Source organism: Trichomycterus rosablanca, chromosome 7, assembly GCF_030014385.1.
Source record: "Trichomycterus rosablanca isolate fTriRos1 chromosome 7, fTriRos1.hap1, whole genome shotgun sequence".
Taxonomy (NCBI): Eukaryota; Metazoa; Chordata; class Actinopteri; order Siluriformes; family Trichomycteridae; genus Trichomycterus; species Trichomycterus rosablanca.
Genome location: NC_085994.1, coordinates 20,206,684 through 20,482,404, shown reverse-complemented (window position 1 = coordinate 20,482,404; position 275,721 = coordinate 20,206,684). Strand labels below are relative to the sequence as shown.

General features: G+C 39.2%; 6 protein-coding genes across 13 annotated transcripts; 2 read left to right on the top strand and 4 right to left on the bottom strand.

Moving 5' to 3' along the window:
• Positions 1-25,790: 25,790 nt before the first annotated feature.
• fnbp1a (formin binding protein 1a) lies at positions 25,791-73,725 on the bottom strand. 3 transcript variants are annotated; one of them, XM_062999108.1, is made up of 17 exons: positions 73,600-73,725; positions 66,040-66,155; positions 57,722-57,778; positions 55,221-55,368; positions 47,674-47,736; positions 44,765-44,869; positions 39,290-39,418; positions 38,561-38,707; positions 35,253-35,432; positions 33,830-34,012; positions 33,320-33,340; positions 32,932-33,041; positions 32,664-32,796; positions 31,982-32,106; positions 31,716-31,855; positions 30,537-30,695; positions 25,791-28,182 (listed from the first exon to the last, which is right to left on the bottom strand). In XM_062999108.1, exons 1-17 carry the CDS (start codon positions 73,672-73,674, stop codon positions 28,175-28,177), a joined length of 1,899 nt encoding a protein of 632 aa, XP_062855178.1. In that variant the 5' UTR covers positions 73,675-73,725; the 3' UTR covers positions 25,791-28,174. The 3 variants fall into 3 exon arrangements, with proteins under 3 accessions (XP_062855178.1, XP_062855177.1, XP_062855179.1); XM_062999107.1 differs by lacking the exon at positions 25,791-28,182 and having other exon boundaries at positions 29,944-30,695; XM_062999109.1 differs by lacking the exons at positions 25,791-28,182; positions 33,320-33,340 and having other exon boundaries at positions 29,944-30,695.
• A 2,796-nt stretch (positions 73,726-76,521) lies between these two features.
• Positions 76,522-105,693, top strand: ift81 (intraflagellar transport 81 homolog). 2 transcript variants are annotated; one of them, XM_062998489.1, is made up of 19 exons: positions 76,658-76,738; positions 76,860-77,123; positions 78,694-78,797; positions 79,412-79,592; positions 83,631-83,720; positions 83,841-83,906; positions 84,860-84,970; positions 85,670-85,754; positions 87,490-87,653; positions 89,548-89,640; positions 90,524-90,667; positions 95,064-95,213; positions 98,595-98,723; positions 99,488-99,577; positions 100,672-100,758; positions 100,884-100,955; positions 101,061-101,146; positions 103,192-103,237; positions 105,324-105,693. In XM_062998489.1, exons 2-19 carry the CDS (start codon positions 76,980-76,982, stop codon positions 105,504-105,506), a joined length of 2,025 nt encoding a protein of 674 aa, XP_062854559.1. In that variant the 5' UTR covers positions 76,658-76,738; positions 76,860-76,979; the 3' UTR covers positions 105,507-105,693. The 2 variants fall into 2 exon arrangements, with proteins under 2 accessions (XP_062854560.1, XP_062854559.1); XM_062998490.1 differs by lacking the exons at positions 76,658-76,738; positions 76,860-77,123 and adding an exon at positions 76,522-76,577.
• Positions 105,694-118,659: 12,966 nt separating this feature from the next.
• On the top strand, positions 118,660-164,477 carry atp2a2a (ATPase sarcoplasmic/endoplasmic reticulum Ca2+ transporting 2a). 3 transcript variants are annotated; one of them, XM_062999105.1, is made up of 21 exons: positions 118,660-118,978; positions 122,672-122,689; positions 122,777-122,859; positions 132,245-132,349; positions 132,492-132,630; positions 142,821-142,901; positions 144,497-144,582; positions 144,803-145,267; positions 147,397-147,485; positions 147,642-147,744; positions 147,822-147,953; positions 148,050-148,169; positions 149,579-149,797; positions 149,971-150,306; positions 153,147-153,367; positions 153,543-153,745; positions 154,423-154,508; positions 154,730-154,863; positions 155,491-155,608; positions 156,576-156,696; positions 163,873-164,477. In XM_062999105.1, exons 1-21 carry the CDS (start codon positions 118,855-118,857, stop codon positions 163,884-163,886), a joined length of 2,997 nt encoding a protein of 998 aa, XP_062855175.1. In that variant the 5' UTR covers positions 118,660-118,854; the 3' UTR covers positions 163,887-164,477. The 3 variants fall into 3 exon arrangements, with proteins under 3 accessions (XP_062855175.1, XP_062855174.1, XP_062855176.1); XM_062999104.1 differs by lacking the exon at positions 163,873-164,477 and having other exon boundaries at positions 156,576-157,234; XM_062999106.1 differs by lacking the exons at positions 118,660-118,978; positions 122,672-122,689; positions 122,777-122,859; positions 132,245-132,349; positions 163,873-164,477 and having other exon boundaries at positions 132,550-132,623; positions 156,576-157,234.
• Positions 164,478-167,394: 2,917 nt separating this feature from the next.
• anapc7 (anaphase promoting complex subunit 7) lies at positions 167,395-177,623 on the bottom strand. Its single transcript, XM_062999103.1, has 11 exons — positions 177,477-177,623; positions 175,816-176,002; positions 175,152-175,271; positions 174,934-175,045; positions 174,043-174,196; positions 173,687-173,829; positions 173,367-173,484; positions 172,934-173,130; positions 172,596-172,820; positions 170,661-170,811; positions 167,395-168,099 (listed from the first exon to the last, which is right to left on the bottom strand). Exons 1-11 carry the CDS (start codon positions 177,575-177,577, stop codon positions 167,910-167,912), a joined length of 1,698 nt encoding a protein of 565 aa, XP_062855173.1. The 5' UTR covers positions 177,578-177,623; the 3' UTR covers positions 167,395-167,909.
• A 3,690-nt stretch (positions 177,624-181,313) lies between these two features.
• On the bottom strand, positions 181,314-227,062 carry rapgef1a (Rap guanine nucleotide exchange factor (GEF) 1a). 3 transcript variants are annotated; one of them, XM_062999100.1, is made up of 25 exons: positions 226,931-227,062; positions 211,805-211,950; positions 211,529-211,707; positions 210,406-210,562; positions 210,129-210,220; positions 208,839-208,994; positions 205,719-205,839; positions 205,345-205,525; positions 204,775-205,239; positions 200,234-200,436; positions 196,955-197,119; positions 195,082-195,174; positions 193,461-193,537; positions 191,308-191,413; positions 189,112-189,187; positions 187,625-187,706; positions 187,007-187,099; positions 185,787-185,972; positions 185,510-185,594; positions 184,927-185,021; positions 183,871-183,949; positions 183,680-183,781; positions 183,496-183,593; positions 183,274-183,402; positions 181,314-182,337 (listed from the first exon to the last, which is right to left on the bottom strand). In XM_062999100.1, the coding sequence occupies exons 1-25, from the start codon at positions 226,956-226,958 to the stop codon at positions 182,187-182,189; spliced, it is 3,345 nt and encodes a 1,114-aa protein (XP_062855170.1). In that variant the 5' UTR covers positions 226,959-227,062; the 3' UTR covers positions 181,314-182,186. The 3 variants fall into 3 exon arrangements, with proteins under 3 accessions (XP_062855170.1, XP_062855171.1, XP_062855172.1); XM_062999101.1 differs by lacking the exon at positions 196,955-197,119; XM_062999102.1 differs by lacking the exons at positions 195,082-195,174; positions 196,955-197,119.
• A 17,312-nt stretch (positions 227,063-244,374) lies between these two features.
• LOC134317764 (uncharacterized) lies at positions 244,375-246,054 on the bottom strand. Its single transcript, XM_062998488.1, has 2 exons — positions 245,979-246,054; positions 244,375-244,658 (listed from the first exon to the last, which is right to left on the bottom strand). Exon 2 carries the CDS (start codon positions 244,656-244,658, stop codon positions 244,425-244,427), a length of 234 nt encoding a protein of 77 aa, XP_062854558.1. The 5' UTR covers positions 245,979-246,054; the 3' UTR covers positions 244,375-244,424.
• Positions 246,055-275,721: the final 29,667 nt, after the last annotated feature.

The following is a 275,721-nucleotide window of genomic DNA, read 5'->3' as shown; positions in this document are numbered from 1 at the left end:
TAAGGTATTCTTTTATTTGTTGGAAACTATTTACTCCATGTCACACCACATCCTAAAAAACACTGGACAGGAGCCTGCACACCCCAGAAAGGAAGGCACTCATTTACACTTACCTAGACCTAGTGGCAATTTAGAGTAGGTAGTTACTGAGATGTTTTTTGGAAATAAATCAGAATACATGGTTGCACAGCAGGATGGGTTAAACATTTCTGGTTCAATCCCTGTGCATTTAACATGTTCTCCATTTATCTATTCATATCTGCTCTGGTTTATTTTACCCCCATATCCCAAATACATGGCAATAGGTGTGTGAGTTGAAAGTGTGCTGCCCTTCCATTGACTGGTGCTGTGCCCAAGCTTTATTTCTGTCTAGCTTGTGGTTTTACGCCGGGATGGGCTCCAGATTCACTGTGCCACCGACCATAATAAATAGATAACTGAGAATGAATAAATAAATAAAATTATATACCAAACTAAATACAATTTTAATACCATATGTATATGTAGTGCCGTATGTATTATACTGTATGTATTATAATGTGCAGGTGGGTGTATAGCTAGTCTTGCATTTAGTGTAGTTTAAATAGTCATTAATTTTGCAAATATGTTTGTAACATACCTAAAGTAAAATTAGGTCTAAAATTGTAAATATCATTAAACCCTCATCTGTTAGTGAAAACAAGCGGTACAGTTATAATATGTCCACATGGTAGCGACATTTACAACATGTAGCTCTGTTTTATTTAATGTCAAGTCACAGGCGACTACATTCTCACACTGTAAAACTGAATGCTGTCAGTCAGATTTACTCTAATATTATCATATATTCTATTTGACATCTACCCATAACTAAAAACATCGCATTAGTTTAAAACAATAGCAAAAAGACTGACCGTGGCTTGTATTTAAAGTTGGCTACTTTAGTATATAAATAAGTAGGTCGTTAAACGTACAGAGGAGCCGTCAAATTGTTTTAAAAAATAACTTCTACATGTTATAATGTATTTAGTTCAGTTTACCATAATTAAATAACTTTCAGTAAGTTTACTCTACCTGTTGGTACAGCATTTGAAGCTCAGCTTACAGTAATAATGAAGTAGAAACAGTCCGCAATAGTCTCGTGTAGTAGTAGAGATGTTGATTCCTGTCAGAGCCAGCACTTGGACTGAAGACGTCTGGGTGGATTCAGTCTCTGGTCCTGTATTCAGACTGAAGAAATTCACATGCAGGTCTGTAGACGGACTGTGGTGAACTGAACGAGTTACTGGACGATGAGTGGCGTTTTATTGTGCTTTCCTGTGGAAGCTGGAAATCGGACGGTCATTCCCAAACCGGAATTCCTGTGTGTGTTGGGAACTGATAAACTGCTGTAGAGAACAAACTCCATCCTGCCTCAAATCACCTCATGCTGCATTTATCCCCCACTGCACTGCCTATACACCACATTCCCTTCTCATTCAGCACTAGAACTATTTCATAAAATAACACACAGTTCATAAAATACACCTCTAGTTAAGTTTAAAATGGGTTTTATATCTTTTGCAACAGTTTAGTTTCTGTGACTGAGTGATAAACACATTCGCACTTTTAATTTTACGTTTGTTGTAAGTTTAAAATGAATCACATAGTATTTTAGAGTAGCAGGATATTTAGTTAATATGGCCATGTCACAGTTATTTAACCCCTACATAATACTCCCAATCTTAAAACCTAATGCTATTCTGTAAGATCTAAAGTTAGGTTACAACATGATTAAACCATAGGGAACTCAATAATGCCCCTTAATTTGCTTCAGCTCTAATGTGTTCAAGGTATGTAGCAACCACAGTGAAAACTAAGGAGCTGTCACCAAAGCTACAATATATTTTATTGCACCAAAAGGCAAGAAGTATAAGATTTTAAGACCTCGAATATCTTTACAGAAACCATTGGGAGTATGGTCCAGAAGTTCCAAACTTGTGGTAGAGCAGCAAATCTGCCTGGCAGTTGATAAAAGCCCAAAATTTTGTCCAGAGGCCTTAACATTTTCATCAGGACAACTCCAGTGGCCAGACCCCACTCCTGACCAAGAAGCATAGGAAGGGTCGACTGAAATATACCAGAAGGAATTTGAATAGGTCTGGTTCCAGTCAAGCATAAAGGTGGGCCAGTGATGATGTGTTGTTTCCTCAATCAAATTTGTAAACAAGGGTGTAGTTTAATTTTGAAAAGGGGACAAAGAGAATACAATCAGCATCCACTTTAAAGGGGGTCCAGAGCCACCTATCCATGCTGGAAGATATACCTAGCTAACTAAATTAAACTACAGTGGGGCCAAAAAGTATTTAGTCAGCCACTGATTGTGCAAGTTCTCCTACTTAGAAAGATGAGAGAGGTCTGTAATTTTCATCATAGGTACACTTCAACTATGAGAGACAAAATGAGAAGAAAAAAATCCAGGAAATCACATTGTAGGATTTTTTAAGAATTTATTTGTAAATTATGGTGGAAAATAAGTATTTGGTCAATAACAAACAAGCAAGATTTCTGGCTCTCACAGACCTGTAACTTCTTCTTTAAGAAGCTCTTCTGTCCTCCACTCGTTACCTGTCTTAATGGCACCTGTTTGACCTCGTTATCTGTATAAAAGACACCTGTCCACAGCCTCAAACAGTCAGACTCCAAACTCAACCATGGCCAAGACCAAAGAGCTGTCGAAGGACACCAGGAAGAAAATTGTAGACCTGCACCAGGCTGGGAAGAGTGAATCTACAATAGGCAAGCAGGTTGGTGTGAATAAATCAACTGTGGGAGCAATTGTAAGAAAATGGAAGACATACAAGACCATTGATAATCTCCCTTGGGGTCAAGATCTCATCCCGTGGGGTCAAAATGATCATGAGAACAGTGAGCAAAAATCCCAGAACTACACGGAGGGACCTGATGAATGACCTGCAGAGAGCTGGGACCAAAGTAACAAAGGCTACCATCAGTAACACACTACGCCGAGAGGGACTCAAATCCTGCAGTGCCAGGCGTGTCCCCCTGCTTAAGCCAGTACATGTCCAGGCCCGTCTGAAGTTTACCAGAGAGCATATGGATGATCCAGAAGAGGATTGGGAGAATATCATGTGGTCAGATGAAACCAAAATTGAACTTTTTGGTAAAAACTCAACTCGTCGTGTTTGGAGGAAGAAGAAGAACCCAAGAACACCATACCTACTGTGAAGCATGGGGGTGGAAACATCATGCTTTGGGGCTGTTTTTCTGCAAAGGGGACAGGACGACTGATCCGTGTTAAGGGAAGAATGAACGGGGCCATGCATCATGAGATTTTAAGCCAAAACCTCCTTCCATCAGTGAGAGCATTGAAGATGGAACGTGGCTGGGTCTTCCAGCATGACAATGATCCCAAACACACCGCTCGGGCAACGAAGGAGTGGCTCCGTAAAAAGCATTTCAAGGTCCTGGAGTGGCCTAGCCAGTCTCCAGACCTCAACCCCATAGAAAATTTGTGGAGTCCGTGTTGCCCAGCGACAGCCCCAAAACATCACTGCTCTAGAGGAGATCTGCATGGAGGAATGGGCCAAAATACCAGCTACAGTGTGTGCAAACCTGGTGAAGACTTACAGGAAACATTTGACCTCTGTCATTGCCAACAAAGGTTATGTTACAAAGTATTGAGTTGAACTTTTGTTATTGACCAAATACTTATTTTCCACCATAATTTACTAATAAATTCTTTAAAAATCCTACAATGTGATTTCCTGGATTTTTTTTTTCTCATTTCATCTCTCATAGTTGAAGTGTACCTATGATGAAAATTACAGACCTCTCTCATCTTTCTAAGTAGGAGAACCTGCACAATCAGTGGCTGACTAAATACTTTTTGACCCCACTGTAACTGTGTGAGCCTGTAAAGTTATTTTCTATCTACCCAACAAGGCAGCTCCAGTTACTAGCAACAAATCAGCAATAGCTAGCCTGGAGCTGGATAATTCAGCAGCCACCAAGAAAGCTGGTAAGAAACATGCAGCTTGCAAAATGTGCAATCTCAACTGTGAAACTTTACAAAGTATACCAGGCCAGTGGTAGCTCAGCGGTTAAGGTACTGGACTTGTAATCATGGGGTTGCCAGTTCAAGCCCCATCAAGTTGCCCCTGAGTAAGGCCCTTAAAGAATGAACAAGAATTAAAGTTATTAACAGGCCCAAAATCTAAGGTGTCACGGATGTTTGAAGAATACAGGCTATAAACAGCAAAAGAACTTCCAGTGCACTATTACATTTCTGTTAATCTTACTTTGTTTTCATTTTATATTCCAATTTATACTTTTTGTAAAACATTTACAATACCATTGTAAATGTTTACAATTGCATTACTATAATTATTAATATTTTATCGTTATTTTTTATTATTATTTCAGATCCCAGTCAAGAACATTTAATAGTAACACAACACTAAAAACTGATTTTGACTTGTACTTACTCTTTTCTGTTCTTTCCTCTCATGTACCCCCAACAGTTTTGTCTTTTCATGCCCTTATGACTTCTGATTAGAATTTTAGGTTACATGACAAGCTACTTTGAACTTTTGGGCAGTCCTTCCCATCTGTTTACTTTTTCACTAAAGTTCAAGCATGCATACAATTCTGACAGTTTGCTATTTTCTTTACTTTAATGCCTTGCTGTGCAGCTTCTTTTTGATTTGAGCTTACAGTCCTGGAGCTTTTTCCTTTTGTGCTCTTTTTCCCATCTTCCTCAGCATGTGTGGCGTAGAAATTAATGAATTTGTAATGTTTGTACTGAAAGCTTTCTATCAGCTGTGGTACATTTTGAAAGTTGCTCAGAGAATCACACCCTGCAACCTTTGAATTTTCACCAAAGGCTGCATTTTTCAAGTAAGCCCAATTTGGCAGGAACACGACAAACAAGGCATTGCTGTTCGTGATAATGTAAAGGAGGAGCACTAAGCACACCCTAACATTCAAAATGGCCAATATGAACACAGTGCATTCTTGATGACCAGAAAATTTGATGACACAAAATTACAGAAAACTATAAATTTCCTAAAAAATGTCTATAACTGAGATAACTTTTTTCCTAGAGTTTTATGGGATGGGCAGATGATTCCTCTGGGTGGGCAATTCTTAACTCTGGTTGAGCTGTGCCTACCTCAGCCCACCCATGGGCACGCCCCTGTTTGCTTTCTTACATTTTGTTATTAAACTTTTTACACCCAGATTTTTGCACACACAGCATTGTTGAGGGCTTGAAGATCTATTTCTCACAAATGTGAACAGTTTTACACTAAAAATGGAATATGTTACAAGTTACATCTCAGGTTAAGGTTTACATATTTTTCAGGGCACTTAATAAGCTACTTTTAGTAAATGTATATCAACATATTTTTACTAAACTGTAGTGTAGGTAGTATCGGTGTTCTTATTTCAATAGTAAGTAATTATGGGTGTTTTTACAATAGACTTACAAGTGAAATCTAATTACATCAAATCTGTTGAATAAACGAATGATCATGCAGGAAACATTGGTGAAAATATAAAAACAATTGATTTTTATTCTGTTTCTTAAAAAGGAAAAGGTTTTTTCTAAATAAAAAGTCTTTAACATATGAAAAGGCATACAGACCTCTATTTTACATTACTCTATTCATTGTGGCACAGAAATAAAAAAAAAACTTCAGACTTCATGAAGATGTCAGTCAGGATGACCCATCAATTTATCTTATGTGCTTTTCCATTACAAAATATACTAACCAGCCTGCAACGAAGACGTGGCTTTCGGGAATAACAGCAGGAAAGTTAAATTTATGTGTAGCAGGCTGCATGAGGAGTAGAGGAAAGCAGCACAGCATTTCCTGTGCAAGAGGAAACAGGAAGAGACTGGTGGATAGAGATACAAGAGCATGCATGGTCAGAACAATAAAAATCTCACCGAGTCAGGAAGCGGATCTGCGTCAGTACTGACAGATTTTAGAAAGGGCACACGGTGCCAAATCCACAAAGACATGAAAAATCACTGTTTCTCTAAAAGCATTAAGTCCTAATTTAGCATTAAGAACAACTTTTTGTATTGCTTATAGGAAAACAATGTGGAAGTATAAAAGAAACCATTGAACTTTACAACAGGAATTTGAAGAGAAGTTGGGAGGGTGTGCATTTTAAGTGTGAGATTTCCACAATGTCATGACTCAAGGAAATCGACTCCCCTGTTTAGAACATGAACTGGGACAAATTCTTCTGTTTACTGTAGATTACCTTCATAAATGCATTAATTGCATTAATTAGCAATAGACATTTGGGCACCCAAAACTGTTTTTGAAGAAGTCATTACAAAGTTTCCTCAGGGCAGGGAATGTCTGATCTGAGCACTGGAAGTCTATTTTAGAGTTTTATATAGTGAGCAAGCATAAAAAGTTATATAAAAGGGGTTATTATAGGTCACAACCTCTCTCTCTATATGTTTCTATTTTACTTTTAACTATTTGGGGTGTTGTTTTAACATAAATTAAACAGTAGATAAAGATCTTGATATACAGACAAATGGGACTTCCTGGCATCTTCTGGGCGAGCTGTAATGAGATGAAGTTTGTCTGGATAGCACACTATTTCAGCCATCTATTTGGTTTTGCTTGAACTGTTTAAGGCATTTTAGCTGATAACTGATTTTTGGAAAGTACCTTGGTACAGTTAAGTGCAGTCCAGTCCAACATATGGGTGGGGAATATAATATACTCCATAATTTCCTTCAGTTTCTTCATAAATCCTGCCCATTCTTTTTACTAACATGATGTTATCATTTTTGAATTGTAACACTCAAAGTAAAAAGCAGAACTATAGAGAACCTGAAAAGACTATTTTAGATAAGTAGACACAGTCCCTTAATGTGCCACTACTTTAGACAGCTAGGGATCCTTCTTACTTTTGTCTTAATAAAGCTCATTTTTTCATATGCAGTTAAATACACCGATCAGCCATAACATTAAAACCACCTCCTGGTTTCTACACTCACTGTCCATTGTATTAGCTCCACTTACCATATAGAAGCACTCTGTAGTTCTACAATTACTGACTGTAGTCCATCTATTTCTCTACATACCTTTTAAGCCTACTTTCACCCTGTTCTTCAATGGTCAGGACCCCCACAGGACCACCACAGAGCAGGTATTATTAAGGTGGTGGATGACTCTCAGCACTGCAGTGACACTGACATGGTGGTGGTGTGTTAGTGTGTGTTGTGCTGGTATGAGTGGATCAGACACAGCAGCGCTGCTGGAGTTTTTAACTACCGTGGACAGTGAGTGGACAGAGACGATCGCTCATCTATTGCTGCTGTTTGAGTTGGTCATCTTCTAGACCTTCATCAGTGGTCACAGGACGCTGCCCACGGGGCGCTGTTGGTGGGAAGTAACAAGAGTCAAGTCTGTTTTTTTTAACTGAAAACTGTTATAAATTAGTATAAACAGCTAACTGTTATAGTGTATTATATAGTGTATCTGTTAATACAGCAAATACAACACAGCTTGATACTTCTTTAAAATACTTGATTTGTGCCTGCAACACACTCAAAAACATTAAAACAGAGGGAAATTAGAATGATAAGATTTACAAATACTCGAGTTACAATGTGTTTGACACATTCTGGATTTTGTAAAGTTGCTTTGAGACAATGTCTATTGTAAAAAGCGCTATATAAATAAAGTTGACTTGACATTCCACATTGATTAGGTGAATTGGTAACAGGTGAAGGTATCATGATTGAATATAAAAGGAGGATCAAGCAAAGATGGGTCATGTGTCACCAATTTGTGCCAATCCATTGTTATTTCTGCATAGGGCAAAGCAAGAAACAGCTGTTGTAAATGCAGGGCCCTGAACAAGTACAGCTGTACACATGCTCACCCCAACACATGTGTAGTAACCAACCACCTCTTTTCACCTGCATGATGCGGGTTCACACAGGGATCAGTATGGCATATGGAGAGTCACGCACTGATCTCTCATTGTGCACTGTTGCAGGCACCATCGACCAGCCAGCAAAGGCCACAGTTGCAACAATGAGTAATCCCTTCAGCCAGCTCTCCCTCAGATATAAAGTATGTTTTATTATTTTGTCAAAATAACATGACAGTTGATGGTCCAGTCCATTCCAAAGCTATTAAGCTTTCTTTATAGACCTTGCTTTTTGCAAGTCATGCAAGGTTCATTTCACCTTGGTATTTCTGTGAATCCATGATGCCAGTCACATGGTCAAAATTACCAGTTCCTGCAGCAGTAAAACATACCACATCGTATCCAGTAGATGCTTGACTGTGGGGTTAGTTTTTTTCTGGCCATCCTTGCACCAAACCGTTGATCCATATAGTTCCAGGCCAATCTGATCCAGTTTTCGTCACTCCGTATAACTGTGTCCCAAAACTCTGCAGACTTATCCAAATTTATTCTGGCATATTCCAGGCATGCGGCTTGAGGTCCAGCCATCAAATTTTTTGGTGGTTATGTGATCTTTATACAGTTGCCACTGGCACATTTGTCCCAGCCTTCATCAGGTCATCCTGTAAATCTTTTGCAGTAAGTGTTCTTCTTTGTTTTCCAGATAAAAATGCTAGGGCCTCTAGACAAAATGTCGGTCTTTCACCCATTGCCAGGCGCTGCTATGCCATAAGTTTGGAATTTCAGGACAGTACTCCCAGCACTGTCTCCAGAAATGTTCAAGGTCTTGGAAATCTTATGCCCATTAGTGCATGAAAAAGATCTCCCTTCTCAGCTTTTGTGACAGCTCTTTTCACTATGGTTTTAGCACACCTTTAAAACATCACAGCTAAAGCAAATTAGGAATTTTTTTTAATTATTATTATTAATTATGAACATTATTTAATTAAGGAGTTCCCAGCGGTTTGATCATGCTGTAACCCAAGCTTAGGTCATAGAAACTAGCAGTATGTTTTAAAATCGGTAATATTATGTAAGGGTTGAGTAACTGTGACATGGCAATATTAACAAAATATCCTGCTAATCTAAAATACATCATTCATTCTATTTGTTTATTTGCTCTGTCTACTGATGTTTAGATTTAAATCCTTATTTTCTTGAGCGGGGATCTTTTTTAGGCACATAATTTTCTTTTATCTCATCGTCTAAACAGCGTTGTGTCAGTATGTTTTCTAGATATTTCTACCTCAATTGGTGTAGTAGTAATTTGTTGAGTTATAAAATATTTACCAGTGCACCTTCAAAATAAACTGCTTTAGAAGTCATTTGATGGATAAAGTGGCCCTTTTACACCATTAACAGCACACACTTAACACCTTTCATTTCGAATAGTGTTAAGTAAATCTAGCAAAAGGTAACAAACACCACATTACAGATTTTGTAGGATTCTTATCCAAAAAGTCAGTCAGCATACAGAGGCAAATATGCTTGAAATGTAAGTAAATCCTCCCCTTTTATATGAATTAACAAAGTAATTTGCAACCAGGGTCTGATTACAAAAATGTACCTGATCATTATTTAGTGTGAGAAACTGCATTAGCTGCAATGTTTGAGAAGTGATTGAGTGTAAATAGTTTTTAAAAAAGCCATTTACTAACTACTTAAAATCCATAATTCAACTGTGGATATGATACTTTAATCTATCAGATAATTTTTGTTGTGCCTTCTGTATTTAAAATAAATACACACATTTCTGTAAGGTAGACAGGGGTGATGCAGGTAGCATGGGTGCCTTACATGTAATTAGTTTTAATCTATGTATATGGCTCGCTCCCAAATCTCAAAAATATGCCATTGTGTGCATTGCTCACTCTTATAACCAGTTAACATATGAGTGTTTGTTACCCTGTGATAGTTAGTATGGTCCCCACCCAAGTGTATTCCCATTTTGCACTTAGTGTTTTCAAGTGATCCGGACCCACTGTTAACCAGACAAGGATGAAGCTGTTAGTGATAATAATTATTAATAAACATATGCAAGTGGAATACAGAACCAGTGGTGGTAAATCTGTTTGGGGGAGAGAGAAAAAACAAGAAATGTCCCACAATTAGGTGGGAAATGAATTCTGAGAAAGTGTAGGGGGACTCAGGGAGGGACACAGCAGTCTTGTGATATTAGGGTGGGGTAGTAAAACATATCTTGAAAAAAGAAACAAAGCTATTCATAGTTAATGGGGTTGTTTTGAATTCCTGTGCTTTCAAGAGGCATTACATTCCACAGTTAGAAAATAAAGTCCAAGACAAATAGAGGAAGTGATGTAAGAAATTCTCCTCTTTATCTACCCTTCCCAGTCTTCACCTGCTGAACTAATTACATCCCTCTCCCCCAAAAGCCTGCTCCATTGTGGCACCCTGCAGGAGGAAAGCTTTTGTCCAAGCCACCATGCAATTGTTACACACATTAAATGTTTTTTTTCTGGTTAAAATTCATTACAGTGGTCACTTTTAAATATAAACAGCAAATATACAACATGAACCAACCAATACTTTCTGTGTGTTAGATAAACTTACCGTTCACTAGTCATTTTATAGGTCTGCTACAGGTATGTATTCATCCTGTTTGTTTTATATACATTATTTTATGTTAGAAATGGTACTGGTCAGCAGATGTTACGGGGCTACTCACTATCTGTATACATACAAATTACAGCTTTATTATAAGGCAACTTGAGGAAATTTGCATTTACATTTTTGGCATTTAGCAGACGTCTTTATCCAAAGCGACTTACAGAACTGTGACGGTATATTGTCTTAGCAATTGAGGGTTAAGGGCCTTGCTCAAGGGCCCAACAGTGACAGCCTGGCAGTGGTGGGGCTTGAACCAGCGACCTTTCAGTTACTAGTCCAGTACCTTAACCACTAGGCTACAACTGCCCAAATAAGAGTACAACCTGGGTATATGTCAAGACTTTGTCTAGGTCACTAATTAAAATCCTATTTTTTTTATTGAGCCTCTATAGATGGAATTGATTGCTGTAGTATTGCTGGATAAATCAAATGCACTTCATTGCACCCAAATGCAAAATAAGCTTTACATCACAGACTAATGACCAAACATTACCTTAAGTATTTTCTGTAGAGAGAAGAATTTAAGGCCCTAATGTGGAAAAGTTGTTGTCACAGCCAATTATACACATTATCAAAAAGTTACTTGGTTGGCCTTTCTAGTTGCTGGCCTGTTAGTTCTATGCTATCCAAACCTATGACAGGATATTTTTTATGGAACATTTAGACATTTGGTTTAATGAAAAAGTCAAATATATAATGTTACAAAACATAAAAATACTGACAATTGCAAACCAGTATATTTTTAGTTAGTAAGCAAATTTGCCAAAAGCCTATCCACAAAGTTGAATCCGTTCATCTGGACCCAAATTTTGGGTTTATTACTCATCCAAGTGACTTCTTTAGTCTAAGCTGGTAGTGAATACCCCAACCTTATATTGTGTACCTGGATTATTGAGCATGCATCAAGAGATGCTAAAATCCTATTTAATACTAATGTGATATGTGCTATCTTTACATGCATCATGTTACAGTAATTGTATTTAGACAGGCTTTACCTCTAATAAATACTTAGCTAACATTATAATAATATAAAATCAAGGCTCTTCCATTAACCTTTCATTAATTTCTAAATTAGCGAAATTAGTTTGGTAACTTTGTACATGGGGCTGCATTCCAAACAATGTACTGAATGCTATATACATAGTGTCAGAATAGTATTGACACTGTTAGTGGTGTATTGATTTACCTGCGTGTGGTTTAGGACCTACCCAACAATGTTCTGGATGAGATTAGATGAGATGCACATATAAACTGAAAATATAGCTAAGAACATCAAGGCTCTGATTCTAAAATTTTACTATATTTGAGGTGTCCAGGTATTTATAAATAGGAGATGGAAATGTGGTGTTTTCAAATTGCATACTAGTAAACGTTTGTGGTATTTCTAATACATTTCTAAAATGTATTGAGACGTATCTATAAAAATAAGTAGTTACTTGGGGATTCTATTTACAATTGTGACTGATACAATGCAAGCAGTTTTTGGTTAGGGGCCTTGCTCAGGGGCCCAACATTGTCAGCTTGGCAGTGGAGGGGCTTAAACCAACAAATTTCTGATCACTAGACCAGAGCACTAAGCTATCAATCCTCTAAAACATTCATTATGCTATATTGCCTAAAACGACCTGTTCAGCAGAGTTATCAAAGAAAAAAATACTTTTAATATTGAATTAATTCCTTCATTTGTTTTCAGTAACTTAATGATTTTGATTAAAGGTGCAGTCTTATCTTTAAAAAAAAACAGATTTAGGAATGGTAATATAACCTGGACTTGGCAGCAGTCTATTGCTATAGGACTGTTCAGAGAAATCAAGCCATCTACTGCCATTTTGTAAAGTATGAGAGGAAACCGAAGTATCAAATAGAATCACATGTGGGCACATGAAGAGCCTGCCAAACTCTATACAGAAACCAAAGGCAAGAACTGACTGGGGCGACACAGGAAGTAGGGCAGCCAGGGGCAGCCAGCATCTTTCAAAATGCCCTTTGTTTCATTTGCACACAAAAAAGTGCATTTTACATGGTTCTTGATTTACAAATTGAAGTTGAACTATATGCTATTATTAATATTATTACTATTATAAATATTATTTATTATATATTTATTTAAGGCCCGGGTCCTTTCTGTGCAGTTTGCATGTTCTCCCTGTGTCTGCGTGGCTTTTCTCTGGGTGCAGTCTGGTCAGTTGGAGCTACTAAAAATTACTAAAGGGTGTGTGTATGTGTGTGTGTCTGCCTGTTATGGACTGGTGACCTGTCCAGGGTGTTTCCTGGCATCCACCCAATGAATCAGATGTACAACGATCCTCAACAGGATAAAGCGGTGGTACAACAGTAAAAGAATGAATTTAAAAAAATGACTGGAGCTATGTGACATGATAAAGCAACATCATTAGGATTGTAGAATGTGATTTTAAATAAATGTTTAAGCTGTGCACAGGGCTGGTGCCACACAAAACTCTGTTTTTTTTTCATCTTCCCAAAACTAGCTATTTGTGTGCCAGGTACGATAAATAAAAACTCACTGAGGTAAGAGTGAGTGAGTGAACTGTTTAGTGTTTGTTGCTCTGAGATGGACTAGTGCATTTTACAGAGTGTATTGACATTGTGCCCAGTGCTCACAGGAAAGGCTCCAGATACAGTTAATAAAGAATAATAAATAAAATTATGCATAGAAACACATTTTGCACAATTGTTGTAGAAATAGATACACTGTATTAAAAAGGTGTGAGGACAACCCTTCCTTATTCTTTCGGTTGTCATTTCCATATTTGTCATGCATATTATGCAGATTGTTTTGAAATAGGATGTCTATCTATAATCAGGTGGTCAGATTCATTTTGCTTCAGTGTGCTGCCCTCTACTGGTTGTTTGAATAAGGCGTCTCAATAAGTGGTGTGCGATACTGCAAAATTTGGTATTGATTTGATACCAAGCAACTACAGGGCCCGTATTTTTGTTCAGAACCAATTATACAATAACAAAACATAATGTATTTCTTTCATTGTACTTTTCTGAAAATATCCCCACACAGCTCCTCTCTCTCAGCCTATTCTCTCTCTCTCTCACACTGCTACATGTGTCTGGTCTCTCAGTGCCGCTCAGTCACGTGACGGTACCACAACAAAACACAGCCGAGCAGGAGGGGAGGAGCGAGGTGAGCATGTACCATTGGTGTTCCTTCACCTGATCGGTGTTCGGTTTTACTGTAGGGTTTTAGATGGTGGAGTTCTCTTTAGTTGTTTGCCAACAGGAATTACATTAAGTGCAGACGGTAAGATATAATTATCAGATTTAATCGAACTTCTCAGTGAACTCGGTAAAATAATTAAAAACGTTAAGCGCCGTAGTTTTGAAATGCGCATGCGCAGATATCTTAATTGCTGCCAGCCACTAATGTAGTGTTGACTAGAATGTAGTGATGGCATAAGTGGGGCTTTTGAAAGATCGAAGCAAATGAAACAAATGATTCGGAAAATGATTCTAGTAGAATGTGGAAAACCCGCACAATAAAATAGTATTTCATTAAAATAATTAAAAATGAAATATTTTATTTATTTATTTACAGATAATGAAATAAATTTGTCACACAAATGTGACAGATTTGTTTATATAAGTAAAATGCTGTATATACGACTGTTGTCTACAAGATGGCGATATTAAGCAGCAGTGGTATCTAAGCGGAAAAAGAATATACAGTACAGTGAACTGTTTACTGTTCACTGTTCAACTGACACTTTTCAACTGTCGATCACTTTCGGACAAAGCTGCCTTAATCTGCGATCGCATTTCTCATTACCATGTTGATCTCCTGTTCCTCACCGAGACTTGGCAATTGCCAGACGAATACTTTCATCTGAACATTGCTACACCATCTGGTTTTAGACATTTCTCGTCACCAAGGTTAACTGGTGGGGGGGAGGTCTAGCTGTGCTTTTTCCTAACAGTGTCAATGTAAGGCTATGCGAGTCCCAGTTGGTCTCGTCTTTCGAGTACATGATCGTTAAGATCCTCGGTCGTATCACAACATATATAGTACTGGTATACCGTCCTCCCAAGAACTCTATCTCTGTATTTATGTCTGAGCTGGCTGAAGTTCTAAATTTCATCAGTGCAACCTCTACTTCCATAGTCTTGTTGGGTGACTTCAACATACATCTCGACGTTAACTCTTCCCCCGCTGCAGACTTTCTGTCAATGTTGAATTGTTTTGATCTCCAGCAGTATGTAACTTTTCCAACACATAAACAAGGCCACATTTTAGATCTCATATGTGCAACTGGCAATGTTGTCAGTAATGTGTCTGGTCATATTACTGGTGTCTCTGACCATCTTTTCATTACTTTCTGTCTCTCTCTTCCTATTATCAAATCCTCTCCGAAGACATTAATTTCCTATCGAAATTATTCTGCTATCAGTCCTCAATCTCTCATGGCTACTCTGGAACACTCAAACTTTACCAGTATTACTTCTGTATGCTTACCTGTGGAGGCTGTCTCACTTTACCATCAATCGATCGCATCTGCCATTGAGGTCCTAGCTCCGGTGAAAACCAGGTATGTTCCACGGACCCACTCCTCTCCCTGGTTCTCCCCGGAACTACGTGTATTAAAAACTACTGGCAGACGGTTGGAGCGTCTATACAGAAAAACCAGGTCATCTGTGCATTCCATTGCTTTTTCTGCTCACCTAGACAAATATAAAGCGGCACTTAATGCTGCTCGAACTACTTATCTTACTGATAAATTTAAGATAGCAGGACAAGACCCCTCTCACTTATTTTCTACTGTCAAGAGGCTACTGCATCCCCCATCTGACTCTTCTCCCACTTCACGGGAGCTTTGTAATTCTTTTTTGACATTTTTTGAGGATAGGGTCTCTACTATTTATAAGACTTTATCAAATTCTACAAATCAAACTCCGTTTACTGTTCCTTCACTCTCTTCTCCTAGTTCTCTGTCATCTTTCACTGCTGTCGACTCTTCTGCTATTTTAAAGATCTTGGCCGCTTCAAAGCCCTCTACCTCATTTCTTGACCCCGCTCCCACTTATCTTCTGAAATCCTGTGGTTCGCTCTTAGTTGCTCCTATCTGTCATCTTGTCAATCTCTCACTCTTTTCTGGTTCTGTCCCATCTGATCTTAAAACTGCCGCTGTCACTCCCATCCTAAAGAAACCGGGTCTGGACAGATCTGTGTTAAACAACTTCAGACCAATCTCGAATCCTCCATTCCTTTCTAAGGTTCTCGAAAAAGTCGTAGCTTCTCAGCTTCTTGACTTTATGAGCACAAATAATCTATTTGAAACTTTCCAGTCGGGTTTTCGTTCCCAACACAGCACTGAGACTGCTCTACTCTATGTGCTGAACGATCTAATACGTTCCTCGGACTCTGGTTTTGTCTCGTCTCTTCTTCTTCTAGATCTCTCTGCTGCTTTTGATACGGTTAACCACAACATCCTTTTGACTCGTCTGTCTGATATTGGGATTTCTGACATTGTACTCTCCTGGTTAAAATCCTATCTATCTGACAGGCATTTCTTCATTCGCTTGGGTAATCATGTTTCCGACACTGCTTTGGTGAAACAAGGGGTACCGCAAGGCTCTGTACTGGGGCCTCTTCTTTTCATTATTTACATCTTTCCACTTGGTTCCATCATACGCAGACACGGTCTTAACTTTCACTGCTACGCAGATGATACCCAACTCTACCTTGCCTTCAAACCATCCATCTCTTTTCCTCCCGCCTCGCTCACCTCGTGTATCCAGGAACTTCAATCCTGGCTGCATTCAAACTTCTTGCTGCTTAATCCCCTTAAGACTGAGCTTCTTTACGTGGGCCCTAAAGCTTCACTTTCCTCTTTCACAAACTCTCCCCTCCTCATTGGGAATGTTTCCATCACACCTTCCAGCTGTGTACGCAATCTTGGTGTTCTGTTTGACCCTCTGCTTTCATTCGGTCCTCATGTGAAATCACTATCCAAATCAGCCTTTCTTCAGCTTCGCAATATTACTCGTCTCCGTCCCCATCTTTCATTTGAGGTGGCGGAAACACTGATACACGCTTTTGTCACCAGCCGTTTGGACTACTGCAATTCTTTATTGCACGGACTTCCCGCCAAAACCCTTCGTCCCCTGCAAACTATACAAAATGCAGCTGCTCGGGTCCTGACATTTACCCGAAAGTTTGACCACATCACCCCTGTTTTGGAAGAACTACATTGGCTGCCAATTTCCATGCGCATTAAATATAAAATTCTGGTCTTGACTTTTAAAGCACTTCATGGTCTCGCTCCCGCCTATCTTACTAAACTCCTCACACGTCACACACCATCACGCAAACTAAGGTCGTCAGACACAAATCAACTCTCTGTTCCTAGATGTAGGATGTCCACTATGGGCGGCAGATCCTTCAGCGTTGCCGCCCCAACACTCTGGAACTCTCTGCCTTCGACTCTTCGCTCTATTTCTTCTCTTTCTGCTTTCAAGGTGTCTTTAAAAACCCATCTCTTCACACAACATTTTCATTCTACTTCTTGAATTTATATCTCTAACCTATCCTTACTCACTGTCGGTTTGTTTTTGTTTTGTTTTAGTTTGTTTTGTCTTGTTTTGCGTGTTGTTGTTTGTTTTCACTTTTTATTACTGTACAGCGACCTTGAGCTTGGTGAAAGGCGCTATATAAGTTGAACTTATTGTTTATATACATTTATTTACTAACAGATTGACGAACCTGACCTACGTTATTAGCGTAGTTCGAATTTGCGTAGGGTGCGCAACAGGGCCGGCGCTAGGGGGGGGGGGGGCTGAGGGGGGCATTGCCCCCCCAAATTGTGTCTTTGCCCCCCCAAATTGTGTCTTTGCCCCCCCAAGCACAATGCAAGCAACGGCTATTTTTAAAATTATCTCTGAACCAATCACAAAAATGCATTTTGTTTTACAGTGTGAAGATATTTCCTTGCTTATTCCTGATTGGCTCTTTGAGTCATATAAAAATCGGCAGACTGCCCCAAACAGTTCAGTTCGGCAGTATATGTTCTGTTAGTGTGAGCGAGAGGCAGGTATACTGGTAAACACTCTTCTGAGTTTAAACTGACTTCCACATGGTAATATTTGCTTAACTGTGGTTTTTCGTTGCTTTAATGTTACTTACCTCTTACATAGGTGTTGCTTAAATTATTTTATTAGCCGTTAGCGGTTAGGCTAATGAACGAATGGCAATTTAATTAAGGGGGCGTATTAAAATGAAATACAATTAGATAATCTTTTTTCTCCATTTACATAATCAACATGTATTTTTTAATCATTGGGTTTTAAGTTTAAGTTCGAAAACATGCATTTTTATTTCTTTACCTCATACATCACTTTAAGCCAGTATCAATAGCTTGGCTGTCATCATTCATGCACAAATCAAGCCTTGAATATATTTCTGGCTTCAAAAACATGACTATGAACATGCCCCCTCATTAGGTTTTACTGCCCCCCCCAAGCAAAGCAGTCCAGAACCGGGGCTGGTGCGCAAAGTGCGTAAGGTGCATTCATACTTTACGTACATTTAATTTACACTATAATTTTCATTAAAATTGCCCTTATTTCTGTATGTGCAATGCAAAGTATTTAGTAGGGATGCATCAATACCATTTTTTCCCAACCGAGTACAAGTACAAGTACATGTATTTTTGTACTTGCCGACACCGATACCAATACCTATTTAGAATGATGGAGCTAATGGAGTTAATGAGTTGGAGGTTAATAAATATTTTTGCAATGTTGGTGTTTTGTTGTTCTGTTTTGTAGAGAACGATCAGGTCAGAAATACTGTAAAACGTGTGTGTGTGTGCTGGTGTATTCTGATATAAACTATATTATCCCCCTGTCCCACCTGTTTACACTACTCTCCTGTGTTTCCCCTCACACCGTATCCTGCGTTCTCATTGGCTGTTCGACATGTCACTCATTCCCAGTTGCACATCTCGGATCAGATATCTGACATGCTAGAAAACTCGAGCCGGTCACACTTAGCGATCGAGAGCCGAGTTTTGATCGCCGAGCGAACGCCGAGTTGCTCCCGAGCCGGCAAATCTAGTGCCGACCAGTCGCCGAGCGAAAATCAGGGCAAAAATCTTGTAGTGTGAACTAGGCATAATGCAGCAACGTGCACTAGGCACACGGTATCGGATGTTTAGTGTCGGAGCCTTGTTTGCGAGTACGAGTACAAGTTAATGAGCGCGGTATCGGGTATCGGTACTCATGCATCTCTTGTCAGAAATTAAAGAAGAATGAAAAAATATTAATTAGATCTAAGATAAAGTTTAATCGAGGAGATAAATACACTTCTGCTAGCTTTAAAAGTGGCACCAAGGACAAAACCATGGACAAACATTAAATGTGGTTTGCATTTGTTCTTTTTTTGGCAATAATTAGGACTACATTTATACTGTCTGTATTTCTAGGTTTATATGCCAGCGTAAATAGCTGTGAACGTCGGTGTGATTTCTGCCTGATTGATATGATGCACATTTACCCTTTACTTAATCAAATAATAAAACGGACGAATACACTTCATGGCAACATTTCCCCTGCAACTACAAATGAACCATCGTCTCGACTAAAGAACCATTGTTTTTAAGTGTGTGAACAAATCAGGACAGTAATCAAGTACAAATATGTAAAATTTATACACTACCGCTCAAAAGTTTGGGATCACTTGCAAATTTCCCTCTTTTCCAAAGAAAAACACATTTTCATGCAATTCACAAACAATTTAGTCCATTACACAATTATTTTAAATGTATCAGATGATTTTTGAAGAATGAAAATGTTTGCATTAAAGCCTATTTTTGTATAGAGGCCTATTTTGCATACAGTCCTATTATCAGCCATTCTTAGTCCTCTGCCTCAATCTCCTGGTTTGGCTGCCAATCCAAGTTAAGAATGTTATTAGGCTAATTGATTGTTAGGAAACCCTTTTTTAATTTTGTTGCACAGCTGAAAAACGTTATACTAATAAGGGAGCATAAAAGGGAGCACAACATTCTAGGTTAGTTTAGTATCTGAAGCATCAGCAGTTGTTGGCTTGCTTACTGGCTCAAAATGGCCAGAAAGAAACAATTTTCTTTAGAGACTCGTCAGTCTATTGTTGTGTTAAGAATGGAAGGCTACTCAATGCGAGATATTGCAAAGAAACTTAAAATATCTTACCATGCTGTTAACTACTCCCTTCAGAGAGTAGCACAAACTGGCTCTAATAAGGACAGAAAAAAGAGTGGGAGGACCCGATCCACAACTGTGCAAGAAAATAAACGTCTTAGACTGTGCAGTTTGAGACAAAGACGCCTCACAGGTTGTCAACTGACAGCTGCACTAAATGGAGCCCGTCAAACACCAGTGTCAGCATCAACGGTGAAGAAGCGACTTCAGGATGCTGGACTTCATGGCAGAATTGGCAAGAAAAAGCCATACCTCACACTGGCCAATAAAAAGAAAAGACTGCGATGGGCCAAAGAGAAAAGACATTGGACACTGGAAGATTGGAAGAAGGTGTTGTGGACAGATGAGTCCAAGTTTGAGGTCTTTGGATCAAACAGAATAACATTTGTGAGGCGCAGGAACAATGAAAAGATGCAAGACCAATGCTTAATGCCAGCTGTCAAGCATGGTGGAGGCAGCGTGATGGTCTGGGGATGCTTTGAAGGTGGTAAAATAGGAGATTTATATAGAGTGAATGGGATTTTGAAGAAGGAAGGCTACCACAAGACATTGCAACGCCATGCCATACCCTGTGGACAGCACTTGATTGGAGCCAATTTCATCCTACATCAGGATAATGACCCCAAACACACCTCCAAAATGTGCCAGCAATATTTAAGAAATAAAAAGTCAGCCAGAATTCTGACTGTAATGGAGTGGCCAGCGCAGTCTCCGGATCTGAACCCTATTGAGCTGTTGTGGGAGCAGCTGGACTGTATGGTACGGAGGAAGACTGCATCAAGCCAATCCATGTCATGGGAGATGCACCAGGAAGTATGGGGTGAAATCACATCAGATTACCTCGAAAATTGACAGCTAGAATGCCTAAGGTCTGCCAGGCTGTAATTGCTGCAAAAGGTGGCTTTTGTTGATAAAGGCTAAATTTGAAGTACACAGTCATCATTTCCATCAAAATAATTTTATTTTTACTCAGACAATGTCTGCATGTCCTGTTTATTAGCTATATTTCCTAATCTCATGTGTGTTTTCATTGAAAACAAGAAAATTTCACAGTGATCCCAAACTTTTGAGCGGTAGTGTATGTACTTTATTTGTACTTGTAAATAGACACCGTCAAAAACTAAGAACTATTTGTGCAAAATAAGCAGCATGAACAATACAAACATTTACCGCTACAAACGCAACATGGTCGCTGTTTCACCTGCTCACAGCCAACCTAGCTTATCAATGCTGTTAACAGATGATCATTTATCCAAATAACGGTTCCTGGCATCCTGAGTTCATCTCGGTATGGTTTCCTCTCATTTCGCTTCTGCTTCTCCAGCTTTCACTGCTACAAAAGAGTGAAAAAGTAATGCAAGTGTCTTTACTGATACATCCACAAGGGCGCATCGTTGACGTCACGGGCAGTAACAACACGTAACTGACAAAGCCCTATCCGCTTGTTAAGTGGTGACGTTACTGATTAAAAGTAAAACCAAAGAGTTAGAAATGTCAGTTTTCATGTAATGAATTAAAAATGTGACCGCTTACCTCTTGATGAGGTGACATGAAATGAACTTTTCATGATATTCTGATTACCTGAAATGCACTAGTGTACTGCACATCTTGTCTTATTTGTATCTTAATAGTCTTGATAGTCAGTATATAGAGTCAGTACAATTCTGCCCCCCGCAGGCTCCACCGAAGAGGACTAATGAATAACAGCATACATTGATTACCAGGAAAAATAATCAATAGTTGAAATACTATTGATTCCACCTCAAATAAGTATTCTTTAACCAAACAGAAAATATTTATGACAATAAACATAGAACATTACAATTAGTGCAATATGGCTCTTACAATATATGTATATGAAAGTTCACAGGTTTAGCCATAGTTGTTTGCGTTTGCGATTAAAGGTTCGTTTGGCCCCGAAAATGGTCCTAACGTCGCGCGTGACGTCACACTTAACAAGCGAATATGAGCAAGTAATAAACTACCAAATCACTAAACCCACCCAGGATGCACATCATTCATTTCAATGCATATTATAATATTGCTTATTTATGTTTAAATGACATAATTAGTGCAGTTCTATATATGGGAATAAAAATTGTACTCATTATGTATGACAGATTTGATAATAAACAGAAATTTGACTAAATGAAGCGCTTTCTGTCAGAATGTTTGTGGTGTTTTAGCACCATCATGTGGATCTTTGCTGAGGTAACTTGTCCAGTTGCTATACTTCACAGATGTTACCCAGTTAATGCTAGATTAAGTCGATTTATTACTATCTCTGATCGGTGTATATATTTGATAACCCACTTTCAGCCAATTAAATCTTATATAATTACTGTACGTACTGTTTACTATTATATTCGTAAAACCAAAAATGCTAAAAAAAACAAAAAACAAACAGTAAATTCCTTGAGATCCTCTTTAAACAAGAAATCATGTCGATTGTTAACCGTCTTAAAGTCCTTTTTTTATATATATTTAAAATTACCGCATTTCTAAAGAATGTGTCTTTTTTAGTTTGTATGTTACGAAATTGGAACAAGATTACTAAAATGATTTGTAATTCCTCTTCCTTTGGTTTTTTTTTCTTTGATATTTGTATATTTTATTGCTGTTGAACATATACTGGTTATTGGTGTATTAATGTTAAAGCATATTTTTGGTAATATGTTCATACATACCAAGTGTACCAAGTTTTTTTTTTCTCTTTTGTTTGTTCTGTCTCCTCTTTTATCTCCACTCTCACCCCCCCCCCCCCCCCTTTTTTTTTGTTTTGCTTATATTATTATCTCCTTATTATATGTGATGTATATCCTCCCTCTTCACAACGACCACAGTTACTAGTTCTTCGTATTAACACTAATAAAGATTAATTGGTCCCCCGAAGACCAATTGTACTGTTCACTGTATATTGTTTTTATAAATAAATAAATAAAAGCTAGCTTGGGTTTATCTCGTCTTCCGGGGAGGTTTGCTATATAAAGAAAAAATAAATAAACAATAAACAATGTGGCTGCACCACAACAGCGTCTGTGCAGGAGCTCGAAGCGCTGAGGCATATCGAGTTTCACTGCTCCAGCTGCATTATGTGATAGATTATCGGACTGTAGTGTACTGTGTGTGTACTCAGAAAGGTCATCCGGGTACTTTTCGCTTACTGTTTAATAAATACTATTTATTCAGACACACTACTCGCTCTCGCGTACTGTTCAGTATGGAAGTATGCGATTTCAGACTCAGCTATGGTCTCTACTTTCTTATAAAACGAAACTAACGTACTGAATGTAGCGGAGAAAAAGTAAAACTGAAATATCGATATTTGGATCGATCCACCCATCCCTAGAAATAAGGTTAAAACAGCCCTGTGAAGGTGTCAATACCTAGCCTAGCTAACTAGTTCACAGTTGAGTCAATGACTAAAACCCAAATAACTCATAAACCATCACTAATATTAATATGAAAGATATACAGTAAAGCCTTGTGCACTGTGTGCAGTACACTAACTATACTAAAGATATTACAGCTGTGAGTTAATATCCAAGGTAAACAACACCGGTATTTGTTAGCTTAGTCGCTAGTATTAGCTGCTATGCTAATAGCCGTGATCTCTAAAAGCACTCTGTAAATATAACTCTATCATATTAATATTGTAGCTTCAGATGTTTAAAGCGGTCAGATTTCTTGTTTCTGGGTGTTTTACTTTCTCCTCACTTCTGAGGTAAAACGTTACTATCATTGCGTATCACCACCAAGCGGTGGTAGTTGTGCGAATATATGTGTCCTAGTTATACATACAGTATGTAGTCCGTATTTTAATTTAAAAATAGATACAAATCTGTTTACATTTATAAGCACAAAGTCAAAAGAAAAGAGCACTTATTCATTAAAACACAAAATCACGGAATGAGAGCCTCACTACGCATGCTCAGATTCACGAACCTGACCTACGTTTTAGGATCGTTCGTGAATTTGCATAAGGTGCGTTCATACTGTAATTTACACTATCATTTCCATAAAATTGCCCCTATTTCTGTATGTACAAAGCAAATTATTCAAAGTATTCCACTCATTCTCTCTCTCACTGCTGCATGTGTTTGGTCTCTCAGTGCCGCTCAGTCACGTGACGGTACCACAACAAATCACAGCCGAGCAGGAGGGGAGGAGCATGTAAGAGGAGAGAGGAGCTGCTACTGTCTGTTAGTGGTGTGCGATACTGCAAAATTTGGTATCGATCCGATACCAAGTAAATACAGGGCCAGTATCGCCGATATCAATCCGATACCGATACTTTTTACTTACAAAGCGGTTTATTTACTTTCATGTAGGGAAGAGCAGTGTGTCATGATTTATAAGGTGAATGTATCATTAATGTGCTTTGACTAATAAATGATTTTGTGTTTATTAATTAATCATGCGCATGTAAAAACCCACTACAGTTTGTAGGCAAAAAAAAAGTAATTTTATTAATATAATAAATTTTATTGAAGCCTTGGGTTTTTGTTGAGAAACAATAATATAATAAGAAAACATAATTTCCCCTCTTATTGCACTCTCTGGCTTTTTGTAAAATAAAGTACAGAAAAATATTGAAGAACGTCAATTAAGCCGCTCAGGTGGCGCAGCGGTAAAAAGAAACGCGCTGCAACCAGGGCTGGATTCTGAGAAGCGTCGTATCGAATCCAGCCTTGCTTTACCGGTTCGAAGCTGAGTGGCTATATGAGCAACGATTGGCCGGTTGCTCATGTGGGGGGTGGGACAAAGAACCGGATGTGGGTCTCTCTCTGTCAGAATGCGGTTGCGTTCTCTGCCGGCTGATTGGAGGCGCTTACACAAGATGGGAGGGGGTGCACTTAGGGTGTGTCTCTCCGCATGCAACGCTAGGTGGCGCCAAAACTCGTCAATGTGTGGGTGGCAAAGATGCATCTGGCTGCTGCTCGTGTTTCGGAGGGGATACGGGTTAGCTTCAATCACCTCCGTCAGGGCAGGGTTCGGCATAGACAGAGAGGAAGCACGATGCTAATTGAACAATTGGATGCGCTAAAAAGGGGAGAAAAAGGGGTAAAAATTAAAAAAAAAAAAAAAAAAAGAAAAAAAAAAAAAAAAGAACGTCAATTATTTTTTCATAGAAAGTTCTTTTGTTCATAAACAATAATATAAAAAAACTAAATTAATTTCTTTCACTGCACTTCTTCTCTGGCTTAAAACAAAGTACAGTACAACATTAAAACTGAAGAACAAATGTTTTTAAACTGAAGTATCGATTCCATCACGCTAGTATTGATCCGATTCCAATTCCAGGGTTGGTATCGATACTACTGATATTTGGATCGATTCGCCAACCTAGTCTGAATTAACAAATATGACGGCATCACTTCTCTGACAGAAAACCACCGTCCCTCTTTGTTATTGTTAGCACGCTAAATCTTGAAGTATTTAGTCCTTAAATTATATTATTTTTGGGTTTTTTCTTTATTATTTTGGGTTATTATTGTCATGCTTTATTTTGTGATTTTAATAAGTTTGAAAGCTGTGTGGGGAGAATTTTGAGACATAAGCATGGTTTGTCGTGTAAGTCTATTTTAGGACTGATACATACATATCATGTGGCACAAGATGAACTACTTCCCCTCTTAACAAACTGTTCTAACAGTGTAATTATTCATAAAAAATAATTGTCTTTACAGCAAGATTTTGGGTGTAACCTTGAACAATTCACATTAAGAGTGCAGTCTCGGTTAACACCACAAAACTTCAGTACAAAACTTGTTGGCCAATTTATTTCTAACTCACTTCTTAAATATTAAAAAAAATAAACCCATGGCACCCTGCTGCTAAGAATAAATACATGCATTTGAGAAATATATAGTCTAAAGGTGTATCCCAAACTCTGTAAACACATTTGTGACTTGTTAGTTGGATTTTTTGCCAACAATTTTAACAACAGTGACTAAAATTTACATAACAGCATAAAACATGAAAGAAGATTTTATAGTTGGGTTAAAATGTTGACAGACACCAGCATCTTTCACAATGGCCTTTAATTCATTTCATTTGCACATAAAAAGTGTATGCATTTTACAAGGTTCCTGATTTAAAAATTGAAGTCGAACTATTTTCTATATTTACTATTATTATTATAAATTAACAGGGAGCAGCTGACTGGGATTAACACTTGTGTTAAGAAGCTGCAACACCCGCTGGCAGTATGGTGTACATGATAAAGTCTGAAAGTGGACAGTAATTCCAAAGCACAATACAGAAAACACACAGCTCAGTACTGCAATCTTCGTTCCTTTGAAATGGAGATTAACTGCATTGATAGTAGTTATTCAGAGCTGGTTCAAATAGCAGCTCAAAGTCCATCATAAATGAGGTAAAGATGTGTATTTAACATCAGTCTGAAATAACCGCAAAACAATGTCAACCACAAAAAATGAAGCATCTTGATTTTTATTCAAACAATAATAAGATAATAAGAATAATAACTTAGGAATGTAAAGCAAGTGGCCATGCAAATGTGGCAAAACAAGCATTTTATTAATTCAATTGAAAGTAAAAAAAAAAAAAAAAGTAAACCACAGGCACAAACACAAGTAAAGAAGCAAGTTCATCCCCTAAGAAGGGAAGGCTGGAACTTGCTAGACCCCCAAGACTGGCACAGACAAAGAGACGGGGCAAGCATGCATGCGCAGAAACACAGCACCAGCTGGAGAACATCATTAACATCAACAAGAGAACGCACCACTAAAGCTACACGACACATGGCTATGGCCACGGCCACTCAGCCCAGAGAATAAGACACATGAAGAAAGGGAATGTCAAGTAAGAGATATAACAGAAAAAATGATTAAGTAAAAGAAAAAAGAGAGGTGGGGAGTGAGGAAAGGAGAAGGGTATCAAAGACAAATAAGAGAAAAGCCAAAGAACACGAAAGTAAGACAGTTAAACTCCTTTAGACATGCAAAGTTACTAGGAATTATTAGTTGATGCATCGAAAAGTAATTAGAAACGAGTGTTAAAGGGCAGGTAGACAAAATACTGGAATGAGATTACTGGGTGTTCTTAATGGCCCAGTTGAGAGAAAAATCCAATATAGCACAGTGAAACAATAACAAAGCAACATCTCAGGAAATGTAGGAGCTGTTTGCTATTTAATCCAAACATAAAATTTTATGTTAAATAAATGGCACAGCACAAGATGCAGTTTTTTTTTTTATTCCATGAATGCACTGTATAAAGGCATGCATCTATTTTCAATAATGTTTCTGATATTAGAGGTCTGAGTACATTTTAACAAAGGCCTAATTGACCCTGCATGTAAATTATGCATACTTAATTTAGATAGGAGTGGGATCTTTTGTTTTTTATGTTATAACATACTGTAGATAATCTGTGCTACCTCCAGCCGATACTGGTTCAACATTTTAGGCCAGTATCAGCCACCTAACTGAGACTTTAAATCGGATTGGGACATATTTGTTTAAAACGTACATTTATTATGTATCACAATACATAACATTACATACCATAATAGTTTAATGATTAATGTGTGAATGGATATAACCTTTTAAATAACTAAAAGCTAAAAGTGTTGATATGCAAAGCCGAGACATGACAAGAAAAGGTAATCGAGTAATTACCCAGGTTTTGCAGGTACAGAGAAGAAAGGTTTAAAGAAGGAAAATACAATAAAGGAAAGAGTAAAAAAGAGAGAAAGAAGGAATGACGATGTACACATTACAGGAAAGAATGTGACCATGAGTAAATGAGATGGCGTTGCTTTCATCACTGTACTGAAACTAAAAGATGAAGGGGTGCTTACCCGTTTACAACCGCCAAGCTGCCTGCCTCAACCACTAACACTCACAGATTAATTACAAAAACATCATATGATATGAGATTGCGAATAAGAATAGAAATAGAGAGGAAAATCCCATATCCCACCTCCCACCCCAAAACTTGAATGGTTTTTACTTTTCACATTATATCCAGGACTATAAATCGTTCAATAAAGTGTTCTTCCTAAAGTTCAGTGACGATTTTAGCGGGCCAGATCTTCACAGTGAAGAAAAAAATTAGGTGAACGTCACGGTCCTGTATCTGTATCTGAGAACTACAGGTTGGACCCAAGCAGCAAGCATCTATGACACAAGGCTAAAAAAATCTAGGCCCACAAGAGAAGCAAGCTCTGCAAGTCATTAGCACACTAATTATAGAAAAAATCTGAGAGTATTCGAAGTGTGTGAGTTTTTGCTTCTTGAAAAGGAGGAAATTCAGAGTTTGTGTAAAGAATAGCACAGCCTGTCAGACAGTCTCACACAGCACCACTCTGACTACACATTAAAGAGGAGGATGTTTCACGCAAGGAAGCTTGCCCTGCCACTCCTGTGCCAGCCAAACGCTTTTAGGGATCTGCAAAGAAAAGAACAAAAACAAAAAAGCAAAGAAAATCAAAACAAAAAAAAACAAAATTTACAGAAGATGTTAGATATGTGGCAAACAAGTACCAGATTTTATGGACTATAGGACACCTTTCTGGCCCACTATGCCATGTTTGTCACTGGCGTTTGATGTACCCTTAGTATGCTTGTTTACATTAAGTGTACTCTATACTACATGTATAATACTATATAGTAACTTATAGATAATATCTTTTTTTATTAGCCAATTAGAGTAAGGCAGGAATACCCCAGACAGTGTGCCAATCCATCGTAGAGCTCCAGCCATCCCCCCTCAGACATAGTCAATCATGTGTTTGTGGTTGCCTGGCCGGCCGATAGCACCTGCTGAGATTTAGCTCACAGGCATCATCTGTCCTCTACTCTATAGGTATTTTACTGTGATACAATTGATTTAGGGATTTGTACACATATATTTTATTCCTGAAACCTTTAATGTACTTTTAGTTCTTTGTTTTTTAATGACTTTGACTGTTCACTTGATCTTTATAGTGACAGTGTTTTAAACGGTCTGTCTATATCCTAATCCTGTTTTTTTATATTAATGCTGTTTGTTTTTGCAGTGTTTTTACAGACATTTTTTATACTCTTTTGAGGAGTAGTTTGTTTTTTTTATAATAAGGAGGTCTAATAATTGTGTGTGCAACCCCTCATTGGCATTAGTGACATAGCGAATTATTTTTCTATATGTGAGAACGGAGGCAGAAAATGTCCTTTTTATACCTACATTACATGCTGAAATGCAAAATCCAGCTCTGCAAGTCATCAGCTCGCCCATTATAGGACAAAATAAACTAACTTATGCTTTTTTCACATTTATTTTTAAGGGATAGTCTGTTTTTGTAAAAAGTGACTGCCAATGATTAATGATGAACAGTCTGTGTGAGACCCTTATCAGCAGTAGTGTGCGCTACCCTGTGAACACAAATTGGCAGTCGTAAGGCATTAAATTGTGAAGTGTGCACTGTACAGCTGTTCGGAGTATTTTAAAAGTGTGTAGTGTTCTTTAGGCTTGTAGGCTGTATCTTATAATCTGCTGTGATTAATAGTCCAGAAAATATGCTACTGTCCTATGGCAGTCCTTTATAATAACAATTTTCCCAGATTTATTGTCACGCACCATTACGAGATGAGCAAAAAATAATGTTCTTTTTTGAGAGTAAAGTGTACAGAGAATTTACAGCTAGTGTTAGCTTGCAGAAAATCTATGCACAAGCTATATTAATACAGCAGCAAAGCCTGTTTGTGTTAAAGCATGCAGAAGCAGCTGCAATCACACCACTAATACTAACATTATAAATCACAAAAAGGGCTTTTTAAAGCTCTAAATCACCATGAAGATCTGGATTGACGTGTTTCTAAGCTTGTTTGTTTGCCATGCCGGTGAATTTAAGAAGTGCATGCAGAATGGAATGGCCACCTGGAAGACTAGCTAGGCTTGCTGTTGATACATGCAAAAAATTTTTTTTTCATTTTACATTTTAGACTTGAATGTAAATTCTTGGGGAAAACCTTTATATTTATTAGTCAGATATAAGAATAGAAAAAAAAAAGTACCTGAGTAGTTTAAACTATTACTTTTTTCATGCTGTCATAGTATATTTACACTTATGTAATTTTAAAATTACATTTAGGTAGAGAAACTATACTAAAAATATAAACAAAAAACTAAATCTACATATATATTCAACCAAGACCTTATTATGACCTTATTATTGTTCATCATGATATTGCTTTTCTGCATTTTAGAGCATTATACTCTAAGCAAATATTACCTGTAGATCAGCCATGGACAAACAAACATGGATATTTTAGCAAAACAACCACAATACCCAAAGCTTTAATATGAAATGTCAATTAAGCAGCATATTTATCTAGCAAATTAAAGGATACCGCACTGGCGGCATTATTGCCTGTTTCATCCTTACGGACACAAGTCTTTTTCCTCTTATTGATATTAAGGGACAAAGATGAGAAATAGAGGCCTATACATACAGACACAAAAAGTCTGATATGATGTGACGTATCTTGCACACTGAGTTCAGTTTACTTCCTTTTCCCATGGGATAAAGGTGCTGTTTTAGATGTGTACATATACACACCAATCAGAGTCCTTCTCATCTCCCTTTCCTGAATTTTTTATACAAACAAAAAACTGTGTCTTGGAGTAAAACAAATCGGTCTATTCCATTCATGCTGTGCCCTGCTGGCCACTTAAAACTGGCCAGAGGACAGGGTTGTTTATATAAAGGCAATCCAGCTAGGCATGTCGTTTTTGCTCTGTGGGTTAAATATAAGTCATGGCACCTTTGGAATTAGCGTCGAAGCAGAGCTTGATGTAAGACGTGGGCACATATCCTTCCTCATCCTCGTTCCTGCGCACACGAGTCCATCCATCGCCTTTATCCTCCTCTATTACATAAAGCATCTCCCCCTCCACCATCGGGATGGTGCCTTCGTTCTGGCCTAAAGCACAGAGAGAAACACTAAGCTATAACTACTGAGTACTTACACATTTGTTTATTCTCTCGAATCTTTATTTAACTGTCAAAAGTAGAAAGAAAAGATTTCCAGTGTTTTCACTAATTAGCTTCATGGTATTTTGTAAATATAAACACATTTAAAATTTCGTGCCTGCAACACACATTTGCATCCATACTAAAGACACTCCAATAAAAGATATATTGTAGGACAATCCGAGACAAGTCTTAACTTAACACAAGCAAGTACATTTCAAAGTGTCAAATTACACAGTACATTATATAACATGCCCATTTTAACTGGAATAAACAGGAAGATCCAGTCACAGGGGGCTTGTGAGTCTTTTGAACCACTTCTTAAGCATTGGGATCTTTGGGATTGGGACTCTCAGCATTGGGATCTTTTTTTAATGCTAAAATATCAGTCCATCCTTCACATGCTTTTGGGAGGTAGGAGACAACTGGTGTGTCTGGAGCACACTGTGAGAACACGCAAAACTTCTCAAAAACAGCCATATGAATCAGCGGTCTGGTAAAAGAAAGTCAAGGTTTATGACCTGAAGAATACAATCCTTATGGTCAAGCATGACGGTGGGTCAGTGATGATGTGGGGATGTTGTTCTGCTGCAGGAACTGACCAACTTGACCATGTAAATGGCATCATGGATTTACAGAAAAGCCAAGGCATTTTGAAGTGGAATGTTATGACTTGTTAAGACAGACATTTACTAGAGGCAAGGATCAATCCCTGGCCTTCAGAATCTCTGTTGTTGTGTGGCAACCCCTCTACCAGCTGTGCCACCTGCTCTTACCATCATTAATATTGGATTTTTTAAAAATTGTATAGATAAGCTTCCTGTTTATTTTGACTTGAACAAAAAACATAAGCTGATTTAAGCTGTTAAGAATCAAGAAGTATCATGAAATACTGAAATACTTTTAACAGTTTGGTTATTTGAATAATTATTTAAAGTAATGTTGCTAAGGATGCAATTTTTACTGCTACCTTCGAACGGGTACAGTGCCTTGCACATTCCTATGGTGGGTAAAGGTTCTTCATCATCGAATTCATCATCAAACTCAGTGCTACGGGACTTGAACTGCACCGTCTCCGTGCTGGGGTCTTCCGTGTAGCTGCCATCCGGACTGTGCACAGAAGACATGTAATACATACAACAGTCCAAATGAATACAAAGTTGCTAAAAACAGGGTTACTTTTATCTACTGAGGGGTGGACAGGGTGGTGAGTGTGTGTGTGTGCTTCAGGAGTACCTTTCTCTGTTCTGGCCACAACTGTTGCCTACAAGTGCATTGCCCTGTGAGTCAAATGGTGCACTCTGTCTCCGCTGGGTGCTGCCCTTTTCCAGCAGCTTTCTCTCCAAGTCTGTTAGCCAGGTCTGCACAGAGGAGGAGAACGCAGATGTTGCTACTGTTTCTGAGACTTTTCATTTACAGCATAAAACTCAACTAGGTTCTGCAGCCTTTGATGTTTATTTGCTCTAAAATTGCCCCATTTGTGAGCAAGTAAGTATACCACTGATATTTATTAATTTATTAGGATTTTAACGTCATGTTTTACACACTTTGGTTACATTCATGACAGGGCAGGTAGTTACAGGTTACACAAGATTCATCAGTTCAAGTCTTTGATGTCAAACAGTCATGGACAATTTTGTATCTCCAGTTCACCTCACTTGCATGTCTTTGGACTGTGGGAGGAAACTGGAGCTCCCGGAGGAAACCCACACAGACACGGGAGACAATGCAAACTCCACACAGAAAGGACCCGGACTGCTCCACTTGGGAATCAAACCCAGGACCTTCTTGCTGTGAGGCGACAGTGCTGTGTCCGGTTTCCTCCCACAAATCCGAGGACATGCAGTTAGGTCAACTGCTGTGTTTGTGTGTGTGTGTGTGTGTGTGTGTGTAATCATGAGCTTAGTCAACACCTCACCTCATATTTGTGTGCCTCAAGTTGCAGCTTCTCTATGCACTGCCTGACCTCCTCTAAGCGTGGGTCCACACTGCTGGGGTCGCCCATGTGAGGGTTTTTAATGTACACTTCTTTCATTTTATTCAACGCGTCCCTGTGGTCAACAAAAAGAAACACAATGTGGAATTGGTCCTGAAATTTTATTTGTATTTTTAGTACATACTGTAGGTTAAAAACTCTGGGGTTGAAAGCAGCTTTGTAGAAATAACAAGACTGTGTGTGCATGTACCTCTGATCCATCTCTTTTTGGATGTCCTTGCTGATGTCATTAAGCTTGGCTTGCAGTTTCTTTCTCCTCTGTTCAGGGGGTAAATGACTGTAATCCTCCTGTCCTGCTCCCTATGATACACGCACAAGATTATGTTTTATTATTAAATTAGAATCAAAAGAAAGAAATTCTATTGTTCAACCCTTATAATCTTAATAAAAGATGTTAAGTTTAGCTAATCATTGTTTAAAAAGCAGTTTTCCTAATGTCCTTCTTCTGAGACATTGAGTTCACTTATGAAAGTATAAAAACAATGTATAAAATGTATAATTTTTACTTATATAATAAGTACACAATACACTATATGAGAACAAATGTATTAGAGAATAGTCAGACAGTAGACACTTACACTTATTAGCTTCAGGGAGAGCTGCACACAACAGAATGCAAGCAAAACACAACAGAGAAAAAAACTCAAATCAATTTAACCTATTCAGGGGTACAGGTACTAGAATGGAATTACATAGACAGGAGAGATCAGTCAAATTTGATGTCTTCTATATACCTAAAGAGACGGGGTATTTAATGATATAGTCTTTTATAGTGCAAGGCTAGTCACCTTTATCTTAACAAGATTTGGCATCTGGGGAAAGTCATTAAAAGTTCTGGCTTTTAAAACAGCAATTGTTTTTCTAAAAACCCTCCCTCATCACTGAGGTCAATCTCAATCCTAAATAAACAATGCAAGTCTTAAAAGTTAAGGTTTTAACTTTAAGGTGTTCTGATGCACCATTTATTTATTCTATTATATTTCATTTTTATCAACAGCTTTATCCTGGTCTTAAGACTTAAGCTTATCGAATTAAATGTCTGGCTCTACGAGACTACTGATGTTATGATACAGACATTTCATACTTACCCCACGCTTGAGGCTCCTCAGGCACTGCATCTTGTGTTTGGAGCTCATGAAGTCATTAAGGCGCTGACCAAGTGGCTCCTTATTGTGCGGCGGTGAGTGTGGCCCGTTAGCCAGGCCTTCTGGAGAGGGTGAAGTAGGGGGAGGGGGAGGGGGCTGACGGGGTGACGCTAACAGAGACATAAGCTACACATGAGGAAGTAATGGAGCACAGTGACAAATGAAGAAACAAAGAAAGAGAGCGATGTAAAGATAACCAGAAACACTTTTCAACTGATCTTTTATAGCAGAAGGTTTAATGTTCAAATCCCAGAACTCCTAGAGAGTTTGGTTTGGTCCTTGGGACCCCTTTTTCTCTCCTAAGTCCTGTCATTTTTTATACTTCAAGAACCTGCCACGAGTCTTTTTAATCCTATATTTATATAACAGCATTATACAAAGAATTATAGGTCACATATAAACAACTATAAAATAATTTTTTTAAATATAAATGTAACATTATCATGCATAAACATTTAGTATTGGCTATAAAAATAAAGAGGGTTGCGTAAGTAAGGGCATCTGGACTAAAAAAGTGTGCTGAATCAGGTATGCGGACCACTGTGTCTGCTGTGGTGACAAAAGTGGAATCTTACACTTAATTTCTACATTCTGAAATAAATGAATGCTTATGTCTCTTATTTTTTCACATTGTGGCTTCCCTTAAAGACCTTAAAGTAATTTTAGGGGTTCTTTTAACATGTGGGTGGCTCAGTGGCTAGCACTGTCACCTCACAACAAGAAGGTCCTGGGTTCGATCCCCAGGTGGGGCAGTCCGGGTCCTTTCTGTGTGGTTTGCATGTTCTCCCCAGTCTGCATGGGTTTCTTCCGGGAGCTCCGGTTTCCTCCCACAGTCCAAAAACATGCAAGTGAGGTGAATTAGAGATACAAAATTGTCCATGACTGTGTTTGTCATTAAACTGATGAATCTTGTGTAAGCAGTAACTACCTGTCCTGTCATGAATGTACCCAAAATGTGTAAAACATGATGTTAAAATTCTAATAATAAATAAGTAAACATTTTAACATGTAGCATTGATCTATATGTTTTTATTAAGAATCTATAAAAGAAGAAAAGTCAATACACTTGTATAGAACAAATTCTGGAAGAACAATGACAAAGTTTTCTTCCACCAGATGGAGACATTTTCTGAATCTTCCAGTCCTAACACAATTGCCTGACCAGTCTAACAAAACATCATCTCTGTTATAAGAAGTCCTATTACTCGTTCTGAGTGTTGCTACATGTAAATAAACATGAACAAGGAGGCAAACTTGATGGCTTCCACAAAGAGACTGATACAGCTACAGTCATTGTTTCCCTAAGGATAACGACATATTGAATACTAATTTTTTTAAATTTAGTATTTAGTGTTCTGCTGTGTACCTTATTCCTTTTAATTAAAGGCCACAGCTTGCTCCGACTTCTGCGTCTGCTCTCTCCACGTGCATTCAGAAAGCTGGACTCTGATACCGCTCTCTTCATTGACACACTGTAGTCCTCAAACTCCACATCACCTGGAGGTTCGAAGCCTGACTTGTATGTCTCCACCACTTGTCTTGTGTCCTACAGTTCAAACGTGGACAAACAGTAAGAATACATGATAAGTAGGATGTTTAACTACAACAAAGACAATGTATTGCCTTGTCCATAGGATGGATATTTTGTCTGTATTGCATTTCCGAATTCTACAAATCAAGACTGAGATTTTAAATATCACATTATATAAAAGTCTAAGTCAGTTTCATAAAGGATAATTAAATGAACTTCACTAGTTATACAACAGAAGAAACAAGAAAAATATGTACAAGGATGGTGAAATCTCTTCATTCAAATCTTCATTTAAAAGTACAGTCAGACAAGAGCTGGATAATTATAGCAAAAATGTAGCATTGTGCTTTGAGACATTTTAAAATACATATGTATTGTAGTATTTAACATTCACATAACGAAAACATTAACAGTGGGTCACGCCTTGCCACCGAAGCATGAGGGAGGTGGAGCCCCAAACCTGCAAGGATAGAAAATGAACCCCAGTCCAGCCACAATACTGTGGCTAAAAAGCCACTAACAAAGAAACGTAAAGATGCCACAAATAATTTAAAGTAACAAAGTAACATGAAAGACAAAAACATCTGCATAAAATGAGAAGCTGCTACGGCTGTCTGCGACATTTAAAAAAAAAAGGAAAGATAGGGAATCCTAAACACAAGCAGTAAGCCCACACTGTGCATAGTGTGGTTCCAGTACATGGACACCACTCCAAAAATAGGGTCATCACCGCCTCTGGGGCAGCTCACTCATTAATGACACCTCCAAATCGCCACAATGCCAGCTTTAGTTCCCTGAAAAACTGATGATGAATGCTGGCACCCTATGCCAGCAGAAAACCAGACTGAACCAAGCCCAGTATGTACCAGAGAGAAGCAGATTGCCAGATAGAGGAGCTGGCAAGTCTATGCCAGCTAAGTTCCCTAAAAAACTGATAAAGTATGCTGGCACCCCACACCAGCAGAAAATCAGACCAAACCAAGCCTGGTATGTTCTAGAGAAAAGCAGATTGCCAGAAAGAGGAGCTGGCAAGTCTAAAAGGGAGAAAATGCAAAGCACTCCCACCTAAAGCGAATTAACGCTCATCGAGGCACAGGAGACAATGAAATGGAACCAACACATCAATTATTTGCACCTCTGTGCCCCTTCTGCTGGTCAAAATGCAATGCAGAAGGACAACACTTTAAAGTGGCTCACTGGCGAACTCCTTCAGTAGCTAAGCCACATTATAAATCATTGGAAAACAACTACATTCTACATAATAATATTACAAATAAAATGGGTTAAATGTATATAGCACCTTTTACATATCCAAGCAAGCTTTACAATACATTGAAAAGCAAAACAACAAAGCTACAAGGAAAAACAAGACCTAGACTCTAGAGCTTGTTTTTTCCCTGTACCGGATAGTGAACAGTAAAATTAATCAAAGTGAAGTTGATCTGCAAAAAAAGAGATCAGTCGCAAAAAGATTGTGGAAGTTCCAAAGATTAGATGCAGTAGCACAGAGACCTGGTGCCATGGCTGCAGAAAGAAACATAAAGTTAGTGAGAATGTGTTTTATGTTAATTTGAATCTGACAGGCTGGTGTTTTGCTATGGATAAACCCTTATTCGTGCAGCACATAAAGCCCTGTGAAAGCTTATGTCCAGTCAAGGCCAGTAAGCCACTTCATACTCGCAGGGAAAGCAGGTCGTGTGAGTCGACTAGCAGTTTAGTGTTACCTCACTCCATCTGTGACATTTGGCCAGACCACCAGCTACAGGATTTTGTCAAGCAGATCAAAACAACAACACCACACACACATACACAAACCAGCTACTGTTGATCACAGAGAAACCTTTCTCATTAGCATGAAAGTAGGGCAGGAGTGATCAAAGCAATGAAGTCAGTATTTTGCAGTGGTAAATTTTTAATCTCTCTGCTAAATATGGATGAACTCATTAATACAGTTTTATCATGTGGAAATGAACATTCCTTTCACTTCACTTTAGCTTAGTTCACCTCAATGTGTCTCTTTTGATAGCCAGCAACACGTTTCACAACTAGGGTTGCACTATTAACATCTCTATTTGGAAGAACTGGTACAATTTAACCAAATTTATTGAATTTGTGGCACATACGTTCTTGCACAGTACACAAATTTTCGACAGGGTTGGGGTCAGGACTTTGGGAAAGCCATTCTAAAGGTTCTTTTTTGGTACAGTGTTGTGGAGTTTATATGCCTCTGTTTTTTACTCCAAACATACTTCTGGTCATTGTTGACAATAACTTAGACATGCTTAATAAATAAAACTCCAGATGTTTCAGCAGCCTCTGATTAACTGTAAAATGAATTTTACTGGCAGTTGGATTTAATGAAACCATCCAGACAAATGATAGATTGGGTTTTCTTTACAGTGTTGGCAAAGGGACCACTGTTCCATCTAGTTTATTCTTATAAACAATTGTTTATGCAGGTGTTTTTTGGGCCTGAAACTGCTTAGAAATAGCTTCAGGTGACATTAATTTAAAACACATATAGAACTACCACCTAAAGTAAAATCTAATTCGTTATATATACATTTGAACCCAGCAGATTTAAATAACAAAAATTCTTATATGTATGAGTTATTTTTATTTATTATAATAATTTTTTATGTGTGACAAGGGAGTATAGGGAGTGACTATGCACAAAGCTGATCCACATATGAACTCGCCTTGTGCAGGTGAAAACATGCAGTCGGGTGAAAACATCAGTAGAGGGGAAGCATAATACAATCGGGTAGAAAAAAATTGGAGGAAAAAAAAATCTCAAAAATAATCTCTCATGCAGGTGCTCTAACCAGCCATCATGGGCCACAACTGCAGCGGTAATGAGGAACAGGTTCAATCCTACCCTTCCTCAGGCACTGCCAATTGTGCCTATATAGACCCCTGGATGGTCAATAGCACTGAGTGCTGAGATTTAAAGTCAAGAGCTGGTGAACTAGCACATTAGACCTCTGGGCCACTAGGGTGCCTTTATAACAGTACTTTTTCAGCAAAGAACAGTTGCAGAAACAAAAGGAAAATGTTGACCTGCACTCTACATTACAAGCTTAAAAATATGTGAATACCTCAATAGTATAGCCATATAAAAAAAGGTCAGTTTGTTCACTTACCATTTTAGGCTCTATGGACTCAGCTGCCTTGGTGATGCCATCCAGACACTTGTTAACAATAGGAAGAACTTTGCGCTCTGCCTCTGCGTAGCATCTCATGCTCTCTCCTATTCTCTCAATCCGTCGCTCCTCCATCTCCTGGATTCTCTGTAACACACCAATGCAATTCCACATTATGGTTGCCAGTGAGGTGCAACTTATACACCTGTACACCAATACTGTACATGTAATATCCACTGGCACAGTTAGGTTAAATGTATTTGAACACCTTTTCTAATGAAATGAGCTTTAGTGTTTTAGTCACATACATTGCTAACTTGATAAAATCAAGTACATAAACTTTTTTTCTAAGAAAGGTCCTTTTCTCTTCCAGTATTAATGTGCCCCCTTTGCACAAAGCATGGTTCATAAAGACATGGTTTGATCAGTTTGTGTTGGAGGGATTCCAGTGGCCTGCACAGAACCCTGACCTTAACATCCTTTGTGATGAATTGGAATATCAGTTGTGAACCAGGACTTGTGACCAGCATCACTGCTTGAACCCACAATTTCTCTTTTAACTGAATGTGGAGGAGTTTCAGAAGGAAGCAAGATTGTCTCAGCTCTTCTCTACCAGTGTGGGGGTGGTACAAGCAACAAGAGAATTTAAAAGTGATGGTTGGAATAAAAATGGGAACATTTAATGAATTTAATGTTAGATAAGCGACGTTAATGTAAAGAAGGACTCACCTGAAAGATGTGAGGAATAAGTGTGTAGTAGTGCTCATGCTGATCTTTATTAAACTTCTGCAGGTAGGACAGATACTCATTCTTACTGTCATCGGCTATCTGATGCCTTATCTGAGCCTGCTGTTTAGCCTGAAAGAGACCATAGATACACAGACAGGGAAAACTGCTGTAAGAATGAATGCTACACCCCTTACTGATTAAATATTAATCGCTCCCCTGCAGGAAAACTGTGAAAAAAAATTTAAACAATCCAAAGTAACTAACCAAACATTCAACCCACTTTGCTTATTAGGTTTATTAGTAAAATTTACAATAAATCAAACAAGAACATTTTAAATAGCTCAACACAACTAATATAACCAGTGGTTTTCCAAATTCAACACAAAATGGCACTTTTAATGACTACTGCAGTCTCAGAATTGTTCCACCCCTGAGTAGAATCCCTCATAAGAGCACACATTTGCAAATCAGGTGTTCATCAAGTGTGTTTGAGATAGAACACATCAAATGCCTAGACTGTCTATGGGTTTGTTGACTGTGATGTTTGACTAGCAGGCACCAAGGTTTCAGTTTGCACAGTATGGTGTATACTAAACACTGAAGGTCTCCATGACCAAACCCAAAAGTACAAGAAAAGTCAGCTACAACCCTCCGTTTCTGTTCTGCGAAGTGAAGCAAAACTTTTCAGGCCTATGAATCAGCGGTATGTCTGGAAAAAAAGAATGAAGCATACTCTGTAAAGAACACCCTGCCTACAGTGAAGCATAACTGTGACTCAATGATGCTCTGGGACTGCTTTGCTAAATGTAAAATTTTGCTAATAAACCCAATTTGAAATGGGGATACAATAATTTGGATTGCAACGATACAATGGACATAAACTACTGCACCTAGAAAGTGCTATAAAATTATTCCAATCTGCTAGACAGAATGAGTCCAGCTGAATCTAAAGGAAAAAAACATGACTTACAGGGATCAAGTATGCAAATCTGTCCAAACGTTAGGAAACTGAGAACACTTCGGTATCACTGTATTTTCTCAAAAAAATAATCTCACAGTATCACATTAGTTCATGTGGTCAATTCTGGGTATTTCACAAAGCAACATATTTCACTGTGCACCATTACTAAAGGGAATAATTTGACCCCCATTTTTTTCCATTACTTTACATGTAAAAATCAGCCAGGTCATTTCTGTTGTTTGCAGTTTGTGGGGTTTTTTTTGTTTTGTTTTGCACTGGTATTAAAAACTTAGTTTCTGTCTATTAGTTTAGCATAGTGCAACTTGAATGTATAATTTATTACATGCACTATAGAATTTGTTTCCTTATTTTCTTTTTTATCATAAAGAAAATGCAAAGATTAAGATAAAAATAAGAAATATAATGGCATGTACTTAATAATAATAATAATGAGTACACAAAGATGTGGTTTTGCTATGACATACAATCAAATCAACAACTCTCATTCATGAGCGAGTAGATTTTACAGTATACTAGTAGTACACAAAAAACTTGATGGCAGATGGAATTTCTAAATAAACAGAATAACTTGTTGGTAGCTGTACAGTAATTTTAATCATACACAGCAGGAGAAACAGCTTTCCAATTACTTTTGTTTGTTTTTAAATATTCCTCTAATATGAAAGTCTTCTTTACATCTTAAGTTATCTAAACGTACACACATCATTTTTTGACTTTTAGAAGCAGGAAAGACTCTAGTATAAAATAATTTCTTAAAGCTTCTTAAAAACATCTACAGTGGGAATTAACTGGCTGGCTTTTAGATTTCCTGGTAATGAGGTAATGTTTTGTAAAAATATAAAAGTAGTTTATTGCATTATGAAATTAACACCCTAATCAAAGTGTGTTTGTCTTGGTTAAGACACAAAATAACAAGCCGCTCAGGTGGCACAGCGGTAAAAACATACGCTGCAACCAGAGCTGGGATCTCGAATACATCGTATCGAATCTTAGCTCTGCCTTGCCGGCTGAGGCTGAGCGGTCACATGAACAATGATTGGTCTGTTGTTCAGATGGGCGGGACTAAGCCGAATATGGGTCTCTCTCTGTCAGAACGGTGCAATTACGACCTCTGCTGGCTGATTAGAGGCGTCTAGAGATGAGGAAAAAGTGCTCTTAGGGTGTGTCTCTCCGTACACAACGCTAGGTGGCACAACACTCGTCAATGTGTGGGTGATAAGATGCATACGGCTTGCTGCCCACGTGTCGGAGGGGGCATGGGTTAGCTTCGATCTACTCGGTCAGAGCAGGGTTCGGCATAGGGGGAGAGGAAGTATGATGCAATTGGGAAATTGGACGCGCTAAAGGGGGAGAAAAGGGGAGAAAATGCATAAAAAAGACACAAAATAACAACTAGTTGATGGTTAAGGGCCTTGCTCAAGGAATCCTCATCAAACCAATTACTAGTCCAGAGCCACCACTGCCCAGGTAACCATGTGACGCGTTGCTGTAAATATGGTGCACATTTTGCAATGTCGCTTTAGTGCAAAACTAAACAAGTTACTCTCAGACCAAAAACACACTAACAGTCTAAGAAAAAAAAAATATGTACGTCATTTTTATTCTTTTATGTAATACATTAAATCATCGCCAAGACTGAGGTGCATTTGGTTTGATACATGGTCAAGTGGATTCAGCAGTACAGACCCATTTTTCCAAACCTCCAGAGAACCTTTTTAAATAGCAGTGCAGATTATAGCAACAGAAAAAAGATGAAAAGAAATTAGGACCAGTTATGCAGAAAAATAAACTGCAAAGAAAAAGAAAGATTGCCCCTGTGGTCACTATAACACCCACAACACAATACACAAACACAAATAAGACAAGGGCAAAACAACTGTCAAAAAAAGAACCACTTTCAACACATTTTAGCACACATTCATTCAGCATGCACACTGAGGGCCGTGTTCAGTTACAAGCACATGGTGAGAAGGTAATGCCTAAATCACATCAGTGTAAGTCAGCGCAGACTTCAGTGTTGCTTAGACAGTAACACATGCAAACACAGCTGTTAGATGTTCAGCTGTATCTTCTCACACTGTGTGATAGATTCAATCTAATTACACTTGGGCATATGAAAGATGTGTTTTGTGTTTTAATGCAAAGTGACTTCCAACTGGTACAGAATTCAATCCAAGTAACCGAGGGTTAAAGGTCTTGCTCAAGGGCCCAGCAGTGGCAGCTTAGTGGTGGTGGCTTGATCTCTCAACCGTCTGATCAATAGTACAGAACCTTACCCGCTAAGCCACTACTGCCCTTATAGAAATAGAAAATAGAATAACAGTTAAAAGCTTATAAGAACTTGAAGAACTTGTTTTTACATTTTGCATAAAATTGATGCATGAATTTTTATTTTTGTTGGGGTTAAGACTGTGTTAAGTGACAATGTTTTTCTGAAGTACTCCCAAACCCATGTGGCTAAATAATGCAATTCTGAAAAATGCTCCTTTTGAACTGATCCGACCATTCTCTCAGGTTTGCCCCAGAGTGATGAGCCATGACCCTTCTTTACCCGCAAATACTGCAAATACTCTTACTTTGATTGTGTTGCAAGCATCAAATTCTAAAATTGTTTATATGTACAAAATACAATTATGTTGGTAAGTGAAGACATCTTTTTGTTCTATTTTATTTATGCCTTTTCTCCCATTTTCTCCCAGTTGCAGTCAAAGTGGGTATATTGCTGCTCACGCCTCCTCCGACCCGCGTGCAGCCCTTAGCGGAACCCTTTTTCACCCATGCATTCTGCACAGGCGCCCACCACCCCACTTACATCCGGTCATCCCGCCCTAGCAGAAACATATCTGCTGCAGGCAACGCCAATTATGCCAGCTAGATGGCACCCAGTCGACCAGTGGCAACACGGAGTTTCGAACCGAGGAGTTCTGAATCTCGGCGCTGATGTGCTAGCAGAATATCCCACTGCGCCACCTGGGCGCAGTGAAGACATCTTTTATTTGTACTGTTGTCAGTTAAACGTTCAAACGAATAAACAAATCACAGATCTGTTCGTCACAACTTTTCTGAAAATAGGGTTTATAAATGAACATGTTTGCTTACATCAGTTATATACAGTAATGAATTAGGAATTAATATTCAAACTGACCATAGTAATAATTATGAACAAGTAATCTGTTTGATTCTGTATTTTCTACTCATAAAAGGAAATGTTCCACTTTTTAGAGCAGAATGCAACTTCTACAAAAACAGATACCCTGTGTGTACTCAGGACAAATCTAACAGTGTAGGATGTGAGCATTGCATTCTGGTTATTATAATAATATGAATGGGCTGCACAAAATGAACTATCAAACTACATTAGCTTGTACTCTGAATATGGCCCAGACAGAACACAAACACCAAAGCACACAGCACAGAAAATGGACAGGAATTGGCCGTCTGTTCTCAAAGCAAAGCTTACTGCATTACATAACATTTCCGAGGCTTTATTTAATGTGCTAAATTTTAACTGGCATGATTGTAATTTCTATCAAGAAGAATTTATATACATGATGTGGGAGGTAGTTGTGATAATTAAGTTTATAGTTGTTTTTGTGAGCTGCTTCTAGTTGCTAGAGGGACATGATACAGCAACAGGGCCAGAGAACTGGACAATGAAAACAGATATAATTCTGCAACAGACATATTAAGTAGACGTACTGTAGATGTCTATGGGTGTACACTAAACAGATTAACAATTCCCCACAGACAGAGACGACTCGTAGTTATAAACCTACCTTGAGTGAACACCGCTTTGAGCCATGTTAAAAAGACAAAAACAGAGTCGATTAGTGTCAGAGCACTATGTAGTAGCAGAATATAAAGAATATATGTAATGGTTAGCCAAATGGTACCAAGCTACCGCTGTAAGTTGGGCCAATATGTATTTCTAGAATACAAGTCACAGATAGGCTGTGGACACAGTAAAACTATTAAATATAATTTACTCCTCTTATCATCTCTTAAGTTTTAATTAGAGGCACCTACAATGGATCATTTAATAATGAAGCTTTGTGTGTGTAATGTCACTGCAAAATGTAATTGCAATTAGCATCGGTATCCTGGTTAACTTTTTAGCAAGCACTATAAAATGTAATGAAATAAAAGGGCACTTTATTTAATCACACACTGCTGAGTATTATGGTTTGTACTGCCAGCGTGAATCAGTTCAGTCATATAAATCAAAAGGACTTATGACACAGGCCGTAAAACTGTCCACAGCTCGTTAGGTTCCAACAACTGTCCAATTTCCCTGCAGTAAAGTATGGCAGACCTCCAGAGAAATCTCTGCAGCTAATGGGAAAAGGAACAAGACTGTCAGGGGAGCAGTGGAAGGATCTTAAATAATGCTGAGCACATCACTGACACGCATTCATCCCAAACGCACTGCAGGATCCAGGGCTGGGATGCAGAGAAGGGACGAGAGAAAGAGTGGAAGCTGGCACTGGGCATACCTTCTCTACGTCAGCCTTAGTCACGTTAATGTCAGCATCCATCTTGTCAAAGTAATGCTGGGCTCGGTCAGCCTCCTTGCAGTCTCGCTCAAACCGTCGTTTGCTCTAGAAGAGACCATACAACACAAACTGTTTAACCACCATAATTAGTGCAGGGTAAAAAAAAGCTCAAAGATATTTAATTTGATTTCTTCTGCAAAATTCAGATATTGTTAGCAGAGGAGTGTGGGGTGTAGGAATAGAGATGTGAAATGCTTCATTGCTTATTGTCAGCTACGTAACTGTTGTTCCAGCTGTACCAACTCTTTTTTTTCTGTGGCTGAATAATTTAAACATACTTCTTCAGAATTACTTACAACATCTTAACCTTAACCGCTTAAGAGACCTTTCGATTACTAGTCCAGTACCTTGAATGCTTAAAAGAACTTTCGAATACTAGTCCAGTACCTTGACCGCTTAAGAGACATTTCGAATAGTAGTCCAGTACCTTAACCGCTTAAGAGACCTTTTGATTACTAGTCCAGTACCTTAACGCTTCCAATTTAAAATACTACTCCTTACTTTTAAAGCCCTTCATGGACTTGCCCCGGTCTACCTCTCCCATCTGCTGACACCTTACATACCCAGTCGCTCACTCAGGTCCTCCGATGCTGGCCTGCTGGCCACACCTAGATTTAGGCTGTCAACCTTGGGTGGCAGATCATTTAGTGTGGCTGCCCCCACTCTGTGGAACGCTCTCCCTTCTTCTCTTCGCTCTGTCTCTTCACTTCCACAATTTAAATCTCTGTTAAAAACCCATCTCTTCAATTAACTATGCTTTCTTTTTGTACCTCACTGAACTGTTTATTGTTTGATGTAAAGCGACCTTGGGTATCTTGAAAGGCGCTATATAAATTGAAAGTATTATTATTATTATTAACTGTTTAAGAGACCTTTTGATTACTAATCCAGTACCTTAACCGCTTAAGAGACCTTTTGATTACTAGTGCAGTACCTTAACCATTTAAGAGACCTTTCAATTACTAATCCAGTACCTTAACCGCTTAAGAGACCTTCTGATTACTAGTGCAGTACCTTAACCATTTAAGAGACCTTTTGATTACTAGTGCAGTACCTTAACTGCTTAAGAGACCTTTCAATTACTAGTCCAGTACCTTAACCGCTTAAGAGACCCTTCGACTACTAGCCCAGTACCTTAACCGCTTAAGAGACCCTTCGATTAGTAGCCCAGTACCTTAACCGTTTAAGAGACCTTTCAGTTACTAGTCCAGTACCTTAACTGCTTAAGAGACCCTTCAATTACTAGCCCAGTACCTTAACCGCTTAAGAGACTTTTCAGTTACTAGTCCAGTACCTTAACCGCTTAAGAGACCTTTCAGTTACTAGTCCAGTACCTTAACCGCTTAAGAGACCTTTCAGTTACTAGTCCAGTACCTTAACCGCTTAAGAGACCCTTCGATTACTAGCCCAGTACCTTAACCGCTTAAGAGACCCTTCAATTACTAGCCCAGTACCTTAACCGCTTAAGAGACCGTTCAGTTACTAGTCCAGTACCTTAACTGCTTAAGAGACCCTTCGATTACTAGCCCAGTACCTTAACCGCTTAAGAGACCTTTCAGTTACTAGTCCAGTACCTTAACTGCTTAAGAGACCCTTCGATTACTAGCCCAGTACCTTAACCGCTTAAGAGACCCTTCAATTACTAGCCCAGTAGCCCAGTACTAGCCCAGTACCTTAACCATTTAAGAGACCTTTCAATTACTAGTCCAGTACCTTAACAGGGCCAGTGATAGCTCAGTGGTTAAGGTACTGGACTAGTAAACAGAAGGTTGCCGGTTCAAGCCCCGCCACCACCAAGTTGCCACTGTTGGGTCCCTGAGCAAGGCTCTTAACCCTCAATCGCTCATCGTGTTCTGCTCATTGTGTAAGTCGCTTTGGATAAAAGCGTCTGCTAAATGCTGAAAATGTAAATGAAAACGTTAACAGCTTAAGAGACCCTTCGATTACTAGCCCAGTACCTTAACCATATAAAAGACCTTTCGATTACTAGCCCAGTACCTTAACTGCTTAGGAGACCCTTCGATTACTAGCCCAGTACCTTAACCGCTTAAGAGACCTTTCGATTACTAGCCCAGTACCTTAACCGCTTAAGAGACCTTTCGATTACTAGCCCAGTACCTTAACCATATAAGAGACCTTTCGATTACTAGCCCAGTACCTTAACCGTTTAAGAGACCTTTCAATTACTAGCCCAGTACCATATCCATTTAAGAGACCTTTCTATTACTAGCCCAGTACCTTAACTGCTTAAGAGACCTTTCTATTACTAGCCCAGTACCTTAACTGCTTAAGAGACCTTTCGATTACTAGCCCAGTACCTTAACTGCTTAAGAGACCTTTCAATTACTAGTCCAGTACCTTAACTGCTTAAGAGACCTTTCAATTACTAGCCCAGTACCTTAACTGCTTAAGAGACCTTTCGATTACTAGTCCAGTACCTTAACTGCTTAAGAGACCTTTCAATTACTAGCCCAGTACCTTAACCATTTAAGAGACCTTTCAATTACTAGTCCAGTACCTTAACCACTTAAGAGACCTTTCGATTACTAGCCCAGTACTTTAACTGCTTAAGAGACCTTTCGATTACTAGCCCAGTACCTTAACCGCTTAAGAGACCTTTTGATTACTAGTCCAGCACCTTAACCGTCAAGCTACCATCAGCTACAGTGGAGCAATCTGATTTTAGCTTCTAATCATTAATGAGTATTAAGGCAGTATTAGTATTGCACCTAGTACTGGTATAAAACAAACCAATAATAATTATTTTAGTATACTAAATGTTATGCCACCTCTCTGTGTATGCTAACTTAAATAAATAGCTCACTGTGTATACACACTGCCTCACTTACCGACTCCAGCTGCTTCCAGGAGTTCTCAATATGCTGCTGGGCTCTGCGCCCGTCGTGGAAATGCTGCATGAGGAGATAAAGATAAATTAAAATTGTAAAGTAAAAGATAGCATTCATACATTTTATCAGGACAGGGAATATTTATATAATAAGTGCAGGTGTAAATGCACTCAATAGGCATTTCAAATAAAAGTGTAACAGCACACACAGCTCAAAATTTGATTGCATATTATATATATAATATTCTGCTCAAGATTCAATATTCTAGCAATCTAATTTAACACAATTTGAGGACAAAATACCCAAGAGATTTTTTTTTTCAGTTCTAAGCATAAACATGCAACAGTGTGTTTTTGTCTATAAAAAGCCTTACTCACAGCAGCATTTTGGTGTTCATAACTTTTTGCAAGTTATGCATGGTCTGAGTGAAAACAGTCAAATTAAGATGGAAATGATCTGCCTTTGTGGTTTACTTTGAATTTGATGCCTGCAACACACTCCAAAAAAGTTGGGACAGAAAAAGAAATAAGAGGCAAAATAAGAGTTCAAGAAAAATAGACTGTTTAAGTTACAGTGCTCCACAATAAGCAGGTGAACTGGTAACAGCTGAGAGAATCATTATTGGGTATACAAGGAGGATCCACCAAATAATTTTTGCAAGCAATGATGGGTCGTGGCTCACCACTTTGTGCCAAACATCAGGACAGAATTGCCAATCCACCATCTACTGTTCATAATATGGTGAAACGTTTCAGAGAATCTGGAGAGATCTCAGTCCATGTAGAGCAAAACCAGAAACCACTGTGAATGTGTGTGACCTCTGAGTTCTCGGACTGCATTGTATGAGAAACCTTCATGCTACTACAATAAATATAGCCACATGGCCTAATTCTGTAATTCTGTATGAGCTACGATTGTAAACACAGAATGTCTGCCTGCAGTCCAGATCTGTCTCCTATTGAAAATATATGGTGCATCATCAAGAAGAGAATCAGACAACGATGACCACAGACTATTGAGCGGCTGAAGTCTTGTATCAAGCAAAAATAGACATAAATTCCACTTGCAAAGCTGCAACAATTGGTGTCCTCAATTCCCAAACCATTAATAGGAAAGGTGATGAAAAACAGGGTAAACACGTCTCTGTCCCAACTTTTTTGGAGTGTGTTGCAGGCATCACATTCTAAATGTGTTTATATTTACAAACTACAATGAAGTTGAAATCTTTTCATTCTACTGTTGGCTGTTAAATAAAGATTCAAGAGAATGAACAAATCACAGATTTTTAATTGCATTTTACAAAGCATCCCAACATATCTGGAAAAAGGGTTTGTATTTTGAAACGACAGCTTGCATCTTGCATGTACACAAAGTTTTATACAGGTATCCTGTTCCTAGTTAATAAAAACACAATTATAAGCTGTGATAGAAACCAACTATGTCTGTATTTGAGGGAAAAGGTCAAAAATTGCTGCTGTGTGGTCGAGGTACCTGCACTGCACTGGGCCTTAAGTAAACCTAGCCACTGGAGTGGGGAAGGGGGTCAGTGAACCTTTAGTAGTGGTCCCATAAGGGCATCAGAGGAAAATCAGTGCCAAATCAAATATGCGGCTGAACACGGGCAGTGGAACCCCCCTAAAAGGGGCAGTCAAAAGAGATGATTTATTCAGTTAAACATTCCAATCAATCTAACTCAGCCTCCTGACTGCTTGTGATTTATGTTGCTATATGTTGTTTTAGTAATTTTGTTGGGCCGGGTAATATTGTATTTAAACACCATACTGCAACAGTAAGCACATTTTCCATTTTCAATCAACTGTATGACAATGTGAAGCAGTGCCATGAGCAGTAAGAAAATAAAAGAGGGCTCTCTAAGAATTTTTATCTTTTTACAAGTCACAAGACTTGTGCTAGCATCAAACTATTAAATGCATTAGGAGGTCAATGCCAAGCATGGCTAAATATTATTATTATATATTGCCAGTTAATATACTGCACGTTCACTACATAGATTTGGGTTGTGCCAGTTAATATACTGCAGTTCACTACATAGATTTGGGTTGTGCCAGATTATATACTGCATGTTCACTACATAGATTTGGGTTGTGCCAGTTAATATACTGCACGTTCACTACATAGATTTGGGTTGTGCCAGTTAATATACAGCATGTTCACTACATAGATTTGGGTTGTGCCAGATTATATACTGCATGTTCACTACATAGATTTGGGTTGTGCCAGTTAATATACTGCACGTTCACTACATAGATTTGGGTTGTGCCAGATTATATACTGCATGTTCACTACATAGATTTGGGTTGTGCCAGATTATATACTGCATGTTCACTACATAGATTTGGGTTGTGCCAGATTATATACTGCATGTTCACTACATAGATTTGGGTTGTGCCAGTTAATATACTGCACGTTCACTACATAGATTTGGGTTGTGCCAGTTAATATACAGCATGTTCACTACATAGATTTGGGTTGTGCCAGATTATATACTGCATGTTCACTACATAGATTTGGGTTGTGCCAGTTAATATACTGCACGTTCACTACATAGATTTGGGTTGTGCCAGATTATATACTGCATGTTCACTACATAGATTTGGGTTGTGCCAGTTAATATACTGCACGTTCACTACATAGATTTGGGTTGTGCCAGATTATATACTGCATGTTCACTACATAGATTTGGGTTGTGCCAGATTATATACTGCATGTTCACTACATAGATTTGGGTTGTGCCAGATTATATACTGCATGTTCACTACATAGATTTGGGTTGTGCCAGTTAATATACTGCACGTTCACTACATAGATTTGGGTTGTGCCAGTTAATATACTGCATGCTTACTACATAGATTTGGGTTGTGCCAGATTATATACTGCATGTTCACTACATAGATTTGGGTTGTGCCAGTTAATATACAGCATGTTCACTACATAGATTTGGGTTGTGCCAGATTATATACTGCATGTTCACTACATAGATTTGGGTTGTGCCAGTTAATATACTGCACGTTCACTACATAGATTTGGGTTGTGCCAGTTTATATACAGCATGTTCACTACATAGATTTGGGTTGTGCCAGTTAATATACTGCATGCTTACTACATAGATTTGGGTTGTGCCAGTTAATATACTGCATGTTCACTACATAGATTTGGGTTGTGCCAGATTATATACTGCATGTTCACTACATAGATTTGGGTTGTGCCAGTTAATATACTGCACGTTCACTACATAGATTTGGGTTGTGCCAGTTTATATACAGCATGTTCACTACATAGATTTGGGTTGTGCCAGTTAATATACTGCATGTTCACTACATAGATTTGGGTTGTGCCAGTTAATATACTGCACGTTCACTACATAGATTTGGGTTGTGCCAGTTAATATACTGCATGCTTACTACATAGATTTGGGTTGTGCCAGTTAATATACTGCATGTTCACTACATAGATTTGGGTTGTGCCAGATTATATACTGCATGTTCACTACATAGATTTGGGTTGTGCCAGATTATATACTGCATGTTCACTACATAGATTTGGGTTGTGCCAGATTATATACTGCATGTTCACTACATAGATTTGGGTTGTGCCAGTTAATATACTGCATGTTCACTACATAGATTTGGGTTGTGCCAGATTATATACTGCATGTTCACTACATAGATTTGGGTTGTGCCAGTTAATATACTGCACGTTCACTACATAGATTTGGGTTGTGCCAGTTTATATACAGCATGTTCACTACATAGATTTGGGTTGTGCCAGTTAATATACTGCATGCTTACTACATAGATTTGGGTTGTGCCAGTTAATATACTGCATGTTCACTACATAGATTTGGGTTGTGCCAGATTATATACTGCATGCTTACTACATAGATTTGGGTTGTGCCAGTTAATATACTGCACGTTCACTACATAGATTTGGGTTGTGCCAGTTTATATACAGCATGTTCACTACATAGATTTGGGTTGTGCCAGTTAATATACTGCATGTTCACTACATAGATTTGGGTTGTGCCAGTTAATATACTGCACGTTCACTACATAGATTTGGGTTGTGCCAGTTAATATACTGCACGTTCACTACATAGATTTGGGTTGTGCCAGTTAATATACTGCACGTTCACTACATAGATTTGGGTTGTGCCAGTTTATATACATCATGCTTACTACATAGATTTGGGTTGTGCCAGTTAATATACTGCATGTTCACTACATAGATTTGGGTTGTGCCAGTTAATATACTGCACGTTCACTACATAGATTTGGGTTGTGCCAGTTTATATACAGCATGCTTACTACATAGATTTGGGTTGTGCCAGTTAATATACTGCACGTTCACTACATAGATTTGGGTTGTGCCAGTTAATATACTGCACGTTCACTACATAGATTTGGGTTGTGCCAGTTAATATACAGCATGTTCACTACATAGATTTGGGTTGTGCCAGTTAATATACTGCACGTTCACTACATAGATTTGGGTTGTGCCAGTTAATATACTGCATGTTCACTACATAGATTTGGGTTGTGCCAGTTAATATACTGCACGTTCACTACATAGATTTGGGTTGTGCCAGTTTATATACAGCATGCTTACTACATAGATTTGGGTTGTGCCAGTTAATATACTGCACGTTCACTACATAGATTTGGGTTGTGCCAGTTAATATACTGCATGTTCACTACATAGATTTGGGTTGTGCCAGTTAATATACTGCACGTTCACTACATAGATTTGGGTTGTGCCAGTTTATATACAGCATGCTTACTACATAGATTTGGGTTGTGCCAGTTAATATACTGCACGTTCACTACATAGATTTGGGTTGTGCCAGTTAATATACTGCACGTTCACTACATAGATTTGGGTTGTGCCAGTTAATATACTGCACGTTCACTACATAGATTTGGGTTGTGCCAGATTATATACTGCATGTTCACTACATAGATTTGGGTTGTGCCAGTTAATATACTGCACGTTCACTACATAGATTTGGGTTGTGCCAGTTTATATACTGCATGTTCACTACATAGATTTGGGTTGTGCCAGTTAATATACTGCATGCTTACTACATAGATTTGGGTTGTGCCAGTTTATATACAGCATGTTCACTACATAGATTTGGGTTGTGCCAGTTAATATACTGCACGTTCACTACATAGATTTGGGTTGTGCCAGATTATATACTGCATGTTCACTACATAGATTTGGGTTGTGCCAGTTAATATACTGCACGTTCACTACATAGATTTGGGTTGTGCCAGTTTATATACAGCATGTTCACTACATAGATTTGGGTTGTGCCAGTTAATATACTGCACGTTCACTACATAGATTTGGGTTGTGCCAGTTTATATACAGCATGTTCACTACATAGATTTGGGTTGTGCCAGTTAATATACTGCATGCTTACTACATAGATTTGGGTTGTGCCAGTTAATATACTGCATGCTTACTACATAGATTTGGGTTGTGCCAGTTAATATACTGCATGCTTACTACATAGATTTGGGTTGTGCCAGTTAATATACTGCATGTTCACTGCGTAGAGCAGAGGATTTAATCAGAAAATATGTTAAGCCTTATCTGATACCAATCCTGTGTTTCAGGACAGTGTCAACCCTAAACCCAATAGTCAGCACAGAGTCAGTGAACCCAGATTTCCAAATCATTGCTCTTCTATAATTGCTTCAGTCTGGAATAAAAGGCACAGAATACGAAATGGACAGTAGGGCAGGTATTACACAATCACCATCTCGAGGGAAACCCACAATGACAAAGAGAGAAAACTATCTTACAGATAGTGACCAGAGGTAAGGTTCTAACCTGCCACCCATGATATTTAGAGCATTGTATAAACATACTCTACACAGTTGGTTGAGTCTGACAGAGGGGCGTTTCACAGAGTCTGACAGGGCGTTTGTAATTGCTACTGCAAATGCGACCTCTGCTGGCTGGTCAAGATGCCTGCACAAGCGATGGGGAACTCACAAAGCAGCATAGCATATGTCTTTTTGTGCGATACGGCTCTCTGTGAGACTCTGAAAACTTCATTATCCCATTTTAATTCTTGTGCTTTCTTATTAAGATTTTAACGTCATGTTTTAAACACTTTTGGTTAAATTCATGACAGGACAGGTAATTACTGGTTACATAAGATTCATCAATTCAAGTCTTTAATGTCAAACACAGTCATGAACAATTTTGTATCTTTAGTTCACCTCACTTGCATGTGTTTGGACTGTGGGAGGACACCGGAGCTCTCAAAGGAAACCCACACAGACACAGGGAGAACATGCAAACTCCACACAGAAAGGACCCAGACCACTTCACCGGGAATCAAATCCAGGACCTTCTTGCTGCCAGGTGACAGTGCTACCCACCAAGCCACAGTGCCGCCCCTCGCGCTCTTGTTATAAACTAAAACACTGTCAATCAATATTGTGTACTGTTTTTAAGCTCTCCGCTCAAAGGCAAAGCCAGCAGAAAGCAGTTTTGTCGCATGTCAGGTGAAAAGCATAAATGCTGCAGTAAGCAGCAGTGAGCGTCTAGCCTCGCGGTGAATGAAGAACAAAATGCTTATCATGTGAAAGCAGCCACAGTCAGGGGTGGTGCAAGCGCCAGAGGAATTCCAATCAGGGAATTGAAATTGCTAGATTGAGGGAAAAGGGCATGAAAAACATAAAAATGGAAATTTAAGAAACAATATTTCTTTTCATGACACAGCAAACACGGCAGCTTGCAGTTTTACCCAGAACAGTCCGGAGAAGATCTGTTTGAAACAAAGCTGACCAGATGAAATATGAATCTTATGAATCAGCCAAACCAACATGCTCACAATGACACACTGTATCCATTGCACAACACAATTCTCAGAACGTACAAACTTCTCTTTGTATCGAAAAACATTTGCTTAGATCACAGAGGTCACAGTGACGTGAAAGTGATGTCATGAGCGATCATGCCTGACCTCTGTGTGTTCCCTCCCACTCACAGGATGTCATTGCTTGCTTTATTAAAAACACATAAAGAATGCTTTCTTTTAGAGAGACGTTCTGATGTAAGGGGCGGACGAAAAACAGAATGCTCATCAGGGCAGAAAAACGAGCCGCTCTATATTTTCCTCAGCTTGTGCTTGGTCCCCTCCTCCCACTTTTGTGTTAGTTCCAGTCAGACAGAGGCCTTGTAAACACAGCAAGGAAAGGAGGAGTGTCCTGCTCCTGCTCCCACTCCACTGACCCCAATATGTGACCCACATTCAGCTTTGATATGCTGACCGTAAAATCATCAACAACATAATCATTTGGCATTCTTTATCCCGGGATTTATGGGGCAGCTATTGCAGAGAGGGAGTTAATCCACCGAGGAAATGTATTTGAGATTAGATTTCTGATTTAAATTAGAGATAAAAATATAAACGGATCAGGGATTTGACTTGCACTGATCATTCATTTTGTTTTTCTTTTTAAATCAGCTGAAGTGTACATAAGGCAGAAAGGCAAATTCCTGATTCATACCGCTTTGCGTTCAGCTTTCAGCTCCTGGATGTAGCGCACCAGCTCTGAGATGATCTGGGTGGAGAGGTTCTCCGCGATGATCTCATGCTGTCCGGCGTAGTCGTTTAGCTCGTTAAGCGTCATCAGGAACGCTCTGCAGGAGGTGTATCTGTCCATATGTTCAAACACAAGAGAACCAGTGTAAGACCGGCCTAACACTGATAAGGTCATGTTTTTCACTCTCCAACACAACAGTGAACTTGTCCACTACTGATTACACCCTTCATTAAATAAATTACAGGTATTATGTACAGAGATTTATTTTGAGAACTCGGATCTAATATAGTAGACATTACGGAATGGGTCTGCAACAAATCACATTTATACAGAAGACAAACTGTTCAGCCTTTTTAAGGCCTATATGGCTGATTTTACTTGGTTGTCTAGGTGGTGCAGGGGTAAAGCAACATCCTACTCCTGAAGTAAAGATCTTGAAAGTTGGTTTAAACCGGTGATTTTTTACAGTGGCCTTAGTAGCAGAAGCACTGTGCTGCTTTTTTGTTGTTAAATGCTGCATACCTTAAATCTGGGGTTACAACATATAAAGCATGAGCACTAGTCAATGATAACACAAGCTGATAAAATGTTAAAGATCAAACATACACTGATCAGCCATAACATTAAAACCACCTCCTTGTTTCTACAATCACTGTCCATTTTATCAGCTCCACTTACCATATAGAAGCACTTTGTAGTTCTACAATTACTGACTAGAGTCCATCAGTGACACTGACATGGTGGTGGTGTGTTAGTGTGTGTTGTGCTGGTATGACACAGCAGCACTGATGGAGTTTTTAAACACTGAGAATAGTCCACCAACCAAAAATATCCAGCCAACAGCGCCCCGTGAGCAGCATCCTGTAACCACTGATGAAGGTCTAGAAGATGACCAACTCAAGCAGCAGCAATAGATGAGCGATCGTCTCTGACTTTACATCTACAAGGTGGACCAACTAGGTAGGAGTGTCTAATAGAGTGGACAGTGAGTGGACACGGTATTTAAAAACTCCAGCAGCGCTGCTGTGTCTAATCCACTCATACCAGCACAACACACACTAACACACCACCACCATGTCATTGTCAGTGAAGTGCTGAGAATGATCAACCACCTAAATGAGACCTGCTCTGTGGTGGTCCTGACCATTGAAGAAAAGGAGGTTAAAAAGTATGTAGAGAAATAGATGGACTACAGTCAGTAATTGTAGAACTACAAAGTGCTTCTATATGGTAAGTGGAGGTGATAAAATGGGCAGGGAGTGTAGAAACAAGGAGGTGGTTTTAATGTTATGGCTGATCAGTGTATGTCAACAGTTTATGAAAATGAGTGAAAAAGATTTTAAAAAGAGTTATAAAAGTGCAGTGTATACTCCCAGTAGTCAGAAGTAATAATACGAGGGATCTTTAAAAAGTTTCTGAACGTTTATATTTTCGTTGGAAACAGTGAGGGCAGGAGGAGTAGTAATTGGTCGTGTCTGAGAGACTGAGAGAGAGCTTATAGTCCAGATTTAGCGCCATCTGATTTACACCCTTTTGGACCATTTAAGGAAGCTTTAAGGGAAAGAAAATTTTCATGTGATAATGATGTGAAAGCAGTGATGCATCAGTTGCTACATGCTCAACCAAAAACCTTCCATTCAATTTATGAACACATACATGCACAGGTAAAATTTAGAGTATATTTCAGGATTGTTTCTAGTCATTTCCAATTGCCGATTGTAAGTCTGTTGCCACTTGCACAACACCCTAATCTATTCAAAGACAGTCAGTGGCTGTTTTTTTATCACCTGATTAACAGAGTTTGGGTTCTGATACAGAGCTAAATCAGGAACAAAGAGTCCCACGTAGCTGCAGCAGGAAGAGACCCCATTCGACCTTCCTTCCCTCCCAACTGTGTTTGTGTGGACGCCTGGTCAGGTCAGTGGCTCTGCTGAGATTCAAACTCGCTCATTCAAACACTTTGCAGTGGTATGCTAGCAAGTCAGATTGCTATGCTACCTGAGTGCCTCAGGAATCTTTTTTTCATGTTATTATTTTGAAGCAGGGGCTTTTTTTCATGCATACCAGCCTCTAAGCAAATGCCAGTGTAAAGTTCATTTGACTGTGGACTGTCAACTGTTCCAGCAGGTTACACCTGACCATCCAAATAAATCTGTTCTTACATGAATGCAGAGACATCACAGAGAAATAAAAAAAAATAAAAAAATGAAATAATGCTTTTGTACACCACCAATGTAAAATGTTAAAATGTAAGTTGTTTAATATATATTTTAGCCCACTTATTTAAATTGAATGGGCATGAGGCAGGAATACTCCCTGGACAGGGCACCAATACATCACAAGTCTTCATGTACTTGCTTTTATTTTGTTTAAAAAAATTCTGGTTTGTATGTAATGGTGAGCTGAGAGCTACATACAATATCTGAGTGACTTGTAAGAAAAATAGGTCAATACTAAATACATACTTGTACTCGTCCTCTTCTCTGGAGTTCTTTTTAGGCTGGTACTTCTTGGAGAGATTTCTGGTAAAGTAGAAAAAAACACCAACCAGAAATTGCTTTGTTAATAATGTGTTTGTTAATTATTGATCCCACAATAGATTGTTTTCACTGAAAAGTAACCCATACTGTAGCTAAATACACAATGCGCTGTGCTAAATTTGGTAACCTCTCTTGACTAGGGACCAAGCATACCAAAGTGAGGCAACAATCAGTGCAGACCGTTAACTAGTCAGAATTATCACTGGAGTGAGACAATTCAAGCACCATATTTAAAACCCAAGTGCAACAGATTTTATTAAAGCGGTTTTATTATTTGCTCTTAGTGTCTGGTGGATTTCCACAAGCTCCACTTGTTGTTTGTTTTCAGTTTTTAGTTCCCTTGCCTGATCTACGCACCTTGACTGTGATTAGCTTATGTTGTCATTGTCTAAACCTGTTTCTTATTATGTTGCTGATTAGTTTGTGAATTTATACCCCCTGTGTTTCGTTTGTTCCTTGTGTTTTTGTATGCATACCAAGAACTCAAAAAACCTGTTTTCACATGTGCAGTATTATATTCCCTTATTCGTTGTTTTCTTTCTGTACTCAGTTCCCAGTCTTGACTCTTGCCTGTTTTGATAGACTATGATTATGGATTCTGCTTATAATAAAAGGTTTGCCAATTATATGTACATACTGTATGTCACCAAAGATAAAGTCTCACCTTCAGCAAAATTCTCTTGTAAGGGGAACCCTTGTGCAATTGGAAACAAACACTAACACAGAGGGTTCAGTGTGGATGGTTCTGGATTTAGTTGTTGTACTGTGAGGTACCATGCAATGGAAAAGGGACTAAACGGCACTTGAAATGGCTATAAGATGATACAATGTAATTTAGTAATTTACAGTTTATTCCACAAATTAGGCATCAAAATAATAATGCTAAACAGACTTGCCCATCTTATGATACACTATATGGACGAAGGTACAGTGGGGGAAATAAGTATTTGATCCCCTGCTGATTTTGCAAGTTTACCCCCTTACAAAGACTTGAACAGTCTATAATTTTTATGGAAGGTGTTTTTTAACAGAGAGAGACAGAATATCAACAAAAAATCCAGAAAAAAAACATTAAATAAAAGTTATAAATTAATTTGTATTTAATTAAGGGAAATAAGTATTTGATCCCCTACCAACCAGCAAGAATTCTGACCCCCACAGACCGGTTATGTGCCCATGAGGCACACAAATTAGTCCTGTCCCTGTATAAAAGACTCCTGTCACAGAATCAGTTTCTTCCGTTCAAATCTCTCGACCACCATGGGCAAGACCAAAGAGCTATCAAAGGACGTCAGGGACAAGATTGTAGACCTGCACAAGGCTGGAATGGGCTACAAGACCATCAGCAAGAAGCTTGGTGAGAAAGAGACCACTGTTGGTGCGATAATTCGAAAATGGAAGAAATACAAGATCACAGTCAATCACCCTCACTCTGGAGCTCCATGCAAGATCTCACCTGGTGGGGTAAGAATGATTCTGAGAAAGGTGAGGTCAGTCCAGAATTACACGGGAGGAGCTTGTCAATGATCTCAAGGGAGCTGGGAGCAGAGAAACGCTGGATATGACCCCAAGAACACCATCCCCACCGGGCATTTCTTTGCCTCCAAACACAGCGAGTGGAGTTGATGCCAAAGAGCTCAATTTTGGTCTCATCTGACCATATCACATTCTCCCAAGCTTTCTCTGAATCATTCAGGTGTTCATTGGCTACCTTCAGACGGGCCTGTACATGAGCCTTCTTGAGCAAAGGGACTTTGCGGGCACTGCAGGATCTCAATCCATTACGGCAAAGTGTGTTACTAATGGTTTTCTTGGTGACTGTGCTCCCAGCTCCCTTGAGATCATTGACAAGCTCCTCCCGTGTAATTCTGGGCTGACCTCACCTTTCTCAGAATCATTCTTACCCCACCAGGTGAGATCTTGCATGGAGCTCCAGAGCGAGGGCGATTGACTGTGATCTTGTATTTCTTCCATTTTCGAATTATCGCACCAACAGTGGTCTCTTTCTCACCAAGCTTCTTGCTGATGGTCTTGTAGCCCATTCCAGCCTTGTGCAGGTCTACAATCTTGTCCCTGACGTCCTTTGATAGCTCTTTGGTCTTGCCCATGGTGGTCGAGAGATTTGAACGAATGAAACTGATTCTGTGACAGGAGTCTTTTATACAGGGACAGGACTAATTTGTGTGCCTCATGGGCACATAACCAGTCTGTGGGGGTCAGAATTCTTGCTGGTTGGTAGGTGATCAAATACTTATTTCCCTTAATTAAATACAAATTAATTTATAACTTTTATTTAATGTTTTTTTTCTGGATTTTTTGTTGATATGTTGATATTCTGTCTCTCTCTGTTAAAATAAACCTTCCATAAAAATTATAGACTGTTCAAGTCTTTGTAAGGGGGTAAACTTACAAAATCAGCAGGGAATCAAATACTTATTTCCCCCACTGTATGTGAACACCCATCCTAGTAACTGAGTTTAGGTATTTGTGTCACACACTCATTACTGCTAACAGTGTTGTCATCATTTTATATTGAACACTACAGAAACTTCATTTTGAATTTATGACTAAAAATATTATTTGAAATAATAAAACAAACAAACATATCATAGACAAAACCCTTTAAAACCCTAATATTGGCACCCTTGGTCACTTAAATGTGATCAGAGATGTTACAGTCCTATGGGTATTAAAACTCTTAATAATACTGTGGTCACAGAAGATCAGGGTGGTCTTGTAAAATTTACGTTCCACTCACTGGTGTCAAACTTAGTATTTAGACCCCACAAATTAATAACAGGGTTATTAACAAGGGTTTTACTTCAAGAGATTGTCACAATGCTTGCACACTGACCTTCCTTTTGAACAAACAAGTCGTTGAGTTATTTTGGGCATATGGTTGGGGAAGTTGCCTTGTGAAAACATCTCTCTCCTCTCCTCAGATTTGCGGATGATTAGTTTTGAAGTCTTTTATAATTCCCTGTACACAGTTTATTTGTGTTTCCTTTAATGACGTAATAGCGCTCAACCCTGTTTTTCTCCAACATGACTAGCAGAATTATTGCCAAAGAATCCACTGTTTCAAAAGTGTATACATTTAGAAAGATAATAAACAGTATACATATTTTAAATACAAAATAAGGAGGTTAAATACATGTTTGACACTGTATGTACAGTAATAGGCAAACAGTGTAGAATAGTAGGTGCAGGGTGCGCTTTAACCTCATACCGTGAACAATGGTCCATGAGTTCAGAACACTTGCTTTAAAGTGACTCTTCAGTTAATCCACTGTTTAGTTAGTAGAGCTAAAATTAGGGCATTGAAAAGCATGAACACAGATGAATGTTTACAGGCTGATGCAAGAACTTTTTGAAGCCCCTTTGACATCAATTACAGCTTCAAGTCTTCTTGAATAGATGTCTACAAGTTTAGCACAACTGGACATTGGGACAGTTTTTTTTCCACTCTTCTTGGTAGATATTTTAAAGTGACTGGTGGGTTTTATCTTACCTCACTGCCCAGGAACTTCTCGACTGCATGCCCAATTTAATTCGATGACAAACTCTAAAAAGGTTCAATGTTTTGCCAAGCTTCTTTCAATTCCAAATTACTGAGGCCTGGAGTGATTAAAAATTTTTTTTTCCAAGCTTTTTTTCAGAGTAGATAGCTAACAAAGGCTATTATTGTCCCAACATAACCATGTTCTTATCATGGTTTTGGACAGCAGCTTCTATTCATACCCATTTGTTACATTTATTAGAATGTAGCAGTTGACACAAGTACTGATATACATTAACACATGAATTAATTTATAGGAATGTAAGAGGATGAACAAAACCCATGAATAAGACAATGTGGGTTGCTGGTGCCGCCCTGTCCCTCTGTCTCTATGCCTTCTTCTCTGTCTTTTTCTCCTCTCTCTTATAGTTTGCATCTCTTTGGCCCTGTCAGCTTGTCTGCAGTTATCTCGGTCTTCGATCTTCTCTCTCTCTACACCACTCTCCCTCTCTCTCTCTCGCTCTCGCTCGATGGTGCATCTGCGTGCACCTCGTTTGCCCTCTCTTCTCGCCTGTATCTCTGTTCGTACACACAGCCAGCTGTACCTCCCTGTAGGCTGACGTGTTGCTAGGCAGATCGCCATCTTGCAGCTCTCTGTCAAAGCCATGCGGATGCTGTCACACATTATCTCCTACTACCCGACCATAGAACTGAAACACTTATTCACTGTTCTGAAAGCGCTGAACAGGGCAATAGAAATTTCAGCATAAATATATAGTCTCTAATATAATAACTGGCATCCTGCAGCCTTTTAAACGACCATTATTCCTGAGCTGGAGGAAGATCGATGCAGTTGGTTTCCTAACAAGAGCATTGTGTCAGATAAATCTGTGCTCATTGTAGGGAACTGTAGAAAAGGCTCGAGGGAGGCGTCGTGAATTAAGCCTTTCTCTCAGCTGAACAGCGCACAAATACACTCTGGCAGACTTCATAGAAATAACAAAGCTCTGATTGACAGCAGGCTATAAAAAGCGGATTTTCTCCAGTGTATGTGTGTTGGGGAACAAAATCGCTGGCTCATGTGCACCAAACTGCAGACAGAACCAAACCTGGCCGAGGGCTATCAGGATATCGGTTAGCGCCATAGCAACTCCTGTAACCATAGTGATGCCCACTTGCTGTGTAACTTGTTTTAGATGTTCAAATTCTTTCATAGCACCTTTTTTTGCAAAAGTGTATTTAAATTTCATTGGCCATCACTGGCATCCTATGTGTATAAATTTTGCAGAGGCAATTTAACAAGATTACGTAGTGATGAAATAGGGTGTTGAGCAAAAGGCTATTAATAATGTAAACACTGGCTGCTTCAGAATTATTTAGCAAGTTTAATACCTGACCAAATTCAGTCCAAGACATAAATGTCACGCCAACCCAATTCTAAAAGTACAAATGCACTTATGCCCTTTTCACTTTTTAAAAGAGGGTATCAATATCAAATCCGAGTATCAAATAACACCTGATACCAGCCTGATGTTGACCTACTTACAATGACAGTGTTGACTATATAATAGTCCTATACTCAGGGGTGTAAGAGAAGAAAACTAGAGCGAGGGTACAGCAGTGTTATGTTAATAGTATGGACTAAAACTCACAGTAGAAAAATGTTCATCAACTTTAAGAAACACCAGGTCTTTAAAATTATAATGTGATAAAATTAAGTATATGTTAATGTGTGAGATATAAGTAAAAGGTGAAGTGTTAGTATATGTTATGCAGATGGGCAGGTAATCCATTTTAAAGGCTTGTTGACTTTAGGTGACATCTAAATGCACAAACAGAATAGTCAGATAGTACTTGGCAGAAAGACATTGAGGGGGGTTATAATGCTGCACCTCTTTAATGAACCTATGTGTCACTGCACAATACAGACACATTCATTTAAATGAATAACCACATATAACATGTGCCTTACTATTTACAATAAAAAAGTTAAATGTACATTTTCTACATTATCAGTGGACAAAGTGCATTTTTAAATCCTCTTAATTACTTTTAAATAGGAGCTACTTTTAATATATCAATTAATAAATTATGGAATCAACTGGATGCACGCATAGCATGGTGTGCTCAAGTGTGTGGGTGCATTCTGGACTTTTTATGAGTAATACCTTCAGGTTTTTGTACAAGCTAAAGAAAAAGCTAAACAGTTTAATCCTGCACCTCATTTTGCTTTTTTTTTTCCTGTTTAAGCAAGTGGTAGCACAGAAACTGAGAAGCTGACATTTCTAAGCTTAATCAGAGATGTTTTTGTGTTGCTCACTAACAGATAAACAGAGCTTTATTTCAAGCAGCTTCTGGTAATTATAGTCAAAACATGACTAAATGTGCCTCACATTAACCAGCGTCTGACATTCCTTAAAATTATTTCCTTACATTCTTTACTTACAGCTGATTTTGTCCTGTCGCCACCTATTATCATCTTACCCAACAGTGGTGTTATGCTAATATGTACATGCCTCCTGTCAGGTTCATCCTCTGATGAAGAATTGCTTATATACAGTGTATCACAGAAGTGAGTACACCCCTCACATTTCTGCAGATATTTAAGTATATCTTTTCATGGGACAACACTGACAAAATGACACTTTGACACAATGAAAGGTAGTCTGTGTGCAGCTTATATAAAAGTGTAAATTTATTCTTCCCTCAAAATAACTCAATATACAGCCATTAATGTCTAAACCACCGGCAACAAAAGTGAGTACACCCCTTAGTGAAAGTTCCTGAAGTGTCAATATTTTGTGTGGCCACCATTATTTCCCAGAACTGCCTTAACTCTCCTGGGCATGGAGTTTACCAGAGCTTCACAGGTTGCCACTGGAATGCTTTTCCACTCCTCCATGACGACATCACGGAGCTGGCGGATATTCGAGACTTTGCGCTCCTCCACCTTCCGCTTGAGGATGCACCAAAGATGTTCTATTGGGTTTAGGTCTGGAGACATGCTTGGCCAGTCCATCACCTTTACCCTCAGCCTCTTCAATAAAGCAGTGGTCGTCTTAGAGGTGTGTTTGGGGTCATTATCATGCTGGAACACTGCCCTGCGACCCAGTTTCCGGAGGGAGGGGATCATGCTCTGCTTCAGTATTTCACAGTACATATTGGAGTTCATGTGTCCCTCAATGAAATGTAACTCCCCAACACCTGCTGCACTCATGCAGCCCCAGACCATGGCATTCCCACCACCATGCTTGATTGTAGGCATGACACACTTATCTTTGTACTCCTCACCTGATTGCCGCCACACATGCTTGAGACCATCTGAACCAAACAAATTAATCTTGGTCTCATCAGACCATAGGACATGGTTCCAGTAATCCATGTCCTTTGTTGACATGTCTTCAGCAAACTGTTTGCGGGCTTTCTTGTGTAGAGACTTCAGAAGAGGCTTCCTTCTGGGGTGACAGCCATGCAGACCAATTTGATGTAGTGTGCGGCGTATGGTCTGAGCACTGACAGGCTGACCCCCCACCTTTTCAATCACTGCAGCAATGCTGACAGCACTCCTGCGCCTATCTTTCAAAGACAGCAGTTGGATGTGACGCTGAGCACGTGCACTCAGCTTCTTTGGACGACCAACGCGAGGTGTGTTCTGAGTGGACCCTGCTCTTTTAAAACGCTGTATGATCTTGGCCACTGTGCTGCAGCTCAGTTTTAGGGTGTTGGCAATCTTCTTGTAGCCTTGGCCATCTTCATGTAGTGCAACAATTCGTCTTTTAAGATCCTCAGAGAGTTCTTTGCCATGACGTGCCATGTTGGAACTTTCAGTGACCAGTATGAGAGAGTGTGAGAGCTGTACTACTAAATTGAACACACCTGCTCCCTATGCACACCTGAGACCTAGTAACACTAACGAGTCACATGACTTTTTGGAGGAAAAATGACAAGCAGTGCTCAATTTGGACATTTAGGGGTGTAGTCTCTTAGGGGTGTACTCACTTTTGTTGCCGGTGGTTTAGACATTAATGGCTGTATATTGAGTTATTTTGAGGGAAGAATAAATTTACACTGTTATATAAGCTGCACACAGACTACTTTTCATTGTGTCAAAGTGTCATTTTGTCAGTGTTGTCCCATGAAAAGATATACTTAAATATCTGCAGAAATGTGAGGGGTGTACTCACTTTTGTGATACACTGTATATACTGTATATATATTCATGAATATTCATGAATAAATATTCATGCCACCTAATGCTGTTTTTTTAATTCAATCAAGCCTAATATGAACTAATATGAAAGTCAGTAATGTGTATATTATTTTATTGCATTAATTTAACGCTGCCAATTATTGGTTAAAATAAATAAGTTAAAAGTTTGTATCCCCAATATTAAGTAATCTGGGTCACAGTAAAAAGTCAAGGCAGAAATAACACACTGAATAACAAATTAATTGCAGGACTGTACAATTACTTATTCATTAATTACATTTTAATTAATAGCATGTTTAGAAGAGGTAAATAACCAGTGTTCCCAAAGGTAACTCAGATGCACACAGGAAACATAAAGGTAGACAGTAGCTACAACTTCTGCAACTGTATTGCAATCATAAGTGTGTCCTTTATGCGTTGTCTACATAAAAATGACTTTCAGGCTTAATGGTTTTGCAGTTCCTCACACTGTAAGCAGCAAATCAAATCCTTTTTCAAGTGAGGTGTTATTTACAGCGACATATGAGCTCTTACCTTATTTGTTTGGCATAGCTCAGCTCAATTTCAGATCTTTCCTTCACAAACTTGGTGTAGCGCTCCACAAACTCGATGCCCCACTGAGTGTGCTTCTCCAAGTTATCAAACTGATCCTGGGAAGAGGGGAAATAAGAGTTTTTGAAACTGCTGCAGAGTACTTTAATGTACATAAAATATGTAGAGACAAAAATAACACTTTTCTAAATAAAAATATAACACAGTAGGAGTGGAAATGGAACACTTCAGTAATTATTTTAACCCAACAGGAGGTAGCTTAACACTGTGGTTTTTAATATGTATGATCTTTTAAATTGGGAATAATGATTACTTTATTTCTATAGTACCTTTCATAGATAAGGCTGTTATATTTGCAGTAAAAGTGATTTCTTTGCAGAATTACTTTAACACCATTTACCATTTTCATACCATATTAGTAGATTAGAATATTAACCAGTACTAAAAAAAACAAGCAAAAAACCTAATACTGATGTACACAAGTTACACAATCCTGCTCTCTGCATGTTTCAGTTACTAAGTTATGCAAAACATTACAGCTGTCATTTTAGGTGCTATACCAATGAGCAAAATCCCTCAGTTAAAAATCACATTTGTTAAATGTTAAAGTCATAATAAGTCAGTGGATCAGATCATCAATTTCACTCTCTAACAGTCAATTCAGACCAATACAGAGGACAACACAAATACAACAGATTTTAATATATACTGTAGTAATTATTCCCAAAAGTAAATCAACATATTCAGAAACCAGATAAGCAAAAACAAGTACATGCTTCCTTTTTCAGCATCATTAAGAGAGTAATTTGGCACCAGGTGTTATTAAGCAAATGGAAAATAATAGTATCAAGAACTTTGACTTCCTCTAGAAAACCCAAAGGCTTGGTAGTTTGGTGTTCGGAAGCATACAGTTATGTGTCCACATTATACCCTTCATCCTTAGCTCAGAAAAGCAAAACGACTTGGTTTGCAAAATCACATCTGAATAGGGATGTAACGATACACTCTACCCACAATGCGATGCGATTCACGATACTGGGTTCACGTTACGATTTTTCCCGATTTTTTAAACAAAATTAGACTGAAGACAAATTATGACAAAGTTTCCTTTTATTATTTCTCTTTTAAAAAAATACTGTATTTGTGCTCTTTTATTTATCTAAATAATGAATGTCCTTTTATTTTTAAGGTAGGTACAAACTAGGCAAAACAATGCTGCACATTTCCCTTTAGTGTAAAAAAAACTGAAATGAAATAAATCCCACATTAAATAAATAAATGAATAATACAAATAAAGAAAGTATCCTCACAGAAATAAATTTGGCTGGAAAATTCCGAACCTGGCAACCCTGTAATGACGTCAACCAGGCAAGGTGAATAGCGCCATTGCCCTCCGCTGTTTAAAGTAAATATCAATTAATTATACATGTAAACCGATTTGAATCGTTACACATGTGAATCGATTTTTAACTGTCTTGTGGTGCATCGTTATATCTCTACATCTGAACAAACCACACCAATTCTGGAACAATATTCTTTCCACTTGTGAGGCCAAACATATAAGCATGCATACAGTTGATATAAAGTCTACACATCCTTGTTACAATGTCAGGTTTTTGTGATGTGCCTTGGTGTACGTTATTAAGGTGGTTAGTTGAAAAATCAACCCAGGAAGACAGCTGTCACAAGCCATAAGTTGCATGAAATTTCGAGAGAAAAGTGCTTGATGCTTCAGTCACTCTTCAGTCACAATAATGCAGAAGATGAAACTGAACTGTGTTTTGAGGAGATTGAGGAGATTCAAAGAAATCCAATGGCTTATGCATTCGAGCCATTGGTTTCCCGAGGTGTGGAGAGGGTGGCCAGCACTGCCCTGAAATGATGAGCAAAGCAGGTCGATCTGCTGTCAGAAGGCATTTCAGTTGACACATAATATGATGTAAGGCGGATGTCTTGGAAGTTCCATGCTCTCCCTGAGCAAAGTCCAGTCCTTTAACAGCAGGCATTGTAAGCTTAGCTAATGACTGCTTATTAGCATGTAAATGGCACACTGTAATGTATAAAACATCTGTGTGAATTAAACTTTTATCTGCTTTTGCTAAGTCACCAAGTTAAGTTAACATTAATATCTACAGTCACTGTATGGTTGATAAAAGTAGTTCATAAGTTGGAAGCTAGTAAGCGTGCTAGTTAGCAGCCTATGATAATGCACATTTGCTAACTGTAGTGGGCAGTAGGGGTGGGTGATATGGCCTTTAAATAATATCACAATATTTGTATATTGTAGCGTCAGTGGGAGGAGCCGTGGTATCCAGGCTTACCGTCAGCGTGTATCCCAGTGTGGGAGACTGGGTGGCTGCGGTGAGAGCTGGATAGGTAGCTTATATGTTTGTCTGTTGTATGAATGTATGTGTGAATGAATGAGTGTACGTCCTAAACCACTGAGAGAACTGCCAAGGGCAGCTCACTCGAGGTCCCGACGCTCGCCTTCCTGCTCGCCGGCGCCACAATATTTTGTATTATTACAGGCTGTATTTGTATTCATATTGACAACATTTATATTAAACCAGCAGAATCTCACAATCACATTTGTGTTGTCCATTTTACTTCAAATAAATGAGCATTAAAAAAATCCTGAAAACATTTAATATTTAATAATGCTTTGCCATCATTGCAAAATGAAATTGCACGGTAAACAGCAGCACCGCGACCCAGATCAACCACACAGCAGTATAAAATCCTAACAGCAGCTTACCTTGGCCATCTCGTATATTTCCAGAATATTTCCAGAATATAAAAATCCATATTTAACTGTGTTTATCCACAAAACTAATAAAAACCGTCTTAGATCATTTAACTTAATTTATTCTCTCGTCTTTGCGGTTAAAAGCTGAAACTGGTAATTCGTTTACTTATCTGTCGATTATACAACAACCAATGAAGAGAGAGATTCCGCCCAAAATTTAAATTCGAAGCTCTGATTGGTTTATACATCTGAATCTCTTGAACCGGAGTTGTTTTTCCCACAGAGTGAGCAAAATGAATGAATCTTTAACATAGATAAGAGCTCAGTTTTCTGATTCGATTCCAATGAACAATTCGTCTGAAAAGAGCCGTTTCTGACTCATTGACTCAGTGATTCAGTTTCCATGCGCATACGCGAAGAAAAGCACACACACAGTTTTTGGCCTCTCATCATTCTCGGACTCACGCAGTGACTGACACTCCTCGTACTCACGCGGGTGCAGTATGTTTGCACATTTTGTAAATTACAGTCGTTTGTTTGGAGTCTGACCTTCTTTATCCGAGAAACTTCCACACTAGTATGATGTGTGATGTAGCTCCCATGTTAGGGACTAGTTCGTCCTCAGTGCTCACTCCGGTACTATTCTCTGCATTGGTCGCCATTATTTCACTGTTACACGCTTGAGAGCGAGTGACACCCGTTTGCTAACAATATTGCGATATGGCAAAAATCATATCAAATTTACAACTATACCGGTATTATCGTAAACGATATTATATTGCCCACCCCTAGTGGGTTCATGTACCAGAGTTAAAAACAATATAACATAAGTGAAATGTCTAGTTTGAGCCACAAATCTTTAAAGTATATAACTGGAGAGAGAGGCATAATATTACAGACTTTGCTTTACAACTAATGCAAGTTAAATACCTTGTTTATGGTGTGTACATTTTATGTTACGTATAAACAAAAAATAGAGACTGTGACTAATTTTTGCAGTCTGTTCAGGATAAGTGCACAAAGACAGTTTACATATACTTCACATAGTCCTCATGTACAAAGTGCTTGCTTCAAACCCTAGCATCATGGCTAACTGGATTCTATCATTTCAGTACAGCTAGCTAACAACAAATAACTGCTTGTCACTGACAAGCAGATTCTTTCTTAGATTTTTTACTCTGATTTAGCTAATGAAAGCTAATAATTAACACTAGCTAATGTAAAGCAATGTAAATTTTCCAAGACAATCAACCTCAAGACGTCACATAATATGCTAGAAGTCCACTGAAAAACAAATGATCTAAAAGCATTTGTTTATTGTAAATTGTGTTATTGTTATATGCTGAAATACAGAACATTGGAAAGCCACTAATATTTATTTAAAATAAGTGCTTTCTGGCTTACATTTTGCACTGAAGTCAAACTGCAGTAAAATATTATTGCAAGTAACAAATCCTAAGGTCTCCAAATCCTAATTCTCCAAGAGTACAGTACATTGTATTTAAAAAATTTACTGCGTAAACCTGCCACACCCACAATGGACAGCAGTTAGTGTGCGCAGGTAGACAGATGGTGTAGTTCACCTATAATTGCATTTCCCTATAAAAAGCATTTGCTGTGCATCATTAAACATTAAAAAAGCTCTAAAAGTGTACATGGGGCTAAATCCTCTGACTCCATGATGCACTCCTTGTCTCTCACGCTTACTTCCTTCATAGAATTCTTCAGGTTGTTTTTTTCCAATAATTTAGTTGGTGAATGTAAGCAGTTTTTTTTCTGGTGAGCTTTGGGTTGTAACTTACCAGTGATCTAGAGTAGGGCAGTTTAGCAGTTAAGGTACTAGACCAGTGATTAAAAGGTGGTTGGTTCAAGCCGCACCACCAAGTTACCACTGCTAGACCCCTGAGCAAGGTCCTTAACCCCAATTTAACCCCAGTTTGCATTGTGTTCAGTCACAACTGGAGGACCCTTTGGACAAAAGCATCTGCTAAATGTTGTAGAAGTAAGTGAGTAGCTGCCTCTCAAGTGCTCTTATTTTTTCTTGGGTCTGTCCCTTTCTTTCCTATTGATTATGTTTGGTGGAGTGCAGTGTTTCTGCTGCTGTCTTTTCTGTTCTGGAAACTTGCTTTGAGCTGCGACTTTGGTTTGGTTTTGTGTTATTAATTTCTTAAATGTTACTATTAGGTTTCTTTAGGTAATTGTATTTATTTCCTTTGTTTCCTCAAATCTCCTTGCATTAGGTCCATCTCAGGCGTAGGGTTTTATCTGCCACCTCTGTCAGAAGGCACCAACATGTGACAAATATCTTAAAGTAATGCCATTTTTGAGTAGATTGGCCTTACAGATATCCCTACTGTCCTCTGCACTTTTTGTAATTTGCTTAGGTATTGCATGGAAAGGTATTTCCATGTTTCTCCATCTACAGTACATAATATCGTTAAATAATTCAAAGAATCTGGAGGAATTTCAGGCAATAAAGGGCAAGAGTGCAAGCCTTAGCTGAACACCCTCATACAGCACTGCATCAGGAACCATTATTTATCAATAGCTTCTGTGATGGCAGCAATAACGCATAATGGGCATTAGGATACAAGACAAAAAATTTTCCCGGGATGTTCATGCATTTTTCAACAAGACAGTGCAAAACCACATGCTGCACACATTACAATGACATGGCGGCGGAAGTAGAGGGCACGGGTACTAGACTGGAGAATTTTGAAACAAAAAAATGTGACAACGACAACTCTGTACTGCTGCACACCTTAAGACGTGTTTGCAGGAAGAGTAGGACAAAATAACAACTGAGACACTTCATCGCTTGGTATTCTCAGTGACATAACATCTTTGTGAGAAGGAATGACAACACTTCAAAGTGGTAAATGCTTTTACCATGTTAACTTTTTTGAAATTTGTTGCAGGTCTGAAATGCAGTAATGGATCTACAGTATATTAACAAATGACATGAAGTTGGCCAAACAAATCATGAAATATCTTGGGCTCATACTGTCTGCAATGAAATAAAAGATAAAGTAAATGTAATAAGCACTGCATTTTTGTATTTGCATTTTTTTCATACTGTCCCAACTTTTATGATTTAGGGTAGTAGTTAGTATATAATATTTATAAAATGTAATCAACTTGGTCAGCCAAATTATTAAAAGTCATTTCTTTGGGTGCTCAGGCGGCGCAGCAGTTCAGCAGGTTCAAATCTCTTCACTTCAACCGGCAAGCAGGGCTCCTATACAGATACTGATTGGCTTATCCATCAGGTAGAGATTGCCAGGAGGGATTCCTCATAAAAAGTCTGCAGCTAACAGTCAATTACAAGCACTAACTATTAGTCAGATTATATAAATGCATAAAAAAAAACTTTCTATGTTCAGATTAGAATGCAGCTGTACACAGAGCTGGTGTAGGTACACTAAGGGTTGTTGAGAGCTGTGTTTTAAACCAGCATTTTTACACTGTACAGACTTCAGTTGTGCTCAGCTATTGGAAATAAATTGAAGTTACATTTTCTAACAGACAGAATTAATTGAACAATAATCTCTTTGTCGGTTATTGGTTAATCATTAACACCCCTAGTATAAATGATGTTTGGAGTGTCTACACAAGACAGTGAACGTAACTATGACTAAACACACATTTTGAACATATATCTGAGCATCTGTTAGCTTTGTCCCTTCACCAACAAAGTATATACTTCTCCCACATGATGACGTCTTTTTAAAGCTGTTTTGCAAATATTTCAAATATTTAATCATTTCATTTCATTTCAGTTTCACTAACTGCTTTATCGTGGTCAGGGTCATGGCAGGTCCGGTTCCAATGGGAAACACTAGGTGCAGGGTATAAAAAGACTGGACACACCACCAATCCATCACAGGGCTTTAGACAAAGCCAATCATGACTGTGTAGACACCTGACAGACTGATAGCTGGATTGGAATCCCGGTGTTGGTGGACTAGCTGACCTAAATATCAGCCTCTACTCAAGGGTTAAAATATTGCATTGTATTTTGTATTTAAAATGAAAAATGGAAGCAGAACATCCATGTGGCCAAAAGTAAATATTATGATACATATCAACTATTACAGGATGATATATTTTGTCATATTTCCTGTGGTAATGTATTGATTATGAAATTGGGATCTGAGCACATGGTCCAAAAGCTTTATTACACTGCTACTATGTACAATGCTATACAGAATCAGTGAATTTACTATAAATATCTTCATATAATCTTAAAACTCTATTAATACCCCCTTAAAAAATGAGCCAGAATGAGACTACCAGAATCATTTATTTTTAATTTATGGGTCATATTGCACGTGGGCAGCTAATATAAAAGCGTTGTAATGTATTGTCCACCTGTTACTATGCAAAATCCAGGGATATTTCTGCTGCTTTGCAGGCTGCATTAGCTAAGGATTACTGATCTTTAGCTTACCGTGTTAGCTAATAACTATACGCGGCATGAATAGTGCTTTATTAGAAAGCTTGTACACATAAGACAAAATAAATTGCATGCAAAATAATCTGAAATAAAAATTGCACCGATGATTTTATGCTAATAAGACTGCACCGCATGCCATGCTCCTGTAAAATGGGCGGAGCATGGACCTAGCCGTACCGTTAGCATATCTATACTAGATCTGACACACCTGCTGATTAGTAATGTCAGTGCATTAGAGATAAATGCAACCACGCAATCATATTCGAACCCGAATGATAGTGCACCTTTCATTCGCGTGACAGGTTCATGCATTGGAATAAGATGGATGGGTATCACGTACCCAAAGCTCGGTGCCCCAGCTGCAGCTCATGGTTTCAGGACAATTCCTTCGGGATAATCCTCTGGTCGAATGCATGGTGAATCCCAATAGATCACTAGATTTTATATATAAAAAACAAGCAACTGGAAACGGGTGAAAATCCCGTCAAGGATGTAAACCTCGATCAGCAGTCCGTTTCACCTCTGCATGGTGCCAAACGCAAGAGATCAGCTCCGACTGTCTGATATAAAGCTAAAGCGACTCTCTCTCTCTCTCTCTCTCTCTCTCTCTCTCTCTCAGCACCCTGCATTCGTTCCTTCAGCCACTTGGGACAGTGCACAGCAAGAATTATACAGTACTGCTAAACGTTTAAAATGACGTATTAGAGTAGTCTAATCACACTATACAATTTATATGCACGCCCCAAATTAATCACAATTTGAGCTCAAACAGTGCCATAAAGTTCATGATTTCTGTCCTTACAATGCTCTATGAATTGCAACAGGTGGACTTCTGGTCACATCACAAGGATCAAAGCACATAGGATCAGTGGCGGCTCCTGCCACATCTCTCAGGGGGGGGCAGTTGTTGCGATGATGGCCATGGTGACCCGTTCAATGGGTAAATTAAAGCTTAAATAATTAACATCTTAAGTCATCTGTCAGTTTGCCCTCACAAATAACTTTGAACATGGAGAGAGACCAGCTTTACCATTAATCATAAATTGAAGTAAAGCCTTCACACTAACAATTTAGTTCAGTCTTCATCAGATAGCATTTTATTTTAGGTGCAGCAGATCCAGAATAAAGATTGGCATCAGGGCTGATGTGCAATGAATAAAGAAGTACAATTAAACAATTGGGGAGATACAATAAGTGCAATCACAATTTAAAAATGACATTACTTACTTGTAATTTACTTGTTACTTATATGATTTTCCCCCCTTTGTAGATACTTGATGTTTAAATTTGGTCTGGGTGGCCCTAATTCTTAAGTTGCTAATTTATCCTGATTACACGACGGAGTTGCTCCGAACTGAGGTGATGGTAGTCATGGTGACGAGATCGTGACACCAGGTTACGTGTGACGCAAGCACGTAAGTGCGAGCCCTCCCGGAAGCCATTCAGATTGTATTGCAGCGCCTGCAGTTTGAAAAAAAGAGCCTTAACATGAGAGTCTATGAGAGCAATCCGGGGCGATTTTCAGTTAGACTGAAGTCGCCCCAAAAGGGGCGGTACTGTACGGAACACAACTCGACGCTGATTGGACTATGATATTCCGAGGCAAGACAGACTGTTCTGGAGAACAGTCACAGCTGTGATAGAAAAATTTCTTCCCTTTCGCCCTTTGGTGGTGCGTCGCCAGATCGCTCTAAGGAACGAGCTGCCCCTGCATAGGATGGACCTGACCACTATTTGGAGTGTCACAACTAAGGGTCTTAGTACTTTTGCAAATAGGACATTTTGATAAGTAGAAATGGCAGTTATATTCATTCAAAACCAAATTTTCAATAAATTATGGTCTGAATACTTTCTGTAGTTTACACACACACACACACAATGGACAAGATTAGAAATGAGTATATTAGAAGTTTAAATTCAATTCAATTCAACTTTGAATTGAAAGTTGAATTTAATTTAATTGAATTTAAACTTCTAATATACTCATTTCTAATCTCGTCCATCCTTGTCACTCCTGACCAGGATTGCAGCATCTTCTTTACCTCCAGTTTCCTCTCCTGTCTTTTTTTCAGTGCCACCCACTCCAAGACATACAACATAGCAGGCCTCACTACTGTCTCGTAAACTTTTCCTCTCACTCTGGTAGATACACTTCTATTACAAATTACTCCTGCCACTCTGTGTCACCCACTCCACCCTGCCTGCATTCATTTCTTCACCTCTCTACCACACTCCCCATTAATTTGTACATTTAACTCCAAGTGTCCTTTTTCTTGACCTGAACATTTCCACAAGTACTCTGTTTTACTCCTGCTTTGATTCCCCTTCTCCACATTGCATATTTCCATCTCTGCTATACCTGCTCCCTACCAACTCTACAAATCACAATGCCATCCATGAATATCATGGTCAATGGAGACTTCTGCCTAACCTTGTCTGGCAGCCTGTCCATGATCGTTAAATAAAAAAGGACTTAGAGCTGATCATCAATGCATTTTCACCTCCACTTTAAACCTGTCTGTCATTCCTACTACACATCTCACTACTGTCACACTGTCTTTAAATATATCTTGCACCACCCTCACAAGCTTCTCTGGCACTCACAATTTTCACATACAATACCACAGCTTCTCTCACCGCACCCCATCATGATCTTTCTCTAGATCCACAAAACACTAGGTAATTCCTCCTGGCATTCCCTATACTTCTCAATCAACACTCTAAAAGCAAACATAGCATCTTCTTTCAGCCTAGCGTCCATTCATTTTTCTCAGACCTTGATACTATGGCTGATTAACTTCATGCCTCTGTAGTTACAGCTAGTTACTGCAGATCTGCACATCGTGCTTGTTCTAAAAAATAGTACCACTGCACTTCTTTACTCCTCAGGCATCCTCTTACATTCCAAGACTTTGTTATACAATCTAGGTAAAGCTCCACTGCCATATCTCCTAAACATTCCCATGCCTCCACACTGGTATACCTGGCTCTACTGGTATTACATGTTAGTAATGGCATTAGCAGGGGTGTCTAGATATGTCTATTATATCTTTTTAGTCATATAGTAGTTAACTAGTTACACATTTATATAGAATCACACTATGATTTTAACTAATTTACAAACTCAAGAATTTAATACTAACCATTACAAAGTTCTACACATTCACCAGGTTTTATAATTATTAAATTAGGAGCGCTTAATATGATGGAAATTCCTTCTTAATCCTCTATGCCTTTATTTTGAAGAAGAGTAAGGTTGTATTTCAAACTGACTGCTTTTGGATGCACAGTGTACTACACAGCGTGCCTTGGAGACAGGTATTTCAGACACTATATAGGGCGCTAAACACTAAGTAGTGATGGATTTGAAATTCAGCCTAAACACAGTTTATTCGGGGAGTCGGGAAAACTTCCCGTTGACAACCAGGAGCAGCTTTGCAGTTACTAGGCAGCTATTTGAACGCTACGGCAAATACCATGTAAATGTTAAAGCATTTAAGTTAAATTAATTAACTGTAAAAGACAATACTAAAAAAGTAGTAGATATTATAACGCTAGATACTATATGAAGTGATATATTTTAATTGTTTGTTTGCTTAGCTCTCTATATCGTGTGACAAGACGGTTACCTCGCAACACTAGTGTTGTTTATAAGCTAACGGGTTAGCAGAAGGCTAGCTGGTGGAGATTGTTTCTTTGGAATATTGGAACAGTGTGAAAATGAGTGAACAGCTGAAATTCATAGTGGAACAGCTCAACCGAGAGCCTTTCAAGAAGAGCTTTAACTTAATTACGTTTGACTCGCTAGAACCTATGCAGCTTCTGCAAATTCTCAATGATGTTCTGGCTGAAATCGATTCCAAGGTAAGATAGCTGCTACACTATTCCACTAATGATGTACTTACTATCTTGACATACTGTATAAGAGCTAGTATGTCGCTTGAGACACAGATTTTTATATTATTGTATTAATTTAAACTGTTTAAAAATATGGATGCAATTTCAAACGATACATATCAGAATCATGAGAGAAGTTTGACATCTGCTTTTGTATTGTTGCAGTTAATAATGTGTTCTTTTACACACAATAAGACTTTAGTTAGAAATAAAAGCTATAGGTAGGGACCCCAGCAACTGTGATAAATGTATCCACTTAAAACTAGGTAACATACATATATTCAATCCAAAACAACATTTTGTTACTTTTTTTCTACAGTGAAACAGCTTTTTAACTTTATTACATTAAAAATATTGTTTGTGTTAAGTCTTCTAATTGTTCTATTAACAGACACCAAAAACAATCACTAAGAAAGGCCTACATTTCTACTTTTTTTACAGATGTGTTCTACTCATTTCTATTTAATGAAAGTTTACTGTGCTATCTTGCGATAAATAATACATTAAATACCTTTATCAGACACAGTTTACACTGTTTTGACTAATACTACTTTCATGTAAGGGCAGCACGGTGGCTAAGTGGGTAGCACTGTCGCCTCACAGCAAGAAGGTCCTGAGTTCGATCCCCAGGTGGGGTGGTGTGGAGTTTGCATGTTCTCCCAGTGTCTGCGTGAGTTTACTCCGGGTGCTCCGGTTTCCTCCCACAGTCCAAAGACATGCAAGTGAGGTGAATTGGAGATACAAAATTGTCAATGACTTTGTTTGATATAACCTTGTGTGAACTGATGAACCTTGTGTAACGAGTAACTACCGTTCCTGAATGTAACCAAAGTGTAAAACATGCCGTTAAATCCTAATAAACAAACTTTCACGTAAATTGTTCATTACAGAAGCATTTACAATGATTATTTTTATGTACAAAACATTCTCATATCTGTATAAATTGATTTACAAATTTTTTACTCAACCAATTTGTTTACACGTACTTTAGTAACCTGAAAATAGGAATACTGTGGTTCTACAAGAGGCAGGAATTACATTTTTTACTACTCTACAAACTACTCATATAAAAATGACTGATTTAATGACAGAATTTGTACTATAAACATATCAGATATATATACAGTACATGTCAGTGTCACTGCAATGCTGAGAATGATCCACCACCTAAATAATACCTGCTCTGTGTTGGTCCTGTGGGGGTCCTGACCATTGAAGAACAGGTTGAAAGCAGGCTATAAAGGTATGTAGAGAAATAGATGGACTACAGTCAGTAATTGTAGAACTACAAAGTGATTCTATATGGTAAGGGGAGCTGATAAAATGGACAATGAACAAGGTGCTTTTAATGTTATGGCTGATCAGTATGTATGTAATGTATGTAATGTATGTAATGTATGTATGTATGTATGTATGTATGTATAGTATATTTTTATGTCTTTTATGTCATGTATGTATATATTTAGAGAGAGCAATGACAAGGTAATTTTTGGTTAGATGTGGCCCATTTAATCCCTCTGTGTCTCTTCTATTTCAGCAAGCAATTGATATTCGAGAAGAAATGCCTGAGCAGACAGCCAAAAGGATGTTTACTTTGCTTGGGATGTTGAAATATAAACCACATGGTGGCCTATCTGATGCGTAAGTGCAATAAAGAGTCAAAGATATATTAGAAAAGGACTTGTGCAGTTCCAGAGTTATGAATTTGATATTTTCAGTGTAGATTTGTGAAATGTCTCACTGCCTGTAAACACATGAGCATCATGTGCCTGTGGAAGCCCCATTGCAAATTAAGTTTATTATCAAAATAATAATAACTTTCAGGTGTTTGCAGTAACCAATCAAAAAGAACAAATAAAATAACTAATTGAACAAGTGGCATTTCTTCAAATTCAACACAAAATGCCACTTTTATTGATTACTGTAGTAACAGAATTATTCAACCCCTTTATGACAAGCGTATTAAGTTCTTAGTAGATCTCCCTTTTGCTGTGATGACCTGCTGCAAACGTGATGCATAGCCAGAGACCAGCTTTTGGCAGCATTCCTGAGGAATATTAGCCCATTCCTCATGGCCAATGGCCTCCAGTTCACCAATATTCTTGGACTGTGACAGCTGCTGTCAAACACCTGCAAAATTAATAGAATGAATAGAAGTGCCAGAGAATTTACTAAGGCAGAATAATACTGTGGCACAAAAGACAGAAAAGGCCCACTCAAGTTTTGCTTGTTGTGGTTTTTTTTTTCTTTTTTAGGAGCACTTTTCGGCAGGGTCTGGTTATGGGCAGTAAGCCGGTGGTTCACCCCATTCTGTTCTGGCTGCTGCAGAGGGTTCCTGAGCTGAAGAAGAGGGCATATCTAGCTAGATTTCTTGTGAAGTTGGATGTGCCCAGTGAGTTCCTGTCTGATGAGGTCATTGCTGAAACGCACTGCCAGGTCAGAACTCATTTTCACTTTCATCAGTTAAAATGTCAGAAGATGTCTGTTCAGGTTTGAACAGTTTGTTTTAGTTTGAAGTAGAAATCACATTTGATGTATAGTCAGTGCAGTTTAACAGGCGGTTGTGTGCTATGCTAAATTTGAAGCTGTTATTACCAGTGGGATTGCAGTGAGTGTAGGTGATAAGATAATTTGTGAGGAGCAGTGGGTATGGATATGATTATTATTATTAAATCTGTAAAACATTACATATACAGAGGCCATAAATACACCTTCTCAATTCAGTTTAGTAAAAAAAAAAACCTTAATATGTCCAAAGATTTGCACACTCTTCTAGCCTCAGAACTTAAACTCTTAAATGGGTAAGGCCTTAATTAAGATGTTTGTCATTAGGAAATGTCAGCTAATGACAGTTTTAGAACGCATTTAAAACCCTGACTTTTCAGACCTTGTACTAAGAGTCAACAACTATGGACACCTAAACAGATGACTATCTGGAAATAAAGCTGACCAATGTCTACAAAGCAGGAAACAGCTATAAAAAAAGCTTTCAAAAGCTCACAAATTATGCTGTCAAAAATATCACAAAGACATAGTGACAATAAACATTGAAAACCCTTCATGAGCTACTATTAGAAATTCAATGCATTATTTTCCCATATGGATGTTACCATGTATTGGCTTAGTAGATAACTTATGCTTAACACAAATGCTGTTTTAATTTATTCTGTTTTCATTTGCTCATTAAAACTAAAATAATTGTGCATTGACATGTGGATGTCAGCAGAATAGCAGAAAGTGTGTCTACTATAGTTTTATTAAAAATCAACAAATTATGTCATTTGTCTGGTTTCCAGACTTTTGTGTAATTAAATGTTTTAACTAGGGCTGGACGATATGGCTAAAATTTATATCACGATATAACTCCTAATTTCGGTCGATACGATATAATTCCGATATCGATATGAATAACACAAATGTCAGAAAAACTGCCAAAAACACCAAAATTGGATGGCTGTACCTGCAAACCTCTTTTCTGGTAAGAAATACAGGCTGAATACACCACTGAATTAGTCCTTCATCTCTTATCAGCTATTTCATCTGCTTCTTTTTCAACTGTGGACAGTGGCAAAGCCAGACAATTTCCATAGGGGTGGCCAGACTGAGACCATTGCTCACACAGGGGTGGCACAGAAACTGTCTGATACCTTATTTTTGTATGTGGCTAGTAGTTGTTGATCTACAACCCCTGGCAAAAATTATGGAATCACCACTCTTGGAAGATGTTCTTTCAATTGTTTAATTTTGTAGAAAAAAAAGAAATCACAGACATGCCACAAAACTATCATTTCTCAAACTGTCAACCCTCTGGCATTAAGAAACAATAAAAAAAGAAACAAATATAATAGTTGTGGTCAGTCACAATTGCTTTTTTTTAGATCAAGTAGAGGAAAAAAATATGGAATCACTCAAATCTGAGGAAAAAATTATGGAATCATTAGAAAACACTGCACCATTATTACTTTGTTGCACCACCTCTGGCTTTTATAATGGTTTAAACTCTATGAGGCATGGAGTTAACTAATGACAAACAGTATTCTTCATCAATCTGCCTTCAACTGTCACTTGCTGTTGCCAGATCAGCTTTGCAGGTTGGAACCTTGTCATTGACCATTTTCTTCAATTTCCACCAGAGATTTTCAAATGGATTGAGATCCGGACTATTTGCAGGCCATGCCATTGACATTATATGTTTTCTTGAAGGAAAGTTTTCACGTCCTTTGCCCTATGGCAAGATGCATTATCATCTTGAAAAATGAAGTCATCATCACCAAACATCCTTTCAACTGATGGAATAAGAAAAGTGTCCAAAATTTCAATGTGGACTTTGGCATTTATTGAAGACCATCTCCCCTGTGCCTTTACCCGACATGCAGGCCCATATCATCAACAACTGTGGAAATTAACATGTTTTCTTTAGGCAGTTATCTTCATAAATTTCATTGGACAGACACCAAACAAAAGTTCCAGCATCATCACCTTGCCCAATGCAGATTCGCGATTCATCACTGAAGATCACTTTTATCCAGTCACCCACAGTCCACGATTGCTTTTCTTTAGCCTACTTTAACCTTGTTCTTTTCTTTTTAGGTGTTAATGATGGCTTTTGTTTGGCTTTTCTGTATGTAAATTCCATTTCTTTTAGGTGATTTCTTACAGTTCAGTCACAGACATTGACTCCACTTTCCGGCCACTTGTTTCTCATTTGTTTTGTTGTGCATTTTCTGTTTTTAAGACATATTGCTTTGTTTTCTATCTTGATGCTTTGATGTCTTACTTGGTCTACCAGTATGCTTCCCTTTTACAGCCTTCCCATTTTGTTTGTACTTGGTTCAGATTTTAAACACAGCTTACTGGGAACAACCAACATCTTTTGCGACATTCCACAATGATTTATCTTCTTGAAGGAGTTTTATAGTCCTCTCATTTGTTTCAACTGACATATCTTGTGTTGGAACCATGATTCATGACAATCTGCTTTGTGCATCAGCTCTCTGAGGTGTGAGCACTCTTTTTAAACTGAAGAATAATTAGCAAATCTAATCTGCTGCAGATGTTTTGTTTTTAAACTGCAAATTACAGAGTGATTCCATAATTTTTTCCTCAGATTTGAGTGATTCCATATTTTTTTCCTCTACTTGATCTAAAAAAAGCAATTGTGACTGACCACAACTATTATATTTGTTTCTTTTTTTATTGTTTCTTAATGCCAGAAGGTTGACATTTTGAAAAATGATAGTTTTGTGGCATGTCTGTGATTTATTTTTTTTCTACAAAATTAAACAATTGACAGAACATCTTCCAAGAGTGGTGATTCCATAATTTTTGCCAGGGGTTGTAGTAGTGTTTTGGTCACTCACTCATTTACCTATACAGGCAGTGAGTGCCATGTAGAATTACATCAAGCCTGTGAAAAACTAAAATATAGCCTATAACCTTAACAGAATTTCAAAGATATTCCTTTGCAATACTTGATCATTTGATTGCAAACTTGTGTGTACTGATGAGATTCATTTGAACCCCAGAACATGCCAGTGTGAATGCATGGAAAACAAATTTTAATTTTCTTTCAAGAATATGATACAGACTGACCAACACTATTAAGCCAAATCAGCATTAAAAATTGACTTTACTTTTAATAGCCTTCTACAATGCTGGGGCTTCTTAAAACTGAATATTATCTTTTCAATAGAAGAGTTATTTAAATGCTATTAAATTGTTTTTGAAAAAAAAAAAACGCCCAATTAGGAGGAAAACAGCCCAATCTGGCAACAGTGGAACGCGACTATCCCGTTGATGCCTTTATTCGTAGCGCGCCACAACTACTAAGAAGTAATATTAATAACTGGTATTAGTACTCAGTACTAGTACTTTTTCTGTAATTGTGTTGGTGGTTGACATTTATGTTGAGTGTGTAACTGCACTGTTTTGATGAAGAACTACTCGCTTGAGGTGCGCTGTTGAATTGCGTCCCTGTGGGAACCTGCGAGCAGAAATGCTTCCGCAAAAAAGTAACACCTGCAAAGCGCACTGACGTAATGCATATCGATCGAATTTGTTTGAAAATCATATCACCGTTATTGAAACATTTTCTATCGCGATATATATCGATATCGAATTATTGTCCAGCACTAGTTTTAACTGAATTTCACTGTAAAAAACAAAAAAATCATTGGTAAAACTGAAGACCATATTGTTACAGAATAATGAGATCAGAGGAAATACAGACTGATGACAAAATGCTCTCAAAATGTATTACAATCACAATATAACATTGCTCAGCCCTAATTGCTATAAATTAACTACATAAATACTTTGCTACATAAAGCTATAAGCACACAATGTTTTACACAATTAAATATAAAAACAAATTTAGATTCCAATCATTTTCTACAGTAGAGTTGTATTGATTCTGGATTTACAAAATCATTTTTCTATTCTATAATTTATTGTAATTTTGGGTTCTGTTAATAGTATGAGGAGTTGGTAGATGGATTCAAGAATTACCATAAAGAGTGTGAACAGCTAAGGAACTCCAGGTTTTCTACAGCTGAAATTCGACGGGTAAGCCATAAATCTACTGTTAAATGTTCTCCCTCCTGTCCACATTTTAAAGTTTAGGTAGTTTTCTTGTTCTATGGATTATACTTTGTCTGCTAAAGACATAATAACTTCATCCTGCAGGATATTTCAGCCATGGAAGAAGAGAAAGATCAGCTGATTAAACGTGTGGAGCGTCTAAAAAAGCGGGTAAGAGCCATATTCTATTAAAGATGCGTGGGGTAGAATTTTGAGAAACCCATTAGTCACTCTAGGTGAGCTGCAAAGGTCCTGAGAAAAGATGGAAGAACCAGTGAGACGTACAACCCTCACTGCAGTTCTCGGGTCTTTATGCCAAGGTGGCAAGACTAAAGCCACGGAGTAAAAGGCATAGGTTAGTCCAGCTAGAGTTTGCGAAACAGCAAGTAATGGAAAAAGATTTTCTGGTCTGATGAGACAAAAGGAAACTGTTTGGGCAAAAGAGCAAACCCTATGTCTGGTGAAAAACATGCACTGCACTTCATATACCATCTAATACCACGCCTCTGGTGAAATGTAGTGGTGGTGGCGTGGAAGTGCTTTCTAGCAGCAAGGACAGAAAGACCAAAGCACCAATCCTGGAACGTTCTTAAGGAAAACCTCATTCAGAGCATAGGGAATCCCAGGCTAGGCTTACAGTTCACCCTTCAACATAACAGTGACCTGAAGCATACAGCCAGGTCAAAACTCTCAATGTACCTGTGTGTACCAGCCAAAGGCCAGACTCAAACCACATCAAACGTCTTTGGAAATACCTGAAAATGACAATGCTACTTTGCATAATACTTACTTCAGTGTTGTTTTGTTTCTGTGTTGCTTACCATCTTACCATATTTTCTATGGATTCTTGTTGTGCTTTTACATGAAAATAAATATGTGCACATGGGACAAGATTTAAGACCAGTTTGGAAATATTGGAACTATTGTGACCATGTTGATGTTGCTGCATTAATGGTAGTATGTATTACTGCCATTACTGCTAATAAATGTTTCAAATTGATATTATTGATATTATTACAATAATTAACTAAAATAATTTTTCATTAAACAAATTTTAGTAGATGGCAGACCAGACAGTTGGCTTGGTATTTTTTACAATGTGCTTTACTAATTCCGTCCATAAGGTGGAGTCTGTATCAACACATCAACGAATGCTGGAACTGGCCAGACAACTTCGGGTCGAAAAGGAGAGACAAGAGTCGCTGGCACATCAGAAACAGGAGCAGAAGAGCCAGGTACCAGTCAGCTTCGTTTTGTCTGTTAAAAAATGGACTTGATTTTAGTTGACTTGGGATGGACTGGTGTCCTGTTTGGGGTGTGTTGCTGCATTGCACCCAGTGATTCCAGGGAAACTGGACCCATAAAGTGATAAAACATGAAAACAAATAAAAAATTCTAGGTTTATATCACTTGACATGATTAACTGTGCCAGCCACGTGAATAGGTTAGAAGTGTCCAGTTTTCTGTATTTGTGGAGGGTGGCTCGGTGGGTAGCACTGTCGCCTTCCAGCAAGAAGGTCCTGGGTTTGATACACAGGTGGAGCGGTCTGGGTCCTTTTCTGTGTGGAGTTTGCATGTTCTTCTAGTGTCTGCAGGGGTTTCCTCCAAAAGCTCCAGTTTCCTCCCACAGTCCAAAGACATGCAAGTGAGGTGAACTGGAGATACAAAATTGTCCCTGACAATGTGTTTGACATTAAAAACTTGAAACTGATGAATCTTGTGTAACCAGTAACTACCTGTCCTGTCATGAATTTAACCAAAGTGTGTAAAACATGGTGTTAAAATCCTAATTAATAATAAAAAAAAAAATGTATTTGGGGAATGGCTACAAGACCTGTTATCGCACTGCACTATAAGCCTAACTTGTTTTCTTCTTTATGATGCATGTTGGTGTTTTTATTCTGTGATGTAACTATTTTTTGTTGCACATACAGCTATTCCAGGCTGAGCAGAGACTGCAGAGATGTCAGATCCAGCTGAAAGACATGCGACAGGCAGCAGCAGATGCCAAACCGGAGAGTGAGTTGATTATGGAAAAAGCCATAGTGTACTGACAGACCTACTACAGAGGTCAAACAAATGCTATCTGTACAGACCTCCCACTAAACTGACACATACTTACACACTCTCTTTGGCAAATGTGTCAGATGCCCTTAACTTATAGGTGCACTTAGTAGGACTAGACTGTAGTAAAAAAATTTCCAGTGGATAATTTGTCCTCCTTTACCCTGTTAATTAATAAGATCCATAAGATCATTTTGACAATAACAATGACATGGTAGTGTGTGTGGTGTTATGTGGGTATCAGATACAGCAGGGTAAATGGGGTATTTAAACAGTAAGCTGTATTACTGCTGGTTTGAGAATACTTTCTAAATAATGATGATGTGAACAAAGTGTGCATGGTGAAAATGGTGTGCCATATTATGTGTGCCTACTAGAGATAATAACCAGTAACCAAGCTGTTTCTTATCCCAAGAAGAGCACCTTTCAAGACCAAACAGTAGTAGACACTGTTGCAGCAGAGGTGTTACCCCATTTGGTTTTACCTTTCTCAGACACATCCAGATGTGTCTATAGAGCACCCAGTTTGGCCAGTGGCACTGCTGAGACTTGCTGTGCCACCGGCATGTGTGTACAGTGTTTAAAAAGTCAGTCCCTGCTGTACTGAAAATAGTGCACCTGTACAGTCCTTGGGAAACTAACCAAAGAATCTACATCGAAGTTATGTGCAATTAATGAACCTTAAGTTTAAAGTTTATAGTAAAACTGTACAGTTCACATTAAGTTCAGAATCTTGAATTTCAGGGATTCCTTTTCTGTGACCACACATTTAGTCGATTCCTAACCATATTGTAAATTTTCTGGAAACATGCTGAACCAGAAATATTCATACAGAAACTTGGAGTATTGAACAGGTGGTGTAGTAAATTAAATAATGTTACTTAACTGTGTGGCATGGCCTTCTAATTCCTTGTAGTGATTAAATGGTATGAGTGTTGTGAAACCTGCCCTGTTTAAATAGGCACTGAGAAGTTTTCAACTGAAGATGATGGCACGATGGGATTAAGTTATATAACTTTATACACACCACCGGATGGCTGTATGTGTATTTAATCCAGTATGTGGATGGATGGATGGATGGATGGATGGATAGATGGATAGATGGATGGATAGATAGATAGATGGATAGATAGATAGATAGATAGATAGATAGATAGATAGATAGATAGATAGATAGATAGATAGATAGATAGATAGATAGATAGATAGATAGATAGATAGATAGATAGATAGATAGATACTTTATTAATCCCGAAGGAAATTAAGGAAACCAACAAAAAACCAACAATAAATGTTAAACAACAACTGACTTTTATGATGAAGAAATATATTTCATTCATTTAGTCACAGAAATGGAACGGTCACAGGAACCATTACAAAATGAAGCTCGCCATGAAAGTACATGTCTATTACAAGTGTGTGCAAACTTTTTGTTTTAAGTCTATATAAACATCCATCAACTGACTAAGTAGTAAGAAAGCTGGTTTTGCAGCTTGTTCTTTATAACAAGAATATCATCTCTCTGAATAGTGACAGACAGCCAAAAATATTTTTTCAGCACTTCTGATCATATTTTACTCTGATTAAAAGTGTTATCTTGCAATTGAAGTGTCTGCACTGCGTATGCATATTTATATATAGTGTGTCATTTGCTGGTGTGAGCACAGTGTATAAGGCAGCTCTGTTGCAGGCCTGGTGAAGAGACTGGAGGAGGAACTTAAGTTTAACTCCTACATCATGTCTGACAAGCTGCCCAAAGAGCTGGAGCGCATTCGCCGCAAAAGCCACAACCTGCAGAAGGTGTCATCAGAGCCAGCCATGGGTCAGGCTGAGCTGGATGAGCTGGAAGACAAGGTCAGCACCAAGATTGTGTATTACAGCATCTGCTTTTATTTGCCTGTAGTGTAAATGCCATTTCAATACTTGTAACATCTGGTTCTTAATAGTGCATAACTCCGTAGTCCATAATTTTATTACAAAATAGTTCCAAGTATTATTGTTATTAACAGTGAGGGAAAGTATTGAACAACATTTTAGCTATTTAATACACACTATATGGCCAAAATATATTTACACATCTTTTAATTATTGAGTTTAGGAGTTAATTTCTAAGGTATACAAAATTAATAATATAAAACAAATTGTGTACTCATAACCTTTTGGCAACAGTTTAGGAGAAGCTGTTTTCTGTTCCGTCATGACTGTTCCCTTGTGCAAAGGGAGGTCCATAAAGACCAATGGCTTGCACAGAGCGCTAACCGCAACCACCTGAAACACCTCTGGGATAAACTGGAACATTAATTGCACTGAAGTCAGTTATACGTGAAAAGTGGATGGCTATTTCATATTTATGCCTGTGATTTACTTTCAGGCATGGTGGTAGTGATACTATGCTCTGGGGCTGTTTTGTTGCCTCATGAACAGGTCAGTTGCAGAAAGTGGACAGAATAATGAAGAGGTAGTAATGCCCTTAAAATTCTTGAATCCTGGACATGAGGCTTTTGTAATAGCAATATCCACAACAAAATTGTGCCAGTTCTTCCTCTTCAGCATCAGGAAGATTCGGCCATTTCTCTCTATGGAAGCCACTTAGATTCTTGTCCACTCACTTGTAATCTCACGGCTGGACTACTGCAACTCCCTTCTGGCAGGTGCTCCCATGTCCACGATTAAACACTTGCAACTTATTTAAAATGCAGCTGCTCGCCTGGTTTTCAACCAACCCAAACGCTGCCACATCACCCCACTGCTGCGTTCTCTTCACTGGCTTTCTGTAGCTGCCTGCGTTCAGTTTAAAACACTAATGCTCGCCTACAAAGCCAAAAATGGACCAGTCCCCGAGCTACCTTAGAAAACTCGTCACACCCCCTCTGTACCATGCAACCTCTGAGCCACTAGTCTCGCTCGCCTTAGTCCTCCACCCAGAACTCCAAGAAGACACGCAGCAAGGCTCTTTTCTTTGCTAGCAGCCAATTGGTGGAATTAACTTCCCCTGTCTGTCTGAACATCTGAGTCTCTCGCTGTCTTCAAAATACGATTAAAAATCCACCACTTTACTAAACACTTATGCTACAAACATGTACTTATGGGTGCTCTTATTTATTTCTTATAAAATTTCAGCAGATTTGTATCCTTGGACTGTTGTCTACTTAAACTAGAGTAGTGAAATCTCTACTATGGAAGCACTTTTGTAAGTCGCTTTGGATAAGAGCGTCTGCTAAATGATAAAAATGTAAACGTAAGCAATATTAGTCAATATTCCTGACCTCAGCCCTATGGAGAATATGTGGACTGTAAAAAAAATCATGTCTGTGTCAGAAAAAACACAGTTGCTTAAACAACCACAGTAGTGCCAAAAGGTTACCATGGCTATCAAAAACAACTAATTGGAATAAAAAAGAACTAAGAGACAAATTATTAAATGTACGTATGTGTGTACTTTTTTTCTGTCATATTAAAAATAAATATAAACTTATGAAAGACCCAAAAATCTTACTTTGCTTTACATTAAATATTTTCCAGTCATCCAGTCAATTAAGGTACACATTTTGGAGTGCATTGATGAAGTAATACCTTTTCATTTGAAGCGCTCCCTTTATAAGACTGTGATCTTGGTGCCCTCAAAACTATGATCTGTTATTACAATTATTTTCCTTTTCTACCCTTACACATATGTCTTTCCTTTTTGTTGTATTTTTAAGAGATGCATTTTAACCAAAATTTCTTTGTTTCTTCTCCTGCTCACCAGATTAGAGAGCTCAGTCAGATGAACCAGGCAATAGAAAAGAAGATGGCCAGGTCTGACCCAATGGATGATAATTTTACTTTGTATAGACAGCAGGTAGGAGTTTTGACCATTCGTCCAACTTTAAATATATTGTAAACGCTCCTATAGTTACCATAATATGTTTAAACTATTTTTAATCATGATAGAAAAAAGTGCAAACCAATTACACAGGGCTGATTTGTTGCGGAAATAAGGGCACAGCACAAATCAAGATTGTAACCCCATTTTAAGGCTAAACTTATTGTTTTTCTCACTTCTTAGAAAACACATGCACAGACAGGGTCTGTGTCTGTTCAATAAGGTATGAAAATCGGGACTGTAAAATGTTAAATCCTCTTTACCTGTTTGCAGTCGTATGAAATTAAATTTGTGTCATTTTCTTTCTGAATTATTTGCTGTGCAATTATACCCATCACATTTAATACCCATGACTGCCTTTAAATTGTTGATATGACCTATGTTTTTTATGTTGATGGTTGTCAGACATTTATCATCATAAAACAGTTTTATAGTTTTGTTTTTTTGGTTTTAATCAAACAAGATGTTGATGTGAAATTTGTAATTTAGCCAAATAGTAAGCTGCATGGGTGCTCATGCAGCACAGCAGTAAATTACTTTAGCCCACTACCACTGGGATCCTGGGTTTATATCCCTAGTGACTTTGCATCCTGTCTGGGGTGTGTTATTGCATTGCACCCAGGAACTCATGGGAAACTGGATGCAGAGTGACCCTGACTGGGATAAATCGGTAGTAAAACATTAAAATTAAATGAAAAATGACACTAGGCTGCATTTAAGGAAATTAGATACATATGCACTGAATGATTGTTTAGTAAAACACAGTTATCTTGTTGTCACTGAATGGAATTGAAGCTTTAAAAAGCCCTTTGTGGTGTGTTTTGATGTAGAAAGCACTTAAAAAGATTTTATCTGTTAGGCCTCCATCATAGCGAGGAAAAAGGAGGTGAAGGCAGAGGAGTTGCAGGAGGCTCGAGAGGAGCTGTCTACCATTACAAAGGAGCTAAATGCTAAGGGTCAGGCTCTGGGACAGGGAGGACTTGAGATTGTACGCCCAGACGAGGTACATCACTAATCCAAATTCTCTTACAGTTGAACTATCTTTCAGCATACATGCACCAGGGCTGATGTTCACCTTATGAATCATTACACTAATTTACAGGTTGTATTGCAAGTACACACTGTCTGTTACTGTCTCTGCTCTGTCTCAAAAGTCTTTGTGTGAGAAAGAATGTGTGATAGAACAAACAATCCTCAGCGGGTATTTTATAGTATTTGTATTGCTGGTTTTTGCTGTTGAAATGTTTTCAGGTACACACTAAGTTATTTACTCTAGAGGAATCAGGTGAAGTTTAGCTTAAAAACACAAGAAAATGTCAGAAAAGATAACAAATTATACACTTTGGTGACCCCTAACGGGAGCAGCCAAAAGAAGTTAACACAACAGCAGTTACTGGAAGCTAATGGAGAAAGTAACAAGATACATTTATACCTACCTACCCTAACTTAACATTTGGTATTTTAATCAAGTCTGTAAATATTTACAATAGAGTTATGATATTTTAAAGAATCATATTAATCATATAAAAAGAGAGATTGATATTACTTTTGTACTACTTTTGTCTTTCTTATTTAATATACTTTTAGTGCTTTTGACTTTGTACTCATTATCTAAAAAGCCAAATTGATAGGGGAAAGTATTTAGACACCTCAAGTAAATAAAAGTGTAACAGGGTGGGTCACTTATAACAACTAAGTGGACAAACTAAAATTATAAAAGGAATAGAGCCAGGATAAGAATCAGTTGTTAGAAATGTGCCAGCTACTCAGTCCATCAGTGTGTGACAACCTACTTTTTGGAAAAAAAAAATAATAAAGAGAGCAAACTCAATAAAAAGGAAGCAGAGCAGCCACTCCACCATCTGATGCGGCCAATGTCTAGTATGGAAATATCTGTGGTGATTTTGCTGTGATGGCAGAAGGGTGATGCCAAAAGGTACCACAACACCGGCTGAGTCCTCCTTAAAGAAGCCCAGCATCGCAGCAAGGATCTGGCCGTGACACACCTCCATTTGCAGCAGGTGGGCCAGTTACACTTTGCCTCTTCAGAGGACTGTATAGAAGTTTGGCATGACCTTCCTTTGGGAATTAAAACATTTCTTCATGTCCTACGTTAACCCACATTCGTCCCCTGAACTAATACTGCACTGTGTGTTCCCAATGAGGAATTTGCAGATCATCCTAAATAGCACAGTGGTGTTAATATCTTGGTCTCTTGTGTCTTTATGCTGTTGTCTGTCTGCCTGTCTGATGGAGTGGTTTATGAAAAGATTCCACTTGCCCTTGTGTATAGAGATGGCAGGCAGAGGAGACAGAGAGGCACGCTGGCTAAAATAAACCTGCACCCCCTTCATTCTTTCAATCCTATCATCTCCGTTTGATAAGGCATGCTTCCGACCATAGCTTGTCCAATTTTAAATGCCTGTTACATTATGGCAGAGGTGGGTATTGGAACAAGATAGTGAGGGCAGTGGAGATATGCAACAGTTACAAAATTAAGTAAGATGCTGTTAGGTATCTCAGGAACAAAAAAAGGACTGTGTAGTTTTTTAGTTTTCATTAGAAATATTTGCCGAAATAAAAGAAACTACCTTTATTTCAAGCTAACTTCTGTTTTTATTTAAAGAAGTGGTGGATATAAAAGCAAATCACAGGTCAATGAGTCTACCTCACACTGATTATGTGTGAGTGTGAGTGTGTGTGTGTGTGTACAGTAATGAGAAGGATGTTTAAGTCTGAGTTGCTAGGATGGAGTATACCCATGTATGGTCACAGTAGCACAGCACTGGTTTAAAAATGGATAGAGAGGGGCTGATAGCTGCTGTAATGAAACCGACATTAAGTAAATCTCTGTGAATACAGAAAGCCTTTAAATAGCAGCTGGGCCATATCCTGTACCAACATTTGAGAGCAACTTTTATGCAGTCAGAGCCTCTTGTTTGGGTTTTTAACCACTTACTAGTAATGGATGAGAAATGATATGGGAATCTGTTTTATCTTAGATTTAAACCTACTTGTCAGAATATCAGTGTAGTTTGCAGCTCAAAATAAAGCAGCTCAGACTAACTTGCTTAAGGGATGCATTTTTCAGTTATTTCTGCAGCTAATATGTAAGAAATATATACTATTATCTGTATTTGACTAGGGTGCAATTGTTTAGTACTGCATGTTGCTAATCAAATATTTTGTTGTTTTTGTTGTAAAGCCGCCATCATAAAAACGACATAAGCAAACGGCTGTAGTACTAGCTGCCACATGCTGTATCAAGTGATCATAACTGTTAAAACCAGATCTTATATGACTGCTATGGTACCAGTATCAGTAATTGTCATTACAGCTTGTGCCATGTGCTAGGAAGCTGTCAGGAAATTCCTTTTTAAATGAGCCATCACAACAGTTACTGATTCGCACTCTGTATCTTTGATACCATGCTGTTGTGGAGAGTACAAATATGAGGCCTGGTATTGTCTTGCTGAAATAACCACAGACCTCTCGGGGAAAAAACAGTGCCACAATGGCAGGATGTGTCTCTCAATTCTGAAAATACATTTACATTTTTGGCATTTTAGCAGACGCCTTTATCCAAAGTACTGTCACAGTACTGTGATAGTATATTGTCTGAGCAATTGAGGGTTAAGGGCCTTGCTCAAGGACCCAACAGTGGCAACCTGGCAGTGGTGGGGCTTAACCTTACCTGCTATGTCAGTGGTACGTTTACACATATGCAAGTCAATCATGTTGTCGCCACTTATGCACCCCTATAACATGACACATATTGGCTTTCACACCTTTCACTTATAACAGTCTGGATGGTCTTCTTCATCTTTGCATGGAGAATAGTGTCTATTTTTTCTAAAGCAAGCAAAAACATGGACTTATCTGACCACAGTACACATTTCAACTGTGTTTGCTTGCAAAGACAGAGTCTTAATCACTCAGCATTGTTTTAGTTGCTCATCATTTTTATGAAGCTCATCAACGCATGTAGAGGCTAAATTACCCACTGTCACTTGACAGTCATTTGTAACAAGAGAAACCAAATGAACACTAGCCAGCACTATTGTTGCACTTAATCCCCCCAACCTTGTCTGCCCTTGCCAACCTAAAATACACTGAAAACTCTGACACAAGTTCCACGTGTTTTAAGTGACACATGGCACACTGTGTGATTTCTGCGGTGGCTTGCTACATTTTTAGCTCATGGCATTAGTGACAGCAGGGCAGTCTAAGCAATGTTCTTATGCTGATACATGAAAAGGGGCCTTTCTGCTCCTGGCCACATGCTTCCAGTGTCTTTTGTTACAGACTTAAGAGATCGGTGAGCTACCCAACTACTCGGGCGGCACGGTGGCTTAGTGGTTAGCACTGTCGCCTCGCAGCAAGAAGGTCCTGGGTTCGAACCCCAAGTGGGGCGGTCCGGGTCCTTTCTGTGTGGAGTTTGCATGTTCTCCCTGTGTCTGCATGGGCTTACTCCGGGTGCTCCGGTTTCCTCACACAGTCCAAAGACATGCAAGTGAGGTGAATTGAAGATACTAAATTGTCCAAGACTGTGCTTGATATAAACTTGTGTAATGAATAACTACCGTTCCTGTCATGAATGTAACCAAAGTGTAAAAACATGACGTTAAAATCCAAACAAACAAACAAACCCAACTACTCTGCCAAATGTCCATGATTTACACTGTTTGAATTGTCTTGATTTACAACATAATTCATAAACAAAAGGCATGTTGTGATTAATTAAACATGCACCCTTGCATTTTTGTTTAAAAGCTGGTCAATTCTAAAATGTCTTAGCTAGAAGTTTCAGTATGTTTACTCCACTGTTGGAGCATTTCCTGTACCTCAGATCTTCAAATCAAGTCTCTGACTATCATTTCCAGAAATCCACGATTATTTTAGCAAGACAATGCCAGTTGTAATTCTGCAGACAGAGTATGTGTGCTTGACTCACCTACCTGCAGTTCAGATATGTGCCGTATTTAAAATGCATGGTGCATCTTAAAGAGGAGAATCAGATGACCACGGACTGAAGTCTTGGAACAAGCAAGAATGGGCAAAAATTTCAATTGCGAAACAGCCACAATAAGTCTCCTCAGTTCCCAAAATGACTAAAAAGTGTAATTATTATCAATTATACTTATCAATACCAATTAAATAATTTAAAGTGCAGGGTCAGGCTATTTACAGCACCCCTGGAGTCTAGAGAATTAAAAGCCTTGCTCAATGCTCCGAGAGTGACTGCATGTCGGAGTCAGGATTCAAACCCACAACCTTCCAAATGATAGCCCAACACTCTACCCATTATGTTATCACTCTCTAAAACATGTTCAATTATTTATTAGACTCAGTAGTGACTGTTGATGGTTTTACACTTTGTTTCTCTGTGTTATTTACAGTTCAAGCGCTATGTTGCCAAGATGCGTGGCAAGAGCATCACATATAAAAAGAAGCGGCAAGAAATGGCAGAGTTAAAGGCTGAATCTGGTGTTCTGCAGAGGACAGAGGAGATCCTGCGTCAGCGACACACCGCTAGCCAACAGCAGCTGGTAACCAAATGGCCCTGTTATTTCTGATTTATCTCATAATCTGAACAATCTCATCCTGTTTGCTTTCACTACAAAATTGGAGTGAAATCCTACATGTGCACACTTTTTTATGGGGACTTAATCTTTTCTTATTTATTCCACTGCATCTTTATATGTCCTGTAATTCTGTGCACTTACTAGTCACACATTTGGTTCATACTATTCATTCAATGCAATTTAAAAGTGAGACAAACATGTCCAAGCATAGATGGTTTGCTTAGTCACTCAACATGGCCATTTTTCACAGTGTTCTAGTACTCATTCATAATTTTAAACAAGAAAAACTTTTTCCATGCAGAAAAATATAAAAGCACTTTGGTTCCAGTGTCAAAATGCTGCTTATCTGCATATCTCATATGGATTAGTGTTGTTTGTTTTAATGGCAGCAACTTGAGCAATTAAATTTAATGTGAACAGCCTGAGAGGTTAATAGTGTGTCATGAAACTGTACTTAAGTGAAGTAATGTTGCATTAACTTACTATTCAAGCAATAATTTATTTACTTAAGTAGTTCGGGACAAATTTGCCATTAATATATGTGTATATAGTTATTAGGGACCTACATAGCATGTATATTTATCTCTCTTTACTTGCTATTACATGTTAAACAAAATCACAGCCTAAATATTCAACGTAGTGGCTCAGTTACAGTATGTGACATAATGTGGCTTCAGGATTTAAGGGTGGATCATTGGTAAAATACACTATCCCACTACCACTGGGTTTTGAGGTTTGAATCTCAGCTGTGCTGTCAGCTGGTCAGGCATCTACAGACATGATTGGCTATATCTGAGTGTGTATGTGTGTGAGGGGGGTGGTGATCAAATATCCTAGCTTTTGGGAGGCATACATGACTGTGTACTCTCAGTGCTGGTCCCAAGCTTGAGTAAAATAAGAAGGAGAGGCATCTGGTGTAAATCAGTGGCGGCTGCTGGTCTTTCAAAGAGGGGAAGCTCATTGTCAGCTTACATCATAAAATTTGTCAATTTATTTATACATAAATTCTGCCCTCAGTTCCTTTTCAAGAAAATGGCCTGTGATCCTATCGTACCAAGTAGGCGTCTTTTCCAGGGACTTGACCAGTGTCCTGAAACAAATACTATGAGTGTGTTTTATTTACACAATGAACAATGGAAATGGTCAAGTAATTTCACCAAGCAAATACCAAGAAATGGGTTGCTCAGCGTCCGGGGGCGGGACAAAATCGTGGCATTTATCCAATGACCGGCGAGTTTCGAAGCAATGAAAAAAACTTTTCCACGCAGTCCCATTGAAGTGAAGAGACGCTCAGCTTCTACGGGCAAATGCATTGACGCTCCGGGAGTTAACAAAATCGAGTCAGTCGATTTGTGATAAGTGGCTGATTCTGAACGAACTCGTCTTCGAGATGAACGTGTTCTAACGCATTTGTAGTCAATGAAATGTTAACACAACTGTACATATTTGACCATTTAATTTTTGACATTTTAGGGGAAGCTGAGCTTCACTTGCAGTCTTAGAGAAATCGCCACTGGTGCCAAATCAGGTATACGGACCAAACTTCTGCCGTGGTGATGACATTTACATTTGCGGCATTTAGCAGACACTTTTATTCAAAGTGACTTAGAATTATGACTTAATACAATTGGAGGCTTAAGGGCCTTCCACATGTGCCCGACAGTGGTAATCTGGCGATGTTGGGCTTTGAACCGGCAACCTCATGATTACTAGTCTAATACCTTAATCGCTGAGCTACCACTGCTCTATGTCGTGACCCCTAAAAAAAATACAGTAGCCGAGTAGCCGGAAAAAAAAAATCAAGTTGCAAATTCAATTTATTGATGCCCTAAACCAGCAGCATCTAAGTTAAGGTGTAATGGTGGTTCTCTGGCAACCCTGCAATTTAAATCCGAAGACTCCCAGTCACCAAACACCAAGCACTGAGCTACTACACCAGTCTAGTCTAGTAACAAAGTTGCTATCATGAGTTTATAAATTTACCCTTGATTATTTTTAACGTGGTTCTGTTTCATTCAATTCTGTTCAGCATTTTGTGACCCTGTCATCCAACACCACTACAATGTTCTGTCCTCAAACCTTTGAACCATAAAGCTGTACCCATTCAAATTTCACTGTGTTCACGACAAAGTTCCTGGAAGTGACTTCACACCTCTGAACCCTCCCAGCAGAGGACTTGCTGATAGCCCATCTGACGCAAAAGGCTAGCCAGTGCTATTTGTGAGAGCAGTATTTGCTCCCTGGTTACATGCTAGACAAGTGGGGGAGTCTTGTGGTGGGTTCTCCTGGCAGCTGTCCATCTGTTCCTTTATCCCCCTGGCAGGCAAGCCATCAATTTAATTACCCTTTTACCCACACACACACTCAATCATTTGTTTAACGTCATTCATGGACCACCAGTAATGATATCTTTATACACTGTCACTGGTGGCATTTTCCATTAGACAATGTGGTAGGGCAAGCTAGGGTTATGCTTATTCCTGGCTCAATACACTGACTGTGTACCTGTGTAAGTTGTCCATCACATAACAGTTCTCATAAAAGTAACTTGATTTACTTTTATCCTGGACATGATAAAAGATACATGATGCAAGATACAGAAATCAAAAAATGGTGGCTCGTTTGGTAGCATTGTTGCCTCACAGCAGGAAGGTCCTGGGTTTGATTACCAGGTTGAGCAATTCGGTTACTTTCTGTGTGGAGTTTGCATGTTCTCCCCATGTCTGTGTGGGTTTCCTTCAGGTGCTCCGGGACTAACCAGTAACTTCCTGTCCTGTCATGAATGTAACCAAGTGTGTAAAACATGATGCTAAAATCCTTATAAAAAAATAATGAATAAATGTTATATGAATGTAAAACCCATGGACATAAGAAATATACACAATAGGCATTGGTTGGAGATTATTAAAAAATGATTGTTGCCAAGTTTGCAGCTCATGAGATGGATTAATATTTTTACTACATATGAAAGGTTGCTGTATGCATCACTGACCACCTCCGAATGTGGCTTTGCAATGTGGATTAGCAAGCAGAAACCCCATCTGACCTTCCCTCTGTCAGACACGCCCAGTTGTATGTGTTGGATAACCGGCCAGGTTGCTTTCACTACCATCACATCACAAGATTCGCTACCAGAGCACCCCCAAAATGCATTTTAAAACCTAGTGCAAATGAAACCTCAGTGGCCTCCTATGTTGTTAGCTATGAACTATGATTGTATTTTGTGCTCCCATCTGTCTTTCTGTAAACTACCCACATGCTTACTTTATAAATAATAAAATCTCAGCTGATTTCATCTAAGAAAGTAAATTTTCATGAAGTTACTATTTCTTTTTCATTATTCAGCAAACCATGGAGGCTCAGAGGGGGATTTCAGGGTTTAGCGAGACACAGGAGGAACTGGAAAGAGTTTCAGCAATCAAGAGTGAGCTGGACGAAATGAAGGGTCGCACTCTAGATGATATGTCTGGGATGGTAAGCAGATAATTCAACTTATAAAAACTCTTGTTCTGTATTGTTGCTCTTTATTGTAACAGCTCAATGTTATTGCTCACTAATGAACACGCTGTGGACTCGTGGGAGAATGATGCTTCTCTGATGAGATCTCAAACTGCACTGGAACTCAGTTTGCTATTGGTTGCTACAGCAACAAGAGGCAAAGGAGACTCTCTAATGCAATGATTGCCTGATCTGCATCTCTGGAGCTCCAAGTTGCTCATGAACATGACACAGCTTAAAATTACAAATGCAAATGTAGTTTTACCTCTTGTTTTTGTCTGTTTTTACTAGTTTTCTTGGCCATGTTTAACTTTGTAAAAACAGGCTTGGTGTGTTTGCAATAAAAATGTATACTGTGATCTACTACAATAATGTAACAATTAACAAAGTTTAACAGTTGCTGGTTTTTTTTAGAACCTTCATTATTGTTTCTTGAGGACAGTCATAAATACCTCATGCTAAAGAGAAAATAAATGACTTCAGGTTTATTTATCCGGGAAAGTAATGTATTGAAATTGTGGTCCTTTATGTCTGTTTTAGCTAAAAAAGTTTAATGCAGCAAGTTCAGCACGAACAAATATTCAAAAATGTGCTGTTTTTTTTTTTTTTCTTAGAACGCTTATTATTGCTTTTTGAGGAAAATCATAAAAACCTCATGCTAATGAGAAAATAAATGACCTCAGGTTTATTTATCCGGGAAAGTAATGTATTGAAATTGTGGTCCTTTATGTCTGTTTTAGGTAAAGAAGCTCAATGCAGCAATATCAGAGAAGAAATCAGCTCTATCTCCATTAATTAAGGAGTTAAGGCCTCTCCGGCAGCAGTGCCAGGTAATGAACTGTACCATAACTGTAGAGCATTGTACAGCAAATAATGCACTAAAGTACTGTACTAAAATAAAGAACGACCAACTACACTCGTAAACTAACTGTGTGAACACACTTTCATTGTGGCGCTCAGATTGGGCAACTGTAAATCACGCTAGCCCACAACCGCTGGAATCCAGGGTTCAAATACACAGGGGTACTATCAACCGGTCCGGGGTTTACATACAGACATGATTGACTATGTCTGGCAGGAGGGGGTGTTGGTGGCCAAGACCCCATGATGGATTGTTGTTCTATTCTCGGGGTGTGTTACTGTGTGTCACGCCCAGTGGCCCGTGATTCCAGGGTAACCGGACCCAGAGCAACCCTGACCAGATAAAGTGGTCATAAACATAAAAATGAATCAGTTCACAACTTAAGTTTATTTAGGTATTTCATGATTAACTCTGGGTTATAATGCCATATACTCAAGACCTCTGATTGCATCTCACATAAGCTTTAAATGTAAAATTTTACATTCTTCAAGCAACCAAAACAATGTCTTTACACCTGGACATAACTGGACAGAGTTTACTGATACCAAATCAAATACCAGAGAGAGAAAATCTTGATTCTAATTGCAAAAACCTGGCCTTGAGTTGATTTTGGAACAGACCATGAACATCTAATGTGCAAGCTCTGAGTAAAACTGATTTAAAACGATCACACCATCTGGTTTCCAAAATATGACCTGGAGAACATACCACCTGTCTTCAAGGAAAACATCAGGAACCGATTTCAGATAGATACAATTAGACATAATTGCCAGAGAACCAGATGAGGAAAAACTTGGGAAGAAATCACAGAATAAAAGGGGGAAGAAATGTAATTTGATAACCAATGTAACAGTGGAATGCTTATATAAATATAAAAATAGTGAATTTATTACAGTATTGTTGAAAACAATGTGATTAAAAATTCTTCATATATTTAGTTCTGCTATCAAATGGATATGCTGTACAGGATACTTCTCAAGTTGAGACAGGATATGCTTTTTCCAACTAGACCTTCTAAGTGTAAAATTTTAGTTTCTGTCAATGTATGTATATTTCAAATAGGAACTTACTCAGGAGCATGATGAGAAAAAAGCTCTGTATGACACTTGTGCTGCTGGTCTGGAAAGCAACAGCTCCAAACTGAATCAGGTACAGTAGCCTTCATAATTCACTTCAGGAAATTTTCACATAAGCATCCGCCACTTTCATTCAAGTGGTTGATGCTGAATGTAAAACGGCTTGCTAATAAAATAGTTGAATGTGTTATGTTTTAGGAAGTGAGGACCTTTCGAGATGAGACAGCTCAGGAGGAGAATCGATACCACAACATTAACTGCATGAAAGAAGTGAGACACCTGAGCTTTTCTTAAAAGCGGTACTTGTTGCAAAACCATCTCTAACAGCCCACAGCTCTCTGAAACCTCTGTTTGCCACCCACACTCTGTTTGCAGATTGCTGAGAATCATATGCAGCGGGCGGCAGATGAGATGAAGGCCTATGTGTCCTCTGATCCACAGATACGAAAAACATCCATCAGGTAAACAAATGTTCATACTTCAAAGTAATTTCACAAACTCGGGTGTTTAGAGCAGTGGTTAAGGTACTGGACTAGTAATGAGAAGGTTGCCAGTTCAAGCCCCACTGCCACCAAGTTGCCACTTTTGGTCCTTGACCCTCAATAGTATTCAGTCATAATTGTAAGTCGCTTTAAATGAAAGCTTCTGCTAAAAATGTAAATGTCTGCCACAAATGTAAATGTTTAATTAAAATCATTAATATTAATTGTAGAAGAATAACAGCAAACCATGTCTGTGTGGGTTTCCTACTCCAGTTTTCTCCACAGTCCAAAGACATGCAAGTGAGGTGAATTGGAGATACAAAGTTGTCCATGGCTGTGTTTGACATTAAACTGATGAATCTTGTGTAACCAGTAATTACCTGTCCTGTCATGAATGTAACCAAAGTGTCTAAACCATGACATTTAAATCCTAATAAAATAAATAAAAAATAACAGCAAACACTGATTGTAGGCCAACTTAATATAAAAGAAAAAAAGAATGAACAGTATATCACAGAGTGCAAGAAACAGTTTTATATAATCCCTAGGGCTTTTAACAACTAATCAACAAACTGCTGGTGAATTGTCTCGGTCATGCTTGTGGAAACTAAATCCCAATTCCACTTCTAATTCCTACTTCAGTGCACTAACAGGGTTCAACAGTTATTGTTTCCTAACACTGTGTAGCGCTGCACTGTCTAGCCAAGCGTGGTAAGTTCGTAATAATGTGGCAAATAAACCCCCTTATTTAAAATAGTGCTGGCTTTATAACGTAGCTTGTGCTATGGTTGCACATGAGTGTGCAGTGGGAATGTGATATCTCTCACTGAACCGCTGGGAATTAGTTTAGCCCAAATTGTTCAAATGTTTTGTGGATTCATTATCATATTTATCCTTCATACCCATCAGAAAATACTTTCGCAAATTATTTAGGTCAAAAAATTTGTATGACAAGTCATTGGTTTAAAACATATGTAAACACAGTCTCAGAAATAATGAATGTTTTCCCACAAAACAGAACTCAGACTATGAAGCCAACATGTTATTACCAACCCACCTCCATGCTTGACCTTGAGCTTAGTGTTCTTCTGGACAGAAGCTTCATCTTTCTTGCACCAGACAACAAATGATCCATTTGGCCAAACAAGTCCAGTTTTGATTTGTCACTCCATAAAACTGTGTCTCAGATCTCTGCAGGCCTACTCAATTTATTCTGTCGTATTCCAGTTGACCCTTCCAGTTCTTCTTGGTCAATGATGAGTCCGGCCATGAAGTCCTTGGTTGTTAAGTGATATTCCTATGGTTGCCTCTGCCACATTAGTCTCAGACTTAGAGGATGACTTACAAAAGTCTTATTTGTTTATTTATTAATCAAACAATCTAGGAAATAATTGACAGATTCATTATCAAAATAATTAGTTAGTTGCAGCCCTGCAAATTGCTACATTGCTTATCAGGGTGCATATCAGGCAGGGGCAAGCTGATGGATCTTAATTGCTGCAGGATCTGCTATTGGGAAAATTGTGCTAAATTATTTCTCCACCAATGGTAATGTTTCTTTTTAGAGCGAGCACTTTATTGTAAATTGTTTGGTTTAAAACCCTTTACTTGCTAAAGCAGCATGTTTCCTTAGCTTTGAATACAATCTGTTATAACAAGTTTTAGATAGTAGATAAATGGCAGCTTTAAAAAGTCGCAAGTTTTAGTTCTTTAGTTTATTGTGGATTTTATGAACACATCTGGGGTCAAGAATTTGCATACAGCAATTTAGATGATTAATTTAATGATGTACTAAGTTCTATAATGGCCTCCTAATTCATTGGTAGTGATTGTAGATTTCTCTGTGCCCTTATAAATAGAACATATTTGACTTTACAAATTACGAAATAATTAAAACAGTGGTTTTATGCAAACGTCAGAAAGCATGAGTGCTGAAACATGGGTGGTACTGTTCACTTGTTCTGCTTGTAACTTATAAGTGACGTTTGTGTACAATAAAGTTTTAACAAGCATTCTCTTTTCAGAGAGCAGTACATGAAGAACATAGCAGAGCAAGAATCTTTGGGGAAGGTGAGGCATTTGACCGCCTAATCTGTCTGTCAAATCTTGTCAAAATTCTTCCCTGTGCCAACTCTCATGTGTCTAGAGCAGGCTGATGGTAGGTGACAGCAAGGGATTGGTATCTGCCGTATCTATGCTAAAGCCTCTGGAGCATGCTGTACTGTGGTTGCCGGTCATACTTTAGTTATAGCTCAGAATGTGAAGTAATGATATACGATGTTACTGACGTACCACTGTCAGAAAGAGGATGCACTAACATGACGCTATGTATCATTGTGTTATTCAGTTCTTTTCTTTTTGCATATATATGTTATTATTCTTGTTCTGCTCCTCATACCTGATTTGGCACAGTTATTAGCATGGATGTCTTTCCGGATTATTTTTATCCAAACCTGAGGCCCACATTGTCAAGTGCACCTTCCAGTAGCTAGGCTAGCCACCATGCCCCAGACATTATTATCATCTGTATAAATGCACAACCGGCCGACAGCAGCACAGTGCTTTGAACCCTGGTCTCAACAGTAGTTGGTAGCATATTTCATCTCTGTGCCACCCAAGCACCCTTAATGGTTTTTAATAAAACTATTGACTTAACCAAATTACTTAAGGAACAAATGAGAAATGTGTAGCCATTAGTTTTAGGTTTCTTATTGTTGTAGTAATTGTTGGCAGAGGTGACGGGGTACACACATTTTTTTTTCGTTATTTTCTTACAGCTGCTCCTGCATTTAGGGGTTGCAACAACAGATAATTGTGGTCCGTATACCTGATTTGGCACAGTGTTTTTTTTTTTTTACGCCAGATACCCTAGCTTATGTACCTCTCCCTACTTTTGTCTTGACTTGAGACCAGCACTGACAGTGCACTGACAAGTGCACCTCCCAATGGCTAGTACTGTGGAGAGTTGAATCCTGGATTGCAGTAGGGCATAGTTTATTTTACCACTGTGCCATCTGATCACCCCAAATTCGTTACTTAAATAAAAGTACAAATACTTATCAACAAAATACTTATTTAGGTTAAAATTCATGTTAATAGTTCACATAAAGTTCATTTAAAATAAAAGTTTTAAAATGCATTTAATTATATATTTATGTACAATAAAAGTATTATTTAAGATAAGATGTTTTCTTTAGCATTTATTTGATTAAATAACAGCTTTGTACTTAAGCTAAATTAGCTTTTGGAGGTTGCTCCGGCTCATTAATAAACGTTATCTGAAAAGTCAGGTTTCATTTTAGCATAAAGAGTCTGTTTTAAAAATATATATTTTATATATAATAAAATCTATAATATATTTTTTTCAGAAATATAGTTTGTAGAGGTAAAATGTAACTAGAGTACAAATACTAAACAATCTCACCCAAGTACAATGTGCATTGGACAGTGTAGTTAAAAAAGTAATTGCATTCTTTAGATGTTTGATCTTTTTATATTTGTCACTTTTTAACTGCTTTAGTTTTCAAACACAATTTGAAATAAAGACAACCTAAATAAACACAACAGTTTTTAATGATTATGCTATATACTGAAACATCATCTAGCCCTGTGGGAAAAAAGTCATTGCATCTTAGTTCACTAATCAACCAATTAAGTGAATGTTATTGGGTTCATTGGGTTCACCTACAGTACACTAGACATACCAGGCTAAAAGTGATTTTGAATCTAAACATCCCTTAGATAGAGCCTTTTTAGCAATGTGAAGGGGGGAAAACACAGATGAACATCTAAGGAACTGCAAGGCTTGCTCGACTCAGATATGATCAGCATGATCTCACCATTAAAAAGAGAAGACTAAAAATGATATCCATGGGAGACTTGCAAGACGAAACTGCAAACCACTGTCTTATGTTTGTCAAAACACACTTTGATCATTCCAGAGCTTTTTGGGATAATGTCTTGTGGACTAATACAAAAAGTTTAAAAACTGTGTTTCACGTTTGCTCTTTCTTTTTGCTGTTACTTACATTTTCATGAACATCTGAAACCATTTATTGGTGCAAATATGCAAAAATAGAAAATCTGAGTATTGCCTGTATTTAAAGGACAGTTCAGTAGAATGCTAATTATGTTTCTGTGTTTCTCTGTCTAACAGAAGCTTCGTGAGGAGCAGAAGCAGGTTAAAGAAAGCCATGGGCCCAACATGAAGCAGGTGCACATGTGGAAAGATCTGGAACAGCTGATGGAGTGTAAGAAGCAGTGCTATGCAAGAGCCCAGAGCCAGGCCTCCATAGGCCAGGTCATCCAGGAGAGTGGGAAGGACCGCTTGATTCTTTAACGGACCCTCATATATTGCTCTAATTTTCCCAGCTTTTGTTGGCTTCTTTCTACTGCATACTCATAAACAGAAACTTCTAGTTTGTTTGTTTTAGTTCATTGTCACCAAATTAAGAAACAACTGGAACTGTTAAAAGAAATTCAGTATCAATACATCACAGCATGAAATAAATGCTTGGATTAATGTTGTTACTTGTCTGATTGTCTGATTTGCCCTTTGGTTAACAGGCTTATATATACCGTACATATGAATATTATATACATATATATTAATATGATATGATAGAATATTCATATAGTATGTGTAACTGTGTGATGGTAAGGCTTGTCAGCAAAGGGCTTTTTAACGTATTACCCAATATTAAGCAGGGGCAGATACTGGTTGGGATAATGGACTAGTGATCAGAAGGGGTCTGAGTCAAACCCCTATGACCAAGTTGCCAGTGTTGGGCCCTTAACCCTCAATTGGTTGCGTTATATCAGTCACAATTGTAGGTTAATTAAATTGTGTTTTGAATTAAAGCATCTGCTAAATGCCGTAATTGTTAATAAGATGGAGAATCTGCTTTTCAATGAATTTTACACAAATCTGGGGCACTTGGGTGGCACACTGGTAAAACACATTAGCACACCAAAGCTGATATTTCAAACTCACCAGTATGAATCTAATCTCTGCTCCACCAGTAACTGGACATGATTAGGTTGGGGAAATAGAGGGATAAATGTATAATTAGAATTAAAAAAAAAAAGAAAATTACAAAAATTCATGGTTTAGCTAAATATTTCTGTTTAGTGACCATCAGGCTGCCTTATGGTCATAATCTTTAAAGGGGGCAATTTTTCATGTTGGAACACAGTAGACGTAAAGTATACAAAGCACTAAGGAATAAGATTTTATGTAACACTTTGCAATCTGGTTCTAAATTATTCAATTTTAAGGCAGAATCAAATGTTAAAGCTAATGTTTGTGGCGTTCTTAATTGTGGGTGCTGAGATAGCTAGTTTGTTTGCAGCTGACTTAACAAACTCGCAACATACAAACCATATTCATCTATGACCTGATTAAGTACCCCTACAAGAATTTTACATTTACATTTTTGCCATTTAGCAGACACTTTTATCCAAAGCAACTTACAGTATAGCAATTGAACGTTAAGGGCTTTGCTCAAGGACCCAACAGTGGTAACCTGGCAGTGGTAGGGTTTGAATCAGCAATCCTCTGCTTACTAGTCCAGTATCTTAACCACTAAGCTACAATCTGCCTGAAGGTTGCTGGTTCAAGCCCCACAACTGTTAGGTTGCTGCTGTTGGGCCCTTGAGCAAGGCCCTTAACCCTGAATTGCTCAGTCTGTATTCTGTCACAGTACTGTAAGTCGCTTTGGATAAAGGTGTCTACGAAATGCCGAAAATGTAAATGTAATATCAAAAACAATCTTGTAGCTTCAAAATTCATTCTGAAGCTACAAGTTAAACACAGTCAATGCTAAGCCATGGCTAAACTAGTGACCTCTATATACGTTGTATATAAGCTTTTACCAACATAAACACTTTTTTTCTTGTTGTATATTGTGTAATGAAGTATTCATTATTAAGAGCAAAGACTGTTGTTAACTTCATTCTTGAGATTTATGGTTACCTGTTGTAGACAAACCAGAGTTTCTTGTTACAGTTCCTGTTCCATGCTACATAAAAACAGTAAAAGTGAAAACATGCTTCAACTTTTACATTCCACAATGTTGACTGCAAATGAAGAACATTACCTTTCCCCAGTTTTAATCAATGTGTCCAAAGATAACATTGAACAAAGTGTTACTCTTTGAACACGCCTGCAGTTATTTTTGGAGGCAGCAGCTATGACCTTAGGCAGAGGAGCTGTCCAATTTAGGATTCAGCTGGTTGATCTTTTGTTTCCATCACAGAAGGGCAGAGTTAATCAGCAGAGCAATATCTACAATCCTTCCTTACCTGTTAGTGCACATGAATGATTCTTTAGCTTAGGACACTTGTCTGATTCGATTTGAGTTTTTCTACTGTTTGCACACCAGAATAAACTTCTCAATGTTAGATAAAGGTTGTGTCTAGACTGTTTTCTTAAAATTGAATTCAGGAATAAGCACTTCTGTTTATATTCTAGCAAGGTTTGGTTGATGTTAACTGTGCAACTTCCATAGCAAGCTAAAATTTAGAGCTTCATTTATATAATAAAAATAGAAAAATGAATGCTGAATATATACACTATTTTAATTCTGTTTAACAGTTTAACAGTAACATTGTTACAGTTGGTGGGCTCATATTTCATTGAAATCATTGAGTGCAATGCAGTAACACACCCCAGAGAGTACACCATTCCATTGGGGGTTACTGTAGTTTATTTAGACAAACTGACAAACTGCTTAGAACAGCTCTTTTATTTATAAATAGTCTAACCAAACAATGACTATTTTCATTAATGTCATTTTAAATTTGTGAATGTGAGGTTGTACATGTAGAACTTATCTGTGTACTAAAACCTACAGTATATTGTTGACTTATTAAACCATTAATTTTCCAAACCATTTTGCTCAAAAAGTTCTGTGACATTAAGTTCAGTGACAAGTTGAGAATAAAATCATTTAATATGTTATTGAGGAGCCAAAAGAAGAATAACAAAACTTTTAATGAGAACAAAAGCTCATGTATACTGTAGATAACAACTGCACAAAGCTGACATGCCATGTTTTTGATAGTTTACATTTACATTTTCTGCATTTAGCAGACGCTCTTATCCAGAGCGACTTACAGAAGTGCTTCCATAGTAAACATTTCATTTCTCAAGTTTTAGTAAACAACAGTAAAAGAACACAAATCTGCTGAAACCTGTTAGAACCAAAGTGTTTTTTTTTTGTTTAGTTTTTTTTGGAAATGGAAAAATTTTTTAGTAAATAGGTACAAGTCAGCTTAAGTGTTTAGTAAAAAGGTGGGTTTTTAATCGTTTTTTAAATGCAGCAAGAGACTCAGATGTTCGGACAGACAGAGGAAGTTCATTCCACCACTTGGGTGCTAGAACAGAGAAGAGCCTTGATGCTTGTCTTCCTTTAGTCCTGGGTGGAGGCTCAAGTCGAGCGAGACTAGTGGCTCGGAGGTTGCGTGGTACAGAGCGGGGTTTGATTAGACCACTAAGGTAGCTTGGGGCTGGTCCATTTTTGGCTTTGTAGGCGAACATCAGTGTTTTAAACTGAATGCAGGCAGCTACAGGAAGCCAGTGAAGAGAACGCAGCAGTGGGGTGATGTGGCAGTGTTTGGGCTGGTTAAAAACCAGACGGGCAGCTGCATTTTGAATGAGTTATTCATATTTGCATATTCTATAAGAGTAATTAACATAAATCAGCTAGGCAAATGTATCTGGTAATGTATCTGGTAATTTATAACAGCATACTGTTTTTCTACCCTTTGAAAACTGAAAAGCAATTTTCTATTTCATTAAAACCGTCCACTCTAACCCAAGCCTAGCTAAAAACGTGTGAGTGAGCTTCAGAGGAGACTAAGTAGTGCTCTCAGATTCCCTTTTTTGGATTATTTAATCTTAACAGGCATTATAAGACTATTACATTTATCCTTTGCCAGTTTAATGCATAGTTTATATGTATTTGCTGAATTGCACATTTAAAAAAACATTAATAAATGTATTTAATATATAAAACATATAAAATGTTAACATATACTGCATTGTTTTGTTTATTTTAACAATGTTTAAATGTTAAATTGAGCAAATAAACTGAAATTGTGCTGTAAATTGTCAGTAGTGCCTTTTTAAAAAATAACGTCAAAAAATGACGTCACTTCCGGTGGTACGCACGCTGAGACGCTAGCCTAGTTGTTTGTTTGTAGCCTTTAGCTAAATAACTTTTTATATACGTATGTTTTAAACATATAATTTATACGTTTATCTTCCGTGTGTTGTTGATTTAGTTTTATTTTGTTTATCGTAAAAAAGCGCTTGTGTTTACTAACGTAAATTCGTGCTGTGTTGGAAACTAGGAAACTTCTGCTACCGGCATCCGAACGAAGCCGGTTTTGTTTGTTTTTGTACTTCAGCGCATAAATATCTTAATTATCCAGAATTAAAACCGTTTTCGGTCCGCACGAAGCGCGTTTGTGTTTGGTTGTGTTCTGTATTTCAGCTCTTAAAACACCTCTGTTTTGTGAGGAGTTATTTGTTTTGTACACCAGCGCATAACACCGTTCTCCTTTAGAATTACAGCCGCTTTTGTCCGAACGAAGCGCGTTTGTGTTGGTTTGGTTGCTGGTTTTTGTATTCCAGCTTATCATCGCCTGTTTCATCCGGAATTAAAGCCGTTCTTCTGTGACTACCAGCAGAAGCGCCGGTGAATCCAACATAAACATCATCTCCAACTCATCTTGTAAAGCTAAGTACATTTCTTTGTTATTATGGCCCCAGCAGGAGCATTATATCCATGTTCCGAGTGTAACATGTTCAGTTATTCCTTCTCCGTGTTTAGTGATAACTTTATATGTGATAAGTGTAGATTAGTTGTTAGTCTGACGGAGAAGATCTCAGTGTTAGAAGGGCGCATTCGGGCATTAGAACAGACTACTACTAGTGAGTGCTTAGATTCAGCTGTAGCAGCCCCGAATGCCAGCAGTTCAGGTACAGAACCCCAGACTCCGGCATTAGAGCCCTCACAGCGGGGCGACTGGGTGACATCTCGGCGACATAGTCGTAGGGCAAAGCACCGACCATCTCAGTTGCACGTGTCCAACAGGTTTTCCCCACTCAGTGAGCCACCCGCTGAGCAGCCTGTTAATGTAAGTGCTCTGGTTATAGGAGATTCTCAGCTCCGACACGTGCGTATTGCAACCCCCATAGAGACACCAGCAACCATAGTCACCTGTATTCCGGGGGCCAGGGCGCCTGACATCAGAGCAAACCTGAAAGTGCTGGCTAATGCTAATCGTAGATTTTCGAAGATTGTTATCCACGTCGGCACTAATGATGTTCGTTTACGGCAGTCTGAGGTTACTAAGAGTAATGTTAAAGAGGTGTGTGAGTTAGCTAGGTCGATGTCTGAGGCAGTAGTGTGCTCTGGCCCCTTACCGATTCGACCCAGTGGCGAAACCTACAGCAGGTTGTTGTTGCTGAACCGCTGGATGTCTAAATGGTGCTCAGAAAACTGCATTGATTTTGTAGATAACTGGTCCACCTTTGAGGGAAGGCCTGGTCTTTTGAAGCGGGATGGTGTCCACCCCACGTGGGAGGGTGCTGCTCGCATTTCTTGCAGCATAGGTGACAGGCTTTACCACCGCGTTAGTGTAGCGGCAGATAGTGTTAAATGACTATCCAGAGCCAAGACCAGGCAGCAGACTAACAGGCCTAACCGACTGTCTGCGAGTCGCCATCGGACGTCACCCGGAATCCTTAGGTCACAAACCATTGAGACTGTGTCTGTTTACCGTGGCAGGTGTAAGCCAAAACAAAATCAAAAAGTATGTCATAATAACTTAATTAAAATTAATCTAAATGAGCATCATGAAAACCATAGTAAAGCTAAACTAAAGTTAGGACTTCTAAACATCAGGTCACTTGCATGCAAAACAGTAATTGTAAATGAAATAATTACAGATAATAGTCTTAGTGCACTTTGTTTAACTGAGACCTGGGCTAGACCTGATGAGTATCTAGGTTTAAATGAAGCATCTCCTCCGGGTTACAGTTATGAACATAAGCCACGTCTTAGTGGTCGTGGCGGAGGAATAGCCGCAATTTATGACAAGGACATAGGTCTCACTGTAAAATCAACTCCCATAACAAACTCGTTTGAAGTTCTTATCTCTGACATAACCAATAAATGTTCATCTGATAAAACTAGTATGTTTAAGCTGGTTACTGTTTATCGACCCCCTGGTCCTTACTCAGAATTTCTTAACGAATTTGCCGATTTTCTTTCTAAATTAGTTTTATCAACTAAGAAAGCTTTAATTGTTGGTGACTTTAATATCCATTATGAGGATAAATGTAATCCACTCAAAACTGCGTTTGATTCTATTTTAGAATCCTTAGGCATCACCCAAAATGTAACAGGACCCACTCACCGCTGTAAACATACCTTAGATTTAATACTTACTTATGGTATAAACATAGACAACCTGGAAATTGTACCACAGAATGACTTAATCTCTGATCACTCTCTACTAATTTATGAAGTGTCCCTGTCCAATAATATACAGCAACCGCATCGTTTTAAATATAAGCGCACTATTACATCTGCAACTGCAGCAGCGTTCATAAACTGCCTACCAGAATTACCAAATATACCAGCATCAGAACCTAAAGAACTAGATCAGGCAACTCAAAACCTAGAGACTGTATTGCGCACAACCTTAGATAACGTAGCCCCACTCAAAACTAAACTGATTAGGGAGAAAAAACTTGCTCCTTGGTACAATGACCACACATGCGCACTTAAACAAGCAGCACGGAAATTAGAACGCAAGTGGCGTCACACTACACTGGAAGTGTATAAGATTGCTTGGAAAGATGCTCTAACTGAGTATAAACATGCACTTATAAAAGCTAAATCTTTATATTATTCGTCCCTAATAGAGAAAAATAAAAACAATCCCAGATTCCTTTTTGAGACAGTGTCCAAATTAACTAAAAACGTTAATGAAACTGAATCTAATATACCGCCTGACTGTACCAGCGATGATTTTTTAAAATTCTTTAATGACAAGATAGAAAAAATACGACTTCAGAGTCAGAGTGTGTCACTTGCCAATGTTAAGTATGGACTCACTCCGAGCAGCATTGGTGATAATAGTAACGAGTTAATCCAACTAAATTCCTTTAATCCAATCTCCCAAAATGAACTAACTGTGTTGATTAAATCATCGAAGTCATCATCGTGTATACTCGATCCTGTTCCAACTCGTTTACTTAAAGATTTACTCCCAGCTATTGTAGAGCCCCTGCTTACATTAATCAATGCATCCCTTAGCCTTGGATATGTACCTAAATTGTTTAAAAGTGCTGTTATTAAACCCCTGATTAAAAAACCTAATCTTGATCCACATGTACTAGCTAATTATAGGCCAATTTCAAACCTTCCTTTTGTCTCTAAGATATTAGAAAAAGTAGTTTTCAAACAGTTATGTTCTTATTTGAATGAAAATTGTATTCATGAAAAATTTCAATCAGGATTTAGACCCAACCATAGTACCGAAACCGCATTAATTAGAGTAGTTAACGAGTTGTTAATGTCTTCTGATAATGGATGTGTCTCTTTTCTTGTTCTATTAGATCTTAGCGCAGCGTTTGATACGGTCGATCATAACATTTTACTGGAGAGGCTAGAAAATACAGTAGGTGTTAAAGGACTCGCACTCTCTTGGTTTAAATCATATCTGACTGACCGCTCTCAATTCGTTTATGTAAATAATAAATGCTCGGAAACTACAAAAGTAAAGTATGGTGTTCCACAGGGGTCGGTACTGGGACCGCTATTATTTACACTCTATATGCTTCCACTAGGTGAAATTATTCATAAACATGGCATAAACTTTCACTGCTATGCAGATGACACACAGCTGTATATATCAGCCAAACCAAATGATACTGACACAATCAGTAAGATAGAAGATTGTGTAAACGACATAAAAAACTGGATGTCATGTAATTTTCTTTTACTTAATTCAGATAAAACAGAGGTTTTACTTGTTGGCTCTAAAGCTGCAAGAGACAAGTTGTCTAACCTGGTGCTAAACTTAAACACGTTCTCTGTTACTCCCAGCCCAGATGTAAAAAACTTAGGTGTCACAATAGATTCAGATCTCTCATTTGATACACACGTTAATAATATTACTAGAGTTGCTTTCTATCATTTGCGTAACATTTCTAAAATAAGAAATATACTATCTGTTAATGACGCCGAAAAACTGATCCATGCGTTTATAACTTCTCGGTTAGATTATTGTAATGCTCTTCTAACTGGATGCTCTGGTAGATCCTTAAACAAACTCCAATTAGTTCAAAATGCAGCAGCTCGAGTGCTAACTAGAACTAAAAAATTTGACCATATTACTCCTGTTCTATCGTCTCTACACTGGCTGCCAGTTAAATTTCGCATTGATTACAAAATACTTTTACTAACTTATAAAGCGCTACATGGTCTGGCTCCACAGTATCTGAGTGAACTTATTAATCACTACAGCCCAGCGCGTCCACTTCGTTCACAAGATGCAGGGTTACTTATAGTTCCTAAAATTAAAAAGATCACGGCTGGTGGAAGAGCGTTTTCTTACAAAGCTCCACAACTCTGGAATAATCTTCCTGCCTCTATTCGGGATTCGGACACAGTCTCAATGTTTAAGTCTAGACTGAAAACATATTTATTTTCTCAGGCTTTTGATTAGTATAGACAAAGGCGCAGAGCTTGGGGGTTCTTGGTCATAGAAACTTGTGGTGATCAGGGATGTTGGGTTGCTGTCGTTCTGCCTCTCTTGTCCGATCACTCAGGTTTGGTGACGGTGGGGAGATGGGCGCTGATGTCCTGTGAAAGCCTTCATGACCTTGTTACCTGCTCGCTCTCCCTTTTAGTTATGCTGTAATAATTAGGGCTGCCGGAGTCTAAAACTCTCTGTAAAACTGTTTGTCAACTAGCATTGTACATTATTAACTACATTCTCTGTTGTTTTACCCCGAGGGCATTCTGATGGAAACCTGTTTACCCGCCGAGGTTAAGGATTAAAGTCGAGACTGCCGGGACAACGATGCTGCTCCTGTCAGATGTGACGGGTCTGGAGTAATTGCAACGACAAGAAATCACTACAGACTTTATTGAAGACTAGAGCGGATAACAACTCTATTATTATTTAATTGTTTATTTATCTATTTATTACCAGTTATGACTTTTAGATCATTTAATTCTGTGTTTGTATGATTTGTGTAAATCGTGTATTTATTTAAAGTATCCTCCAGGCCACCCATGAAGGATGGGCCCTGCTGAGTCTGGTTCCTCTCAAGGTTTCTTCCTGTAATTTTCAGGGAGTTTTTCCTTGCCACAGTCGCCCTCGGCTTGCTCAACAGGGGTTTTTGTATCTGTTGGTCCTGGATTTTGTAAAGTTGCTTTGAGACAATGTCTATTGTAAAAAGCGCTATATAAATAAAGTTGACTTGACTTGAATGAAGGACCATTAAAACATTATGACCACCTATAAGCTATTGCGCCCCCATAACTGAATATGCATGTCAAATGCAATCAAGTTAAAAATCTTTGTAAATTTCTGATCTTTTGTTTAAGTAACAAATATTTCCAATGTTTTGACCAGCCTAACTGTATTTTGTAGATATAAACAAATACTGTATATTGTGATGTCTGCAACACACTCACAAAACATTGTGACAGAGGGATGTTTACCACTGCATTTCATCACCTGTCCTATTCATTATACTTTCAAATCACTTAGGAACTAAGGACAGTAATTTTCGCTTCGCTGTTGTCTGATGCTCCTCTTCATGCTGCGCTACACATTTTGAATAGGAGACATCTGGACTGCAGGCAGGCCAGTCAAGCACATGCACTCATTGTCTACAAACCCACATTGTTGTAGTGCATACAGAATGAGTCCTGGCACTGTTTTGCTGAAATAACTATGCACCTCCCAGAAAAAAAGACATTATAAATAATTAAAATCCAAATAATGCCTGATTGTCAACTGTTCCTTCATCCATGTGGTTGGCACTGATGCACCACATACCCTGAGAGATGTTGGCTTCCTTTTCATCCTCCTTTAATTTTTTTCGTGGATTCGTGACCAAAGCACACATTTTAACTGTCTTTTGGTTTATCTGAGATGAGCTCTGGTTCAGAAAACTCGGTGGCCTTGTTGTGAAATTTGTTAAGTGACAATGGTTTTCTGAAGTACTCCTACGTCCATGTGGCTGTATGTATCTTTATTTTCTTTAGATAATGTATTGAAAAATACTTGACAACTCTCACATGAAGTTTGGCATAAAAAGTGGTGAGCCACGACCCATCACTTTTTCACTGTTTTACTTTTCTCTTTTGCCCCATCCAGACTTTTTCAGTGTGTTGCAGGAATTATATTTACTAAAGACAGTCAAGTTGATCAGTGTAAACATTACAAATTATTTCTTTGTACTTTTGTCAGTTAAATAAAAGTTAACACTTCCTTTCCAAATTTGAAGACTTTTGGGTATTTTTTCACATCTACCACTTTTAATTGAAAAATACCTCTGAAAATGTATGTTTTGGAGATATTAAAATAACACCCTAACAGATAATATCAACATAAAAAGGATGACTAGTGTCGGTAAGCTTTGAACAGCAGCAACAAGATACACATTTTACCCTCGTTTAAAATTTATTTACCAGGATAGAGAAAGAATCAAGATTGCATTTCTTATCAGGCTCATCTCTTTTACAAAAACAAAAAGTGCTTACTGCACACATAGGCTTATTAAATGTCTGTTCCATGTGTTCCTGTAAAATGAATTAGTTGGTACATCAAGGTTTTAAGGTTATACTTGGTCAAAGAAGTATGAGAACCATTGTATTAGAGGGAGTACAGAGCCTCAAAACTGTGGTGAAACATGTTAATGTTCTTAAGTTATTAACTGTAGAGGTTTAATTTGACTAGATACACTCAGCTTAATGACTACCAGCCTGACCAAAGCTAAACATCACATAAATTTGACCTTTTTAGTAACGTGAAAAGAAAAATCAGTAGTTTAATAGTTTAAATAGTTCAAAAGTTGATAAGGTGAAACAATACTTGTAAATGTGAAATATCTTCAATATTTTATACTAATATAAATTAATATAATATTTATTTTATGTGATGGAATTTAATTTCTGTGTAAAGATACCCTGTTATTTAATACTATAAACATATTATTAGAGAAGAAAAGTTATCCACTGAACAATGTGAGCGCTACACAGCTTATAAAGACCTGGGTTTGATCCAGATATCCTATTAATCAGTATGTGGAGCTTGGCATGCCCTCATGTGCCTGTGTGTTGTTTTTTAGGTTTTTCCCAAAATTGGTGGTTGAACAGAGGACCCTTAATCACTCTTAGTTGTGAATGTGTTAATGGGTACGTATAAGGTCATTTCCTGTGATGGACCCTCGCATATGGAGTTTCCAGGGTAGGCTCTAATCCCACTGTGCTTCTTACCATGAATAATTTTTTACTGATGATAAATATGTTGACATATTATCAATATTAACAGTGGTGCAGTTAATAGAGTGGGTGCCGCATAGTAACATTGTTTCTGAGGACCTGGGTTTGATTCCTGCTGTTAGATACTGTCTGTGAGGAGTTTTGACTATTTTCACTGTATGGCAATCCTCTTGGTACTCCAGTATTCTTTTCCATCCCTAAATATATAGAAGGTAGATTGACTGATCTAAATTGCTACTAGATGTAAGTAAATTTGTGAGTGTTGAGTTGCTTTGATATTAATCCTATGCTATGCATATGTATTACTGCTATGCATCTAGTGTTTTGGCGTAGTGCTGGATCCAATGAGATCCATTGGATCTTACCAGGAGAATGAATAAAAATAGTTTACAAACCTTTTAAATTAATATGTGATTTTATCTTCAACAGTATACCATGAGTAAGGCCATACCTAATTCACTGTTGTGAAAATCGTGCCACAAACCGTAAAATCAGCCTTTTCCGGTGTAATATGCACTATTAGGCAATACTAGCAATCCTACAGCAGTTCAGTTAGCAATCGTTTAGTCAAAAAGTCTAAAGCAGCTAAAAACACTACTCAGGTAACTGAGTTTGGAAAACTCCCAAACAGTTCTGTGGACGCAGGGGGGAATTGGGGTGTCAAAACACTTACGAGAATTTTTATTAACATGAAGCTTCGCATAGTCGCTGAATGTTTCAGGTTTTCATTCAGCCATTAAGGTAGACTGTACTGTGTATTGTAGCTTCCATTTATTCTATCAGACACATTCAGTTTATGAGTGTTATTCAATGACAGCCGTTAAATGTGGCATTTTGCTTTAAAAAGCTGTGATTTTTTAAAAAACAAGGTCCGTGAAATAAAGCACGTTAATCCATTAATTTAGTAGGGCTCTAACCATGAGGTAGTGGTGGGTGGATTGATCCAAATATCGATATCATCGATACCAACGTTGGTATTGGTATCGGATCGATACTAGTGTGATGGGATTGATACTTTAGTTTTACTTTTTCTCTGCTACATTCAGCACGTTTCTCCTGTTTCATCAGAAAGTAAAGATCATGTCTGTAAGACTCCTCTCACATCTTACATGCTCACCTCGCTTCTCAACTCCTGCTCTGCTGTGTTTTACTGTGGTACCGTCACATTGTTACGTTGTTAAATCCTAACAGACATAGGTACGCTGGTAGGCATTGGAAGGTTGTAAGTTTTTAAAAACTTTGTTTTGCAGAAATTGGGGCAATTTTATGGAAATAATAGTGTAAACTATATGTACTTAAAGTACGGATGCACCTTACGCACCGTACGCAAATGAATCGGAGCATGTAGTGAGGCTCTTATTCAGTGTTTTGGTAAATGAGCACTCTTTTCTTTTGACTTTGTGCTTATAAATGTAAACAGAATAGCATTGATTTTTTTATTTTAAATGAACAAGGACAAAATTTGGACCACTTTAAACAACTGAATTTATTTACAACCCTACTGAGAGCAGCTTAAAATATGTATTACAATAATACACCTAAAGCTCATGAAAATTCAGATTTAGCAATTGGATGATGCATCTACCTTAATTATTAAAAAGTATCGGTATCGGATCGATACTGGCCCTGTATTTACTTGGTATCGGATCAATACCAAATTTTGCAGTATCGCACACCACTACCACGAGGCTTCTTGCCCATGCTTAACCTGATGCTACCTCTGAGGTAAAGCGTGAATCCGCCCACTGACCAATCAGCGCTCTCCGAATGTGGCGCGTGCAGATAGGAGGGGTCAGACGACTGTACCCATAATAAAACAAGGTTGCGCGATAAGTTCCAGTTGAGCGGGTAAACGGCCGGTGTTTCTCGTGCTGTTAGAGCTCCAGTCAGACCACCAGCGCACTCTCGGGCTTAGTATATGTGATAGACTGAGCAGGGACGACTTACCCCCGTCTCTCTGGGTGAAAAACAGAAGACATTAACCATCTTTTTACTGGATAAACTCCTTCAGGTGCATCCTCTCCCAGCAGCACACCTTCTGGGCGGTTCGGTTGATTGTGCGCTGTGTTCACGTACATGTGTAAGAGACGTCCTAAAGCAGACGGTATATTTTGATTGAAAGGATTTTTCTGCACTGACGAGCACAGTATGACCATGGAGAACGCTCACACGAAGAGCGTGGAAGAAGTTTACAGCTATTTCAGTGTGAACGAGAGCACAGGACTTTCTCTAGACCAAGTGAAGAGACAGAAAGAGAAGTGGGGTCCAAACGGTGCGTATATTTAAACACATAAGAACCGGGTTTCATACACATTTTAGCTTCAATCAGCACTGGTACGTGGTATGTATGCAACGATACAAATTGTGTCTCAACTGAGTTATAAAATCCATATGTAAATCCCACTGTAAGTTTTGACTCTTTTAATTGACGCAAAGATTCGCCGATATGATTCTTAAATGAGTCATTCGAATCTTGACTCATTTAATTTACCACCTTCACGCACTAAAATCTTAATCAGATCTGATCCTCAGTTGACTCAGATTGTGGTTATGACTTACTTAATTAACATATTTGATTAATAAATGAATCGCACTATGTACGTTTTGACTTATAACTATGTGAACTAAAGCAGGTTGAGTCATTTGAATCATGAATCAGGCATACATTTATGTGTTTACAGGTTCTGTAGTTTACCCCTTAAAATAGGGCAGTTGTAGCCTAGTGGTTAAAGTACGGGACTAGTAAGCAGAAGGTCGCCGGTTCAAACCCCACCACTGCCAGGTTGCGACTGTTGGGCCCTTGAGCAAGGCCCTTAACCCTCAATTGCTTAGAATGTAGTATACTGTAAGTCGCTTTGAATAAAAGTGTCTGCTAACTGCCAAAAAAGTAAATGTAAAATTTACTTTAAATTAACAGGTTTCATTTTGTAGTGACAGCTTTACTGAGCAGCACCATTTAACCATAGGCCTTAAAAGACTACTGAGCATGTCTAGCCTTACTTTATTTATAAAATAAAAACATTGTATACGCCATTGTGCATATACACATACAGGAAAGACTAATGACATTCATTTTCACCCTTCTTAGCTTGTTAAAAAAGTGGTGTAGTGAGGCCATGAGGTTTAAGTTTTTTGCTTAAGGACCAACTAAGCTGGAATTCAGTCACTTAACTTTCATCTCCCTAGCTCTAACAGTCGATGCAAAAGAAGTGCATCATATAGTGCAGAAAATTTAGGAAAGTATGCCCATTTCGTCTATTCTCTGTTGTTGACATAACCTGTCGTGTCCATGGATGTCCATGCCGGACTTGGGGAAAATTGTTACTTATTGTTTTACAACATTAACATTAGGGCCACCCTTCAAAAATTCAAATGAAAGTGCTTATTTCATAACAGCCATGCATGTCATGGTTAGGGATTTATTAAAGGTTTGGACCATGGTAGTTGTTACTCATAGGAAACATGTTGCATGCAGCAGATGCGATCAGGATAAAGACCTCAGCGACTTTATTAAAAGCCAAATTATTATAGACAGAAAACTGGGAGAAGTATCTCTGAAACTTGGTTAAATCACAGGCAGCCATTGTGAGTACCTGTTTGCAGTACCTGAAATGAGACCACCCATGATCCATAGATAGGGATGTTGGGTGGCCAAGACTTATTGGTGTCAGGGAATAAAGGCTAGAGCTTGTGGTACAGACCAACACAAGAGCTTAAATGGCAGATCATTTTAATACTGGTGATTGGAAGAATGTCTCCACACAGTGCATTGGAAAGGTAGTGTCCATGCTAACTTTTGTCTATTGCTGAAAGCACCTACAATGAGCATGCTGGCATCAGAACTGGACTTTGGATTAACAAAAGGTTGACTGGTCCATCAAATTCTGTTTTTCCGAAGATCTTGTGATTTGCATGGCATCAGGCTGCAGTGTAGGAAGATCCTTCTCACAACCTATTGAAGTTAAAGGACCTACTGGTAATATCCTGTTATTGTACCAGAGGTCTGGAGTCCGTGTTACAGTGAACCAGAGTTGTTTTGACTGCATATTAGGCATCCTGAAGTGTATGACCTTAAATAATGGATATTCACTATTCCTAGTCATTTCTATTTTTTAAAAGTATTTCTCTAAGACTTTTTAAGAGTCCGTCCACTTACAGGCTTTGGTGGAACATTTACAACTTCTTATCATCCAAACCACTTGATTTATCCACAATAATAACTCATAAAGAACCTTGTATGGCTGTAGACAGTATATAGTATAGGAAGGTTGGTCTGCTTAGTCTACAGTCTATCTAAATTACCCAGTTTGGAAGAAAGCCAGTTGTTTTGGGGGCCCAAGGAATCAACAAGTCATAAAAGTAATTTAAGGAAAAGGTTCTAAAAAGATTTACCAACCCTTTCTTTAAAGTGTTTGATAGTCATACTAACAGTGAACCTACATGTGTCTCCTAAATAGAATGCAGCCATTCTTATGGTTACCCCATTTCCACAGCGTCTAAAACATGCAGATATTTATTAAACACTGTAGGCACAGCGGTCCGTTACGCCCACTAGCCTGACCGCTATGAAAGCGTTGATTTAATATAAAAATGAAAAATGTAGACATTCACCTAGACACATTCATGTAGACAGATTTTTATTTTTCTGTCAGAAATGGAGTTGACTGGAAATGAAAAAAGTAGGGGTGCTTGGGTGGTGCAGCAGTAAAATCCGTTAGCCCACTGTTGCTGAGATCTGGGGTTTGAATCGTCTGGTTGGGCATCTGCACAGACATGATTGTTTATGTTTGAGGAGATTGACATGGCTGAACAGTTTAACTATTGGGAGGTGCACTTGTCAGTGTGCTTTCTGTGCCAGTCCCAAGGCCAGATGAAATAAGGAGGGTCGTGTCAAGAAGGGCATCTGGTGCAAAAACTGTGTACCAATATGATCCACTGATGCAAAAAAACCCAACTTTTTTTTGGTGATTAACAGAGTGTGTGTTTGTTGATATTAGGCCAACCTAGATTACACCCCCCACCCACACACAAACATGACAATAACAATATAACAAAATAACTGCACCTTGTTATTAAACTCACACAGTGATTTTTTTTGCTGTCTGTTTCATAAGTCTGATATCAGTACCTATTAGTATCAGTACAAACATAGATCAGTAAAACATTTACATTTTCATTTACATTTACATTTTCAGCATTTAGCAGACGCTTTTATCCAAAGCGACTTACACAATGAGCGAACAAACAAATTGCAAACAAATTGTGAAAATTGTGTGTAATAGCAAACAAATTGTGCAAAATGTTCCACAGGATGAAACCCCTAACTGGCATTGTTGGGAATAAAACAGTTTAACCGGGTTCACAGTCTTCGGTGTCATCATTGTTTGTTTAGACTGGATTTAATAGGGCTTTGCTATACAAGAGTATATTGATACTGGGTATTGATAATAGGACCTGAGTTTCAGGTCCTACTGTGTAATGAGAATATCCTGAGAATTTCCTGATCTATTTTCCCCATTTTAATATGTTACAGACACCAGATAAGTCTATACCAAATACTGAACTAATACCTAAATTGCCACCATTTTTGAGCTTGCTTGGCTACCAAGTTGCAACGGTAGGATGCTTGAAGATAAACAAAACATTAAAAAAAACATGGTAATTTAATTACCATGAGAATCTGTAGGTGAGTAATTGACTGTTTAAGATTATTGTCCATAAAACTTTGTAACGGTCTTAGGACTTGAGATGTTAACAATGACCTTATGACCCCCAAAGAAGTCACTGTTTGATTTATGCTGTTTGTTTGAAACATTTTCAACATTTGATTGTTGTATTGTCAGTACTTGTTTAATTTCATGATGATTTAAATATTAGTGATGTCCTAAAGTATTTCCAGGGTTTTAATAGAATCTTCTCTTTCTTTTTTATTCTCTTTCTTTTTTATTCTCTTTCTTTTTTGCAGAACTACCTGCTGAAGAAGGTAATTATCTTGGATTTAATCAAACATTAAATTGTTTTGCTTATGAATCAGTTTTGTTGAACTTACACTTTCTCCACCTGTCTCTAGGAAAGTCATTATGGGAGCTGGTCATTGAGCAGTTTGAAGATTTACTTGTGCGAATTCTCCTGCTGGCTGCTTGTATTTCATTTGTAAGTATACTCCCCGTTTTATCTGTATCTTCAGCGACCATAGGATCTGATAAATACTTGATTACGCAATATACTTTTGATATGAATGTGATGTGTATTCGGGAGTTAAAGCTTACGAGCTGTGTGCTCCACTTTCATAACAGGCTAGAGGAAATGAGATATGTGTGTGTTTGCATTCTCCTGCTGCTTGAAATGCATGTTGAGCGTGTTGGCATCTCATACCTTCGTCATGTCTTGAGTTGCTCCCAGATCAAGAGGTTAAACAGCTGAGAAAGCTGGGTGTCCTCAGGAATGGTGAGAACAGCGTTTATTAAGATTAAGTGTCTGTCACTATGCAATAAACAAGAAGTCAGTGCTGGGCATTGCTCTCTCAGACTTGAGGCGTTAAGATGACATAGATTAGTTTACTTTTGGTGGTAAGTAATTCTGAAGCTTGCAGTGCTGAAGATGCTATCAGACTGTCAGTTTTAAATGTCAAAAGGCTCTGCACAGCTTGTCAGGTTCTGTATTGACCTTCATGTCGAGTCCACCAAATGAGGAGGAGTAGTCTAGTAATTGAAATGGAAAATATCCAGGGGGCTCTCGCCATTAACCATTAAAAGTGTTGGCCCAAGTTTTTTGACATTGGTAATTACACACTTTTGTGTAGTTTATGTACTTTGTGCCCTGTAAAGTGTTATTAGCCACCCAGTTCATATCCAGTTTCACAATTGCGACTGTAATTCATTTCATTTACATGTGCATTAAGTAAATTTTTGTATCTTTAAAATCAAGATACTGTAGGTTAAGACCTAGAAAGTATTTTTATCCATGTTTGCCAGTAAAGCAACTTAAAAAACAGACCAATTGTAAGTCTATTGTACTTCATCCTGTGGACTGTATATGCCAAAATTTTACACCACCTTAGACATTGTTACTCTTTATTATTTTTAGATATTATCTAGATGTGTGTGCAAGCTTTTCCCCACACACATCTACAGACCAATGCTGTCTGAGAGCTCAAAGGTCAGACACATTCAACAGTGGTTTTCAGCTTTGCACAGCTTTTTTATTTTCACAGTATTATGAACAGTAGATGTAAAATACTAAATAATTTGCTTGCTTGCATCATTGCTTGAAAAGATTCTTTTTTTCTCGATTTACTTTAAATTTTTTTAATTCTTTAACCTGTTATCAGTTCACCTGCTTATTGTAAAAAGCCATAACTTGAATATTCTATGACATTTTTTACTTTTATTTTGCCTCTTTTTTTTATCCCAACTTTCAGAAATGAGGTTTGTAATTGTACACTGATCAACCATTACATTAAAACCACCTCGTTGTTTCTACACCCACCCACTGTACATTTTATCTGCTCCACTTACCATATAGAAGCACTTTGTGGTTCTACAATTACTGACTGTAGTCCATCTGTTTCTCTGCATGCTTTGTTAGCCCCCTTTCATGCTGTTCTTCAATGGTCAGGATTATTTGGGTGATGGATCATTCTCAGCACTGCAGTGACACTGACATGGTGGTGGTGTGTTAGTGTGTGTTGTGCTGGTATGAGTGGATCAGACACAGCAGCGCTGCTGGTGTTTTTAAACACCTCAATGTCACTGCTGGACTGAGAATAGTCCACCAACCAAAAATATATCCAGCCAACAGCACCCCGTGGGCAGCGTCTTGTGACCACTGATTAAGATCTCAAAGATGACCAACTCAAACAGCAGCAATAGATGAGCGATCGTCTCTTACTTTACATCTACAAGGTGGACCAACTAGGTAGAGTGGACAGTGAGTGGACACGGTATTTAAAAACTCCAGCAGCGCTGCTGTGTCTGATCCACTCATACCAGCACAACACACACTAACACACCACCACCGTGTCAGTGTCACTGCAGTGCTGAGAATGATCCACCACCCAAATAATACCCGCTCTGTGGTGGTCCTGTGGGGTTCCTGACCATTGAAGAACAGCATGAAAGGGGGCTAACAAAGCATGCAGCGAAACAGACAGACTACAGTCAGTAATTGTAGAACTACAAAGTGCTTCTATATGGTAAGTGGAGCTGATCAAATGGACAGTGAGTTTAGAAACAAGGAGGTGGTTTTAATGTTATGGCTGATCGGTGTATATGCAATACTGTATTCATGTGTTTTGTCTACACAGCAATACTTATGCTATTTGTTAGCATACATATATTTTTATTTTCCTTATTTGTGTTTCATTTGGTTTCTAAACTTGTCGCCTAAGAATTAACCTAAGTCAATAACTTAAGCTAATAAAGTCAAGCTAAGTCAGTAACTTCTGCATTCCAGTGCATTGCAGTGACATGCCTTGGCATGCTAGCCAGATGCCCATTACCCAGTTTACTGATAAAAAGGTGTTGGGCTCTGCTTTTGACAGCTCCCCAGAACATACTAGGGCAGAGGGCATTGCTACAGACCAAATTTAGCTTCTGACCTTCAATGCAATGCTAATTTTTCCAACAGCTGCACAAATTGGCCAGAGGTTGGAGGTAAAAAATGTGGCCATAACAGTTTGTATTAGGCACCTAGGAGAACTATAAAGGCACATAAGTTTTTGCCTTTTTTGGGCTGTTCATTTGTTTTCTCTCCTAAGGCATTTTTAAAAAAGAGGTAAAAAGACTAATAAACACGAATGGTTTGGCTTTTAGGCTTCCCTTTTCAACTCAATTATTACTAGACACAAACATATAAGAGGGGAGACGGAGAAAAAAAGATGTTAAATAGACAGGATAACTAGGTACACAGGCTGACTGACACCCCCACCTGACAGGAGAGGAAATCTGCCACCACCATCTGTGTCCTCAAACAAGCAGCTTTTGGACCACATTGAATTTAAATAGCAGTAAAGCAAGGCACCAACGTGTAATCTGCGCATTGGTGTCCTTAATGCTGTGGCTCCACTGCAGGGGGACGTGGGCCAAACGGACTTAAAGGGTTTCCCAGCAGGTAATATTGGATCGTGAGGACCATTCATTTGATTTGCTAGACACTACTTCTCAGTGGTGCTGCACTTAGACTTCCTAATGATCCTCCACCCCTGAAATAAAATGACCCCCAGCCATTTGTTCAGTGTGCTGTCTGTAACCTGAAGAAATAAAGACATAAACAGAAAAATCTAAGTTAGCATTTTATGAAAGTGCTGGAAATCTTGTTGTTATACTGCTACAGCACAGCCTTTTTGGGAAGCGTTTGGGCAGCCATGTATGCTTTCCCGATCAACAGGCTTGAACGTGCAGTCTCCACTCACTTTTTGGCCAAATTGTTTTTTAGACCTCTGTTGTCTGCTGATGTTATTCACGTCAGAGAGAAAGAAGGTTCACTGACTGTCATAGTGTCTGGTTCAGACTCGGCAGTGGAGGGCTTGGTGTTCAGGAGTCTCTGGATGGCCACTCGATCCACTTTTTGTGGCAGAATATGCACTTGTTGTTGCTGTTGACTAGGGGTTACGTGGTTGCACTCTCTGATTTATGGCATTGTTTCTTTGTTCTCCAAACTCCCCGGCTTGGGCACCAGTGTAACAGATTTTACTTGGCTGCAAGGAACATTCTTGCCTTTCTTTGACCAAAAACAAAGGTCTTGTTTTTTCAGACATGACTGGCTAATGTCTTAGTGGAAGAGCTGGTCGAAACAGTCCAGCCTTTGAGAGGTGCACTCATCAGTGCGCTCTCAGTGCCAGTCTCAAACCTGGATAAACTGTTTATGCAGTTTATAGGGAAAAAAGTATGTGTGTGATGGATTATTTTTTGAGCTACACATAGCGTGCAGATGAACTTTGTGGGTATACAATGACTGACTAGACCATGTGTGTACCCCCAATTTTTAGATTCTGTTTAAACGTGCTGGCCTTTTTTATTAGGAATGCATGCCCTATTAGCTCTCGTTGTAGGTACACAGTAAGAAACTAGAACTGTTTTCTTTTGTATGCACAACATGTTAAATCTTTCTCAAGTATTTTATCAGTGGACACTTTCTGATCACAAGATGCTATTTGCTTAAAATTTTTGGTTTTCCCCCTACCACTGTACATGTGGCTGTACTGGAACAGTGGTAGCCTAGTGGGTAGAGCTATCAATCTGAAGATTGTCGGTTCAAATCCATGCTCTGCTATGCAGCCACTGTTTGGTCCATGAGCAAGGCTCCTGACCCTGTCTGCTCCAGGGGTGCTGTACAATGACTGACCCTGCGCTCTGACCCACAGCTTCCAAACAAGCTGGGGTATGTGGAGAAACAAATTTAATTGTACTGTACACATGTAGATGTATATATGACAAATAAAGGTACTCTTCTTCTTCATCTTCTATGTGTGAAATTTGACATTCATTAGAATGTTTCATAGGACAGTGAAATAAGATATTATATAAGATGATATATATATATATATATATATATATGTATAAGCTATTTTTTAACATACAGTGGGGCCAAAAAGTATTTAGTCAGCCACTGATTGTGCAGGTTCTCCTACTTAGAAAGATGAGAGAGGTCTGTAATTTTCATCATAGGTACACTTCAACTATGAGAGACAAAATGAGAAAAAAAAAATCCAGGAAATCACATTGTAGGATTTTTAAAGAATTTGTTCGTAAATTATGGTGGAAAATAAGTATTTGGTCAATAACAGAAGTTCAACTCAATACTTTGTAACATAACCTTTGTTGGTAATGACAGAGGTCAAACATTTCCTGTAAGTCTTCACCAGGTTTGCACACACTGTAGCTGGTATTTTGGCCCATTCCTCCATGCAGATCTCCTCTAGAGCAGTGATGTTTTGGGGCTGTCGCTGGGCAACACGGACTTTCAACTCCCTCCACAAATTTTCTATGGGGTTGAGGTCTGGAGACTGGCTAGGCCACTCCAGGACCTTGAAATGCTTTTTACGGAGCCACTCCTTCGTTGCCCGAGCGGTGTGTTTGGGATCATTGTCATGCTGGAAGACCCAGCCACGTTCCATCTTTAATGCTCTCACTGATGGAAGGAGGTTTTGGCTTAAAATCTCACGATACATGGCCCCGTTCATTCTTCCCTTAACACGGATCAGTCGTCTTGTCCCCTTTGCAGAAAAACAGCCCCAAAGCATGATGTTTCCACCCCCATGCTTCACAGTAGGTATGGAGTTCTTGGGTTCTTCTTCTTCCTCCAAACACGACGAGTTGAGTTTTTACCAAAAAGTTCCATTTTGGTTTCATCTGACCGCATGATATTCTCCCAATCCTCTTCTGGATCATCCATATGCTCTCTGGCAAACTTCAGACGGGCCTGGACATGTACTGGCTTAAGCAGTGGGACACGCCTGGCACTGCAGGATTTGAGTCCCTCTCGGTGTAGTGTGTTACTGATGGTAGCCTTGGTACTTTGGTCCCAGCTCTCTGCAGGTCATTCATCAGGTCCCTCCGTGTAGTTCTGGCATTTTTGCTCACCGTTCTCATGATCATTTTGACCCCACGGGATGAGCCCCAGATCGATGGAGATTATCAATGGTCTTGTATGTCTTCCATTTTCTTACAATTGCTCCCACAGTTGATTTATTCACACCAACCTGCTTGCCTATTGTAGATTCACTCTTCCCAGCCTGGTGCAGGTCTACAATTTTCTTTGGTCTTGGCCATGGTTGAGTTTGGAGTCTGACTGTTTGAGGCTGTGGACAGGTGTCTTTTATACAGATAACGAGGTCAAACAGGTACCATTAATACAGGTAACGAGTGGAGGACAGAAGAGCTTCTTAAATAAGAAGTTACAGGCCTGTGAGAGCCAGAAATCTTGCTTGTTTGTGGGAGACCAAATACTTATTTTCCACCATAATTTACAAATAAATTCTTTAAAAATCCTACAATGTGATTTCCTGGATTTTTTTTTCTTCTCATTTTGTCTCTCATAGTTGAAGTGTACCTATGATGAAAATTACAGACCTCTCTCATCTTTCTAAGTAGGAGAACTTGCACAATCAGTGGCTGACTTTTTGGCCCCACTGTATGATTGTGATCTTTATATGAGAATAGTGAGTGAAGAAAGCCAGACTGCAGTGGCAGCATTTGCAGTTTTCTGTGCTACAGATTTTGATGCTGCCTGTGACTTGTCAGCTCATTAGCTCGGTCATGCTTTGATAAGTGTGTTGCATTTTCTGTGAGGAACAGAAAACCATTGCGACTGCTGGCTTTATGTATCAAAATTGGCATCACTTGATGGCTCAACTAAACAGAACAGTGATACATGAATGTGCACATTTTAATCATAGTCTTAGTCTCTGAAAGATTACAAACATAAGCAGGTACAGTAAGGTTCATAAGGTTGAATGAAAAGTTTTGATTAAAAAAGATCAATCACAGAGCACACAGCCATGTTGCATTTATTGTGAATAATTACTTAATAATTGGTAATAATAGTTGTTTGTGTGGGATGCAGGCACGTTAGCTGCTTTTGCTAGTCTCTATCAGGTAGCAACACACCTGACGCACACATTAACTACAAGGGATCTTCAAAAAGTTTCTGCACTTTAATATTTTCTTTGGAAACGGTGAGGGTGGGAGTAGTGGTATTTGATCGTGTCTGAGAGACCGAGAGAGAGCTTATAGTCCGGATTTAGTGCCATCTGATTTCCAACTTTTTTTAGCGCTCAAAGAAGCTTTAAGGGGAAGAAGATTTGCATGTGATAATGTGAAAGCAGCAGTGCATCAGTGGCTATGCGGTCAACCAAAAACGTATGCATTTTGTCACCTACACTTTGATGAGTGCGATGCGGAAGAGCACTGTGCACGGAGAGACACACCCTGACAGCACTCTTTTCTTGTCTATGTGCAGGTGCCATCAATCAGCCAGCAGAGGTTGTAATTGCATTAGTTATGAGAGAGTCTCTTATCCGGCTTTAATATCCCACCCCTATCTGAACAACAGGCCAATCGTTGTTCATGTGGCTGCTCAGCCCAGCCGGCAGGCAGAGCTGAGACTCGATACAATGTATTCGAGATCCCAGCTCTGGTGTCAGCGTGTGTGTTTACCGCTGCGCCACCTGAGTGGCCTAACCAAAAACATTTTAGCTGATGGCATTAAAATGGTACGTTGCTAGGAAAAACACATCGCGAAGGAAGGTGACTATGTAGAAAAGTAATGTTATTTAGTTTTAGAAATTTTTAATAAATAGAGTTTTAAAAAAAGTGTGGACATTTTTTGGAGAACCCTCATAGCTAATTACATGTGATCAAATGTTGAATTTAGTGTCATAGACAAGGACACTCCAGGACCAGTGTAATATTTAGTAATCTATGAGTAGAAATTTGCTGACACCTTTCTGAATATTTAGTATTGTTGATTTGTTTGCTGGCGCTCAGGTGATGCAGCAGTAAATGATGCTTGCACACTACTGCTGAGATCCAGGGCTCAAATTCCCAGCTGTGCTATCTACATACAGACCAGATTGGCTATGTCTGAGGGGGGAGTCTATGTTACACTATTTATTACAGCTTTCTTTCAACCCTTTGCCAAGTGCAGCAACCACTAAGAATATGACCGTCACCTAGCACTGTTTTTAAAATGTAAAACTTATGCACAGATTTGTTAATAATGTTTTATTTATTTTTATTTTCAAATGGCCACCTCTAATATTTACACAATATGGAAAAAAGTATTGGTACACCCCTTCTAGGGGTGGGTTTATAAAATCGATTTTTCGATTTTAATCGATCTTTATTTGAACGATCCGATATCGATTCATATAAATGCGAGATCGATTTTTTAAATACGCCCCTTTTTACGGTGCACACGGAAATCTATTACTATTGTTACCCCCTTTAATTTCGCGTGACCAGCCACTGTTTTTTCATGCAACGAGATCTGACCTGCACATCAGTTTAGCATGGCAGAAGCTCAAGTTATGACCACTACACAACTTTTTGCACTGATTTTCGCTCGGCTCTGGATTCGGGAGGAACTCGGTGTTCGCTCTGCGATCAAAACTCGGCTCTCAATCAATGTGAGAAACAGCGAGGGGAAACACAGGGGAGAGGTTGGAAACAGGTGGTGGAGCGCAATATAGTTTCTATCAGAATACATCAGCACACGCGAGATCGTTCTCTACAAAACAAAATATTTATTAACCTCCAACTCACTACAGAACGATCCATGCTGCTCGTGTTGCCAAATCCACTCAGATTCATTTATTTCATAAGCGCACAAACTTTGATTGCTCGCTACTTGTTGATGTGCATGTTTGGACGTGGTATCATTAAACCTTTCATCACTTCTCACGTGTGTTTTCGTGACAAAACGTAGTTTTGGAGACCAGAGAAGCTCGCCTGTGATTCCCCCTGGTGATAGATGGTGTAGTGTAAAACTCCCCATCGCCGATCAGTCGTGTAGTGTGAACATTACAGTGACCACGTGTTAATCAGAGTGTCGTGTAGCGTAAACTTGGCATAAGCTGTACAACAGCCAGGTGTATGTTTACATTACATTTACAATGTTGTAGCATGTCAGACAAATGGAAGAAAACAGTAACATTCATTTTTTATTATTATTTCATTTGTCTGACATGCTACAACATTGTAAATGTAATGTAAACATACACCTGGCTGTTGAATGTTACTGTTTTCTGTTTTGGATTAATTATTTATGTAAACAAAATACACAAATATTTTTAATAATGAGTGTTCTTTGTACAATTATCACATTCGTTCTCTGAACATCTGTACATATGTAAACAAAACCTGTTAATGTAACTCAAATATGCCTAAATGTGTTGAATCGAAATTGGATCGAAAATCGAATCGAAAATCGAAGATCGAATCGAATCGGGACCTGGTGAATCGGAATCGAATCGATCCAGGAAATTGGTGGCGATACCCAGCCCTAATCCCTTCTCATTTCTGCATTCATGTGTTTTAAACAAAGGACGTTATATGCTTCCAACTTTGCATCAACAGTTTAGGGAAGTTCCTTTCCTGTTCCAGCATTACTGTACCCTTGTGCACAAAGCAGGCTCTATAAAGACATGAAGAAATGCTTGGTTTAAAGAAACTCCAGTGACCTGCACAGATCCCTGACCTCAGTCCCACTGATCAGCTTTGGAATAAACTGGCTTTTCTTGACCAACATCAGTGTCCAGCCATACAATTGCTCTTTTGACTGAATATGCACAAATTCCCACAGACCTACTTTAAAGTCTAGTGACAAGCCTTCTCAACAGAGTGGTTGTTGTTAAAGCTGAAAAGTTCACATAGCATTTGTTTTTGAAACGAATTGTCCAACAATCTCATGGTCAGGTGTCCAAATAATTTTGGCCATATAGTGTAGCGAAGACGAGATTGAAACATTTTCACATCCAATTATTTATGTCTGGAAAGCTTGTATGACAGTGTGTATATACTCTGTTTTTACTTTTCAGGTTTTAGCCTGGTTTGAGGAGGGAGAGGAGACGATCACAGCATTCGTGGAGCCTTTTGTAATCTTGCTAATTCTCATAGCCAATGCCATCGTAGGTGTGTGGCAGGTGAGTTTGTACATGCAGCTTGTTCAGTTTTATTATTTTTTATTTGTGGTTGCTTGGTTTAGAAGTACCACTAAAACGTAGCTTTCTTAGCTGAAGAACAGATTTGGCTCTTTCTTGCTTGTAAGAGTTCTCTGTTTTACAGGAGCGTAATGCCGAAGATGCTATCGAAGCTCTTAAGGAGTATGAACCGGAGATGGGAAAAGTCTACAGACAGGACAGAAAGACTGTGCAGAGGATCAAGGCCAAGGACATTGTGCCTGGAGACATTGTGGAGGTAGCTGGTAAGACCCATTTAACTGGTCATGGTATGAGTAAGCAGAGAAACACAAACGTTGCTAACACTGCTGTTTAATGGCAGTCATTAAATAACTCTCATAAACTGAATGACAGAATAAATAGAAACTACAATACACAGCACAGCTTACTTTAATAGTTGAATGTGAACCTAGGACATTCAGTAAAGGTGCGAGGCTCTGTCTTAAATACAAAAATACTTGTCCGTGTTTTGACCCCCCTCCTCCACCGCGTCCACAGAATTGGTTGGGAGTTTTCCACACTCAGTGACCCTAGTAGTGTTTTTAGCTGCTTTACACTTGGACACCTTGAACATTTTGACTAATCGATTGCTAACTAAATTGCTGTAGAATTGCTAAGACTGCCACATACTGCAATGCAAATTGCATATTACACAGGAAACGGCTCATTTCATGGACACGATTTTCACGGCCATGAATGAGGTAGGGCCTTAATCATAATCTTATTAAAACCTCTAGATCTGTGTTTGTCAAACTTTTTTTTTTAACCCAAAAGTATGCAAGTATTCAGCTGAGAAAGGCTGATCTAGATCATGACTATCCATGAAAATCTAAATGACATGTCTTTGTTAATAGTAAGTTAGGGGGGTTCAACTTGTTGAGCAGGTGCTTCACAGCAGCCTCGGGTCTTGACAACATAAAAGTTTTCAAGCCTTGTTTTCAATTACTGTTTGTAGGAACTTTTGCATACCTGTGTCCATGAGTTTACTTTTTCTTTTCCACCTTCCCAAAGCATACAGAAGGTGGATTGGCTACTCTGAATTGTCCCTAGAAGTGAGCAAGTAAGTGAATAAATAGAGAAATGAGCTATACTCCTATGCAACTCTTGCTTCAGTAATAGTCTTCAGTAGACAGGTGCAGTCAGTTTTGCAGTGACAACAAGGGTAGAATGACTTTTGCATAGTGATGGCCAATATGATGCACATACAGTATGATGTACACTAAAACACTTTTTTTTTTTTTAACAATAAGCCTTTTAGACTCTCTCGGAAAAGCTGATTCTCACAATTTTTCAGCACCACGAGCTATAACACAAGTTTAAAAGTAAAACGGTGAGAAAATCCGGCTAAACATGTATGTAAATGCTTTCAGAGTGAATTTGACTGTTATTCCACACAAATGCAGATTCGTCTCATATTCGCACTTTGATGACGTAAAAGCGGCGGTTGGAACTGATGCTGCGGTGAGCGAAGCGCAAAACGCTTCTCATGTGAATGCGCCCTAACTAGGATGCATGACTTTACCATGACATAGAGTTTCACCTTTAGTGCACATATCACTGTCGTTGCAGAGTTGATTATGTAGTTATGAATGTAGGCTTTGCTTGATAACTGCTTTAAATACTGAGACGAGCTGCACACCTCCACAATACATTTATACTTATACTTATAAGCTTATACTTACACTCCTCCATACACACGTCCTGCTGATGCTGCTCACACATCCTTCACAAAGCTCTTTGCTCGGTCAGCACAGACACAAAACAGCACACACCAATGCTGGAACTGAAAGAAGATTGAGACTGATTTATTTCCAGCTTGAAAGGGAGCTTGGATTTGTCTGGCGCAGTTAGTCATAACTGAGTGTTATGATGACGCTGCAGGTTTTAGCTGCTATAGGCTTCATGAGAAATGAGTTAAACCTGGCTGAAATCTTTACTGGCTGAGGTTCATTATGCAGAGAAAATGAGAGTGGGCTGTAGTATGTAGGCTGCTGCATGATTTTTAAAGTACTCCTACCTATAACTGCTTTTTTCCTTCTTTAAAGAGTAGTTGTAGATGGTATTTTTAACAAGTGTGGTGAGATTATGAAATGCTTTATTTATAGCCGGCACCGACGTAGTGCTGGACAATAATTCGATATCGATATATATCGCGATAGAAAATGTTTCAATAACGGTGATATGATTTATAAACAAATTCGATCGATATGCATACGTCAGTACGTGATGACGTGCGCCACAGGCACGAAGCCAGTGCTCAGCGTTACCGCTCTGATTACACTCCGCTACAACACGGTGGATGTTAGCGGCTAAACGAGCATCCACAGTTAAAAAAGAAGCAGTAGAAATAGTTGATAAGAGAGTAAAGACTAGAATCTTTTTTTTAATGTATTCTTTAAGCACAACATCTGCTGCAGCAAATTCTGCAGCAACTCTTAAGCACTTTTTGTATTCTTTATCCTGGTCGAGAACTTTTGTTCGAAAATGTTTGCGTACAAATAATAATCAGTCCATGTTGTGGATTAAAGTTAGTTAAGACCAGAGGTGGAAAGTACCGAATTACATTTACTCGCGTTACTGTAATTGAGTGTACTCTTTTGTTTTTGTGTACTTCTACTTTTTAAAGTAGATTTCACAGCCTGTAATTTTACTTTTACTTCAGTATGTTTTGTATTAAGAATTGTAATTCGCTACATTTTAAATAAGATCCGTTACTGAGTAAAATAATAAACGCTAAAGAAATCGCGTCTGGGAAACTGCTGCAGTGAATTCTCCCACGGGGAGACGGATCTTTTGTCTCAGTTCCTTTTAAAGAGCCGTATATATACATAAAGCGCGAATCGATTCCTTTATTTCAGTTTAAAGGGCCGTTCAATAGATTCAAATAATTCTACGACACATCACTAGTGGTTATACAGTTTAAAAAAGTTTTATGGGACTAAAATGACACATTACACACCCCTAAATGTTTTAAATGTTGTATCAACATGTTTCTTCTATTATATTTGAATTAAAAACAACTATTGTGAGATTTATATCCACTTGTCCTGTTTGCATTACACAGAAGAGACCCCCCCCCCTGCTGTTAATAAAGTAACTAAGTAACGTTTACTCTGAGTACATTTTAAATGAGTTACCTTTTACTTGAGTAGATTTTTAGACTAGTAACTTTACTCGTACTTAAGTAAAAATTGATTAAAGTAATAGTACTTTTACTTAAGTACAATATTTTAGTACTCTTTCCACCTCTGGTTAAGACATGTTAATATATTATATTATATATTTTCAAGTCGTGTTTTTGTCTGTATACAAATGCTGAATACAAGTAAAAGGTGAAAGCTAATTGATTTGTATTATTATTATTATTATTATTATTATTTCTAAAATATTATGTAGTTGTAAAGGGTGAGATTTTATAGACTTTGCAAATAAATTTTTCAGAGGTTTGCAGGTACAGCGTTTCAATGTTGGCAGTTTTTCTGACATTTGTATTATTCATATCGATATTGGAATTATATCATATCGACCAAAATTAGGAGTTATATCGTGACATAAATTTTAGCCATATCGTCCAGCCCTACACCGACGTTAGAGAAGCCGATTGTTGCAGTAATGCAGTGTGTGATGTGAGTGGCAGTTCACACGGAGGGCAAAGTCACCTTCAAAAGTGCACTTAGCACCACTTACTCTTAAATGTTAAGATGAAGGCATAATTACAAGTAAAACAACCTATAAATGCTGGTAGTAAGTATTGTTTTATTGTTGTGTTATTTTTGCTCTTTTGTTTTAATCATCTCAGTCTAAATTAGTCTTATCCAATTTCCATTTGTAACTTCCTTGCTGCTGTAGACACCCACCCTGACCAAGCTGCAGATTATCACATGCCCCCTCCGCGCAGTCATTGACTGCTTCTTTTTACTTGTCAGAGATGGGGTCTCACAGAGAGCAGTAATGCGTACGGAGAGTCTTGCACCACTATCTGTGAATCAACCAGGTGCCTTGACTGGCCAGCAGAAGCCACAGTTGCATCAGCATTAATGAACTCATTTCACCAGCTCTCCCTCAGGCACAGACAAATGTGTCTGTGTGGGTGCCATTGCACAATGAGACCAGACACACCCAAGAACACTTTTATTAATTAATGTATAAACTTTTATTAACTTCACTTTAGCGTATTTAGGGTATTATTCTTTCCAGTTAAAAAAAGAACAAAAAACTGTTCATCCAAATTGTCCTTTTAATAAAAGCCTTAATGTAATTGTTGTTGTTGTTTTTTTGTCAGTATTATTTCAAATACTTGGCTACAAAATAGGTCAACATTAAAACTGTTACTCTCTGTTTTTCTGGATTTTCCCCCTTTATCTCCCACTCTAGTTAATTCCCGAACGGGAATTCGCTGCCACCTGCACAACCCCCCGATCTGATCACTGAGAGCTGTCCTTTCCAACACACCATGTCCTTTCCAACACGTGTCCAATCTGCGTCTGCATCTTATCACTTGCCGGTTTTGGGTTCCTACACACAGCCATATCTGGATATGGAGAGCCACGCTAAGTCTAACCCTTGTTGGAAAAATGCCTTTGTTTTAAAATTTGGCAAACGAGCACTAAAAGGCACAACATTAATAGTAACACCATTTAATTGAGCATTTAACTGACTGCAGAGTTTTAGTAATAATACATAATTTATCACTGGGTTGGAACATTTACATAATCTGCAGGCACTCGGGTGGCAGAGCGGTCTCTTATGCTAGCCCACCAATGCTGAGATCTGGGTTCAAATTGGGGGTGGACTAGCAATGGCCCTAAAATTGATTGATTATAGATTCTGGCATCTAGGAAATCTCAAAAGATAACATTAAAATATTTAAAGAACTGTAGACATGTGTGATCTGTCTTATATCAGACTAAAAGATCACACAACACTGTGCAAGATGTAATGGAAACGTTTTAAACATGTGATTTATGCCATTCGCTAAACAGCTGCTGCACCAGAGGAAATCCCCTCACATCAAGCTTGCTGGTGGCCTGTGATTGATAACGGTGCTGAGTTCTACTCCTGTTGTTGGCTCTGACAGAGATGACCATAAAAGGAAGTCCTCGTAGTACACCTTCTCTCGCTCCTCCCTGTGTCCTGTGGAGGCCAGTGAACCTCTGTCCTCACGGGTGCTGGGATTCCAAAAATGTTGGCCGGCACGCTGGATTGCACCGGAGCTGGCGATCATCTCCCGTCACTGAGGAGGCTGATGGACAGAAGTTGGCCTTTTGCCAGGTGTCTTTTGTCCTCAGTCTGTCAGCAAGGCGACACAGATGCATGCATGAATGGCTGAGAGATGGATAAACGTTTGTCAATGACTTTACAGGACAGGTGCCTAATGGCCATTCTGGTGTTTTAGCATCATGATGAGTGTCAGAGCAGCTAATAATACATTACAGTATAAATGTAAAGGATCAAAATGCTGTACCACAGGTGGTTAAAGAATTATCTTTCCAACATGATTCCTATGTACTTTAGTTGTTTGAACATTTCCAACATTTTTACTGCACTTGCAAATCTTAACCATTCACATTTAAATGATTTCTCAATCAGTGAGACGAGCACCTCAGACTGCAAGCTGCAGTGCCAATTCCCAAACAGTTAGCTGTAGGTGGTAAAGGCTGTTTGTTTGATGTGCCATCGTAAACATTATGCTATTTAGCAGAAGCTGTAGGACTGTGTACTAAAGATAAGTGTTGAACACTGTAAGCCTATAGTAATCTTACGTTTGTGTCTTGTATTTGTTATTGTGGCAGATAGATTGACGCTCTGGGCTCTTCTTGCAGGAGCCACGTATAGGTTTGTTTGGCACTCTCACAAACAGAAGTTGAAGAGTGAGTAGGGTTTTGAAGAATCATGCCTATTGCTGCACTGGTTCTGGGTGCTTGATGTCCTGTGTAGGTGTTTTGGAGGGCTTTGTGCTTTTTAACTGCTTGATTGAGTGGTGTGGCTGAGAGGGAGGACAAATAAGCGAGGTTAGAGGACAAGCTTGTACCTACAGGCTTGGTAGATGAATAAATAAGTGGGTGGAGTGGCTAGGCAGATAGGTGTGAGTTACAGGAGTGGTAAGTGGGTTGGTGGACTGCAAAGTAGGTAGATGGAGAGAATTAGGGGGTGAGAGAATTATTAGGTGGGTAGGAGGTTGAGTTATGTGCTAGGTAGGTGGATCAAAGGTAAGGTAGGTTCTAAGAATTATACTTCGGTTGGTAGGTACATTGGTAGGCAGGTGGTGATAAAACTCAAAGTAGGTGGGTTCTATATACAATATTCAAGAGAGTTTGAGGCTTTGTTGTCATTTGAGCTTTATACAAGTACATATTGAAATGAAACAACGTTTCTCCAGGACCAGGGAACAACACAGAACACAAGTGCAAAAAATAAAACAATAAGAACTGCAATAATTACAAGAGACATTTGTAATCTAAAGACACTGAGGGTCTGGGACCAAAAAGAAGAGTAGTTTTGGTCAGTATATGGTACGAAGTAAATAATAAGTGAGGTAAAAAACATATTCTGATATACAGTTAGCAGTGTAGGGTTTATATAGCAGCAGATATTAAAGAGTAAGGTGGTACGATGGTGGGTGGATCACAAAGTAAATCAGTTCAAGGTATGTCTGGGAATAGGAAGGGGGCTTGGTATGTATTTTGGTGGTTGGGTGGTTGGATGGTTCCCAACCTATGAGCATTAAGGTTACATTAAGGTTACAGCTATAACAGCCTCCACTCTTCTGCAAAGGCTTTACACAGTATTTTGGAGGTCTTTATTGTACTTTTCAAGTCAAGTATTTATCGCCTATCCATCGTGGTGCCTCGGCCACCTCCCTCTCTAACACAGCCATTTGTGTATCTATGTAGACTCCAGACTGGTTGATAGCACTGCTGGGGATTTTGAACCCTGGATCCCAGTGGTAGTGGGCTAGCACAATTTACTGCCGCACCACCCGAGGACCTATGTTTGATTTTATTCCTTTACAATGTATGCAATAATCAGTGATTTATGATATTAATATGCTTAACATTTAACATGTTTGTCTTTATATTATTAATAATAAGGTCTCTAGCTGCTGGCCAAATTGTACAGGATTGTGTGTACACACAACATAATAAATCAACCGCAACAACGGTGTCAAAGAGAATTATGAACCTGTTGAGTAGCATAAAACAGCCTAGCAAAAATGTTCCAAATTCCAGTCTGCATCTCTTAAGTCATGTCCACACATGGAAAGAATTGATGAGCAGTATTCGCCTCTCTGTGCACTGCACTTTTCTCAGAAATGATGGTCCCAATTTGACCCCGTTCGCCCGTTCCCGAGCAGCTGGAATGGAATCGCATTGCCTGTAAACTATGCCGACTGACCTTCACAAAAGCGTGACCCATGCCATTCAGTACATTGTTCCTCATTTAGCAATCTAAGTGCATTAAGTCTTTCTGGGAAAAGAGCTGTATAACTGGTGCACAATGCCCTCACTTCCGTAGCTCTGCGCAGTCAGATTGACATGTTTCAGACTCGAGTTTGAATAGAGTGCACCTACACGCTGGCCAATACCAATGCTTGTCCATCCATAGCACCAAGCCAATAACCAAGCCTAACGCTTAACACTAAGTAATGCAAATGTACAGCAGTAAGCAGAGTGGTACATACTTTTGACGTGTATTTGTATGTGTCCACACACGATAAACACACATTTCTTATGAGGGGAAGCTCCTACACTCTGTGATACCTGCAGTATACCCATTTCAATCAAACATGTATTAACTGAATGTCCTTAATACTTACAGTAACAACAATCTATAGCAATTCCTGAGACTAAGAGTAAAATCTTTAATCAAACCAAAATGAAAACAGTCTGAAATGGTCTGAAAGAGCACATCCAAAGAACAGCACTTGACCAGGACTATAAACTGAAATATGAATATAAGAAGATATGAATTACCTTTCCTGTCGTAAAAAATCCACTGTGCAAGCACGGCATAACACATCTAAATAAATAAACAAATATCTGTGTCCAATAATTTAAGTTAATTTTTTTATAATTCTTAGGGCTGTGCAATACGACTACATACTGATATGGCAATATAGAAACATTATGATGCAGTTTTCTGGGTAGTGTGGAAATAGGCAGATGTCATTAAAAGAAAAAGCTATTTTCGTTTTAATTCAATATTTTTTTTTCTTTTGTATGGGATCAAATACTAATATGTTTTTGTTCTATCCTACTAAAATACAAGCCTTTAAGAGTGAATATGCAAGCCATTATATGCTTATATTTATATGCTATATACACATATGCTCTATGATTAGTGTTTTTCTGTTTAGTGTTTTTAGTTATTTTCATTCTTAAGAACTGTCTCATCCTGGTCAGTCACGGCAGGTCTGGTTCAACCTTGGGGGTGGTGGCCGAAGCCCTGCAATGGATTGGCACCCTGATCAGGGAGACTTCTGCCCTGCATCCAATCATGTCTGTTTGGATGCCCAACTGGCCAATAGCACCACTGAGATTCAAACCCAGATCTCAGCAATGGTGGACTAGCATAACGGACTGATTTGCCACACCAACACCTTTTAGGGTTTTTATTATCCTTTTTTAAAATTTTTTATATTCCTTTGGTCTTTGATTGACAGCCCACTGCTCTGATCTCCCACAGCTCTTCCTGTTCAGGGCAGCTGCTCTTGTGCGTCCACATTTAAACCTGATCAGCGGTGCATCAGGGAACAGATTAAAATAGTTTTCCCGTGTTTGACCCGATGCATCTTTGCTCCCATGCTATTTTCTTCTTTCCCGGTCAAGGGCAATGAGAAAGTATGCCAGATAATCTGACAGTTTTGTCCTGAAAAGGAATTTTTTTCCTGTTGTTTTTTTGTCTTGGAAATCATCCTTACAAATCACCGAATGTGTGACAGCTACTTGCTGCAAAACTTTGTGTCTAGTGTTTACATGGATGAGCTGTGGCAGTTCACAAATCACAAACATTCCCACACATCAAGTTGGTTCTGTATCAGCCTAGGATTTTAGCTCAGTATTGGTCTTGCTACAGGGACTTTATTGGTTAGTACATCTTGATTAGATGTATGTTTCACTGTTTTAACATGATAAATTCAGGTCTCTTGCTCATGCCTTTCTTTGTTCACTTGATTTAGTAACTGCTTGCAAATAGAATTAAATCATGTAACATTCAGTTGAATTCTCAGCTTAAATAATGTTTGTCATTTCATTTTTATAAACCAGTTGGGGCAGATACTGTTCCACTGGGAAACACTGGGTGCCAGGTAGAAATACCCCAGACAGGGCGCCAATCCTTCGCAGGGCTTTTGCCACCCCACAGACATGGCCAATCGTGTCTGTGTCGATACTTTGCCGGTTAATAGTGGTGGGCAAGCAAATTAGACAGCTGTGCCACCCTAAATTCTAAGTTCTTGTCATTTGGGTAAAACATCATTGCTTGGTAAATGATTTTCTTATCATCTCTATAGTTCACTTTATGCAAGCGTACACACCTGATATCAAGACAATTACACAGGATTAGTTTTTTTGCCTCCAGGAAAAAAAGGCCTAATATACAGTGTTGAGACAGTGGTGTGGTTTCAACCTGAATGCTTCATCCAGAAATGCAAAGCTAGTTGTTGTTTTTAAGAAAATTATGAGATCTGCATAACATCCTTACCATCCATCCAGCATTTTAAGATCTCATTGAACTGCTTTCCTACATCCTAAGGATTACTCACTTTTTGTGAATAAGTTAACGGTAAAGTTTATTCATATAGGACTACAAACTTATTTGGCATATTTTATGTTTATGTTGGCTGCGTCTTTTCATATGCTATACACGGGAGTCTCATACAAAACCATACGGCGCATGGAGATCCACGTTTGAACTTTGTGAATGATCCGCCACTAGAGTAGGTGCCTCGACCAGCCCATTGTGCCTACTTTGGCTGCTTGGAACAAAAGTTTGAGACTTTAGTGCATTCGATTGTGCCACCTGAACACCTGCAAAAGCAACTTACAATTGTGACCAAATACAATCCAAGCAATTTAGGGTAATGGCCTTGCTTTAGTGACAACAGCCACCTTTCAATTGCTAGTCCAGTACCATAACTGCTGAACTACCACAGCCCTTGCTTTCATTTTTGCAATGGTTTGAGAGATAAGACATTTGTATTATTCTTTACATTTTACCATATTACTGAAAAATATTGGGTTAAAGTACTAGTAATGGCTAAAACTGCTGGGAAAACATGATGGGTAGAATGCTGTTTTTATTCATGCAAGTTAGAAGTATGTGTGTATGTATGTAAGTTCAAAGTGATTTTCTAGACATGTAGTGCTTCTCAGAGGTGTAGTATTTAAAGTTGAACCTAATGTCTTGTTCTCTCTTCTGTTTTGCTGCTGTCCAGTGGGAGACAAAGTACCTGCAGACATCCGTATCTGTTCCATCAAGTCTACTACGCTGAGAGTCGACCAATCTATCCTCACTGGTAACTAAGGGTTACATTTATTTATATTTGCATATACCAGAGCAGATTGTTTGAATTGTGTAAACAGATGAGCATTGTAATATAAGTGAATGGATGAAGGATTTCTTTTCTAGCAGATCATTCAAATGTATATTTAATTTGGCACAGTTTTTATGACTTGTTGTTCCAGATGCAACTCTCCTATTTGTCAGGGCTTGGGACGGGCACTAAGGGTACACTGATATGTGTCCCCCCCCAAAGGCTAGGTTCACATAATGCTAACAGTCACTGTACCAAAGGACTGGTAGAACCAATACCAGCAGATATGTTTCCTGTAGATGCTGATCAGACATTTTTATTAGTATCTCTTATCATGTTCTAAACCATTTTGTTGTTGAGTTACTAGGTTTTTTGTTATTCAGTTTCTATTAGTTTGCCCACAGCTATGCTTACAAGGCAACAGAGATTTGGTGAGGGGTATAACTCCAGGTGAATTTGAGCTTGTGACCACTGGTCTAGTTAGAGCATCAAGAATTATTTGGACACAGTCACCCATCCTCTGTTTATCTATTGCTTATGAAAACATTTTACCCAGGATATCTGGTCAAGGGGCAACACACAGAAAAGCATGACAATTTGTGGCAACAAACAACGCTGGAAATCTGCAATACTCCATTTCAATCTTTGTATTCCTTGTCACATCTGATTATACCATATTTCCTGTATATAATATGAATTAATTTTTGATTAATTTGAACTACACTATATGGACAAAAGTACTGGGACACCTCATCAAATTTTTGAATTAACGTGTTTCAGCCACAATAATTAACATGTTTAATTAATTATATGCTTCCACGTTTAGAGCAACAGTTTAGGAAAGGACCCTACCTGTCCCAGCATGACAAATCAAGATCTATAAAGACATGAGGAAAAAATTGGTTTAAATAAACTCCGGTAACCTGCACAGAGCCCTGACCTCAACTCCACTGAACAGCTTTGGAATAAACTGGAACATCAATTAAGGCTTTCTTGATTGTCCCAGCATTACAAGTGCTGTTTTTAAATGAATGGGCAAACGAAATGCTTGCCATTACTCTTTGCTTCTTTATCACCCTTGTTTAACAGCATTTTACTTTGTGCTTTTAGTGTAATCTTTCAAGAATGTGTGCAGGTAGCACCAGCATTGAATATTCTTTTATTTGTACATGGTTGGTCTATTTGAGACTTGAAGGGCAGTTAAGTCATTTTATTTTTGGTGACTTTGTGCAACTATTTAGTTCAGTGGTTTATAAGAACATTTTTATATAGAGCAGACACAGTTGCCCTATAAAAAGTTCTAACACCACCAGTCCTAACTAAATGAAACACCTATATTTAGAAAAGCTGTTAGCACAAAGGTTCACAGCCCAAAGCTGTTTTTGGATAAGAATAGGATGAATCATTGTGTTTAATAAAGACATTAAATGAGTTTGTCGTGACAGTTTAGATAAATCAGACCACATGTTAGGAGTATTTCATGTAAAAATCTTTCAAATGTATGTACTTGTGTGTATCACCAAGTATATAAACATATTCCTCTATGTACAGACTAACATTTTATTTTCTTTGTACAGGTGAGTCTGTCTCCATCATCAAACACACCGACCCCGTTCCTGACCCTCGCGCTGTCAATCAGGACAAGAAGAACATGCTGTTCTCTGTGAGTGCCTTTACTCACAGCCATGCTGACCTTTCCACCAGTTATCAGCTCAGCCCTTCTTTGTATTACTTTGATTAAATGCCGGTCCAAAAAAGAATCAGCTCCAACTTTACTTGCCTGACCTTTCATAGTTTTGGGATGAAAGATGATGAAAGGTGAGCTCTTATCACACAACATACAAGAGTGTTAAAGAACCATTTCTTTGATTTCTTTTTTATAGGGCACCAACATTGCCGCCGGTAAGGCGGTGGGTGTTGTTGTGGCCACGGGTGTGAACACTGAGATTGGCAAGATTCGTGATGAGATGGCCTCCACGGAGCAGGAGAAGACACCGCTCCAGCAGAAGCTAGATGAGTTTGGTGAGCAGCTTTCCAAGGTGATCTCACTTATCTGCATTGCTGTGTGGATCATCAACATTGGCCACTTTAACGACCCCGTGCACGGAGGCTCCTGGATCCGTGGCGCAGTTTACTACTTCAAGATCGCGGTGGCGCTGGCAGTGGCCGCCATCCCAGAGGGCTTGCCCGCCGTCATCACCACCTGCCTGGCACTGGGCACACGAAGAATGGCAAAGAAAAATGCTATAGTGCGCTCACTGCCCTCGGTGGAAACGCTGGGCTGTACATCAGTCATCTGCTCCGATAAGACAGGCACTCTCACCACCAACCAGATGTCTGTGTGCCGGGTGAGTGTTTGCATTAACATAAATTATGATCATAATAAAGTTATAATTGATACTGTACCCTGGTGGCCTGTGCCACATAAAAATGAGGTGGCATATTTATACTTATAGGCCAATTATGTAAATATGTAGAACTTTTTTGAAAGACTGGAAATAACTGCTGGTGCAGTTTACTTGATAAAAAAGGTCAGGTAGCATTGCTCTTTGTGTACAAAAAAATAAGTAAGTAAATACATTTTAAAAGGTCATGATATGAACAAAGATAAATGTAAGTAAATGGCTTGTATTGTTTTATAAATGGTTCCTACTTTTTGCTCATATACAATAAAGCTGGCACTAGGTACATAATGGTTATAATATTTTAGCATGAGGAAATAGTTTTTTTGAGTAAACGGTGTGGATTTAATTTAGATCTACTTTTCATTTCGGCTTAAAAGTAAACAGCAAAACTGGCCAGGTTTAGTAAAGGCTTGTTCAGGTAATTTTACAGAATACAGTTTATTTCTTTGGGGTTCAGGACCATCATGCTTAATATGAGGGATCTTCAAAAAGTTTCCGCACTTTTATATTTTCGTTGGAAACGGTGAGGGTGGGAGTAGTAGTAAACGGAGCTTAAGTCAAGATTTAGCGCCATCTGATTTCCACCTTTTTGGACCGCTCATAGAAGCTTTAAGGGAAGAAGATTTTCATGTGATGATGATGTGAAAGCACCGGTGCATCAGTGGCTACACGCTCAACCAAAAACATTTTTTCCTGATGGCATTAAAAAGTTGGTATGACGCTGGAAAAAATGCAAGGGAAGGTGACTATGTAGAAAAGTGAGGTAATTTGTTTTGGAAAGTGCGGAAACATTTGGAAAAACCCTCGTACTTCATTTTAAATAATTTCTTCATAAACATAAGTGTAGTTGCTCTATCTCTAAAAAGGTCTCCTGTTTTAAAAACATGCCTACTAATGTCATTACAGGCTGCTGTAAAATCTTCTATCATGTCCCAAGTATGCAAAAGTTGAACCTTTGCAAAAATAGCTCATGTACAAGATGTAAAAAACGCACTGGAGTCATTCTGACGTACTTTAGCTAATGCTGAAATTTTTGAAGCACACAAACCTTTTTTGGTACGGGTTAAGTCAATCTTGCTACTTGTTCTGGGACTCTTTCACTGGTCTTCTTTCACTGCAGCATCCAGAAATCTGTTCTCTCTGAGAGAAAAAACAGCAGACAGAGGTGCAGGATGTACTGTACTCTCATCGTATTTTATCTCATCGTGTAGCTTTGTACTGCTTCCTGTAGAGATGGAGATCTCTGGCAGCTGGCTGAGCTGGGCTGGCAGAAACACAAGTCTTAGATCTGGACTGTTGTAAAGTCTGAGGGACAGCTAAGAACTGCAGTGAGAACTACAGGTCTGAGAACAGTAAGACAAATGGTTTAGTGGTATTGAAGAACACAGGTCTGAGAAGTCCAGGATGTAAAAAAAACAGTGTTAGCTTGTGTAGTGTACTGTGGAGTGGTTTTATTCTGTGATGCTGTTTTGTTGTGGTTAGCTGGACAAAGAGGGACATACACAGTCTGCTTGCTCTATTTTTAAACTGGTTTTACTTTTGATGTATTTGGATCACATGATCCATTGAGTGTCATTAAAAGGGATCAGCTCAATAGATACAGTGCAGCTGGTTAATAGTTTGACCATGACAACACATTAGATCTGTGACTATGAGGAACCAATCGGCGCTGTTTACATTGAGATGTGAACCATCATAGCTTTCTGTTATGGTCTTGTTTGATGATTTGTACTGTAGGCCAGGTTTTTTCAAACCAAAAAATGGGTCGCAGAGAGAAATAATAGTAATTAAATAAACAAGTTTTAACAGGCACATAAAATAAATGAACTTGTACCTAAATGCCCCCTTGTGAGGCTTTCATTACACCTTGTAAACCACAGTGGGACTAGATTGCATTAATTTTGTGTTTTGTTTTGATCGCTTTCTGTTTTGTTTTAATCAACTTTTAATATTTACAATGCATTAGTTTTTGATCTGATCTGTTTTGTCTGTGACAAAGGATGAAGTGTACAGATTTTCTACTCCGTTGTCTAAAAGTAGTGACCATAGTTAAATTTGGATTTGCTTTGTAGATGTTTATCTTGGACAAAGTGGAGGGTGACACTTGCTCTCTGGCTGAGTTTACCATCTCTGGATCCACATATGCACCAGAAGGAGAAGTGTGAGTGCTACATTACACTACAGCTACAGCTCTGCTTGCTAATTTGCTCAGAATACACACACACAGACACACACAAGAACATCAGGAAGCACACAGGTGACAAAAACTGACGAGAGTAGAAAAAAATGATTTCCAATGTCTTTCATTTTCTTCCAGGTATCTGGATAACCGTCCAGTAAAGTGCTCTGGATATGATGCTTTGGTGGAAATAGCAACAATCTGTGCTCTCTGTAATGACTCCTCTTTGGACTTTAATGAGGTAACATAGACTGACCAACAGCTGTTAAATGTGGGAGTGAGTTTAAGTCCTAACTTATTTTTTTTAATTGACAACAGTCCAAAGGTGTGTATGAGAAAGTGGGAGAGGCCACAGAGACAGCTCTTACCTGTCTGGTGGAGAAGATGAACGTGTTTGACACTGAAGTTAGAAGCCTGTCCAAGATTGAGAGAGCCAACGCCTGCAACTCTGTAAATATACCACAGTAAAATCACAAACCCCGGGTGTGATTAGTAACAGCAAGTCATGCTGTGTGTGTTAACATGTACACTGTGTTTGTGTCTTAGGTGATCAAACAGCTGATGAAAAAGGAATTTACTCTGGAGTTTTCCCGTGACAGGAAGTCCATGTCTGTGTACTGCACCCCCAGCAAGGGCAAGTCCACCACCAGCAAGATGTTTGTAAAGGTAACTATGTTTAATATAATACATTAATGCACTTAAAATCTCGTGTTGCCCAGAAAATACATCTGTCTAGATTATTAGCCTGTTAAAGCGTATTGCATGCAGAGGTGGGCTGATTCTAACTAGCATTTAAATTTGGTATACTAAGGCTAGGTGCTCCGGTGGCACAGTGGGGTCCAGGGTTCAAATCCCCAGAGGTGCAATTGGCTAATTGGGCGTCTACCTGCAAGCGTGATTGGCTTTGTCTGATGCAGTGGTGGCCAGGGCCCCGTGATGTATTGGCATCCTGTCCTGCCAAGTGATTTCGGGGCAAACTGGACCCACAGTCACCCTGACCATGTTGTTAAAACACGGAAATGAAATGTGAGAAAAAAATTAGGCTATTGTTATACCTGAAGTAAGTATTTAGATAAGAAGTCCACCAAGGTGCTGCCAAATTAAAGAACTCTGGAAAACCAATTTCCCTCCAATTTTCCTCCCAATCTAGTCGTATCCAGTTACCTGATTGCATTACACTTCCTCTCTATTGATGTTGATCTCTATTCTGAAGGAGGAAAGCCGTGACTAACACACAGCGCTCTGACACGTGTGCAGTAGCCGACAAGGAAAAGTTCATATGTGGATCAGCTTTGTGTACAGAGAGACACACCCTAATCCCCATTATTCCTCGACTCTGTGCAGGCGTCATCAGCCAGCAGAGGTCGTAATTGCATCAGTTAGGCAGCCAATCGTTGTTCATGTAGGTGCTCAGTCTGCCAGGTGGCAGAGCTGAGATTTGAACCGACAAGTTCCAGATGTCAGCTCTGGTGAAGCCTACCTATTTTTAATACAACTTTAAACTGATCTGAGAACTGTCAGTACAAATCAAAAACCAGCTACTCTAATCTTTCCTACCTAAAGCAAAATACAACAAAGGCACACACCCTCTTACCTAGTGTGCATAGACATTGTAAATACCTATGGGCTGAGTGTATAAGGTGCTCCGTCTTGTTAAACTCCGTAAGTACCCAAAATGCTATATAAGTGTTTTTTAAGATACATGACACAACTTTTTAGCTTACGTTTAGCTCATGAACAAATATGAATACAAGAATACAAACGTAGCAAGGCTGCTGTTGGCTTTTAATCTTGAAGCTCCAACCTGTTTCTTTCATCCATGCAGTCGGATTTGCCTGACAATTAATTAGCTGCAAAAACAGATAGGGACATGAAGAAGAAAAGAACAAGAGAACAAAGTTTCCTGGCAAATATGCCCTCTGCATGTACCAAACTGCTATAGAAATCTTTCATTTTAACTTTGTCTAATTAATGCTTTCTGCTGTTGTGTTGATAAAGTCTTAAGAGTTTTAAACTTCAATCCCTTCCCTTTGAGTACATAGACATTCATTCTATACATTCTGGTCATCTTTTAGGGAGCCCCAGAAGGAGTGATTGACAGATGCACATATGTGCGTGTAGGTGGCACACGCATCCCCTTGACTCCGGGCATTAAGGACAAGATCATGTCTGTGATCAGAGAGTATGGCACTGGAAAAGACACACTACGTTGCTTGGCACTGGCCACCCGTGACAACCCGCTCAGGAAGGAGGACATGGTTTTGTCAGACACTGCTAGCTTTGCTGAATATGAGGTACCTCTCCATGCCCATGATAAAAGCTGCTTTATTGTATTACAAAGTCTTGTAGTGTACATTAATTAATTCTGGAACATCAGGTCCAAATTAATTAATGCCATAATATTTATAAAGATGAAATTGAAGACAACTTACCTAATGACTTCTCTTTACCTCCTCAATGTGTTCAGTCTGAACTGACGTTTGTAGGCTGCGTGGGCATGCTTGACCCTCCCAGGACAGAGGTGGCTGCCTCCATTAAGCTTTGTCGCCATGCTGGTATCCGAGTAATCATGATTACTGGTGACAACAAGGGCACCGCCGTGGCAATCTGCAGACGCATCGGCATCTTCTCTGAAGACGATGACGTCAACCACATGGCCTTCACAGGCCGCGAGTTTGATGACCTCTCCCCTCATGCACAGCGCGAGGCTGTCACAGCTGCTCGCTGCTTTGCCCGTGTAGAGCCCTCGCACAAGTCCAAGATTGTGGAGTTTCTTCAAGGATTCGATGAGATCACTGCTATGGTAATGACCACTGACCTACCTACTTTATTAGAACATTCTAGAATCACTAGAACTACTGAATCATTCATTGCTATTTCTACTCTTTATATCATCGTCAGGCGCTCAGGTGGTGCAGAGGTTAATTATGTTAGCTCGCTACTGCTGAAATCCTGGGTTCCAACCTCCAGCAGCACTATTAGGATTTGATGGCAGTTTAAGGTTGGGGGATGTGATGAAGTATATATATTTCATCTAACTATAAAAATGGGTCTGCTGGTAGAGGTTTGGCTGTACTCTTTATACAGCGATATAGACTGATTACAGCAATGCTATGCTCTATCCAAATTGTCATAATACATATCACATACAGTAGTGTTCAAAAAAATAGTAGTGATTTTAAAAAAGCGAATAAAGCACAAAATCATTATAATAACTTTTATTTCCATAAATGCAACAGCACTGGAAATACTACACTTTCAATTCTAAATTGAAAACATTAACAAAATTTAGCCAGTTTGTGTTAATCCTTTAAAGAAAGTTAAGAAAAATGAATATTAGGCTGTTCAAAAAAATAGCAGTGCCAGCATTTTTGTTTAAAAACTCAAAAAAATTATCTATAAACTGAAAAAAATGTTTGAGGTTTCACTTTACTTTAAATTACTGAACTAATATTTAGTGGCAGAACAATTGTTTCTAAGATCTGTGTTGCATGGAGTCGACCAACTTCTGGCACCTCTGAACAGGTATTCCAGTCCAGGATGATCAGACTATGTTCCACAGTTCTTCTGCAATTTTGGGTTTTGCCTCAAAAAAACACATTTCAGATATCAGCCCACAAGTTCTCTCTGGGATTGAAGTCAGGGGATTGCGCTGGCTACTCTATTACCTCAATCTTGTCTGTAACCAAGATGTTTTGGGTCATTGTCATGTTAAAACACCCATTTTAAGGATATTTCTTCTTCGACATAGGGTAACATGATCTCCTCAAGTGTTCTGATATATTTAAATTCATCCATGATCCCTCGTATGTGATAAATAGGCATAACACCATGGTATAAAAAACATCCCCATATCATCATTTTGTACCACCATGCTTTACGGTCTTCACAGTGTACTCTGGCTTGATTTCAGTGCTCAGGGGTCGTCTGACATACTGTCTATGGCCACTAGACCCAAAAAGAACAATTTTGCTTTCACCAGTCCACAAAATGTTGAGCCATTTCTCTTTGGACCAGTCAATGTGTTCTTTGGCAAATCCCATTCAGGAAACATCTTTTTCTTAACAACGGGACTTTGCAAGGAGTTCTTGCTGGTAAATTGGCTTCACTTAATCATCTTCTGTACTCACTGGTAACTTCAGATGTTCCTTGATCTTTCTGGAGGTGATCATTGACTGAGTATTTGCCATTTTGGCTATTCTTTGATCCTTTCGAACAGCAGTTCCACGCTTCCTTCCGCATCTTTGAGATCATTTTAGCTGAGCAGCCAATAATTTGCTGCACTTCTCTGTATGTTTTTTCTCTCTACAATCAACTTTTTAATCAAAGTACGCTGTTCATCAGAACAATGTCTGGAACAACCCATTTTACCCAGTATTTCAGAAGGACATGTGCTACGACCAACCTGTGCAACATTTGCCACCATCCTACATTAAATAAGGGCCAAAATTGACACCCGTTCTTCTGCAGAATGAATGACTTCACCAATTGAACTCCTCACTGCTATTATTTTGAACACCCCCCTTTAAATCAATGCTTTGATTACTCAGAATGAGTGGCATGCATGTCCTAATTGTTGGGTTTGTTTTGTTTTCATTACTCTACTACACTTTCAAGTAAATTTTTTGCTATGTAGAAATATCACTTCTACTAAAAACAGTGATTCATCAGGTTAATGGTGTTGGACTGCTATTTTTTTGAACACCACTGTATATAACATATATTTATCTCAATATATTGCTCACTGTATATATTATCTTTTGTGTAGTGCCAGACGTGATAGATTTTTCTAATACAGGACTCAGTGTTGGGTTCTACACAGAGCTGTGTCACAAACAGAGAGCCATGCTAAGCTCCTTGTGAAACCCCCCTCCCTTTCCAAACATGGCCAAATGCGTTTGTTTGGACGCCTGGTCAGGTTTGTGGCTCTGCTAAGATTCAAACTTGTGGGTTTGAACACTGTTCAATGATGATCTAGCACGATAGACCATTGCACTACTTTGTTATTAAGATTTGCATGTGAAGCCGCTCAGGTGGCGCAGCGGTAAAAACACGCGCTGCAACCAGAGCTGGATTTCGAAAGTGCGTCGTTTCGAATCCAGCTCTGCCTTCAGCCGGTCGAAGGCTGGGCGGCTATATGATATACAACGATTGGCCTGTTGTTCAGGTGGGGGGGTGGGATTGGGGACCGGAGGGGGTGGGTCTCTCTCTGTCAGAATGCGATTACGATCTCTGCCGGCTGATTAAGAGGCGCCTACACAGGAGATGAGGGAGGGTGCCCTTAGGGTGTGTCTCTCCGCATGCAGCGCTAGGTGGTGCCAAACTCATCAATGTGTCAGGCAAAGATGCATCCGGCTGCTGCCAGTGTTTCGGAGGGGATGTTGGTTAGCTTCGATCTCCTCTGTCAGGGCAGGGTTCGGCATAGACAGAGAGGAAGCACGATGCAAACTGGACAATTGGATGCGCTAAAGGGGGAGAAAAAGGGGAAAAATATAAAAAATAAAATAAAATAAAAAAGATTTGCATGTGAATATGGCTTGGTTTCAGAAACAGAAAATATAACAGTAGTCATTAATTTTGTGAAGCTTTAAGGTTTTAGGTTATTTAGGTACCAAAGTAATTATACTATTTTTTTCTCTCCAGACAGGAGATGGTGTGAATGATGCCCCTGCCCTGAAAAAGGCAGAGATTGGCATTGCCATGGGCTCTGGCACTGCAGTGGCCAAGACAGCCTCGGAAATGGTTCTAGCTGATGACAACTTTGCCTCTATTGTAGCCGCTGTAGAAGAAGGAAGAGCCATCTACAACAACATGAAGCAGTTTATCCGCTACCTCATTTCTTCTAATGTGGGAGAAGTTGTCTGGTCAGTCTCTAATTATTCTGTCAATTTATCAGTCCAACAGTTGTTTTTTGCTCTTTTATCTAATTGTACTGCAGTCCTGTACTTTCTATTGCAATTTATATTCTGAAATGTCAGGATTAATGTGAGTTTAGGGTTCTCTGCTCATTGTAATAGCATTTATTTTTTTGTGCTGCAGTATCTTTCTGACTGCAGCATTAGGTTTCCCTGAAGCTTTGATCCCAGTGCAGCTGTTGTGGGTGAACCTGGTCACAGATGGTCTGCCTGCCACAGCACTCGGCTTTAACCCCCCTGACTTGGACATCATGAACAAACCACCTCGCAATGCCAAAGAACCCTTGATCTCCGGCTGGCTCTTTTTCCGATACCTGGCCATCGGCTGTGAGTCGAAGTCTTTGTTCTGAAACTGCCTACAGTACAGTTGTTAATATTTATTAATTGTCATGTTTTACACACTATGGTGGTTACATTCGTAGTGTAACACATTATGGTTGCATTATGTAACCATACAGCCATACATTCATGACACAAGATTCATCAGTTTATTTATTAGTATTTTAAACAGTGTCATGGACAATTTTGTATCTCCAATTTACCTCACTTGCATGTCTTTGAACTGTGGGAGAAAACCGGAACTCCCGGAGGAAACCCATGCAGACCTGGGGAGAACATGCAAACTCCACACAGAAAGTACCTGGAGCGCTCCACCTGGAAATCGAACCCAGGACTTTCTTGCTGTGAGGCGTCAGTGCTACCCACCGAGCCACTGTGCCGCCAAATTGTTAATAGTAGAATGTATCCAAACCATACTCTGTTACTATACTGAAAGAAATGGCTTAGTATACACATTGGACACTTAAGTCCAATTTAAAGTCAAATCACCAAAAAAAAAAAGAACAGAATGTATGTAAGTTATACTAACCAGACTTGCTTGGAGTTTAGCTACCACAAAACACACACTGTTTGTTTAACATCCATATTTAGACTAAGATGCAGAAGGAAATTCTCATTTAGAAAACTCTAGGTGGTAATTGATGTGTCTGTGCTGTATCTCCCAGGCTATGTGGGTGCTGCTACAGTGGGAGCTGCAGCCTGGTGGTTTGTCGTTGCTGAAGATGGACCTCAGATCACCCTCTATCAGCTGGTACATGCTCTGCCATCCATCACTTCTTATAATAGGATGAATAATTTTTTGTCACGATTGTAAATATTGACAAATGTCCCACTTTGCTTTTAAACATATTTACTTGATTTTAGATAGTACTTTGGATAGCTGAATATTCTGTCATTTTAAGTGTATTGTTTACTAATTTCCTACTGAAAAGAATTGCTGTCTCCCTCCTTGTGTGTTCTTTCCCCTCTCAGAGTCACTTCCTGCAGTGTGCACCTGACAATCCCGAGTTTCAGGATCTGGAGTGTCACGTTTTTGAATCACCATACCCTATGACCATGGCCCTGTCTGTACTCGTCACCATTGAGATGTGCAATGCTCTTAACAGGTCTCATTTAAACCATGCACACACAAGCAAAACATAAATACTATGGCTGTCACATGATAATTTTTTTTAATCGAGATTAAAGAACAAAATTAATCGCGATTAATCTCGATTAAAATTTGTAATCGTGTGACAGCTCTAATATATACTGTAGATCTATGTCAATGCCTACCACAAATGTGCAAAGGTCAACAGACAATTCAGTTGTTGATGCAGATCACGATACCTTTTGTCATCCTTGCTGAAAGTGTCGGAAAAATATCATAACTGTCTCAAGGGGGTCCCAGAAATTTTTTCTGAATGGGAGGGGTCTTAGAGAAAAGATTGCCTGCTGCCCTAGCTCACCACTGTCCCACTGACTCACTGGATGCTCAAATGACGCGTCTGACAGTTGTTAGAAGAGACATGTTCTAACCTACTGCCCTCCTCGGGCACCAAGGGCATCCTGCAGCAGGCAGAGGTCACCAGAATGCACATCAACATTTTGAATATCAAACTGGGTGTAAAAAAGCTTTCAGACATTGTATGCACTGTGGTGTACAGGTCTTTGTAAAAGTAAGCCATAACATTCTCATAAATTAACAGTTTTTATGTTTCGAATGTATTAATTTTTGCTCTCGCTGTGTTCAGTCTTTCAGAGAATCAGTCTCTGCTACGCATGCCTCCATGGGAAAACGTGTGGCTACTGGGAGCTATCTGCCTCTCCATGTCCCTGCACTTCCTTATCCTGTATGTGGAGCCACTGCCGGTAAGAACGATGGCAAGCAAAAATAGAAAAGAGTCTTTACCAGAGCTAAAGCTTAGAAAAATGGCATTTTTAGAATAATTAAATGCATATATCTCACAAGATTTATGTAGTCACAGCATGTATTTAATTATGATGAAGAATTTATACTCATTTACCTGTACTGAGAACAAACAGAAAACCAGTAAACCTCAAACTAGTAATAAACACCTAATGAAAGTTGTTGATAAGGGAGGGGGGTGAGGTGCATTTTTAAAGCCATGTGATTAATTCTGCCCAGTCCAGGGTGGCTATGTCTGAAGGGGGAGTATAATCGATTGATTGACACACTGTCTTTGGTATTTCTGCCAGTGGCATTGGGCCTGTCACAACCCTGACCTGGATGATTGAAATAAAAAGGTTGGTATATGTAGGATAGGGGGGCAGCACAGTGGCTCGGTGGGTAGTACTGTCGCCTCACAGCAAGAAAGTCCAGTTTCCATTCCCAGGTGGAGCAGTCCGGGTCCTTTCTGTATGGAGTTTGCATGTTCCTCCAGTGTCTGCGTGGGTTTCCTCCAGGAGCTCCGGTTTCCTCCCACAGTCCAAAGACATGCAAGTGAGGTGAATTGGAGATACAAAATTGTCCATGACTGTGTTTGACCTGTCCTGTCATGAATGTAACCGAGGTGTGTAAAACATCATGTTAAAATCCTAATAAAATAAATTAAATTAATAAAATGTAGGACAGGGTGTTGCACATTAACTTGGGATTCAAGATCACATATTATGTTTTACTTTACATTTTCATTAGGTGCTTCACATCTAAAAATATGTTTCATAAGTGTTAATAAAATTGTCCCAGCTGCCCTTAGACGTTTATTGAAAGTAAGTTTTGTGTAAACATGCATTTTGTTTGTTTCTCAGTACTGATAAATGTGTTCATTATTGAGTGGTAATCTCAAAGCTGTCATAATTCTCTTCTCTCATACAGGTGATCTTCCAGATCACTCCTCTAAATATGACGCAGTGGTTGATTGTGCTAAAGATCTCTCTGCCTGTCATCCTGATGGATGAGCTCCTCAAGTTTGTGGCAAGAAACTACCTGGAACCGGGTAAAGATTTAGACAAGGGAACAGAGCAGGAGGGCTGGAGTGTGTCCGCATGCCTGCAGGGCATTTCCTGGCCCTTCGTAGCTATCTGGTTACCTCTAGTGGTGTGGTTGTACAGTACGGACACTAACACAGTTCACCTGCTGTGGTCTACCTGACTGAGAGCTACAGTGACGCTAACACACAACCCCCCCCCCTCCACATTAACCCAGAAACACTATTAACCAAGTCCTGGTTTGCTCAAACATCCACATACTCTACTTTTGGTGTGATTACTGATTCTTCTTTGTAATATTTTTAATATATATTTAGTTCAGTTTTAAAGCACACATTAGCTTTACTACTATAAAATCTATATCACTGGCAAATCAACTTGTTAGCCTTCTGTAGATATATTCAGCCAGTCTGTGTTGCAGTGGATCAGTTTTTATATTTATTACCTATTATTTATTTGTACAAGCAGAGGTTTTTGTTAGGACATGGAGTATTTATAATCTCAACATGTCAGTCTTACATAAAAAGCAACTCTGCGTGAGAATAACACTGTGTTCGTTTGTGTCAGAAACAACAAGAAGTCCAACTTTTCTGTAGTCATTTAATTTATAAACACATTTTACTTTTTTAGACTTAAATTTCAGACTACAATCATTATTTTCTGCATTTAGCAGAATTCAGCTACCTCAGTTTTACTGCTGTCCAATAAAATAATTTGATCGCCTATTCGTATGCTGCTTTTGTTTAAATTTTGGGTTATTTAACAATCAGGCGCTTGGGTGGCACACTGGTAAATTAGTCTAGCCCACTACCACTAGAGGGTTGGGAAGAAGCAGGTAAGGGATTATTGTATCTAACATTACTGTCTGAGCTGCATTAACATTTAATGCCAAACAGTTCCTGTAAAGATTGAACAAGACCTGATGTTTTGTCCATATCCTGTTTTTTTTTAGTTTTGCACTGAAACTACAAAGCAAAGAATAGAGCGAGTGCACCCAAATACATACCAAAATCTTGATGTACTTGATTTAAATAATGTGTTCAGCCATCTAATCTTTTAGATACGTTTTGTTTACTTTGTTTAATGGTTCTCACCGGCAGCTAAGTACACTTGGAGAGCACTAACTGCCCCAACTTTATTCCTATATACATTAGTTATCATTGCTTTGACTCAGAAAAAGTAGAATTGCTTTCTACCCTGTAAGTGAGAAGTAGCTATTTTAGTTTAATTTAATCCTGGCCATGGAATTTAATCCTGGCCTGGCCACTAATTGTGTATTAGTCTTAAAACAAACCTAATACACAATAGCACATCATCCCAATCGGTAGGTTTAACTTTAATCCTGATCATAATAAAATATGTATTCATTACTAACATCTGAAGGTCTTGGCTAAACTACCTAGCCAACAAGGTTAATCCTAAATGACACAGAGTATGTGGTACTCTGTGTAGTGCACAGGTGGGATATTGAAGACCAATTTGGATTTGGCTGCCCACAACTTCAGCATTTAAAGAGAATAAAAAGGTGGAAATGACTAAGTTACGGTCACATTAGAGCAAGTTTTCTATTGTTTTTGCATTTTATTGTGGATGGAATGATATAAAAGTGACAGTAGAACCAAATCATTAAAAGCCTGGTCAAGACTAAACTGGACAAATTCTAACAATCTGGTTTTAAACAAAAGAGATCTAAAAATGACTGCCCGGGGGCATTTATGCATACAGGACCAGACTCTTATTCCTTTAAATGGCAGGAGCTCACTTACTCCAGAACAATTTAGCCTTAATCCTTACTGTACAGTTCTATCCATTTAATGTCTAACAACTAGCCAGGTTGTGTTTATAACCACATGGGTCTCTGTAACATCACTTTAAATGTGGTTTGCAGAAAACACTTTTTTTTTGGATGAAACACTTTCATTAATTTTAGATACTTTGGCCTTATAGCTTCAGTGTGAAACTAAAAAAAGCAAACAAATACATGTCCAAAATACAAACAATCAATTCCTTAAAGACAATTGGGTGGCTCAGTAGATCTCACCACTTTTAAGATCTGCGGTTTGAATCTCAGCAGTGCTGTTGGCTGTCCAGGCGTCTACACAGACATGATTGGCTGTGTCTAAAGTGGGGGTAGTCGAATCCCTGTGGATAAGGAACCTTGTCCAGGGTATTCCTGCCTTGTGCTTGGCTGCTGAAAATGAAATGAATATAATTATTTCTTAAAAATACACATATGTGTTTTGTTTACTACAGAGATGAACTCTAGTTGTATCTTGCTGCCAAGTTCTTTTGGAGGGTAAACCTTCACTTTTTTACATTTTGTTGTTTTATTACTTAATATAACCAGTGTGAGGTTGTGAGAATAGGTACAATGCTGTGGATTTAGATAAGCACTGTACTGTGGGCACGTGTGTTTATTTTGTATGCAAATGACAATACAGGCTAGTTTCTAAATGTATAAAATCAGCTGCTGTGTACATCTGTATATATCACGTGTAATTTAACACAAAGAACAATCTCTTTTATAATTAATTAACCATTGATAATGAATGCTGAGAGCTTGCATCACTTAAAATGTGTTCTAATAATTGTTCTTAGATTTTCTTCTGGTTGCTTGGTTACCCGAACATACCCTGCTACTTGTACACTTTGTCACCTACTTATTTTGCTAACCCTGTAAAGAATTGTTACATTCATTGCTAGAATTTGGTTTGATGTCTGATTCTCTAAACTTAAGAAATAAAGGACCACTGTAGTTCATCAGAGGACCCAGCTGTCTAAAGTGAGATGGTGTGAAACTATGCAGTGTGGTGGCCCTTCATATTTTGTAGTTTTAGATTTACATTCGACAGAATCATTCATGGATATTAAAATGTAGGACTGCTTGGTATTAATACAGAAATTTGGGATAACAATTAAACCAAATATTAATGAAGTGTTTTAATAAATATTTCATTATCTAAATGTAATTGATCTTAATGTCTTGCCATGAACAATTTCGAAATGCTTCAATGTATGGATGGAGGTTTTGCATTATACACTTCTAGGGATGTAGTTCATGAATATAAAAATAATCTTTTATCTGTTACATTTCTTGAAACTTTATCTAAGATGGTAAAAGGTTTGCTTTTCCTGACCAAGTTAATTATATTTTATAAATATAAAGTAATTTACTCACTGTAACCCACTCAAAAACAGTTGGGACAGAGGCATGTTTATCACTGTGTTGCGTCACTTCTCCTATTAATGACACTGTTTAATCACTTTGGAACTGAGAATTGTAATTTTTGCAGTTTGTCCAAGTGGAATTTTTGTCCATTCTTGTTTAATATGAGACTTTAGCCACATAAGGTCTAAAAATCAGACTCCGGCAAACCTAGTACATGCAGCCCTATTTTTTTTTTATCAACACTTGGTAAATCTAAGCCTATAAGCATCTATTGTGCTACAGGCTAATTAATAATAATAAAAAAACATTATAAAAGTGAAGTCGTGACTAGTTAAGAAAACTCTATTTGACATAGACAAAAGACGAACAAGACAAACCAAGAAATGCAAAGAACATGCTGCTGTTGATTAATAAAATCAACAGTAGTTGAATCTTTGATATGAAAATCTACTGTTAAAATTTTTTATAGTGTAGTGATTGATTAACTAATATTCACATATCCAGTTACTTACTTTCTGGTCACAATAAGTGAACAGATCCAGACAGTTATGTTGATATAACCACAATTCTTCCCCTTGACACAGTATCATCTCCAAAATGAAGTTACACAGAGCTTAATTCACCAATAGACTTTTCATAATTATCACACGATCACTATTATTTTATGCTCATCATTACTAAAGTTGGTCACAATAAATTATGTCCTACGTGTTCATTGCCCAGGCATAAATGTTCATCATCAGTAAATGATTACTGGCGGTTTAGATCTTTTTGCTGAAACTGTTTATATATGGCCACTTAAGTGCCCTTAGACTTCCATTTAAAGTTAGAAATATGTTTATTAGTTTTTTCTGTTGTTTTCCTAATATAGAAAAACTTGATTAAAATTAATGGTACAGTGGGGCCAAAAAGTATGTAGTCAGCCACTGATTGTGCAGGTTCTCCTACTTAGAAAGATGAGAGAGGTCTGTAATTTTCATCATAGGTACACTTCAACTATGAGAGACAAAATGAGAAAAAAAAATCCAGGAAATCACATTGTAGGATTTTTAAAGAATTTATTTGTAAATTATGGTGGAAAATAAGTATTTGGTCAATAACAAACAAGCAAGATTTCTGGCTCTCACAGACCTGTAACTTCTTCTTTAAGAAGCTCTTCTGTCCTCCACTCGTTACCTGTATTAATGGCACCTGTTTGACCTCGTTATCTGTATAAAAGACACCTGTCCACAGCCTCAAACAGTCAGACTCCAAACTCAACCATGGCCAAGACCAAAGAGCTGTCGAAGGACACCAGAAAGAAAATTGTAGACCTGCACCAGGCTGGGAAGAGTGAATCTACAATAGGCAAGCAGGTTGGTGTGAATAAATCAACTGTGGTAGCAATTGTAAGAAAATGGAAGACATACAAGACCATTGATAATCTCCCTCGATCTGGGGCCCCACGCAAGATCTCATCCCGTGGGGTCAAAATGATCATGAGAACGGTGAGCAAAAATCCCAGAACTACTCGGAGGGACCTGATGAATGACCTGCAGAGAGCTGGGACCAAAGTAACAAAGGCTACCATCAGTAACACAGTACGCTGAGAGGGACTCAAATCCTGCAGTGCCAGGCGTGTCCCCCTGCTTAAGCCAGTACATGTCCAGGCCCGTCTGAAGTTTGCCAGAGCGCATATGGATGATCCAGAAGAGGATTGGGAGAATATCATGTGGTCAGATGAAACCAAAATGGAACTTTTTGGTAAAAACTCAACTCGTCGTGTTTGGAGGAAGAAGAATGTTGAGTTACACCATATCTACTGTGAAGCATGGGGGTGGAAACATCATGCTTTGGGGCTGTTTTTCTACAAAGGGGACAGGACGACTGATCCGTGTTAAGGGAAGAATGAACGGGGCCATGTATCGTGAGATTTTAAGCCAAAACCTCCTTCCATCAGTGAGAGCATTGAAGATGGAACGTGACTGGGTCTTCCAGCATGACAATGATCCCAAACACACCGCTCGGGCAACGAAGGAGTGGCTCCGTAAAAAGCATTTCAAGGTCCTGGAGTGGCCTAGCCAGTCTCCAGACCTCAACCCCATAGAAAATTTGTGGAGGGAGTTGAAAGTCCGTGTTGCCCAGCGACAGCCCCAAAACATCACTGCTCTAGAGGAGATCTGCATGGAGGAATGGGCCAAAATACCAGCTACAGTGTGTGCAAACCTGGTGAAGACTTACAGGAAACATTTGACCTCTGTCATTGCCAACAAAGGTTATGTTACAAAGTATTGAGTTGAACTTTTGTTAGTGACCAAATACTTATTTTCCACCATAATTTACAAATAAATTCTTTAAAAATCCTACAATGTGATTTCCTGGATTTTTTTTCTCATTTTGTCTCTCATAGTTGAAGTGTACCTATGATGAAAATTACAGACCTCTCTCATCTTTCTAAGTAGGAGAACTTGCACAATCAGTGGCTGACTAAATACTTTTTGGCCCCACTGTAGCTACCATAAGCTAAAGATTCACTAAAATAGGCTAAAAATGAAGAGTATTTCTGCAAACAATCCCGTGGCCTTAATGGCACAATAACTGTCCACAGTGCAATTTTCTTAAAACTATTAATACAGTGCTGTGAAAAAGTCCCCCTTTTTTGCATGTCAGAACTTTTTTTTTAAGATGGCTCCGAAAAGCATTGGAGCAGTTCTGTTAAATACAGTACAGTAGATACAGTATATACACTGTATGTAAATAGATCATTCCTCAAACAACTTCAGACATGGTTACTTACTTCAGACAATGGTCATTACTACAACCCCTGACAAAACTTATGGAATCGTAACACCTGAAGGATGTTCATTCAGTATTTTACTTCATAACAAGTGAAGAAATTACAGATGACACAAAACTATTTTAGCTTCATATAACATACCTCAAAACATAAAACATTTTCTACAAAAATGGTTTACATGTATTAGATTTCTAGTAACACTAGGCTATGGGCAAGCCGTAGCCTAGTGGTTAAGGTACTGGACTAGTAACCAGAAGGTCGCTGGTTCAAGCCCCACCACTGCCAGGTTGCTGCTGTTGGGCCCTTGAGCAAGGCCCTCAACCCTCAGTTGTTCAGACTGTATACTGTAATGTAAGTCCTTTTGGATAAAGGCGTCTGCTAAATGCCGAAAATGTAAATGTAACCTGACCTTTATTAAAACAATCAAGGCCTGCAGTTTCCTAGATGTTTATCTGTGTTCTTTTGTGATTCCCTGAATGAGTTGCCAATGTGCTCTCAGTGGAATTTTGGTAGGCTGGCCACTTCCAGGATTCTTTCCTTTCACACAGTATCATCTGTAAAATGAAGTTGCACAGAGCTTAATTCACCAATAGGCTTTTCATAATTATCACACAATCACTATTATTTTGTGCTCATCATTACTAAAATTGGTCGCAATAAATTATGTCCTACCAGGATTTACTACTGTAATAAGTGTTTTTACTCCTTTTTTAAAATTGGTCTTTGAGTATTTTAGATTACTTAAACTATCTGAGGCTAATATTTAATCCTTTTTTCACCAGGCATATAGTGCTGCTCGGTGAGATCTTTTAGCTTATGACAGATTGCTGGAAAGGTTCTATTTAAGTAATGGCTACTAGTAGTCCGCCTGGCCATGTCTGGTCTAACAGCAGAATTATTCATTAAATACAAAAATAATATATCGCAGAACACCTTAAACTACATCACAGACTCCTAAAGGCCCCCAGACCCCACTTCTAAAACCCTACTTCTCAGAACTAGGGGCTTATGCTTTCCATACAGGGACTGTTGGTGTTCAAAAACTTTTTTTAGTCTAAAAATGACAGCTCTTTCATAATATTTTGTTTAAGCACAAAATACAGTTTTATGAAATTAAGAGTGACAAACATGCAAAAATACTTTTTCACAGCACTGTACATTTAAAGTAAATATTGCTTTTACTTTTGAAGGGATTGACCTTTCCTTAAATGTCTCCTCGTTTTCTCTTTCCTTCCTCAGGACGGGCTCTGTAAGCCTGCTCAGCTCTCGGTAATTCTTGCAGAAGCAGTGAAGGTCATTATGATGTGTGTTCTGAGCAGTACCACATCATTCATGACATGCATGTTACCTGTGCCAAGTGTTAAAAACAAAAGTTCCAGAATCAGTTTTAAAACGATTTTAAAAGACTTGTTTATCCCGAGTGAGTGGTACTGTCATTGTTAAAGAATAAATTGATTGTAACTGATTACATGTTAATGAACTGTTCATGGTGCATGCCCATGTTGCTAGTTACATAGTAAATTTGTTGCTAGTAAGTTATAAGGCTTTGCATAGCACAGCAACTTGATTAAATTATGTATTTACCAGCTGTTGGCATTAGTGACAGGCACCTGTTTTCTTTTTTCAGATGATTTTATTTGATGAGATGTGTAAAACAAATAACTGTATAAGATTTTCCTCAGTGAATGAGGAATGTTTAATAGCCCAGTGATGCTGGTCCAGATTTAAGGCAGTAGGGTTTCAGCATGGAGAGGGTGTAACAAATGGCCCGTCAATTTACAGACGAGACACTCAAGTCCTGTAATTATTACCTTGACTTGTCAATAAATTTGAAATGAAAAGTGTTGGTGTTCGTTTCTTTGTTATAGCGGGTGATTATTACAGCTAAATGTTGCACTACAAAGACGGTTTGGCCCTATTTACACTTCTATTTATTTCTTTTGCCTTGACTATTAGGACTGTATCCAGACTGAATTTATTTACCATAAATTGCAAGTGTTTGTTTGTTTATTAGGATTTTAACGTCATGTTTTACACACTTTGGTTACATTCATGACAGAAACAGTAGTTACTCATTACACAAGATTCATCAGTTCACAAGTTTATATCAAACACAATCATGGACAATTTAGTATCTCCAATTCACATCACTTGCACGTCTTTGGACTGTGGGAGGAAACCGGAGCTCCCGGAGAAAACCCATGCGGACACGGGGAGAACATGCAAACTCCACACAGAAAGGACCCGGAGCGCCCCACCTGGGGATCGAACACAGGACCTTCTTGCTGTGAGACGACAGTGCTACCCACTTAGCCACCGTGCCGCCCTAAATTGCAAGTGTGAATGTACCCAAAATTGATATATGGTACATTTTAAATCTGATTCAAGATAACCAATACTTCTTTCACTACTTGATACTGATATTTACATGTTGCTGGATTGCCCCTGTCTTTAGCTTATTATGCTTGACTATAAACTATATATTATGCAGTTTTTGAAAGTAATCTTTGGAGATTTTATAATCACTCTTAATGGACTGAGAAGCAGCTGAAAGTTCACAAAGCATTGTAGCTTGAGATGGATGGGTTACAACAGCAGATGTCCACACGGCAATTAAAATATCCTTTGTTTGGTTTTAGTAAAGACTATTAGGTACTGAAATACAAGACTATTCGGTCTTGACTAATCTTATAATCATTTTAATAAAGTTCATTCATGGAAACGAGTAAAAATGACAAAGATATACATTGACGCGTTGTAAGTAAACAAATAATGTGCTGATATGCCAATGCAGTAATTAAAAAGCCAACACTAACCATTGTGTATTACATGCACTACTCCTGTGTTCTGGATGCCAACAAAATTCCAATATAATGGATAAAACAATATTACAGTCAAACTCATTCAGCAGGATTTAAGTGTTTATATCGACCTCTACTGGCGCAAATTCGCACTCTATCCATGTGCAAGCATATAATTTAAAACCAACTCATCCTAAAGACTTAAATTGGTTAGTGTCCCATACAGATTAATCATTAATTAGGATTTTAAAGTCATTGGTTACATTCAGGACAGGACAGGTAGTTACAGGTTACACACGATTCATCAGTTCATGTTCAATGTCAAACACTGTCACAAGCAATTTTGTATCTCAAATTCACCTCACATTTATGTCTTTGGACTGTGTGGGAAACACAGACACGAAGAGAACATGCAAACATACAGAAAGGACCTGGACTGCTCCACCTGGGAATTAAACCCATGACCTTCTGGCTGTGAGGTGACAGTGCTATTACACCAAGCCACCATGCCACCCTCCCGTAAAGTTTAACATTGTAATTTAATGTTAACATACATATAGAAATATAAACAGCAATGCGAACTATTTATCTTCCACTTTGCACCACTTCGTGTTTATTTTATTAACCTATTTAATACAATTCATAATTTCACCCAACCCTACCAAACAGTAAGATATAGCACATTATTTAAAGCTGTGACTCTGATAGAGGCATATTTGGTTGCACTTCTGTGTTAGAATTGTTTAATGTTTTTATGGTCGACTACTCACAGTTGAAACTGGAAATATTTCTCTTAATTTAAAATAAAAAATATGCACTATTATTTAACCAACAGTCTCAGAACGTGTTGGAGCATCTTTTTGCCTTGATAACCCCTATTTAGCTATTTTGGTAAGTGCTGACAGGCTTCTCACACCTCTCTCGTGGAATCTTCATCCATTCTTTGTGTGCAAAAGCTTCCAGCCCATTGAGGTTTATGGCTTTAGTGCTGCAACTGCTTTCTTTAAATTCCACCAAATATTTTCTCTGGGATATTCCAGGACTGATTCCTTAACCAAGCTTTGGTTGACTTGGAAGAGTGCTTGGGATCATCACTGTCCTGCCGGAAAGTCTAGCTATCACCAAGGTTCAGTTTTACCACAGAAGGCATAAATTCCTCGTGAAAACGCCTTGGAATTTCTGTGAATCCATGATGCCAGTCACATGGTCAGAATGACCATTTCCTACAGCAGAAAAACATCCCCACATCACTGACCCACCTCCATGCAAGATCTCTTCTGGTCTGAGTCTTCTGGTCAGTCAAATTGCTGATCCTTACGGCCAAACAGTTTCAGTTTTGATTCGTTACTCCATACAGCTGTGTACAGGAACTCTGCAGGCCTATCCACATTCCTAGTTGGGCCTTCCTCTGTTTCTTGGTTAAAAGTGATGTGCGTTGTGAAGTCCTTGCCTGTTGGATGATCTTATGGTTGCCACTGACACATTTGTCCCAGCCTTCATCGTGTCATCCAGGGGTTTTTCTATATCGTCTTAAAAAGATAAAGCTTCTGGATGAAAGTGTGGGATTTTCCTCATGGTTAATGAATAGGCAGCCTATTCAGGGTGTAATACAGGCTTGCACCCCGTGTTTCCAGATGGCCTCAAACCCAAATCAAACCTAATCAGGACGAAAATGTCTCTGTGGCACAACTTGAAGTCAAACAAGACAACAGCTTGGAATTGTTACACGTCAACAACAGAAAAATATAATCATGTAAAATGTGTGAAGGAAGTTAGTAAAGAATCTCATGATTTATTTCTTAACATTGAAAAATAGTATTATTCACAGTTTACAATACCATACATTGTTATGAACACAAGATAAAATACACACCACCACAAAGAGCTCTAAAAAGCTAGCTACCATAGTTCACCTTGATTACTAGACCGGAAGTAAACACGCCCTCTCTGTATAATGAAGCTTTGATTTTCTTATAGTTAAAGGAAAAAAAAAACCCTAATAAGGATTCAGTTGCAGAAGGCTGTATGGGATTTTTTTGCAAGGCCAAGAAAGTAAAATGTAGAACAGACTCCGCTCAGGTTTATGACGTTAATTAGATTCTTGTTGGTGATGAACCTGGAAAAGTGACACACATTTGAAATACTAGTATCTGTTTCTGCAGTGCAGGGTTGGGTATGTTCAGTCACATGTCTGACCACATTCTACACATTTACAGTGGTTTCCAGCCAAAACAGTGCATTTTAGAACTCAGGCATGATTTTAGTCCTGCTTTAGACTTGTTTAAAGAAACGTGGGCGCTCATGCACCTCTGTCAGCCTGCAGGAGTTTTAAGGCAGTACGCCTTTCGAAAGGCAACACTTTACTCAAGAGTCATAACGATGACATGGGATCAGTCTGTGTCCTGTAAATTTTGCTATGTAATGATACAAACTGATCCCAGATCGACGCTGGCACTCTGAGGGACTGTCACATGGTCACTGCATGCCAAACCATTGCTCCTGATCTGCCCACTGTGCTGCCTCACTGTCACTGCCCTCGAGGTCCCCCTCCTCTCCACTGCCTTCCATATCATCACCATCAAGTTCCACCGTAGCATCTGTGGGACTCTCCTCCTTCTCCATTTTCTGCATACCCTCCAGAGACTTCTGATCATTCGGATCCAGGCTGAGAGATAATTGGTTGGAAAAGAAGAGACACACTGATTTGTTACCAAAGCTGATACTGAAATGAAATTGTGGATCAGTGACATTCATTCATTAATTATTTTACCAGTTTCTCCTCAATCACTGGGTGCATTTACATTTACAGCATTTAGCAGACACCTTCATCCAAAGTGACTTACATTACAATTACAGTATACAGTCTGAGCAATTGAGGGTTAAGGGCCTTGCTCAAGGGCCCAACAGCAGCCACCTGGCAGTGGTGGGGCTTGAACCAGCAACCTTCTGATTACCAATCCAGTACCTTAATCACTAGGCTACGACTTGCCCTAAAACTACTGTGATTTTTTACATTATCCAAAGCGATTTACAATTCTGACTGAATACAGTTTGAGCAATTGAGGGTTAAGCAGGGCTCTAGACTAACTTTTTGCACTGGTTGCACTGGTGCGCCTAACTTTTTTTCTTAGGTGCACCAGCACAAAAGTTAGGTGCACCCAAATTTTCGACCGCATCGCATTTAACACCTCAGTTTTACAGGTTCACTTTTTTTTTTTAATCGCTGTCCATAAAGGCAATGTTGACTTGTAAATGATTAACTAACAATCTGGTCAACATAAAGTTCTTTATTTGAAGCACAATTCTACAAGAAAGGTAACTTACTGAAAAAGTGTTGGTGCTTAAAGTGCTTCACTGAGCTGAAATTTAAACTCAAGATAAATGAAATAAAAAGAAAATCTAAATTAAAAGTGCAAGTGTTTTAAGGGCTTCAAACTGCACATCTTATTTAATGATAAGAATATTACATATGGTTAATGCAGTAACGAGACGCATATTATTGACATAGGCTACATGACATTATTACATTTTGAGTCAGTTTGCCGCTGATATTTTTAAAGTGCCTTAAAAAAGATGAACTGTGTGATATGAAATGGTAAAAGTGACCCGGACAGAACGAACAACGCTTAACGTGAAATATAAACAGCACACGTGAAGTAAATCCAGTTAAACACAGATACATGTGGAGCTGTTAGATTGGGTTTGATGGTTATTTCACACAGATGTTTGTTTGTATCATGGAACTTTAATGATGTTTTATCTCTCGAGTCGAGCGCTGAGCAAATCGGTTATTTACGTCGAGAGTCGCGGTGAAAGCGAAGCAAAACTCTTCTCACGTCAATGAACTAAAGAAAACAACAACTGAGACAAACACGTCACGTCTTCTAATCACCGATATTTGATTGATGTTTTTACATTAAAACCAACATCTGTAACAGCAGCACAGATGCTCACACACATTCTACACACTCCGCCATGATATTACTACTCTTAACTTTCGCTGTGTAATGCCCACCGTTGATGACGCTGGTCCCGCCCTTCACTATCTCTGATTGGTTTATAGATATATAGCTATGATTAGATATGGATCTAATGTGTGTCTGTTGTTGCACCGGAGACTTTGAGTCACAGAGACTTTTTTTTTGCCTCAAACGGCTGGTCGCACCGGTGCGACCTCAGATTGTTTTCAGTCGCACCATTGAGAAATTAGGTCGCATGCGCGACCAAATTGGTCGCACTCTAGAGCCCTGTTAAGGACCTTGCTCAGGGGGCCAACAGTGGCAACCTGGCAGTAGTGAGGCTTGAACCTGCAACCTTCTGATTACTAGTCCAGTACCTTAACTGCTGAGCTACCACTGGGTGCAATGCAGTGGAAATCTTTTCTTTTCACTTTTGCCAGTTAAATACAGATTAAATATAATTAATAAATCAAGGATTCTTCTTTTTACTGGATTTTACTGTTTTGAGAAAACAATTTGTTGCAAATGTTAATGTTGTTAAGCACAGGTAGATCTATTCCCTATGTTTCCTGTGCCAATGACAGCCAAATAACCTCACAGCTACTTGGAGAAATAAATGCCATTAGAAAATGTTTGGTAGTTAAAGAGACTGGCTATTACAACAGCACAAAAACTTGAAGTCATCCATGTGGTGGATTATGAGGTGTATTTAGAAATGCCAACTTTGGAACTGGTCCTAACAGTCCAATGGCTTTAAAAGAACTGAAAATCTATGGGTAGAGCTTAAGTATTTCGTGCATACTAGTAAAAAGTTCAAAAGGTTATAAAAGTTCATTAAATATAAAGTAACTGTGCCTTAAAATGTACAGAAAGGCATTTTTGTAATAGTTTGCAGCAATGGTTAAGTAACTTGACCTGAAGTGTTTAAAAGTTACATACAACTGCATAGGTACAAACCAATCTGCAAATTGATAAATACCAGCATGATATTCAAAACAGTACTTTTTTTCCTGGCGTGATGAGAGGATGTAAGTCGGTAACAAATCTGATTGGTATTTTTGTTCAGGACAAAAAAAAATGCACTTAGGCCTGTTTGTATAACTACTTTGTTTTTCAGGCATGTTGTTTGAATAATTACTGTTTTTCAGGCAAATTGAAAAACAAAGTAATTACCGCTTGTGAACGGTCCCGTTCTCTTAGTGTAAAGTTATGCCAGTAAAGGTAAACGGCGCAGGAGGGAATGGTTAGCAACATAAAGCATGGTTACCTGAGTGCTATGCTGTACTGGTCCATGGCTTCCTGATACTCATTAACAGCCACTAGAAAATCTCCCAGCATTCTGTGCAGCAAGCAGTCACTCTGATTAGTAAGTGTACTTCGCAGAAGTGCTATTCCCTCTTCATATTTCTGTTCTCTACCTATACAAGAAAGCACATGCATTTAGAATAAACAGAGAGGACCAGCTGTGTTCAAACAAGTCAAATTTTCGTCAAACACAATAAACACTGTAGTGAAGAAAAAGAAATTTAAAGGCAGTATCAGTGTTAATTGCAGAACATTTTTGTGGTTGAACACTGTGAAGTCCTTATAAATAACTGATGACAACCAAGAAATTCACTTTTAATAAAAGTGATAAAATAACTGACTTGCAAAGTCATCTGTCAATTTAAAAAACAATGGATAGCAAATGCAGGCTGACAGATGTCTCCTCCACAAAAAGCTTTACGCAATAACCAAAAATTAGAATACACTATTACCAGCTTTCATGGTTTCATTGTTGTTATTTAAATTAATACTGACAGTACTACCGTTACTATTATTAACACACTATACACCGACCAGGCATAACACTGACAGGTGAAGGGAATAACACTGATTATCTCTTCATCACGGCACCTGTTAGTAGGTGGGATATATTAGAAAGCAAGTGAACATTTTATCCTCAAAGTTGATATTAGAAGCAGGAAAAATGTGCAAGCGTAAGGATTTGAGCGAGTTTGACAAGGGCCAAATTGTGATGGCTAGACGACCGAGCCAGAGCATCTCCAAAACTGCAGTTCTTGTGAAGTGTTCCCGGTCTGCAGTGGTCAGTATCTATCAAAAGTGGTCCAAGGAAGGAACAGTGGTAAACCGGCGACAGAGTCATGGGCAGCCAAGGCTTATTGATGCACGTGGGGAGCGAAGGCTGGCCCGTGTGGTCCGATCCAACAGACGAGCTACTGTAGCTCAAATTGCTGAAGAAGTTAATGTTATGCTTAATGATATGCCTAATCGGTGCACATACTACACTATTTTATATTACTAGAATTAGCAGTATTTATAACATTAACAAAAAATCCTAATAAGAATCTTATAAACCAAGTAAATAAGACAGTTTGCCTCTAAATAGCTAATTGTATCATTCTTGTAGCATGCTAAGCGATAAAATTATGAGATTTAACCTCAATTTATCCCCTCCAATTTTATCAGGTCTATATAAAGGAAACATTTATTTTATTTTTATCAACTGCTTTATCCTGGTCAAGGTCATGGCAGGTCTGGTTTAACTAGGTGCTGTGGGCGCAAGGCAGGAACCCAAACACCTACGCATATAGGAAATGCAAAAGAACTGTCTGTGCTCTTGGTACTGCATTGATTGCTTTGATCTTGGTGCAAGGGAAATTTTGTTCAGCACTGACTCTTCAAGTCTGTATATGTCTCAAACATTAAGAAGAGACATTCATGCTAAAAACATTTAATGGTATTTTTTTACATTTACAGCATTTAGCAAATGCTTTTATCAACAGTAACTCACAATTGTGACTGAATACCATATAAGCAATTAAGGGTTAATGGTCTTGTTCAGGGGTCCAACAATGGCAACCTGGTAATGCTGGGATTAAACTGGCAAACTTCTGAACACTAGTCCAGTACCTTAACCACTGTGTTACCACTGTTCTTTTACCTATAAAGAGGGTTGGGCATGACTTTGGGAATAGGTAACAGTAATGACGGACTGTTTAGAACGGACTGTGCTATTCGTCTCAAGCTTTCATTAAACTAAATACTGCATGTGTTCTCTTGGGAAATCTAGTTTCTCTCAAAGTACAATTATATAAACTTCAAGCTAGTAACTAGCCTGTAGTAGTACTAATATTACTTGTTTTTCTGATAGAAATTCTGATAGAGCCATTTCTGGTGAGCCCTGATAAACATTACGTACTGAGCAGTTCTGCTTTCTTCACCACAGCTTTGATGTAGTCCGGCCGCTGGGCGAGAGCTTTATCCAGCAGGGTCTTGGCCTTCTCCTGCATCATAGGGTCCTCCAGACACACTGTGGCCAGGATGGTCAGAGTCTGGGCATTGGCACCAAGGGTCTTATAGATGTTATTGGCCATTCCCATCGCCTCACGGATGCCGTTGGATGCCAGGTAACAGTCGATTAGACCTTCAGAGAAGAGCATAGAGTTAGTGCAGAAGTTAATCTGGTAAAATTTAAGCCTGATAAAGTCTAAGTGAAAGCATCCTTCTACATTCAAGTAAGTTGCTGCAAACTCTAACCTTCGTAGCAGTCCAGGCGGCATGGTGCCAGTCTCATGGCCTCTCTGAAGTGGATGATGGCTTCTTGCACTCGACCCATGTTGCGCAGTGCAGCTCCCTTCAGAAGGAGTGCCTGTACACTATTGCTGTTCAGTTGGATGGCCTTGGCACCCAGGTAGAGTGCGCGAGAGTAGCGCTTACTGTAGAAACTGTGGCACCTGTGGGGGTAAAAAAGGAGAGACAAATAGATTAAAAGTGTTTCATAGCTTACTGACTGGGTATCTGTTAAAGATGAGGGCATCGTTTCATAACATACATTCTGATGATTCAGCTGTCCTAAAGATCTAAATTTGTTCTTACATATTCATACACTCTCTTAACTATAAGCTATCTTGAAAAAGGCTTTTCAACCAGTGGATGGGTGGGTGACAGGTGAGCTGTGGATCATACTCACCCAGATATTACCCAGGGTTCAGCATGCTGATCTGAGATGTTGAAGAGTCGACCCCCAAGAACTTCAACATCCTCTAAATGCCCCTCTCGAGCCATCAGGTAGCCATACACATCCATCCCTATGAACCAGCAGAGCATATATCAATCATCACAAATCTGTCTTTCCAAATGATGTAATCTCCGGGACTGGTCCCAGTGCATGTGTGTGTGTGTGTGTGTGTGTGGTGGGGGTTAGGTTTAGTTCAATGCATTTTACTGTATTTATTACATTAATCAAAACAATTGTCACCTCCACTAACAAATTTACAATAAACTGTGTACCTTTAATAAGATAGGGGTCAAGCATCTGTGCCTGCTCAAATTTCAGAATGGCATTCTTGGTGTCACCAGCTCTAAAGTAAACATCTGCCAGGCTCACCAGGAGATCCACATTATCTCGGAGTAGAGACTTTTTCTCCAGGGAACTGTAAGAGATGAGATGTTTTCCATAAGAAGCTGTTCAGCTACAACACTAACCTAACAAGATAAACAACTTCTCCTTTTAAATACCACATTAGATTAATAAAAAGATTACCAAGCGTCAAACAATACATGTCTACAAAACCCTGCATACACATAACAGTGAAGCATTTTGAAATAAACGGCACGTTAAAGGCTATATTATGTGCACTTCTCACCATATAGTATTGATGGCTCTGTGATTATCTCCACCGTGAATGAAAGCGTAGGCTTTGATCCAAACAGAGAGCCAGTCCAGATTGGGGATACTCTGAATCACGTCCATGGTCATGGAGGCCACTTCAACTCCCTTCACTGACAGAGAGAGCAGCCCTGCAAACAACACACAGTTTACCACCCTCAAACATTTAACACATACTGAATCCAAAACGCACTAATCATTTAAAGAGAAAAAAAAGTCATTTGAGCCCATTACTATTTTATTTATTAGGATTTTAACGTCATGCTCTTTAAAGTTTTTTTCGTGGTTACACGAGATTCATTGGTTCAAGTCTTTATTGTCAAACACAGTCATGGACAATTTTGTATCTCCAATTCACCTCACTTGCATGTCTTTGGATTGTGAAAGGAAACCGGAGCTCCCAGAGGAAACCCACGCAGACACAGGGAGAACATGCAAACTCCACACAGAAAGGACCTGGACTGGCCCTTTACTATTTTAAATCATTTTATTAAACTTGTCAAATCTGGGTAGATTTACCACTGCTTTTTGTTTTATTTATAATAGAAAAAAATCTCATTGTAGTTCAGTGGAGCCCTAAATATATGGAGTCCATAAATGTATGTGAGTGTATAATAGGGCTGCATTACTTTGATAATATGATTTATGAAATATTTTTATTATTTGTGCTGAGGTTTTTTTTTTTACACTACTAGTCACACACAGCACAACACACAGACATATCCTACTTTTATTTTTTACTTAAATAGGATGGGACATTTTCCCCTGTTTGGCAATAAAATCCTTGCCAATTTTCTTTATGTCAATCTTATCTCAATTAGTGATGATATTTTAACCAGTTTGGGGAAGATTAACATTGGTTACCCACCAATAATGGCATCAAGAGCAAGCGGGCACTGCCTCAGAACTTCTTTGTAGCTTGTGACAGCTGATCGCTCCTGACCAGCCTTTCTGTACAGATTTGCCAGCATCATGTTGATCTGTTAGGGTTAAAGTATTTATAGTTGTTAGATGTGAATTTCATCCTTAAACAACCCTTTAAGCCAGCAAATCAATTCATCACAATTAGAGAGAAGGAAAAAGCACCTTGGGAGTTCTCTGCCTTGAGGGAATTCCATCTAAAACTGAGATTGCATCTTTGTCCAGCTTTAGAATTGTGTAACACTCTGCAATCTTGTACTTTACCTCAATCTCTGAGGGCAAGTTCTACAAAACACACAAAAAGAAAAAAAATCTATTACATGTATCACAACCCTACTGCACATGTCATATTACAAACCCCACTTATAAACCGCATAACATGATGGACTGGGTTTTAAAATAAATGCAACATTTCCAATCCTTTCAGTACTCACTGGGTTACCCTGCTTCAAATTTGATTCTAAATTTCTTGCTAGTTATTCATCAGTATACTGTTATTTAGTATACCGTTATATAAGTGTTATTTTTACACTTGGTACCTGACTGGTGCATTGTAACAAAGCAGAAAAAAAGATCAATCCAAAAATGCAGACAATATACATACAGTCAGTTGTTAAAGACACACATGTAGGAGACACAGTTAAGAATTTAGACTTTCAGGAATTAGAGCTCTAATTATTAGAGCTTCTAAAAATTATTGAGCTGCGTGAATGAAATATCTAATTACAATACAAACAAAATGAGATGTGTGGCAGAACAGGGGAAGAAAACAAAGTGCCTAGCCAGTATCTGCTAAGACTAGTATTTAGTAGAGAAAGGGTCCATTTACCTGGGTTTGAACTGCAGATGTGCCTCCGGTACTAGATGGACGCACTTTGGAGGTTTTGCTGAGCACCTTCTTTTGCTGAAGGGCCATGTTGTACTTGCAGGCTGCATTTCTGTACTCTTTGTCATGAAAAATGGCATCTGCATGGTACACTAGCAGCTGGTACTTCTGAGCTGGAGAAAAGAGTTCCCTGTAAAAGAGTATTACATGTTACCCACTAAAAGCTAGGGCTGGGTGTTACAATAACTATTCCAAGAACATCAGTTAAAAGGTCTAACCAGTCGAAAATAATGTCAGTTTTAAATCAATGGTCCTGCTAAAAAGGAACATTAATCAGAAACAAATCAGGGCTTAAAATTAGGGCTTTGTGCAGGCTTTGATATTACTGACATTGCTTTGTGGACAGGGGTATTCATGCTGGAAAAGGAAAGGATCTTCTCTAAACTGTGTCCATAAAACATATAAAAGCATTTAAATCATTTTACATTTTTACTCTTTTATCAACGGTTATCAATAAACTACAAACACCTAAACTTGCCATACCATTTTTACTCACTGAGCATTCTATTATGCCAACAACACTGCTGCACCTGCTACACTTATACCTGAGAATGCTCCACCATCCAAACATTATCTGGTCAGGAGGGGTTCATTTTGATTGATAAATGGGGTATGTGGGTGCCAAAATACACAAAACAACAGATGGACATTTTATCAGTGGACACTTTTCGATCACTTTTTGACTTACTTTTGTAATAATGTCCTCCAGCATTAACATGGAGATGTTAAAACATACCAACAACACTGCTGCACCTAACGAACTCTGTGCGGTGCTGAGAATAGTCCACGAGCCAAATATTATCTGGTCAGTGGGTGTCCCTTTTGATTGATAAACAATGGAGTGGGTGACAAAATGTACAGAGCAAAAGATGAGCAATCGGTACAGTCAGTATTTGTATACCCACAAAGTTTATCTGTATGGTAGGTGTTTATAAAATTATAATGAATGTACATACTTGATAGGTGTACCTAATGCTCAGTGAGGGTATGTGAAATAAAAAAGTGATATGATCCTTGTCCCCTCTCACCAGATGTGTACAGCTGCAGTATTTAAAACAATTACTGTCAACGAAGGCTTTAAACCCTTTTAAAAGCCTGTTAGTGATCCTGAATGTATACCAGCCAGCTAGGGCATTAGGTCAAACTTTCAAGTTCTGTAAAACAGCACCATTGTTTCTGTTTGGCAATTTGTTACCGATAAGACATATCGTGTCTATATCACGGTGTATTACAGGCAGATTGCCTAGCCCTAGTGTAACTGAACCTTCTCATATTTGTTTAGGTTTGTCGGAAATTATTATGTAACACTGACTTTAAATACCAGCGTAAATATTAATTTTACACGGTTACAATGAGAGAAAAAAAGAACCTAATTTGACTTAAACAACCGGGTACTTTGTGAATTAATGAAAATTAACTGTTGTAAGCTTGCAACTTCAGCTAATATGAGTTAACACGCAGATAGCAACCTGTGCTAACAAAACACTTCTCAGTAGTAAATGTAAGTTTTAACAGCTGTATAAAACAGTAAAGCTGTTATATTAGAGCTGGTACACTACTGTAATTATTACTGTTTACAGGTTATTAACACTACTAACACTTACGGGTTGTTGGTGCTCATGGTGAGTAACAAGCTGCTCAGTAAGCGAACATTAGAGTGCAGTCCCGCCGACGCCATCTCCCTCACATGATCTATAACATTCATCTTTAATGAATCACTGTAATAACACTGAAACAACAAATCGTTCTAACAGAACAGATAAACAACAGATGATGCTGCAATGTACGAAACGCGAAATTTTCAAAATGGTAGGAAAACCACTTTCTTGTCAAAATAAAAGTCAGTCCGTTTAAAAAAGGGAGAGGCCAAACGCTCTTTAAAATTCAATTCAACGTAGTGAACCGATTCTTTCAAACCGAACGCGACGGATTCAACGATTCCCTGAGTTAATTAACTCACGCCACATCCTCTATTTTCTTATATGATTTTACATTTCCAGACAGCACTCCCTACATAATGCACTAGATTGTATATTAGAAAGGAATCTGTGTTCCTTACTTAGTGCACTAGATAGTGTACTAGATAATAGACTTATGTTTCTTACATAATGGTTTAGGTAGCGTATTAGTTAACGGATTTAGGTTCCCTACACAGTGCACTAGATTGTATATCAGATCACGGATTTATGCATACGTGTCAAGTCTCCCGTTTTGGCCGGGAAACTACCGTATTTTACCCCTCTTTCCCGCCGTCCTCCCGTATTAGTATTTTCCCGTAAATTTCCCGTATTATATTATAATTTTAAAAAACATTCCTGTGCCTCTCCAAACTGAAATGTCACTAACCTCGCGAGAACTGCCACCCAGGCTGCTGCAAGTGGCAGTTCTCGCGAGGTTAGTGCGGACAGCGGGAACAAACCTGGAACAGGGAGAGATGGATGGATGCAAGGAGAGAGAGGGCATTCCTGCCAAAAAAGTGTTAAAGGATGCAAAGTCTGCAACAACTCTGTATAATAAGTCAGTGAATGCCAGAGAACCACATGAGTGAACATGAGATACTAAAAATGTGTAATGAAAATAAAATGTTTCATATGTGTATATATGCTGAAAATATGTAAAATAAATAAATATGCTTCAATTCCCTTTTGTGTTTTCATTTAGGCTGTATTATAAGAATTACATATGTAGGAATGTCCACAGCATTTCAGTGTCAACAAAGGTAGGCCTATCAGATTCTGATCATCTAATTGTAGTTTGTAAGTGGTTCACAGGTGGTTATTTTAGATTTCTTGTAAACCTGTCTTAAAATGTAAGGGATACTGAACCTCGGTTGGGCTGGTGAGACGGCTCGAAGCGCGCGGCGGAAAGTTTCCCTTATTTTTAAATCCAAAACTTGACAGGTATGGATTTATGTTCCCTACATAGTGCACTAGATAGTGTATTAGATAACGCATTCATGTTCACTACATAGTGCACTAAAAAGTATAACTAGAGGATGATTTGTGTTCCTTACATAGTGCACTAGCTAGTGTATTACATAATTAATTATGTTCCCTACATAGTGCACTAAATTGTATACCAGATAACGGATTTATGTTCCCTACATAGTGCACTAGACATTATTTTAGACAATTGATTTATGTTTCCTACACAGTGCGCTAGATTGTATATCAGATAACGGATTTAATACGCGATCGGGGAAAAAAGTCTGTGTCGCCTGCGTGCGCGTGTGTGCGCTTTTGGCCGCTCGTTCTAGATTCTAGAGGTTCTAGACACTTGGGATGTCTGCATTTCAATCAACCGCTTTATCATCGTCAGGGTCACAGTGAGTCCATGCCCACCAGGACAGGAGTATCCTGGACAGGCAACCAATCCATCACAGGGCATCCCCCTGAGACATAACCAATTTATGTCTGTGTAGGTGCTCAGTCTGCAATAGCACAGCTGAGATTTGACGTCTAGACATCTTTTCCCAGGAACTCAGTGGTCCGGACCCCCACAGGACCACCACAGAGCAGGTATTATTTAGGTGGTGGATGATTCTCAGCACTGCAGTGACAATGACATGGTGCTGGTATGAGTGGATCAGACACAGCAGTGCTGATGGAGTTTTTAAATACTGTGTCCACTTACTGTCCACTCTATTAGACACTCCTACCTAGTTGGTCCACCTTGTAGATGTAAAGTCAGAGACAATCGCTCATCTATTGCTGCTGCTTGAGTTGGTCATCTTCTAGACCTTCATCAGTGGTCACAGGGCGCTGCCCACGGGACGCTGTTGGCTGGATATTTTTGGTTGGTGGACTATTCTCAGTCCAGCAGTGAGTGATGTTTAAAAACTCTGGCATTGCTGTGTCTGATCCACTCATACCAGCACAACACACACTAACGCACCACCACCATGTCAGTGTCACTGCAGTAATGAGAATGATCCACCACCCAAATAATACCTACTCTGTGGTGGTCCTGGGAGAGTCCTGACCATTGAAGAATGGTAAAAGTAGGCTAAAAAGTATGTAGAGAAACAGATGGACTACAGTCAGTAATTGTAGAACTACAAAGTGCTTCTACATGGTAAGTGGAGCTGATAAAATGGACAGTGAGTGTAGAACAAGGAGGTGGTCTTAATGTTATGCCTGATCGGTTTATACTAGTGCTGTAACTCCATTGTCAGTTAAAGTGATGTAAAGCACGGGAGTGCTTATATGGCAACCTAAATTAAAAATGCCAGTTAAAGTGATGTGTCCCAAACTGCACACTGAAAATAGAAGAACTGTAAGAAATTCCCAGCTTATTAAGTGCGTGTGGCTAAAGAGAGGGGAGTCATGTTCATAGCAAACTTCCAAAGACTTTTCTCAGACATCTGTTAGGGGACATCTGCTAGAGATTCCATCCAGCCATGCGACTCTTGCAAATGCTAGTGATTCAAATCTCGTACTTCCAGTAAGAAAAATTTCAATATAGTGGTGCACAATGACATATTGTAGAATTACATGCTTCCATTGTTCTGATTACATGCATGTCCCCACTAGTACTCTTGTGGCAAAAAAAAGTGAATCCCTGCAGTCATATTCCAAAATCTACTACAACCCCTTCCTAGAAGAGTAAAGGCTGTTAGAGCAGCAAAGAGTGAGAAAAATGCATGATAATGCCCACGGTTTTAGTCATTGAAGTAATGTTTGAGATCACAATAAAGAACTGAATTTTAAAAATTAATCAGTCAGCTCTATTAAAATAAGAATCTTTACCCATATTAAAATACCAAAGAATATAAACATTTATGAATATGCAAAGTAATTATACCCCATGTCCATCCCAAACCACTACCAACTGTAAGAATGGTACATGTGGAAAAAATAAACATATTTAAGTTTGTTTATTAGTTCTTTCTGGCGTTTCTGGAAAAACTGCTTGGTTACAAATATACATACAACTTTAATCATTTGGGGTTGTAAAAAAGTTCTGTAATGTATTTGAACTTTGTGGCATGGGCTTTGACTTCTCTGCGACCATATAAATGACGTTCAGTTAGAAGTTTTACAGTAAAGAAGTCTGGAGAGATCTGTACAAATCTTAGAACAAGATCACTCTTCGCTAACAACCGCCTGTTAAACACATGGGATCAGTGGTGTGTGTGTTAATATCAGGACAAAAACCCAAATTGTCAACTTAGGCTGACAGATCATTTGTCAGGATGGTCACAAACCCCCACTCCTCTCAGTCAAGCAAGCTTTATAACACCATGGGCTTAGCAAAAATATGTTTCAAAAGAGCTAGGGCATTTAAAACCAACAATAACATCATTGCAACGGCAAGACTGTTATGGCAAGTGTATGTAAATATCTGACTTGGTGGGCCAATTGAATGGGCCTTAAATGCCTCCCTGGCCCTATAGTGCACAAAACTATACATTTCAGAACAAAGACACAAAAAGCTGTACATTTCTTTGAAAAGTAAACACATTTTTAATAAATATAACTGGAAGACTTGGCATGAAGTGCACCTCTCATTTTACAATATGATGGGTAGCATACACAATGAACCGTTATTCAGAATAACACAACTAGAGAACGTCACAGCACAACAAACTGGAACAATGACAATGAACCAGTTTGTCCTTAGTGGGAACACGAGGATGGAGCGAGGTGTCCAAGCTCCTGCCACATATTGTCAATGGAGCAAAAACAGCAAACATCTGTAACCCAGTAAAGTGCTTGGCTTGTTTTAATTCCCAAAAGCATTTGGATAATGTCATTAAGTGTTGATACAGAGTTCCAGTCCTGAATGCTGTTAAAACAGGGGCTGCAAATCGGTACAACAATCTTTCTAATGTTCTTAGTAAACAGTTGTCTATGTGCATTTTGATCCTCCAAAAAAGCAGTTTGTCCGTTCCGAAATTATGGCACTGTGTTACAGGCTGGAGGCGCTACAGAGGCTAAGAGTGTGCTGACAATTCCCACAGCTCTGGCACACCGCTAGCAAAAAGGCTTATGTTCAAATGTTGATCACTAATCAATTAACTGATTAGCTAAAGTCCCATCAATACCATGTCTGACATAAACTGTTCCAACGTTCACCCTGGACGAGTTTCCCTTTCTGCTATGTTGTCTGTGTGCTGCACTTTTCTTCACGTATATTTATAGACCAAGATTCAGTGCTACCCCAAGACTTAAAAAGAGGTCCTGTAAACTTATGCAAACGAATTACAGTTCCCGACCAGTCTCATAGCTGCCGTCACAGTCGCTTCCCAATTGCTGCTTCTTGTCCACAAGTCCACAATGCTTTGCTGTGCATAGAGTCTATACGTCCAAGTCCTACGTTTTCTCCTCCCGCTCTGTTTTGCGTCGTGTGATGTTTCGTGGTTTGATCTTTAGAGAGAGTTCCCATAATGCCTCCTCAGCAAGATGGTCACTGAAGTCATTGAAGAAGGATACAATTTCATCATTGTGTTTCAGGTCGTAATGCCTACAAGAGAAAAGCACTGAGAGTTATTATGGTTCAGTTCAAACCTGATTTTAGTTTTAGTTGTTTACACAATGGTTACATTCATGGCAGGAAAGGGTAGGTAATTTTTATATCAGTCTATAGCCCTTGTCAAGTGTTGTTTTAATATGTCGTTTTATATGCGTTCTTTTAGAACATTTTTTCAAGAATTTAAAGATTGTTTCTACTTAGTCTTGGTTAAAAAATTTTCCATAGTTTTTGGTATTGCTTTATATTGTCATTCTTGAAAGTATTTAGGGCATTCAGTCAGTATATGTTTGATTAAGAGAGGTAGTTGGCAAATGTCGCAGAGTGGGGTAGCTTCCCCCCTTACAAGATACGAGTGTGTTAAATGTGTGTGACATCTGGTGTAGACCACCTGATCAATACGTTTCTCTGGTTGTATTCTTACTTTGTTGAAAATGATAAAACATATCTCAAGTTTATTTTTGCATTGTGTGTTCCATTTTGTTTGCCACATATTTTTCAAAATTGTTACATTATTTGGCCAAATGTATGTGGACACCCCTATGAGGCGACAATTCAGGAAAGGCTCTTCCCTGGTCCCTGTGCATACAGCAAAAATGACAAGAATGGTGTAGAAAAACTCCAGTGGTCTGCAAGGAGCCTCAGACTCATTGGAAAACCTTTGGGGTGACAAGCTGGGCCTTCTTATGAAACATCAGTACCTGTCCCCAGAAATGCTCTTTTAACTATGAGGGCACTAATTCCCCACAGACCTACTCCAAAATCTAGCAAAAAAAGCCTTTCCACAAAAGAGGAGGCTGTTATAGCGTGAAGGCTTAATGCCAATGGTTTTGGATTGCAACGTCCAACAATCTCATATTCACAATCTGTTTCCCTCCAGCAGTTTTGACAATGTAATGCTTATCGCTTCACTCCAGCGAGAACACTCACACTTGCTGAAAGCGCCGCATGGTGTCCAGGATGTTGAACTGCTGCCAGCGTTTTGAAAAGTTCACCTTGCCCTTAATAAAGTCGGGATTTCCAAGGTGCACGAAAGTCAAGTCCTGAAGGATGAGACCCCTGCAGGTTTGCAATAAATAAAAAAATTGATCAAAAAAAGACAGGAGAAGATTAAACACACGGCTAAATAAAGACAAGGCTTGTTGCACCTACAGGTATGGTATACAGGGAGGCTCAACGTCTGCCAAAGCTACTCGGTATGCCCGGAATGAAGAGGAGCTATCGATTAAAGTGCAGTATTCTTCCAGGCCCTAGGAGACATGCACACAAACATTGAGCAACACAGCAGCTTGCTTTCTAAATGAAAAGAGAAATATAGATCAGCATTACAACTGACCTCTGAGGTTTGCTTCTGCCACTCCAATCTCCGAATTGGCGCAGAGTCAAGAGCCGACAGTATAGCCAAGTAGGAGTTAAAGTTATTGAGTTTTCTTAAGTGCTGTGGCAAAAAGAAAAGATGAGTTAATTCACATTAGCCTTCAGTATGTAAAATAATAGTAGATATTTGAAACTACACCATCATTATACCTTCATGATTTTAATAAACTTAAGGAGCAGTTTTTCTCTGTCTTGAGCTTTTTCTTGCTGGATTATTATGGACCGTACCCTTAAAAAAACAAAAGAGAGAGGTTAGAGTGGGTTATTAATACAAAAAATACCATTACCTAGCAGGCATTTTTTAAATAACAATACCAAACCTAATAGAAAACAAACAAAATCAAAAGGCCCAAGAATTGCACAACTAAAAACTTATTTTACAAAAATTAGATCAGACCGTGAACGATTGACATAACCGCATTGGGAGTTTTAACTATTTGCATCACTCTCTCTCACAGGTGTAACGATCATTAATTAAAGATATAAAAGATCATTACAACCTAATTTTATATTTATTAATTTAATAACACAGTCAATTTTGACCTTTATAAATAAGAATCTTATTATGGCACTCAGGTGGCGCAGCAGTAAAGTGAGCTGACCCAATACAGCTGAGATCTAAGGTTCAGGTCTCAGCAGTGCCGTCAGCTGGGCAAGCGTCTGCACAGACACGACTGACTATGTCTGAGGAGGAGGAATAGCTGAACAGTCTAACCACTGGAGGTGCACTTGTCAGTGCGCTTTCAGTGCCAGTCCCAAACCGAATCTATGAAGGTTATGTCAAGAAGGACATACGGCATAAAACTGTACTAGGTATGTGGACTGAATGATCCGCTGTGGCGACCCCTAATACAGAAGCAGCCAAAAAAAAAAAAAAAAAAAAAAAAAAATTTTCAATAATTATACATTGAAATAAATATCGTTTTTTTTTTTATTCATTTATAAGAAAGGACAAAATACATTTGAACTTTTTTGTTGTTAAACAGACTAAGTGAATAGAAGGTGTTTCTAAGTGACAAAGAAAGCAATCCTGTCCAGTCTGACACTGTTAGTAAAAATAACTAAATAAATGTGTATCGATATAATTGTGGTTTGATTTTAGTCATTAGCATTCAGATCTACATTCTCCTCCAACTAAAAAGCTTATAAACACACACAGCATTCCTGTGCACACCAAGTCTTTCCCGACATTAAAAAGGATCATACCAGTAAGACATGTTGTTGAAGTGCTCTGTGAACTGGGTGAGATTAGGACTCTTCTCTTCATTCTGTTCCTTTGCCCACAGCAGAACCTCTGGAATCTACAAATCAAAAATTTTAATGTGCCACTTAAATGACTCTCATTATAAAACAATCTTCATTATCTTAAAACAACTATCTGATCCGAATCTGAACTGATGAATAGCACTCAGTCAAGTGTTTAGAGAATCTAAGGTGTGCTGTAAATTTTTTAGGAAGATTGTCTTTATCTAAACCTTATGGTCACCCCCTAAAAACATAAATAGCCACTCCTATTCTGTAACAGCTGCACAGTTAAGGATATACTGAATGTTGGGATAATAACAGGATGAGTGTTTAACATAGTTCTATTGCATGGATGTTCCTAGCTTTGTTTATTAGACCCGAATGGAAGGGTCCCCTATGTAAAAGGAGCTCTGTTTGTTTGTTCCAATTTTAATGCCATGTTTAACACATTTTTGTCATTTTATGACATGATCAGTATTATGTTTGAGTCTGCTTATTGTATCTGATCTTTATATTAAGAGTTATGTAACAGAAAGACAGCTACCTCAATTTTGTAGAACAGTTCTGCATCCAGGAGAGTGAGCTGGTCTGCGATTTCATGACTTCGAAAGTCATGAAGTGTACCAGGTCTGTTGGAAGAGAACAACACCAGAAGTTTTAGAGACAAGCCAGTCTGTTGCTAAACCAGCAGAAATCTGGTCAGCAGAAAACATAGCATTTCAAAGCCAATCACATCTTCAGAACCTAAATCAAAATGAGATGCCAGCTACTCCAATGCTATTTAGATGTCCAGATAGTTGAACATTCACACGTGGATTTACCTGGCGGCAACGCTGCGAGCAGCTAGCGTCTTCATCGAGTTAGTGTAGTTCAACTGCTTCTTTTGCGTCACTTTCTCCAGAATGTTTTTGCGCAGGACTCGAGCCAGACTGAGCTCTCCACTACACACTAGACTGACCACCAAGTCCATCAGCTGCTTCAGAATGTCTTCAGTCAGCTCCACCAAACTGGGAAATAAAGACAGAGAGACAGCAAAAGCATCTTAGAAATACTGAGCGTTTCTTAGGCACAATTGGCAAACTGAATGCCTAGAGGCCCTAGAACTGCACAACTGAATTTGCCTAGTGGCTACAAAACAATTTTCAGTTAAGTGTGTAAGATGTACAAGACTCAACAGTTAAATATAGGGTAGGAAAATTAGGAAATGCCATTTTTAATGCAAATGAAAAACATGACATTTTCCATGATTTGTCAATGAGTTTTTGTTTGTATAAAGTTGGCTGCTATAGTTTTTTTCCCGATTGTTTACCAGATTTACTTATTTGTGCATGAAGTTTGGCATATAGGCATGCTTCTAGTCCTGTACTAATTGTGAAATCTCAGTGGATAATAAATTGCTTTACAAAATGCAGTTAATAGCATGTCTTTTGCTTTAAGCCAAACTTTATGCCAACCTTGATTTTTTGTTTCCAAATATAATATAGTGCAGCTGGTAAAGTGGGGCCACACAGCACCAGAAACCACTGATCATGATGGTTTAATGATTGCCTCTGGTCACGGTCTGTAAGGAGTTTGCCATATTTTCTTTGTCCACATGGGCTTTCCTGGGTAAAACCAGGTTTCCTCCCATCTCCCAAAAACATGGGACTGTATTTTTTTGCTGGTGCATGAAAATGTAGGATTATAGAACCTGACAATTTGTTATGCTCAAGCCAATCACAGTTAGCCTCCACAATTCTGATTAAGGCTTTCTGTAATGAACGAGACAGGTTTACTTGCACTTCAAGAGTCTGTTGCTAAAGTGACAAAAAGTCTTATCAATACCTACACTTTAAAAGAACACTACCAAGTGCCCCTGACCAAGACAAAGCTGTGGTAAAACATGAAAATAAAATAAAAATGTTTTTCCCATTTTTAACATAAATTTCAATGGTGCTCATGTTTTACTCTGGGGGGAAAAAAGTAAACATGCATGTGCACTCTTGTAAAGCTACTTGAAGAAGGTTGTACTGCAAGCATTGTACTCAGCTAAGAAACTTACCAAAGCTCGTCCACTACACGTACAAGCACGAAGAACGTGTTTTTGCTGACTCGCTTCTTGACAGTGTCTGAACTGTGAGAAAATCTGGTAAATGTGCCAAATGGTTAAGAAAAAAAAAAGGTTTCTGACATTTTATACTCATAGAAGCACATTTCATACATCCTCATGCATTATTGGTGAAGAAAATGCTAAATATATTTAACAGACGGTACTTGAGCAGCATAGCAGTATGTTACGCTAGCCCACCGGGTTAGAATCTCAGACACCAAGCATCTACACAGACAGATTTGTGGGTGGGGGTGACATGCTGTGACCCTGACCAGGATACAGCGGTTGACATAAATAAGACAAATTAATTATGTATACATTCTGACATCTCACCCACAGGCAGAAAACTATTTCCCATGGTGATAAGTGGTGAGTAAGTGATTATACACATAGCAGCCACTTTGATCCAAAGTAATGGTTTGGAATAACAAGCGTGCTATTTCATATTATTTTTAGAGTAAAAAAAAAATCTATTTTGTGTCACCACCAGGAGTCCAGGCTCTTGTGTAAATCATCTAGTATGTAAATGTATTGTTTTGTTTTTTTACACTCTGTTGTCTGAAAGGATATCTATAGCGGAGCTTCTTAATGAGGTCCTCAGGGGTTAGAAAGGTCCTGTATGTTGTCAGAAAAGCTTCACAATACACCAAATCTGCCAGAAAGAAAACATCCCAGATTAGCATAAAGACATGGCCACACTACACACCACTTTCTCCTAATTCAATTCTAATTTAGGATCAAACAAATCTACAAAAGGTATACAATCTTCAGGATAAAAGATAAACAATATTTAGGATCAAAGCTAAAAATATTTAGGATCAAAGATAAAAAAAATAAAGAATAATAATAATAATAATAAAAAAAAAAAACTCTTAGGGTCGAAGATAAATAAAAAAATCTTTAGAATCAAAGATAGAAAAATCTTTAGGACCAAAGATAAAAAAAACAATATTTAGAATAAAAGATAGAAAAAATATCTAGGACCAAATATAAAAAAAACAATTTTATGATTAAAGATTTAAAAAAAAAATGTTTAAAAAACAAAAAAAAAACTTTAGGATCAAACTAAAAAATCTTTAGAATCAAAGATAAAAAAAAACAAAAAAACTTTTGCAGTCAAAGATAAAAAAAAATCTTTTGTATCAAAGATAAAGAAATCCTTGAGATCAAAGATAAAAATTCTTTATGATTGAATGTTTCTCTGATGCTGTTGAGTAGCCAGAACCATCCTCAGACCCATACACAATCAGAAACACCTGCTAAAGTATGCAGGCATAGCAATCAGCCAGATATGTGACAGCAGTGCAGTACATGAGATCATACAGACTCAAGTGATGTTCATATTAAACCTCTGAACGGAGACAGAAATTGGATTCCACAACTGTGACCCTGGCATGGATGGTTGTTGTCAGATTGGCTGGTTTGAGCATATCAGTTAATTTGTAGACTGTAAAAACACTGGCTCTTTTGGTGAATCTGAGTTTCTGCTGCAACATGAAGATGGTAGTGTCAACCCAAGTGGACCCAAGCTGACAAGTGTCAACAGTTCAGGTTAGTGATAAAGGTGCTGGTACAATGGTGTGGGGTAACGTTTCCTTGGCAGACATTTGGGCCCCCAGTATAAAATAAGTAGCACTGGGATTCAGAGTTTGAATCCCCAGTGGTGCTATCAACCAGCCAGGCAGCTATATACTGACATGATTGGCTACTTCTGAAAATTACTGTATATGGTTTAAGCCTAGAAATAACTGGTGATGTCCTTTACATGCAGCAACTGTTGCTGACGTCACATCTGCATCTTTGGAAAAATGAGCTTTACAGTGGGTAATTATCGTTAATGTCCATCATGTTGATATTTTTTATAGTAGTAGAGTTTGAGTATTCCAGTTGTTATTGAAATGCTTGGTAATCAAGAGCAAGTCATCCTGAGCCTGCAACATTTTTTAAGTAAAGTATTTTAAAAGCAACTGAAGGAAACCTACTACCACATGCATTGCACACATTTAAACATTTAAAAAATACATTAAATACATTAAAATATCCCGACACTCTCGTACCTTTTCGATCCGTTTCTGTTGCATGAACTAATAAAATGTCTTCCGATCCGGCTCGGACATCTGGACCATCATCAACCTGCGTCAAGAGACAGAAGGAAACAGAACACTGCTGATGAGTTTTGATAAGCAAATACACCTAAACATTGCTTTTTGTATTGATTGGTTCATCACAGGACACCTGACACCTCTGCTGTACGGCAAATACACAGCCCTACTGTCAGACAGACTGTTATTGATCAGCAGAAATCTGTCTATATGTACAGACCCATTCCAAAAAATTAGAATATCATGGAAAAGTTGATTTAATTCCATAATTCCATTCCAAGAGTTCAACTTTCATAGATTATAGATTCAGGGCCAACAATTTAAACGATTTCAAGTATTTATTTGTTTATTTTTACATAATTTGGGCTTCCAGCTCATAAAACCCACGAAAACAGGATTTCAAAAAATTAGAATACTGTGGAGAAATCAGCCCAAATTTTGCAGGGCATGAATGTTTTAAACTGAGTGTGACACACTAATCACCTACTAAACTCAAAGCACCTGCACAGGTTTCCCCAGGTGTCATTAAACTGCTTCAGTTTGGTTCAATTGTCTCAGTTCGGTTCAATATTGGGAAGACTGCAGACCTAACAACTGGCCAGAAGACCATCATTGATACCCTCCATAGGATGGGTAAGCCACAAAAGTTCATAGCTAAGGAGGCTGGCTGTTCACAGAGTGCTGTGTCCAAGCATATCAATGGAAAGTCTAGTGGAAGGACAAAATGTGGCAGGAGAAGATGCACCAGCAAAAGAGATGACCGTGGGCTTCAGCGGATTATCAAAAAGAGAAGATTCAAGAATCTGGCAGAGTTCCAGAAAGAGTGGAATGAGGCAGGAGTCACAGCTTCAAAAACCACCACATTCAGACGCATCCGGGAGATGGGCTACAACTGTCGGGTTCCTCGGGTCAAGCCACTTCTGAACCTGAGCCAACGTAGGAAGCGTCTCAACTGGGCCAAGGAGAAGAAGGGCTGGACAATTGGCCAGTGGTCCAAGGTCCTCTTTTCCGATGAAAGTAAAGTGTGCCTTTCATTCGGGAATCAAGGTCCAAGGGTTTGGAGGAAGACGGGTGAGGAACAGAACCCAAACTGCTTGAGGTCCAGTGTGAAATATCCACAGTCAGTCATGATCTGGGGTGCAATGTCTGGTGCAGGTGTTGGTAAACTCTGCTTTCTTAAATCCAAGGTCACTGCAACAGTCTACCAGAATGTTTTAGAGGACTTCATGATTCCTTCTACTGAGGATCTGTATGGAGATGCAGATTTCATCTTCCAGCAGGACCTGGCCCCTGCCCATGCCGCCAGAAGCACCAAAGCCTGGTTTGATGCCCATGCCATCACAGTGCTTGACTGGCCAGCCAACTCGTCGGACCTAAACCCCATTGAGAATCTATGGGGTATTCTCAAGAGGAAAATGAGGGCCACCAGACCCAACAACAAAGAAGAGCTGACAGCAAGCATCAAGGAAATCTGGGCTTCCATAACTCCCAGACAATGCCACAGGCTGATTGCCTCAATGCCACGTCACATCGAGGCAGTGATTAAAGCAAAGGGATTCCCAACCAAGTATTGAAGATTGACATATCGTTTTGAAAGTACCATATTTTGATTGATTTGATGTGATCCTAATTTCTTTTTTTTCTGCAAAAACTGAGAAGTAGTTTGGGCTGATTTCTCCACAGTATTCAAATTTTTTGAAATCCTGTTTTCGTGGGTTTTATGAGCTGGAAGCCCAAATTATGTAAAAATAAACAAATAAATACTTGAAATCGTTTAAATTGTGGGCCCTGAATCTATAATCTATGAAAGTTTAACTCTTGGAATGGAATTATGGAAATTAATCAACTTTTCCATGATATTCTAATTTTTTGGAATGGGTCTGTACTCTGGGGAAGAAAGTGTAGCCTGTTTGACCTTGAAGTCCAAGCATCTGCATTTCACGGATGGCTTGTACGATGCACAAGAGCAACCTGAGTGACAGCAAACATGTTGCCACTGAGTCAGAACGCTACCTTGTGTTTCCAGCTAGTTGTTACGTAGCAGATATTTAATCATGCATTAAGACCTCAGGACATAAACATGCTGCTCTCCAACTCTGACGTGCTAAAATAAGTGATGAATTTAAGGGTGCGGCGCTGACAGTGTGTTACCTCTCGTTTTAGTGTAATGCGTGACATGATCTCACTGTGGTCCAGCAGAGACAGCTCATCCAGCTCCTCAGAGCTCAGGTCTGAGTCTGTACACCTCTGCTTCCAGCTGAAAGAGAAACAATCAGTGTTTTTTTTACCTAACAGCAAGTGCAACGAAAATCCTATAAACCATGTCAGTTAACCTTTCTGTTAATGTGCATTTGGTTCAGAACAAGCCTAGTCTGTGAGGGCAAATCAGTGAGTATTGTAATACAGTGTTGTGAAAAAGTATTTGGCCCCTTGCCAATTTTTCTCTATTTGTGCTAATTTGTCACATTTAAATGTCTCAGATCCTCCAACTAATGTTCATATAAAGACAACAAGACTAAACACAAATGCAGCGTTAAAAATAATCATTCCATTTATCCAAAATTCATTCATTACCGAGGCAAAAAAGTAATTGCTCCCCAAAGCTAACTTAGTAGTTGTGCAAGCCTTGGCAATAACAACTGCAATCAAAGCTATGGAGGAATTCTTTGCAGAATTGTTTTAATTTAGCTACATTGGAGTCTCTTTAAGGTCTTGCCACATCATCTCTATAATATTCAAGTCAGTCCACTTCGAAATCATGATTTTGTTTCTTTTGAGGCATTCAGAGGTTGACTTGCTGGAAATCTCAGGCCATGTAGGTCAAGGCCAGAAACCTCTGTTAAATGAGTGTGACTTTGGTGCTCTTAGATGGCAATAAATGAGAAACCTTCATGCTACTGTTTTATATACACAGGGGCTTGGGAAAGCAGTTATTACTTAACACACTTAAGTCTGCCACTGCCTCAAGAAATGCAACGTTTAATTCTATTACACAAAGAGCAATCCAAACATCAATTATTTGCAGAAACGGAGCAAAGTTCTCTGAGCCCAAGCTCATCTTACATAGACCAAAAGACAGTTTAAATGTGTACTGTGCTCAGATGAGTCCACGTTTCGGTCCACATATCGAAAACGAAAGACACCATACAGACTGTCAGATAAAGGTGCAAAAGCACCAGTCGTGGTATGACAATGCAGCAATGCCTAGTATATGAATGACTTGCATTTTTGTCAAGGTATTATTGAGGGCGGTGGGGTATATAGGGATTTTAGAGAGACATATGCTGCCATAATTTCCCGAGAGGTCTATGGTTATTTTTGCTAAATAATGCCAGGCCTCATTCTGTACAGGCTAAATCAGTGTGGCTTCAAAGACACAAAGTGCATGTGCTTGTCTGATCTGTCTCCTATTGAAAATATATGATGCATCATAAAGAGGAGAATCTAAAAACAGCAACCACAGACTGTTGAGCAGCTATAGTCTATCAAGCAGGAATGGGCAAAACCTCCACATGCAAAACGGCATCAAATAATATCCTCAGTTCCCAAACAATTAAAAACTGTAATTAATTGAAAGGGAGATGCAACACAACTCTGACCCAACTTTGTGTTGCAGGCATCAAATTCTAAATTTGTTTATATTTACAAAATACAATGAAAGCTGGTCAGTGAAAACACTGGAAATCATCTTTATAAATTAAGCCAAGATAAAGGTTCAGGAGAATGAACGAATCACATATTCTTGTTTTTATTGCACTATACAAAATGTCTCAACTGGACATTTCCAGAAACTGGGTTTGTGCACTACAGTGACTGTTGTGTTTGTGTATTTAAAACAAACAGTGTGATGGTTTTTGTAGTCAGCTGGGTGGGCTGCATTTTGCAATTGGTTGTGAATTTTAGTCTACACCACTATGTTAAGTATTTGTAGTCAGTTTACACAGTAACTAGGAAGCCATCTGAGATTCCACATGGATGGTTGGTTACATTCATGAGAGGACATTTAGTTACTGGTTACACAAGATTCATCAGTTCAAGTCTTTAATGTCAAACACAGTCATGGACAATTTTGTATCTCCAATTCACCTCACTTGTATGTTTTTGGACTGTGGGAGGAAACCAGAAATTGTAACTACACCTTGATGTACAGTATTATGCACTGCACAAGTAAGTACTCCACTGTAAGGTAGCCTCGTCAATACTGTTAAACTGCAACATCTCTGACTAAAGACTGGTGGTATACAACTTAGTACTATGGTATTTAACTTAATATTCAAATGCTCATGATTAGCCACAAGTCTTACCTCTCCATGTCGTTCTGCTCTTTGCTTTGGTCCAGTGTTGAGTCCTGGAGTGAATCTTCTGCTCCACAGCTGGGATCCTGAAATAACAGAAACTTGCTAAAACAACAAGCCCACAAACTTCAACCTAGTTAAAAAAAAAAAACACGACTGCCTAGTGAATCAAACGTCTAGCTGTGATATTTCCCTTATCAGTGTTAAGAATCAGGAGAAATGTCTGTAGGACAAAAGAAGCATCTTCATGTAGCATTGTTCAGAGTAAAAAAACCACTCAACTTCTAAGCAGATTTGAACTTTCACAGCCCTCAGATTGATGCCTACAGATTTCTGACTAACTCACTGTCAAAAGTGCACAATCAAGTCACCTGTCAGCTAGCAGTCTCTACACACTTCCTTTGACAGCACTGCTGGCAAACATGACAATCTACTGTACTGTGCAAGAGTATTTCAGAACACGAATAAGAAACTGTGAAACTTGAGTCAGTGAATGAGATTTAACTTTGAGCACAAAGGCACGCAACATGGCAAATCTGTGTGGTGCGAAGTGCAGCAGCACCGCATCACTTCATAGTAAGCAATGACAGTGCCAGCACAAAACAGTTTTGCCTTGTATTATGTGAATCTTATTTATGCAAACATATTGCTTGGGCTGCGTCCCAAACCACATAAAACCATACTTTACAGTTAAGACAGAACAGCATTTGTATAATTAACATTTAGAGATCATTAGGTAAAAAAGTTAGGTGTCTATAAACTTTTGGTAACTTGTCCTTTTCCTCTGTTACAACACAGGTACTCATTTTAGTTATAGTTAACCACAGAACCGGTGTCAATAGGTTCTGTTCCCCTTCTAAGAGTTAAACAACCCCAACCCCAACACCCCTAGCCATTAACTTGGTTCTTCTTATAAATGATTCTCTTTGGTCCCAGACACTAAGCTTGGACATAGGCTTACATTCTCACGCTCCTTCCTGTAATAAACTGGAAGCTTACTCTAAATGTCTGTGTTACTGAGTTTCTTCCTGTGCGCACTCAGATTTTGCAGGGCTTTTTCTGTCAGACTCATAGTAGCGAACGATACTGGAATAGAAGATCAGAGCACCAAGAGCTCTTGATGTTCTATCAAAGATACTGTTTAGTGTGAAGTACGCGTTTAGGTTGCAGCTCTTCATTCTTGTTCTCTTGGATTTTCCCCCTCTATCTCCCAGTAATTTCCGATTCCTTATCATGAATCTGCTGCTGCTTGCACAACATACTGTTTGATAAAGGAAAACTGAATCACCACAAAATCAGCGTCTTTAAAGAGACACCCTGTCCGACCTTCCCTTCCTCAAACACGACCAACTGTATTTGTGTGAACGCCTCACCGCTTGTTGTTCATTCCAAAATGTGCAGACATTGCTTAATTGCTAGAATTGCTTTTAACTAGGTCCAGCTCAATGTCAATGAAAACTGAGAAGCTGTTCAGAGCAACGAATATTTCACTGCATCTATCTCCCTGATACTCTTTGCCCAAGTTAGCCAAGCTGCAAGATACAAACAGACGCCCAAGAATGCAGAAAGATAGCCTTATAGCCTTAAGCAAGTCAGCACACAAGGTTAAAAATCAGCTCCTGCTACTTACACCGTTCGGGTGTGGTGGGTCTCCGTTGGCTTGACTGGATGAATACAGATTGACGTACTCACCATCGCCACCCTCATTACTAGAATTCTGGCTCTAAAGAGAAAAGAAGGAAAGGTGCAGAGCCATCAGAGAGAAAGCAAAAGCAGCATGCAGAGCTGGAGCCCACTCTGGTCTCCTCACTGTAAATCTGAAGTTCGGTTGGAGGTGAGTTACAGTTTGTGAACTCTATCTTATTCGCCCATACTTCGGTGGATTTGCGCGTGTGGTCTAGTCCGGTCACCCCCAGCAGACTTTAGTGGCCAATTATTGTCTGCTGCAGACACTGCCAATTGTGCCCTCTCGGGAGTGCCCAGCCGACCAGTAGCAGAGCTGAAATTTGAACATGAGTTCAGAATCCCAGCCCTAGTGCGACAGTGGAATATCCTTATAAAGAGCGTTCACAAACTTTTTTTTCAGGCCCCTGTGACAAGTAACGCATAAGCAAAGATGGAAAAATTAGAAAAGCCAGACAAAAGCATGCAAAGCCAGGAATCACTAGACATGACAAGCTTCCTTTTTAATCAACAAAAACACTTTGTACCATTTACCAGCTTCCTCAATTTACTCTGAAGGGGATGAAGAAAACAATAGATGGTAACACTGAATTCAAACAGTTAAAAATCAGCATTTGTCTATCAAAGATCTTCTCTAAACAGTCATTTGTGGTGTGATTATTCTTCAAATAGAAAATCTTCCACTTCTTTAAATGTTTAAATCGGTGCAGGGGTGATCAGGTGGCGCAAAGGTCTGTTGCCCTAGCCCACCATCGCTGAAATCCGAGTTCTAATCTCAGTGCTGCTATCGGCTGGCTGAGCATCTGCACAGACATGGTTGGCTGGAAAGGGTGGCCGGAGCCCTGTCCAGTGTATTCCTGTCTAGCGACTAGTGTGACCCAAAGGAACCGGATCTGCCCCAAAAAAAGTGGTTGAGACGTGTTTGAGGTGCTGCTGAGCTGTTTGTTTTGGTTATGTTTTGCTGCACTACATATATTTATGTTTTGCAAGGCACAAAGACCACAAAAACTCCTTACAGTGAAGATTTCTTATACAGAAAGTCTGGTGGATGGAGATTTATGGCAATGATCCAGCCTGATGTGTAGAAAATGTTGCTTTTTTTTTAACCTTGCTCTAAAATGCAGGCTACAAAAGCACCTAAAAAATGTATTGTCATGTACCGACAGTTAGCATGCTAGTATGAAATCAGTGCCTTGCTCTGACTGTACAAATGTTTAAAAATCCAAGAAGCTACTAAAAAAAGTTAATCACTTGCTGTTTACCCCAATTGAGCAAATCAATCATCAAAACAGAAAGAAAACATTTCTATTTAAATCAGTGCCATGATTACACCTTTGAACAATATCTTCTGAAGCGTGCTGAGACCAACCTCAGGGAACACAAGGAAAACAATTAGGCTCCTGTCTGGATGCACTCGGGACAGACTTTCTAACACATTCTAACAGGCCCTGTGCAGACTGGATTCTAATAAAGCCAGGTGACGTCAGTATTTCCCAGCCCTTACTTTGTCTGTGCATGTGGGTGTGTGGATGAGAAGTCATGATTAATGACCAGTAGAGTGACTGTACTTACCTTCATGTATGGAGTGATTGGCGTGAATGAGTGTGTACAAGTGCCGGCACGTCTGCAGCCTCTAAAAAAACTCTGACTTAATGGATGAGCCACTTTTTCCATTTCACTCAGTGCTATGGCATTTCCCAAATGCCAGCTTAGTATTTTGTTTTCCCTGCTCCTACACACCGGATCAAGCTCGTGATGACACTAAGGGTTGGTGTGAAAGGTGTAAGCATGACGCAGGCAGACAGGCAGGCAGGACTCACCGTGGAGGCAGGAAGAGAGGCCTGGCAGCCCAGAGAGAGACTTGAGGTGGACAGACTGAGAGCAACATCCATCTCAGCTGAACCAAGGCCTCCTGCACATGGCTGCAGTTGGCACGACAGAGAGGAAGAGGAGGATGAGGAGGGAGAAGCAGAGTGAGAGGAGGCCTAGGGTGGGAACACATTGAAGATAAGAAGAGATAGGAAAAAAAGAGAGAGTCGAGTTATAGAAGCAGAAGAGATTGTGCAAGGTAGAAATAGCATTTGCTGAACTTGTGTTACTGTGTGTGTGTTGGGGTGGGGTGTAAAGTAAACAAAGATGCCAAAGAAAGGGGTTACAGAATTGTAAGAAAATGTTAGGATGGCTATTTTAAGAGAAAACATGCATGTGGGCCCAAAAAGTCACATTATATTAATTTGTTGAACATCTCATCACTTTTTCTAATTGTAGCATTTCCCCCTTTTCTGATCTAGTTCTTTCCAGATTTGGATTATAGCTCTTTTGTCATGTGCACCACCCTCACTTTGACCAAAGAGAGCTGCAGACTGCAGAACACCTGCCACATTTGACATGGGTGCAGTCACCAGCTCCCTATTTTCACCTTCCAGCAATGCAGAAAAAAGCATTATGTACAGAGAGTCATGCTATGCCTTCTGTGAATCCACCACCACTTGACCAGCGGCACCTAGGAACACTGGCTACCTCACTCATCGAATCCATGGCCATTAATATGAAGTCTGTCATGTTCCAAGGTCTGTCTGTGGATATTGTATGGCTGTATGCTTGATGTCTATGCACAATTTTACAATGGCTGTGGCTCAAATAGCTAAATCCACTGGATAAACTGGGTGTCCACATATACCACAAGGCCAAACATATGTGAAATCCTGCCTGTGAGCTGCCATCAACTTGGCACCCATAATAGCCTGTACTCTTCTGATAATCTTTAACAAGATTTGAAAGTGTATGAGAGGTACTTTGTGCCTAATTAAAAGAGCCTTTATAAGGTCAGATTTTGACTTCGCTGAGAAGGCCTGGCTTACAATTAACGTTTTAATTAATCGCAAAAATGATTAATGTGGCTAAGGTCAGGGCTCTGTGCAGACTGCTGGAGTTCCTCCACACCAGACTAGTCAAACCATGTCTTTGAGAAGCTAACTATAAGCACTGGTTTAATATAATTAATTTTTCTACACTGGTTAGCAACAGTTGTAGTTGAAACAACTGAACTGAATACTCTTAATCCATATACTGTATATCTACACTACAGATGTACCATTATTACTGTGCCTGCTACTCTATTAAAGTATGTACAGCAAAGCTTTTAGAGATTTCAGTGCAAAACCAAAGTGATAAAATGAACCACATTTTTTTAATATTTTGCCTAGACTTGATTAAACACAGCCTTTTAGGGCTCAAGTGTGAGAAAAAACAAAAAACAGAAGCAAACAGAATCAGTTGCAGTAGGGCTAAAAAAAAAGCAGAATTGGTGTCCAGCTTCTGCAAAGCTCAGCAGTTAGCAAGTGTACTGATGGTTATTTGAAGCCTCAGGGTCATGAGGAACTAAAAGAACAGAGCCACAACCCACTCAAACCTCAGAGTCAGTTCCAGCATGACAACGATAAATCACTCTTTTGAACCAAGCCTCTGTAAGCAGCAGATTACACAGAGGTGCTCTGAATCCACAAACTTTGATGCTGCACAGAGCAGGAACAGTACACGTAAGGGAATATAAATTAGAAGTAATGAATTTCTGTTTCCGAGCCACCAGATTTAAACATGGGAACACCTGCTGGATGACAAACCTCTGACCTGATTGTGGATCACCTTGTTTAAACAAGTGCCACTGCATTTCAGTGTACAGCACAATAGGAAACCAATGGAACGTCTACTTCCGGTTTTAGCTCATTTTCCGCCAGTGTGAGAGAAACTGGAATGGACACAGCGATGACAGTAAAAGTGGCTGCATTATTATAGTCCTGGAAAAATACTATTGTTAGTTTCACCCAGGGAAGTGCTTGTAACATCGTTCCTTTTTTCTAATAGCTAATTTGTTTAACCATCCTACATTTGGGTAAATAGGAAAACACTGCTTAATTATTTCAGAATGTTTTCTACCCTTATTGCGATGTATTATCTTTACAATTCAATTGAAAAACTAAATTTTTTTTAGTAGAGGCCAGAAGGTTTTGTGCCAAAAATGACTGGTTATTGGAACTGTTCATAAGTCCCTCCACTTTGACTAAAGCCCCAATTCCAGATGAAGAAAAACAGCCCTAAAGCATAATACAGCTACCACCACGCCTCACTGTGGGTATTGTGATGTGCGGTATCTTTTGGTGATGGTGTTGTTTTTTGCACCAACCACATCTTTTGGAATTATGGCCAAAAACTAATTCAACCTTGGTCTCTTCAGACCATAACACATTTCTAACATGCTTTTGGCAGACTAAATGTAGTCAGACTTGGATGATTTTTTGTCACCTTACCCATTCATTTTTATCCCACTGTGATAGAAAGATTATAAACAAAGTGGTAGAATTAGGCCCCAATTATTTCAATTCAATTCAATTCAAAAAGGTCTGCTTAATGGCACAGTGTAAGCCATGAAGTATGGTTTTAAAGCAAAACTCACCTCACTGACACAAATCTAGGCCTACTCCAATACTGATGAGCATGATCAATGCATGACTTTCAACCACAGCACAGAGGAAGAACAGTCCGTAATGGGGTTTAAAATAGAAGCAACAGATTTCTAACAGTAAAGTAAAAACACTGTGTCTGATCCACCAAATTTAAACATGGGAACACCTGCTGAATGACAAACCTCTGACCTGATTGTGGATCATCTTCTTTAAACAAGTGCCACTGCATTTCAGTGTTCACTTTCATATACAGATGTACAGCACAATGTGAGAAAATCATTGAAACGTCTAGTTCCGGTTTTAGCTTTTTAGCTCTAGTATTCCACTAGTGTAAAAGAAACTGAAACTAACACAGTGATGACAGTAAAAGTGGCTGCATTAGTATAGTCCTGGAAAAATATTCTAATGTTAGTTCCAACCAAGAGAGTATTGTAACATTGTTCCTTGTTTTTCCTAATAGCCAATTTGCACAACTATCCTACATTGAGTAAATAAGAAAACACTGCTTAATTATTTCAGAATGTTTTCTAGCTTTACAAAACTGAAATACTAATGCAGCATGCTAAATGCATGACCAACCATTTAGCTGGAAACTGAGAGTGGCCATGAGAGGAAGACGATGTGTGTGGAGCTCACCAGCTGTCTCTGTTTGGGTGGGAGCGCAGGAGGAGGGAGAGGATCGTGCACAGAGTCACTACTGCTGAAGGAGTCGTTGAAGCCGTACACTTCCTGTAAGAGCCTGATGCGCTGCTCGTAGATGCTCTCGCTCTGTGGGGTCTGGTAGAAGACAGATGGCTGTGGTTCCGAGTAATCCTCCACTGCCTGCATGTATTTTTGGACTGTGGGTAAGAGGGAAGAATGTATTAAATCAAAATTTGTCACATACTACTACACAGTACAACTAGCAGTGAAATGCTTTGTTAACTTCTCGGTCACATGAGTAGTTATTTATTAGGATTTCATTGTCATATTTTACACTTTGGTTACGTACGTGATAAGACAGGTAGTTACAGGTTACCCATGATTCAGTGCTTTAAGTCAAATGTCTAAACTCTGTCATGGGCAATTTTGTATCTCCAATTCACCTCACGTATGTCTTTGGACTCCAGAGCTCCTGGGAGAAACCCACGCGTAGCCATGGGGAGAACATGCAAAACACCCAAAATGCTCCACCCAAAAATCAAACCCAGTCTACACAACTTAAAACTGCTTAAAATTATTATGCAGCTGTTTTTTACTGGTGTTTTGACTTGATGCTGTACCTGTAGATAAAGCCCTTCCCCGTTTTATCATAGTGACATCCATTAAAATGTCTGATATACAAGAACTGGCCTTAACCCTTTGATGCACAACCTGGGTCAAAAATGACCCAACTGAGTTTTTATTTTCTATATCTTTGCAATAAATTAATTTCGTCATTCAAGCTTCCATGAATTTTTCAATTAACTTGTTTTTGATCATCACAAATCCTTATTTCAGTTTTATATTTTTTACTTTTTTAATAAAAATCATTTTTGTATCACTACCCTTCTAATGCACAACATGGGTAAAAAATGACCCTTATGTATTTACTATGGAATTTGACAGGAACTACTGACACTTGTAAGTGTTTGTAGTCAAAAACATATTTACTGATCTTTTAAAAGACAACCAAAGATTAGGCTCTTGAATCTTGAATATGTCCAATACTATTTGCTTGCTAGCTGTTTACATATTCTAGTATATGTTGATGCATGCTCAATAATCCAGGTACACAAATCCACAAAGTTGAATCAGTTCATCTGGACACAAGTTTGTTGTAGAGATACGTTTCGTCACTCAATCCGAATGACTTCTGCAGTCTGAAGAAGTCATTTGGATTGAGTGACGAAACGTATCTCTACAACAAACTTGTGTCAAGATGAACTGATTCAACTTTGTGAATATTCTAGTATAGATAGCTTTTATTAGCTAAGACAGTAAATACATGAATAACTGACAAATGTGCACATGAAAATATTCTTGAATGGATGAATATGGGTCATTTTTGACCCATGTTGTGCATTAGAAGAGGTTTGCTTAGCTTGCGCATCAAAGGGTTAATTGGACTACTGACTGTGCAACCTACTAAGTGTGCAACCTACCTTAGGATCCAGAGGCACTGTATGATGGCCGACCAGAACTTTAAACCGAAGTGGGTGGTGATGTAGAATGCCAAAGCACCACCACCTGCATGATCATGCACTAATTTATATAAGTTGGTTAAATATATGACCATGGCATTGGGCAAGTCATTAGTCACTCTATAGGTAACTAAATTATGTAAATGTTTGTTAGTTTATTTATTAGTTAGCCATGTCAACACGGTTACATTCATGGCAAGATCACTGAATATTTTCTTTTTTAAAGATCAAGTCATAGTCCTTGTTCTGTTTTTGTTTTGTTTATCTTCATATGTGTGACCTCAGTTTTATATTCGTGAAGAGTTTGAGTACTGTTCCAGCTTTAACTGTGCCGAAATATGCCTGATGGAATGTAAATGTACGTAATAAATATGTCCATCACTCCAGTACATTTAAAAGATTTAGGTACATTCTGACTGAGCAAACTTTAAATGAAACCCCTGCTACATTTTCCCCTGTTGAGTCTTAATCACTGAACATATCGCCAGCATACCAAAACAAACCAAACATCACATCCTGCTTACTCAGTATACTTTCAGTATACTCCCTTTAGACTTCATTATTCAGCTCATAGTCAGAGTGTAAAGTGTTATATCACTTCCACACCCTCCACCCCATCCCCTCCTAAACACTATTCGCATAAAGCATAGTTCAGTGCAAAGTTATTTCCTGTGTGACAAGGGTTACACCCCTGACTTTTTCAAACATATACCATATGATCTTCCACTGGAGCTTAATTAAGTTCAGAATCCCCGAGAGGAAATCTGGGTCAAGTTTTATCCAATTTAAACACACAATGCTAGTACCGTCTTAGAGGATTTAAGTGTCTTCTGATGCTGCAATCAGACAGCAGGGACAGTCAAATTTCTTTCTCAAATCCGATCTATAGGTCAGGCAGCAGAACTGAAAATGACAAGGGGCCAAATCTGATTAATCTGGTCTTACTGTAGTCACAATTGCTCTTTGTGCCAAATTGGTTACAATGGTAATGTAGCAGGTGTATTTATGCAAATTAGTTTGAAAGGGGCAAAAGACAACCAGTTGATTGCTACCACTTGGATAATCCACAGTGGATTGTGTTTTACATGAGGGCAGAATGTCTAGTCATGGTTATTAATGTATCTTCAACAAGTCCTGAATCACTACAGAAATGGTGTTGGGTTCTTACAGAGAGTCGTATCACATACAGAGAGTCACCCTAAGCTCCATAAGTAACTACTGTCAATACCCTGTCGAGGGTGTTCCTGTCTTGCGCCCAGTTTTTAAAGGTTGATGAAATAATAACAACAATAAAAAAAGATTTTTTACTCTGGGTCACAGCGTTTCATCTTAATGTAAAGTGCAACTAGTGTAAGGCACCGTATATGTTTCTGTTTCCAGACGAGTCCTAACTTGCAGGGGTTTCTCCATCAATGTCATTTTAAGGTGGGCCACAGTGAAAAGCTCACAGTTTCCCCTTGACATACAACTGCAATCCAAACATAATACTTAAAAAAAAAAACAAGATGATGTGTGAACTAACAGTAAGACTGCCTGGTCTTCCTGCCACCTTCACTGTACTTTTACTTTACCCTTAGCTAGCCAAACCATTTTAAGGAATTGGAATTCTGTTTCAATGAAGTCTAGCATAATTAGCAGACTTTTACAACCCATCCTCTTCTTCTACAGGCACTGTAAATCCTCCCATCATACAAGCCCTAAATAAATCAGGGAAATACCTTGATGACGCCCACAGCCACAACGATTATGACTAATAAAGTTATGAACAGGTGTGGATGGAAGATTTGACTGATTAGAATGGCACATGAGGCCAAAACCACAAAAATATTTCCAAAATGTACAAAATCGTTGATATTAAGTGTTATGATCAACTGTTTCGTATCTGATACATAAAAAGGTATTTCCAAACAGTATGCCTAAATAGTATGTTACTGTTATTGCTACTGTTATGATACACTGTTTTATACATTATATATACACTGATCAGGCATAAAATTATGACCACCTCCTTGTTTCTACACTTATTGTCCATTTTATCAGCTCCACTTACTATATAGAAGCACTTTGTAGTTCTACAATTACTGACTGTAGTCCATCTGTTTCTCTACATATGTTTTAGCCTGCTTTCACCCTGTTCTTCAATGGTCAGGACCACCACAGAGCAGGTGTTATTTAGGTGGTGGATCATTCTCAGTGACCACTGATGAAGGTCTAGACCAACTCAAACAGCAGGTCTAGACCAACTATGACCAACTCAAACAGGAGCAATAGATGAGCGATCGTCTCTGACTTTACATCTACAAGGTGGACCAACTAGGTAGGAGTGTCTAATAGAGTGGACACGATAATTAAAAACTTCAGCAGCGCTGCTGTGTCTGATTCACTCATACCAGCACAACACACACTAACACACCACCACCATGTCAGTGTCACTGCAGGGCTGAGAACGATCCACCACCCAAATAATACCTGTTGTGGTCCTGACCATTAAAGAACAGGGTGAAAGCAGGCTAAAAAAGTATGTAGAGAAACAATGGACTACAGTCAGTAATTGTAGAACTTCAAAGTGCTCCTATTTGGTAAGTGGAGCTAATAAAATAGACAGTGAGTGTAGAAACCAGGAGGTGGTTTTAATGTTATGGCTGATTGCTGTATATGGAGCAATCATATACAAAGCTCATTTTTCAAGTAGCAAGGTGGTAGAGTTGTTCCTTTTTTGATCGGTTAGCTTGTATACAGTTGAAGAACTGCACTGTTTCTATTTCTCAAAAACTACATTCATTTACATACACACAACCAGGAAAAACCAGGACTTCCCCTAACTGTTGCCACAAGTTAGCATATAATTCTTTTTTATATCATACTAACTTTATGAACTTGTTAACAATGAGTCTTGCTCAAACACCTGAACTTAATCAAAAGAATCCATATACATTTGGCCACAGCACTTCCTCCCACAAATATTAGATTTTCTTTAATGGCAAAATGCATGTGCTTGTTTTGGGTGATACTCACTGTGTTTGCTTTTCTTCTCAGGCAGAGGTGGAGGAGACTGTGGTATATGAGCATTCTCTGAAGCAACATAGTCCACCTCATAGCCAGTGGGGGTGCCGGAGGCAATCAGAGGAAAAACAGGGAAAGGTGGTACGGGCATTTCGTCATCAGTAACGTTATCGTAGTGGGAATGGTGGCGCTCAAAGAAAGTCTGAGGTGTCATACCGTCGAAGGGGGTCTGCGGGTTAGCGCTGCGTCGTTTTTTTTCTGGAAGAGCAGGTGGATTATTGACAGAGTAAGGAGAAGAACCAGGATAAAGGACTGAGGGTGATCCACAGGGAAACTGGCCAGGACAAGAAGAAGAGGACTCCCGATAGGACTCGGGCAGGGGGCTGAGGCAGCTTCCTGCAGACAAAGTGATCTGATCTACGCTGGACAGGTCCTCTCGAAGGAAGTCATAGTCTGGGTCGTAGAAGTCAGCTGTATCTAAATGAGAAAACCAGATGCCAGATGATGATTGGAATTACACACACAAAGTTGGCAGAGTAGAGTTCGCTAGGAAAAGTTAGGGAAAGTTTTCAATTGCCTCACCTAGCGTTTCACAGCTGGTGTTGCGTGAGCACTGCCCGCTGTCTTGCTCCAGTGAAGACAGCTGTTCGTCAGATTTGCTCAGCTTGCCCATGCTGCCACACGGCGAAACACGTGGTGACTCGCCACCAAAGGAGTGACTGCCGCCAGAAAAACGCCTCTGTAATCCATCTGCATCGTAATTCTGGACATCAAACAATCAATAAAAGTTATTGTACATTACATTGTTACTGCAGCTGGGTTACTTTTTTTTTTTCTTTTTCTAAAAAAAGGCAAATGTAAAATGCAAAGACGCAGTTTTCATGCAGTTGTGTTTTTAAATAAATGTCAAAAACAAACAAAACAAAGTCAGATACAATCAAACGCATTATACACACCTGTTTGCAGATGACAATTGGAAGACTAGATCCGCTTGTTGCACGGCTCATCGGTGCAACCACAGCAATTCGTGTAGGGGATGGAGCCGACTGACGCTTTTTCGGAGGAAGAGCAGGGGGACTAAAAAAGAGGAAAGAATGGTTTAGGTAAATTTATTTAAACCTTTGAAATAAAAATGGGTGAAAACCCATAGAATCATACTGATAATTCATGGCATATAAGGTTTGGCTATAAAACAACCACTGGTTCAGTGACCTTTTATTGTGTATTTTAGTTAGTTTAATTACATTATTATTTATATGGCGTTTTGGTGGCACAGTGGTAAATTACGCTATGCTAGTTGATAATCGACATTCAGTGTGCAACAGCTGTCCTGCAGACAATCAGAACCACCCTAGACTCAATTCCAGTCCTAATGACTTCCACAGTAAAATCCTGATCAAATGCAGCTCTACTTTGAAACTAGACAGTTGTCACGAATACACCCGCTTAAAAAAACTGATTTGAAGGAGGAATGCATTTCAGTATTCATAATAAAAGAAGCTGAAATTAAATACTGGGTATCTCCTGCAATAAAGGGCAAAGCTGGTAAGGTATCTTCACATACTCATTATCATGCAGCTGGCAGCGAACTGAAGCACTCAGAAGGGCAAAGAGGGCAGTGCATGCCGACTTTCCTTAACTCATACTATTCTCAAACCGAGTGAGCTGCATACAAAGCATTCGGCTGATCTGTAGTGGCTGTAATGCAGCATGTCTGGCCTGACAGGAAATCAGGTGAGACTGTCTTAAGAGAGATATGCTCAGACAAACCCTCTTCAAATCAAATGAAATGTCAAAGGAACATCAAAAAACAAATAGCAGAAAAACAGACAACTGTAAAAAATTTTACCACTTTTAAAGTGCTTCTTCTGGGGAAAACTACCTGGGAGTGACATGTTAAGATGTAAAATGCTTTAAAAAGACTTTACCCTTAACAATAATGCTGCCTCCACCATGCTTTGAAGTTAGATGTAGTTCTGCTGCCTTCGGGCCTATATGGCTTGCAATTATTAAAGAATAATTGGACTGTAAATCATTTATTCCCTCATTGTCTGTCTTACCACTGCTTTATACTATTCGGGGTCCAATTCACTGTGTGAAAAGTAGGAAACACCCCCATCAGTGCATCACAGGACACGGCACATACACATATTCTCTCTCTCACACACACACACACACTTATACCTAAGGAGACTATAGTATCTCCAATTAAAATTTATTAATTGTTGGTTCTAAAAGAATCACAAACTTGCTCTTGCAAATGCACACAAGTTTGGTACTCAACCAGTGACCATTTACCACCATCGTAAGCATTTTTACATTTGTATATTTATGTGTGCCGCCGAAAAACACTTTAAGTCGGTCATCTTGTCTTTTATTTCCTTACACTTCACAGTACTCTTTACTTTAAATAGCATTGTGGAAGAAAGACTTCTCAGAAAAGACTTGAAGAACATCAGTTTGCTAGAGGAAGTTGTGCCTGTCTCGTCTTGCTTTGCTGCACATCTACAAAGACGTGAGTTCTAAAAAAGTTCACTATTTAAAAAAACCCTTTTCACACCTTCCTGTGCAGGCTTAATGCTATCAATTCCGTTCCAGACAAGAGCTAGGCGACTATTCCGAGAAACACAGCACTGAACTGAGAAGCTTCATGCAGCCAAAGCAGCCAAACTGTCATCTGTCCTTATTCTTCTTGACCTCTCTGCAGCCTTCGACACAGTGAATCACAGCATTCTCTTGTCCACTCTCTCCAACCTTGGAGTAACAGGTTCAGCATGGCAATGGATGGCCTCCTACCTGGAAGGGCGCTCCTACCAAGTGTCATGGAGGGGATCCATATCTCCCCCATGCACTCTCTCAACCGGTGTTCCTCAGGGCTCTGTACTTGGCCCACTTCTTTTCTCTATCTACACCCGCTCTCTGGGCAAGGTCATAGCCTCCCATGGCTTCTCCTACCACTCCTATGCTGATGACACTCAGCTCATTCTGTCATTTCCTCCTTCAGACACGCAAGTCTCAGCTCGCATCTCAGCATGTCTGCAAGATATCTCACAATGGATGTCAGCTCATCATCTGAAACTTAATCCCAGCAAGACAGAGATGTTGCTCATTCCTGGAGATCAGTCTCCAACCCAGGACCTAGTAATTTCTCTGGATGACTCCCAGATCAGACCATCTGACCAGGTAAGAAGTCTTGGTGTTGTCCTTGATAACCAGCTGACATTCTCTCCTCATATAGCCAACATGACAAGATCATGCCGGTTCCTCCTGTACAACATCAGGAAGATTCGTCCATTTCTCTCCAGGGAAGCTACCCAGATTCTGGTGCAATCACTTGTAATCTCACGGTTGGACTACTGCAACTCCCTTCTGGCTGGAGCTCCCATGTCCACGATTAAACCCTTACAGCTCATTCAAAATGCAGCTGCACGTCTGGTTTTTAACCAACCTAAACACTGCCACATCACCCCACTGCTACGTTCTCTTCACTGGCTTCCTGTAGCTGCACGCATTCGGTTTAAAACACTGACGCTCGCCTACAAAGCCAAAAATGGGCCAGCCCCAAGCTACCTTCGTGGCCTAATCAAACCCCGCTCTGTACCACGCAACCTCCGAGCCTCTAGTCTCGCTCGACTTGAGCCCCCATCCAGGACTAAAGGAAGACAAGCATCAAGGCTGTTCTCTGTTCTAGCGCCGAAGTGGTGGAATGAACTTCCTCTGTCTGTCCGAACATCTGAGTCTCTTGCTGTCTTTAAAAAACGATTAAAAACCCACCTTTTTACTAAACACTTAGGCTGACTTGTACTTATTTTAGAAGCACTTCTGTAAGTCGCTCTGGATAAGAGCGTCTGCTAAATGCTGAAAATGTAAATGATCTACTTTTGTTTGGCATACATTTGTTTGGTATACATCCAAACAAAAACTGCAGGTTACCACGGCCAGATCATCTGCAAACATGTCTGGCCATGTAACCTACCTATTATGCCAAGCAGTAGTTGGCGGTTGTCTGATGAGCAGTGAAAATAAGTGAGGTGGAAGTGTGTGTGAAAAGCCTGTGAATCAGAGGCAGCTCTTACTAGTGCTCAGGCACTTTCAGTCCGGGGAGAGGGGGTTTAGGAGGTGCCAGCTCTTTAGTAGACGGTGCATCTGCCAGAGCCTCAGTGGAATGACTCAATGCAGAGCAGTTTGTTGAGCTCTCATCTTCAGTCTCTATAACAGGAGGCTCCAAAACACTGTAATTATAATAAGCAAATTAGCATGGTGTTGACAATGCATTACAACAGACAGATATCATTGTTTGCTACTAACCACCAAGACTACAGCAACCAAATATTAAATTATTGTGTCTGTCAACAAGTCGTTCAACTCTATAAAATGAAAAGAGACTAATGGCAAATGTGGTAGTATTGTAACTTTGTGATGTAGATGATCACAAAGCTTTATTTTCATGTTGTACCATTGCTTTATCCTGATCAGGGTCATAGTAGGTCTGATTTCCCTATAATCACTGGGCACAACACAGTAACAAGCCCTGAACAGGACACCAATCCATTGCAGGGATCCCTCTGCCTATGTTAAGGAGGGGTGGCCGAACAGCCTTGTCATTGAGAGGTGCACTTGTCAGTGTGCGCCAAGTGCCAGTTTCAAGCCTGGATAAAAATAAGAAGGGGTGTGTCATGAAGGCCATCTGGCATTTGGCTACTATATAGGAACAGCCAAAAGAAAAAAAACATGTTGACCATATTAATAATAAGTGTTATTTTTATTTATTTGATCGCAATACATCACGGGTGCAATTACATCAGGCTTCCTATACAGCCATGTGAATTCCAAACATGATTTCATATTAAAACAGCCTGTTATTGCAAAGTGAACACCACAGGATCATAATGCCATTTGATATTTCGGCTCTCTGTGAGTGTTACAGTACTTGATGGATAGACCTGATCTGATCAAGCGAGTTTTTGTGAAATATCAAATTCAAAACAACATAGACAATAAGCATCCTTACTTATAAAGCTCACAGTCAGGCTGAGTGATGATACAGTATGACTACAGACATTTATAGGTAGAGATTAAAACCTAATGTTTTTTAAAGCACAGATGAATGATGGGAGGGTGAGAATTTATTCCAAATAAACAGAATCCAACTTTCTAATTTAAATGTATTGGTGTCCTAGTCTGTCCTGTACATCTACCTGCATTGACTGCAATCTATGCACAATGAGGGGAATACCTGTTGTAGTTAGCACCATATTCATTTCAGCAACAGAAGACTTTTTATTTGTCTGGGGAAAAGAATGGAAGTAGAGCAGGCACATGCACCTTTGTATGTGAAAACACAGATATTAAAAACTGCTTTGTACCTCTGTGAGCTGGATACGGATGGGACTGTTTTGGCTGTGGGTGAAGTTGGGGATGGGTGCTGCTGTTTCTCTATGACCAGCCTTACTAGCTCCTGCAAGAAAACCACAACAGCAACATAATTGGCCACTCACCAAACACAAAGCTAAATAATACTAAAAAAGTAAAATATGTGCTTATTTACATAAACATGTCAGGGAAAGCAAAGGCCATGTGTGCATATACTTGGGGATTCAAGGGGAAAGTGCTCCTGAACAGGGTGTGGTGATAACAGATTACCTTTACTCCATCCAGGACCGTTTTTATGATGCTGGTTACGGTCTGGATGGTCTCCTTGTCCTCTAGGATTACTCCCTCCAGCATCACCTTGTCGGACCAGCGGATCAGATTCCCTAGACTTTGATACACTCGGCTGAGGCATGAAGACACGGTCGAACTGTGCAAGAACAACTCCGAATGTTAAGTCAGAAAGGGGGAACTAATATTACCACATAATTTAATTCATGCAAATCAAAACCAAACAGAGAATATAAGTGCTAACCACAGATAGTGTGGCACGCAGCTGGAACTTATAAGACCGACTATGACGTGCCTACAAAACCACAATCAAATGGGTAAATGTTTTGTTAATGTGAGTTAAAGTTATTAAACTGGAATGTTTGCTGGAAATGTGGTTTATAGTTTGAATTCACAAAGTTGTAAAAATGTATAAAATTAGAGGCTCAAAAAAAAGGAAAAGTATATAGAAAGTTCCCATTTCATTTTGACCTTTCACTTTGACCTTTCACTTTGACAACTGGGGCGGCACGGTGGCTCAGGCGTGTAGCACTGTCGCCTCACAGCATGAAGGTCCTGGGTTCGATCTCCAGACGGGGCGGTCCGGGTCCTTTCTGTGCAAAGTTTGCATGTTCTCTCCGTGTCTGTGTGGGTTTCCTCCGGGAGCTCCGGTTTCCTCCCACAGTCCAAAGACATGCAGTCAGGTTAATTGGAGACACTGAATTGCCCTATAGGTGAATGTGTATATGTATGTGTATGTGTGTCTGCCCTGCGATGGACTGGCGCCCCGTCCAGGGTGTTACTGTGTGCCTTGCGCCCATTGAAAAGCTGGGATAGGCTCCAGCTGCGACCCTAATTGGATAAGCGGTTAAGAAAGTGAGTGAGTGAGTGAGTGACTTTGACAACAGTGCTTACCGCTGACCGGGACGACATTAGCAGGGCAGAAATTTAACTAACTTGTTGAAAATACTGAAAGTTTGAAGGCTGACGGCTCTACATTAAAGTACAACCCATTTCCTTGCAAGTGTTTGTCTTTAGAGATGACGTGGATCTGTGCACCTGATAAAATAATTATAATGCAAGTAGAAAGATAATGTCTCTTAAACAATATAAGAAAAATATGCACCTGTTTTGAATCTTGGGATCTAGTTGTACTATAGGCACGACAGCCTCTAATACTTTACTGGCAGAACCGGGAAGCATTTCCAGAACTTTTCTGTCCACCACCATCTTATCAATTATTGTCTTAAAGTAACGCAAGGCACTGACAACCTCTTTCTCCAGCTCTTCCAACCGACTAAGAGGCTGTATGCAGAAAACACAGAGAACCATAAATTTAGCACAAAGAGCAATAGAAGTAAAAGCATAACACCAGTAAAAAGTGTAAAAGCAGTGCACTTGCCTTAGTTCCATGTTTCTCAGCAGTCTTGACACTTCGCTCTGCTGAAGGCTTTGGTGGCTTCTTTGAAGATATTCGTTTTGGCTTGGGGGAGTGAAATTTGTCTATTAACTTCATTGTGAAGGTTGACAAGTTGGAGCGCTGAGAGTCTGAGAGGCATAAAGAAATAGCAAGCAAGAAAAAGAGAAAAAAAGAAAGTAAAAATCACAACACAAAAGAGAATCTCCGAGAAATATTCAGCACAGAATCGCTGAGACATGAGTTTAAGTCTCAGTGGTGCCACCATCGGCCTGGTTGGGCCCACAACTGGTTATATCTAAGGGAGAGGGGGCAGGATGGAAAATCATTTTCAGGACACTGCAACTTGACCCGTACTATCTGGTTGAGGAGCCAACAAAGCTGCAGAGAAATGCTAGTGCTAATAGAATGCTAAGAGAAATGAAATACATACATAAATGGGAGAAAAATGGCCAGGCTTCTCTCATAAAGTTCTACTTATGCTACATACAGTATTAACTTATGCCTTCAATAGAAACAGCAAAAGCAATACTGTTATTACAATAACATACATAAACCAAAAAATAATAATAATAAAACCCACCTCCGTGAAGCTGGCCCCCCATGTGGTCAGAAATGGAATATAAATATTATTATTCGTTTGTGCTGCGTTTGTGCTGGTTTGTGCCGTAGGAATCATCGTTTGTGCTGGCACCGTTTTAGAGAAATTAAGTATTATATTTTATTACCCGTGACGTCACTCAGCCCCCCATCAGAGCCCAAATTGCACCAAAAGCATCTCATTCGTTTGTGCTTCGTTTGTGCTGGTTTGTGCTGCTAAAAGAAACATTTGTGCTTTTTTCATTTTAAAGTTATAAAGCTATAAATATTACACATGTGACGTCACCAGCCCCCCATTAACGTCCAAATTGCACCAAAACCACCTCGTTCGTTTGTGCTACGTTTGTGCTGGTTTGTGCTGCTAAAAGAAACATTTGTGCTTTTTTAATTCTCAAGTTATTACGCTATAAATATTACACCCGTGACGTCACCAGCCCCCCCATTAACGTCCAAATTGCACCAAAAGCACCTCATTCGTTTGTGCTGCGTTTGTGCTGGTTTGTGCTGCTAAAAGAAATATTTGTGCTGTTTTAATTTTAAAGTTATAAAGCTATAAATATTACACCCGTGACGTCACCAGCCCCCCCATTAACGTCCAAATTGCATCAAAAGCACCTCATTCGTTTGTGCTGCGTTTGTGCTCGTTTGTGCTGCTAAAAGAAATATTTGTGCTGTTTTAATTTTAAAGTTATAAAGCTATAAATATTACACCTGTGACATCACCAGCCCCCCATTAACGTCCAAATTGCATCAAAAGCACCTCATTCGTTTGTTCTGCGTTTGTGCTACTAAAAGAAATATTTGTGCTGTTTTAATTTTAAAGTTATAAAGCTATAAATATTACACCTGTGACGTCACCAGCCCCCCATTAACGTCCAAATTGCATCAAAAGCACCTCATTCGTTTGTGCTGCGTTTGTGCTGGTTTGTGCTGCTAAAATAAATATTTGTGCTGGTTTAATTCTACAAATATTGGTCCAGTGGCGTCAGTAGGTGTGTGTCAACTTTTGACAGGTAGTGTATTCAGTAGATGTCACTCACCAATGATGAATGCAATACTAATTGAAATGCAAGACACAGAATATCAAGAAGTGGGTTATGTTTAGTATGAATGTAAAAACAGTTACAATTAATTAATTACAAAATTGTTAAAGACAGAACGTAAACATGTGATACAAAATAGAAACATTGTAGGTTAAACAATCTAGTTCACAATTGATGACTGATCATTTTTTTTATGGCATCCAGCCATAAAAGTAAAGACTATCAGTCCTTTGTATAAAATACAACATGTGGTTGAATTTTTGTGTTTTCAGGGGCTGTCATGACGCGATTACAAAAGTCATCATATCGCTCCCAGACAAAGTATGACCTCCTGCAGTAGGCCACATAGTGTCCAAGAGTGTCTTTTGGCCCTGGGAGAAATGCCACAATGCCTCTGAGTGTGAACGAGTCTTTGCTCAGACTAATGTTGATGGGGAATTCACTTAGTGGGAAACTGCATTCTGCTGCTGTTTCAATGTACAGTGCTGGACCACTTGCATAACTGTGCGTGACCAAACCATTGCACATAAATTTCAGTGCTGATGGATGTTCTGTTTTTAAACTGTCTGGACACTTTTCAGGAGACTTCAGTGGCTGAAGACATTTTGATGGCTCCAGCCTCAGACCTGCTTCAAGTGCAGCCTGAAGCCCTCTCATTCCTTCTGTATTTAAAATATCGACATTGACTGGAATCAGAGGAATTTCTCTTGAGCGTACCAAACTACGGCTGCAGTATGGAGAGGAGCACTGACTTTTGCTTGTGACACTTGGCGTATGCTTCATTGTTGAGGTGATAATGTGAGCGATGTTGCATTCTGCATTTACCTGCTCCACACCTGACTTAAGTTGAACAGAGTTAAATATGTCTAACAACAATTTTGCCCTCTGTTTGTACACACCCTGTTGTACTCCTCTTATGGTTGTGGTCTTAACCAAATTGAACAATTCAACATTGTCTTGCTGTTCAGTTACATAGGAGCTAAAATTTTCACTGTCACAGAAGGCACAGCAGAGACACTGGCAGAAGGAGTCAAAGGCACAGGTATTGATCACGCTCACAAGTGTTTTGTCTACTTTAATGGGCTGTTTTGCAGAGTAATTGCCATTTTTTAAAACACCAATTTGGGTTCTTTGTTTTTTAAGAGATGAATCAACATGTAGCCACTCTGGACAGTGTACAAGGTATGATGATTTTCTCTTTTTCAATGGCAGACCAAGGCCTCTCCAATTTTCAATCGGAGACTCCTGTTCCATTAAGTCTTCTGTAGACTGCTGTATTTGTTTGTTCTCCTGAATCAACTGATCTTTCATGTTTGCAGGATGTCCACATTCATTTGACTTTGATATTGTTTTCTCATTATTTGCAGATGTGGCTGCTGAAGAAAGTCTCATGGTCCCTTCAATGAACCCAAGGTGTCGAGTGATGAAGCGGTCTACTCGAATTGGCAAACTTTCATGTTTGAAGAGGCCGTACTTCAAATTTTTGAATTCAGCTTCAGCATGGGCAGAGCTTGCTGTGATGCTGTCACTTTTGAAAAGTGGAACCATTACACCTGTCCAGAGAGGTAGATAAGAACCTAGTCTTATTAGATGGGGAATAAATTCTGGAAGAAAATGTAAATTATCCCGATCACCGTCGTGAACAGCCAGAATCTTGCTTTCCTCGCAGATGTCAATCACCCACTTCTTAACATCAGTGGTACATTCTGTCACAGGCTCCTGAGTCTTCACTGTGTCCAGACTGTCATCAGTGCATGTGAGTGGATCGTATCCATCAGCAATTCTTTTTTTCAGATTTGTTTTGCAAATCTCTGAGATGACAGGCATGCCCTTTTTGTCATTACCCTCAGACTCACTCAGTGCAACAATTGCAATAGAGTGTATGAGCTGCCTTGCATCCTGGATTGTCACAGACTGAAGAAGCTGTGCCATGGCTCTTAGATAAAAATCTTTAACCCGCCTTGCTTTCTTATGGAGACATTCCCATTGACTAATCATCTTTATGCAGTGTGCAACATCTACTCTGATGAAGCAAGGAGGCAGTTTTGTTGACTTCCAGCTGTTTAGTACACCAAAACACTCATTTATATAGGTCTTCAAATCAGAGTAAGGAGTAAAGGCCTTAACAAGACCACCCAGCAATGCAAGGGAGAAATCAGAAACAACTTCTTTTGGTACAGATGCTCCTGCTCTTAGCCATTCAGAGAGCCAGTTTGATATGGCATTAATGTCATGCCGCTCAGACAGCATTTGCACCACTGGGATATGAACAGAAGTATCTCCATGTGAGGACAGAACTCCTTGATACAAAAATATATGTCCTGATGTTTCTGTTGGTCTAGTGAGCCTTTTGACTACTGTACCTGTAGCATCAAAACTTACACTTGAACCTTGAGTCTTTACTAATGTTTTGTAGACTAGTAGTTGAGAGGGGGTCCAATAATGGCAAAAAAATTTGTCAAGGCCTATGTCATGAATACTGCCCCTATGAGGCACACTGTATTTTATCAGATGAAGGGAAAGGATGGGGTCTTTGTGTCCTAACTCCTTATCCCCTCTCTCTTGTTTTGCTTTTCTTAATGTATTCAGGCTTGGTAGGTGGCTAGGCTCTGGGTCACCGAGTGCCATTATTTTGTAAGCCTCTGCGGCTCGCCACACATGTGGCAGTTTTTTACCCTCCCAGAGTTCTTTAGAGACCTGCAGTCTTTTCTCTCCAGATAGCATGCGTTTTGCCTTCCCAGTATGAAGACTTTCATCAATGTTATCTATTCTGCATTTTAGCACTGCTGGTGTGCTCACCTCTGGTAGACTTTCACTGGAAATGCACAATTTTGCATTGCACTCAGTACAGTGGCCAGCGATGTCAATGCACTTAGATGCACTCTGTGGGTACACTTTTGCTCTTTTAAATCTAAGTGTGCAGGCTAATTTGGTCATGTTCCAGATCTTTTCATTTAGGACATTAGACCATGTGCCATGTTTCAAGATGGTGTAAGTTCTTTCATTTGACTGTGCAGCTCTGTTCTTGTAGACTGCTTCTTCTTGCCAGATGTCAGTCCACTCTTGAAAGGGGATGGTAAGTTCAAAGTTGATGTTATTTGTCTTTTGTGTGGAATGTTTATCAGAATCAGAGCTGTCACTGTCCTCATTTACCTGTATACCTAGGCTTTGCCAAATGTTGTGTCGATCCATCTTGACGAATGTGTACAAGCTTTTAGGAGTCATTTTTCCACCAAGCTGTTCACTAAGTTCTGTCCACACCTTTTCAGAGGGGTGGGCAATACACTGTGCTCTGACAATTGTATCCCTAGCAGCTTGGATGAGTTTTATGACATCATCCTTGTTACAAATTGGCAGCTTCGGCATCTATGTAAAAGAACATCAGTTATTTTTGATGCAATCATTTTCAGTTTTTTTTTTGTTCCACGTGTCTATTAATATATATGTACAGCATATGTTTGTTTTATATTTTTCACAGAACTGTCCAGTCTTGTTTTAAATGTCATTAATATGATTTAAATTCTCACAGGACTATTACAGGGTTTTATTAGAAGCAATAAATTACCTTGAAATGAGAATTATGTGTTTGTGTTATAAAAACACTTTCCTTTTTTGTCAACAGTCGCCTGAGGAGAGGACAAAAGAAAAGTATGCTCAGACCCTCAAACGTGACAATGAACTTTTTGTTGCTGGGACAATGTTCTTTTTTTTTTTTTTTTTTTTTTTTCTTTTTTTTTTATTAAATAAAGGTTGCATAAAAATAATTTTTTTATCATGCCTTGGATTGTTGAAGCCCAATTTACTGGCCAGTGAGCATAATTAAAATGTAGGTATTCATAATGTGGTAATGTGGTGTATAGTGGAGCAGAATGACATTCTGCCAGGGTTTTGGTGCAGCATGCTATCTAGTGAAAGGGTACAAAGTAAAGTACAAAATGAATGAGTGCAGTGTTATTAGACAAGACAGTGCATCTTAATACAATAAATATGCAGGGCAGCATGGTGGAAAGTATAAATGTGTAATCTATGATGATGTGTGAAGACCTAACAGAACTGACAGCAAGTTGCACAGGGAGACAGATGGATAAATAAGTATAACCTGAATGACTAATATGACGTTATATGGTGAGGGTTATATATTTTTGTGTTTTGTAAGTGGATGCTGCAGTAAATTTTTGCTAACAATGTTAATGATCTAAGGATATTACTTCTTTCTAGTGTCATTACAGTGATACACATATGGGAATACATTGCCCCAAGCAATGACCATGAAAACTTGATAAATTTCCCACAGCAAACAATTTGCTGATCCCCATTAAACTGCATGACAAATCAAACATACATTGCATTTTTCATATAATATTTTCTGTATTTTATCACTGATGTTGAGTCTACTAGAGACTTTTCATTAAGTGACAAAGTCTAAAATCTTGAAAATAGGTTATGTTACTGTTATTTTAGTTATATTTTTACCTGGAAAATAAATTTTGGGGGTTGGGAAGAACTGCTGTCTGAAAATGACTGCTTACAGTCAACAGGTCCCCACCCCTTTTCTGCATCTCGGACTGGGGTCCACATGGAAACATGGCTTAAAATAAAGATTCCCCTCATAAAGAAGTCACATAGAGAGAATAGGTTTATCACATAAGTTTTGACATTAAAATTATTGATGGTGGTGAATTATTGAAGTGTCATCACTTTACATATTATTTAGCCTATAACTCGAGAATTAAAACAGCACAAATATTTCTTTTAGCAGCACAAACCAGCACAAACGCAGCACAAACGAATGAGGTGCTTTTGATGCAATTTGGACGTTAATGGGGGGCTGGTGATGTCACAGGTGTAATATTTATAGCTTTATAACTTTAAAATTAAACCAGCACAAATATTTCTTTTAGCAGCACAAACCAGCACAAACGCAGCACAAACGAATGAGGTGCTTTTGGTGCAATTTGGACGTTAATGGGGGGCTGGTGACGTCACGGGTGTAATATTTATAGCGTAATAACTTGAGAATTAAAAAAGCACAAATGTTTCTTTTAGCAGCACAAACCAGCACAAACGTAGCACAAACGAACGAGGTGGTTTTGGTGCAATTTGGACGTTAATGGGGGGCTGGTGACGTCACATGTGTAATATTTATAGCTTTATAACTTTAAAATGAAAAAAGCACAAATGTTTCTTTTAGCAGCACAAACCAGCACAAACGAAGCACAAACGAATGAGATGCTTTTGGTGCAATTTGGGCTCTGATGGGGGGCTGAGTGACGTCACGGGTAATAAAATATAATACTTAATTTCTCTAAAACGGTGCCAGCACAAACGATGATTCCTACGGCACAAACCAGCACAAACGCAGCACAAACGAATAATAATATTTATATTCCATTTCTGACCACATGGGGGGCCAGCTTCACGGAGGTATAAAACCCACAGCTGACAAGCCTGCACATTTGTACATCTTGTACATATTTACCCCTAAATTATTGCCAATCCTTACTGTTTCCACCAGGAAACACTGGGCACAAGGCAGAAACACCCTAGAAAGGGCGCCAATACATGTCAGGGCTTCGCCCACGCCCGTCTCCGCCAGACATAGTCAATCATGTCATGCCCAGCTGCAAAGGTAAGAGAAGGGTCTGAATCAGTACTTCATTCTAAATTAGGAAGTCTGCACGGATCCTTTAAGACAAATGTTTATTTTTTTTCCCTAAAAATTCTACATATGCCTTAGCAGTCTGACAGTAAATACCTTGTTCCTGTAAGCTTGCCGGCACCAAGAAAAATCACAGACAACTGTGAAGTTCTTCATCAAAAAATCTACTGTAAACTGTTGGTTTTGCTCTCAGTGCTAACTCTGCAATTCATGTAAACAAAATTACACATAAAGTCAGTCCAGAATGCAACGCTTTGTTTTGGTCTAACTCCAAGCCCCTAAGATGCCGTTGCAGCTCGGTGTAGAATAAAAAGTGTGATATTTCAGCCTGTTATTCTGTTTAGGAACAGACATGAGGGAAGACAAAACGAGGTTTTACTACAATCCTCCTTGAGTGTGAGAAGAGTTGGTCTCTGCACAAATGCTCCAAATTAAGCATGTCATGTTGCAGTGCTGATGGTGCCAACACTGTGAACAAAACCACTGAGGGGGAAATTTCCTCGACACTTTCAAGTTAACTGAGCTTGCGGTTAGTGTGGGTGTTCTGTGGAGTTTCACGTTAAAGCCCACATAGATGGGTTACAAGACAAGTTAGAGTAAAGAATTACAAAAGTTTTCATTTCAGCTTATAAATTATTATAACTTATATGTTTCATAATACATATATTACCACTGTTGAAATAAAATTCACTAAGGTGCCATGACCATAAAAGGTTTGGGAACCTCTGCACTACTTTTACAGAGAAATAGCATTTAAATGGTGCATAGTTTTAAAATTAAAATAAATGACTAACCATCTTTTTCTTTCATGCTGCTCTAGTATTTAGCGGTCGCCACAGAGGATCATGTCAGCATACCTGATCTGGTACAGTTTTTATGCCGAATGTCCTTTCTGACTTGCTAATTTTTTATCCAGGCTTAGGACCGGCACTGAGAGTGAACTGACAAGTGCACTAATTACCATAGACAATTATCTCTCTGTTGATGCTCGACCGGCCGATAGCACAGCTGAGATTAGAACTCCAGATCCCAGAGGTAGTGGGCTAGTGTGATTTGCCACTAAACCATCCAAGCACCTAACATCTACATTGGTAATGCTAATAAAGCTAATAAACCTTTTACAAGAAGTATTTAGGAACTAGTAGCTGTAATAATGAAATTTTTTTATTGTTAGTGCCCTTTATTTAACTGAACTAATGACTCTGAATATCAACTAATTCAACTATTACTTTTAAAAGTAAGTGGGAAAGAAAAAAATTTTCTCTCTGTTATTATAGACTATGGGTCTGTCTCAAAACCTAATGAGCTGCCTACCTAGGCAGCTGCCTAAGTAAAAAGGATTCTAACGGACATCAAACTTTTGAAGGCAGATAACTGAGACGATCTAGTTAGACAGCGATTGCGTAATCAGCTGTACTGACCCACCCCCGTTATACTTCACTAATAGGCTGAAGTGACAAAACCTGTTAGCATGCCAGCTAACATCTTCATTTATGTACCGAAAAAATTGCAAATTTATTTGCACTTACATTTGAAAAAAACTTTGCTTGCTGCTCTGCTTCTGTTCATCCATATTTAAAACTTTTTTGTAAAAAGTTGTGCTGTACTGCTGCTGAGAAAGCACTCAATGCTCCCTCGTTATTTGGTCAGAATTTTAGTCAGATAAAGGCCTCTCAGTAAACAGCCGTTTCAGGCATCTAAGAATTTAGACAGCCTTCTTCTAGGAGCGTGCGTAGGATGTTGTAAAACGCTGTCTATGTAGAGAGCTCACTAGGTTTAGACAGTCCCTGTATTACATCACATAGCTGCACTATCCATACAGATGCATTTTATCCAGATGACATTTACAGTTAGTCATTTAGCTTACAGCACTTAACAGTGACTTAACATTAAAAGGGGTAGTCCCACCTAAGTGATCTAAGCCACAGTGACATTAACAATCAGTTGAAATTTAGGACATGACCTTATAAATGGCATATTTTTTTTAGCTTCTAAAGGTTGGAAAAATGATCTGGATCAGTGTGTTGAAAGGTAATGTTTTGAGTTTTACTGAGCTGTACACTGCTAGAGTTTACATCATGCATGTACAGTGCATGTACAGTGCAGGGACAGTGGTAGCCTATTTGGGACAGTGGTAGCCTAGTGGGTAGAGCTTTGGGTTATCAACCGGAAGATTGGCGGTTCAAATCCAGGCTCTGCTATGCAGCCACTGTCTGGTCCTTGAGCAAGACCCTTAACCCTGTCTGCTCCAGGGGCGCCGTAAGGTGGCTGACCCCAGCTCTGACCCCAGCTCTGACCCCAGCTCCCAAAACAAGCTGGGATATGTGAAGAAAGAATTTCATTGTACTGTACATCTGTATATGTATATATGACAAATAAAGGATATCTTCTATCTTCTACACTCACCCAAATACATCTGGGATCAGGGGCTCAAAACTTAGCAGTGTTATATATGACAGAAATGATTGGCTTTGTCTGGGGGTGCAGTTGTCAGTGCTTTCTCAATGCTGGTCACAAGCCCAGATAAAAAAAGGAAGCGCATTCGGCTTAAAAAACGATGCCAAATTAAATATGCAGAACAGAACAATCTTCTGTGGTGACCCCTGAAAAGTGGGAGCAGCCGAAAGAAGAAAAAAGCATGTTTAAATGAAGTACTACATACTATGAACTAAAATGTGTGGGAAACTTGTGCATTGTTGTTTACAGGAAAGCTAACTTCCTGAAATGTCTAACCGAGAGCAGCACCCTTGACTAATGAGAAAAATTGTAAATGAATGAGGAACTGTGTTTGACATCTATAACTGAAACGCAGTACAGCAAATTCCTCTGGATTTGAATGCGTAAGATTAAGCTAGATTTTATTTTTAAAATTCAAGAGACTTTATTGTCGTTTCCGCTATATAAAAGTACAAATTGAAACAAATCAACGTTTCTTCAGGATCGCTGTGCAACACAGAACAAAAGTGCAAACAACAAAACACACAGCGCAGATAAAAAGTGTACGTTTTTTACTCTGACACATTTTCTGAGGAGTTACTCAGCAAACTTTGTACAGATGTCCAGAAACATGCTCGATTTTGTTCAGATTTCAAATCCAAGTGGCTACAGAAAGTATTCAGATCCCTTGACTTTCAGCCACCTCATTGTGTTGGAGGGTTTGACTTTAAATGGACACAACTGCCTTTTCCATCTGTCATTCTACCCATAATGAGGATTTGAAAACTTTCTTTGAAAGCTGAAGGTGAATCCTGTCTGCTTCAATTATGTTTGAGATGTGTCTACAATTTAACTGGAGTCCGCCAGATGCAATATGAATTGACTGGACATATTTTGGAAGTCTATAAGAGCCCACCAATTACACAGCATTGTAAGAACGCAATCCAAGCTATGAAGTCCTATAGGAACTTCTGTAAAAGTAAAGACTAGCCTATTTTATGCTGACGTTTGATTTAAATTGAAAGTAGAATTCCAGATCTCTTCTACAAACACACAAGTAACCCTGAATATTACATTTAAAATTCACCCAGACCCCCATTCCAGTTGTTTACAGACATATTTGGAGAGTGTGCAGTTTTGCTAACCCTCACCCAAGTGGCTCAACCAGTGAGCAGAGGCTGCAATTGCAATAGCAATGAGGAAACCATCTCAGCGGTGGTGAGTGAGCACATTGGACCACTGTGCCAAGACCCAAGTGCTTAGAAAACCTTTTTAGTTATGTATTACTGTCTTGCATCAATGTGACTTCTGACTGCATGCCTAACTCAGCATATGTGGATCTGTGTGATATTATTTTACAAAAATCATTTGCATTTGATTTCACTGTTATCCACCCAAACACCTTATGTATTCATAATGTTTAACTTGTTTTCGGTTTTTGTTAACATTACTTTATGCTGGTGCAGAGGTAAATTGAGCTAGTCCACTACCGCTGGGATCCAGGGTTCAAATCCCACACAGTGCTATCGGCAATCTCCATGCAGACATGATTGGCTGGAGGTCGAGGCCACACGACTGATTGACGTCCTGTCCGGGCTGTGTTACTGCATTGCACCAAATGGAAAAGTCAGACCTACTTGTGAAACCCTGATCAGGATGAAGCACTGATAAAACATGAAAATGAAATGAATGATCTTATGCTATTGCCTGAATAAGCGGTAGGATGAACTCCAACTCTCTTATCCTCAGCAATAAAATCGAAGGTATAAAGGTGGAACTCTCCTTATCTGTGTATAATAACTAAACCAATGTTGACATGAAAAGCTTTAATATACCAGCAATTTCTTTATTCTAAGATTAGGATGTTCAGCTAGCTTGTATTCTCCTACCCCTTTACCGAGTACTTGTTGTATTGACTACAGACTACTACCTTAAATTCACTGGAAATTCAATAGAAGGGAGGGCTCAATATGTCAGGGCAATTTCTTTTCTACTGGGTCCTCGGTCACAGGGATGTCCACAGTGCATATATAAGTCTACAAGCCCCTGGTAAAACACCACTGACATGTAAAAAAATAAAAACAGACTAAGATAAATCATTTAAGATTTATTTCCACCTTTAATTTGACTGTTTAATTAAATTTTCAATTAAATTCTGTTTTCTCGAATTTCCCCCATGGGGATCAATAAAGGAATCTTATCTTACCTTAATTGAAAAACTCGTTTAGAGGGGGGAAACTAAAATAAAGTGACTCTGGTTAACCCCATATAAACAGTTCAGCTGTTCTAGTAAGATTCCTGACGTTTACTTAGTTGTGTCTTGCAGCAAAAGCTGTGGTCCGCAAAGAGCTTACAAAGTATCAAAGGGATCTCATGGCTGAAAGGTATCAGTCAGGAGAAGGTTACAAAATCATCCAGGGAAATTACATAAACTATTGAAGATGGCCATCAACCAGAGAATAAAATATGGAACAATGGCACAACAGTGACTTTACCAAAAACTGACCAAAACAAAACACAAGAAAACTGGTCCGGGAGGCTTTCAAGGGGACTACAGCAACATAAAAGTAATTGCAGGAATTCCTGGGAAGTACTGGATGTGTACATGTGACAACAATCTCTCATATTTTTCATATGTATGGGCTATGTTGGGTTGGGTAGGGTGTCAAGAAATTATCCAAGTCTGACTACATTTTGGAAAGGCCTACATCAAATCTGCCAAAAACATGTGGGAAAATGTGTTATGGTCTGATGAGACCGAGGTTGAACTTTCTGGGCATACTGCTAAAAGGTATGTTTGGTGCAAAAACAACACGGTGAATCACCCAAAATGAAGCATGGTGATGGCAGCATTATGCTTTGATGCTGCTTTTCTTTAGCTGGAACGAGGGCTTTAGTTAAGATGAAGGAATTATGAACAGTTCCTAATATTAGTCAATTTTGGGACAAAACCTCCAGGCCTCTGCTAAAAAGCGGAGTGGAATTTTACCTTTCAGCATGACAACGACCCAAAACATACTTACACATCAACAAAAGAATGGCTTTACCAGAAGATGTTTTGGAATGGCCGAGTCAGAGCCCAGACATGAATTTAGTGGAAGTCTGTGGGGTGACTTGAAGAGGGCTGTGCACAGGAGATGCTCACTTTTGTAAGGAAGAATGGGCAAAGGTTGTTAGGTCAAGATGTGTCATGCTGATAGACTTCAACCCAAAAAGACTGAATGCTGTGATGAAATCAAAAGTTGCTTTAACAAAGTATTCAGTTAGGGACGTTTATATTTATGCAACCACATTATTGCAAGTTTTTTTTTCTCAACAGGTTTTAGTTTGTTTTTTCAATTGAATTGTATAGATCAGTGTTCCCCAACCACCAGGACATGGACCGGTAATTTATTACCAGGCCACACAAAAAAAATTATAATAAGAGATTGCTACAAAAGCAATGAAAACACTGCTTCCATTTCCAACATCCTATTTTTCTGAAGTGGGATTCTATGCAGTGACGGCAACCAAAACAAAGTTGCCGCGTAGACTGAACATAAGGAACACACTTCGGGTGTTATTGTCTCCTATCACCCTTAGGTGGAAGTGTCTCGTTGCAGCGAATAAAGCTTAGGGTTCCCACTGATTTTTCATCACTGGTGAGTAGTATTGTTTTGCATTTTCTGTTTTTTATCATGCTTGTCGTAGAATTTTATTTTAAATACTCCCGCCGGTTCATGAAATAATATCTTATATGAAACTGGTCTACGATGCAAAAAAAATTGAGGACCGCTGGTATAGATTAGATGTCATAATCTATATTGTTTGTTTATTAGGATTTTAACGTCATGTTTTACACTTTTGGTTACATTCATGAGAGGAAACGGTACTTACTCATTACACAAGGTTCATCAAGGTTACAATGTTATACTGAACACAGTCATGGACAATTCTGAATCTCCAATTCACCACACCCGCATGTCTTTGGACTGTGCGAGAAAACCGGAGCTCCCGGAGGAAACCCACGCAGACACGGGGAGAACATGCAAACTCCACACAGAAAGGACCCGGACCGCCCCACCTGGGGATCTAAACCAGGACCTTCCTGCTGTGAGGCGACAGTGCTGCCCTCATAATCTATATGAAAACGACCACAACTAAAATAAATTATTTTTGTCTTATTTTTTAAATAACAAAAAGTTGCCATTATAACAACTTTTTATATCCTCTGTAGATCCTATTTCCACTTTTAAAACAACACTTCTGATGGCTCGTAAACTGTCTCCACTAATCGATATTACCACACTGCCCTAACAATCAATGCAAAACATACACTGCTTCCATAACATCAAACTAACAAATAATATGGTGAAGATGTCAAATGTTACACCCTCACAGCTTAGTTTCTTCTTGCATTTGGCTCTCCTTTAGATGTTTTCTTAAACTGTGAATTGTGAAGCAGTAAACATGCAGTCACACATATAGAACTGAGCCCCAAATTGGTATCTACACCCTACATAAAGCCCAAATCCAAGGATTTTAATAACATATGCAACTGTTTGTTTTGTTCTACTGCAGAATGTGGAACAATGAAACAAGAACAATGAAGAAACAAGATAACATCAAAAGTCTTGAATCTTAAATCAAGTTGTGTATGTAAACAAGATAATGACCCAAAAACATGTCTTTGGAAGAAAAAATTACTTTAGAGGGTGTAAATCAGGCTAAAATCAAGCTAACGAAGACATTTACAATACCCAACCCTATAAAATACGTAGAGTGGACTTAAATGCCAAGTCTGTGCCAAAAAACAACAACAAATTTGCTTGAACTTGACCAATTCTGTAACCACCAATCTGACACACTATGTTCAATAATATGCGGTTTGGGACGCAGCCATACACTTTCTACATCACCGCATACTGAGACATTTAACGTACACTTAACTACACACACAGACATTCGTGGTTTATTCAATACTTTATTCAATAAGTTATTCACTGTAACAGATTATTATCATCAATATCTAACTAAACTGAGATTAACTAAAGGGGCGCCGACGTCCCCACCCACCGGCGGCGACATAGCTAACCACTAATGCTAACCAGACAGCGACTGAACCATTGTTGTTTAACCGTAATTATTACCAATTGCTCAGTGTGTTAGCTAGCTGACTAGGAAGTCACTTTCCTGTACGCATTGCTCATAACCAGTTTGTTTTATTAGTTAAGTCTTGTTTAGAAATCAAAGAAAGAAAAAAAGAAAGAAAAGGCAGACGGTAGCTGAACAGTCTGACCACAGGTTCTGTGTCAACTCGCTAACTAGCACCACAGGCTAACCCAGTTAGCCAGCTAGCTACTACAACCATAACAGAGTAACTATGGCGCTTACCGTGTTTGCTGTCGATTTTCCCCGACATTTTCCTAAAAGGTCTGAAGCTGTATTAGATACAGAATGATTAGCCTCCGTTATTCCAGCATTCTAACAGAGGAGCAAGCTTTCAGTCTCACTCCCTCTGTGCCTCTGTCTCTCTCTCTCTGTGTACCTCACTGAGCGGGTTTGTCCTCACTCACTCTCAAACTGTGTAAAGTGAGCACAGCGCTTCTTAGCGGCTGGTATGATGTACTGCAGTATTGTTAAAACCGTAGCCTCGGGATACAGTTTCTCTACCTGTACAAACAGCTGCACAAGTCATTACAGACCAAAACTCGCACTCGTACCTCACAGCAGAATACATGAAGCTTATAGGATCCAAATAAGAGTAATAATCATCATCATAATCATCATTAAAACTGTAAATGTAAGCACAGTAATAATAAACTGTGCTTTCATACATCACTCTATCACGTGATACTAAGCTATAGCCAGAATGTTTATTTGTAGTAGCCTATAGTCTTTAATTTATTCATATATTCTAGAATAAATGGGTGATTCTTCAATTGGGGGAACTTTTACGTCCCTAAGTTATAAATTTGTGTTAAAAAAATACTTTATTACAAATCAAATATTTTAGGTATTAAAAAGATCATTCATTGCATCACTAAAAAAAATTACATACCAAAATAATTATGATTTTCATTTTTTATGATGATTTAAACATCAATATTTTGCTACTTTGGCCTTGTCCCCAACCCAGACATTAAAACTTCTCTGCTCTAATAAAACGCTAAAAAGTGCCGGCGAGTGCGTCGGGACTGCGAGTGAGCTGCCCTTGGCAGTTCACTCAGTGGTTTGAGACAGACACTCATTCATACACAGACACATTCATAAACTTATAAACTGCCTATCCAACCCTCACCGCAGCTACCCCAGCCCCAACACTGTAGTGATGGGTCGGTCGCGAACGATCCGGCTCTAAGAGCCGGCTCTTTAAAGTGAACGACGGGATCCGGCTCCTGACTGGGAGCCGATTCGTTTTTTTCCGGTTTTTGTTTTCTGTCAAACCCGCACGTGATTGGTCAAGATACGTGGTGGCGTTTGTGTGTTTACACTGAGCAGGAGGGGAGGGGTTACACACACACACACACACACACACACACACACACAGAGACAGCGTGCACACGAACAGGAGGGAGAGAGAGAGCGAGAGAACTCAGCGCTTTACACAGCCAGACATTACACGCTGGAAAGGTGAGGAAAATGAGTGAGAGGAGACATAGTAAATTTTGGACACGAGAAGCCCCTTTTACAGAGAAGTTCAGACCCACTGGGAGACCAAGTGTTCAGTCTACCCACATCTTATACATGTGATGGCACATAGACTGTGTATCTGTCCCCTCAGAGAGAATCTTTTTTTAACAGGGCAGATCATAACAGAAAGGAGAAACAGGATCAAGCCATCAAAGATGAGCTCCTTGGTTTTTCTGAATGCCAATCTTCACTAAATACTTACAAATACTGTCACCTGGATGCTTTCACCTGGATTTTCTTTTTGTTTTGCACATTTTCATTTATATTTTGTTGAGTGTGAGTGATGCTTCGTTGATGTTGTGTTGTTTCACTCTAGATGCTTGTTTATTTTGTTTTGTTTATTAGGATTTTAACGTCACGTTTTACACTTTGGTTACATTCATGACAGGAACATTCACCTTACTTGCATGTCTTTGGACTGTGGGAGGAAACCGGAGCACCCGGAGGAAACCCACGCGGACACGGGAAAGACATGCAAACTCCACACAGAAAGGACCCGGGCTCTTCACCTGGGGATCGAACCCAGGACCTTCTTGCCGTGAGGTGACAGTGCCAACCACTTAGCCACCATGCTGTCCCACTTTAGATGCAAACTTACAAATAATATACACAATCAGATCTTGTATTTTATAATTTATTGTTGGAGCACTCTGTTCCATGTTGAGTATATAAATAAAGCAATTTAAATAATAAACATTTGATACAATGTTTTTTTTACATTATTAATTCATTTTACATGTAATTTGGTAATAAATTAATTTAAGCAACAAAAAAATTTATGGAACCACTTGGGAGCCGAAAGAGCCGGCTCTTTTTAGTGAGCCGAGCCAAAAGAACCGGCTCTCTAAAAGGAGCCGAAATTCCCATCACTACAACACTGGGCTACACGGCTACGGTAAGCCTGGACAGCATGGCCGCAAGGGCTTCTGGGTAAAGCCCGTGGCGGCCCCCTAGTGGCGATGCTACATTGCCCCCTCCCTAATGGTCAAACGACCCAGTGACCAACTCACCAGCGTTCATTGGGTGGCTCCTTGTCCACACCACGCCCCCTAACACTGCTGAGCTGCCCTTCCACCCACTGCTGGACCGGGCACCCTGCCCCAACAGCCACCTGGGCTAGCACACTCAGACAGACTGGGCACATTGGCCCACCGAACCACCAGAGCCACCCAAACACAACAATCCCATTTCTGACACCAATGTGGCGCCAGGGCCGCGAGTGAGCTGCCCTTGGCAGTCCACTCAGTGATTTGAGGCAGACACCCATTCATACACAGAGACATTCATACAACAGACAAACATAAAAGCTGCCTATCCAACCCTCACTGCAGCCACCCCAGCCCCAACACTGGGCTACACGGCTACGGTAAGCCTGGACAGCATGGCCGCAAGGGTTTCTGGGTAAAGCCCGTAGCGGCCCCCTAGTGGCGACGCTACAATAACTTAAAAATAAACAAAATGTAATTTTTTTTTTCATATTTCTACAACCTATGCATATTTTTGAGCAATATATTACTGTCCCCAGCATTATCGTCATTACCGCAACAGTGTATGGTTTCTGTAGGGAATCATTTGAAGGTAACACTTGTTTATGTTGTAACCATGGAAACAAAGACTTGCAAGGAAGCACATGCCAGCCATGAGAGAAGATTAACATTTTAATGTCTGGAAATGTGAGTAATTTAATCATGTATTTCTCCTGATCATAGAGTATATTTATTCAGCGTCATTACAATTTACATCAATATGGCAGTTCTTTACCAAAAAAAAAATTTACACATTATTTATATGTATTTAAAGTGCACCTTGTACTAGCTGTTGACTAGCTTTAGCAAATCCATGGCCTATCTAGTTTTTTTCTTAAAAAAAGTAAAAATTGTCATTACCGCAACACGTCATTACCAACACATAATTACATTTTGCTATGCCACTTCGCAAATAAATATGAAATATTAAAATTCTATATAAGCTCAATTGTAGCCATCATTAAGTATTTGCTCTAGCATTATCTTGACATAATTAAAACTAAATTATTCCTAATTTTACTTTTCAAAAGTTAAGATGGTCAAAAGAGCCCGCAATTGAAGAATCACCCAAATACATTTGACCAGTATCATCCCAAAACACACAGGACGAGAATACAATTTAAAAAAATATAAATAGGTACTTGACAAATAAAGGTGGATTAAAAAAAAAAAACTACTTGTTTTTTAACGATTTTATAAAATTCTAATGTTCAAAGTCTATTTATTTTAACTGCTAGTGTTAGATATATTTTCTTTTTACACCAATTTATAATCTATTCTTACAGCAAGGAACATAAACTGTTTAAGGATCCCTTTATGTAAACTCACTCACTCACTCACTCACTCACTGTCTTAACCGCTTATCCAATCAGGGTCGCCTGGGGGTCTGGAGCCTAGCTTTTCAATGGGTGCAAGGCACACAGTAACACCCTGGACGGGGCACCAGTCCATTGCAGCGCAGACACAAATACACACACACACACACACACACATACACATACACACACACACACACACACACACACCCATACCAATTAACCTGACTGCATGTTTTTGGACTGTGGGAGGAAACCGGAGCTCCTGAAGGAAACCCACGCAAACACGGGGAGAACATGCAAACTCCACACAGAAAGGACCTGGACCGCCCCACCTGGATCGAACCTAGGACCTTCTTGCTGTGAGGTGTTAGGATTTTTGGAACATAACATCATTATTAAACATAAATGTGAGAAGTTGTACGGTATTTCCCCACGTGGCTCTTTGTCTGGTAGGTGCACTCAAAATGGCACCTACCATGTACCCCCGTTAGGGACCCTCCAGATGTCTGTCGTAGGGGGGGTGGAGGGGCGGAGCCCTGGGCTTGTTTAGCACATTTCATTGGCTCCACCAGCAGCGAAGGAGGAGGAGCCTAGCTTAGTTTAAAAAAACTGCGCGCTCAGACGAGAGAGAGTCTTTTTGGCTGGCGAGGATCTGGATTGCAGGAGAAAAGGAGCGCCGATCGGATTAGCTCTGACATATATTCACAGATCATTTCTTTCACTTAATAAAGTGTTTTTGAAGAGTACTTTCTGGATTCTCCGACTGCTTCTTCAGAGCCTCTCGACAAAAAGATTCGTCGTAACAGATGGTAGCAGAGGATGGTTCGAAGAGGCCTGAAATAGCATCAAATTGATTCAGCTGACTGAGCTAAGACCTGGATTCTGAGAATCTGTTGTACTCAATACAAGGCGCGCCTACACAAGGTAAACAGACGTTCTCTATATAGATTAGCTGCACTTATTATTTAGCGTAGTGAGTGTGAAATTGAATCTCAGAATCCGTAAGTGTCTGATTAAATTACTAAAGTATAATTAGATAGTTTAAAACTGTGAATATATGCTGGAGCTAAAATGTATGTTTCCTGATTGCGACTAATTTAATTGTTCTAAATTTAACGAGTCTGTCTGTTTTGGTAGCGGGACTCGATTAATTTGATTGTTCAAAATTTTAACGAGTCTGTCTGTTTTGGTAGCGGGATTCGATTAATTCGATTGTCACAAACTTTAGCGAGTCTGTCTGTTTTGGTAGCGGGGCTCGACTAATTTAATTGTTCAAAATTTAACTAGTCTGTCTGTTTTGGTAGCGGGATTCGATTAATTCGATTGTCACAAACTTTAGCGAGTCTGTCTGTTTTGGTAGCGGGGCTCGACTAATTTAATTGTTCTAAATTTAACGAGTCTGTCTGTTTTGGTAGCGGGATTCGATTAATTCGATTGTTCTAAATTTAACGAGTCTGTCTGTTTTGGTAGCGGGATTCAATTAATTCGATTGTCACAAACTTTAGCGAATCTGTCTGTTTTGGTAGCGGGGCTCGACTAATTTAATTGTTCAAAATGTAACGAGTCTGTCTGTTTTGGTAGCGGGATTCGATTAATTCAATTGTCACAAACTTTAGCGAGTCTGTCTGTTTTGGTAGCGGGGCTCGACTAATTTAATTGTTCTAAATTTAACGAGTCTGTCTGTATTGGTAGCGGGGCTTGAGTAATTTGATTATTCTAAATTCTGTTCGAAAATAGTACATCAGGAGTTTTGTTTGTCAGTAAATCTCTGTGTATATTTGTCTGCGAACCGCGGGTGAAACCGTGTGTGTGCTTTGTGTTATTTTGGTCTATATCTTGTCTGTGTGTTACCTTTTGTTCGTCGGCCATCTTGCCCACGTGTTGTTTTCTTTTGTTCGTCGGCGCCATTTTGGCTGTGGGTGCGCAGCGTGTTTTCTTTTGTTCGTCTGCGCCATTTTGGCTCTGGATGCGCAGCGTGTTTTCTTTTGTTCGTCGGCGCCATTTTGGCTCTATGTGCGCAGCTTGCCGTATCTCTTGTCCATCGGCTATTTTGTCTTCGTATGCCTGGGGTGTGTAAGTTGTTGTAGATAATTTTATAATTTAATTTAATTTATAATCTTAAAATAACTGAGTTGAGACGAAGTATATGATATGGTACCTTATTAAGTGTGTTTTAAGGTGGGTAGTGTCTGGAAGAATCCATTGACTTGCAAGCCCTAGCATATTGTATCCGAACAATAGGTTTTAATTCTTAAACTAGGAAGGGGGGCACTTAGAGTAGAATTCATCCATTTGTGAAAAGTATTATCCCTCACAACTGAAAAGAGTAAAACATTTTCACAAATAATTAAGGAAAATCTCCTTAATCAGGGTTGTTATAGTGAATAGGGGCCAGTGATAGTTCAGTGGTTAAGGTACTGGGCTAGTAAGCAGAAGGTTGCCGGTTCAAGCCCCGCCACCACCAAGTTGCCACTGTTGGGTCCCTGAGCAAGGCCCTTAACCCTCAATTGCTCATCGTGTTCAGGTCATTGTGTAAGTCGCTTTGGATAAAAGCGTCTGCTAAATGCTGAAAATGTAATGTAAATGAATAAGATTAAAATTATTTGAGAGTAACACAGTGCTTGTTGATTGTGATAAGAGATTTGCTGGGTGTGTTGGTGCATGTATTGTTGAGAGATTGTTCTATTGTTTCTTTGTTCTAATGTGTGGGGGTTGTGAAGTTAGGAACACATGTCTACGTGATCCAAAAGTTTAAGGCCTCCATTGTAGTGTTAATGATAAACTTTAGAAATACGGTATGTGCTCCCCTCTGTAGTTGATAGTGAATTGGAGGAATCCCACCGGGGGCCCTGGACGACCCTCAAGGGGCGGAGCTAAAGTGACATCACGAGTGACTGACATTATCTGCGACTCCCCATCTCTGAGTAAGACCAGTTCTTCCCCAGGTGAATAACTTGATGTGCGTTGCCTTTTAGCTTGACACTTTATCCAGTCCATCACACTTGTGTTTGACTTTGACTGCACAGGTCTTTGATAACAATATATATAGTAAACTTAACCTAAAATGGGAGATCTAACAGCAGGACAATTGCAGCAGGTAGTTATTAATAGGATTAAAGACACCACTCCAGCAAAAGGTAGAGACAAGGAAGGGGAGAAATATAAAAAATTATTTCATAGTTGGGTAACTAGGGGATTGTATCCAATTTCAAGTGAGCCTGTTCCTCCAGCTGCACAGAGATTACAAATCTTGGGACACCAGCAGGGAGAAGTTGGGGCACAGCAGGAGAAATTAGATCAAGGAGGGCTACTGAAGTCTTTAGCCTACAGAAGACGGCTAATAAAGCTGCAGGACCAACTAGTTAGAACTAAGGTGGCTTTGCAACATATGAAAGTTGTAATAAGCAAGGCAGATAGAGAAATGAGCAAAGGACTTGTGACTCCAGACGTTGACGCACCTCAGCCTAAATTACCAGTCCCTGATCCATCAGTTTTGAATTCTGGTGCAGTACCCCTAGCTAAGGCCCCTCCTCCATATGAAAATGTAAGTAATATGTTAAAAGTTCTCCAGCAGATGTCGCTAAGGGATGAGGAGCATTCAGATCCCACTAAGCAGGATGTTGCTTCACCCACACATCACCGTCCGGAAGCCCAAGAGACTACTATGGTAGTGACCGGAGGGCAGTTAAGTGTACACTTGGCCATGTTGGACGACTTAAACGCCGAAATGGCTAACCTAAGGAAAAAACACAAACAAACCGTAGATAGAATGGCTGATTTACAACAGTCACCAGCTGGCACAAAACGACAGAGACCCGAAAATAACACGGTAAGATTCCCCCGAACAGGTACCTACACACTCACCTCAAGGCAATCGTAGTGATTGTGGTGAGTCAGAACAAGATAGTGTAGGCTCTGACCAGACTAGATCCTCTTTTCAAGCTCTCCCAACTATATCCCCCATATCCAAGCCACCTGAACCCCCTGAACAGATAACAGTGACTGGTTATCACTTGACATCAGCTGGCCCCCACCCAATGACACACCCCCAGGTAAACCAGCAGGACTGTCACCCCACCACATTGACTGTCACACGGACCCACCCTGTAGCCATGCCCACTGCACCACTTAAATCCCCTAGTACAGACTATAGGGCACTTCCTATGACTGTAACTCCACCACCTGTGAACCCCATTGATTCGTCAGTCTCGGAACACCTAGAAGACGATTATATGTTAGATAAAATGCATCGACAGCCCATCAACCACCCTGACGACGGACTCAGACTAAGAAGCGGGAAACACCTGCAACTCCCACTAATTGAAACTGCCTCCGGGGGTCAGGTTTTTGTCCCATGGTCTCACCGCGATATGCAATCGTTAGTGAATAGTTTACCTCCCCTAGTTAAAGGAGCCCAACCTTGGATAGAGGAGTTTGAACAGTTAACCGCAGCTGACAATTTATGTATGGGTGATCTTAGAGCCATAATGCTGAGAATGGATTACAAGGAACCCTTTGGGCGAATAGAAACGCAGCTAGGAACTACCGCGTTGTCATCTCGTACCCCTTTTTCACGCCATAGAGGAGATGTTTGGGATGCGTTACGCAGCATGTATCCCACACAACAGAACCTACAGGCGTTAGATGGTATGACTATGAATAAGGGTGAAGAGGGAGGTGAATTTTTGAGGCGAGCTCAGAAGACCTGGAGACAGTGTACGGGAGAGCGACATGACCATAATCCAGTAAACACATTATTATTTAAGACGCAAGTTGTCAAAGCACTCCCAACTGCTATACAGGACAAACTAGACGATGTAGTAGGACTGCTGAATAAACCAGAGGACGAGTGGACAGCCATTGTGGTCCATTGCATCACCAAACATAATAAAAAGGAGTCAGACCAGGCGGACATTCTACAACATATGCAACAACGCCTAGTTAAGTTAGAACTGGCAGAAAAGGATACCAAGGATAAAAAGAAGCAATTGGTAGTAAGTGAGGCATTTACCAACAATAATGAACAACCGGTCCAAACCGCACCTCCCGCCCAGCCGTTGACATTGCAGATGCCACAACAGTACATACAACAACCTTCCCCTGCCCAATACCAGCACCAGTACCAGCCACAATATTATCCAAACCTTCCTGTACAGCAGTGGGCAACCCCACATAATGGACAAAAGGGAGGCCCACGTATGCCACACTCCCAGTTTAGACGATCAGATAGGGCAGGATGCTTTAACTGTGGTGAATCAAACCACTGGGCAAAACATTGTCCCTACCCCAGCCAGCCTGCAGGGACACCGCAACTGCGGTTTACTCATTCCAAATCAAACCCTAGTACCTGTCTACCAGCCCCAGGGCCCTGGAAACTCCGGAGGCCCTTACTGATGCTGCCCAGTGTCCACCACAGGTCGTGACATTTTCCCAGAACCAATTGTAACCTGTGGTATAGGTGGTGAGCAGTTTGACTTTTTGATTGACACTGGAGCTACAGCCTCGGTCATCACTGGTAAGCCCAATTGGATTCCTCCGCTTACCTCAAACACAATCACCACTGTTGGATACTCGGGAACAGCGCAGACCCAATATTTCACCACCCCAATGGTTCTGGAAATTGGAAAGCTACGACTAACCCATTCTTTTTTATATTCTCCAAATTGTCCTATTTGTCTGTTGGGTAGAGATGTATTGTGCAAGTTATCGGCCACTGTCTATTGTACCCCACAAGGTACAAAGTTAGTTTTACCAGGCCAGGAGCCTCCTCCAGAGGCCAGAATTTTTGTAATGCAACCTGTTACTGAGCCAAAACCTCAGTCCTGCGATATCTATTGGACTAGATTGACCGCACCCGACAAACAAGGTACCACATCCAATTTAATATATGTATTTAACATGTGGAAACCTTGGTTGATGGCACAAGCCTGCTTGGTTCCGCCCCAAGACCCATACCATTGTACCTTGTACTACACCAGAGACCCTGATGACCTTTACGATGACTTATGGAAACAAAACATGGAAGGATTAAATAACCAATTGTGTAGTGTAGCCATTTTCTTAGGACCAGAGGGAGTAGCAGCAGCGGTGCAGCTAAACCAGGAGCAGAAAGAGTACTTCAGAATGGATCCGGACATCTCGCAGGCACCACATGTCTCGTTGCTGTTGGCTAAAGGTTTTGAAGCTAGATCCCTTGGTCCTATGGTATGTCTTGCTCAGACCCTGACATATGCACCGACGGACATTCCATACCTGTCACGAACTCAGGACAGTAAGTATTGGAAAATTGACTGTAAGTGTGTGGACAATGTACATTATGAGCAGGTTTCCCTCCCACGTCACCATGGACGAGAACACACAGATCACCACCTGACTGATCAGATGCTAAGGACTGTCCCTACTTCTTTATGGACCACCTCCAAAATAGACGTAGGGCACGTAAAACATCATGTCGCCCCTATTTCTCTGAAACCTGAGGCGGAGGTCGTGTATAAAAGACAATACCCACTCTCTGCTGAGGCCGAGACTGGCATTGCTCCTACTATACAAGGCCTATTGGATACCGGGGTCTTAGTCCCAACCCAATCAAATTGGAACACACCCATACTTCCAGTTAAAAAGCCGGACAAGGACGAATACAGGATGGTACATGACTTGAGACTGATCAATCAGGTGACTGTCACTGAAAACATACCGGTCCCGGACCCCTACAGATCACTACAGAACTTGACCCCTGAGCACAAGTTTTTCACAGTTATTGACTTAGCCAATGCTTTCTTCTGCATACCAGTACCATCGCATTTAGCAAATATTTTTGCTTTCTCATATCGGGGACAACAATACACCTACACTAGATTACCACAAGGTTACAAGGACAGTCCCGGTATTTTTAACAAGTGTCTGAAACAAGATCTTTCCCAGATGCTGACTAACCAATTGCTGGACAATGACACAGCACTAATTCAGTATGTAGACGACCTACTTATTGCCTGCACTGACTCACGCACCTGCCTGACAGACACACAGACGGTCCTTTGTAGGCTAGCACAATCAGGATATAAAGTCAACAAATCCAAATTACAGGTTTGCCGACCCGTTGTCACCTTCTTAGGTCGTTGCATTTCTCCAAAGGGACACACATTGACTTTGAAAGCTGTACAAACTATCCGAGCCTTCCCTAAACCTAAAACAGTCAGCCAGATGTTATCTTTTTTAGGTCTGACAGGCTATAGTAGAAATTACATCCCAAATTACACAGGCCTAACCTCACCACTGAGGTCTGAAGTGACCAGATTGGGTCAACGTAACCACACTGCTCTAATTGAGTGGAGTACCAACCTGGAAGCCAGTTTTGTAGAAGTAAAACAAGCACTCGCACTTGCAGAGCATTTGCAGTCCCCTGACTACACTAAACCTTTTTATCTGGATGTCTCTGAAAAAGAAGGCATTGTAAATGCTGTTCTTTTTCAGAGAGGGGGGAGCAATGGGGAAAGACAAATTCTCCAATACCATAGCTCAAAATTGGATCCAGTAGTACAGGGACAACCACAATGTACTAAACATTTGGCAGCATTAGCCACAGCAGTGGACAAAACAGCCCACATTGTTATGTGTCATCCTTTGGTAATCAACACATCGCATGGGGTGGTAGCATTCTTGACCTCAGCTGCGTTTACACTATCTAATGCTAGGCGGGCAAAGATTAGTGACACCCTGCTTCAGCCAAGCATCACCTTTGCACCTGCAAAAACGGTTAATATGACCAGCACACTTCCTGGTAGAGTAGACGAAGATGAGTTACACATCTGGGAATTAGTAGCTAGTAAAGCGCTAAGGGTTAGGGAGGAATTGAGCACCGAACCTCTAGGAGAAAGGGACATGGACCTGTATTGCGACGGATGCTGCTACAAGAGCAATGAGGGGTTGGTAGCCTCATATGCTGTGGTAAGTGAAAAACAGGGACAGTTTGAGACCTTAGAGGATGGAATCATACCGCAACCAGCTTCCGCCCAGCTGGCAGAAATCACTGCTGTAACTAAGGCACTGAAGCTGTCAGCTGGTAAAAGGGTTAACATCTACACTGATTCAGCCTATGCACACTCAGCCATACATGTAGATGGACCTCAGTGGCTCCGACGTGGCCTAGTCACCTCACAGGGCACCCCTATTAAACACATGACTGAGTTACAGGAGATGTTAACAGCAGTGCACCTACCAAAGCATGTAGCCATAATTAAGTGTAAAGGACATTCTAATCTGAAAACAAAGGTAGCCCAGGGAAACAATGCAGCCGACTTAGCAGCTAAAGCAGCTGGGGGCTATGTAAGACAGCTGGTAGCACTGACGACATCGAGTCTGCCGGAACTTACGGACACTTACCTTAGACAGATGCAAGAAAGGGCAGGAGCGTATGAAAAGAACAGTTGGTTACTGAAAGGAGCAAAAGAGGTAGACGGAATCTGGAGAAGTCATGAAGGGAAGATAGTGGCACCAGGGGCGGTACTAAAGCTACTCTTAATCGAAGCCCATGGTCCCACCCATGTAGGGACAAAAACCATGCTGCACCACCTTAGGGCCAATTGGTGGCATCCAAATCTAGCAGACATGGTTCAGTTGCATGTGAGAGAGTGTGGGGCGTGCCAGGAAAATAATCCGAAACCAACCTACAGGTTACCTATCGGAAACTTTCCAGTACCAGACGCACCTTTTAAAGAAATTTGTATTGATTACACTGACATGGGTCCAGACAGAGTGGTGAAGGGTTATCGTTACCTAGTGGTAATGATAGACAGATACACAAGGTGGGTGGAAGCCATACCTGCCAGGCGTGAAGATGCCAAAACTGTAGTGAAATGGCTTAAGACAGAATTGATTCCAAGGTATGGTGTACCTACAACAATCAGGTCGGATAATGGGACCCACTTCAGCAACAAGCAACTACAAGAAGTGGAAAAAGCCCTGGGTATAACCCATAAATTTGGCTCAGTTTATCATCCGAGTTCACAGGGTGTTGTAGAAAGGGCCAATCAAACAATTAAGACTAAATTGGCCAAAGCCTGCTATAAATCCAAGATGACTTGGGTTGAAGCATTACCCTTAGTGCTCATGTCCATGAGGAGCTCCCCTAGGGGGGACTCTCATTACTCACCTCACCAGCTGCTGACTGGTCGACCCATGCCAGGTCCGCCACGAGATCGAGCAGTAGGCAAAATTTTAGATTTGTGGGATGAAGAGTTAGACAATTACATGGAAGCTTTAACTAAGTTTGTTATCAGTATCTCTCCCCAGAAACCGGAAGAAGGAGAGGAACGAGCACCATTGCTGTCTAAGGTGGAACCAGGACAGTGGGTCAGGATCAAGGTACACAAAAGAAAGTGGGATCAGCCGAGGTGGACCGGACCTTGGGAGGTGTCTGAAGCCACTTCACATGCAGTCCGAGTAAGAGGAAAGAAAGGTAACAACTGGTATCATCTGAGCCACTGCGTCCGTGCTGAACCTCCGACCAGAACCCTCGCAGGGACTGGACACGATCTGCAGGTACCCATCCTTGAGAGTGATTCCTAATTCTGCTTAAAGTGGGACAGACTGGTACGGAAAAGGTGAAAAGCGGTAGGCAAACCAAGGTGGTGAGTATAACGCAAATCGAGATTTGGCCTTACGTACGGAAGTAGCCCAGTAATAACCATGAGGTGGTTAACTTTCAGGGATAGACAATTAATGGGTCAAGTGACTAGAAAAGATGTTTGGACCATGGAAGGGAGTTATTACGAGTTTTGGTGATGTTAGTGTGTGTGGGATTGGCAATTTTAGTGGTATGTTGTTGTTGTGGTGTCCCGTGTATCAGGGTATTAATAGAAAAATTTGTGGTAGAAGTAGTGAGTAGAGGAAGCAGAGGGGGGCAGGATCCACCAGTTATCCAGATGGTGTTGGCTGATTTGTCTAAATATCATATAGATGATGAGGTGGAAGATACCCTTGAAGGTGGGCCGGAAGACCCACTTCGAGCAGCATAAGTGCTACTAACTCTGCTTAATTAAAGGTAAAACCGACCAGAGAAGATGAGGAGAGAGGACCAGCACTACGGATCATACACCGTGATGAAGGAAGGAGACTTGGAAGGCCTGGCAAAGGCAGACTCTGTGGGAACTGGAAGACTCACTCCAAGGGACAGAAGTGCCACCAACTGGACCTGCCTACAGGAAACAAACCACAGCAGAAAAGCCCGGCAAAGCCGACTATGTGGAAGAAGAGTCCAGTAGAGCCAACGGAACGAAACAAGAAGATGAGGAAGGATTTAGTCAGACTAGGAGAGAAAAACATAAACATATAGTTCGCAGACACAGACCATCTTTGAAAACACTAGTTAAGTGCAACACACATAGTTTAGCTACAAAACGCAAGGGGTAGCTCAGGATTGTTTACGATGTATATATGTTTGATATTCTGCTATTTATATGAATGATACTCTCTGTGCGTCATCGTTTAAATGTTTGTGCTGCGGCGGAAACAGGTAAGACCGACAGGGGAGAATCCATGAGACAGTAAGAGCCATGCAGAGAAACAGAGGCTATGGGCCCCTTCTGAATATCTGCAGCTCCGTCCTGTGGAGGGCAACCTGAACGGATTTCCTGTAGAAGCTATGCACCCATTGTTTTTATTTTCTTCTCTTCTCTTTTTGATTTCCCAATTTTAAATTCCTTTATTTTGATTTCCTATTCTATTATTTTTATTTTTTTTTTTTTTTGTTCGTTTTAGGGTTAGGAGCTGTTGCGAAAGGTACGGTTCCTTTAGTTTAACTGGCAGCCTTTTTATTTTTAGATACCTTTTATTATAAAAATTCAGCCCAGTGGCCATGTAGTCAGAAGGGGTTAAATTGGGGGTTGCTGACGTCTATCCCTTTCTCCTGGAACCTAGAAACACCTAACCTAAAGTTAAAAGCTAATGTGAAAGCATTAAGATGCTTTCAAGGGGGGCTTGTTAGGATTTTTGGAACATAACATCATTATTAACCCTTTCATGCCTGAGTGGAACATTCCATTTTCGGACACTATGTAACATGGTCATAGAAAAAACCTTATTGTGTAAATACCGTACATAGCATAGACTATATATACACACCATTATAACCAGAAGAATCAGTTCTTTAAAATGATATAAAACTCAGTATGGTTATTTAAGTGTAATATAAACAAATCTATACAAAAATCCTTCAAAATCAACCTAAAAAAACTCTCAATTTTTATTTCATACATAAATACTTACATTTTTAACACATTTCTGTGCAATTTAGAGAAAAATATAGAGTATATGAAATGTTTGCAATTTTGTGAGCCATTTGTCAAGAAAATAATTTTGAATCTATCATCTTCTATTCAAAAGTTATGATCAATTTAGCAGAAGGTGTCATTTAGCAATTTAGAATGTTCGTGTAGCTCCTTTTTTACCTCACTTTTTACCAATGTCAGCATACACTATAAACCAATGAAAGTGTACTTTTTTCTTAATTATTACTAAATTGTCAACATCCATATTTTTGAAAGACAGCAGATAAAATGTATTTGACAAAATAAGCACTCTAACAACAGTGTATAGTTCAAAAACATTAAAGATTTTTATTAGAATTATATACACTTCTCATTCTATAAATAATTTCAAAACAACAATACAATATAGTTCAGCACTATTGAAGAACATCACTCCATAAAACAAACTCTCAAATAATCCAATTCAACAATACAAGAAAAAGCAATTATTTGTTCAGGATAATCATTGAACAATTCAGTAAACAGTTTTGAGGCAACAGGATATCAAATCTCATCTAAGCCATTTTGCCAAAAATTCACTACAAAATATTTAACAGACAATGCACAATGGATAATTACCTCAAATTACCTCCTTCCAATGAACAATGCACACTGAACTTTGACCTGTGAAGAGAAAGAGAAACAAAGAACATATACACAAACACAGGGGTTGAGAAAGGATGAGAGGGACTGACAGTAGAAGACAGAAGCCCTGTGTAGGTCTAACTGCGAAACTCATCTCCTTCGCTAGAATGCCAAGACTGAAAACAGTTTCGATTGCCAACTAAACAAAATCTTCTACCTTGGCACTCAGGAGCCATGCATGCAATCTTTGTTTTATTTTCTTTTTTGAATTTTTTGTAGCAAAGCCAGCAATTTCTTGATACTTGCTCTATCTGAGGAATGTGGGTGACGTAAAACGATGAGGAAGTGGTTGGAGCTACTGAAAGCTGAGATGGCAAAATTGAATCGACAGAAATGTCTGCAAGTTGGCGCGACAGATTTTCCCTAAAGTTTATCTGGCTGTAGCCTGCTGAACTAAACCCATAACGTGATGCTGGATTGGAATGATGCCAGTCCTGAAACAAAATGAAACTATTAACGACGGCTATGTCCACAAAATGGAAGAAAAGTGTTTTCCACCACTTTTGAGTTTTCTGAAGCAGATTGTATGTGTTTAACATTTGATCAGATCTGTCAACACCTCCCATGTGTTTATTGTAGTCCTTTACTACAGCTGGTTGACGGACTACTTTCCTGTCCCACGTGGCACCATTCTTTACCATCCTAGAAACCTCTGATGAATCATTAGCATTGTGGAAATTAGAGAGGCATGTAACTGCTCGCGTGTCCTTCCACTGAACAACTAAGACATTTCCGTCAATTCTACACCACCTCATATCACCACGGTTAGCTTGCCGCTCCCATTTCTTGACATCTTTGAAATCCACTGGGAATTTCTTACGATTAATCCTACATGTCCCACAAGCATTGATTCCCCACTCCTTAAGTCGGACCATAACAGTTGGTGATGTATAGAAGTTGTCAAACCAAACTGTGTGACCTTGATTTTTAAATGGTTGCACAAGGTCTTCGATCACTTTTATAGCCAAATCAGTTATGCGCCCATCAAGACTGCCTGTGTAAACATCAAAGTCTAAGGTATATCCCGAATTTGAAGTTGCAATGACCCACAATTTGAAACCCCAGCGAGTAGGTTTGCCCTTCATATACTGCTTGAATCCTGATCGACCTTTTGATTTTATGCTATGCTCAGATTTTCATTAGCCTGGAAAAGCTGCTGACACTTGGTTTTGAGGTGGTCCATCAGGTAACGCAACTTCCTAAGACGATCAAGATTATTTTCTGTGGCAGGATCTACAACATGGAGGGCTGCCATCAATTCCTTGAAACGGTCACGGGACATGAATAACTTGGCCCATGAACCCTGAAGAGATTTGGTTCCCCAATATCTGTGAATGCTGTGCAGGGACGTGAAACCCATGTAAATAAGGAGCCCAAGAAACCGGTAGAATTCATCCGGGGTCACTTCTTCCCATGCCCCATGATGGTTCGCATAAGACGGCCTATTCAGTACAAGCTCCCACCCCTTAGAGTTTGTAAACTGGCAAATCTCGGCAACGATGGTGTACGTGAAAAACAACTTGAAGAAGTCTATTTCACGCAAGTTACTTGTGGCTGACCATACAGCCCTACGCACACTTCCCAGATCTATGCCTACTGGACGAGAAGGATTAAATGGTATGGGCTTTGGTGCTTCTGTGTCTACATCAGCATAGGAAGGAAAGGATACAGAGTCAGGAAAGCGTTTCCGCTTCCTACCTGACATGGGACAAGAAAGACTAACCAAACCCATAAAAGAAAACAAACATTAGTAAAAATCATAATCTCAGTTTGTACTCTTTTGTTAATTTTAACTTTTTGTTGGCAGCCCCGATTGTGTGTGTGGGTGCAAATGCTGACATTTATTGTCAGCATATATGTACACACACACATTTACAAATACACACTATTGGAATACATGCATTTACCGATAGGAGGTTGTTGGTTGATCCCTCTGCTCATCTTGCTCCTCTTCATCCTCTTCTTCCCCTTCATCCAGGAGCTCCATGTCCATGAAGTCCTCCTCTTCAATGGTCATGCCTTCATGATCTTCATCGCTGTCATGTTCAGCAATAAGTCTAAGCTCGTCAGGGCCTAGCCGCTGTCTCCTCTTCAGAGACTCCATAAGGCGTGAATATTGAGCCTTGTCTCCATCCATCTCAGAATAATAAAAGAAAGAGATTACAGTGAATAAAGGTGGTGACAGTGATGTTATTTTAAAAAATAATTACATATATGTAGAATTCAATCACAAATACTCTATATGTTTTTGCCAGAGAAGCTAATGTCCACAGGCTCATGTTTAGAAGTAAACTCAAGTACACTGAACCAATACATATGACAAAAGTTTCTCAAATCTGGCACATGGTTTACACATAAAACAATAATTATCTAAGAGGAGCAATAAATACAAGACAAAACTTGATTCTATGGTTATATTTAAAATGTTGTAAATAGTCACAGACTGAAATGTTATGCACCTGTATGCTTTCAAAAAAAGCTTTCAAAAAAAGTTTGATACCATATTTTAGTCCCTTTCAAATATCTCTTGCAATACATTAGAAAATTATGCAACTCTGACAGAAATATTTTATAGATAAAACTATATTTCACTGATACAAGTAAGAATTACCACAGAAAAAAAAATATTATGGTAAAAAAAGAAGTTATAAATTGCCCAGACTGACATTTTATCTACCTATATGCACCTATATGGTAGCATAGCATACTTTAGTCTCTTTCAAATAAATGCAGCAATTTTTTAGAAAATTATGCAAATTTGACAGAAATATTTTATAGATAAAATAATATTTCTCTGTTATAAGTACAAATTACCACAGATAAAATATACCATGGAAATAAAGGTTATAAATTGCCCAGACTGACATATTATCCACAACTTTATGCTTTCTGCCTCAGCTTACTTTAGCCAGTCATGCTAAATGCATGCAATGCAAAATGTAATGATATTATGAGCAAAGCTAAGGTGATTTCTAAGCAGACTTTAGACAGTATTGAAGTAAAACAAGTAAGCTATAACTGATTTCAAGATTACATGCATAAAATCTAACTTTGGAGTTTGAGAGCAGCCTTTAGCAGCCTTTTCAAACCACATGGCTGCAGGATGCAACAAACAGCTCCGGTAGCTTAGCTTAGCTTAGGTTCACTACTAATCACTTATTTGTGTAAAACTGCTGCATACTTTACAAACTACTAAACAAACGAGACTAAAAAGGTATCTGATAAACTCTCCACACGTATTTATTTCCATCTAGATGGACATTAAAAACATTACAATCGATTCAGAAAGGAGAGTTATGCAGCTGACTGACTAAACTTAGAACGCAACTCTCAGAATCACCTCGGCTTTTCCGAAGCGTAAACACTAATAATATTACAATTTTACCATTAAAGCGAAGTTTTCTGAGTAGAAATGAAAAGTAATAACACTAATAAACAGTTTTAAAATAAATCTTACCTTATTTCACTGACAGAATTTCTCTTTCTGTGTTGTTATCCAGTCGACTGTCTCAGCAGCGCTCCGTGTGAGGGCGGGGCGAATGAAAAAAATAAATTCTCCGCATTCTCATTAAATATGCAAACCAGCCACGACACAAACCGCTTGACCAATAACATTGCCTTTTAGCCTGGGTTGTCAGCTACCTGGGGCAGTTTTCAGATTTACAATCAGTGATTGGACGGCGGAGATATAAGGCTTCAAGCCATCGAAATTATTGTTTCGAAATTTGAATGGGCCGGCTGTAAAGGGTTAAACATAAATTCAATGTGAGAAGTTGTACGGTATTTCCCCACGTGGCTCTTTGTCTGGTAGGTGCACTCAAAATGGCGCCTACCATGTACCCCCGTTAGGGACCCTCCAGATGTCTGCCGTAGGGGGGTGGAGGGGCGGAGCCCTGGGCTTGTTTAGCACATTTCATTGGCTCCACCAGCAGCGAAGGAGGAGGAGCCTAGCTTAGTTTAAAAAAACTGCGCGCTCAGACGAGAGAGAGTCTTTTTGGCTGGCGAGGATCTGGATTGCAGGAGAAAAGGAGCGCCGATCGGATTAGCTCTGACATATATTCACAGATCATTTCTTTCACTTAATAAAGTGTTTTTGAAGAGTACTTTCTGGATTCTCCGACTGCTTCTTCAGAGCCTCTCGACAAAAAGATTCGTCGTAACAGAGGATTTCAAAAACAAATGACTTCACTTTTCTACACAGTCACCTTCCGATGCATTTTCCCCAGCGTCGTACCAACTTTTTAATGCCATCAGCAAAATATGTTTTTGGTTGAGCAGGTAGCCACTGATGCATCACATGAAAATCTTCTTTCCCTTAAAGCTTCTTTGAGTGGTCCAAAAAGGTGGAAATCAGATGGTACTAAATCCGGACTATAAGGTCTCTCAGTTTCCAACAAAAATATAAAAGTGCAGAAACATTTTGAAGATCTCTCGTATGTACATTATTCATAGCTGTTTTTCAATTTCATTCTTTACTTGTACCCTTTTATCACTCACACAAGTGAAACTATCTTATAAAATGATAACATTCAGATAAAAAAAAATCAGTTTTCTTTTTATAGTTAAATTATGCTTAAAAAACACATAAGGATTGGATTAACTGTACCTTCATAAAAACTATTTAAATTCCTTTAAAGTGACCACATGACACCACACCACAGACAACACTTAAATTATTGTGATTATTATTGTGGAGTCTTGTGCACTATTGTGCTGTATTTATACTTATTATGTATTTATATTTATTTAAGTGTTACAATTAGGTAACACCACATGACATTATGCATGTTTACCTTACAATAAAAAAGTCTAAAAGTAAAACCTTATACATAAAACATTCCATTTGCATTACTTGCAGTTTAAAAAAAAAAAAAATATATATTTTTTATTTGATTGGGGTAAAATCTGAAGTCATGTCACCCACCTAAATACAAAAATGTAAATATAGGCTACTACAGGATTCGAAAAATAGTTATCAGAACGCACCTTATTATTGTTTGGAAAATACATTTAAAAGTCTATAAAGCCACATTTTGAAACATACAGAGAAGGTAATCATTTATTGGCCGTTGTACCAGAGCCGTATTCTGGCCAGGGTCGCGGTGAACATGATTTCTAGGGCGAAAGGTAGGAAACACCCCGGACACACACACACACGCACACACACACACACACACACACACACACACACACACACACACACACACACACACTTAGAGCAATTATTAGTTTAATAGCAAACACACGTGGACACGGGGAGAACATGCAAACTCCACACAGAAAGAACCCTGGCCTTTAATCGAACTCAAGACCTTTTTCCTGTGAAGCAACAGCGCCACCTACTGCGCCACCCAATTTTAATTTTTTTACCAAAAAAGTAAACATTATTAACTAGTCGTGCTGGTAGATACACTGGTAATGAGGGACCAGGTTTGATTTTAGTCTCCTGTCTTTAGTATGTTATCCTCGCAACTGCATATTTTACCTCTCAATTAAAAAAGATTCAATCAAAAAAGCTCATAAGTGTTCTGATCAGTTTTATTCTGGCTCCATCTTGTGGCCAACTAATAACCGACAGCACAAGCATAGTGATAATATTTCTTTTAATATATATTTTTTAAATAAGTAATTTAAATGTCTTTTTAATGTATATAAATTGATCTCAGAATTATTTTAAAATAAAATAAAATACAAATACAAACCCCATTTCTGGAAAAGTTTGTACATTTTGTAAAATGCTATAAAAACAAGAATCTGATTTTTTTGAACGTTTATTTACAAAAGTATGAAGAATGTACCCTTAACGTTTTGGCTAAGCAACTTTATTGCTCTTTGTAAATATAAAAAAATGAAAAGGTTGATGCAAAATACAATGAAATTTTTATAGAATATTCATGTCAAATCGTTTTTATAACATTTCACAATAAACATGTATAGGTAACTTAATATCATTCTTGGGTATAAAAGAATGATTCAACAAAGGCTCTGTCTCTGCAAGTAAAGATAGGTCATGACTTAACACTTTGTGCCAAACTTGCCAAACTGAAAGAATTGTCAATCATTTGCAAATAATGTAGGTTTTGAGGTTTGTTGCATAATATTGTGAGAGAAATCTCAGTACATGTAGGACAAAGCTAAAAACCACTGTTAATATGCATGACCTTTCAGCTTTCAGATAGAATTCCTTGAGAAACTGTCATGCTATTGTGATAAATATTGCCACATTGGCAGTGGAAGTATGTGCAGTAGTCAGATTAATCCACGTTTTAGTTTTTTTGCTTTTCTGGAAAACAGATGTTGAGTTTTTAGTGCCAAAGACAAAAATAAAAGGTGCAAAATCCTGCCCATTAGGCAATGTCCTTTCTCAAGAAGTCCAGGGTTATGTCCCAACTTTTTCAGAAATGGGATACAATAGACATACCCTTCATTAAAAATAACATTGCATACTTGTATATTGTGCCAGCATTTAAATACAGAATTAAAACAAACAAAAATACTATGTTAATACTGTATTCTTTATTGTTATTACATCACATAAAACCTCCTGGGTAGACTGGACTTACTAAAACTTTACTTCAGCTTAAACTGCCCCCCCTTTTCAAACTGATTTCTGTATAAATATTTAGCAAGTGTGTTATTAGCACAAAAAAAAAATCAACACATTTTTGTATTTTTGTATTTCAGCTATTATTAAAGTTTCACAGCTCCAGTTGCACAGCTTTTCTGGGTTTAGATTTTGCCTGACATTACTTTTTGTCTACAAATTGTCACCTTCAAAAAACACACACTGCCTTTTCCAAATGTAAAGTAATGTAGGGTAATGGATGAGTGAGCAATTAAACAAGTAGGAAAATAAGTGAGTAATTGTGTAAAGTTATGTTTTGTACAGGCACAAATTCAACCCTACATCAGGGATAAAGTAATTTAAGCAAATAAATACATAAATGATAACACATTTGGTTTTAAAAGTAACCATACTTTTAAAAAGAACAAAATTACTTTTAAATATAGTAAATATCATCTAGTTCAATGGTTCTCAACAAGGGGGCTGTTGAGCCTGGAGAGGGGTACCGTTTCGTTGTGTTTAATTGAGGAGAGTAAGTAGGACTTGCACATAGTGAGATAGGAAAATTAATAGTCTATTGGCATACGGGAGATTTCTTGTGATGTGACACACACACACACACAAAATCTGAAAATTAACATCCTGACTGTTACCAACACAAAGTTCAAAAGCCAGCGTTTGTTTGTTTATTAAAATTTAAAATAGAATAGAATGCCTTTATTTGTCATATATACATATACAGATGTACAGTACAACAAAATTCTTTCTTCGCATATCCCAGCCATTGTACAGCGCCCCTGGAGCAGAGAGGGTTTGCAAAGGGCCTTGCTTAAGGACCCAACAGTGGCTGCATGGCAGAGCTGGGATTCAAACAGTGGCTGAGGGCCCAACAGTGGCCCAATTCAGCATCATGTTTAACTGTGGTTACATTTATAACAGGACAGGTAGTTACTGGTTACACGTGAAGTTCAAGTTCAATGTCAAACAACATCTTACTTTGCCAGGCTGCTATCTTCCACACATCTGCAGGACTACTTTTCAACACATGCCTCATCCCATGCATCTTCACTATATATAAATGATTGCACCTAATTTACCCTAACCCACCTCTGCTAACAACTATTTGTTCACTTCTAAGTAAAGGAAATTATGTGAATTATTGCTCATGGTAATTATCAATACACCAGATTGTTACTGTTTGTTAGAAATAACGTAGAAAAAACTAAATTGAAATTTAACCTGGCCGCAAAAATTCTTTTAAGGGGAAAAAAGGACAAGTTGAAGTAACGTAGAGCCTCACTGATGTAGAACCTCAGTGATGTGTCCCTCTCAGAAATAATTCTACTTCATGGTCGGAGAGACTTCACCACCTGGTAAGAAAAAAGGTGCAACTTTGATTCCTGTCTATGTCGCTTTGAACAAAACTGGCAGCTCAAACTGTACTGTCCTTTGCTGCTTTTTTGAAAGGCACAGAGGACAGTCGGGGAGAAGGCTGATGCACTGGGACCCTTTATGTCAAAGCAAACAGACAGCAGGCCCTGAGCACTCATCCATCAAGAACTGCCACATCCACTCTCTACAAAGCTTTAACAGGGGAATTAGGAACAAGGCCAGGATTGATGCATTATTTAACAGCAACCACACTGATTTTTAATGAGAATTACACAAAGCTATCTGTCTATCCGTCCGTCCATCCGTCCGTCCGTCCGTCCGTCCGTCCGTCCGTCCATCCAACCCACCCACCCACCCACCCACCCACCCACCCATCCATCCATCCATCCATCCATCCATCCATCCATCCATCCATCCATCCATCCATCCATCCATCCATCTATCTATCTATCTATCTATCTATCTATCTATCTATCTATCTATATATCTTTTTGTATATCAAACTATCTGTCCATCCATCCATCCATCCATCCATCCATCCATGTCTATCTAATATATATAAATATCAATGTCTGTCTGTCCGTCTGTATATCCATGTGTCTGTTGCCCCATCTCATCCTGTCATATCCCATCCATCCATTCATCCATCCCATCAGTAAAACACTGTAGTGGTAGTATGATGGTATGAGGATGCCTTAGGGCCTGATGATTGCCATAACTCACAAAACCATAAATTCTACTCACAGAAAATAAAGTCATACAATCCTGAAGAAAAATGTCTGGTCATCGGTCAGTGATTCAAAGCTCAATTGCATTTCTGTTGTGTGACAAAAAAATGACAAAGTAGAAGAGCAAATCATTAAACCTCTTGTGGCAGGACTTTAAATGGGCAGGCCATGCTCAAAAGCTCTCCATTGTGGCTGATTTATAACAATTCTGCAAAGAAGACTTGCCAAAGACCTGCCCACAGTGATGTGAAATATTTATTCAGTTAGAGATTCTATAGCCTACATAACCAGTTAAGTTTATAGTTGAGTTGAATGGTTTTTGGATGAATTATATAATTGTAGCAACAACTTTAAGAAGAAATAAACATTTGTATTAGGCAATTCATAGCACTGTTAATGTCAGTGTTACACTGAATATAAACAAAAATTCAAACATTGAAATGTAAGCCTAGAAATTTTGAAGCATTGAAGTTTTCCACAAAGTATATTCCCCTTGTGTTCCAAACGGTTTCATGTGTTTTTATGTGTAAAATGCACAGTTCTAAAATCAGATCTAGCTGAAATGCTCTCCCATAGGCATCAGCGGTGTATATAAATATACCCACAAGCATAATTAGAGTTGAAAAGCATCTCATTCTGAGATCATCTGTGTGAATTACAAATGAGTACTTTAATATATTAACAGAAAACTTTCAAACCAATTATTCTCTATTATTAGACTGATAGCTTGTGGTGTACATATAGTAGGCTTTACTTTCTGTTCATATTTTTATATGACAAAGCTTTTTAGATTAATGTGCTGTGCCAATCCAAACATCTACAAATGAGTGTATATACACGGTCAGATTTAAAAATCAGTTTAGTGAATCAGTTTTTAACACGTGTCGACCAACACTGACTAATTATGTTTTGGCATGATGTCAGGGAGACAAAAAGTCTAAGACTATATGATCCCTAATATTTAAAAAATCCCAACAACACTGCTGCACCTGATATACTCATATTGGAACAACACACACTATCATGCCATTATCATGTTAGATTTTGTTGCAGTGCTTAGAATAGTCCACCACCCAAAAAAATGACCAGTAAGGTCTTATGGAGGTTTATTTTGATTAATAAATGATAAGCCGGGTGTGTCAAAATGAACAGAGCAATAGATGGGCTACAGTCAGTGATTGGTGCTGGAGCCTATCCCAGCTTTTCAATGGGCGCAAGGCACACAGTAACACCCTGGATGGGGCGCCAGTCCATCGCAGGGCAGACACACATACACACACACACATCCATTCACCTATAGGGCAATTCAGTGTCTCCAATTAACCTGACTGCCTGTTTTTGGACTGTGGGAGGAAACCGGAGCTCGCGGAGGAAACCCACGCAGACACGGGGAGAACATGCAAATTCCACACAGAAAGGGCCCGGACCGCCCTGTCTGGGGACCGAACCCAGGACCCTCTTGCTGTGAGGCGACAGTGCTACCCACTTAGCCACCGTGCCGCCCTCCACTGGATTCAGCTTTAGGAAATTACAAACAAACTTCATCTGTGTGCTAGGTGTAACTTTTAAATAATCAATAAATGTACATAGTGCATAGGTGAACCTAGGCGTATCTCTACATTTACTACCTTTTTATGAGCATGTGTTTTGAGAAGTGTGTGTTTGGGGGGGTTATTTTTGGTTCAAAAGGGGGTCATACGAGAAATAGGAAAAGTTAAGAATCATGTTAAAACAGTTAAAACATATTGTTACAGTATATTTGAAAGATATTGGGTCCCTGAACAGCAGAAAACTATTTAAAAGCTTGTAATTCACTCACTTTGTTGTGTGCTTTTCATTAATGAATTAAAAACTAGCTGATGTTAGCATTCATTAATATGCAGAAATTCAAAAAGTGTATTAAACAAGCTAGCTAGCTACTTACATTAACATACAGCGCCTTCTCTGGCTCGCACAACTGCAACCTTAACGAAGACGTGACCAGTAATGGGAGTAAAGGTGACTTTATATTTAAAGTTGACCCCCCAATTGTCACCGTATAATTTACACTCGGCCTCGTGACCTTGTTAAATCAACACTAGCTTTGCTGTTGATAAAATAAGTTAACTGAATGGGTAACGTTACACTAAAAATACAACCCGTGTTCTACCTTGCTGTTGAATGGCATTGATATCTACATCAGTACCTTACTGCTGCCATCAGAGGGATAAAATAGCAAAGTCCTCTCTGACCTTGGCCAGTCAAACAGCTCAGCAATGCTCCAAAACCGGCCCTTCCCAGGAGGGGTAGACGAGATGAAAGTCAGTGTGCATAAAGGCAGAGATTAAACTGGATCTGATGGGCAGAGCACCACGGGTCCCTACGGTAACTCCTGCGCATAAAGGTGGTTTGACAGGACCAGCGGGCAAAGCAAAAGCCCCAGGGCATCTCATTTAAATAGAGCCATGTCGTGCCACGCAGAGGTGTTGCTTTTCACAAGGAACACATTTTACGGCACTGATAAAAGAACAGAAAAAATATTTAAGCTTGCTGATAATGAAAATCTAAGAGCAGTCGAGACTCACACTGATTTAAACCTGTATTTTCATAAACTACTCAGTTAAAGTCATCTGTAGGTCTTGAAATCTTAACTGTTTATCTTTTTAAAGGTGGAACTACTACCTACTTTGGTCATTGTGCATTCCACCCACAGAAACCGACACACCGTTCATCTTTTAGGGCTAGCACATGGATTTCCCCAATACATGGTAGCTGCTCTTCTTTGTTTGTACTGTTCTGTGTTTGTGAAGACAGTAGGTGGCGCTGTGGTAGTGACAAGGAGGTGACTCCCCATCCAGCCACCCCTCTCTCATATATGGCTAATTTTGTCTGTTGAGAACCCGATTGCCTTTGACACTGCTGATACTCACGTGTTTACTGTGGAGGATTAATGTATTACCATACGTTCAGACCGGCAGCAATTTTTCGCCTCTTGCTGCCTGAATCGCCGATCGCATATTACCCTTGTGTTCACACTGGAAGCATCATCATTACCTGTGGCCATTTGATTTGCCATGGTGTAACTGACGCTAAGCAAAAGAAAAAACGTCAGTAGAGCATACTTTATTGATTAGTATCTGTAGAGCGTACAGAAAAAAACAACAGACAACAATCACGAACCATATTCCTTACCACACAGTTTGTACTACAAAAGTGTTCCTGCTAAAAATAAAACTCCTGTAGGGAAATCGTTCTTCTGTAAATTTAATCTCTGCAAAGTCACTGTGGAGTCAACATGACAAGAAAACTGTGCTTTTTCTTAGCAATCACTGTCTATTTGCAGAATTTTAATGCCGTGACAATGAGTTTCCCTACCATCTTTAGTAGAAACCAAAAAGGGAGCTCACTGTTTTACAGTGACACATAGAAATGCATGTACTGCTCTGCTCAGTGCTCAGTTCCTATTGGAAATCACCATATCGCTTCACTCCTAATTGCAAAAAGTTAAACTTCTTCTCAACTTTTTTGCATCACTGACTCCGCCCACTTTACATCACAAATCGCCAGCTCTAATTAAAAATAAATAACAGTCTATGCTGCACTACCCAAGAAACTATATGACAGAAATCTAGCATTTAATTACATTTATTTATCTATTTATTGTTATTTCTGTTTATGCATTTTCTCCCCTTTTTCTCCCAACTTTTAGCACAACCAATTACCCACTTGCATTATGCTTCGTCTCTGCTGATGCCGATCCCCGCCCTGATTGAGGAAAGCAAGACTGTCACGCGCCCCCACCGACACGTGTGCAGTAGCCGACTGCATCTTTTCATCTGCACGAGGCGAGTTCATATGCGGATTAGCTTTGTGTACGGAGAGCCACACCCTGATCCTCATTATCCCTCATCTCTGTTCAGGTGCCATCAATCAGCCAGCAGAGATCGTAATTGCCTCAGTTATGGAGTCCTTATCCGGCTCCCACCCTATATGAACAACAGCCAATCATTGCTCATGTAGGTGCCCAGCCCAGCGGGATGGCAGAGCTGAATTTCGAACCAACGAGTTTGACATGTCAGCTCTGGTGCGCTAGCGTGTTTTACTGCGCCTTTAATTACATTTATTCAAAGGAAAATTGTAAAACCTTTTTAAGAAAAAAGCCACCTTAAAAAAATCCATCTAATACAATTTAAAATGTAACTAAAGCATATGCCTATTTTATTATACTTTTTTTTTTTTAAACTAAGTGATAGAGAAATCTGAGGTGAAACTCCTTCCAACACATTCCATAAAAAAGGTTTTTTAACCTTAAATTGAAGGGTGAAATAAAAAATCTTTTATAGGATCTTTGATGTTTTGAGGTAGTTTTTCTTCCTTAAAGGTTTTAAGAACCTGGTTAGAATATGTGGCTTCATGGACTGATATACCAGGAGAACCAATTTTAGTTTATATATTTAGAAAATGCTAATATCACTGATTGCATTAAATCTGTAACCACATAAACAGTTTTTGGGTTTTTGGGCGTAAATGCACTGGCACACTAGATGGCACTGCAATAACTACTTTCCCCACTATGTTTCACTACATTTGGTTGGATTGGTTGGTGATGATTGACAGATTCAGCACAACACATATATTTATTTCTTAATTAAAAACCTAATCCAGATGCAATCATACCACTCTTATTCTGCTGTCTCTGTATTGTCATTCAGCTTCCCTTGCTGCCTCTATGTAATGATTTACTAATATGTTTGATATTTTTTGGCAGTGGGGGGTAAGTATAAATGAATAACTGATGCAGAAAATCACAAGAATAGACTCACACATGGACAGCGATTCAGGTCCAAACGCCCACATGCTCAGTTTAAAGCCACTTTTCAGGGACTGTGTGGGTGGCAGCCTCCAGAAGCATGTTTGGGAGGCCTACCAACTTGATTCTAACTTTCTTTTAATCTGCCACTGTGTATAAATTCTTTCTAACTAAAGAAACTACATACAGTGATAGATGTGAAATATATATATAGCTTGAAAGAAATTCAAATTCATTTTGCATCAAAAGGAATGGGTAATGTTTACGGCTCATCTAAATGCTCTCTCTGGTGTGTAGGCTTCACTCGCTTTGGGTGATGTGTATGCATTGAGAATGAGACAGGAAGTGCAACACTGTCATATTAATGAGAACAAAGATTTACAAAGAAGCTAACCCAGCAATTTAGAGGCCAACTAGCTTTAGATGGACTGCTGTACAACACATGATCTGAATTAGGACTAATGATGAGCTGAAACAAGGCTTGAGTTCTGGTTACACACATCATGCGTATTATGCATATAAATTTTTTGGCAAAGCAAATAATTTATTTATGAATCTGACAACCTTGACAATCACAATTCGGCACTCTGAACCGCTTGTGCATGAGAGAGATCTGTAGCTCAGCTCTTATTTCAAACTAATCATCAGCTTTAAAAATGAATTTTAAACAATTATTTTAAAATTAATATTAATAATCTCCATCAAAGCCACTCAGGTGGCGCAGCGGTAAAAACACATGCTGGAACACCAGAGCTGGGATCTCAAATACATCGTATTGAGTCTCAGCTCTGCCTGCCGGCTGGGCTGAGCAACCACATAAACAACGATTGGCCTGTTGTTCAGATAGGGGTGGGATATTAAGCTGGATACATTTACGGCATTCAGCAGACGCCTTTATCCAAGGCGACCTACATTACAGATACAGTATACAGTCTGAGCAATTGAGTGTTAAGGGCCTTGCTCAGGGGCCCAACAGCAGCAACCTGGCAGTGGTGGGGCTTGAACCAGCAACCTTCTGATTACTAGTCCAGTACCTTAACCACTAGGCTACGGCTTGGATATGGTCTCTCTCATAACTAATGCAATTACAACCTCTGCTGGCTGATTGATAGCACCTGCACAGAGACGGGAAAAGAGTGCTGTCAGGGTGTGTCTCTCCTTACACAGTGCTGATCAGCATTGCATTCATCAAAGTGTAGGTCACAAAATGCATACGGCTGCTGCCCATGTGTCGAGGGGGCGTGGGTTAGCTTTGTTCTCCTCAATCAGAGTGGTAATCAGCATTGGTGGAGAGACAGCATGACGCAATCGGGCAATTGGATGCGCTAAAAGGGAAAAAAAGGGAGAAAATGCATTAACAACAGTATATATATATATATATATATATATATATATATATATACTGGTGCTGGTCATAAAATTAGAATATCATGAAAAAGTTGATTTATTTCAGTAATTCCATTCAAAAAGTGAAACTTGTATATTATATTCATTCATTACACACAGACTGATATATTTCAAATGTTTATTTCTTTTAATGTTGATGATTATAACTGACAACTAATGAAAACCCCAAATTCATTATCTCAGAAAATTAGAATATTGTGACAAGGTACAATTTTGAAGACACCTGGTGCCACACTCTAATCAGCTAATTAACTCAAAACACCTTTAAGGCCTTTAAATGGTCTCTCAGTCTAGTTCTGTAGGCTACACAAGCATGGGGAAGACTGCTGAATTGACAGTTGTCCAAAAGACGACCATTGACACCTTGCACAAGGACGGCAAGACACAAAAGGTCATTGCTAAAGAGGCTGGCTGTTCACAGAGCTCTGTGTCCAAGCACATTAATAGAGAGGCGAAGGGAAGGAAAAGATGTGGTAGAAAAAAGTGTACAAGCAATAGGGATAACCGCACCCTGGAGAGGATTGTGAAACAAAACCCGTTCTAAAATGTGGGGGAGATTCACAAAGAGTGGACTGCAGCTGGAGTCAGTGCTTCAAGAACCACCACGCACAGACATATGCAAGACATGGGTTTCAGCTGTCGCATTCCTTGTGTCAAGCCACTCTTGAACAAGAGACAGCGTCAGAAGCGTCTCGCCTGGGCGACAAGGACAAAAAGGACTGCTCAGTGGTCCAAAGTTATGTTCTCTGATGAAAGTAAATTTTGCATTACCTTTGAAAATCAAGGTCCCAGAGTCTGGAGGAAGAGAGGAGAGGCACAGAATCCACGTTGCTTGAGGTCCAGTGTAAAGTTTCCACAGTCAGTGATGGTTTGGAGTGCCATGTCATCTGCTGGTGTTGGTCCACTGTGTTTTCTGAGGTCTAACGTCAATGCAGCCATCTACCAGGAAGTTTTAGAGCACTTCAAGCTTCCTGCTGCTGACCAACTTTATGGAGATGCAGATTTCATTTTCCAACAGGACTTGGCACCTGCACACAGTGCCAAAGCTACCAGTACCTGGTTTAAGGACCATGGTATCCCTGTTCTTAATTGGCCAGCAAACTCGCCTGACCTTAACCCCATAGAAAATCTATGGGGTATTGTGAAGAGGAAGATGCGATACGCCAGACCCAACAATTCAGAAGAGCTGAAGGCCACTATCAGAGCAACCTGGGCTCTCATAACACCTGAGCAGTGCCACAGACTGATGGACTCCATGCCACGCCGCATTGCTGCAGTGATCCAGGCAAAAGGAGCCCCAACTAAGTATTTTTTTATTTTTTATTTTATTTTTTTTAATTAAAAAAAAAATTTTTTTTTTACCCCTTTTTCTCCCATTTTAGCGCATCCAATTGTTCAATTAGCATCATGCTTCCTCTCTGTCTATGCCAAACCCTGCCCTGACGGAGGTGATTGAAGCTAACCCGTATCCCCTCCGAAACACGAGCAGCAGCCAGATGCATCTTTGCCACCCACACATTGACGAGTTTGGCGCCACCTAGCGTTGCATGCGGAGAGACACACCCTAAGGGCACCCTCTCCCATCTCTGTGTAAGCGCCTCCAATCAGCCGGCAGAGAACGCAATCGCATTCTGACAGAGAGAGACCCACATCCGGTTCTTTGTCCCACCCCCCACATAAGCAACCGGCCAATCGTTGCTCATATAGCCACTCAGCTTCGAACCGGTAAAGCAAGGCTGGATTCGATACCACGCTTCTCAGAATCCAGCCCTGGTTGCAGCGCGTTTCTTTTTACCGCTGCGCCACCTGAGCAGCCCCAACTAAGTATTGAGTGCTGTACATGCTCATACTTTTCATGTTCATACTTTTCAGTTGGCCAACATTTCTAAAAATCCTTTTTTTGTATTGGTCTTAAGTAATATTCTAATTTTCTGAGATACTGAATTTGGGGTTTTTATTAGTTGTCAGTTATAATCATCAACATTAAAAGAAATAAACATTTGAAATACAGTATATCAGTCTGTGTGTAATGAATGAATATAATATACAAGTTTCACTTTTTGAATGGAATTACTGAAATAAATCTACTTTTTCATGATATTCTAATTTTATGACCAGCACCCGTATATATATAATCTCCATCAAAGTAAATAATCCTCACACACCTGCTAGATAGGAAATAGATCCCATTTGCAATCAAAGTAGAATGATACTGTGGCTAAAAAGAGTGGACAACTGCAAATAAATAAGTCCAAATCATTAAAATAAAGTAACAAATTAAAGACACAGTACCATCCACGATGCAGAGTAGAGACAGTGCAGGAATAAGAATTGGATCTTGTGATATGGTGGGCCACAACAAGCCAGCCCTCAGAAACAAAACAGTAAGGGAAGAGTGGAACCTCCTGAGTGGTTCTGCTTTGGAAACAGGCACGTCGCAGCACTACTGGGGCAATCCGCTCTCCCAGTGTGTCTCACTTGTGAGGGTCCAAAATGCTGCAAGACCAGGGGCAGTTTCCAGAAACCAAACCAATGCTGACATCCCAGGTCAGTAGAAAACTGATCACATCTCGCTTTCTCCCTATTGTTGCTGACTTCCACTCTGAACAAGGAGAGCCATGACTAACACTCGCCTCCTCCGACACCTGTGCAGTAGCCGACTGCATCTTTTCACCTGCACAAGACGAATCCATATAGGGTACGGTCTCTCATAAAAACAGTCAGGCACCGATCTCCATTATCCCTCGCCCCTGATGCAGCGCCATCGATCAATCAGCAGAGGTCAAAATTACATCAGTTATCAGGAATCCCCTCCAGCAACCAACCCACTGGATGAGCCAATCATTGTCCATGTAGGCGGTAGCAAAGCTAATATTCGAGCTCACAAGTTCGGGGTGTCAGCTCTGGTGTGCTAGTGTGTTTTACTGCTGCGCCACATGAGCGCCGGCTGTGTTTCATTTTGCAGGAGTTTGTGTTTTGACAGAGTAGTTAACTCTTTTCAGTTTGTGTTTAGAGTTTGGAGAAACTGAGGAACTTGGAAATGTGTTTAAATGTTTGGGAAAGACTGAAATGCTCTGCTCTCACCACTCACCCATCCTAAATCCCAAAAGGTTCTTTCATGCCTGTATAAGTGCACTGAATAGGGCAGAAAGTAATGGCTTTTCTACCAGATGTAGTGTACTGTTTGGCCAATACAGAGCCATTTGGGATTCAGCCACAGTTTCTCAGGGTTTTATAGATTAGTGGTTAAGAGGAAGTGACTCCCACTCTCTTCTACGTTTAGCTCAGCGATGATTAGATTCAACAGTGGCTTGTGATTTCATTTCAAGGAAATAGGAAAAAGTTGCTGGGGACTGAGTGATTTTCTCCTAGTTTTTATTTTCAATCTATTTCCAAGATCAATTCATTGCTTTCCTTTCTCTAGCTTGTTAGGTCAAGACCCGGTCTGATTTGCTATTTCTATTGTTTTCTTTTTTCTTTTTCAGAGTGGGGTACGCTTAAACATACACTCATGAAAAAAACTTCACATTTTGTAATAACAGTTTTCCACCCAAACGTTTAAACACATTTACAGAAACAGGGACTTGATTCCTCAAAACTCTAAACACAAACTGAAAAGAGTTACTTGGTTTGTCAAAACTCCATCAGTTTCAGTGGTGTAACTAGGAGCTCATGGGCCCCAGTGCACAATAGAATTTTGGGCCCCCTCAACAAATTTCACACTCACACACACACACACACACACACATATATATATATAAATACCTAGTAACATTAAGCAGGTTACACAGATTCCCAAAATCCCTGTGCTGTGCCTTGCTATTCTGATATTTAATTGTCTTTTACTTATTTTAATATTTTACTTAACGAAAATATTGTCGTATTTTTACTTTTGTTATCACCACACTTTACCGCTAGCATTAGCCACTTGCTACTGTAGAGGGTCGGCTCACCTAGCCGCTGCGAGTGCTGCTCGTCCGGCGGGGATGATACGGGTCTTTTGCTGCGTGCGGTGGTGGAGGTTTGGGAATAAAGGCACACAACAAGGTAGAGTTTACTTTAACTGTTTAGTCAGGACTTCAATAAGTGTTACAACACTTACGACTGCCTAGCTTCAGCACCCGAACTACCTATTGGGTTCAATGCTGGGGCCATACGGCGAGTCTCATATACAAAACTAACTGCAGAACGTCCAAACGCACGTGTATAAACCGGGTGCTGCATTCTGATTGGCTGAGCTGAATGTCACTCACATATCACCACTACAATATTGTAATATAATAATAGCGACCTAGTGAGTGCAGCCAATGGGGTTGGGGCAGTGAGGTGGGGGGGGTTGAGTTCATGTCATGGAGGGCCCCTCCCCGCCATGGGCCCCAGTGCACCTGCCCCCCCCCCTTCCCCGGTAGTTACGCCCTGATCAGTTTCCATGTTATCTCTTCTGCAAAACAATATACACAGTCATGTGCATACCTCTTACAAAACACTGACGTGATTAATTCAACACTACCATCAAAAGTGTTCAGATATGTTTTGGCTTTATGAGGCCACGTCACATGTTTAAAAGCATACAAGTGTGTGGAAAAAAGAGTGTAGGGTTAGGCCAAAAGACCTCATGATCACATTGGCTGTGATGTTCTCCTTGGCCAAGCAACTACGGAAAAACGATCCATCCTTGGTATTCATGTATGTGGATGTACTCACATGAGTAGTGTCACACGCGCATGGGGGCTGTGTTTGTACACTTTCCACCACCATGCATTCTCTACTGCAGTGCTCCCCAAACTTTTTTGCACCACGGACTGGTTTCATATAAGATATAATTTCACGGACCAACGGGGGTGGGAGGATCTAAAATAGAATAACTATAGAATGGAAAATCAGAGTGAATCCTAAGCTTTTTTCAATGCAACGAGATGCTGCTCCCACCTAGTGGTGATTGGAGACAATAACACGTGAAGAGTGTTGGAAATGTAATTGCTCTTGTAGTGATCTCTATTTATTTATTCTTTCTGTGCGGCCAGGTAACAAATGACTCACGGACCGATACTGGTCCACGGCCCGGTGGTTGGGGACCACTGCTCTATTGGATTTAGAAATGGGGAATATGGTGGAAGGTACAGCACTCAAAATGTGGATTGTTGGCCAACTGGTAATGGACCGGAGTGACACAGTGATAACTTTATCCCAAATGACTTTTTTTTTTGTTTGTCAAGGAATGTTAGCAAACGGAGAATGTTATAGAGACCAAATGCTGCATGGTGATGTATGACCCCATGCTGACCAACAGCAGCACACATGGTGACATTTCCACCAAGCTGCTCAGGGACATTGACAATGGCCTGGTTGCCAGTGATGCTGCCTGGTCTTCTGCAGGTTGAACCCTCTCTCGTCAGTAAAGATATATATTCACAAGGAACAGAACTGGCATCAAATTCAAACACTTTGAAAATAGGTGAATGACCATATTAGATAAACCTACATACAGGAACACTGAGGTAAATAGTAGTGTGTCCATACACTGAGTACTGAGAGTATACTGTACTAACACACATATTGTTATTGTTGCTCTTTCAATTGGTCAGAGTTGCACTTAAATTGAACACAATATACCTGTTTCATCAGGTGGTGTTGATTCAAGACATGGTCTATTATGGGCAGGCTGACCTGGTCAGTGTTTGTGAAATGGATATCGTCTTCCACGACTGTCTCTGATTTTCCTCAGGGTGATGGCATTTTTTAAAACCATGTTGACTATGGTGGTATCTTGTTTGTCTGTGAATTTCAAACATTTGCTTGTGAATTAGCCTCCAACATTTAAGACTAACTGGTAATTAAGGTGTTCAGAGATTGTGCATAGAATTTAGCAGTTTAAAATCATGTTGATATACGAGCTTCAGGTTTTCAGAATTTTGTGCATAGTTCAATTTTGTGTTCATAAAATAAGGAAATAGCTGGCAATTTAGAAGCTATTATTGTGTATTTAAATGCAGTATTTATAGCAATCACCTGTAAGGTAAATTTCCAATCCTTACCTGAATCTTTAAAATAAATTGTTTAAAGCAGGGTGCTTGGGTGGCACATTGGTCTAACAATGCAACACTGCATCTCTGGGGCTGTTTTTTTCTTGATCAGATTAGGGGTTGTGCAAGTGACAGCGGATTCACAGTTGGGAAATTGAAATGACTAGATTTTGAGATAAAGTTGGGAAAATCCAGAAAATTACAAATCCATAATTACAAATCCTATTTCCAGAAATATTGGACCATTTTGTTAAATGCAATAAAAAGAAAAATATGTGATAGAAGAGAGAGATTTTCACTGATTCACTTCATTGTAGTTTGTAAGTATAAACATATTTAAAATTTGATGCTTGCAAAACACAAAAACGTTGGGACAGAGGCTTGATCTCCCTGTGTTCCATCAGCTTTAATAGTTTGGGAACTAAGGACACTAATTGTGGTAGTTTTGCCTGAGGAAGTTTTCTCCATTTTTGCTTAATACAAGACTTCACCTGCTCAACAGTCCGTGGCCACCATTGTCTGATTCTCAACATGCTGCATCACACATTTTCCATAGGAGACAGATCTGTACTGCAGACCAGTCAAGCACCCACATCCTGTGTCTATTAAACCACACTTTTGTTGCAAGTATGGAATGAGAACTGGCATCTTCTTAACTATGGGTTTCCCAGGAAAAGACTTTGACTTGATAGCAGCACGTCTCTCTAAAATTATAACATACACACTCATTCCAATTGTATATTCGAACATATGCAAGTCACCCATGCCATGGGCACTGATGCACACCCATACCATGACAGTTTTTGGCTTTTGTAGCTTTCACTGATAACAGTATGTTCTTTTTTTCAGAAAACAAGCTGAAACTAGCTGACTAATCTTACCTCAGAACACATTTCCATTGTCCTTCAGTTCATCTGAGATGAGCTCGGTCCCAGACAACTTGGTAGTGTTTCTGCTTAGAATTGATGTATGGCCTTCTTTTTGTGTAACAGAGTTTCAGGTTGGATTTCTTAATGCAGTGGTGGACTGTGTTAAGTGAGAACAGTTTTCTGAAGGTACATGTTTTCAGCCTTCAGAGTCCTATGGGAGTCTTATATCTTTTGAGGCAGAACAGTTATGAATAAATGTTACCATCATGCTTTTTCATGACTCTACACTAGTGTATCAAGATTAAAAAAGCAAATGGCAGATCTTCCTGTGAATGTAATATATAGTGTAATATAAGGGTTAAGTCCCTACAACTAGTCTTTGAGACCAGTAATTCTACTGCATTAATGTCACCACAATCCATTGTTGCACAAAAGTGTGAAGAAATTTTAAGTTACTTCATTTTGTCTACATATATAGTGTTATAGAAAATTTTGATTTTATGCTTACTAATGTCGCTGAATATTAGTTTTATGCTGCTTTTGTACTAAATTCTTAGTCATGTGGTTGTTTGAGTACAGATATAATTTGTTAAGCTGTTATAAGCAGATAAAAAACAACAGTTAGCACAGAATGGAGGTTCCAAAGTCCAACACCCAATGTGATATGACTAGAGCAGTATAAAGGGAGGGTCATGGTTCTGTTCCTTGTTCTTCGTTTATTCCACTACTGTAAGAACCCACAATTGTGCCAATAAATTTCTCCAATTCAGTCAACTGTAACTGTTTTTCCGCAACAATACTATATGGTAATTCACATGTACTATATACACCTGTTAGCAATGGGTGTGGCTGAAACACATGAACTCAATAATTAGGAGGAGTGTCCACATACTTTTGACCATATGGGGTATTTAAATTTATTTATCCTTTTTGAATACTTGGTAAATAACTTGCCCTGAATCTATTGGTGAACTGAAATGCAAGGAGAACTAAATTAAGGTCGGCACATAAAATAAAATAAAAAAATTAACATTAACACTCTAAAAGCAGTATAAAGGCATGTAGAGAGGACACATGAACTATGATTAAAACAGTTCTAAAAACATTCTGTGTACTAAAATATAATTAAAACATTAAAAATATGGTCAATCAGACCATCAAACATCCTCCTAAGCAAACATGTAGAGGTTAACATTCCTCTATCCATTTTCAAACAACTCTCTCTGGTTCTCTGTAGGCAGGAAGGCAGTCTCATAGCAGAAACCTTGTGTTCATTTTCCCAGGAATAAAAACAGGCCACTGAAAAGTAACAAGTCTGGTTTGAAACAAGGGCAGGAAGTCTCTCAGTTTCTCACGCCACCCAGAGCCAGCCTGCTGCAGTCCCCATTGATTGGCTGATTAAGCACAAATTGATTAGCGAATGCTTATTAGCATCCCATTAGCCATGACCTATACCTACTGAGACACGAAATGCTCCACCTCAAATAGATTAACAAGCATAACAATTCGGCCAGAGACAGAAAATCTGTGAACGCTTGTCCGTGCCAGAAATCGATGGAATACGATTATTTACCCCCAACGGACACACCACACACTTTCATATTGCGTGCCCCATTTTTCACATTTGAATTTAATCACAGCAACAATTGAATTCCTGACCCTAGTGCCCTTTAAACAAATGGGTTATACTGTACGCCTCACATGCCACCCTTCCTGGCTGATATGGCAATATGATAACGATATTCCAATGTACAGTATGGCACTAAACATCCCGACTGTATGCATCTAAATTTTTTTGGCTTAACTATATAAAACCCCAAATCAGAAAAAGTTGGGACAGCATGAAAAATACATTACACTTACATTTACTTTGCACAGTATGGACCTGAGATATTTAATTTTTTTTCTGGTCAACTTCATTTCATTTATTAATAAACATCCATTCCTGCATTTCAGGCCTGCAACACATTCCAAAAAAAGTTGGGACAGTAAAGCATTTACCACTTTGTAACGTTGCCATTCTTTTTCATCACACTTAAAAGACGTTTTGGCACTGAGGATACCAAGTGATTTAGTGTTTCAGCTTTTATTTTGTCTCATTCTTCCTGCAAACACGTCTTAAGATGTACAGCAGTACGGTGTCGTCGCTGTTGCATTTTTTGTTTCAAAATTCTCCACAAATTCTCTATTGGGTAAAGGTCAGGACTGCAGGCAGGCCAGTCCAGTACCTGTACCCTCTTCTTCTGCAGCCATACCTTTATAATGTGTGCATTTTCCACACTGTCCCAACTTTTTCTCATTTGGGGTTGTAGTTGGTCTCCCTTTGCTACTATAAAAGCTTTTCCTTTTCTGGTAAATTTTTATTTCAATTATATTTTGGAGCATTACTGCAGTGATTTAAGTCCAGTAATTAAGTGCTAACGCTACAGTTAGGCATACAGTTAGAATTCCCAAAGTGTAATGCTATTAACATACATTTATTTATGCTTGAAAAAAAATATCATTTTTTATTTGCAAAGACAAATAACAGTTATAAATCAGAAGCAGATCTATGCACTGTCACTATATTAAATATAAAGTATAAAAGAGGTTGAATACTTGATTTCGTCAACTCTTCTTTGCCATGCAATATCCAACATGTAGCATGATGTTATTGGTCACAGCCTCCAAGATTCTTCTAAACAATTCAAGTTACAATATAAATGATTAAATTAATCTTTGTTTTTGTTATGTCAGGTTTTGTAATTGTATTTATCTTGTGTTTATATCATTATTAATAATTGATTAGCTTTTTTGTTTGATTTAATTCTCAATGTACAGTGCTGGGACAGTGTTTATGTAGTTTTGCTCACTGTTTCATTTAAATGTTTCAGATCTTTCCACAATTTTTCACATAAGATAAACATGACAACATGAGTACACACAAAATGCAGCTTTTAAATGATTTTCTTTGATTTATTGAAGAACCTACATCAATCATTCACTCACTTTCTTAACCATGGGGGGGGGGGGGGGGGGGGCAGTCCATTGCAGGGCAGACTCACATACACACACATATTTACCTATAGGGCAATTCAGTGTCTCCACTTAACTTGACTGTATGTTTTTGGACTGTGGGAGGAAACCAGAGCTCCCAGAGGAAACTCACACAGACCTCGGGGAGAACATGCAAACTCCACACAGGAAGGACACGAACCGGCCCGCCTAGGGATCAAACACAGGACCTTCTTGCTGTGAGGCGACAGTGCTACCCACCGAGCTGAATTTGGTTCATGAACTCGCCTCGTGCAGGTGAAAAGATGCAGTCGATACTGCTCACGTGTCTGAGGGGGCGTGTGTCAGTTGCAAAGCTCCTCAGTTAGCAGTGGAGGGTTGTATCGGTAGAGGTGAAGCGTAACACAACCAGGGTAATTGGATACGAGTAGATTAGGGGAGAAAAATGGGGGAAAAATTGGAGAAAAAAAAATATTGTGTGTTTAATTGAATTATCTTTGTCTTAAGTATTATGATGCTCTAAAACATATACAGTGGGGCCAAAAAGTATTTAGTCAGCCACTGATTGTGCAAGTTCTCCTACTTAGAAAGATGAGAGAGGTCTGTAATTTTCATCATAGGTACACTTCAACTATGAGAGACAAAAGGAGAAAAAAAAAATCCAGGAAATCACATTGTAGGATTTTTAAAGAATTTATTTGTAAATTATGGTGGAAAATAAGTATTTGGTCAATAACAAACAAGCAAGATTTCTGGCTCTCACAGACCTGTAACTTCTTCTTTAAGAAGCTCTTCTGTCCTCCACTCGTTACCTGTATTAATGGCACGTGTTTGACATCGTTATCTGTATAAAAGACACCTGTCCACAGCCTCAAACAGTCAACCATGGCCAAGACCAAAGAGCTGTCGAAGGACACCAGGAAGAAAATTGTAGACCTGCACCAGGCTGGGAAGAGTCACGAGACCATTGATGATCTCCTTTGATCCCGTGGGGTCAAAATGATCATGAGAACAGTGAGCAAAAATCCCAGAACTACACGGAGGGACCTGATGAATGACCTGCAGAGAGCTGGGACCAAAGTAACAAAGGGACCATCAGTAACACACTACACCGAGAGGGACTCAAATCCTGCAGTGCCAGGCGTGTCCCCCTGCTTAAGCCAGTACATGTCCAGGCCCGTCTGAAGTTTGCCAGAGAGCATATGGATGATCCAGAAGAGGATTGGGAGAATATCATGTGGTCAGATGAAACCAAAATGGAACTTTTTGGTAAAAACTCAACTCATCGTGTTTGGAGGAAGAAGAATGCTGAGTAAACACCATACCTACTGTGAAGCAAGGGGGTGGAAACATCATGTTTTGGGGCTGTTTTTCTGCAAAGGGGACAGGACGACTGATCCGTGTTAAGGGAAGAATGAACGGGGCCATGTATCGTGAGATTTTAAGCCAAAACCTCCTTCCATCAGTGAGAGCATTGAAGATGGAACGTGGCTGGGTCTTCCAGCATGACAATGATCCCAAACACACCACTCGGGCAACGAAGGAGTGGCTCCGTAAAAAGCATTTCAAGGTCCTGGAGTGGCCTAGCCAGTCTCCAGACCTCAACCCCATAGAAAATTTGTGGAGTCCGTGTTGCCCAGCAACAGCCCCAAAACATCACTGCTCTAGAGGAGATCTGCATGGAGGAATGGGCCAAAATACCAGCTACAGTGTGTGCAAACCTGGTGAAGACTTACAGGAAACGTTTGACCTCTGTCATTGCCAACAAAGGTTATGTTACAAAGTATTGAGTTGAACTTTTGTTATTGACCAAATACTTATTTTCCACCATAATTTACAAATAAATTCTTTAAAAATCCTACAATGTGATTTCCTGGATTTTTTTTTCTCATTTTGTCTCTCATAGTTGAAGTGTACCTATGATGAAAATTACAGACCTCTCTCATCTTTCTAAGTAGGAGAACCTGCACAATCAGTGGCTGACTAAATACTTTTTGGCCCCACTGTATGCAATGACATAAGACAAATACACAAATATAAAAAAAAATCAAGAAGGGATGTGGCAAATACTTTTTTTACAGCTCTTTACAGTACTTTTTGTTTTTATACTTATTTTTTCTGTTTAAGCTGTTTAAGATTTGATTTTTAGATATTAACTGCAATTTGGTTATATATATTGCATCTGTTTGTGTTTGCTGTACAGCACAGTGAATATCCATTTATAATGTAGCTACAAAACATTTAATTTATTATTATAATGAATGCAACATTTTCTAAACAAACTAGAAATAAAATACTTTTACCATGGTTTTATTTAGTGCTTTAATTATTTATATATATATATATGCATTGTGTATTCTGACACCTTTCTATCAGAACCAGCATTAACTTTTTCAGCAATTTGAGCTACAGTAGCTCGTATGTTGGATCGGATCACACAGGCCAGCCTTCGCTCCCCATGTGCATCAATGAGCCTTGGCCTCCCATGACCCTGTTGCCAGTTTGCCACTTTTCCTTCCTTGGTCCACTTTTGATAGATGCTGACCACTGCAGACCAGGAACAACCCCACAAGAGCTGCAGTTTTGGAGATGCTCTGACCCAGTTGTCTAGCCATCACAATTTGGCCCTTGTCAAACTCACTCAAATCCTTACGCTTGCCCATTTTTCCTGCTTCTAACACATTAAGTTTGAGGATAAAATGTTCACTTGCTGCCTAATATATCCCACACATAATCAGTGTTATTCACTTCACCTGTCAGTGGTCATAATGTTATGCCTAGTTGGTGTACATTGAAACCTGTGTGAACATTGTTAGTTATCCTAAATGTTTAGTCCAGCAAAAACCACAAGCTCACACAGGATAATAAGAAATAATATTTTAATATTGGAACATTTGAACCTGTATTTGAAAGTAATGACATTTAAAGTGATTTAATAATATTAGACAATCAGAAGGATAAATAATTCTGTACTGATATTTTTCTTCACTGTTGTAATGAATATTCTAATATGGTTCAGTTCAACAGGTCAGTCTACCTCGCTCTGGATTATTGTCTGTGATAATCCCTCTAAATAACACCAACCTTCTCTGATTTCTCCTCCTGAGGAATATTTCAGAGATGAACATGTCTGTCTTTATTAGACATCCTTGTTTTAATATTAAGTCCTTAGGCATGTGTCCAGTAATCATAGGAATATAAATCCTGGTAGTAATATATAAAAAGTATCTTATACAACCCCTGGCAAAAATTATGGAATCACCACTCTTGGAAGATGTTCTGTCAATTGTTTAATTTTGTAGAAAAAAAATAAATCACAGACATGCCACAAAACTATCATTTTTCAAAATGTCAACCTTCTGGCATTATTTAAACAATAAAAAAAAGAAACAAATATAATAGTTGTGGTCAGTCACAATTGCTTTTTTTAGATCAAGTAGAGGAAAAAAATATGGAATCACTCAAATCTGAGGAAAAAATTATGGAATCACTCTGTAATTTGCAGTTTAAAAACAAAACATCTGCAGCAGATTAGATTTGCTAATTATTCTTCAGTTTAAAAAGAGTGCTTACACCTCGGAGAGCTGTTGCACAAAGCAGATTGTCATGAATCATGGTTCCAACACAAGATATGTCAGTTGAAACAAATGAGAGGATTATAAAACTCCTTCAAGAAGATAAATCATTGTGGAATGTCGCAAAAGATGTTGGTTGTTCCCAGTAAGCTGTGTTTAAAATCTGGACCAAGTACAAACAAAATGGGAAGGTTGTAAAAGGGAAGCATACTGGTAGACCAAGTAAGACATCAAAGCATCAAGATAGAAAACTTCTTGAAAACAGAAAATGCACAACAAAACAAATGAGAAACAAGTGGCCGGAAAGTGGAGTCAATGTCTGTGACTGAACTGTAAGAAATCACCTAAAAGAAATGGGATTTACATACAGAAAAGCCAAACAAAAGCCACCATTAACACCTAAAAAGAAAAGAACAAGGTTAAAGTAGGCTAAAGAAAAGCAATCGTGGACTGTGGGTGACTGGATAAAAGTGATCTTCAGTGATGAATCGCGAATCGGCATTGGGCAAGGTGATGATGCTGGAACTTTTGTTTGGTGTCTGTCCAATGAAATTTATGAAGATAACTGCCTAAAGAAAACATGTTAATTTCCACAGTTGTTGATGATATGGGCCTGCATGTCGGGTAAAGGCACAGGGGAGATGGTCTTCAATAAATGCCAAAGTCCACATTGAAATTTTGGACGCTTTTCTTATTCCATCAGTTGAAAGGATGTTTGGTGATGATGACTTCATTTTTCAAGATGATAATGCATCTTGCCATAGGGCAAAGGACGTGAAAACTTTCCTTCAAGAAAACATATAATGTCAATGGCATGGCCTGCAAATAGTCCGGATCTCAATCCATTTGAAAATCTCTGGTGGAAATTGAAGAAAATGGTCAATGACAAGGTTCCAACCTGCAAAGCTGATCTGGCAACAGCAAGAGACAGTTGAAGGCAGATTGATGAAGAATACTGTTTGTCATTAGTTAACTCCATGCCTCAGAGAGTTTAAACCATTATAAAAGCCAGAGGTGGTGCAACAAAGTAATAATGGTGCAGTGTTTTCTAATGATTCCATAATTTTTTCCTCAGATTTGAGTGATTCCATATTTTTTTCCTCTACTTGATCTAAAAAAAAGCAATTGTGACTGACCACAACTATTATATTTGTTTCTTTTTTTATTGTTTCTTAATGCCAGAGGGTTGACAGTTTGAGAAATGATAGTTTTGTGGCATGTCTGTGATTTCTTTTTTTTCTACAAAATTAAACAATTGAAAGAACATCTTCCAAGAGTGGTGATTCCATAATTTTTGCCAGGGGTTGTATACTGTCATATACAGTATATACACCTTTCCATGAGTTTGTTCTTTATGTGGTCTTTTCAGCTATAACAGCCGTCACTCTTTTGAGAAGGCTTCTCACAAGACTTTGTGCTCATTCAGTCAAAAGAGTATTTGTATAGCTGGACACTGATGTTGGTCAAGAAAAGCTTCAAATGATGTTTCAATCCAAAGCTGTTTTTTGGAGCTGAGGTCAGGGCTCCGTGCAGGCCACTGGAGATTCTTTAAACCAAGCTTTTCTTCATTGCTTTGTGCACAGGGGCACAGTCATGCTGGAACAGGAAAGGGCCTTCCCTAAACTATTGCTGCAAAGTTAAAATTTCCTTTATCTAATTGATGTATTAAACCTGTTACCAATTGTTGTAGCTGAAACACATAAATTAAAGTAAATAGAAGATGTGTCTCAATACTTTTGTCTATATAGTGTTCTATACACATATACCACAGGAAATATTGAACCCAACCCCAATAAGAAATTATAAGAATAAGAAATATTAAGAATAAGAAATTATAACTCTAAGCTTTCCTGCTTGCGCCATTCTCTTGGCTCTGCAGCTCTTGTTGTCTGTGCCCTTATAAAGAATCTTCATTTAAGGTTAATTTTTCTTGCCAACTTAATCCAAAATTATGGCTTGGGTCTACTTGTCCCTTCAGCCTGTCAGAGAAAATAATGATCAAAATAAGGCGACGTTTTATCCTGATGAGAGTGGTGCCTTAATTCACAGGGCTCATGGGGCCAGTTTGTTTGTTTGTTTATTTGGATTTTTAACATCATGTTTTACACCCTTTGGTTACATCCATGACAGAAATGGTAGTTACTCATTACACAAGATTAATAATTTCACAGGGTTATATCGAACACAGTCATGGACAATTTTGTATCTCCAATTCACCTCACTTGCATGTCTTTGGACTGTGAGAGGGAACCGAAGCATCCGGAGTAAACCCACACAGACACGGGGAGAACATGCAAACTCCACACAAAAAGGACCCGGACCACAGGATCGAACTCAGGACCTTCTTGCTGTGAGGCGACAGTGCTACCCACTTAGCCACCGTGCTGCCCTCATGGGGTCAGTAAATAACCCCTATAATTATATGAGAAATACAGCCTTCTCAGTCACCAGACCATAATTCAGTTGAGCACCTGTGGTAGATTTTGGACTGGAAGGGTAAACATTGCTTTTCACCATCATCAAAATACCAATAAAGGGAATGTCTTCTAACAGAATCATGTTTCCTTCCTCGAGAGCAGTTCCAGAAACATGTAAAATACCTTTATCAGTGTTTGATAATGTAACGTGTCCAGGTTTAAAAAAAGGAAAGGTCATTTAGACTCAAATAAATTTCGATATCACACTCCAAAAAAAACCAAGACATTTTTAAATCCAGATCCTGACTAACCATGTGACTCACGCTGGTTCTACTCCGCCTGAAGTCTGCACTTAACTTTAGTTCATGAGAAAGTTGTTACCATCTGCGATGAGCTGTTAACAATTCTCCTTCCTTCAGTCCAAGAGCCTTTCGCGAGCCTCTGATGCATAGTGGGTTTTGTCACTAGCAAGAGCGGTTGGTGATTCATTGTGCCAAGAGGATGAGCTCCATCGTTTTAGAATGAAGCGCGATTCTCGGCTCACCGCGCAGATCAGATGACACATTGGTGCAAGGCGACGTCTTGGTGCCAAAGTCGTTAAAAAACTGAGTGAATAAATTACCCATCTTTGTTATCCTTAATAAAAATCACAATGTTTGCACAATATTTTTCTACCTCCCAAATGAACCCTGGCAGAACTGTCCATGTGAAGTGTGTGCGAGATCTGAAGGGGTAGGCATATGTCCTCTAAGGAGTGTCTCTATTGGCATACAGGCTGGTCAGGAACATAAGCCAGTCCTGTAGTTACTCTTGACTTAGGGCACACTAAGAATAGAGCCTGGCAGGACGGCCACAGGTGCCCAGTGTACATTCAGACAGGAGTATAGTGTGCTGCAGCTATCAGTGAGGTGCAGGGAACAGATGGAACGTGGATGCGGCTTGCGTCTGAACACGGCGCTGATGTACACACCTCCCACATACACCCGGGCCGCTTAGCATGGAGAGCTTCCAGACCCATCCTGGCACCGCCGGGGATCTCATCACCATCTGTCTCCCAGGACGACCTACTAACACAGAGCCACTCGGCCCCCTCTGCCACCACTGAACACGTTGGTGTAAAAGACTGACGACCGTGTCACTTAGCTACAAGAGAGGTAGTAGAACACGGCTACTGACACAATCGTAAGACAATTCTATTTGCATCCCCCAGCGTGCACCACCTGCCGAGTCTCTGAAAACAGATGACAACATGTTATCGTCGGGACACGACTCATCGGCCAGATTTTTGATACAGTAATAAAATTTGGATCTCGGTTTGGAGGAGACAAACAGTTGTTCGGGTTGTAACTATTAATGAATCATATACAGTATGCAGATAAAGGACAAAATCTGGTGTGTGAATTTCTGGGGCTGATTAGCTATACCAGCTAAATAAATTGTCGCTAAGACCAATTTTTAGAGATGCCTGCTACACCAGCCAATGGTACATTATAAAACAACTCACCACCACACTTTTTTTCATTACCTGTCTGTAGGCTCAGGGCTAAAAAGGATCTAGAACTTGATGGGTTTCTTTAGGGTTTCTTTAAAATCAAGCCATATACAGACTGGATCGGTTTCTCAGACTGATCTCTGGCATTACCTTTGCTTTTATTTTTAATTTCCTCCGAATTTTCTCAGAGTCTAGTCTTACAATGAATCATGCTGCTAGCATTGCCTCCACACTGGCTGAAGAAGGCTGATTAGCAATGCCAGCTAAATAAATTGTTGCAAAGACCAATTTTTAGAGACGCCTGCGACACCAAACAATAGTACGTAATGGTACATAAAACAACTAATAATGCATGGAAAACTCAACACCACACATTTTTTTCATCACGTGTCTGTAGGCTCAGGGCTGCAATGGATCTAGAGCTTATTCCAGAAACTCAAGGCAAAGAAAGGAATACACCCTGGCCATCCTCACACATAAGGGACAACTTAGGGTAGCCAGCACACCTACTGAAAGGTTGAAGAAAACTTGAGTACCCAAATAGCGCTTTTCCACCAAAAGAACTCTGGTTCTTGAACCGGTTCTGTTCAGGTTTCTTTGTTTGTTTGTTTATTAGGAATTTAACGTCATGTTTTACACTCTTTGGTTACATTCATGACAGGAAACGGTAGTTTATCTTCACACAAGGTTCATCAGTTCACAAGGGTATATCAATCACAGTCATGGAAAATTTTGTGTCTCCAATTCACCTCACTTGCATGTTTTTGGACTGTAGGAGGAAACCCGGAGCTCCCGGAGTAAACCCATGCAGACACAGGGAGAACATGCAAACTCCACACAGAAAGGACCCATACCGCCCCACCTGGGGATCGAACCCAGGACCGTCTTGCTGTGAGGCAACAGTGCTATCCACTTAGCCACTGTGCCCCCCCCAGGTTTCTTTGAACCT

Excerpts from the sequence above, each read along its gene's own strand:
- fnbp1a (XM_062999107.1), bottom strand. The coding sequence starts at position 73,674 with ATGCATTCGACCAGAGGATTATCCCGAAGGAATTGTCCTGAAACCATG. Across the intron at positions 44,870-47,673 it reads CCTGGAAGCAGCTGGAGTCG|AGCAAACGACGGTTTGAGCG; the intron begins GTAAGTGAGGCA and ends GGTCTCTTCTAG. Across the intron at positions 33,042-33,319 it reads TCTCCCTGAAGCTAATAAGT|GGAGCAGGACAGGAGGATTA; the intron begins GTAAGTGTCTAC and ends CGTGTATCATAG.
- ift81 (XM_062998489.1), top strand. The coding sequence starts at position 76,980 with ATGAGTGAACAGCTGAAATTCATAGTGGAACAGCTCAACCGAGAGCCT. Across the intron at positions 98,724-99,487 it reads TAGATGATATGTCTGGGATG|GTAAAGAAGCTCAATGCAGC; the intron begins GTAAGCAGATAA and ends TGTCTGTTTTAG. Across the intron at positions 103,238-105,323 it reads AGCAAGAATCTTTGGGGAAG|AAGCTTCGTGAGGAGCAGAA; the intron begins GTGAGGCATTTG and ends TCTGTCTAACAG.
- atp2a2a (XM_062999104.1), top strand. The coding sequence starts at position 118,855 with ATGACCATGGAGAACGCTCACACGAAGAGCGTGGAAGAAGTTTACAGC. Across the intron at positions 147,745-147,821 it reads CCTCTTTGGACTTTAATGAG|TCCAAAGGTGTGTATGAGAA; the intron begins GTAACATAGACT and ends AATTGACAACAG. Across the intron at positions 148,170-149,578 it reads CCAGCAAGATGTTTGTAAAG|GGAGCCCCAGAAGGAGTGAT; the intron begins GTAACTATGTTT and ends GTCATCTTTTAG.
- anapc7 (XM_062999103.1), bottom strand. The coding sequence starts at position 177,577 with ATGAATGTTATAGATCATGTGAGGGAGATGGCGTCGGCGGGACTGCAC. Across the intron at positions 175,272-175,815 it reads CATCTGCAGTTCAAACCCAG|AACTTGCCCTCAGAGATTGA; the intron begins GTAAATGGACCC and ends TGTGTTTTGTAG. Across the intron at positions 170,812-172,595 it reads GAAGAAAGCAGAACTGCTCA|GTAGAGAACAGAAATATGAA; the intron begins GTACGTAATGTT and ends TTTCTTGTATAG.
- rapgef1a (XM_062999100.1), bottom strand. The coding sequence starts at position 226,958 with ATGTCGGGGAAAATCGACAGCAAACACG. Across the intron at positions 195,175-196,954 it reads CCTCTCTTCCTGCCTCCACG|AGCCAGAATTCTAGTAATGA; the intron begins GTGAGTCCTGCC and ends TTTTCTCTTTAG. Across the intron at positions 189,188-191,307 it reads GCATTACACTAAAACGAGAG|GTTGATGATGGTCCAGATGT; the intron begins GTAACACACTGT and ends CTCTTGACGCAG.
- LOC134317764 (XM_062998488.1), bottom strand. The coding sequence starts at position 244,658 with ATGGATGGAGACAAGGCTCAATATTCACGCCTTATGGAGTCTCTGAAG.